Source organism: Vanellus vanellus (genome assembly GCF_965231255.1).
Source record: "Vanellus vanellus genome assembly, chromosome: 22".
Lineage (NCBI taxonomy): Eukaryota > Metazoa > Chordata > Aves > Charadriiformes > Charadriidae > Vanellus > Vanellus vanellus.
The window spans coordinates 7,817,307-8,098,192 of NC_138927.1; the positions used below are offsets into that span (position 1 = coordinate 7,817,307).

General features: G+C 53.8%; 2 protein-coding genes across 2 annotated transcripts; one reads left to right on the forward strand and one right to left on the reverse strand.

Annotated features, from left to right (window-relative positions):
* Positions 1-25,968: 25,968 nt before the first annotated feature.
* GRIK3 (glutamate ionotropic receptor kainate type subunit 3) lies at positions 25,969-143,927 on the reverse strand (the record flags this gene model as incomplete). Its single annotated transcript, XM_082494296.1, has 16 exons — positions 25,969-26,163; positions 27,210-27,460; positions 27,693-27,915; positions 35,020-35,237; positions 37,978-38,096; positions 44,020-44,243; positions 52,558-52,761; positions 57,242-57,355; positions 61,143-61,250; positions 65,244-65,387; positions 67,322-67,495; positions 71,778-71,831; positions 76,007-76,188; positions 77,550-77,807; positions 79,610-79,786; positions 143,813-143,927. 16 exons carry the CDS (start codon positions 143,925-143,927, stop codon positions 25,969-25,971), a joined length of 2,760 nt encoding a protein of 919 aa, XP_082350422.1.
* Positions 143,928-266,587: 122,660 nt separating this feature from the next.
* ZC3H12A (zinc finger CCCH-type containing 12A) lies at positions 266,588-273,061 on the forward strand (the record flags this gene model as incomplete). Its single annotated transcript, XM_082494078.1, has 5 exons — positions 266,588-267,081; positions 270,228-270,367; positions 271,162-271,396; positions 271,819-271,925; positions 272,032-273,061. The coding sequence occupies 5 exons, from the start codon at positions 266,588-266,590 to the stop codon at positions 273,054-273,056; spliced, it is 2,001 nt and encodes a 666-aa protein (XP_082350204.1). The 3' UTR covers positions 273,057-273,061.
* Between the last annotated feature and the right edge of the window lie 7,825 nt (positions 273,062-280,886).

The following is a 280,886-nucleotide window of genomic DNA, read 5'->3' on the forward strand; positions in this document are numbered from 1 at the left end:
GCTGTAAATAGCTCTGTTATGATTCTTTAGTAGAGGTAAATTATGAAAGCACGGGAGAGGTCAGTGGAACGTACTCGTTTGCAGCCTACCCCCAGCGAGCCCATCCGGCTCACCTGGCCCTGTTCGGTGGCAGCTGACAGACGCCTGAGATATCTCCGCTCCTGAGTTTACCATCACTTACGTGAGAAAACAAAGACGAGTACGGGCTGATTCTGATGGGTGCTTCGCTCTGTATTTATTAGCGCTTCCTTGCTGCTGGAGGAGCTAGGCCAGGTCCCTCCTGTGGGGATGGTGCCGGTGCCAGCCGTGTCTTGCTGTGCTCCTCTCCTGGCACCCCGCCGGAGCGGAGGGCAGCGCCGGTACAGCCTGCTCCTGCCCTGCGTCTCGGCTCCTGGCAGCTGCTTCGCAGGGTTTGCCCTTCCCTGGGGGACAGCACGGCCCCAGGAGGGAATTTCATCTCCTGTTTCTTCTCACCTTCTCCTTTTTCAAGGCATGTTTTCAGAAACATCATTGAGGCTTATAAATGAAGCTTTTAAAAGGTTTTAAATGCCTATCATTTTTAATGGTTTATTTCTGTGCCATTGAATGTAATTAACTCCAGTAGAAGTTCTTTCTAGAATATATTTGGGTACTTTGGAAAACACTGGCATTTCCCCCACATTCCTGGAAAGCCAAGTCCTGGGTTGGGGTTACTGTGGTAACCCAGCTGTGGTTCCACCAGCGGCAATAATCGCTACGGATGAGAAAAAAATAGCATTCTAGGATGCCTTGCTTGAAAGTCACGAGGAATTAGGAAATCCTGCTTTGCATAGCTCCTTGAAGGTCAGACAGGCTCACTCTGCGAGCGGCATTAGTCAGTCCAATCACATGTGCAAACTCCAGCGCCTGAAGGGCTCAGGAAACCCGATAAGAGTTTTCCCTGAAGTGCTGCTGCAGCCAGTCGGGTAGCGCCTGCATCGCCTCCGTCAATATTTAACTCCGGGTCAATACAGCTTGATGTTTGGCTTAACAGAACTTAATATCTGCCTAATGTCAGCAAAGTTCCAGCAACTGCACCGGGGCACTGCCTGGTTTCTGTGGGGAAGGGGTTTCTCGGCTGAGGAGCCGAGACGCTCTCGTTGCTCACAGGCGAAGGCTGTGCGAGCCGCTCCCTCTCCAGTTCACCCCAGCTGACTGGGATGTAAACTTGGCTTACTGGGGCTGTGCTGGTAAGAGCGAGCTGACTGTCAGGGGAGGTGGCTGTCAGTGGCACACGGGGCTGGCTCACCAGGCAGGGCTGCGCCGTGCAGCAGCAGCAACTTCTCGAGTCAGCCTCAGCTGTCGCCTGGCGCCGCAGGGACTCGTGCAGCTCTAACGGCCACTAAAGTACAGAACTGAGGTCCTCTGGTTCCCATCAGTCCCTACAGAGGGGTGCCGCTGCTGCTGGTTTTGTCATGTTTTGTTTTGTTCCCGTGAGGATTCCCCGTATCTCCGGCCTGCAGTGGTGCACCGGGGCTGATGCAAGCTGCTGGCAGCTGCAGCCGAGGCATGCATTGCGGCTGCCGGCTCCGTCCTCTCCTCCAGCTCGACGGCTTTCCTTCCTCCCTGCAGATTGTTTCTTTGGGCAGTAGTTAGCCAGTGAAAGTGTTTTCTTTTTATTATGGTTTTAATATTCATGACAGATGCAAATCAGAAAAAAGGTAATTGTCCCAATTAACACTAAATAGGTTTTTCTCACACATCTTGAATAATTTGATGCTTCTGCTTATCTCATAAAAAGTTTCCTAGTGGAACTGCCTCAGACTCAGTGTTCATACAAGAACCTGCTGAGCTGCTGTAATTAAGCTGTGATTAGCCAGCTATAAATACATGGTTTTCAATACAACATTGCACTCAGGGCAACTGGAGATAATAAAGTGATCAGATCAGTGAACACCTAAGGTACACCAGTAGCGGTGAGACAGAGCTTTCGCTGCTCGTGGCAGTCAGTTGCGGTGGTTCGGTTCCCGTGGACTGTCTCTAAGCCGTGGGCGGGCGCTGGACCGAGGCCGTTACCGCTAGAAGCGGTTGGCGTGCCTGCGGTCCTGGTGCTCACGGCTCTCCAGGCGGGCGTCGAGGGAACCTGCCTGCGTGGCGCCCTATGGAATTGCCTCTCTGCTCAGCTCTTCCAAGGGAGCGGTTAACTCAACCTACAGATGCCTTTCCATGAGGATGACGGGTTCCTTTAGCAGCCGGGTGTCCCTGGCTGTGAGATTTGGTGAGCTGTCGGGGCAGCAGGGCTGGGATGGGGCTCTTGCAGAGGGGCAGCAGCAGGCAGTGCTCCCTGTCCCTGGGAGCTCTGTGGGTCCGTACCTGTGCTGCGAACAGGAGGGCTCAGTCTGGATGCCCCCAGTAGGCTTGCATCGCCAGATGTCTGGGAAGATCACTTCACCGAGAGCTTGTTGCCCTGTGTCCTCCTCTGCTCCCCCTGTGCCCCGAGATCGGGGCTCCAGAGGTGTGTGACGGGGGGATCCTCCTTTCCACCCAGAACAGAGCATGTCTCCTTGGCTTGAAACCACAGGCCACAAGGTTGTGTTCATTCAGCCGGAGACACGATGCATCTTGTGGCCTCTGGACCCAACTGCAGCTGTTTGTAATGTCAGGGAACTGCTCTCAAGTGAATTACAGGTGATATTTCATCACACACATTATTTGGCTAAAGAATAAACTGGAGGAAGCCAGGACAATTCAGTGAAGAAAGCAGGCTGACAGTTCTTGAATAAATGATTCGTTATTCACTCAGCTCTGGCTGTTTAGTGCACTTGCCCCGACTCCTGAACAAAAGTTAGCTCGTTTCAAACCCTGCTGCGTTTCCATTTCTCTGCTGTGACCTGACGTGACAGATGAAATGTTCATGAACACACTTATCTTTTGAGTTAGAAGTTCTGTCAAATCTGATCTGTGAACCACTCACAGAAAATTCATATCAGCTGCTAATTTTCATCCCCTTACATCTCAAATAGGTTTGTGAGCTTTCTAACTCAATGTTATTTCAGTTTTAAAAGCACTTCAGGAAAAACAATGTAGCGTTATTTGGCAAAAGAGGCAGTTGTCTAAAGCACTGTCAGAACAAGCACTTTCTTTTTAGCAGCCTCTTTCCTCCCTATTACAGCTCCTACCGGAGTTGTTACTGGCTTGGCCCCTTTGGGCCAGGCACCGGAGAAACAACGTACACAAAGTCCTGATGTCCCTGAGCTAAGTGGAGCTCGGTGGTTGCCTTTGGATGTAGCCGGATGGCTCCACTCGGGCCGGTAAAGCAGTTGCCCCTTCAGTGTGTCAGAGACTGAAATCCATGGATGAGGGCAAGCGCCGGTTCCCCGTGTGCGAGCCCCAGAGGGGACCTGCAGCTCAGAGCTGGGCTGCCACGCTGGAAAGTTTTTGCTTCAGCCTGGGAGGAACGTCTGCCTGCCGTGCTGGGCCACAGGCGTCCCACCGCACGGCCCTGCTGCTGAGCTGAGGGCAGTTTTTAAGGGGTTGGGAAGTGTCATGGATTCTGTAGAGTTTGACGTACTGTCATGGAAATGCTTCTGTGGATGTGAATGAGGAAGCAAATGGGGAAATTTGAAACTTAAGAAGATTGTACGAGAGCAAAGAGTTGCATGAAGAGAGCTACAGCATCAGCAAAGGAATGGCAGGGCCCATGCCTGGGTGGAGGGGGAGGAAACGGAGAGGGAGAAGAGAAAACAATGAAAAGATTTATGCAAGATCACAGCTGAACAAAATATCCAACCAAAGAAGAAGATCCTAAACAAAATTCAAAGGAAAAGAAAGATTCAGAAGGGGGTCTGCACTCTGGCCTCTGTGCTGTGTGGGCAAACGTGGTGCATTCCATGCCAGCCCCCCAAAATTAGTGAAAATAGCTGTGAAGGATTAGATCCAAGCTGCCAGGAGGAAACTTCACCCAGAGGGTTGCGAATGCATCCCACGTCATTGCAACAACGCCGGTTTGCTGTTCCAGCCTCAGGCAGCGTTAGAATAACCACAGAGAGTGCTGGCAAGTGTTAGCTTCGGTTGGAGTTGTTTCGCACAAAGAACTCTGTCCATGTACATGCTTATTCAGACTGGGAGGGAACATACAGTATAGATGGGAAACTTTCCTTTCATTGCTAATTTCTCCATCTGTTTTCTATCTTTGCTTTGTTCGCTTGCAGTACTGCGTGGGTGCTTGTCGGAAGAAGGGCGTTCCAGAGCCGTCGCACAGCTTTCCTTGGTAAACACGATTTGATAGTCACTTCAAGTGCGGCTTTTGCAGTAGTTCTCACATTTCATTCCTTTATGCTCTGCCAATCCAGCTGAGTCCTGCTGCTCCTCTTTGTCCCTCTGCTATTCCGGTCCAACCCTGCCCCCCACATGAATGCACAGAGAAGTATTTTTTCCAATTTAGAGCTGGGCAATTTTTATTTGTAGCTGTAAGTGGGTCCATTAGTGCCGGTCAGAGGAAAGCTGGAGAACATTTGGCAGATAATTGGGCCTGGGTCCATCAGAAGGTCTTGATGTGGAGCCTGCTGCACTATGTGCTGGTAAAACATCTGTGTAAATAGCTCTGCAGCTGAGGTTTCATTAGAACTGCCCATCACGACGGTCCTCTTGAAGCTCTAAATACACGCGGGACTCCTCTGTGTCTACCCAAAATAGCCAGCTCTCCACTTAGCGAGCCCTGCACTAAAACTGGGGTCGTCTCATTTAAATGTTGCCGGCTGTAGGCATGACCTGCGGTTCTTTGTTGTAATGTGCTGAGCTATCAAAGCCTCACTCTTCATAGCATCTCATTAGTCTTGGAAGAGGTGAGGCTGGGGATGGCATCCAGCTGTGTCCCTGAGCTGAGTATATAATTTTCCAGCCACATCTGGAAAGGGTGAGATATGTAATTGGATGCAAATGGTCATCTGTCACAGTGAAAAATGTCTTTTTGAGTAGGATTTTCTTTGAAAAAAAGAGTATACCTTTGGATGAGAGGAGATAATTGTAGTGTTTGTGGAACTGAGCAACAAAGGCAGATATAATCTCACACTCTTTCCCCAACTCTATTCAAATTCTGCTCATTTTTAGCCTAGCATACACTTACAGTTTTTCTGGGGCAACTCAATACTGTCTCGTGCCTGACCCTGATTTCCCCACACGTTTGCAGCTTCCGCTGCTCGCCTGCTGCTCTGAGCCCGTGCCTGCTGCTGGCTTGGGATGCTTCTGCATCCTGGTGTTTGTTCACGGCCTCGTGCTCACTGCAGCTCAGGACTTGCTTCTGTGAACTACCTACTCTTTATTTAAGTGACTGTCAGAGGATCACAACCTTCTTTGAACCACGAAAACGAACCTTCCCGTGTAGTCTCTTCAAAACATTTAACACTGAGAGAAGATACAAACCAGAATGCAGCTGATTGAAACCCTCCTGCCTGATGCCTCTCTGCATCTCTTGCATAGGGCAGAGTAAGTTCCTCTTGGATCTCCATCACCTGTCTGTTACAGCCTGGGCATACTGGACTGTCCTTTGGTCTTTCAAAGGCATCAGCTCTGTGACAGTCACCCATCAGGCTGCGTTGTTCTGCTCTTGTTATTGTCCATACAGACGGGATCCCACTTCGTTGTCCATCACCAAATACTGCACGTTATCGTGGCTATGGAGAAGAGCTGCAGGGTTCCATCCCTGCTGGTTAATCGGTAGTGGACGTTATTTAAGATTATTGTTGCATCACTGAGATCAAGTCAGAGGAGTTGCTGTTTGCTTGCGGAGATGTGGGTTGATGCTGTACAGGATGAATACCAACCGAGCCGGGAGTTTTCAGACATGCAGATTTGTTTTGCGGATCATCATCTGTTCCTTCTGTGTGCCACTTAAACTGCTCGTTGTTATGCAAATCCCGTAATGTATTTATGAGTGCTCTCCAGAGATTTCAAATGGCATCTAATCTGGTTAGTAGATCCATTCTGCAAGAGACGTGTAACGTATTCAGCTAAAGATGAGATATTGGTATTTTATGCATTTGACTAGAGACAGAAGCTGTTTTATCCCATTCAGCGAGCATTACAACGCTCTTACTGACCTGAAACCCATGTAACTGCCAGGAAGAAGAATAAATACACAAATAAATGTGAACAAGCATGTACAACACATTTAGAGCTCCTGACAATGTCTGTATCGGAGTCACTGCAAACGGTGAACTCACCTGTTCTCGTGCATTAAGCGAGGCTGGGTTGAGTCTGTACCTGGATGAGAAACTCGGAGGAACAATCTGTGGTGACTCTGTAGATGGCAGCGCTCTTCCCTTCCTGAGCAAATCCATTCTGATGGCCAGAAGCCTCCGGAGCCCAGCCGACAGCACACCCGGCTCGCTCCAGACCCCGATATGAGCTGCCAAACTTCAGACTGGAGTTTCTCACCAGAGAGTGAGAGGCTGTGCTGCAGTGCTGTACACTTCTGCTTAGCATCTTTAAGCTATTCCTCTCCATCTGCAAAGCTGAATTTGTTCAGGCTTTCATCACCTTGTGCCCAGATCGCTGAAACTGCTTATCCACAGTTACTGGTCAAGGCAATCTTGCCCTGCTATAACTGTTATTTCATGGCCTGTTGCATCTTTCCTCTGCTCCCCCATTTCCCCTTACACTGAGTTCAGCGTGTTGGCTTCGGGCGCCTGCTCTCGTCCCCTCTCCCCCTGCAGCTCTGCATCCAGGGGTAGGTCAGCCCCTGCTGCCATTTGGCTGGGGACACTGGATTTAGTCGGTTACTTGTTTGATTTGCAAACTAACGCAGAATTTTTCCTGGTACTGCGCCTCACAATTAACGAGAGCTTGGTGTGAACAGCTGTCACGTCATTTCATTGTTTTCCTTTGAATTCTCTGTTCAACCCTGCCCTGGCCAGGATGGTGCCCCAATGCCTGCAGGAGCGCTGGGGCTGCCGGTGCCAGCCCAATGTGCCCGAGCACCGTGGCCCGTTCCTTTCTGGCCTCCTCCTGTCTGCCTGCTGCCTTGTCCTCGGGCTGCAGGATCTCCAACGGGAAGGTGATGCATTTTTAATCTGAGTTTGATTAATATAATTATTTTCTTGCAAATAATAGTTTCTACTTTACTGGCTGAACTTAAAAACTACACGTATCCTCTTGGAATGTTCCACTGCAAAAGCTTATTTCTAGCCAAAATGAAAAATTACAACACTAGAGTTTTTGATCAAATGGCACATTTAGTTTCTATTAGTTGATACAAATGTTTCTGATTTTTTTAATGCTGCATTAGAATTAGATTGAGGGAAATTAACTCAAAACGATCTCACTGAAATAAAAACTGTTAATTTAAAAAGTCTGTATGTTTTGACTCTAAAAATAAATTTAAAAGGCAAATGTCTTCCACAAAGTAGCACAAGTGTTTGAATAATTTTGATATACATAAAACACTTTATCAAATCAATGTTTCATTCGAAGACTATAAATATCGTAAAATTCATAACCGCAATTTCCCCCTGTCATGGTGTGTTCTAGAAGTGCGGAGTTCGGCGCAGTTCTTGGCTCCTGCACCCGCGTGGCTCCGGGCTGGCCGCGGCCACGGGTGGTCTCAGCCGTGCGGGCCCAGGGCAGAGCTCGGCGGGGCGGGGGGAGCCCTCCGCTTCCCCGCAGCGCCTTCGTTCCCTTCCCTGTCGCCTGCCCCGTGTCCCCCCTACCCCGGAATGGGCCCACGTGCCACTTTAATGTTCCCTGTCAGATGACAGATTTCAGGGGAGCATTAGTAATTAGGAGCTCCACTCTCATCAAGGAAAATAATTAGTGAGAATGCATGCAGTTTACAAAAGCAGTTCAATTAAAGAGAATAACAAGCTTTTTACAGCAACAAAGGAAGGACTAAGTAGACCTTAGTGAGTAAATAAAACTGTAATCAGTGTGATTAATTTAAAATCTCAGGAAGGCATGAATTGGATTGATATTCCAAAACTCTAATGTGTCTCATGGGACCACAAAATAAGTCATTCTGCATTTTAGGGAGATTATGAGGCCTCACTAATTGTGAACAACAAGAAAAAGTAAAAAACCGACAAAAATTATTTTCCTATATATTTCTTCGGAAACACTGATTTTGAGTAGTGTTTTCTTCACGAGGCCTATACAAAAATCTGTCCATGTTGCCTGGCTAAACTGAAATTAAAGAAAGGTTTAGAAATGGGTCGGCTGGCTTTTTAACTAAGATCCTTAAAAACCTCCTTCATCTGAGGGCAGCTGGGAAGCGACTTTGATGGGGAGGGATTTTTATTGCAGGAAAGGTTGAGCAGTGGTGTTTTACGGCAGCAAAGGGGCTACACAAAATTGTCAGGCATTATATTGCCACATGGGAGCACAGGCAGAAACGCACAGAGAAAGGAGCGTGCAGCCTGCGGAAGGGCATCCGTAGGAGCCGGGGCTCCCTGGCTGCGTGGGTCCCGGTCTCCAGCCCCTGCTCGGAGATGTTAGGAGAAGGAAGAGGAAGGTGCCGGTGACCCTCCTGCAGGAGATGGGGTGACACCAACCTCAAGGACACTCCACAGTGACAGCAATTCAGTCACCTTCTCATCCTCTGCCTGGCTCATAGGCTGAGACAAAACCAGGATAAAACTGGCACCCGCTTCACTGCCTTTTTATTTTTTTCCTGTCCTGACAGTACTGTGGGGACTCACCAGTGCTATTTCTGTTGCTTAAGAAATCAGTGCTACTGGTATTGCTGCCACCAGCGTCGCTTCTCCTACATCTGAGATCTGGCTTTCCTCCATAGTTAATTTTGGGATACAACAAACCCCAAACAGCTGGACAAGAGCTTGGGCTGTCAGGTGTAACCAGCTCCAATTGAGTTCATTTCTCACAGGTGACTGATGGCTTTATGGTGCTTTACTGCACTTCATAATAAAAGCAGATATTTAGTACCTCTATAAAATGTCTTCACGATGTACTGGGGAAGGAAAGCAATATAAATATTCTTCTGGCTTTTAGTTGAGTTACAAACTGTTGACAGGTCAATCTACAACGTAGGTGGTTGCCGGGGGTAGAGGGGAGGGTGCTGGGCTCCTGCGGGCACCGTCGTGCGTGCGCACGGCTTCTGAGCGGCGCAGAGCGGCGGAGGGGACGCGGCCCTTTGCGCACCCGGCGCTGGAGCGCGTTTTTCCTGGTCCTGACTTGACGCCTGCGCAGGGGATGGGCTGGTCTGTGTCCCGCACAGGCAGATTTCGGTTAACCACGTGGTGTGTAGTAAAACGGCACCCTGAGATGTGCATCGGAGGTATTTGCTGTGGGATTTCACTTTTGTGTTAAAATTGCCAACCGTGCATTGAGTGCTGACGAGTACGAAGCGTCGCAGGGGAGGAACAGGCCGTTCTGCAGTTCTGTACCCTTTCCCGCTGCCGGGCAGGCACAGGTCCTCCTCTCAAACACCTTCTGCAGAACCGGGTGTTTCTGTACCCGTGCCTTTACCTGACAGAGGCCCAACTGCCTGTAAAGATAAGGCCATAAGTAATTACTGTGCTCGAAAGAGCTGGTCAGCTCTCGGGGATGCCGTTCTTTCTAAATTAATCCCAACCCCCACCACAGCCTTTATCACTTCATCCTTACATTCTCTGCCAATTCCTCTCCCTCCGTTTCTTGCCATGAAAATGCCCTGTTTCCTTCTCAGCCCGGGTGTCTCTGCTGCTCTGGGACCTTGCGCGGGGCCGTCCCCTGCAGGCTCGCTCTGTTTTAGTGAAGAGAGAAAGAATGACCAAATCTGGAACGACGTCTGTAGAGGAGAGCTTTGAGGTCTCCGCCGTCAGAGGGACTTCACTGTGCTCCTCGGTCCTGAACCACTTTGCCTACAGGGAACCTGTGTTTATGGGGTTTGCTACATTTTCCCTGATTGGATCCAGACAAGCTTAATGCTGAAATCTGTCTTTGAAGCCAGGAAACATTTTGATGATGTTTCAGTCTAGAAATATCGTATCTATCCTAGGACTGACAATTCCTGGTTCTGCTTTTGATACAGAACACAAGGATTTAATAATTTACTTTGATTAGTATTTTTTATTCTTACTCCTTTTTCCAGCATTTCTAGTATGCTCAACTTTTCTACTCAGTGTTTTTCAGTGGAAAAAGAAAAAATCATTTGAGTGTCCTAAAATTGGTAACTTACATGACAATTATTACTGAATAAGCACCTCCGATTACTGGGTCCGTCACTTTAGACACGACAATGCATCGCAGAGAGGTTCTGAGCAGTTAAGTGTAGAAATGCAACAGCCCACTCTGTTCCCCTCATCTCGCCGAGTGGCGAAAGCCTGGCGTGCATCCAGCGAGTTAGCTAGGCGAAACCTCCTTCTTGGAAATACAGGTTGGTTTCTTCTAATTCAATTATGTTTCTCAAGGTCTCCTCTTGCTAAATGTGGTAAAATTGTGTCTCAGCTGAAGAAAACAAATACTCCAGCGCTGTATGGTGTATATCAGTCTCTTGTGGCACCCCAGAGAGAGATGTGGTATTTAGAGCAGACATCTGAACAGGTAGAAGCAAAACATACCCTAATTAAAAATACAGCTGGATAGAGAGAGCTGTGATGTGGTGCTGGCAGCCACCGGCGGCACCGCAAAGTGAAATCTGGTGGGGAGGCGGTGGCATGAGCAGAGGGGAGACGGATGCAGAAGTGATGGCGCAGGACAGGGCGCGTGTCAGTGTCCGCTGGAGAGACTGCAGTCCTTCAGTCCTCCTCTGGTCAGACAAAGGTCAGCCTCCAGTCGGGAGACCTGATAAAACCTTGCAGGAGAAGCATAATTCTAATTCTAAAATTTATGTAGTTGTTACCTTGTTAGTGTCGCCTGTGCTGGATGCGGCTCTTGAGAACAGCCTGCCCATGCAAGCCCAGATTGCCCTCCACTGGGTAATGTACATGGCGTCTGCCAAAAACACGCGTTAGGCTTTGCAGACATCCAGTGGGACTTGTTGTGAGGACAGTGCCGTTGGCCCCGGGCCCTGCTGTGCACAGCGGCTCCCGGCTGGGCTCCTCGGTGAGCCAGGGTTAACGTGTGCTCACCCGCGCCGCGGTGCTCACCCTCATCCCGTGCTCCCGAACCCACCCGGAGCCTTCGCACCGCGCCACGACTAGCAAAGCCCTGCCGCTGCTGTCCCGCTCCTGGGGCAGCCACAGCTGAGGCAGGTCCTTACAGACTCCAGTCAAATACTGAAGCCACTTGAGAGGGAATTTCAGTTTGTGCTTCTTCAGATTTTGGATTATTTCCTCCCCCAGCCCCCCATAGTATTATGAATGATTTTTCAAATTTAAGCTTACTGTTTATGTGAACCTCGTCTGTGAACTCTGCAGTAGCTTGTATCACAATGTGAAGGGGAGCATGAAAATCACCTTTCCATAAATGCATGCCGGATGCTGGGGAGCACCTGCAGCATGAATGAAAAATCAGAGGCGATAGGGCTATTTCAGCAGGTTCAAATTCCAACGAACCTCTTTGCAGCGGAGGAAAATGCTCTATCAATACCTCCCCATACTCTTCATTTGCACTGGAGAAGGATCAGCGTTTGCATTAAGTTCTCCAAAGTTTTGATAACCTTATTTCCCCCGAGGGAGTTTTCAGGCAGGATAATGTATAGCCCGCTGTTGTATGTTCTGAATTCCATTTGCGAGAGATCAGTATTTTATTGCCAGACCAGCATTTAAAAATTGCTCTCTATTTTCTTAGCTTTGTGGGAATTTACGGCCCCCAGAGTGGAAAAGAAAAGGATTTTTTGATAACATGTAGGCTTGATTTTTATTTATTAGTTTTGATGGGAATCTTTACTCCACGGATTAATCTCGCTAGTTACAAAAAGTAGTTACTGAAAATGCCCGACTCTTTCCTGCAGAGGTGACGGAGCTGAAGCCGGCGGCGTGTGGTGCGGTTCCCCAGGCACAGAAAGGCTTTCTTGAGTTGCAGGCACACGTCTTCAGAAACGCCTGGTGGTTCGAGTGCCCAGCCACCGGCATCGCAAGGCAGGCAGTTCCAAAAGGCGAGAGACTGCTCAGCCTTTCCTAAAAATAGGACCTCTTTGAGGCGTTTCAAGTTTCTTCCTTTGTTCCTCCCTTTGTGCCATCCTTAAGCGGTGGCAGGGGCCGCCCGTGTATTATACTCTAATACCTCCCTATAGGCCGCCTTTTGATGGAGGAGACAGTGCCTGCAGATCCCTGCTGCACCTCGCTGCTCGCTCCTGCCATCCCGTCGGTCCCTGCAGAGCTGGCTGTTCGCAGAGAAGCAGATGGATGATGCGCCCCAGAAGCTGGAATTACCTCCTCCTCCTCCTCCTCCTCCTCCTCACGTTCCCGACCGCCGCCTGTGCACTGACCGCACTCCCTGCCCTGCCCTGCTCTTGCGACTTAACTGCGAGCCGCTTTCTCTAACACGGGATTTCACAGGGCCGGCAGTCCCTAGGACCTGCAGCCGTGCCTGGGTGAGGTCGGGCAGCCCCAGTGCCTGAGCAGACACGGTCCAGCGGGGCTGGTCCAGCTCGTGCCGGGCGCCTGCCCCAGGTGGGGGCTGTGCTGGGACCCGTCCGTGTGCTCCCCGCGGCCGCCGGCCCGCTCCCTCCTGGGCTTTGCCTTCCAGCCCGGGGAGGTGCATCGACTCGCGCACTGAGTTTTCCACTTGTTCTTTAATTACTGAAATAATATCTATCAAAATGTCTCCCGTTCACTGGTCTCCTGAAGGACTGTGGCTTTGATGCAGATCATGGAAATGATTCCTGGGAGAGCGGTTTGGGCTGTGTGCCGCTCCAGCACAGCTGTGGTCTGAGATCCCTTAAATGCACGGGTTCCTTTCCTGAAGCATTAACGGAGAAGCTCACTAATTGCTAATTGCTGCTAATTAATCCTCTGTATGGTTTATCATGTTTATGAGCAGATGAAGTATAACTTTCTTCCCCTCCTTGACAACTTGAGAACATTTAAGCCTTTTGTGCGGCTTGTTACATCCTCACATTTCAAACCCCACAGTTACTGAAATAGTAATTAGCTTATATTCCTGGGATACTTCATAACTGTATGGGTTCTTTTTCTAGACCTGTATTACTCCATGTATTATCAAGTTGTATGGCAAATTAATTCCATTTTAATTTCCAGATTTCTCTCTGCACGCTTTCAGAGTGGCGGTCCCTGTGGGGCCGCTCTCCGGGGTCTCTGCCCACCCGGGGTGACGTTGCCTTGCCTGCGCACACATGCACGCTCATGCACGCTGCCGAGTGGCTTCCCGTGAGCGTGAAGCTGCTGCCGCGACCTGCTCCGCCGCACAGCGTGCAGGGAGGGCTGGCAGGTGGTGGCCGCTACGCCGCATTGCCCCGAAGGAGTGTTTAGGGTCCCTGAGGCTGCCCTGGCTTTCCCCACGCTGAGGCGGGGTGGCCGCCCTTGCAGACTGCAGCCCTGGCGCGGTAGCCGGCAGCTGTAGACTGCGCTGTTTGTTACTGTTAGTTGTACATCTTTGCCTGGAGGTGTCTCTGCTCATCTTTGTACTGATTCCAAGCAGAATCTCTTGTACACTCGGAAAAGTTTGGATAAAATAAAGCAAAGCAGAGTTTGGTGCCTGCTGGCGCACATCCGTGCTGTGGCTGGGAAAGGGCTGCTGGTGGTGGTGGGAACCTGACGAGTGAAAGCCTCTTCCGCATCCAGACGACAGCATCAGTGGTACAATTAGATTTTCGGAGCTCCTGAAGCAAAGCTGAGTTCTCAGGTCTTCTTGTTGTTAGTAAATAGAAGGTATACTTGTTATTTTCTTTAGCATTTTATGACCTTAACTTGCTGTCTGCTTGCAAAGTAAAAAAAAGCTTTGGAGAAGTGTTTTAGTCCAGCCCTTCTGCCCCAAAAGCTCTGTTCTTCTAAAACCAGCCATGGAACAGCAGCGCTGGCTCTGCAAACGTCATCTACTTGTTGCTTCTTGATAGCAACACTAGATAAATGGGTCTTCCCTTCCCTCCAGGGGTAATGACAGTTTAAAATGCCCTGTCCTGCCTCCACTTCCTTCATTTGGCAGATTTTTGGTGGTTTATATAATTTGGCAGTGATCCTCTGTCTAAACCATGTCCAACATTTCATGCAATAAACTTAATGGACTTTTCCATCTTTGAACAGCTGAATTCTTTCGGAGCAGCTGCTCTGGGTTATTGATGGCCTAATTACAGTGGTGCCTTAGGCCTGCCACCAGCCTAGGAAAGACGTTTTTACGTATTCCGGTGTAAAACCCAGAAGCAGAGCATTTCCAAGTGATGTTGCTGAGAGGGAGGGAGCACCTGCGGTTTGGATTGCGGGAGCGTGGCCGCGGAGCCCGGGCAGAGCAGAAGGGCCCGTGCCGGGAGAGCCATTGCAGCACCGCCGGGGAAAGTCCCGGCTCTGCACAGGGCACGTGCCGGGCGGTGGGTAGCACCGCAGGGGTACTTCGAGTGGCTGCAGCGGCTTCGTGCAAAAGTTTTGTCTATTTTGGGGTGAGGGCCTGCCCATTGCGCCCGTCGCCAGCCCGGGGACCCCACGGAGCGGCCGAGCTGTTGTTCGGTGGGTCCCTGCAGCCCTGGCGGGGAAAGTGGCATTTCTCTCACCACAACGTTTCGAGACAATCTAAACAATTTTAGATTGTTTTTAAATTTTCATTGGAGGCTTTGTAATGAAAATGATTATTTTTTTCTTCCCCCCCGTGAAAAACAATAACATTACCCTTTCCACCCAGCTTTGTTGTTTACTTCATCAATCATCCTTGCTCGGTAGCTCATTTCAAAGGAGCACCATGACAGCTTCCTTGGGTGTGAAAATTGAAATTTCGGTTCCTGCGCTCGCATACAGAAGTCACCTGGCATGTGTTCATCAGTGAGTTAGTCCAGACTCTCTCATCAGACCTCAATTCTGAAGGGAATAAAAATTCCATCTTTACTTTCTGGGACCATTCTGCTGCAGCCACCCAAATTGCACTGTACCAGAAAACATTTGGGATTGTAAAATTGTTTACCAGACCTTTCTAGCTATCAGCATTCGCTGGAAAAAAAGCCTAAAGGGAGTAAGAACAAATTCAGAAGGCTTCCAAATCTCATATTTAACATTCATGGTCATTTAAATAGCTCTTTAGGTCCAAGTTGGAGCACTCGGAGCTCACTGAACAGACCTGCCTTTTCCAGACAAGGCTAAAAGAGACGAGGGGGAGAGAAAAAGCCTCACTCAATTAGTCTGGAAGGGCCGGGTCCTCCGAGGAGCCGTTTGGAGTGCAGTCTTTAAGATAATCGTGGGTTTGTGTCTGTGTAAGCGGATGCCAGAGGGCTGCTCTTTCCAAACTACTTTTAATCCCACCGTGCCTGTAGTGTGCACTGTAAATCCTGCTAGAAATAAATAAATAAATACCCCCCCAACAAGCGATTCAGCCGTCAGAATCTCAGACGGTTTTGTTTGTGTTATTTTCATTTGCCTGGGTAATCGAATTTGTTGGAATTAGGGGGTTGTCTGGATAATAACATTTTCTAACCCTCTGGAACAGAAGAGGGCTGTGGTGAATACCGATGTAGGGAGCGCTGTATTGATTGGAATAAACTGGCCCTAGATAGCATCAATTACCCGCTTCTGATGGATGTTTGCTTGCTGGCTGCCAGGTTTGGATTGCACAGTATTAGCCGCCATTTCTGCCGGCTGGAAATGCTCTAAAGAAGATGTCCCTCCGCCTTTGCCGGGCATCTCTGGCACAGGGAGAGGACCCGCAGCTCTGGGGGGTGTGGGGCACAGGGCACCCTGGCATCCCTGGCAAAGCAAGCGGCACGGCCGTGCCTTGGCAGCCTGTCAAACCGCATATCGATCGCAGCCTTCAGCCTCAACGACTGTGGCCTCTCTGCTTAGCTAATTGCCTCTTTTCTAATGTTCTTTGGTGATTGCTAAAGTCGGGCACTGCCGGATCTCTGGTGACAGAAACAAGGGCACCCGTAATGGTCTGCAAAGCACCTTAAAGGCTGTTTCTCCACCTGGTTCCACAGGGTGAGGCTGGGGAGACAGATGACAAGAAGCAGCCGTAGTTTGTAAGTACAAGTGCAGATGATATAGCTAAGCTGCATCGTATCTGAGCCAAATCCTGCCCTGTTAATGGGTAAGGACGTGCAACGTGGACCATTTGTATTCTTGTATAGCTCTATGTGGAGGAAAAAAATGCAGCAGCTCCATTTCTTTTTTTCCAGTTTCCCCAAGGTTGTTCAGCCCAGAAGCAATGTGGGTGATGGTCCCTCGTGCTCAGGTGTCTGACAGGGCCAGGCTGGGGCCGTCCAGCCCTGCCAGCCCTGCACACGCCGAATTTCCACCCAGGAGCGTGGTAGAGCCTCTCTGGTGGCCATGGTCCCTCGCCCCGGTGGCCCAGCCACAGGGGCTCCCCACGGGCTCGCTCCGTGTGCTTGGGCGTCTCTCCCCACCCAGGAGCAGCCAAGGAGAGCTGATCCTGGCAGGCGCAGAGCCGTCAAGGAGGTTCGGGGTTAGAGACAAAGTGTGGTTTGTGCCGTGGAAGCACCAGGGCAGCAAGGCAACACGGACTTCTAGTCGTGTGTGTACGAACAAGCTATAAAGCTAGAAACCCGAACAGGGCTTTGGGCGTGATTATGTTGTAGTGTGTCAAGAGGACTGGAATTCATCCTAAGAGACAAACTATTCCAACAGTATTACCTGTTGTAGCTGCATGATCATCTGCAGGATAGATTGGGATTAGCAGTGTAGTAACAACCTGCTGCTTAACACCCAGCGACTCAGCCTCGCTGGCGCTGCTGTGAGCTGAGGGAGTCCTCCCCCCCCCCCGCTCTGTTCCCTTCTGAGCAGACAAGAGTGGCAAAGCCATTAACTTGGAGCATATTCGTTAATGTGGCATAAGCGGCTAAAGAAGATGTATTTATGCTCCTTCATTTGCAATTGATAATCTCAAGAGTGAGAGGCTGGTAATAAATTTTCTCACTGGGGCTTCTTTCCCTCTGCAGCCCACGCCGCAGAAGGGAATAGACAGCTCATTTACATAAGATAATGAAACTGCAGCAAAATAGTAAAATTGCAAAGCAACTTTGTTTTAATAATGACAGATGCTTCTTAAACACTTTAATTACGTCTCTCAGAGCAGTTTTAGCGAGGCCACAAAAAGGGAGAGCAATATTGTGAAATACTGGGAATAAACCCCATTCCCTTTCTGCAACTTGAAGTCTCCTCCAAACCAAAACTTTTCTCCTTTGCTGAAATGCTTTTCTGGCTCAGGGAATGCCTGTTCCAGGTCCTGAGAGAGGAAAAGCGAGTGTCTTCCCAGGCAGATAACCCCCGCGGGTGGGATGGCGTGAGCTGCGGGCGGTGGGATCTCAGGCACCAGCCCGGCCATCCCTGGGTGGGGGCACTGCCTTTATTCCATCTCCGAGCCGGAGGGATGGGGGCCGGGCCGGTTGGTGCGCTGCAGGCACCAGAGCGCTGGGGACTGGGATTTCTTGTGCTGTCCCACTTGAGTTTTTGGAGGCAGGTGGGAGCAGTGGGGCTCTCCCGTGGGTTTGCCACGGTCCCAGAGGGGCGAGTGCCCCGCTCCTGCTCCCCAGCCCTGCGGGATCCCACCCCGTGGGGTACCCCTGGGGGCTGGTTCCCCCCGGCACCCACAGCCCCTCCGCTCCCCGGCTCCGAGGGGCACAGGGGACTGCCACCGACTCCAAAAATGGTGCAAATCTCCATGGTCAATGACACCCGCAATAACGACAGTGTAAGCAGCAGCCTAAACTTCCCTGAGCAAAATTCACTGTCAAAGCGTAGCAGACACTTTGCTATAAAGAAGCAGTGAATGCCGCGTCCAACAAAGCACAGGGAGAAGGATAAACACATTAAAGGAGAAAAAGCCATAATGTGAGTAAACAGCATGCATGTAGAAAATGGAAAGGAATTCTGGGCAGCAGGGGAGGATGAAAATAAGCTAACTAGTGCTGTAGGGTAAAAAGCCCTAAAAGGATGGGATAGTCTGTGCCTGAGATCTTTCTGCAGCACACTTGCAGTGCTTTCTGCAATGATTCATCTAACCCTGCACTCTGCTATGTGCCTCCTTTCTCCCTGTAACCATCCCCCTTTCCCTTCAGCTGGAGATCACGTCCCGGTTCCGCCTGCTTCCCTTTAATGCCCACAAAAAGGAGCCACTCCGGATCTGGTCCTCCTTTCAGCCAATGCAGAGTATCTTTGGGGTTGTGAAGTATTAGCTGTATCAGTCAATTTGCTAATCTACAAAAACCATTTCAAGGCACATTATACACAGAGCCCATATGTTACTCCAGTGCTGCCAAAAGAGTTCTTGTTTACTCAGATTGTGCTTTCAGTCGCTGTTCGGAGTGTACTAAATAGCACCACTGATACTACTTAAAATAAAAGGTGTCAGCACCCTGTCTGCCCCGGCAAATTGCTCACCGCTTTCAGCTCCGACGATGTCCCTGTGCACTGCCGCCTCCGGCTGAGCCGCCCCTGCTCGCTCGCTCGGGCAGCGGGGCTGATTCTGCTCCAGTCCTGACCCACCGCGGTGCTGTTGCCTCGTAGAGACCATCCCTGTGCGCTGCCCATCTCCTGGTGAGCAGGAGCTCTCGGGCACCACGGGGGGTGCGCCAGGCAGGAGCAGCCTCCGGACAGTGGTTCTTAGGTGGGGGCGGGGGGATGTGGTTTTTTATTTTTTAAATACTTTTAATGTCTGGAAATGCAGAAGAAAGGCAAAGCTGTATGACCAGAGCTGCTAATGCTGTGAACGGCTGGCAGAAGAGCAGCTTCTGCTGGGCTGTGGAGAGCAGGCACCGAGCCCCGCCGGGAGCGCGGCCACATCCCCGGTGCAGTCCTGGGCTGCCCTGGGGCTGGGTGACCCTCAGCCCACCTTCGGCTGCCAGAGCCGGGCTCCCGCTCTCCTCCCCCTCCGGGCACCTTGGGGTAGGACATGTCTTTCAGTTTTCCGGTGTCTTCTGCTTTGTTTCTTTTTCTCCGTTTACCTGAGCTCCTGCGAGATGTGTTGCTTTCCGAGCTAGAACCTCAGATTTTTCTAGTTAAAAGCAGAACATTAACATACAACAGTGGCTCCATGGCTAGTTTGAAATTTTGGTTCTTGGCTGAAAATATCAGACACAGAAGTTGTACAGAAACTCTTGAAAGAAAATATCCTTCTGAATTCTTCCAGATGTCACGAGCAAATTTGGATTCCAGCTGGGTGTGCAGCAAAGGCTGAGGGTAGGTGCTGGTCTGTGCCGCCTGCTTTGCTGTGAGCTGGTGAGCTCGCTTTTCTGCTGGGCTCCACCTCTTGTCGACGTTACTCTCTGGTTCTGCAGGGCCCCGGGCTGCCCGGCTCCCACTCCCTTCCTCCCGGAGAGGGGTAATGGAGGCAGAGGGGTCTCTGGAGGAGGCTCTGCGGCTCAGCTGATGACTTCCCCTGTGGCACAAGTCACTTCAGTTTCTCGTCTGTGAGCAGGAGATGGAGGTGGCGTGAGCGGTGCTCACCCCGGTCACGCTCAGCATCTCGCTCAGGGTAATGGTAATGCCACTTCTGAAAATCTCATCGAGACCCTGAAAGGCTCTCGATGCCTGAAGGGCAAATTATTTTATTCTATGTAGTTACAGCTCCCTGTTTCCATGGTTGTTAGGGGCCTGCGTGTTAACCATGCACACCCAATTCTTCTGCCATAGGGTGACCATCTGTTGATCTGTTAAACCCACCACCCAGGGGAGGAGAGGAGAAGCTGGATTTCCTGCTGCCCTCATTCTCTGTGTTCCATCCCCAAATTTTCATTAAGGAGATCAGGTGTATTTTGCTTCTGAAAACATTTAGGTCCAAACTTGCCTGAGTCCTTCCTGAGTGACAAAACTTTGGTTTGGTTTGAGGCAGGCAGAAAGAGTTGGTGTTCGTAGCTACGGGGTAGAGAGCAGGAAGAGTGCAAGGGAGGAGTTGTGGCAGTTCTTGTCGGCTCTCCTTCCCTGCGAGCAGGCGCAGGGATGCGTCAGAGCTCTGACATCCAGGGTCAGGGAAACACCTGCTTGCAGATGTACAATTACCGCTTTAAAATGGGATTTTGCTGAAAAAAATGCAGGTTAAAAATTGTTCTCTCTGCTGAGCTGAAAATCTAAAATGTCTAAAGGTGCTGGGGTGGAAGGGGAGGTGGGAGGTTGGGCAGAGATGCCTTTCTCACCATTTCCCAATTTTCTCCCTCTTTTGCCCAGAGGGACTAATTGGTGCTCAAAGGGAACCGATCTCCTTTTTTATGAGTGAAATCTGTTGTTTGATTAATTATTCATTTGTAGCGTGATTGGCAGCTTTGAGGTAGTGGGTCCACAGACAGTAAAGGGTGATCTGTTGACTGACAAGGTTAATTGCTGCCTTGTGTTATTGGTGATAACGATTTATGTTGACAATTCCTCGTATTTCTAGCGCAGATGGAGGTTTGCCACGCGGGGTTGGGCAGTGCTGCCCTGTCCTGCCCCATGCTTTCCTCGGCAGACAGGAGCAGCCGATCCCTTGCTGCCACCCTCGGCACATGGGAAGGGGTTTCATTCCCAGAAGCCGCTCTAACATGCTGAGCAACGTAGAAGAAGCTTTGCAAAGGCATCAGTTGCTTTTACCTTTTTCCCCCTTCTTCTTTCTGACGTGTTCTCTGCATATTGATCAGGGTTCAGAATATAAAAGTGAGACTCGGCTCTGCTCTGAAAGTGCCTCCTTGGCAGGAGCATCAAGGCTGCGGTTTTTCAGGGGGCCCAAGTGAATAGAGATGAGAAAGATTTGTGAGGGTGACCCTTAAAAATCATTAAAATGGGAAGGAATTGTCTTTTAAATCTCAGTGTACGGTGGCACCTTCTGGGGACTGTTTAATAAATGCACAACCACAGTGCCTGAAATGCCACCCTTCACCCCAAACACATTTCCAGGGCAATGCCCATCTCTTGTGGTGAAGGAGAGCAGGGCTTTGGGGGGCGAGAGGGCTTTGGGGGGCGAGGGGGCTTTGGGGGGCGAAGGGGCTTTGGGGAGCTTTGGGGAGCGAGGGGGGCTTTGGGGAGCGAGGGGGGCTTTGGGGAGCGAGGGGAGCTTTGGGGAGCGAGGGGGGCTTTGGGGAGCGAGGGGGGCTTTGGGGAGCGAGGGGAGCTTTGGGGAGCGAGGCTGCCCCGCTGCAGGAGCCCAGGGCTGTGCCTCTGCCTTTAGAGTTTGTTTTATTGTAGCCTCGAACGGCCCAGCTCGGATCGCTCTCATCCTTCCCATCCTGGAAACCGCAGACATTTTTTCCCTGCCTCAATATAATAAAGCAGAGTCATAAAGATTTCAGACTAATAAACATTGGCCTTTAGGGTGCTTTCAGCTTTTATCAGGCTAATAAGATTTTTGACTTACATGGAAGGGGAAAGCAGGTAAACAGAGCTTTTATGAACCTTGAAGCCCGCTGGGGACCTGCGGTCTTGTCAGAGGGTCTCAGGCTCCGGCACCTTTCTGTAATGAAAAGCACACGCAGCCTCCGGCGAACCACGGTGGGAGAGCGTTTCTGCAGATGGCTCTTCGTGGAGTACCTGAGCTTAATTATTTGTCTGATACCAAACGCTCCAGAGGTGTGTGGGGCAGGGAGAGTTGCGCCGCCTGATCCTCGTTGTCTGTCTCACCCCACTCTGTCCCAAGGTGCAGCAAATGGGGATCATCCTTCCTCCCGTGGGATGTGGTGGAGCCCCTCAGCACCGCTCGACACGCACAGGTCCCCTCCGGCGAGCGGCACCAGCAGCTCTTCTCCTGAGATGTTTGGGTTTAGTTGTGAATTGGGTTTTTTGTCACTGCCTTTTTATGGCTGATTATCAGGAGAGACGGGGGATGTCATTCAACAGCTTGTTCTTAGGTGTAAAATTTCCACAAGGAAGAAGGGAGCTGTTCAGTATAAACAGGCATGAAGGTCATTATTTTTTAGAAATTATTTTTATTTAAAATTTAAAACCATATTACTTCATACAGCAAACTGTGCACTTTGATATATCACAGTGTCTTAAAAAGGAAAATAATCAGAATTTTTTCTTTTTTTTTTTTTTTTGGAAATTTTATTTACATCAGCCTAGAATGATCAGCAAGTAACACAGTTACTATGAAACCAAAATTGTTACAAAATGTTTACAAAAAACTATATTCATAGAAATTCTGCATGTCCACAAAGGAAAATCCCCTGAATGTCACGGAGACCATTTTTTTTCCTTTTTTTTCCACTCTTTTCTGTTTTTTTTTTTCTTTTTCTTCTTTTTGTCTTTTTTTTTTTGAGAAACATGTCAAAATAAGGTACAGAGAGCAGAGGGCTTGTGACACCGATGCCCAGGAAGGCTCCTGCCCGGCCGGCCCCGAGCAGCCCCGGTGGTGCCCGCGCAGGGACATGCCGTGGCACCCGCGGTCACTGGGTGCCGGGGCGCGGGGTCTCCGCACAGTTCGGCCGCGCGTGGCGCAGGCCCGTGAGCGCTGGTGACAGCTCCGGGGTCTGCGGGGTCCCTCTGTGGCGACCTTCCCCAAGCCCACCCGCGCTGGCGCCCGGCCGAACCCCGCTCCGCGAAAGCACCCACCGAGGGGAGAGCAGTGGGTGCCCGGAGCTGGAGGTGGTTCTCCTTTGCACATTCCATCTCTTTGTGGATCTGTCCTCTCGCCGTCGCACCCAACACGCGCTGCTGGTGGACTCCAGCAGAACAGCGACCCCAAACAAAGCCACCCGCTGTGCCCCTGCTCTGTCTCACAGGAGAGCTGGAAGGAAAAAGCGAGTGATAAAGGGACAGTGAACTGAGGTGACAACAGTTTAGATACAGTTTAATAGCCCAAACCTGTTTTTTCTTGATTTCCTCCTCACTTTTTCAGTCCCTCTGCCCACCGAGCGAAGAGGGATTGATTTAAACAAAATTGGAAGTTGGATCACTCCTAAGCCGTGAGTGGCCGATAGTCTCAAACAGGTCCCAGAACAGCTCGCCGAAGGCTTTGAGGCTTTGTCGTCAGGTCTGCCCCTCCTGAAGTCTGCCGACACATGGCTGCTGAGCGTCCGGCCCATCGCTCCTCCTCTGCGATGGGACACCGCGTGTCCCCGGGACGGAGGCGAGGAGCGCGCGGGGCGCACGGGGGGAACGGGAGAGACTCCGATCTCTGCTGGGCAGCGCAGCAACGGGCTGAATTAACCCTCGTTGCGGGGGGAGCTGCCCCGGGCTGCGGCAGGACGGTTGCGGTCCGGAACCACCTCGGCTCCCCCTGTTCGCAGCGAGCCGGAGCGCAGGGGACGGGGGAGGCAGTGCCCCCCTCCCCCTTCCCCGCTGGGCTCCCCCAGCTCCTGCGTGGCTTCGAGCGGTGCAGAACATTTCCTTGTGGGTAAATGTCAAATGTTTCCATGATCAGGATTTAAACACGGAACCAAAGTGTAGATCCATGACGTTAGCTGCAGTTTCATGGCTGATCTGTGGGCGGTGGGAGGGGAGACGGGTAACCTGCAGGGTTTGGTCCTGCTGGCAGAGAGCGCCAGTAATTCTGGGTGCTCACCTGCCACTCGGGGATGACTGTGAGTAAAATCAAATCAAACTGGTGTCAAGCATGAATAAATGGGGTTTATGGTATTAGTAATATTTATTTATTTATTTATTAAAAATCTGTCAGAAAGAAAAATGAATGCTATTTTCTGTGGTATTTTACTCTCTGGCCAGTTTCAGGCTTTGTTTTTATCTCTGCCTTAATTGTAAAAATCTCTAAGAGCTTAGAAATCTGCCAAGAAAACAAACTGTACTACTCTGACAAGCCTAAGGGTTTGCAAAGAAATACAGAACGCCATTAGCTTGGGGAAGCAGACCCATACTTCCAACCCATCCTCTGCTGTAGTAGGTATTTGGTCAGCAAACTATTAAGAATATGACGCCCATGGAGTTGGCAGCTTTCACCCCTAATTTTTCACAGTTTCTATAAAGAGGTGAAAATTAATGTAAATTCTTTGCATATCTTTACTTATGACAAATCACCTTGTTTTGTTTTGGGTCACTACGTCACTTCTTTATATCACAGAAAAAAAACAAAATAAGGACAAATTATATTCTGTGCTGGGAGAGGGGAACAGCTATCTCCCCTTGAGCTAATTTGCTAATTCTGATCAGCTCCAAAGGTAACCTTCCTAACTGAGCCTCAGAAAGAAACAGGTGGGAAAAAAAATCTGAAATCAGCTACAAACAGGTTTGTTCCTTTGGGCGAGGTTAAACTTTCCAGAACGGCCTTGCAGCTAAGGGAGGGCAAACTGGGTCAGTTCCACTGCTGGTTCCCGCGGTGGACGTGGCACCTCGCTACGCTCATGACACGGAGGGCGAAGTTTGGGGGTGCAGAGCTCGAGCACCGGCTGCTCCATCGCCGCGCTGCCCTGCTGCCCTCCAGACCAGGATGGAGGTGCAGGAGGCGCTTCCAGCGGCAGCGCGATCTGCGGCAGGTCACTGTCACCCTTAGGTGTGCAAGGGAAGGAGGTTGCTCTTTTCTTCAACACCAGTGTTTAAATCAGAGCTTTTAAGCACCTTTGCAATACTCTTCTCGTCATGTTCTGGGTTACAATGGGCAGAGCCATTGCTGTTTGTTTCGTTTTGCAAACTAGTCCGCAGAGCGTCCCATGGGCCACCTGTGCGGTTCCCCGTGGAGAGATGGAGCTGAGTGACACTACGTGAGCATTACTTTAGGTCAGCAGAGGGGTCTTTGGTAATTCAGGCTAAATTCATCTGCAGGACCAGGCTTCTGGGTTAAGGAACCTGAAAATAAGAACACAGTTCATGGAAGATTTCTTAAAAACATTTTAGTCTGTGTTTGCTTAAACCATGTGGAGATGGTGCCTGAGGGGCTGCGGTTCGCGGGCAGAACACGAGGGGACTCAGGTTTGGCTCACGCAGTGCTGCTTGTCCCCGGCCAGCTCCGGCCCTGCAGCCTGAGACTTCATCTTTCGGGTCTCTGACGCCGTGGGGAGCATTTAGTCCTAAACCAGACGTATGGTCCTCTCCTGGTCTGAGTGTGGACGCAGCAGCGCTGCAGTTCAGCACTGCCGAGTTTCATGGAAATTGGTACCGTTTGGCTCTTGGAAACAGCACTGCTCATGCCGCTGCTGAAGCCCGTGGACTCGGCCGCTTTCCGCGCTGCTTTGCGGGAGAGACTGAGCCTTGTGGAAGGAGTGAAGGAGCTGAGGACCTGGACATCATGGTGTCCCCCTGGGTGCGGGTTGGAGTTTGCCACGGGGCGTGTGGGTGGTGTCACTCGGCGGTGGCTGTGGCTCCTGTGCACACCGTGCTGTCCCATCCCTGGCCAAGAGTTCGGTTCCATTCAGGCGTCCTCGCCCCGTCGCCGTCAGCTGTCTCAGATCTACTGATGACCGTGTGTGTTGCCTTCCCCCTCCACACCCCCACGCGGACTTCGGATGGCCACGGCCAGCACAGCTGTGAGGTGAAGGGCCACCATGAGTTGCTTTGAGAGGAGGCACAGCCTTGACCATCACGGTGCTTCACAGACACCTTTCCCTTTCCCGGACAACGTATCCTAAATGCGCTGTCTGTGTCAGTGGGGAATAGACGCTCACGCTGCACCTGACAAAGTGTTTCTTTTTATTGCCATGCTAAAGAAGCCTTCCTCGGGGGCTCCTCCTCACCCGCCGAGGGTCAATTTGGCTCAATTCTGTTTCGCCTCCATGTGTTTGCAGTATGTAAACATCAGACTCCTGGATGGTGGTGTGTTTGGACTCCATGAGGCCTGTAGGATCTAAGCGTTTAAAAAAAAAAGAACGAAAAATAACAAAAACAAAACAGAAAAGCCCCAAGACCCATGTTACAGTCCGTGCTTTGAAGTTCTTGCTTCTATGCCGGCGATCGATGCATCTGTGTTGTAAAGGCCTTGTTCTTGAAATGAACCAAACCAGGCTTTTTGTTTGTTTGTTTGTTTTCTTGTTTTTTAATCCTTGCTTCCCCAGTTAAGAGTGCATCCAGCCTTGTCTGCTGCAATTCCTTCCCTCCCGCCCCCCGCTCCCATTCCCTAGGGAAACACCGGTGTCAATCCAGTGTTGCAGGTCATGTTGTCCTTCCCCGGCAGCCGTCGGTCGTTGAACGTGTGCATGTTGATCACGGCGTCCGTCTTCACCATGACGGGTGGTTGGGGCTTGTGCTTGACCCGGCGCTGGCAGGTGAGCGACAGCCGGATCTCGTCGGCCATGGCGCTGCAGAAGGAGCGCTGGGGAGAGCAGGGACAAAAAGCACCATTACTCCTGGCAAAATGTTCTGCTCTAACCTCTCCGTGAGCAGGAGGATGCTGAGACTAGGCTCTGCAGAGGGCGAGCGGGAGGATTAGGATGCGTTTAAGGCATCAGCTGTACTTAGTGTGACTTCAGTGCCGCACGGGGCTGGTTGACCCCTCTGTCCTTTGGCAAGAATTGTACCTTGGACACACTAAATCCTGCGAGAAGGCAGAGCTACGGCGGCTGTTGGAGTGCTGGTGCTTTGTGTGATCCCTGCCGGGGTCTGGTAGATATATCTGCTGGGAAACAGAGGGCTACCGGATCCCTCTGGGGCTGCTAGTGGGCAGTTTTCCTTCATCTATCTAGTCCGTCCCATGGGCAGCGCGCTTTGATTTCTGGTCATGCACACAAATGCACGTTCTGCTTACTGTACCGTGACACACAAGGCAGAGGGAAAAACATCAAAGCAGTCCTCTTGTTTCAGGAGCACTAATCAGCCACTGCGGGTGGGATGGGCCGTTTGTATGTGTTGATAAAATAGTATGAGGCTTTGTGGTAGACTCTGGCAAGTTTCTTGAGGCCCTTTGAACAGGAGTGGGGAGAAGAGATGGAGACTTCATGCATTGCGCCTGGACTATGCAACACGATTGCATGTGGTAGTGACGAGCGGATGTAACAGCTCAGAGAGGTCCCTGGGAAGGGACCTGTGTCCGTATTTTTATGACTTATGTGTCAGCTTGCTCAAAATTACCCTACAAATGTTTACTAGTCTAGTTACTGCAGCAGCCGATGGCCCTGATCAGGGCGGACAAGATTTACCCCCTGGCCTGATGCTCTGGGCGCGGACAGAAGCAGTGAGCCTTAGGGAAGGGCATTTCGGGGGTGCTCATTTCAGCCCTTGGGCTGCGGGCGCTGGGGCCTCCCGGCAGCAGGGGCAGGGCTGAACCCCTCTGCCCGTCCCCCTGCCTGGCGCTGGGGTCAGCGCGTAACGCCCTGAACGGCCGGGCTAGCGCTGGCGCGGGGAGACTGAGGAAAGCAGTACCTGCTCGCGCTCCGCTGTTTTGCGCAGCTTGTAGATGAACTCCACCATGGCCACGAAGACGGAGAGCACCAAGCCTGCTGCCAAAACAATGAAAATCCCACCGATGTTTTGGATGCCCAGGGCGCTGGCCTCCTTGTTCTCATCCTCAGGGCAGCCATTCCCTCGCCACCACTTCTCCTTCATTACGTGGAGCTTGTCCTCCTCCTGGAGCTGGAGGATGGCAATGGTGATCTTGTCCCTGTACGGTGACCCTGGGGAGAGGGAACACCATTACACACAGGGGGAAAGAAGGGCAAAAGTCACACAAAGTAGGGAACGTGTCTGCGCTAAGCAGGGCTGTTCAGTCTGCTCATCAACAGGCAGACAGCATAAGTGTTTGGAAATTCACTGGTGGGAGTGGACTGTCTTAATCCCATCTGCTGTATTTGTGGTAACTAGCCCCCCTCCAGGGCCACCTACAGAAACGCCACCGCTGTCACTTACCCATGGGAGTCCCAATCCCGTAGCCTTTGGAATCAATGAGCCCCCCGATCTGCGTCAGGTTGCAGTTCCTCTGGGTGATGTACTCGATGGTGGTTGACTCCATCAGCAGGGCATAATCTGCCGTGAGGGTCCGCTGGATTCCTTCCTCATTGTTTTTAACAAGTGCTGTGGGTTTGCTGCTCATGAAAGCCCACATTTTTTCAAACGTGGAAATTTTGGATTTCTGGAAAAACAATACCCCCCAACCCCAAAATAAGAATTAGTCTTCTTTTTGCTGAAACCTTGTGTCTTTACAGTCAATGATAATACCAGTTTGAGAACAGATCACATAATGGAACTATTACCAATTTGACCTTGTCTTAAATATCTCTCTGCTTTCACTGCTCAACATTGTTTGGCTTCACGTTGTCCTAACAAGAGACAAAGGTTCCCACACTCATTGTGCAGACTCTCGGCAGAAAGAGTCACTGCTCCGGAGATCTGATCCTGTGGGTGGAACGGGACTGCTCATTGGCTTCAGTAAGGTACGGGGAGAGCCTGCCTTGGTGCCCTGCACGACCTGCTACTGTGACGGGCTGTCAGCATATCTGTTTACATGTATTAGTTTCCTAACCAGGATTTTGTTTATCCTGTAATGTTTCTGCACAATGAGAGAAGACAGAGAACATTTCAGAGGGCATGTTTTTCTCTTTTGCACACACTCTATTATATTTTTGCCTTTCCTCAAGCATCACAAGGAAACATGTCTCCTCTGAGATATGTGCAACTGCCAAACAAATTTAACGTATCCACATAAACAGAGGCATAGAAATAGTCAAGAAGATTGTCTTACGGCTAAAAATAAACATGGATATTCTTTCACTATCAGCAGGCATTCTGTTGAAAAAGGAGGAATATATTTTCATGGGAATGTCTTTTTCTTCTTCTAGAAAATGTGTTGGGTGAGAAGAAATATGGTTATTTTATGTCTTTCCGTAACATTTGAAACATACCATTTATCTACAACCACCTTCTGAATTGCCTCTATGTAGGTTGTCACAATAGACATAATGGGCTTTAGTCTTGAAAGACTCCCCGGGAAAGGCACATCAGCCTTCTCCTGAAGCACCCCCTTCGCTGGCCACTGTGTTCCTGCGGGTGACTGTAGCTCTCATCCACACAGCTCCATACGTCCCGTTGAGCTCTGGAAGAGCGCTGGGCTGTTGAGGCTTGTGGTCATGCTCCTTTATGTGCCATTCTTCTGTTCTGCCTAATTTCTTGTTTTTCCCAGATCTCTTTTTGCCTTCTTGCGTTATAAGAGGCAGCTTAGTCAGCCAAAACCTCCTCCTCCACAGCGCTACTTAGCGAGAGCCTGAAGCTGGCTGATAAGTTGGAGGGGCTGATAAGTCTTTGTGCTTTGCCTTGAATAAGGGTAACTGCAGCTGCACGAGGAGTCGCTGCGGCAGAAGCTGCACTTTCTGCTTTAGCTGTTGTTTATCTCCGTTTCAGGTCTGTCCTTCCATAAGAAAGCAGGAGATGGAGCCCCAGCCCATCCCAACTGCTGCTATCGCATCTCCCCCTCATTTTTCAACATCACTCAAAACATGCCAGCATAGGTACTTCTCATAAAAACACTAGAAATAAGGGTAAATTAGCTAAGAAAAAAAGTCCCTCATAATGCTTTACATTTCAAATGCTTTGCCTGTCCACTTCCTTTATTCAGCATATTCAACAAAATTTGGCATGTGGCTTAACACCCCGAAATCGGTTAGTACAGCCCAGTGAGGAGGGCTGTTCCACTGTCTTTAACCCCGTGGGCCCGTTCTCCTGAAACAGCCACGGACTCACTGCTTCTCCGTGCAAGCTCTGCTTGTTATAATCCACTTGATGAATGTGCGGCAGTGGATGTGCCGGAGCAAACTTCATTGGCGAGGCAGGATAATCTCCCTCACTTGCAAATCTGGGCCAGTGCCTGTAAGGTGGATTTGTGGCATCTATCAAACCTCAAAGAGCAGCAAGAAATGTAGCCTCCAAAAGGATTATTAAATATCTGTGCATTACAATGGGTAATTGAAATGAATAGCATACTCAGCTTGCTGATAACGACTTGTTTAACATTTATATACTTCACATCAGAGGCCTCTGGGTTCACTGCCTCTCCCTTTCTCTCCCTCTCTTCCTGCATTTAATGCTCCTTGGGTGTTGACACAGAGCTCTTAAACAACATCAGCGTTCTCCCAGTTTAAAGCATAGAGCAAAATAAACTGGCAAAAAATCAATAGGCTGCATTTAGTGAAGCTAATAGGACTTGCATGAGGCATTGTAGCTCTTCAGGCAACTTAAATTACATGAGACAGGGCTCCCTGGAAGAGAAAAAACACTTTTCTCTCCTCTTCTTAAATCACCGCTTCTGACCAGCTGAAAGGACTTAACTGCGTTTTGAAACGCCAGGAGAAGCCCGGCTTTCTGGGCTGGGGGCGCCCATGGCGGGGGGAGCACCCTCCGGCCGGAGCGCGCCTCGGCAGGGGCTCCCCACCAGCCCAGAGCTGCCCGCCGCTGCCTGCTCCTGCCTAAAGGAGCGGCCGAAACAGAGACCCGGCGACACAGGGACGAGCCCCTCGGCAGAGAAGGGCTCTCTCCCCGCAGCCAACCCCCCGGGCGCCATGGCCTCACCGTCCCCAACGCCGAGGCCGTGGTAGCTCCTCCGGGGAGGGCAGGTCAAGCCCCCGGGGCAGGCGGTTCGCCGCACGCCTCTGCTCAAGGCAATCTCAGGCTCTCCACGTAGTCTAAAACCTGCCACCTTCTCACTGGGAATTTATTTCCTAGTAGTTTCTTTAACTTAGCTAACACGAGATAAGAACTCTCCTTGTCCAAGTGAAAATTCACCAACTGTAATTCTCGGCACAGCACTAGCAGTTGGAGAGACCCGGCTGGTTGTTAAAAGTCCATTTTAGAAGCAATTGTCAGTCATTGGGAGAGCAGTCATCAATCAAAAATTGCAGGAGCAACCACGGCGAGGAGCGTACAGTGCTCCAGCTCCCACCTAATTCCGGGGAGCTTCGACCACTGGGCATTTTTGCCTGTTAGGGGAAAAGTTGTTCCTTCCCCCATTTCCTCCTCAGAATACTTCTGCCATACCGCAAAGGTGGTCACTTATCTATGGGATTTGGGTGACCTCACCTGAGAACATACCAGTCAAATAAGCAAAACCATCTTAGTAGTAATTTAATAGTCACTAAAGAATGCAGATAAATTCTGTTTCTTTTGCTGGACTTGTGTGTGCGTGTGTGTTTCGTTTTGCTGGACCTCTGATTTTACAGCTTAAGGAATTGACCTTAAAAAATCTTTGCTGGGATTAGCTACTGGTTTGAACCGATATTTTCTGTGACTAGGTGCAAATTTCTTTCCTACGGAATCACCATTCACTTTATGGGCTGTATAAAAGACGCGGGAGTTGGTGGCAGGCAGAGAGACCCTCCTGTGCCCCCGCGTCCTCCCAAGGGTCCCCCTCAGTGACAACTGTGCTCCGCTGCCAAAGGCAGGTGAGGAGGCACTGCGTGGTTGCTCTGAAGCATTAAGATAAATGACCTGACACTGACTTCCTCCTGGCAGAGAAATTCGAGAGTCGGGAACTCCGGAACGTTAGTAATGATGGAGATTATTGCTAATAAACAAAGGCGGCAGTTTAGCACTGGTGATGAGCGCAGCCATGGCTCACGCCGGGGGATCCCGTTTCTCTCTGCTTACGCCTCTCCCACCGATTCATGTGAATGGAGCTTCTCCGCATTTCGGTCGGGATAAATAACAGCAGAATCCTCTCCGCTGTCCTCTGCGTCTTAATAAAACCCTGAGTTAGTGCTAAATGAGATGCATGTATGAAAAGCTGCGTTCCAGCCCCTCTTAATGCCGCAATTGCAACAACACTGCGAACGCCTCTGGATTCATTCTTTAGAGTCACGGCTCAGAAGCTCCCTTTAATAACCAATGCTTCAAGACCAGTCACCCAAATAAATTAATGGAATAGTTTAGAGGAGCCACTACAAGGCATCTTGCCAAGACATATACGTGTTTTTATCAGTGAAATTGGCAAGAAAGTAACTTTCAGGCTTAAGATTTTCAATTCCAGCCTGTATGAAAAAATAAATTGATTTTCACCAGCTGAAGATACTTACTCTTGAGGATTTAACATTTCTGTACAAGTGAATATATATGTACACACATACACACACTCTCACACTCATTCTCCAAACCGCACGGTGAACCCGGCGTTTGCTCAGAGACAGACCGATCCTCTGCAAGATTTCTGGTGTGATTTATAATGAAAGCGAGATGCTGTTCCTAAATTAATTGATATGTGTTTATTCCTGCAACTTGATCTGTGTTGCCAGGGAATAAATAGCTTCTCAAAAGTTCTTTTTGTGAAGTCAAAATCTGTGAAAGTCTCTCATCTCCTTCCCACTCGCAGTCGCTGCTCAGCTCAGCCGCACAGGCAAAAACCTTTGTGGGAGCAGGATCGCCCGCCGTGGGTCCGCCCCAGAGATGTGCTTTGGCTCGGTTCAGTCGGGAACTTCTGCGGTGACTTCGGTGAGCTCTGCGTGAGCCCTCGCTCAGCCTGGCCGCGGGCAGAAGTCTGGTCAGCGTTTTGGGAGCTGCCTCAGGGAACAGAGTGGAAGGCGCTTGCCTTGCTCCCAAAGCTCGGCTCCAGGGTGCTGCTCTCCTCCCGCGCTTTGTCACACCTCCCCGGTGCCGGGAGGGCCACAGGCCCAGACGAGGTTCAGTGAAGGACAGCGGTGGCCACAGCCACCGGTCACAGCTGATGGTGGCCACGGGGCTCAGGCCACAGCTCTGGGGGGTCCATGTCTGCGGTTTGCAGCTTCTTGGAGATGGAGAAGCGGAGGATCGAGTTCCTGACGTGAGGGGAACTGCTTTGGGGAACGGTTGTACGAGGAGCAAGGCAGTGCTCTGGGCTAAGTCCTAGTGGGCGACCCACAGAATAGGTGCAGTGGGGGATCCCAGTCAGGGTGTCCCCACCAGCCTTTTGTCCCAGCAGCACCAGTCTGTCCGGCAAACTGCAGCAGTGCTCTGTCCGCCAGACCTGCAGGGGCTTTCGAAGAGCAGCAGTCGCGCAGCCTGCCTGGGGCTGTCTCTCTGCTGGGAACCCCGCGTTAGCAGAGCAGAGGAAGGTCCCGTGAAGCTGTTGGCCGTTCCTTCAGTCCCACCCATCCGCAGGGAGGGCAGATCCTCAGCAGACGCCGCCGGGGCCCCTTGCTCTGTCCCCCAGACCTTTGTGCTGTCTGACAGCTGTCCCCGTGAAGGTGGCACTGGCAGAGCAGCCGTACTGAAGCCACCCTGGCATTTGCCCATCATTTGTCAAAGACCTCAGCGAGCGGTGGGAGAAGTTCTGGCTCTCCCACATTTCCCTGTACACGAAGGACAAGTGAACACAGTGTCATCCCACACGAGCGCTCCCACTGTTCCAGCAGTCGAAACGCTCGTCAGAAGGGACATCCCTGAGAATTCATCTCCAAACAGCAATAATAATAACAAAAAAGGAAAATACGCTGCATCAATAAATCCTGCCAAATGCCCGTTAGAAGCCTGAAGAATGATTCTGATGGATACTGATAGGAAGCAATAAATATACTCTGTCCTTGGAGGTTTTTAAAAAAGGCAGTTTCCTTTTATTCTTATGCAAACCCCTTATTGGAAAGAGTAGTTAAAACACAAAAGTAAAAGTCTGTCTTTTCCTGATAGCTGTTGTAGGTGTGTATTGCTTTTGGAAGGTAACGCCAGGCATCTGACCGTGCCAGAGACAAAGCCCCATGCACCAGCCCCACCGCAGAAAGCAAACTAACCAGCAGCAACTGCCCATTCTGTGCAACACTTTCATTTCCCAGAATTAATTAAAGATCAAACCGAGCAAAATCCTCCATGTTTCTTCACCAATCTGTGTTCCTGCCTGTCAAAGTCAGCACAGAGATTCAGAAAGTATAGTGGCTCCTTAACCAAGTCTCAGCCAAGAAAAGTTGCGGAAGAATGCTGCTGCTTCTTGTTATTAAAACTCAGCACATTGGCTTCCTTTAATGAGTCTTGGCAATTAAACTGCTGACAGCCTACTGTAGCTGCCTTTACACTGTGCCTATTCAAATTATTGCAGTATTCCAGGCACAACCTGCTTTTTAAAGCATGAACTATGTTTGTCACACTTTGGCCCATATATTCCCGCTGAATTAGGGTGACCGGAGGGGGAAGGCAGCCGAGGTGCGGGGGGAGGCAGTGCCGCTCCTGCGGCCGCCGGCTCTGATCCGCCGGCGCTCCTGCGGCCGCGCTGACCAAGCGCCCCGGGAGGGCAGCGGCACGGCGGGACCCCGGGCTCTGACCGGCGCTCCCAGGGGAGCACAGAGAACACCAAACCTTCCCCGGAAAGACGGCTTTTTGAGTTCATCGATGAATTTAAATTCCTCTCCAAGCCACGGGGATCATTCCTTAGATTAATCACCCCTCATTTCTATTCCTTTATTCTCTCACTCTTTTTTCAAAGCGTGTTTTTACAGGCTAGCTGTGGTTTTAAAGGTCTTTTTAAGTCCCTCGGTTTCTTTCAATTTTTGAGGCAATAGTGAAATATGAATGCTCTTAGCTACCTCCTCTGCAGTGTTGGCTAACTTCTGAAATTAATTATGCTTTAAAGAGAAGAAATTAATGTAATTTAACTCTGATGCATTGGTGGTGTTACCCTGCGCTGGGTTTCAGAGGTTAATAAAACTTGACTACATTAATGTGAACACCTGAAGGACAAGAAAGATATTTCAGCTGTAAAAAATACCGGTCAGGGAGGGCACTTTGCAACATCTGTCCGGGTTTAGGTGTCATTTGTTCTCTTCCCTGTCCCTGAAGGCCGACCCGGTCAGCCCCGAGGGCTCTGTGGAGCTGTTGCTGTAGAGACAAGGAGGAGCTGCAGCGGGTGAGATGTGGCAACAGGGAAGATACTTCAGGGAATGTAGGATTTCTCTGCGGGGCTTTTTTCTGGAGGCCTAATACGTGCCTCCTTTTAGGGTGTCTGAGCCAATACTGGGTACAGTCTCCAAAGCTGTAAAATCAATATAACTTTGTAATTCTAACCTCAATTAGCACCAGGGAGAGGGGGGTTTAGCCGCGATGGGAATCTAGGCAAGCTGAACTGACAGGGTTCAAGGTCTGGACAAGGATGTGAGACTGAAACAACGCGGCTATAAGGAGAAGCAGCGGTGGCTTCGGAGGCTTTTTGTCTTTGGTTCTCTGTTCTCACTCCCGTTGGCCTGAGAGTGCTGCGTCTCTGCCGGGATGGTGGAAAGCCTTTGCCAGGTCTCACCTTGAAGAAGGTCATCGTAGCTCCATCCTTCACTGCTCCGTACTCTATTTTTGTCTGCTTTGCCAAGTCGTCTGCGGAGTCGATGGGGGATTCCATCCTCTCCACCGTCAGGAAGGCGGCAAGGTTGGCCGTGTAGGACGAGATGATAATTAGGGTGAAGAACCACCATATGCCACCAATGATCCGTGTAGACAGTGCTTTGGGCATCAGCTCAGAGCCTGGGGTGGGATGGGGGGAAGGAGAAGGAGGGAAGAGGAAGCAAAGAGAGAGAAAGGACCCGTTTTATATATACATACGTACAATATGTACATACACACACATATATATAAAAAGATTAGATTTCACTGTCAAAACTGTAACAGCTACACAATTAAAACCAACTGGTTTTGAGGCAAATTATCCAGACATCTTGCATGCGAGGAAGTCGGTGGGGTTTTTGTAGCATTTGCAGAAAAATCCTCTCCCTTTATTGCTGACCTTGGGTACAGTGCACAATTTACAGGAAACATTCGAACTGAAGTAATTAACTAGGCTGCTTTTATGAGATTTAAATAGCGAGCCATTTATGAACTTTTATGAGTGTTTTGTTCTGCCATTTAAAAAGTGCTTTGCTTTTATATGGATTACTTTTCAAAGGACTCACTCTAGGGAGTGTGTTCAAATACACAAGGTTTAAAAAAAATCAAACAGCGAGAGAAAGGAACTATCAGGGTCCAGTACTTTGAATACTGGTTAGAAGTAGGGAAGCAGGAGATGTTACAGCAGAAAAGGTGTAACAGGTCTGGAATGACTTTTATTGAGCAGACATGAAGGACTAAATGGGTTGTGCTATTTTTGTAATCGCCCAAGACACCTTTCAAAGCCAGGCAACAGCTCTGGGTTTGAAACAACTGCGTTCAGAGGATATATCCAACCTGGAATTTGCAGCAAAGATTGGGCTTTGCAAAGCAGTTTTAAGCAGTGTGGCATCAAAGCATAGCATGGAGTGTGGTTTTTCTCCTGTCTGAATGCAGCAAGGAGGCACCAGGGAGCAGAGGAGCCTTGGACATCGAGGGCTGCTTCGGTTCTTCTCAAGATCCTGCTTCTTCCCCATTCCATCTCATGCCCTTTGATGCATTGGACGGTGTGACATCAGTCTAGCTTTGAAATATTATTTTTCTTAGATGCAGAATAGAGTTAAAAAGAATACAGCTCTTTTCATTTATCAGCATCTGATAAGAGGATGATTCATCCTGCTAAACCCTCTTGCTGGGAACTGTCACTGTCCATCAGAGCAGCCGAGATCGGGAAGAGTCTCTATTACAGGCTGGAGCAGCGGCAGCAGGAGGAGCGCAGAGCAGTAGCACTGTGCATGCCACCAAGCTGATGCTGCGGTTCTTTTGCTCTCTGGGTGTAACTACTGATACACGGTAAATTAAAGTGTGACAAATGTTTGACATTTTCCGCTTATTTCTATTCCTGGATTTTCTGCAATTAGATCACAGATGAATTTCGTTCCTTATTCGGAGCTGCTCACAAGCTCCCCCTCTGCTGTCTTCCTAACAGATTTACTCTATTCATTCCATCTATAGATCTTCCATTTGCTCTATTCCATCCACATATATGAATGTAATCCCATCCATTTCCCATTTCGAAGGTTCCTGTCATTGTGGTGTCGTACACCAGCGACACTGAAAGCGTTTAGTCTCAGAGGCAGTGGCTGCCAGGGAGAGCTGCCTGCAGGAGCTCTCGCCATCCTCTCTGCCCCAGCAGCCTTCGCCCTGTGCTAGAGGGAGTTTGAGGCCATTTCACAATGTGCAGAATGACCAGATGAGGATAAAAATGGAGACAGGCCAGAGGGCAAGATGTTCTGTCTTCTGTAAAAGTTGATTTAAAACCGAGCGAGCCTGGACAGAGATACTGAACTTAAACAAATTGCTTGAATTAACAGAAGCAGGAATTTACAGAATCTGTGGGATGCTGCGGAGTTTGGCGAATTAAACTGCTGAGGGAGACGAAGGCAGCGTTCCTCCTGGGGGCACGGTGGGTGGGTGCTCCTGCGTGCACACCGGCAGCAGCACACGTGTGAACACACCACTGCTCCGTCGCGTAGCTGTGCGCTTCCAGATGGCAGGCTCGGGAGCTGCTCCTTCTGACACCTGCCAGAGCGTGCACGCTTCATTAGTAGTGATTATTGCCGCACACGGGCACGTGCGTGCCGGCAGCAGCTGCAGCCTGCGGGGCTCTGCCTCCTGGGGCCAGCGATGAGTCTGTCCCGGAGCCGTGGGGTGAGCTGTTGGGACGGGGGCTTTGACCCCGCAGACGGTGGGAAGCACAAATAGAGGCAGGTGTCAAAAAAAAAAAAGAAAAAAAGATTGACAAGCTCCGGCCTGCTCTGACACAGAAGAAATCGGATGGTTTTCTTGGCATAAAAGCCTTGGACCTTTTCCTGGTGCCCCAGACGGGGCTCGGCCCTGGCACATGTCCCCCCCTTTTCTCCATCCCACGGCTCAGCAGGTGTCTGCGCAGAGATGAAGTTCAAAGTGAGTGAATAACAACAAACGCAGTCGCCAAGAGCTCCTGAGCTGCAGATCACAGCTGGTTCCCCTGATGAGATTACTGTCTCATTAGCGCTTTGCGGGCCGTGGCCCCAGCCAGGGGCTGCCCGCGGTGCACGCGGCTCCCCGGGCAGCGGCTCCCGTAGGTGCTGCTGTGCCCCACGGCGTCTCCTCCGGGAGCAGCAGGCGCCGGGCGCTTCCCAGCACAGCGGGTCCCAGGAGGTGCCGGAGGAGAGCTGCCTCCCCTCTCCCACACCTCGCCGCCTTTCAGCGGGGAGCCGGTCCTGACGAGTGCTTCTGTGCCTGTTCAGATGTTTTATCTTGTTCCCATCACAACAAAATACATTTTAAATTTAAAAAGCTGCCACAAAAGGTCTGTGCTGGAGAGCCGGTGGGGGGGTGCGGGGAGGTGCCGCCGTACCTTGCTGCATCAGTGCTCCCATCCCAAACCAGAAGCTGTTCAATAGGGTGAAGTTATTCTCCACGATGTCTGATCCTGGGTTACAGGGGTGAGCATCGTACCACTCGTATGGGCTGAACCTACGGCGGCACATGGAAAGCGAGAGCTCATTAATCGGGATGTGGCATGACAAGACCCTAAAGGAACAGGAAAAAAAGAGCCTTAATACATCTCGTGCTGCTGCGCAGGGCCTGCCGACCCCTTCGGTTGTGCGGCTTATTAAAGTAAAAGACAAATTCAGCCAAGATTTTCAGAAGTGACCAGCGTGGCTGTTAGCCCCGTGTCCCACATTGCAGACAGCAAGGAAACCCGGGAAGCCAGGTCCTTCTGAGGTATCGCAAGTCGCTTCCCCAAAGCCTTCGGTCACTTCGGATCATCTCTGCAGCACTACGTCACACGACAGCAATGGAGCACACGACCATGGGATGGGATGCGGTGCAGACACGCGACCTCGAGCCCGAGTACGCAACAGTTCCGGGATGTGGGGAATAGTGACATTTCTAGATGGAGTGAGGAGAGGTGCTGCAGTGGTTCTGCAGCGGTAGCTGTGGCAAACGGCAGCGTTTCGGGGGACTCTCCTGCTGGTGCACATGGGAATGGGGGTGGGATTTAGCTCAGTGAGAAGCAGAGCTTCCCACCGCCCTGATGGGCAGGAGTCCTGCGCGGTCAGAGCACCAGCACAACGGTGGGAGCGGGTGTGGGTTTGCCACGGGCTGCTGCGGTGCTCGGCACTGGTGCAGGTGGTGGGAGAACGTTTACGCCCTGCGGGGGCATGTTTCTATGGGGCCCTCTGTAGTTCTTGGGCAGAACCGAGGGAATTTTCTCTGCAAATCCTGCCTAGGGCTGGCAGGCAAGCACTGCTGTGAGCACGGCTCTCCCAGCCAGGATCTGGGGAGGATGCTCAACAGGAGAGACACTAATATTTTTAGAGCTGTTTATTTACATTTTCTAAGAGTCCCAAATTTTGCAGAGATTAAATTAAAAACATAATTGGTATAATTGCTTTTGAACCAGGCATTAATTATCATCTCCGCTTCCTTCTGAAATCTCTGTAGCTTTACAACAGCCCTTTCTCAAAGCCCAGCCCACAGTTTGTATTAGGAGATATTTCTCTCTGTAATTCTCCGCCAGACGCGCTGCTACCCAAGGAGATGTCTTGTTGCTTAATTTCACAGGCGCCCACAGTCAGACAGTTGGATATACTTGGAGAAAAGAGCCCCAGCTCTCTCCCAGGTGCCCCTCAGCAAACACCTCCCAGCCCTGCTCCCCCCTCGGCGCCAGAGGCGAGGAGATGTTCTGCAAACGCGGAGCCGCCGTCCGCGGGATGTGAACGGAGCAGGGCGAAGCACGGGAGGGTGTCCGTGGGGAAGACCCCATCACGGGGGACGGACGGGGCGCAGCGCACAGGCCGTGTGGGTGTAGAGAAGTTCATCCTGGGTATATCTGTCACTTTTGGCTTCTGTTTTCCACGCGCGAGGTACAGTTTAGCGGCCTCTCCTCCCCCCTCTTTTATCTCGCCGTTCTGCAGTGGGGACCGTCGCCCGCTCTGGGTTGGCGGGTGCCTCGCTCGGGCTGTGCCCTGACAGTCCTGCTCGTTCCTCCAGGGAACGGCCGGGCCGCTCTCACTGCCCACCTCCCCCTGCTTTCTTAAATAGGAGAAAATCAGAAAGGAAAACAAGAATCAGGCTGAATTTAGACCTGGCTTTACGTGCTGCCTATTTCTTTAAACTCGCTGTAAATTTCTGCCATAAAGGACGGCGCCGAAGCCCTCTCTGTCAAATGAAGCCAGAGTTCAAGAATTAGATGAAAACTTTCTTGGGCTGCCGATGAAAGAATATGAAACAGAAAGGGAATTGGTAAGATCAAATGAGCCTGACAAGATGACACACTGGAGAACTTCAAGGTCTCTGAGTGAAAACCTACTGGTGCTGCTCAAATTACAGAGAAATATTCAGAAAACTGCAAAGCTGCGACAGCGTCTTCAGTGCTTGAAAAGTGAGTGGGACCATTAGCGGAAACAGAGGAGTAATGAAGGAAGAAGCGAGCGGAGCTCGTTGACCCCGTACAGCTAGAGCCATAATAAATGGGGGCTGCTCAGGATCCACCGTGGGCTGGCTTCCCCCCTCCTCCGGTGCAGAACAGGGTCTGAGGAATATTTCATCAGAAACTATGATTATTTTCTTGTCTCTTCTTGGCCTTTTTGGCAGGGAAACGGGGGAGCATTTCAAGGAAGGTTTAAAGATCTAACACAAAATGCTTTTTGAGTCTAAATTGCATCTCCAGAGACATTTCTTGTGGATGACCCAGTCCTTGTTGCAATTAAGATGAATATTAGACCCACCTGCCCTGTTGTGCACCCAAAGGTGATCAGCTGTAATTTGAAGGCCGTGTGAGTCAGAGGACGGGTGACAATTCAAATCAGCCACCTGCACGGGCCACCTCCAACCTCGCGCCAGAGTCACCAGACAAATTACCCCCACGAAGCCTTATAAATTGCTGGTGTTTATAGCTCTGGGGGGGGGGCTGGTTGGTGAGGAGCGGAGGCTTCATCAATAACTAAGGAAGACTGATTAAAAGGGGAGATGGATCAAATACATCCTTTGCCTGCCTCTAAATAGTTCCTAAGTTGGCTTTAAGTGGCATTGACCTATGATTATAGCGTCAGCAGAGGACTCTGGTGCCTCGTTCAGGATACTCCCATCTCTGAGTTAAGGCTTTGCTATTTTGACTGTGGTTTTCTCCTGAGGATTGAATTTTAGAGGCCTTGCTGGGGTCAAAAGCAGATATTGTTTCCATTGCTTCTGAAAGCAGTAAATATGTTCCCCATGAAATCTCTTTCTCTTCATCTCTATGTGTTGAAAGATTGTTCCTGCAGAGCCTTAATTACACTGAATATTTGGTGTTCTTTGAAAGAATAGGAAGACAGAAGAAATGTCAGGAGCAAAACACATGAAAAAGAAACTGTAATTGCAGTATTTTATAGGCTCGATTTCAGCCAAAAAATAGCTAGGGATAGGGAAATAGATAGGAAATAGATAGGGAAAAACTGTGGTATTACATCATGACTGCAGTGATGTAGAGAGATTATGAGGCTCATTCTGGGTCATCTCAGAGCAAAACCAGAGTTTTGCAGTTCTTAGGTTTCCACCCCCGACGCCAGCCGCACAGCCCGGCACAGCCTCCCGCGTTCGCCGCGCCGGGGCGGTCCCCAGAGGGGCGTCAAAACACCCACGTGGTTCCCGAGCGCGACTGCCGCGCGTGTGGGCACATGGGGGGCTCCGGCTTAGCCCAGACCCCCACCCAGCGAGTGCCCTCCCGCGCGGGCAAGGCCGGGGGGGGTCGGGCCGGTGCCCGCTTGGGTGCCCGACTCGGTGGGTCGGGGCGGGCGCTGCGTGCACATCGCTGCCGACGGCGGGACGCGTCGCCCTGGGTGCCCGGGGCTGGGCAGCCCCGCTGCTCTCTGAACGGAGCACCTGGATCGTCCTGCCTGGAAAAAGCGGTGCCCAAGGTGTTCTCACATCGGGGCCTGTCCCAGCATCTCCTTCAGCCTTTCCTCAGGATTTACTGCGATGAATTTCCTGCGCAGATACAATCTGCACACTTAACGTGCTTTGAAAGTGGGACCTGGACAATTTGGGCTGGATTTGGCCATTATACGAATCAGGAAAAATAAACTCATAAATGTAAAATTGTATTTCAATCGTCATTCCAAGCCGCACACGCAGTCTAGTACTTACGGCATTAAAGCCAAAGCCCTTATGGCAGCGGAGCCCATCTAGCTGTGTTCTGCACGGCTAACGGAGACATAAAGTGAAGGAGTTCTATCACTCATCGCAATATTTTTCCTTTTTGTAATTTCCTGGGGCTCATTTTCCCAGATGAGTATCTTTTCCTGCTGAGAGCGCCTGGCTCCTCTCTGACACAAAGCAAAACTGCTGAGGACCCCATCCTGCCCCGCGGCAGTCCCGGACGCTCCGGGCCCTTCAGCCGGGGCGGGACGGAGCCGGCAGCGGTGTTTTGTCCAACTGTCCCACAGTTTGTGTGGCACCGGCTGCTGCCTGCCTCCGGCGGGAAGGTGGAGCGATGTGCTAATGGCAAGGCCGCTCTCTTCCTTCTCTAGTATAGTAATAACAAGTGCTGCCATTTCTGTGCGCTACACCACCCGCCTGCTGCAATGAACCGTTCGGTTGTTGTTATGAGCTGCCGGTGGTACCGCAGCGCTGCGAGAGCCCAGGGCTGTGCTCCCGGTGGGCGCCGTGCAAACAGCCTGCAAAGCTGTCCGTGCTCAGACAGCTTCTGTGGGACCTCAGGAGAGCGCCCGGAAACCCGCTGCACGGCCGTTTGATAGAGGTGCAGAGCGAAGCCTGGGAAGGAGAACGGTTGCAGTGAAGATCTTGAACATGGAGGGCCTCCCGTGTCCTCTGAGAGGGGAGTGCGACCTCTCCGGCTCTGCACCTCTGCGGGGGCAGGATCGGGCGATGTAGCTCTTCCCCATCCCAGATGGTTTGGAGCACTACTGCTGTCTGCTAAGCCGAGTTTACTTTGACAACTGCTGTTTTGTGTAATTAGGATATTACATAGTAAACTCAGGAAATCATCTCTAAATGCCTCCACGGACCTGAGGGATGTTGAAAATTGCAGATTTGTTGTAACATGAGGGTTAATGGATTCTGGTTGCTGGTTTCGTATTTAATCTTTCCTTTGGCTGTCTGATTGATGTCAGTGCTTTAGATAGGAGCTGGTTTCTGAAGGATGCTCTGAGGAAAGCTCTGCAAGGCAGCCCTTGGGGGCAGGGGTCTGCGCAGAGCCCCAGTCCGGGGGGGGCAGCGGGGAGGTTTCTGAAGGCACCACTGGCATAACTTAAACTGGAAGAAATGAGAAATGAGTATCTGACTGCAGATTCTGCTTAGGAAACTTCCCCGGGCACAGTATTTACACAAAATCCTTAAACGCCCAGCCAGGGCTGTGCGAGGCTGGGGAGGGCGGCTGCCCAGCAGGAGGGAGGCAAATGCTTTGTTTTGGTTTGAAAAGGTGAAATCACGTATTGAGAGCAGCCCTGGACTGTGCCTCTCATCAAAGATGCTGTGAAATTAATAACACATGCAAATATATGCAAATTCTGCTGCTTTTAAATATAGAGGTTTTAAACATGCTAATTAGATGCATATTAATTTTGTAAACAGACACATTGTCTGATCTGTAGCAATGGATTTTCCATTCTTTTGATATAGGGAAGGGTTTGTGGGAGCTTTGCTGGTGGAGGGTTCAGAGACAGGAGCTGAAAATGGTGCGGGACTGGGGAGCTTTGTGTCCAGGACACAGCGGTGAGACTGCGCTACCCCTGGAGAAGGCGGGTGGGAAGTGACCTAACAGGAGTATGACTGGTGAGGAACGATACAGAGCAGAAATATCGGATGTCCCATTACCCTTCATTATAGCAGGGAGGTGCCAATGAAATGGAAAGACAATGAAATTTCTAAAATCACAAAAGAAAGCACATTTTAAAATTCTTTTGTACTGGAAGTCTACTAAATCTGTGAAACTGCCTGCCCTGATACAGCAAAAGAGGCTCACAGGTTTATGTTAATAAAGCAAACAAACACAAGCACATTTGGCACGGTAAAGCAGTACAAAGGGTATAACACAGGCTGGAGGTAGCGAAGAAGGAAACAAATTTCCCCTGTGGATGGCTCATCTTTAATTTTCACCACGGGGTTTGCATCCCCTCTACAACCACCCTGAGACGCAGGTGTGAAAGAGGACAGGGCACGGGAGTCTGACAGCCGCGAGCGACCCCACGCCAAGAGACCCGCCTGCCCTCGGGTAACGGACCAAAAGTCGTTTCATTAACGACACGGGTTTAATGCTGCACCTCCCCTGGGGGGTTGGATGCCTGCGACACACCGGGCAGCAAAACGGATCTGAGCGTGAGGAGGGTGTCTTGGCATGGCAGCAGATGTGGCGTGATGGCAGTGGGGTGGGGTGGCACTGGCGTCCCCTTACCTGGCGATGACAAAGAGCACGCAGCTGACCCCCAGGTAGGCGAGGAGGATGTACATCCAGATGTCAGGAGACAGGGGGTTGAGGAAGGAGAACACGCTGGGGTTGGTCCCGTTGGGCTTGCGGTACAAGATGCTGACCCCCAGGGTCATAAAGGGCTTGGAGAAGTCTATCGCTTTCTCCCGAACGTGGGTGATGGTGAGAGGAGCAACGGCCAGATCAGCTTTCTGTGTGCAACACGGAGAGAAAGAAGGCGTTAGAGACAGAGGTGTTTCCACCCCTTTAGAAACACCCACAGCAGTCACACTGCAGTATTGGGCCAAAAACCCCCAAAGTGCAGCCCTGGGGGTCCCCGCTCCCTTTGCGGAGGGGGCACAGCTGCCCTGAGCCTCCGCCAGCGCTGGGCTGGACCTGCTGCCCGTGTCCCCGGGGCCGGCGGGGCCCTCTGTGCCCGGCCCTGGCTGCGCTCCACGCACCCCCTCCCCTTCCGCCCCGCAATCTCGCCGTGCAGCGAAGGCAAAGCCGCCGTCAGAGCCGCACTGCGCCGCACGCGTGGGGGTCTGCGCAGCTTTCTGCGAGCTGCTCCGCCGCCTCCGGGTGAGGGACCGGGGACGGGTCTGTGGGCGTCAGGCACAGCATCCACCTCAGACAGGACCAGCGGAACGTGGAGCTGACGTAGAATCATAGAATTGCTGAGGTTGGAAGGGACCTTTAAGATCATCAAGTCCAACCATTAACCTGCCCTGACAAAACCCCTTCTAAACCATGTCCCCATGACATAACACGGCCCAGTTATTACAAAGACTTTTCGTCACCTGAATGAAACCCCAACACGGATGGAGGGTCTGTAAAGACATTGGGCGAGACTCTGGAGGTGGTGGTGTGGATGTGATTACCATTTTTAAGAGAGTTGTTCTTGATCTAAATCAGCGGGCTGGAGAGCGAAACACGGGCTGTTGTTTGCTCGTTATACTCTAGGACTTTCATTGTATAGATTTTTGGTTGGTGTCAGCTAGCGAAACGCAGCGCAGGCAACAGAGAGGTCTTACAGTCTCCGCGGCTTTTGCCTACGTGCAATGAGCCCGTCTTGATTGGCTCTTCTAAGGTGGTCAGAACAATTATATCTTAAATTGGTATAAAACATCTGCCATCCTCGCTGTGCTTGCTTCTTGCCGCGGAACTCTCTACATCAGAGAGTTTGCTGTGTGCGGATCCCGCCGTTGGCAGAGATGATTTGTTGTTGTTGGCCTTCCTCCCGATGCTGCTGCCAGAGGAGGCCGTCGCAGAGGGACCCCACTCCGGAACGAAGTTGCAGGAAGCAATATCGTAGCAGCAGGAGGCAAAAGGTTCAATTTCTTTCCCCTCAGTCGACTTCACGATCAAACTGGAAAGGCTGGTTCTGGGGAAGCCGCGGCGTAGGGCAGGAGCGCTGTGGGACTCTCCAAGCGTGCCCGGCCAGTGGGAGTGAGCGAAACCATCACGGCGTTCCCAGCAGGTCTGTGCCGTGCGTACGGCTGCAAACCCCACCAGGGAATCACTTCTGCTAATTAATGGTGGACTTCCCAGCTCATATGCACAAAGCTTTAGAGGTCCTGAATGGAACAGTTTCAGGAATTCTCTAAGGAATTCTCTAACAAGGGTAAAAATACGTATTTTTTTTCTAGCGCGGTTCTTTACCCGAGCCCTGCTTGGTTCCCTTTCTGCGTCACTTTCCAAATGGAAAGATATTTTAGAACCAGCTTGGTACAGAAAGCGTACCTTTCCATCGCTGGCATTTGTCAAAACTTAGAGAAAACGGAAACAGTGTGTTCCAAGTGAGCGCTTTGGTGCCAGCTGTGGTGACGCTGACGGAAACCGAAGGACAGTGGTTTTCAGGCGGGACGGGCAGCGCCGGCTGCCCTGCCTGAGGAGACGTTCTGCGTCTCCGGAGCAGGGCGGCACCGTGGCCGCGTCCCGGCGGAGGGTGCCCGCCAGGCTTGGAGCTCGGCTGCTCTCCCCATGGTACAGCACACGCGAGAGTTTTGGCTTACCGGTCTCCAAAGTCACAAGGCAAAAATGGCAAAAGAAATGCAGCATTTCAGCTGCTCCGTCACTTCTGCGTGGGTGTCCTGACTCAACAGGGAAAACTGAAGGAGATATTGAAGGATTTGGCTACGGATTTTTGTGAAGGAGGAAACAAATGAGCAGTTCTGTGGTCAGTGCTCGCCAGCGACTGCCTGTCTGAAGGATCCTGAGCCAAATTTGTCAAAATGATAGAGCGAGCTAAGTAACAGCGAGGAGTTTATGCTTTAGCACAAAAAATGAAGAGAGAGGAATCTGCATGGATGCCCAAGGATCAAAACGCTTTTAGTGCAGAAATAAAATTTTACTGTGTCACTTCAGCAGCTCCCGTGATTTGATCACAGCCCCGTGTCCTTGGCAGTAAATGTCACACACAGGCAGGATGGAGCGGGCATGAGGGAGCGCGGTCTGCTGCGGTGTCCTGAGCTATTACAGGCAGGACGGGGCTGCGCTTCGATATCCTTTTTATCAATGCAGATTTTTCTGAAGGTGGCCTCTAATTAAGGGTTTGCTGACTGAGAGGATCTAAATCAAAACCCACCAAGGGTGAAGCTTTCATTTGTCATGCTCTGACATTACAAACTGGGAAGTCAATTATCGGGCCCTGACTGGTTCCTTCCCTCAGCCCCAACTTTTATGCTGTTGCACAGTAAGATGGGTTTTATTAAAAATGAGGAATTATAGCAAGTGCTGGTGGCTTAAAGGCCCTTATCCAGCAAAACCACTTAAGCATATGCTTCTGTTTTACCGGCGCTTGCACGCCTTCCAAGTCTTATGTATGTTCCTAAGTGTTCTGCTGAATCGAGGCCAGAAAGATGAATGTTGCCAAGGCGGCTACACACCAAACGCAGACACTTCTCTAACACACCTTCAAGGGTTTGAATCTCCTTATTCGCCCAGTGTTACAGCGTCGTCACTTGGGTGGAACTGATGGGGGTTCACCAGGCGTTCAGTGGATGGAGGATTGTATTCACTACAGAGATATTTGGCTTTTATCAGAAAATGCTAAGTCTTATCTTCAAGGTCTCAGTTATCACAGGAACGTGGCCCGCGGGTCAGAACAGCTCTCGCACAGCCACGGTCACTGTGGAAATCCTGCAGCGTCCGACCTCCGCCGGAGGAAAGCTGTGCGTGACGGCCGGTCACAGCAGAGCCCACCAACAGCATAAGCACCGAGATAAATATTTATTCACGAAAATAAGCTGCCTCTGTGCTTATTTTGCCAATCCAAGTTAGGTATTTACATAAACTAATTATGTGTGTGTTGCCTGAGAGACAGGTAAATAGTGCATATTTTACTTATTTAATTGTTATTCAGGTGTCTGTCTGGCAGCATCGGCGCTTTCCTCCCTCAGTCTCTCCCGCCACCACCCCTCCAGCGCTGGGGCTGCAGCGCTTTTCTGCTCTCCTGCTCCCACCGTCCCATCGCTTCGGGTCCATCGCTGCCCGCTCCCCGCGGTGCTCGCAGGGCTGCCGTGCCCCAGCACCCTCTCCCAGCACGGCCCGCGGCGTGCTGGCCTCGCTCCTGCATCCTCCTGCATCTTTCCCTGCGGCGGAGCCAGCGCCCGGGCGTCCCCGGGCACCGACACCCCAGAGGTGGCCCCGGCTTGGAGACAGAGGGGCGGCTGCTTAGCAGGCGTCGGAGCGCTCTGCCGAGAGCCCCGTGCCCGCGGCCCTCCCCTCTTGCGGCCCGGGGACAGGGACGCGTTCAGCACGAGAAGCGATGCTCGGGGGAGGGCGAGGTCGTGCCCGGCAGCATCCCAGCCGTGCCTCGGCGTGCCACCGCGTGCTCCGTGCGCAGGGGGTCAGCCTTAATTGTCTGACTCCAGCTCTTAATGGCCGCTCCTACCATTTCAGTCCTAATTTAGACGTAATTTTTGTCAATGAATTTATTTTATGTCAGTGGTGAATTAAGAACAGATGTCGGCAGGGAAAACCTAGCTGTAAGCCGAAGAGGAGAAATGAGGACTGTGAAGTCCTGTCGGGCTTCTTGTAATCTTTTCTTCAGGGAAGTTCCTCAGAGACAGAACTGCCATTAATTGTACCTAAGAGGTGTCAGTGGCTGTAGGCCCCCAGTGAGAACGGCCGTATTTTTAGAGAAAAGCCCTATCCTATGAGTTACTGGCAGGTGAGCAAGGCAGGGGAAGGAAAGGCAGGTCCAGAGACACCTGCAGAAGCAAGCAGAGACCTCAGGGCTCCCAACGTAGCCTTCAGTATGCTCCATCACCTGGATCGCTGAATATGATAAATATGAATCCACCCAATTAAGGAGAGCGCAAAAGGAGAAAGTGCAGCCAGCTGTTTTGGCTTATTTCCATCTCCTCCCTAACGCCGAGTTCCTGCGGTGTCTAAAAAAGATGGAGGATGCTTCATCCCACAAAATTGGTTTTTTCCTATTCCTGGCCCAGTGGCTTCCAAATGAAGCCCAGTTCACAACATTTGACATAAACATCCACTGGTGCAGGAACATTAATGGCAATGTGGCAATGTGGTGCGGTATGTATTCCTGCCAGGATTTACTGTCAATAAATGCCCATTTATTGTGAAAGTGTTAAATCAACTGTCATAAATCGTCCCTAAGGATAGACATTACATCTTCTCTATAGTTACCATTGGCAGGGATTTCCATTAGAAACCCTATTATTTTTCATACCTTTTTTATTCCCACGTGAAGTTTGAGATTGAATGGAAATTTGATATGCACTGTCTCAGCAGAAGACAAGTTTTATTTGTGAACAAGTTTGTGCAAAATGTCCAGAACAACTCATTCTGCTGGTTTTATGTGATTCTGCCCACAAACAATAGGGAAGATTTGCAGGCGTTATTTTGCCAGACAACTAGAATTTATAAATCAGAATGGATGGGCCACAATGCACAGCGTAGTTTTGCTTGTATCAATAATAATTTCTATGAATAAACATCAATAACGGTTCGCTACTGATGAAAGGAGGAGATTTGACAGTTGCCAGGTTCCCCGTTTACTATGGATGCAGGGCACAGGAGCTCCTCTGTCACCCGGGTGCCCCACACCTCCCCAAACGGCAGTGCAGAGAGGGAGTTCAGCTCCCACAGCCCCTCTGACTGAGGCCCCTCCGCGGGAGTGCCGGGGGAGAGTGGCAATAAACAGCAAACCGCGGAGAGGAAAGAGTCTAGTTCTCCAGGGAAAGGGCTGAACTCCCTCAAAACAGGGATTCTTTTTGCGATGAAGGAGGAGCAGCAGATGAAAGGCAGCGAGCCGGGCAGGGCTTTTGCATCTAACCGCATGAGGCTGTCTTCTCCAGATCTGCTGCTGGGGACCTGGGAGACAGGGTCACGCTGTGAGCTGCTCTCACGGCTGTTGCTTTTCCTGTTTATGCTTAAGGCCAGACTAGAAACACAGCAATTTTACAAAGGATCACAGCCTAAGGCATTACTGCCTATGGCCAGGCATGTCTGGATCAGAGAGGACAGGGGAAGGAGGACGATGCGAGACTCCAAAGCGCGCCATGAGAGCTCACTGCGTCAACAGTGCGTCCTCTGTCACGTGTGCTGTGATTTGCACCTTTGCGTGGTGGCTGCATCATCCCTGAAACACTATAATTGTATACCTACCCGGGCTACCCTGCCTGCCGCCTACGCCCGGCTCCGCTCTGGCCGGATTTCCCAGCCCCCGAGACAGCCGGCCCGCGTCACGGGCTGCCCCTTGCTTTGCCCATCTCCTTTTCACCAAACTTCAGCCTCAGATTAGGCTATTCCCGGTACACAGCATCTGCCGTTCCCTCGGCTCTCAGCCCTTCCGAGTGATGACAATCCCCCTTTTCGCCTCTTACTGCACCTCAGGAGCACCCTGACACGCACAGGACATTCAGCCAGGCCTGGACTCCAGCTCAGCGCGCCGGGGCTGGTGCGTCACAGCGGTCCTGGGGGGTCAGTCTCAGACGCACCTGAGTTAAGTGGGTCACCAACAACGCAGAGACTTTCTGGTGTGGGTGTTTGGACCTCACAAATCCCACCTGCTTTATGCTCCCACCTGAACGATACCAATTTTTTTCTGAGGAGGAGACGCTGGATATGGAGGAAGGCCAGCCCCGATATCGAACTCACAGTGTGGGCAGCCCTGTTTTCATCACTACAACTTTGTTTGAACGCTGTCTCCAACACTTTTCCTGCTAGGTGGGAAATAAGTTTGAACTTTCCCATTGCAAAGTGCCAATCAGTTGTTCCTTTCCCCACACGATCTGAAGATGCTTTGCTGCTGAGGAAGGGCCCCATCTGGTTGCAGTTTCACTTTTTAATGCTTTACATAAACACTGCTATAAAAAGCAACGACATGCAGATAAAGAAAATAATGGCTTCGTATGGGGTTTGGGCAGCGGCTATGAATCGCCTCGAGGCGTGCACCCAACCACGCCTGTTCGAAAGCAGAGTTCAAACTTAACGCGACAGCAAAACTTGCAAGAAGAGCGGATTTGGTCCTTTCCTGTTGCGGTATGTTAATTTGATTTTTAAATAGTTAGCCAAGAAATACTTTAATGCAGGTTGACCATGAATTTTGTGTTACTTAATGAGGTTGTTCCCCAGACCTTCTTCTGACCGCAGCTTTGGGAATGGCTGAAAGCCTCCCAAGAGCCCTATAAATTCTTGCAGGACATTGGAAGGGTCATGCTTTGGACTAAATGACGGTCTGGCTTCTATTCCTGATATCTTATTTGCTGCTTTGGAACGATTTACTTCTTTAGAGCCCTACACTACAGATACTCTGTGGTGAGAGCCACAGACTCCGCTCGCAGCAGCGGGTGCGGGACCGCAGGAGGCCGTGTCCCGGAGCGCACTGCCGGGGACCGCAGCCTGCGCTCTGCGTCTCTTCCTGTCTATGTCGCACACATCACTCGGAGCAGCAAAGCACCAGCCGCTTCCGCTGGGATGCTGAGGGTCGCTTGTCTGACGTAGCAAGGCTGTTGCATAAGAGGCTATGGAATCTGTGTTTTGAGCTGTATGGAGTTTTCTGGAAGCAGAACCACAAAGGCGGGTTTGCACAGCCTGTGGCGTATTCCCCTGTGAGACACGGCGTCCTGCTCCCCCAAGGGCTGTCCTTGCATGCCCTTGCCGCACTGCCCGCTTCTCCAGGGTGAGCCATCTAAGGACCACAGCGCTCTTCGCAAACTGATTAAGCATCGCTTTGTCCCTATAAGGGACATAATCATTATCATCTGCATTTTACAGATGGAGGAAGCATTGCACAGAAGCAACTTGTCCAATGTCATTTAGGGCAGACGAGCCAAATCCGGAAACGCAACCCAGATCCCCGAGCCCCAGCTCCGCAGTCTCACCGCCAGACAATGCGCCGTTATCTGTTCACAGCGAAGCTCATTTACTGAAGTGACTCACCCAGCAAATACATTCTTCTCACATGAACTGTAAGAGCATCACAGCTGCTACGTACGTGGGATTATTTTTGTCTCTTTTCTGCTTAGGCAATGTTTTCAAAATGTAGCCAGGAACTTGAGAGGTGGTCCGAGGGCTGCACCACTTGAGCAGGATATTCAGGAGGAGAGAGCTGTGTTACAGCTCTAGGACTGCTTATACTGCTGCCTGTGCTGCAGAGATCATCAGTTAATTTTGTCCTGATCTTTTCTTCCAGACACCTTTTCTGGGAATCAGAGATTCATGAAAACACCAGCTTTCCTCACCTCCCTAACTGGGCTTCTGGGATCACAGGATGGGCTGGAGGCAAAATATCTAATTAGGAAACTGAGCAACCTCTGGCTCGAGCGGAGGTTTCAGACTAGGTGACTTTTTGGCGGCTGCGAGAATAAAGCTGCCGCGACCATTTCACTGCTGTTTAATGGGCTTTTAGGAGTGGCCGTGGAAGGAAAAGCACAGCTGCTGTGTTGCAGGGAGAGCTCTGTGTCCCAGGAGATTTTAGAAAATAAGCTTCATTTATAAAAAAAAAATAAAGTATGTGAAACTGTCCCCTGTACACCTGCTCTTGCAGTCTGGGTATGTCATCTGGATTCAGCTGGGCTGTGTCTGGCACACGTCTGGGGTCCCTGAGCCCCCTCGGTGGCGTGCCCTGGCCCGTGTTACTCAGGGGCAGAGCAGCAGTGTGCCGGGGGACGAGGGCAGGCACACACCGCTCCTGCCCGCGTGGCCGTGCTGCCGCCTCGGCAGAGCCCGTGCGCATCCGGCCCTCGGAGAAGCCCCTTCCCTCCCCTGCGCGCCCAGCCTGCATCCCGCCGCGGCGCAGCAGCCCGGGGGGCGACTGCGGCCAAAGCCACGGAGCCCATTTCTGTACTGTGAAAATGTCCATTTTCAGAAGCTCCAAACGAGAATCTGGAAGAGTCAGACAAAGAGACCCTCCTCTGACAAACCGCGCGACACAGGCAGAGCCCAGGCGGGGGTAGGAGCTCGCTGCTCCTGCAGTGGGGACCCGTCCCAGCCCAGGCGGAAAGCCCCGGGGACAGCCCTCGGCTGCCCACGGCGCACGTGGGCCTCACTCACGTGGTCGATGAGCTCCTTGATCATGCCGTTCCACTGCCCCTTCTCATCCTGTGCCCCGTATTTCCCATCCTCCACCAGCCGGATCTCGTAGGTGAAGCCCAGGATGATGGCCAGCTCCTTCAGCAGGTCGATGCAGTAACCCTCAAAGCGGTCGTTCCCAAACAGGGCCGTGTCGGACTTACGGAACATGACAAAGGGCTCTTCCTGCACATGGGAAGGCAAAAGGTCCCCGTTACGGGTCAGTGGTGGTCCCAGCTCCCGCCGGAGGCAGGGCCGCCTCTGCGGGTCAACCTGAGCCACGTGGCACAGGCTCTTCAGGCAGGGCTGGCACCGTGACATGTTGGGAATAAATTAACTTTGCACAGCACATCAGCTAATTAGCAACCTTGTTTACCCCACAAAATTTAATTTTGTCTCTTCTGAGCAGCCAACTGTTTTCCATTTGGTAGGATTTCAGGGAGAAAAATAACCATTTCATGCTCTGAAAATGAAGAGTGTTGAGAAACAATGAAAGGGGAGAGGACAAACCCCACCCCAGGTCCCGCACAGCGGAGACGCAGCTGACCTGCTCCGCAGGACCCGTCCTTCGCCGCGGCGAGCAGGGGGCTGGCGGGTTAAATACGGGGCGATGGAGCCGGGTGGGCTGGTGGCCAGCCCAAAACGTTCCCCAGTTTAGCCTGCTCTTTTCTTGGCCGGCGCCAGCTGATGGGGTACGGGGCCCTACTGCCGCCCGGAGAGAGTTCCTGCCGTCTGCTCCCGTCCCGCCTGCCCTGGGCAGGCTGGGGGTGTCTAATCATAGCAGTGCCAAGCACCAGCACAAATGACAAATAGCTAATGAAGTGCTTTGCAGCCGCCTTTGCCCCGTGGCTCCCTGCCTCTTTAGCGGGGGTGCAGGTGAAGTTAGCCCACACAGCGCACGGCGCAGCCCTGTGGGGAGCATGAGGCCCGGGCAGTCACCGAGGACGAGGGCCACTGGGGAGCCCCAGGGAGAAAACGTGTAGAGGACAGATGGAAATGGCACAAGGTGGTGGGCGGCAGGCAAAAGCTAGAAGGCAAGGGGAGGATGGGACAGCAACCGCAGATAATTCGTGGCTTGAATTGAAGGTGTCCGCACGGCTACCGGCCCTGCCCGCGGGGTGGCCGGGAGGGGAGGGCTCACGCTTTGCTCTGGCGAGCGAGCCGTGTTGCTGGCGTCCGCGCAGTACTGCGCGGGGACGGGAGGGAAGGTCTGGGGTCCCAGTTAGGGTGCTTCCGAGATGCCCAGTTTGGTGGGGGGCGGGTGCCCTGCCTCGGGTGGGTATGCCAAGGACGGCGTTTGGGACCAGCCTGGAGGTTGGCGGCTCTTGTCTCCCAGTGTGACCGGTCAGCCCCCACCTCTGCCACGGGAGACCTCTGCCACCCCGGGGTGGGCAGGAGGGACCTCCGCCTCAAAGCGGGGGAGGGAGAGGAGGAGGGAGCACGTGAAGCTCGATTTGCAGAATTCTAAAGCAAAACTGATAACATCACGCCGATAGAGTCACACGCAGCTCAGTTCAATCCTGCTCTCCCTGTGGCCTCCTCCTCCGCTTTCTTCTCTGGAATTAGTGCTTTGTTTGTGAATCAGCTGAATCTATGGATCTTAATATAAATACACCGGCTCCGGAGCAGCCATAAAGCACTATTAATTTTGGGAAGCGCTGTAGGGATTACATACATATTTAACAGCCGAAGCACTGAACATTGGGACGCCACTCGCTTCAGTAATGTATCTCCAGGTCTCAAACATTTCCTAGGGGGTAATTCTGAACTCTGTGAACCACTTATTCACGGACTATTTCACAATTTATTACTGAAAATGGCCAGACATCCAATTCACAAGCTCTCTCGGTTTGCTAATCGATTTCTCAGTGAAGGTGCCCTCAATTTCATAACTTCACAGTTCCCATATTGCTTGGGGAGAGTGGCGCTGGCTGCTGGGGTAATATTTCTCTTCCAACAAGTCACTGCAATATGAGCAAAAGGGGAAAAAATAACCTTTTATGCTTTTCCTTTTAAAGGTTCCTCCTATGGCTTTTCTACAATCATTTACACCAGTGCAAAAGCACAAAGCGGTGTTGCAAATGCAAATAAAATTCAGGGTTGTATTTTCTTATTAGAATCCAGTATATGAAAATGCAATTATCGCAGAAGTCAGGTCTAAGCGCATTTCGCCCTCCTGCAGGCAGGGGAATTTCGGGACAGCTGTGGTTTCGAGGTGGATACCCCGTGGCATGTGTGCAGGCCCAAGGAACGGCACAATTAATAGGAACTGATACCGCCCTTGTAGATTATGTAATTTGTACGTGCCCACGGAGTTCGAGATGAAAATGCTGCCCAAAAAAAGGATGTCAAAGGCAGATGGCTGACAGGTCTCCTCCTGGCTCCATCATCTTGCATTATGCCGCAGCCTTTGAGCTACAGTGATTATCGCACCCTGGACCCAGACGTTTCCACACCTCCGGCCATGCCGCTGACCCCTGACAAGATGCATCTTTTCTGGTTTCCCTCAGTCCTGTCCGTACGGCTCTCGCTGTGCAGGTCCTGAGCTTCTCTGCTGCCCCTCGGCCTCACCGCGCGCTCGGCTGCTCCTCCAGCTCCCACCCTCCGCCTTCCCCCCGCGCCACCAGCCCTCCCGGCCCGGGAGTTTTCCCCGATGTGCCGCACAGTTCTAATTAAAGACAGGCGGGGGGTGGGAAGAGGAGTCACGGTATAACTTCTGCTGAGTTTCATCCAGCCACAGTACGGAATGAACAATTCCCTTAGAGCTGATCCTGAGCCTCCACCTGGGAGTGACTTGATGCGATATGATATTCATGTTGCCCTAAAAATTTGCCTCTCTCATGTACAGGCACGGGCAGCCCTTTCGGTTACCTTGCTAAAGTGAACTAAACCGGCACGGCAGCTCTCTCCGGTTGGCCTGTTAGAAAAACACTGCTTAAATTTCTGCTTCCTGGACCCACCGAGAATGCTTAATGCCAAAGAAACAAGCAAACAATCCAACTGCGTGTGTCGTGCCCGAGTGCCCACACACTGCTGCAAGGGGCTCAACGGGAGCACTCTTACAATCTGATGCACGTTGAATTGTTAAAGTGCCTTTTGCTCAGTCATTTCTCTACTGTTGTGCAGTACGATGTGACGATTCATTTCAATAACCGTAGCCGGGGGGGAACCACTGCTGCCGCCGACTCCGCTAGTGCGCACGGCACAGGAACGCTGCCCCACGCGGGCGTGACCCATCGCCCTCCCACGGGACCGGCGCGGTAGGAAACTGTTGGACTGGGAAGGGAAGGAACTTCTCCAGTCTCCCCTGCGCATTGGGACACGAAAGCGGTGTGTTACTGAGTGCAGTCGAAGAGCTGAGCCTGTACCTGACTCTGAGATAGGGACTTTAATGAAAGTGATTCATTGGAACAAACATTGTTGATGAATGGGAAGTTCGTTAGAAGGGGTGGCTAATTTGCAAGGAAGGCTGCAGCAGCGTCTGTATTTGGCTCATATTCTGCCTGCTTCCATCCTGCTAACCTCCTGTGGAGTGATACGAGACCTTTGGTTCCAGCCCTTCTTCTGCCCTGGACCGCGGGTTTCCTATCTCTGTTCTCCTCTGGGCACTTTCTTGGTCCTGTTCCTTCTAGAATACAAATCCCCACTCTGTCAGGTCACGTCTTTTTGGGAAGGCAAGGACCTCACGAGGGATCATGCTGCTCCGGACCGGGGAGCGCATCCCTAGCTGGCTCTTTACCATATATACCTTTATGGTCCCTGAAAATGTGGAACATAAAGGGGCCAAAAAGATTTCCATTGGCAAAACCCTAATTCAGGCCCAGTTGTGGGTCGGCTCTCCAAGGGCTGATGGTTTTTGTTGCTTCCTGGTGACATGCCATGAGCCTGCGCTGTGTAACACAGCCATATAGAAACCAATGCCACTAGTCATAATTCATTAGACAGCAAATAAAAATTCATTCTGATCTGATGCCTGCCGTCAAATCCAATAGCAAATGTGAGAACAAAATGCAGTGTGACAGTTGGAAGCGGAGGAGACCTGTTAAGCAACCGTGGTTTGCTGGATAACGGCATTACTCTGAGCTAGTTTATCAAATATGTACTTAAGAGGGGGGAAGAAACACGATTGTCACAGCTAAGCCAGGGGGTCTGGTTGTTCTTAGTATTTTCTTCTGTAACAAGAGCGCTCCCATCTGAGGCAGCAGTGCCATCTGACAGCGGCGCACAGGCGCTGGTGATAAATGGGCGACTCGGAGCTTTCCTGGGGCTCCGAACCCGCAAACCTCCCGCGCCCGCCGCGTGCAGGGAGCGAGGGGGGACGGGGGACCGGGCCGGGCAGCTGAAGCCGGGACGCGCAGCAGCCCCCTGGGCACGGGGAGCACGCGTGGATCCAGCTGGCCCGTGCCAGCCTCGCGCTCTGCCACGCGTTGGCTGGCAGCCTGCTCGGGAGCAGTGGCGGCGGAGGATGCCGCAGGTCAGCTCGGTGCGGGTGCACGGGCACCGCGGTGCCCCGCTGAGCCCAGCCCACACACAGGGGCTGTCTGCGCCCTGCTCGGCTTTCCGGAGGGACCAGCGGGTCTGTACTGGGATGCTGTGAATTCCCAGAGATATCAGACATCCCTGAGATTTGTGGGTGGAGGAAAAAGAGAGGCTTGCAGTCTCCTACCAGGACAGTGGTGACGATCAGAGATCTGTTGCTCAGCGAGTCTGTGACATTAGGCCCTCGTCCTTTGGAAATTTCTGTGATGTTCAAACCATCAGAAGGGCTCCACGCTCCAACCTGAAAGAAAGCAGGCAAGCGAACGCATGAACACCTGGCTTACATCCCTCGCTGGCTCTCAGCGTCCCACTTGTCTGGAAAATGGAGCTTGCTGCTTTCATCTACAGTAAACAGAAGCGGAAATTATCATCTTGTATCACCGAAATAGAGAATTTACATTAACCCTTCAGTTGCGGGTCACTCCAACTGCGCGTGTGTAATAAACAACCCTTACGCTGCCCTCCGATGCAGGTCCATGAAAGCAGATGACGATGACTGGAATTTAGGGGCCGAATGAATAATTTGCAAAGGTACGGCATAGAGCAAACAATCAAACCATGCTGAAGAGTCAACTCTGGGCAAGGAGAAAGCAGGACAAAAGAAAGCAAATACAAATATGAGGCCATTTCCTTTCTTTTTAATTTTCCCACCAATTTGCTTTGGTGGGGAAAGTTAAAAATGACTTGACCAGCTCTGCAACCCCCCGGTAGGGACCATTCCTGTCCTCCGCGCCGTGGCAGACTGGACGCACATTGCTAACAGGTCCCCCTGGAAGGGCCCCGGTCACCCTTCAGGGAAGTCCACCGCAGTGGGAGGTCTCGGTCCTGGCAGCAAACCCGGGGGAGGGAGCGGCAGCGGACCTGCGCAGGCACGGGCACAGGCAGAGCAGCCACGTCCCTCCTCAGTTTGAGGTGCTCTGTTTTTCTCAAGCTGCCCATTTCGATAAATTATTAGACTTTGAAGACGTCCATTGACCCAGAAATAGCAAAGTATGTCTCTATTTAAGAGAAGTCATCTGGGCAACTCTAAGCCTGTTAACCTGATCTCGGCGGCGCGGGGGAGGCTTCAGAACAAACTTTGAAGGCAGGACTGGCTAAAGGACTGTGACGGTGAGATAAAACGCCAGGAAAGCTGGAGGAATATGGGATTGCTGCCAAGAGACGGAGCAGGGTGGCCATACAGCCAGCCTGACAGTGAGACAAAAAGAAAACCCCACATGGAAACGGGAACAGAACGATCCATCTGTAGGGTCAAACTGTGAGACAGGGCTCAGAGAGAAACCAAAGGCAGATAGCGCAAACCCACTGGGGAGCCAGCAACTTCTCGGATTTTATTTATTGCTATTTTTAACATTCTTCAACCTCTCCAGCAGTCCAAGGGGAGGACTTGGTTTTACTGCATCCCCAAAAAGAGACTTTGTAATGAGCAATGCTGCCTGGCAAAAAAAAAAAGTCATAAATTCTGGAAGAGTTTCCATGAACTTTGTGAAAGGCTCTAAATATTTCAGGTAAAACCTAAGCAATCCCCCGTACCTCCCTTCGATCACACAACGGCTGCAATGTCAAGAGATTATTATTGTGCTTAGGAAAAGAGAAGCAAGTCTTGGAGGCCCCCGCTAGTAGCGCTGCAGACGCAGTTAAGCAAGCCTTGCTAAGTTTTGTGTAAGAAAATTAAATACATGGCACTTAAGACTGAATTAATCAGTTTAAAATATTAAAAAAGGAAAGAGAAAAAAAAGTGCATCAAGAGAACCGTGCAAGTCAGATAGTCAAACTCCACGTAATTAGGTTTAGTTAATACTCCTGTAATCCCTGGAACATCCAGGAGGTATAAGGATCAGGAGTTCAATCCTAAAGCTCAACAAACATAAGCTATTATACATAATGCACAATCCGTATGGGATTTGTTTGTAGTTTGGCGTTTTGTTATTTCAGATTAACTATTGACAGAAACCCAGCTTCAACAGAGATTTGACATCGATACTTTAAAACCCCTCTAGAGTTGACAAGAAGCTTTCAAAAAAATAATAGTGGGGACTGTGAAATCTCTGAATTGTTGGAGACAAAAGTTGAACGGCTGTACGGAGCATGCATCAAGGGTTGGCGGCTTCCTATGGGCTTTATGTGACACACAATAGCAATAAATACAGCCGGTGCCAGCGCTCCTCCAGTGCACCTGAGGAGTATTAGTTTGACAGATAGATATTGCAGTTGCACTTAAACATTTAGATTCACACGGTATCCAAATACTCGCACATTTTTTTATTATTCTACCAGCACAGCTCTCCAGCAGTCCGCCGGTGCCGCTGTACTCCAAAGGGATGTGTTGATTTTTTTTGGTTTAGACTCTGTAAACAAAATATTTTGTAAAAAAAAATGTCAGGCTACAAAGATCATCTCCTGCTCAGTTCTTGCGAGAAGGCGGCGTCTCCCCCCGCTCCCCTCCTGCCTCCTTCCTGCCCAGGCCCCGCCGACCGCAGCCGAGACTGAAGGTCACTGGGTTTATTTGAAATGTTTTCTTTATTCGGTATTTGACACCAACAAATACCCACTAGGAGAGTGCTGTGGTGACCTTGAGATTTTTCACATGCGGCAAAGAACTACTGCTGTGGCCTGAGAGTGTGGCACCAATTTATGTCAAAGCGAAGGAAAGGCAAACTGTAAAAAGGGGGGGCGGGGAAGCCAGGCTCCTTGGTCCCGGGAGCTTCGCCGCGCAGGAGCCGTCCCCTCCACACCGGGGCTGGTCACACTGCCGCCTCCAGCCCCGGGGCTGCCGACCTGCGCCGCGGCGTTGGTTCCCCGGCCTTAACTGGAAAGGTCATCTGTGCCTGTTGGGCCGCTTGCTGCACGGTTAATTGAAAACTCCCTCCCTCTGCTCCCGGCTGGCGTTTCCCGCGGCAGCGGAGCCTGTCGCCGTGCCCACGGGGTACGGGACGCAGCGCTCCTCCCCGGCTGCCAGCGGGCACCCGGTGCGCATCGAGGAGCAGATTCTGCTCCAGAAAGGGATTTGCTGCCCAGTCGCCCGCCTTCTCCTGTGAACCTGCAAGACACCTTTAGCAGAACGGGGACTCGGCATCACTCGCAAAAGGGGTCAGTGGCTTCGCCTGCCGTTATTTGGAGCCTGATTAGAGCACAGCCCCCGGCACTGCTCCCTGTTGGTGTCAGCTCTCCACTGCGCACTGCTTTCTCCACTTCAGGCCACCGCTGCTCTCTTTTGTCTTAAATGAACTGATCTCACCTTGAAACCCGTGTTCTAGGAGCTTTAATGCTTCGCATATTGCTTTTCTTTTTTATTTAAAGTAATTGAAGAAAAGGAAATGAAATCCCCACGAGCACCTGAGAATCAGATTTGCACATCAGCATTGCATTTCTCTGCCCAGAGGAGATTTGCACTAATTAGGAGGAGCTGAGGCTGCAGCCTTTGTGCCGCGTCACCTCTGGGTGGCCGGGCAAACACGAGACCCCTCCAGCCAGGCAAAACCCCACGTGGCTTTTTTTCTTATTGTCCCTTAGATAACACAGAGAAGAAACAAACAAAAATACCCACTGCATCCTCCTCCAAAACCTGGGCTGTAATAAGCCGGTGCCATTTCCCAGCATTAGGCAACATTCACGGTGGGAAATCACACCGAGACGATGCTTTCAAGAGCTTTTGGCTCCTCAGGGAAAAATCAACGTTCTGTGAGTGAGCCCAGCAAGATGGGGGGTGGGACAGGCTTCATCCCTTCCCCTTTGGCGCGGGCAGGGGGAGGTTAATGGCTGCTCAGACAGATTCTTCTGCTCCCACTATCCCAGGAAAGTGCTACGAGCGCTTCTACAGCTAGTGACTGTAATCCCACACACGTCGCTTCGGGGCTAGTGAGTCATGGTCGAGGCAAGGAAAAGGATCTGAGAAATCCCACAAAGCAAATATCCTTTTATATAAAAAACAGAAAACACGGAAACAATACGGCCACCAACCGTTTTCTGTGGTGCCTGAGTATCAGAGTTAGACTAAGCCATATGCAGATAAGACAAACCCTGCCTACCTTTTCGAGGCCATCTTCTTTGAGGCTGATGATATCCAAATCAAAATCTGTCCGTAAACCGCTAGTTTTATTAAAGACAATTCGTCCCGTTAGTCCTTCCCATTGAGCCTGTGGAAGGGAGAAGAAGTAGCGGGGCTGTTACTTGGTACCATAAATAATCTTTTGCCCTCCACTCTATGTTCTTTTCATTAGTCCTTATACTGGTTCTTTCTCCCCAAAGAGCATGATTAATTAATAATCACCTCCATCACTGTTGAGACTGCAGACAGAGCTGTAGATTTTCTTAACTCTCTTGCAGTCCTCGCTACAATTTTTGTTCGCACCTTTTGTGTTCACCAGCTGTTGCAGGACATGATGACTCAGTAGAAAACCGCTTGCATTTATCATGGCATCCTTGTGTGCTGCGGTTATCCTTGTAGGACTGATAAACACCGGGCAGCAGGGAGCCCGGGTTTGGGACAACTCCAGTCAAGCTCATAAATAATCCTTTTGCATGAACCTGCTGATGCTTCCAAGGTGTGTGGAAGCTGAAATGTCCTGAACACTTCCCTCCTTCCCTTCAGATGGAAAGTGGAGCCGGAGAGGCCAAGGGCTAGTCCGTGCTAGCAGGCTCTGTCCTTCTGGAACAGGCGTGGGAACCTGGTGGGTGCATACTGCGCCGGTACCCCTTGTTCAGTTTTTGGGAGTGTAAGCACAGGGCAGGTGCCCAAAGGGGCTGGAGAACCCCGTTCCTGGACATTTTCAACGCCTGACCGGACGAGGTCCTGTACAACCTGGTCTGACCTGGGACCTCATCCCTCTCTGAGCAGGAGCTTGGGGTCAAGACGTCCAGATTCATTTCAAAACAAGGTTATGCTATGATGCTGTTTCTTTTCCACTGCACACTTTGCAGCACCGCCAGAGGTAATGTCTCTGATTGAGGAGGTGAGGGCGCCCCAGACACCAGCTGCTGGCTGCGTTAGCAGAGCAGGTGCTAAGGGACAGCCTGGCGCGTGATGCTCTGCCCGGGGACGGTGCTCGGAGGTGCCATCAGCATCTCTCCCAAGGAGGACGCTCCCGTAGGAGCGCCGGGCTGCTGGCAGGGTTTGCGGTCCCATCTCAGCAGCGGGGAGCTGGGCCTGGGCTCTGTCCCCGGCGCAGGGCGACCGCGCACGCTCCTCACTCATCAACGCGCTTCCTTTACGGGCGGGGGGCTTGGCGCCCCCAGTGTGGTGAGGGGGGTATTCTCGGGGGGAACGACTGGCGTGTTTCCCAGTAAATACGCTCCTCTAGCTCGTCCTTATTAATTCCTGGGGAACAGCCTCCTCCCAGCCTCGCCACACGTGAGTTTTGGGGAAGGCTGTGCTGTTTGCTGAGTTTGGCGCGCAGGTGGTTTGCCTGTGGGACGCGCAGCCTGCGGAGCCCCCCGGGAGCCGGGGAAAACACGGAGTGTTTAACGTACCCGACTGCAGCAAACACAGCTGTGTGCTGAGCGCTGCACCTCCTGCGGGGCCGGAGGCGAGAGCGCCGATGGGCCGTGCGGCTCCTGGGGCCGGGCTGGGGGTGCACAGCGTCGCCGTGGCCCCCAATGGGCTCTGATCCCGCTGGTGTTGGCCCCATCTCCACGGGCAAACTCCAAGTGCCCGCTGGCCTGGCTCTGGGCAGGCGGTGGCTGCACAGGAGGGTGTCCCCTCGCCTCCTGCCCCCTGCTTGGCCCTGTCCCCATGCTTTCTGGGGAGCCCTGATGGCACATGGAGTGAGGGTGGCTCCCCCGGGGCCGGCAGGGCCATTGTCCCAGCCCCTTTCACGGAATCACAGAGTCCCAGACTGGTCAGGGCTGGAAGGGCCGTCTGGAGCTCCCCCAGTGCCACCCCCCACCAGAGCAGGGGCACCTCCAGCAGTGGCACAGGACACGTCCAGGCGGGTTTGGAATGGCTCCAGAGGGGGAGACTCCCCCCCTCTCTGGGCCGCTGTGCCAGTGCTCTGCCGCCCGCACAGGAGAGACGTCCCTCCTTGGGTTGAGATGGAACTTCCCATGGTCACGTTTGTGCCCGTTCCCTCTTGTCCTGTCACTGGGCACCACTGGAAAAAGCCTGTTCCCATCCCCCCGGCACCCGCCCTTGAAGGATTTATAAGCATTGATAAGATCCCCCTCAGTCTTCTCCAGACTGAACAGCCCCACGGCCCTCAGCCTCTCCTCATCAGAGAGATGCTCCAGTCCCTCATCATCTCCGCAGCCCTTTGCTGGACCCTCTCCAGCAGTTCCCTGTCCTTCTTGACCCGGGGAGCCCCGAACTGGACACAGCGCTCCAGATGTGGCCTCCCCGGGGCAGAGCAGAGGGGGAGGATGACCTCCCTCCACCTGCTGCCCACACTCTGCTTGATGCCCCCCAGGGTGCCATTGGCCTTCTTGGCCACCGGGGCACACTGCTGGCTCGTGTTGTCCCCCAGGTCCCTTTCCGCAGAGCTGCTCTCCCTCTGCCCTTCGGCAGGTGGGAACAAGCGGGGCTTCACCCCAGGAGTGGCAGCTCTGAGCGCAGGGGGTGCCGCGGGCAGTGGGTGCACAAAGGGGAGCGGTGCCAGTGTCCGCGGGGAGCCCAGGGCGAGGGAGCGGGCGTCTGCGGCGAGGCGTCCCTCTGAGCGCCGCTTTGTCTTTACGGGAGTGCAGAGAGAGCAATTACTGTGTGTTCTGATTGCGGTGGGGAGGAAGCTTATCCCTGCAACGAGCTGACACCGTGCCAGAAAGGGAAACAACAGGCGGGCACTGGAGTGTGAGGCTCGGGGTAATTTGCAAAAGGAGCCAACCAAACAAATTATTTACACTCTCTTTTGGCAGCCAGCTGGAGCGGCTTTCCGCAGAAGTGAACAAAACATGAAAAAAGAGAGGGAGAGAGAGGCGGAGAGAGGAGAGATAGCATCTCCAGTGCCTATTAAGAAAAAAAGTTCATTCTCTGTGTGCAATGGGAACGATTCTTCCTTTCTCCTCCCTTCGGGCTGCGCGCCCCGTGCAGCTCGGGCGGCCCCGCGGTACGCGCGCTCTCCCTGCACTGACGTGCCATGTTCAGGGTGCGCTGGGGGCTGTAGGTGTACTGCCGCACGAATCGTAGGAACTATTAACAACGTACTTCTACTCTTTTCTGTTTAAAAACTGCAGGGAGTTTTATACCCAGCCTTTGGCATGGCGCCCAGTCACGTATCCCACACTGCAGCCACTTCTGCAGCTTCCCACGTGAAGTGCCACAGGCAGAGAAGTTTTTAAAGGCCTTAGGGCAAATAATGGGGTTTTATCTCCAAGACATGTCTGGCAGGGTTTGCAGTATCTCCCTGCAGCTCTGCCGTCATTTTTTCTCCTCTGAGGGCTCGTTTTTGCAGACAGAGCAGAACCCGGGGTGTGAGGGGGGGTGGGTGCGCGGGGGCTCTTTGGGGAGGTCGGGCCGCCCGCACAGCGCCTTCCCTCCGCTGCCGTCTCTGGGAGAGCTCACCGCCATAAACACCCGTGCTTTGCGTCTGCTTGCGCCGGATGCAAACAAACAATTACGTGGGCCGAACACAGAGGAACCATAATGACCGCAAACAGAGCGGGAACGAAGCTGCCTCCTCGCTCCCCCGGCTCCCAACTTGCCAACGCCACTGCGCTGCCAAAGCCGCTCGTCGGCACACAGGCAGCGGCGCGCAGCGCTGCCAGCGATGCCGCTGGGATTTAGCGGCACTGAATGCCCTTTGTGGACCCCAAGCAAATGTTCCCGTAAAAGGCAAATGGCTATAGCTCTGCTAAGGAACGGCCTCAGAGAGAGCGGTCCAGCTGCCGTTGACGCAAGAAGAGGCCGGGGCAGGTCCCAGTGACAGCACGGGAGATTTCAGCTCGTTTCGGATGTTTTGGCGTGGCTGCACGGGTGTTATTTTGAAGGCAAAGACAGGACTTTTCCTTTCTGGGTGCCCTCGGCAGCCCGGTGCTGTGCATGCAGTTGTACCTGCCGCGGCGGGGGGATGTTTTACAGCCCCGTACCTGCCAAACCTCTCTGCCACGTGCCGCCGTACCTGCGCGCCGAGCAGCTGCAGTGCTCCTGCTGGGGCAGTTTTGTGTGAGTGGGAAGCAATTACAGCTGCAAATCATGCTTTTACCTCTTTTATAAAATTCATGAAGCGGCCACCGAACCTCCAGGCTTTGTGCCGATGGCACTGCAGGGAGTTCACGGTCATCTGAGGGGCGCGCTGGTAGCAGACGGAGACCACGTGCACCGCGTCGTACAACAGGGCAGCGTCTGTCTAAAGTAAAGGGGAACAGTATTTGCGTTGATAGTGGTTCCAGAGCAGGGAAGCGTTTGCACAGCAAAGCAGCGGGGCATCCGCAAAGTGTCGCAGGAGAAGCTGCAAGAACCCCTCTGGGTTACCCCCTGCCCAGCACCCGGCAGAACAGAGGGTTTCTCTGTCCCGGTCCGCTGCCGACCATCCACCTCCCCAGTGGCCAACCCTGCAAACGGCGCCGAGGGCCGGGCTGGGCTCTCGCGGGATCACCGGGACCTCAAGACATGGCCATAAATGCGTACGCTTTAACACAAGGCTTGTATAAACCTCCAGGCTGACCTCTCATGCAAAACACGTCCTCAAAACACATAGCTCTGCACGTGACAAAGCCTCACAAGTGCGTTTTTCTGTTACGTGGCTCTTTAGACTGGAAGATCATAGTTCTGTCTTAAAATCAGAGATTGTGAAAATGTCATTTGTCTGTGTGCATCTGTTCTGGCTATTTCTAGCGCATTTACTACTGTATTGTCAAACAAGGACGCTAGCTATTTCTAAACGTGGAAGATAGTAACAAAATTTTCTTATTTAGTCTGTTTTGTCTGAGTGTAAAAAAAAACCTATATGAGAACAGATAATCCACGCTATTTTATACATGGGGAAATGGAAACAGAGAAGGTAAATGGCTTGTCCCTGGGCATGGAATTCTCCAAAACGACCCAAACTGTCACTGAAATCAGGACCTCACAGATTTGTAATGTCTCCCCGCATTTCAGTGATTTGAACTAGAGAGAACTTCTGGTTTCTTCCATATAATGTGATGGGTTTAGATTCAATTTGAGATGCCCCATCTCATCTCCAAACACTGATCAAGAGAATTGGATTTATTTTTCACTCCAATATGGTAAGTCCTCCCAGTGCAAGCACATTATTTGCTGGCTTCACAAAGCTACAAAACAGATGTGAGTGTAGCAGCCGCGTAATAAAACCCAATAAAACAAAATAATACAGCAAATAACTGGACAAATATCTAACAGGACATGGCCATGGAGAAAATCCTCCAACGTTGCCAGCCATGCCCGTGACCTTCCCTTCCCGCAGCACCCGAGCATGACGAGCGGGCACCCGGCCCCGTCCCGTGGGCTCGTTTCCGCAGCAGCAGGGATGGGCTGTGTAAGTTCGGGGCGGGGGGAGAGGGGGTACAAGAATACGTCCAAGCAATTTCTCAGTGAATTACATACTGTAACGCCCAGCTGAGATCAGGCCCCGGGCAAACACAAGTAAAAGGTGGGATCCCCTCTGGAGAAGCAAACAGGGAATGGGAGCGGAGCCGGCGGCGGGGGGAACCCCGCGCCACTGCAGGCAATGCCATTGCGGGCAATGCTGCGGAAAAGTAGGTGGCTGAAGGAGGATGGTGGGGCTCTGCTGTAGGAAAAGAAAAGAAAAAAGGAGGGATACAAAGAGCCATTTCAAGGTGAAAGTCTGGGAGGCTTTGCCGCTTGTGGGGGAGTCTGGCAGATCTAAACGGAGAGGGAAGGAGGGAGCCAGTCAGCAATTACGGGGGTCGGAGACAGCCTCGCCGGGCAGACAGATGGGCGAGCAGGTGCCGTACCTTCCGAGCAGTAACTCAGCGGAGCAGAGCTGCCATCAGACCCTAAAAGGAGTCATCAAAGCTGCAGCAAAGCCATCTCTGGGCACAGCTTTGGCTCTTTTTCCCTGCATCGATCTCAGCAAATTGCCTGGCCCAGTCCCGCCGTGTGCAGTGCCCCCAGCCCCGGCAGCGGGCGTTGGGCGGCTCTCGGGGACCGCGGGCGGAGATGGTGGCAGCGGGAGCCCCGCGAGCCCCGGCGGGACAGGCGCTGGCTACCCGGGGCAGCCCTTAAGAAATGTTCCTGCCTGAACTGCCACTCTGCTCCCCTCCCCCTGCTCCTTCACCCGTGCTTTGTTTAAACTCGTACCATCATCACGCCATCGAGCAGCCCCAGCTCCGCCTTGGGCGCTGACTGCAGCCGCTCCATGGACCACTTCTCGATGATGGAGGACACGTGTGGGTTCTCCACGTTGAGGATCCGGAAGCCGGTCAGGTTCACTCCAGAGTAGCGGTATGGTTCTAGGTCTAATGCATAAAGATCCTTAAAAGAGAGAAACCGGTTTAAACATTTTGTTTAGCTTTGTTTTGTTTGTCTTTTCTGTGTCGGTTCATATCTGTGCTTGAAGTGAGAAGGCAGAGCCCGCAGAAGGTGGGAGGCAGGATGATGCCCTCATGAATTTGGTGGATATTACTGTCTGTTGCCGCCCGTCACTGCCTGCAGAGACTCGTAGGTGTTAGTGGAATTCGGGTGTCAGATGTGCAGGTTCACCCACACACAGCAGAGGGAAACTCCTGCCAAAGAACTCCCTCTCTGCATAAAAGAGACAGTGAATTGTGGGGAGAAAACCAGAATTGCTGTCTGTAACCATGAAAAAAGAGGCTTGTGACCAAGGGGGAGGGGACAGGGCAGAGTTCCTGTATCCGAAGCTCCCTGGGGCCCTTCCGTGGAGGGTTTGCTGTGGGCGCTGAAGCCCGCAGGGTGCTGCAGATGACAGAGTAGCTCTGAATGCAGAATGCCAATTTGCAGACGGCTATCAAAGAGGAACTAAGACGCATTTCTTGACATTACGACCAGCCTACACAGTCTGCAAGTGAATGAGAGTGCCCTTTATGAGATTTAAAAAACCCAGAGCCAGGCAGCCCTCGGCTCTGCTGGCAGCCAGCCCACGAGCATCGCTTGGCCGGCAGCGAGAGGGGCATTTGGAGGCCTCTGCCAGTGCTTCTTTAATGCATCTCTTGGCTCCGCCGCACGTCTAAATATTAACTTCAGTTCAGGGATTAACTTCGATGCTCAGTAACTGGTCTGAGTAGCTTGGGGTCAGACAGCACGGCAAGAGCACACCGCAGCCGATCTGCTCAGCAAAGTCCCAGCGCAGCCGACCCGAGGGCGGTCATCAATGAATGCGGTGGAGAACGGCCGTTGGGAGGGGGCTTCGTTAATGGGAATCATTTGTTGGATGGGACATATTTAATCAGCGTTTATCCTGAGCGATGTCTGCGAGTGTTCAATGGTAGGAAAAATGTGGGGAGGCGGAAAGGCAACGCCGCCATCTTCTGTGACAGAGGGTGGGGGGTGAATATGGGCATGATGTCCACTGCTCTCACAAGGGATCATATAAAAGAGTTTAAATACAACATGAGATTATGTGGCTGTTGCTGCTTTGCACAACGGGGCTATGCTGGTCGGACACAGCCATGCTGTGGGTTCACCCAGACACGGCGCCCGTCAGCAGCGAGCTCTGTGCTGCCCATGGGGAGCTGGAAAAGCACTGGTCCTAAACACTGCCCCAAGCAAAGCATAACGGAATCAGCACTTGCCAGCAACTGAGACTTCATTTGCAGTGGGAGAGCCAGGAATTCTTACAGCTGTTTTGCTTTAATAAGCTTTGGGGGTTTGATCTTTTCTTTAAGCGCTGGCCTCTGACTTTGCACCGCCGGGGCACACGGCTGATGGATGCCATGGTTTAATCTGCAGGTGCAGCCAGGGACCGGGTCATTAATCACACCCACAACAGAGTTTGGGGTCTTTGTTGTTTTGGGTTTTGTTTGTTGTTTTTTTTTTTTCCTGAAAAATTGCAAGTACAAACCTCCACGTTTTGTTAAAGGGCATTGTGCAAAGCCGGCCGTAATGTTGACTTTTAGATGACTTATGGTAACTAAGGGCAAATACAGTTGTTTAACCTCAGACAGATGCTTATATCATCTGGACGTGAGGGTGTGCAGCAGTCCTGTGCCCGACCCACTGGAATAGATGTATTTTTTCAGGATTCGTAACTTTTTGTCAGACACTTGAGTTTGTAGTCTGGAAATTGCTGCAGGGAAATAATTTTTGGTTGCAAAAGCAAATAATTTCCTTCTCTGAATGTGACCATGTGTGACAAACCTGACCCACCGAGCTCCAGACCTCGTGGTCTCCATGGCACAGCTGTCAGACTGCCCCGGCCACCGTTCGGATCCTGCCGGTGTTTCGGGTGCCCTCCCCCTCCTGCTGCTCTTCACGGACCCCTTACTTCCCCAGGTTCCTACAGCAGCCAGCCTCCCACCAGGTCCCTTCCTGGTTCCAGTTTAAAACTCAGCTACAACCTGATTTATCATCTCCTGGAATCAGAGGATAATTACGAATACAAGCTGAGTGTCAGAACATGGAGAGATGGGGGGGGGGGGAAACTGCCGTATCAGTTTCTTCTGGATTTTCTGCTCCTGCACAGCCACAAATTGAAACATCTGGTTCTATTTTCCACCTCATCTACATTCCCTTTCACTCATCATTTTCTGTACTGCAGATTAATTCTCCCCTCCATCCCACCACCTTTCAGTTTTATTCTCGGTGTTTCTGTGTGGCTCTTCCCCTTTCCTACACGCGCTCTCCCACCGCCCCAGTTAAAATCCCCGGCTCTGGCTCACCAGTCCCCAGAGGCAGTGCTGCGGTCTGACCCTCGCCAGCTCCAGCAGCCGCAGAGGCAGGTGCCCGGGAAGGGCATCCTCTCTCTGCTGTCGTGCAGAGCAGCTCGTGGGCAACGTGCCTGCCGCGGGCCGCCGAGGATCCCTGTCTGGGCACGGATTTGCCCGGGCAGCTGTCGCTGGGAGGAGCGGCCGTGGCCGTAACGGGAGGCGTGCGCGTCCAGCGCCGCTGGAATATAACCTCTGATGTGCTCAGTCACGAGCACACCCGTGTGCTGTCACGAGCCTCAGGTACACCGAGTTTCGCAACAGAACCCGATTATCAACGCCCGTGGAAACCTGGGGCGGTTTGGTTGGCGCCTGGCGGGGGAAGGCAGGGTGGGAGCGTGAGCGCTCTCTGCGCCGACTCAAGGCACGGGAAGCGATTCCCGCTCCTGCCTGGCTCCAACTGCTGTAGGCAGCAGCAGCGACAGCAGGCAGCGGGGAAACTTCTGTGTTTGCAAGGACTCATTTGCACAAGCTGCTGAGAAATTCCTGGAAGTGTTGAGTTTAAGGGGGTTGTCGCTGCTTGGGACTTTGCGGGGTGTAAAAGCTGCGCGTGCATTAGCCGAAGGCTGGAACTGCTCCTCCTCCTCCTCCGGCGGAAAAGGCTGATGGGGCTCTTCATGCTGAAGTCGGTGAACTGTAGTCTTGCTGCCTAGCAAAATGTTGAAGCGTTTCATGCCAAGTGTTGATACACTGCGCTCAGTATTGACTAGGGACCTTTTAGAAACATTCAGTGTAACATAATAGACTAATTCATTAGCACCCCATGGGTCTAGTACCGTAGAAGCCGAAGCACATGCATTGCAAGCGAGGAAAACATTGCCTTAAGGAATGACAGATTAAAATATCTTTCCCATGATATAACTGTTATTTCAGGAAAGTGGCATTAATTGTGATTGCTTATCTATTAATTTATTATAATTCTTCTTTTCCCACCTCCAGGCTGTACCTACACATGAAATGTACTCTGGGCTCAGCTGGGGCTGATTAATAGGAGGTTATCTGGGAAATGCTTAAAGCTGCCTGGAATAGATAATGGCAGCAGGGGTAATTAAAATGTCTTTTGCATTTGAAAAATAAATTTTGCAGTTTTTAAGGGTTAGTTTAGTCTGTTTCTTTCCTAAAGGCAAAAAGATAAATTGGATTTTCAAAATCACACAAAATTCAACAGTATATTAGACAATAGCATCCTAAATGGAAACAAAAGCGGCACGCTAAAAAACCCAAACCAAAATGCCTCCTGGAGTCAGAGAAGAACTGGCCCGTGTTTAATGAGAGCGGAGTTAATTTCAAGCTGAGTTCTTCTCATGCAAAATAAACCTGTGCTACTGAACTATCGCCCACAGCAGGGCTGCTCCTGCCTTTTCAGGCAGACCTAGGTGAACACACAGAGACACACAGCCAGTTCGTACTGAAACTCGGTCCCACCAAATCCTGTCTGTGGCACTACAACCATGTGCTCATCTCTCAGTGCGTGGGTGGCTGCACTGGAACCAAAAGGACTGGGAGGGGAAGTAAAACCAGAACCTACGCCTGTGCAAAGCCGGAGCAGCTCCAAAGGAGTGAGCCAGTCCAAACGCACCGACGCCTCTCGGAACGAGCACCCGGACAGTGCCGCAGTTGCAGAGATGTTCCAACCGAACCACCGTGGTCTGATTCCTGCCTGAAGCTGGGTCTCGCCCTGCTCGCACCTTCTGTCGGGGTACCAGACCCCCCTTCCCCTTGCTCTTCCCACCCCACCGCTTTAGTGTCCTGCAGCTGTGCGGTGCGCGCCCGGGACAGGACACCCAGCGCGCTCTCCTGCCGCTGGAACCACCTCCTCGCTTCCCATTCTGGCTCCGAGTGTAAAAGGTGTTTGCATGGATGAGATACTTTACCAGAGTGGTGAAGATGAAGTGGTAGTATTCTGTCATCATTCCCATTGCCATGGCCTTGAGGAGAGTAGGGAAAGGAGGTTAGTTAGAGTGGACACAAGAATATAACAACAGTCATGCAACACAAAACTCTGCAGAGCGGATCTGGTACACGCGGGAGGAGGCAGACCCAGAAACACAGAAGGTGGATTCTGGGTCGGTTCCGTGAAGCTGTTCAGCTCGTGCTTAGCCAGCCAGAGGCACGTGCTTCCCTGCTGAGCCGAACTGTGGTCCTCCGACCTTTCTGAAACGGCAGCAAAGCCTTGGTGCCCAGCTCTCGCGGAGGCCGGTGGCATTTCTGGGTGCTGCTGTGCCACAGAAAGCCGGGACACCGGCTGCGGCACACCGTGCTCACGGGTCACGCATGGCACAAAACCTTCCAGGGACACAGGTTTGCTTCTGATGGCGCGGCGGGGAGAAAGGGGCTCGCCTTTCCTTCTGAGATACTGAACAACGAGCAACCCTGCATAAACCTGTGCGGAATGACTGTAAAGCAGCCTATCCTTGTGGTTACAAGCCCGTGCACTGGCTAAGGAGCTAAGTAAAAGGCTTTTTATTCCTTACATGTGTTTTCCTGGTGCTCTGCATCCCCTCCCCTTCCGTGTCCGCTCAATATAACAGTAGATAAAGCTCTTGTCTGTGTGTCCCTCCTTCCTGCGTACAACTGCCAGGCTCTACCGCAGCACCCGGTTTAGAAATGGGTCAGTAAAAGTAGAGGCACAGGGATGGGGAGGGGGGACCTCTCCCATCCCTCCGCCCTCGGAGAACACGGTCCAGACCCGAGAGCTCTTGGCCAGCCCAAGCTGTCGGTGTGCCAGCCCCGACACGACGGATGGTTCGTGCAGATTGGTGGGATCTGCATAACTGAGCAGTGGAGAGAACATGCTGTTCTGGGAGGTCTGTCAGAGAGTGACTGTGGGCTGAAGGGACCTGGGCTGGACCACCTTCTCCAGGCCCTACACAACTCGAGGGGAACGCGCTTCTGGCTATGAGAAGGGTCACCTTGAAGTTGGTGGCTGGCTAAAGGAAAGAGATACCCATGGCTTTGACTGTGATGCTGACTCCGTGAGCATGTTTTCCGGAGAAAACACGTGCAAGAGCATTTTAAAATCTCCACCGATGGGAAAGCGACTTCAAGTCACCCCAGGAAACATTTGCTTCCCGTGGTTTTTGCTAAAATTACTAGGGCAGAATTTAGCTCCGAGGAAGGAAGTGATGGATTGAAAAGAAGTGAGATTTCAAAAAACACGAGAAAAGGAAAGGATCTAGATTACAAGCCTAGGTATTGTAACTCTAGAGTGTGACTTTATCCCATGTTTTCTGGCCTGGAAATACCTTGTGGACAGCCTGGCAGGTGCCTGTGCGGCCGTGCGCCGCCCCGTCCCCCTCCTCCCTGCCCGGCCGGTGGATCGCAGCTCTCCTGACCCACACCCGGGTGCGAAGAGCTGGAGCCGGGAACGGCACCTCAGTATGTGAAGCATCAATTAGATGATGTGAAACCAATCGAGAGTAAATCATGAGATTCCAGTTGAGGTTCTACAGCTGGATCGGTGGCAGATGAGGAAGCAAGCCCCGGCTTCCCAGTACTGGCAGCCCGTGCGCGGGATACATCTGGGTTTGTGGGGAAATGAATAAATGATAAACCTGGTGGATAAGCTACAGGCAATCACCAGGACGGAATGGGAGCTCCATTAAAGTTAAGACGGGCACATCTGTGCGCTGCAAAGTGCAGCAACTGTTCGGAGGCAGCTGCCAAGGAGAACAGAGAAGCCGGGAAGCCAGAGAACAGATGTAACGCATTAACGAGTGACCAAAAATGAGCAAGGCCAGAGAAGCTGGGGTAGGATGGGAAGCCCTCATGGGTGGGCCGAGCTCTGTGATAGCTTTCTACCATCATTTGTTTGTCCAAGAGGGTAAAATAACGAACAGTTTGATGTCTCAGTCGCTCCAAGGAACACAGACTGGAGCAATATGTGGCAATGTCATCTGCGCATCTCTGCGCCAGCTCTTGTCTTGTGATTCATGGACTACTAACCCGTGGGTTTTTTTTACTAATCCAGTTTAAAAATGCTGCGCAGATCATCAGTGAAGCGCCTCGCTACTGTGTGCTGCGGGAGTGTGGCACCTTAAATAACTTGGGAGCAAGACCTGGGCTGGCTTGGTGCTGGCCCGGAGCTCCCTTCGTCAATGTAGGCTGTAGGTGCTCAAACCACTTTATGTTACCTACAGATGCGCAGTTAAGATCAGTACCAAATGGTGGAAATTGTAGCACGAGTCTCGAGAGAACCCTTTTGCCATCCGTCGGCACTGCACTGGCGTGGGCAGCGCGGCCGAGAGGCTCCAGGGAGCAACAGCAGCGGCCAAATGGCTGCAGAGCTAACTGGTGTAGTTGCTGGAATGTTACAAACGGCAAATAATAGCAATAATATATGAATGTCACTGTTTCTGGGACAAACAGAAGACTGGGCCATTCTTCCCTGACATTTTTCGCAGTGCCTTTTTTTTTCCCTGTGTTGGCCTTCTAACACTGCAAAGCAAAAGCAGATTCCCCTCTCCCAGGAGAAGGTTTTGGCTTTCCCCAGCGTGTACGTTCGGTGAATGTGCAAAGCAGCGCACGAGGAGGGCAGTGCGGAGAGGGATCGGGAAGTCTGGTTTTCTATCCCATCCCACGGAAAAGAAAAAAGCCGTTTCACAAGTGAAGGTGGCACCTCTGGGTGTGCATTTCTTGATATGGGTAGAAAAATTGGGAAAAGATGAGGTTTCTGCGCTTCCTAATTCTTCCGCAAACGTGAGTGCCAACAGTGGGAGAGCCAGGAGGCTCTGGGCGCGTCGCTCACAGCCTGCCCGCTGTACGCACCGGGTGTGCGGAGGCCAGTCAGGATACGGTTTGGGTCTGTGCACCTGCCCAAACTCTGCAAATATTTAACAGTTTTTCCCTGAGTAAAAATACACTGTATAATACTGCTAAGCTGAAATCCGTGGCTTTGGGTCTGGAAAAAACCCAACACGCAGACAAAGCCAGCCAGAAGGACTCGGAAAGGCTTCTTCCCCCCTGGTCTCCCCTCTCCTCCATCTTCCTCACTCTGCACTCACAGCCACGAGCGGAGCAGATGGCACAATAAACTATAATAAACTGCATAATAAGTGAACAGCACCAAACACAGCCAGCATGTTAAAATAATAGGCAGGAGACAATGAGTCCCTTATATTGCTTTCTTTAACAATCCCTCCCAGGCTTTCTGATTTCTCTGAGCACTTCCCTTCATTTTGCATCAAGCAGGCTGCAAGAGCAGTCTCTCCGTGCCCTCGCTCTCTCAGCCCTTCGGGGGATATACTTAATCTACGCGGCAGTGTCGTGCTGGGCTGATACGCGCAGCACTTCCCCCGGCTGGTTTTTAGCATTCTCTGTGAGAGCGTTTTCCTCTGCCTCGTATTGACCCTGACACCTAAAGGCACTTGGAAATGAGGAGGAGATGGGGCGAGCAGCAAACCCGCTCTGCGAAAAGTGCCAGCGGAGGAAGGAGAGAGACCAAACGGATGGAAAATCACTGACATCTGGCTTAAAGTCCAAGAATTGCACACGGTGCCCATGAAGGGACAGGAGACGCCGTCGCTGCCCGGCTGGCCCTGGCCCGGCTGCGCGCGGCGAGACGCCGGGGTGTGCGCGACTCGGAAAGTAGATAACCAAAATGAAGCGGTTTATACCCTGCCCGGCGTGGGCATGGACTCACAAACCCGGGGGCATGAAGCAGCACAGAAGGGAAAGAAGATATTTAAAATCGGCAAGCATGAAAAGCTCGTATGGGGCTCAATGAAGAGTGGCAGAAGTGTCCCGGAGCTGCGGGCAGAGACCGGGGCTGCGCGGCCGCAGAGGAGCGGGACGACAGCCCGGGCTCCGCGCCGCATTCGGCACACGCGCCTGGCACCTTCTCCTCCCGTAACATTTGTTCGTTCTTATTGACAGCCGCTTTGTGACACTTCCAGTTTTTCAATGAAAACTACATTTTCTGTAGAACTCCAGTAGCACCCGTGAAGAACGCGTGTGTGGTAGCTTGCAGCGCAGCTGGGGATGGCGGAGAGAGGCAAAGCTGCAGGTCCGCACCCGTCGGCGGGGCTCTCCGCGGCACGGCCACCCCGCGCGCACGGGGCCCTCGGTGGCCACCTCTGCTCGGCCCCCGTCGCCCCCCGCTCACCTGCTTGAGGATCTGAGCCGCCATCAGGTGGCTGCAGTCGAAGATGATGCGGAATTCCCTGCCCCGCTTCATCTCCTTCAGCAGCGGCCGCGCATCGTCGGTGTCCAGCGGGAGCTGGCGGATCTTCAGCCGGATGTTGTACCTTGATGGGGCCATGATGAGCTCCTGCAGCCGTATGAGGCCTTCACGCGTTGCACAAAGACAAACCCACAGTGTTACGGGAACGTCAGCCTTTGCCCTGCAGGCTGGGTGTCTCTGCAAGTTATTTCTTCCCATATTATCTTATGGAATGCAACCAAGACTGTCCCCCCTCCCTCAAATGGCCGGTGCTAAAGGCGTCTCAAAGCCAAGCTCTCATGTGTCAATCCTCAAAACCCCGGACATTTCCAGAGCAGTTGCTCTGAGGCAGTGTGGCTTCTCCCGGTGTTTCCCCGCTGCCCCCGCGTCCACCTGCGGCAGAGCTGGGCTCCCTGCACTAGGGAGGATGGGAAGAATAGCGGATTGGTCCTAAACTTTGACATCTCTGGGATCGCCACGTATTTTTGTAAGCAAATACGCCCTTGAGAAAGGACAGGATGTGCTAATCCGCTATACAACAAATTAAAACCTGCAGTATTTCCTGTGCACAACCGCAGAAGAAAAAAACGAATAAGGGCTTAGATTTATGAATAGCATAATTTATAATGGTCACTTAATCACAACTTGTAACTTTCTTACTACCCTTAGAATTGATTTCTTTTTTATGCAGAAGGGGCAGAGCCATGCTGGATGCAGCTGAGAGGAATTATTGGTATCTAACGTTGCAAGAAGAAATTCAGCAGATGCCTATTGCAAGGAGGACGAGAGAAGCATGTCCCTCTGCATAGGGGAAGGAATACGTTAGAATCCGCCACGAAGGGAACATACTGTGACCCACATTTGCAAAACAGGAATGTCAAACTGTGTTCTCATCAGCCCTCCCCTAAAGAAACCATTTGGTTTAGTGGAATTAGGTTGGACAGGCTATCCAATGTGTCTTTTGTTTGGGGTTTTTTAATCTGTAATGCCGTGCAGCGCTTTGCTTTGTTTAACTGTCAACAGCTTTCTTTATGTGAAGAACTTTGTCAGCTATGTTTTATGGAATTAGCCAGAAAACAAACAACTTCCCAGAACTGCTTTTGCTTTTAGCTGGGAAACGGCACCCTCAGCGGCGGGCGCAGACCGAGGTCTCTGCGTGTGCTGATGGGCACCGCGGGGCCAAACGCAGCCGCGCTGAGCCAGACCGCACCAGTGGAGAGTTAATCCTCCCGCTGACCCTTTGCCAGCGGCGGTGGTGCGCGGGGTTACCCAATTCCTGAGCGCTTTGGGAATGAAATGCTTCAGAAAGGATCCCCGGGCCATCTGCAACGCTCGCCTGAACGGTGGGGAACCCTCTGTCCCCACGCACTGAGCTCTGCTCGGGGTGTCATTTTGCTCCTGAAAGGGTTCATTAGAGAAGCTCCTAAATGGGACCCACAACAAATAACCCCCTGAATTCCCCCTTCAAAGCCCCTCCTTTACCCACCTGTGCTGTCGTCGTACACCACGGTGGCTGACCTCCATTTCAAATACTGCACGAGGTCCAGGATGGCGTGGCTGAGCGAGGCGTAGTCGGGATACAGGTTGACGTAGAAAGTGTCCTTGTTATCCAACGGGTGATGCTTCCACCGGAGCTGTATGTGGGGCACTTCCAGGGCATTGCAGATAGACTGGACGGCATTGGTACAGGAGCCTTGGGAAGGTCCGAATATTGCTACGACCCCCAGAGCGAGCTGGTCACAGGCTGGAAAAGGAAGGGGAAGGGAAGGGGGAGGGGAGGGGAAGGGGGAAGGGGAAGGGGAAAAGGAAGGGGAAGGGGAAGGGGAGGGGAAGGGGAAGGGGAAGGGGAGGGGAAGGGAAAGGAAAAGGGGAAGGGGAAGGGGGAGAGGAAGGGGAAGGGGAGGGGAAGGGGAAAGGGGAAGGGGGAGGGGAAGGGGAGGGGAAGGGGAAGGGGAGGGGAAGGGGAAAGGGGAAGGGGGAGGGGAAGGGGAGAGGAAGGGGAAAAGGAAGGGGAAGGGAAGGGGAAGGGGAGGGGAGGGGAAGGGGAGGGGAAAGGAAAAGGGGAAGGGGAAGGGGGAGAGGAAGGGGAAGGGGAAAGGGGAAGGGGGAGGGGAAGGGGAAAAGGAAGGGGAAGGGAAAGGGAAGGGGAGGGGAAGGGGAGGGGAAGGGGAAAGGGGAAGGGGGAGGGGAAGGGGAAAAGGAAGGGGAAGGGGAGGGGAAGGGGAAGGGAAGGGGAAGGGGAAGGGAAGGGAAGGGAGAGGGGAAGGGAAGATGCTGTCAGTGTGGTACGGGGCACCGCTGCGGGAGGTGGGGGCGTTGGGGCAGCCGTGGGGGCACAAACCTCTTCCTGACCCGGACCACGGAGCAGTGGATGCACAGACAAGCTTCTGGGCATTAACAGCAGCGCAGATATCAGGGAATTACAAAGTGAAGAGAGGCAGGGGAGGAGTTACGGCAGGCGGGGGTCTGCACCCGTGGTTAGAGGCACAGGGAGGGTTCCAGAGGAGGGAACAACGGCTGCGGTGTGTTAGAAATGGCTGAGCCTCCAGAGTAGTGAAATGCCCAGAGATGATCAGAACTGCCCTGACAAATGTGTTTTTCCTTTAATTTTAAGAGTTTGTTTTTTTTTTTTTCTTTCTGCAAAATAACGCTTTTCATAGCTTTGTTCGAGCTTTCACTGAGAAATGAAAACAGAACAACTGCAGTTGGGGCTGCATTTTTAGTGTGGGGGGTGGGGGAAGTAAAAGTTTTTCAGAAGAACAGGAACAGATTATTTCTCCTCCGCCTCTGTAGGTCCTTCCAAACTGAACACTAACGCTTCCCGCTCTCAGCAGGAGCTTTGGGCCGGCTACATTTCACAAAAAGATTTTAGGAAAGCCACTGCTGCCACACAGCTCCCCCCAGACACTGCTCCTGTCCCCCCGCTGGGCGCAGCGCGGCACGGAGGAGCGCCAGGCAGAGGTGGGAGGACCTCCACAACACAGCGATCTCAAACTGGGACCGCGGGGCTCAGTGACCCCCCGCTGAGCAGGCAGCCCCTCTCTCCGGCCATGCCCTCGCGCGGGGGCGAGCTCAGGGAGAGGTTTCCTTTCTCCCAAACCAGAAGCAAACTCAGTAAGCCCTCAGGTCATCAGCCCCACAGCCGTTGCTGCGTGCTCCCATCTCTTCCCTCCCCTTCAGTAATTCATGTGGGCTGCTGTTACCCGATAATAAAAAATGACTGTCTGTTAGGAAGAGAATGGAATTTCTACACTAGGGATGTTAAAACTGCCAGGGGTGCATGAAGATAAACACAGGCATGGCCTACAGACCCTCGCTCAGGATTAGAAGCAAACACCGAGAGGAGTTTTGTGAGGTTTGCAGAGGGAAAAAAGAACAGTTATTCCCCTTATATTAAAATGCCTCTGGAAGGTCATCTCCTGGAGGACTTCTAATCTCGATCACTGAGTGGAGCAGGACAAAACGAGCTGCTGCGTCTCAAGCCAGACTGTGCCTTTTCTCAAAGACTAAGCGCCCGCAAAGCTGCTAAGCGTGCTGTGCTCTTACCTTTCTTAGTTGCTTCAAAGCTGTCGTGGAAGTGTATCCTCTGAATGTCGTAGGTTAGTGTTGTGTTAGGCAACAAAGTTCTGTTTCTATTAATAATATTGGCAGAAAATCTGAAGGCTTGCTCCTCAGCACTCATAACCTGGGTATTGGGGCCATCTGCATACTCGAAGATTCCTCCTGCAAGACAAGACACAAAGAGCATTAAGCCACATCGCGTTTGGTTATTAACCCTGTGTAGCAAGGGAGAGAAAACTCTTGGACAGAGCAGTGGCATTTGCAGGCCGAACACGGCATGTTCCCAGGACACATCTGGGGATGAAATAGAGACACGAAAACATTTGGGGTTTTGTCCATGAAAGGGTTCAGAACGGCAGCGTTGCAGGGCAATAGGGGACAAATTTGAAGTCTTGGAGCTTATTTATGAGACGGACTAGTGGTTTCCCATAGAACTTTAGGACCAGACTTTGGGGAGCGTGGACAGGCTCATTGCTCAGCGGCAGAGATGCTCCAGGTTTGGGCTCTGAGGAGTTCCTGCGGTACGAAGCCGGCGCTGCCCTCCGTGCCGCGCTGGCCCCCCCCGCCTTGTCCACCCACCTCCGAGTCCTCACGCAGGAGGCAGGCGGTGCAGCACTGCTGCTTGCTATTTTTAGTGCCATTTTTAGTGCCATTTTTAGTGCCCTTCTCATCTTTTATTGTTCCTCATGTTTAGTTATCCAAGTTTGTAATTCAGACCAACAGAGACTTCTGAATTTGCCTACCCTACAGCTTATCTGCTCAATAATGCACATCTTGAACGCATGCTTTCCCGTGTTCAAAAGTTGTTAATGCCATTACACCTCCCCAAGGGCAGCAAGCTCATGTCACAGCATCGCTGGCTTTCTTGGCTCTGTGAGTCTTGTCCTCAGGTCCCCACCGGCAGCCACTCTAATTGAAGTGACTCGGTGCAAGCGTAAATTATGTAATTGCACGTCCTTGTCTCCGAGACGTAGGCACCGTCCTGCGCCCCGCACAGAACCACGGGAAGACACACGAACCTTGCTCTGTCTTATTAAAAAGTAAACCAAAATAATTAATGGATGAGCGAGATAAGCAAGTGCAATTGGTAACAGATGGTCTCTGGGTTCATTAACGGAAGGAAAATCTTCCTCTTCAATTTAAGGTAGACCTAAAATGTTTTGTTATAGACAACAGATGTCTTCTCAGCCCTCCTAGCTTTCAAGCAACGGCATGAACCCTCCAGGAGCCAAAACACATTATCTATGGTTTTCGTGGCAATTTGGTGTAAGCCAGGAGTGCCACTGTGGCAGGAGCCAAGCGGACATCTCTGTTGGCAGCCATGCTCTGTGCGCCCTCCCGCGGGCCCGGCCGAAGCCGTGGGCTGAGCGAACCGCAGCAGCGATGCTTGGCCGCTTGCTCAGCGAGGCCGCAGAGGAAGCTGCAGAAGGCCTCTGACTTCTGCTCCCCATGGCCACGGCAAGTCACTTCCCTCCTCCTGCGGACTTTGAGCATCTGTGTCCCCCGTTGTAAAGTGAGGGCAGTAATTAATTTACATTCATAAACATCCAAAAATGTTTAAGCTGTTCACTGCATGTCTCTGGCAGAAAAAAATATTACTGATCTGAGTACTAACTCGGGTAACAGGGGGAAGAATAAAGAAAAAAAGGCTGAACGCTCACTCTGGAGACCCATTTCAGTCCCATGCAGTCTTCAAGCAAGTCACTTATGACCAGGTTTTCCATCTAGAATGCCTAGCGGTGTAGGCAGGAGCCGAGGAAAACTGTCCCCGTGCCTCATTCTGACTGGATCGTGCCAAAACATTTGGTTATTGACTGGTGCAAGGAAAATTATTTATCCTTCTCAAAGCCTGCACGTGCTGGTAGCTCAATCTAAGTTTCTTAGGGCAAAGAAAGTTCATACACAATACTACAGCAGAAACCATAAACAAAACTAAAGTGAGCGTGAGATTCGTCCCCGCCTTTCTGTTCAAAGCTTTACTGTCCAGAAGATTTTAGCAAAGGATTTTTTGTTTTCTAGCATCATTCTGAAGTGATAACTGGGTTCACGTTACATTGATTATCAACTAGCTGACGTGAGGCTTCCTCCTCGCCCAGAGCTCTCAAGGCTGCTTTGGAGCATGTCTTATTACGATAGAACACAGGACTGGGTATGCGGATTATTGGTGTTTGGCCCCAAATAAATTCACGTTCCAGACATCCAACTGGCTATAATAGGCTTTTTGACAGAAAAGAATTTTCTGTGCAGCCACCCAATACCTTGAATTTAGTGCCAGGCAATGGGAGAGCAGACAGGCAGAAGTAGCGTCTGTGGGGTTGTACCGCTGCGTGCCGAATGCTTCGGGACAATGCGAAATCTACTGCGGCTGCTGAGGTGCGGAAGAGCCACCGCGCGCCACAGCCTGCGCTGTCCTCAGACAGGGAGGGGGGACGGGCGATCCGAGGGCCGATCCGCGCGGCAGCCGGGCGCACTGAGCACAGCCCCGGCCCTCCGCAGCTCCCGCTCGCCGCGCGCTGCCGTCCCTCTTGGCTTGCGCGCCTCTCCTTCAGAGATGTTCATTCCCATCATTATTTAAAGAGCCTAATAACCGGCTTGAAACAGCTGATTAATGCATAATCTTCATCATGATTACATGGCATAACTGGCATTAATTTGAAAAGCCAGCTAATTATGAAAATAATTGTTGCAGCTTTTTCATTTGAGCAAAATGGAGAGTATCAGCTCGCGCCATTGAGAGAATGAGGGATGCGACATCAGCTGGCTGCTCACCGGGCTGGGGGGACCCCGCGCGCCCCCCGCAGCACTCACCGGGGAAGGTGAGGCACCGCAGCGCCGGGCAATCCGCTGCAACGGGGTCGGACCGACAAACCTGGTCAGCTCTGCCCAGAGGGACTGATCGCGTGTGGGTCTCACCACAGTAACCTCACTGCGACTTCACTCTTGTAAAAATATAGAAAGTCAATGGGCTATAAAAAGTCAACAAAAAACAGTTTCCACTTTTATATACTCCTTATAAACAAGTTTCATCTGAGATAGTAAAACTGAAGGTCCTTTGGTGTTGCCATCTGTCGCTAAACCACTTCTGCCTCCACCCTGTCTTCTACGATTTCGAATCTCTTGGAGACTAATTGATGCTGCTCACTTGACCTGGCGCTAACGACCCGTCCCCAGCATTGCCTCTGTCTGCTCGGGTCCCACCTCCCCCTTCCTTCTTTCTTTAACTCCCGTAGCTTTGCAAACAGGTAAAAGACGGCTGTGCGGAGGTGTGTCATGATTTGCAACATCCTCCTGATGTTCATGAGAGGATTTGCCGCCCATTGCATCCAGGCAGGGACCGTGCTGGTTCCCCGACCAGTCAGTACAGCCCACGGGCTCCGCACTGCAGCGCCAGGAGTTGCTCAGCACCCACTGAGGTTTAACAACCTCAGGTTGCGTTTGTTTGCATGTGTTTGTCCCCCAAAACCTTCTTTTTATGCCATGTTTGTCCGGCCTTTAGTGCAGCGGGGTCCAGGCCTGGCAGTCAGCCTCCTAGGAGATGCCTCAGCGCAGCCGGCCGATACCTTCTCAGGCGGGACAGGAGCAAACGCTACCAACTGTTATCACTTACTTCTACATATTTTTTTGCTGGAGTCATCCATTATTACATCTGACTTCCTGGATTTTAAATATCAGTCACCAGGCAGGTTAAATAATTACTCAGTTGTCTTTTACCTTTAATGCAGGCTAATTGCTCTCCAGAGAATGCCAATCAGCGAATGAGAAAACAGGCTAATTAGAATCACCTTCCCATCTTATTATTTCGTTAGATGACCACTGACGTTGCTGCTGAGGTGGAGAGGTTCAAAAATTCAAAATGAGAATCCAAAGCAAACGCCTGAAGCTCCTCTTTTCGACCGAGCCCGGCAGAGCAGCGGGGGGGCAGACCCGGGGAAGGGGCCGGCGCACGCCGCGGAGGTTCAGCTGCTAAACAGGGGGTCTCGCTCCGAGTAACAGAAAGTTAGCCTCTCTGGTCGGGGTAAAGTCTGGGTCCCACAAAACACCCCAAATCCCACTGATGTCCACCAGAACCGGCCCAGGTCTGTGTGCATCACCCGAAGATGCGCTGCGCTCCTCCCGTCCCCCGGTGGTGACGCTGGAAGACCTTTGGAAGGGCCCCCGGAGGGCGCCAGGACGAAGCCGGGGCAATGGGGTGGGAATCCTCTCCCAGCGCTGCAGCCCATCCTGAGCTGCGGCGGCGCAGGCTGAATGCAGTCGGAGTTATTTTTAGCTTTCTCGAAAGCTAAGTCAAGAAAGTCAAAGTATTTTAGGTTTTCGCTTTCTTCCCTCTTCCCCTTTTTAACAAAACAAACAGCTTCATTCTCAGAAAGAATATTCCAACAGCCCTCGTGTGTGGTGTGATCTCTTATCTCTTACTCCTTATAAAATCACTGAGTTACTTAGCTTTGAAGAACAACTATTTCTGATAACACTTTTCTCTCCCCCGCTGACAGTGTTGTTAACACATTTAGACAGCTTTCTGACAGTCTCTTTCCATGTGACATCCGGGAAGAAATACTCGTTTTGAAACAGCTCGTACTGCGGATGGAGCCAGCCCGCGCTCCTCCGGGACGCCAGAGCTCTTGCCTCCATCTCATGGGCCTCTCCTGCCCCAAATTTTGTGTATTTTTTCTCTGAGGTCACAAAACGTCTGTCGTGTTGAACAGCAGGGCTGGCTGCGGCAAGGAGATTTGTCCTCTTCTGATGGGCTCTGTTTTGGGGACGGCATCAGCAAACGGGCTGATCCAGACCAGTACGCTTCATTTAGCGCCCGTTCCTCCAGGGTGCCGCTCGGCACGTCCCCGAGGAGCAGCACAGGAGGAGAGCGCTTCTGCACAAGACATATCTCCCCCAGGAAAGCCTTGAGAACGGATGCTTCTGCTCATCCAACGCGTGGTCCGGGTCCCTCCGGGGCCGGTGCTTGTACTGATAGAGAGAAATGAGATAACACTGGTGGGAAGTAGAACAAAGTTCCCAGGAGCACGAGGTTGTGCGCTGGGAACGGAGCTAAAACTCCCAGCGACTGCCCGTCAGCGCAGGGCTGTCACAGTCTCAGATGCAATAATACTGCAGTGAAAGCAGCGAAATCCAGAAGGCAATAAATATCACCAGAAAAAAAAAAAAAGGAAAAGCAATGACAAATATGTTCCCAAGAAATTTCTCCTTGCGCTTTCCCCCAGGGAGCTGCTACTCTGAAACGCTCCACAAGTAAATGTGGCTGGAGCCGGAGTTGGTCCCTCGTTCAGCCGGGCGTTGAATGGGGCTGTGACTGATGTCGATGCCCACTGGTCTTCTCCAACCAGAAACAACATCGTCCTATAAATCGAGGGGTGAGGCAGTGCCGAGGAATGCCGGGGGCTCCCACCCTTCTGCACCCGTTCCGTCGAGAGCCCTTTCTGCTTCCCGGGCAGTCCCTGCGCCCCCAAGACGTGCGGGAGCCTCTGCCGGAGCTCCCCGGGCTCCCGGCGGGCTGGCCGTGCCCGACCGCAGCAGCGCCGGACGTGCTCCCCGCGGCAGGACTGCGGGCGGGCTCAGCGCAAGGGCAGTAAACAGAACTTATTGAAACAGACCTTCTGGGAAGGCACTGGGGGTAATTTCCTGGGTCCATTAATGGGTTTCTGATTGTGACAGAACAGCGGCGCGGCAGGATCCGAGTTCCTGTCCCCTTAAACTGCTGCTGACCGTGCATCAGCCCTGTCCCTCCAGCGTGGCACTGCCGAACGCGATGCAGCACAGCCGCGTATCCAAAGCAATTTCAGGCTTCACAGACGTGCATCACGCACGAGGGACCCCGCGCAGGAATCGGCTGCTGCTCACTGGCCCGGGCTGTCCCCGGCCCTCAGGGGCTGCTCGCTGCCCGGACGCTAACTGCTAAAAACCCGGGAGGAGGATCCGACTCCGAATGCGGGAAGAGGATGACCTCAGCGCCGGTGTGTCCGGATTGCTCACACTCACACGCCGCCTGCACTCAGTACGCATCTCTTACAGGGAGTGAAAAAGGGATGGGCCCTGTCCCCGAGCAGACGAACGTTTCTCTCCCGGCACTGTCGCTGGCTCTCGGGCCCCGGGTGTTTCCAGCTGTGTTTTCCGAGGGCCCCAGTGTTCCCTCTGCCTCTGCGGGCTGACGAAGCCCGTGATGTACCGGCCCAGCTGGAAGCTTCCCCGTGTCCCCAGTACCCCACAGAGAGACAGAGCCGTGCGGGGGCTCAGCGCAGCCCCTCCGTGCTCCGTCTGCCGCTCAAATAGCCTGGCGGGGGGGTCCATGACTGCCCCGGCTTATACGGCCGGATTTGCTCCCTAACGGCCTTTGGATGAGGCAAGACATGGGGCAGGGAAGACACCTCTCGCTGAGCACTGAACCCGCCGTGAGCTCAGGGGAGGGAGAGATACAGGGGAACCGCCGGTCCCCGCGGTGGCCGGGAGCTCCCCGTCCCCACAGCGTGGCCAAAAGCAAATGTGAATATTCAGATTTCTAACCCTAACGGCAGCCCCATGGCACCGACAGCCTCCGCGGGCACTGCCGCACAGTCGCCGCCGGGACACTTCATCATAGAGCCGAATGTCGGAGGGGGACGGTCCCGCGCTCGGCTCCCTGCCCGCCGCGCGTCCCCCAGCGCTGCTCCCCGCCGGGGGGGTCCCGGGGACCCGCTGGGGCTGGCGGGGGGAGCTGGCCCCCCGAGCAACGCTCCCGGCACCTCGCGCTCCACCACATTCCGCAGCATAACGGATGGCCAGGTACTTGCTGAGTAATGCCAGGAAAAGGAATTCAAGCAGAAAATCAGATACGCAGAATGTGTGTGTCCCGTCAGGAGGGATTTTCCCGCCTGCCAGGACAGAAAGCCCATCACAGCAGGTTGATCCACCCCCCAGAGACGGCGTTTCCCTCTTTTCTTGTTTTGATATTGAATATGCAAAATCCTATTTCACTTGCACTGTATTAGGTACTTCATGTCGCAGGGGGTGACATTCTTCTCCTATGTATAAGCCGTTTAACAGATGAGCAGTCAAGTGGCAAAGAAATACATTATTAATGTTTCTGGTTAAATTAACTGATTAAAACCGCTATAGCTAAAATGTACGTATCAGCACTTTACTCGTGCTAAATGAGAAATTAATGGAATATGGCGGCTTGTTTTTTTAATGAACAGCAGACAGGGATGGTCTGGAGAGGGATGCCGCCTCTGATAGGATTTTCCCCGTGGGTCCATGGGCCGTGCAGGTTTGGTGTGTTTCCCACAGGCATTTGCGTCCCGGTCCGTGTGTCCGGCATGGGGACGGCTCATCCCCGCGGCACCGGGGCACCGCCGGGCACGCCGGCACGGCTTGCGGCTTCTAGAAGCAAACTTCTCGTTTGCAGCTCCTACTCGCTTGGCCTAATTGGCAATGTTTCCTCTGCCGTTTCTTTGAACAAGCTGTTCTGGTGTCGCATGTTTTACATCTGAGGAAGAGCATTTACCACAGCAGCAGTGCGTAACCCCGACCACGGCAGCGGATCAAAGCGCTAATCTGAGATCAAAGGCCTTCAGCAGTGCTACAGCAGAAATAAATTAAGTTAGCAACAGATTTCTTAATGATATTTACATTTTTAATTTGCATAATACATGATTAAAATGAAATGGGCATTTTTATTTTTTAAGCAGGCTCAATTAATTAAAAAAAAAAAAAAAGCAGCATCATAATCTCCTAGGAATAGATCCCCATCGAGATAAGGGCAAGGAGAACGCCAGGAAACTTTTGATTTCCGCAACACACAGCTCACAGCACAGTGCGGATCTCCGCAAGTGACCGGTGCGTTGCAGCCCAAGAAACCCCCGAGGGACAGAGTGCCAGAGGGAGCCCAGTGCCGCCCCATCACACCCGTTTCCCTCAGCGGGACTGGGAAAGGCTCCCACAGGCTCTGTGGTTTCACTCGGAGCAGGGTTATTTCCCTGCCAAGGGCAGATCCTGCAGGCTTTGGGCTACTCGCGTTCCAGTCGCTCCTACTATCCGGCCCCTCACCGAATACTGGGGCTCGCCTGGACTAGTCAGCAGTTCAGGGGTTTGTGCGTGCGTCGCCACAGGGACGGGGTTCAGCCGCAGTATTTACTCCTGTCTCCGCTGGGGGAAGCGGCTGGATGGGACCGTGCCCGACGCGTGGTCCAGCCCCATCCCAGACCTGCCCAAGGAGGGGACCGACCCCCCCCGGGCTCTCACCTGCCATGAGCAGCCCCCTCCCCACCACCTTGCTGAGACTGTGCAAACTCAGCAAACTCGTCCTGGAAATCACCAGTGACCGAATAAATCAGGCGTGCTCAGATGTCGTTTTTATGGTCACGCATCAGGCTATAAGCAAGTTTTAAACTGTAATGTATGGGAGAAAAAAAAGGTCTGAAAGCTTAAAATTATTAAGGATCTATAATATAGGGTTTAGGCAACACAGCTGTAAGTATATTTTTCTATTGTGTCTTATTGGCCTGCGGTGTAATCTAGTGTTGGATGTGGTGTCCATCTGGCGCACAGCTCCCGCGACACACCAAGGGAGGAGCAGGGCCACAACTGAAGTAAATCCCGGCTCATGGCTGCGATTGACCGGGCTCCTTCCAAAACCCGCAGGACGATGAAACCCTTCAGATCTGTCCCTATTACGTGCGGCGGAGCTCAGCGCTGGCACCGCGTCTCCCTGCGCACACTCTCCCGCATGGGCCGCGCCGCGCAGGCGCAGAGCGCTGACGGGTGTAAGAGCGGAGCCCCCGCCCCGGCAGCAAAGGCTCTTCTCACTTATCCCAGTGCAAAGTGGGTCCCACTGGTTAATTTGTGAAAATTTACCGTAAGCTGAATACGGGGTGTTGAAAACTGAAAACAGTTTTCTGGAGACAAAACGTGCCTTCTCGGTTAAACTGGAATTTGCAAATCTCCGGGCTGTGCACGAGGGCAGCTGCCGGCAGGCGCCGGAGAGCGCTGAACCCCGGACGGGTCCGCAGCCGCCACCGCCTTCGCGCCACCCGCACCCTCCCGGCCGGTGAGCTGCCAGCGGACTGCGCCGAACCCGAAACCCCCACCTAAGGAAGAACGTAAGAATTCATTCGTAAGCACGAAAATTGGGCGTAGGGGTGGACCTTGCAGAGGAGGAGCAGCAGCGCTGAGCGACCCTTCGCTCTTCCCAACAACTGCTCAGCTCGGCTGGCCCCGGCTTCTCGTCCTCTGCCCGCTGCCCTTCCCTGCCAGTTACTGACACCGAAATCGGGAATAAAACTCCTCGAGACTTGATATCCTCCCCTAGCAGTTATTAGCTCCTGTTTTACCTGGAAATAGAAACGTACCTGGTATAAATATGAAATGGGTGCCCTGCAACGAAGTGAAGCCTCACGTAAAAATTCAACCCAATTAGAATTACAAGTATTGCATGTTAATTCAATTCTTCTTAAGTATTCATTGCTAAGCCCCAGCTAATAAATGTTAATACCCACCTGGCACGTAGCATATAATATTAGACTTAAGAAATCTAAATTGAATCCTACACTTCATTTACAATGTAACCAAATACCGGCAGTCAACTGATTGTTTCTCATTCTTGTGTTGATGCTTCCAAAAATCAGGGCTTTAAGTGAGATGATGCACTGAATAGCAAATGCAATTCTGCAAATATTATGACATATTGTTTGTCATCTGCCCTAAATATTTAACAGTTCAATTTTACAAGATTTTTATGCCACATGCTGAGAATTTGCTCCTGATAGACGCTGAGTTTGATTAACGCAATGGATTCCATTCAGGACCTGACGGCCCCAGACCCTTGTCAGGGTCTCTCTGGGAGCAGCTTCTGGTTTTTCCCCCCTCTTTTTAAAAGAAAGCAGAGAAAGGGGAAAAAGAACCCCACAGAGTTCTCTGGAAAAATTGTTTCTGCTTAATCCGATCTACTTTCTACAGAAAAACCTTTATGTAGGAAAAGATCAAAGGTCTGTAATAGATTTGGGCGGGTTTCCAGGAGGCGCGTGCTGCAGAAGGGAGCGCAGTGCTCCCAGTGATTGCGCTGCCCTGTGCTGCCGGTGCTCGGGGGCAGCCAGAGATGTAATTGGGAGATTTAGACACCTATTTTAGCCTTTTTATCTTCCTATTTTAATGCAGTTAAACGGAGAGAAAAACCAGACTTTGCCGGGCTGTAGGGCTGGTGCGTGCTGGGGGTGGGAGCGGTGGGGCGCGGGGGCTGCTCCGGGGACGGGGTTTGGGGACGGGACCCGCTCCCCGGGCTGCTCCGGGTCGGGCTCCGGAAAATAACTTCGGAGCCCATTTTCGGTGAGATGGGTTTTTTCCCCTATTTATCGATGTCTCGGCGGCTGCTCCGTGCTGACCCCGCGGGGAGGGGGGATCGCGGGGTGATCCCGGCAGCGCAGCGCAGCGCAGGGACCCCCCACCCCGGAGCATCCCGGGGAGAGGGCAGCCACTGATCCTGCGTGCCTCTGCGTTTTGTGAGAAAAAAAACCAAAAAGCTCAGGATTTTTTAGCTATTCCTTCACAATCTACCTTTACTAACACCTTTCACGGTGGGAAGGATCTGCCTAGGGTAGGCATTTTCTAAATGTGCGATGCTCAAAATTTTTTATGAATGGTTATTTTTCCTTCCTTTTTTTTTTTTTCTTTTCCATTTCTTAATTGCCAACTCAGAATGTCCAGGGTAATTACAGTTGAAAGATTCGCTGACTTAAAAGCAGCACTTTATTCCGGGGAATGAAAGAAAAGACGAGAATGACAAAAGGGTCTACTCTGAAAAATGCTTTCATTATTTTCCTGTCATCTGCACTCTCACTTTACAAACAGCGTCGCGCAGAGCAGCGGTGCAGAGGGATGCGCTGGAACTGCCCAACTGCAAAGGAATTTTAAATTCCCCTAAATGGTCAAAATCAGCTATTAAAAATCTTTTCCATCTCATAAAAGAAAACAGCGCCCACGGAAGAGCAGCCTGCGTGGAGCCGTGACGGGCGCCTTTGGCTGTGCCGGGCTCGCTGCGCCTGGCTGTGGCGCAGGGTCCCCGCCGGGGTGCTGGGCACCCTGCCCGCGCCTCGCCACGCTTCCCGGCTGCCCGGGGGGGGGTTACGTTGCTGCTGGCCCCTCTGCCCAAGGGCAGGGTTCGGCACGTGGCGTGCGCGGCGCTGGTGCTCGCACCGGAGGGGGGCCTGAGCCCGTCCACGCCGACCTCCGCCTCTGTGGGAAAAGGGGTTTGGGTCGCGCAGCGAGAGGGGAGCGGATCCCCGGGGAAGCCGGGCTCCCTCCTGCTCCGTGCCGAGCTCCGGGAAGGGCCTCCCCGCCACGGGGCACCCCGCGAGCCCGTCCGCCCGCCGCCCACCTGCGCCGGGAGAGGTGACAAGCAGCACGCGCCGTGGCCAGCGTGTCCCCACAGCGCTGGAGCCGCTGCTCTGCGGAGTGGTCCAACTGTCACACTGACAGAGCTGAACGCGTTTCAGCATGAATTGAGCCAAATATGCGCTAATGAAGCTGAATATTCATTATTATGACTAAACAAACTAAGTCAATCACAAATTAAAGTGGGTAAATTATTAGTTTGGGAGCTCAGAAAAGGGGAAATTTGAAGACCGTTCCAATTACAGAGGAGGTGGAATAGGAAAACTTTATTAATAGATTCAAATCCAATTAAAAATGCATGTTAGTCATTGTATTGTGCTTCACACCTTTGTGGTAAGTGACAATGGGTGTAACCGTACCGCTTGTCTGCTCAGCAGCGACCTAACCGCTTAATTGTTCACACCAAAGCCCAAAGCTTTGATGTTTTGTGATAATTCCAAGATTTATCATAGTGATCACTGTTTATTTAATGCTAAGGACACTGTTTCCTCCACTACAGCATTATGAATTACCGAGGATTACGCATTCAGTGGCTCCTATTGATTCATGCAGAGCTAATTAATGAGATACATCCCCCAATCATAAACATGAGCAATAACACATGCCTCGTTAGCACAAAGGAGCAAATTGCTGCAGGGAGCATGGAGGGTGGGGGCAGGTCTCTGCAAGGGTTAATGGGATAATATCTACTGATTGAAGTAACTCTGCTTTTATAAACTCTTAAGTAGACGGAGAGAAGCAGCCCCCGCCTGCAGGCGGCCCTGCGCTGCAGCTGGGGCACTGCCCCCTCCTCGTCGCCCTCCCCGGGGTGGGTATTTCTGCCTCCCTGGGGCAGCCGGGGCTGTTTTCAGAGCTGTGGGAGAGGCTGAGGAGTGATGGGAGCATAAAGCAGACCTGTAGATCTCGGGTATGTTTGTTGAACCTTCTTTAGATAAAAGCTTCCTTCGCTCGACCTGGGGTGCGGGAGCAGAGCCCCCCCGCTGCCAGCGCCGCGGGGACCCCTCAGACCGAGATCTCCTGCTACCGCAGCGCTCCGTCCGTTGGGATAGCGCACGGGGTCAGAAGTTGCAGATGAGAGTGTGAAAGGTGAACTGAGTGGCTTCCCATGGGATGTTAAAAAAACCTCTTACTTTTTTTCTGGAATTGCTTTATTCCCCTGCCTACTATTCCTTTCACTTTAGGTGAGCTGGTATCTCCTGGGTGATGGTTGTACGGTATAAAGTAAACTGTGTGCTATAAGTGAAGAGTATCATGAATTTAATGGGGAAAAAAATGATTTGATGTAAGTTAGGCAAACTCAGGAGGAAGGGATACTTGTGAGTGGGAGATGTAAAAGGAGCTTAAAATGCAGCTAAGCTGAATTTGACTTTAATTATAAAGCACGTTCAAGGAAGAGATTTCTGACAGGAAAGCTGAGGAGTGAAGGGTTCCTATTTCCCACCCTATTTATAAACCAGTGAACATGAGCTGGCGTTCCTCCTCTCCGCAGTGGCTCTACAGTAAACAGATTGTCTGAGGGGAAACCACGTGAAGTTGGGCAAAACAATCTGCCCCCTCTTCCTCCCGCGGGGGCTGAGCAGCCCCACGGTGGTTACTACGGCCGTGCCTGGGCCGTAGAGCCGCATCGGGGACAGTGTCCCAGAATTATCCCCTAATTTACAGGTGATTGGTGCAGAACTCAAGTAATAGCTTCAGTTTCAAAGAGTTAAGTGAGAAAAAAACCAAGATTAGTAAGTGGAACAGTCCATCTGAAAGCAAATTTGGAGAGGATGCTGCAGACATATACCTTACTATAGCGCTGAGCAGCGGGTTTGTGCATTGCTTTCTTCTTGATGCGTGTAATACATGTACAGGCTACTTGGAAAAGACATTTCCAGCGTCTTCCGGCCTGGCAGTAAGTGGGACTTTGCTGGGTTAGCAGCGTGTGACTCGGGCGAACCGAAGTGTCGGGTCACTGCCACGCGCCCTGTGCAAAATCCTGAATTAAGCTCCTGCAACTGTCTGGGTCCCAGCGTGTCCCGGGGGTGTCGGGGGAACCTGCAGGGCACCCATCCAGCTCCAGAAATTCTGTCGCTCACCGATGCGCCCTCTGCCCTGCGCCGCTTGGCATGGTTGTGTGTGCGGCTGCTGAGCGCAGGGGGACCGGTGCCGCGGCAGGGCTGGCGGTGACTCGGGGCCGAGCCCTCACCGCGGAGCCGTGCAGGCACCGGTGCCGCTCCACAAGCAAAGCCGATGCCCAGCGAGGGGGATGGCCTGGGGGGTGCGGGGGGTTGGCGCTGCGTGTCCTGCTCTGTGCTGTGCTCTACTAAAGCCGGTACCACAACTCAGCTGCTCCGCTGTGAGTGCGTACAGTCCGTGTGCTTCACGGGATTCCCTTAATTAAAACCAACTAGTAACACTTTGGGGCTATAATAATGAAAATGCATGAGGTAGCGCTGGAAATCAATAGCGTTATTTCTGGTCATGCTGTGGACCTTGCTGTTGAAAAGTAGAAACAATGCAGAAAAGATCTGAAATTAAAACGTAAAGTGAGATGTAAGGCTCCCTCCTGCTGGTGTGCTCTTCCCTCTCTTTCCCCCGTTCCCACCGAAGCGCAGAGGTGGTCCCGTCCCTGCCCCAGCAGAGCCCTCCTCGGGAGCAGGAGAGGGGCAGCTCCGGGGATGCTCCCGGCTGTGGAGATGACCTCGTCTTCTCCTGAGCCGTGTACATCTCCCGGCTTTGCTCGAGTCCCTCTCGGGCAACTACTTACAGCAAATGCAGTGTGAATTATTGTATTCTTAAATACTGTTGATGGAAACACTTCAAGGCCTGACCGAAGTCGCATCTCACCAGACAATGAGTTGCAATAACTCAACTACATAGAGTTTCTCTTGGCTTTGTAGTATAAAGAGAGTGTTACAGCTTGATAGCGTACGGTGAAGAACCAGACACCGGCTAGAAGGCAACGGGAGGGAAGATGTGGCTCTTAAAACTTTCTGCACCTTAATCCTGCCACCTGCTAGATGATTCTTTGCTCAAGATGAGCAGTGAGTTTGGCACCGAGCGCTGGGTACCCTCCCTGCACCGGGAACGCTCTCCCTCCCGCCTGGCCGGCGGGCTCTGGGGACCCACTGGCTGGAGCTCCGGGCCACGCGACACCTGCCCGTCCCCTCCTGCTGGACAAGAGCCCTTTTGGCACCCACAGTGTGTGTGAGACGTGTGCTCTAATCGCCGGGAGCAAACCAGCTCAGGTTAACAGCACGTGGCAGCTGCTTCGAGTTTTACCCCACGGACCCTCCCGGCTCCCCGAGGGGGACAGGGCCCAGCTCGGCTGGAGGAGGGCCATGGCGAGATGTGACAGCTCTCTGTACGTCTTGAGAAGGCGTCAGCTCTTATTTGCGCAGGTCCCGGGAGGGTGAGCAGACATAGCAAAGATCAGGTGGAAATTTTGGGCTGGGCTTCAGAGATGGCTTCCGTGCTGCAAAGCCACCAGCCCGAAGCCACCAGCCCGAAGCCACCAGCCCCTTGGGGTGGGAACCCTCCTGCTGTTGCAGCTGAACCCCCACTGCTGTCCCCCCGTCTCTGCTTTCTCCTGGCCTGTGTCCTCAGGAACGTCCTGCCAGAGACCTTGCAGGATAAATCAGGCTCCCGGGAACCGCTACAGCCGGGAAAAACAGTTTTCAGTTGACAGCCAATGCCAAACAGCAGTGGGTGTGCTGCAGTACTCGGGACACGGTCGGGAGCAATGCTTTCATTCAGACACTCGCTTCGGTGGGCGCTGAGCCTCCAGGAGAGCCGCTGCCCCTCTGCAAGACCCGTGCTGTATCCCCGATGGTACCCTACCAGCCTCATTTCAGAGATTTTAATTGCCTTAATCCTTTCCCATGTTGTAGTAATATAGTGCTTCCTTCCCCGATAAGCAGGAGTTAATTTGGGTGCATTCATTTTTTTGGATTTGGGAGCCTCTTCCGGAAGCATTCATGTTGAACTAACAAATTTTTATTAATGCTTTCAAATGGAGATGAAAATGATGCGTTATCTCAGATGTCAGGCTTGATGAAACCAAAAATCCCACTGGTTCCACCTCTGCTCCTTCTGCTTTGTGTAGCTGTGCCTTAATGCAGTAATGATATTGCAATACCCTCTGAGATGAATACCGAGACTCTAACTGGATTAGCACGCTGAACTGTTTATTCCAGCTGGGCTTTCTTGGCTCATAAGAGCTTGTCTAAACTTCATTCATTAATGTGCTGCTAAAACAAGTGAATGGGTTTGAAATGTAAGTTTGGTCTTTCTATTTTCCCCCACCTAAGCAAGCCTACAACTATTTATTTCCTCCTGCAGAGTAATCCAGACGCAAATCCTGGGAGCAGCCAGGTTAATCCCTTCGGCAATTGAAGCTGGTCAATAGAATCCAATGGAAGAGTGAACATATTGGATTGGGCGGCAGAGATAACCCGCTCCTTATTTCCTTTATCCCTTAATGGAGGCACGGCTCGGCAGCGCTCCCGTTCTGAGGATCACCTTGCTAGCGCAGTCGGCGCAGCAGTTTGGGGGCTGCCGGCTTCGGCTGCCGAGGACGCAGCAGCTCCCGCTTCACGCGTGCCCCTGGGCAGCCGCTCCGCTGGGGACCGCGAGGACGGGTCCCCTGGGCTGGTGGCCCAGCTCTGCTGCGGAGGGGAGACGGTGATAGCTGGGACTGCGCTACGGCGGTGTGTGCAGCCATGGGGGTGCTCAGGTGTTGCTTTTTCCTTCTATGCAGATTTTACCGTCAGTAATGCTATTTTTAGCTTCCCCTTCCAGAACTCGTACAGGCATGTATTTTTTGATCTCTTTCAAATATATCTTGCTGGCAAATCTGAAACATATTCTATTGCATGAATATAAAACTTTTTTTTTTTCCTTAAGATTTCTTTAAATAATCCTTGCTTGTTAAGTGCTGAAACAAAGATACGTCCCTCCTGCAGAAATAGACCTTTATGAAAGTTAAAGGTCACAGGGAGAACACATGAAGGTTGCCCGCGGAGCTAAAGGGATAAACACAAATGCCTTTCTTAACTTCTCTCATCCTCTTATTGCCACTAGTGGTGGGTGAGCATCAATGCAGCCTTTTCCGTGGGGCGGGGAAGGCATCTTAGCTGTGCTGAAGTGCTACATGTTCCGAACTTCTTTCTGCAAATTTTCATTTCTTAAAATAGTAGCAGATACTAATAACTAAGTCTTTTCCTGGTTTAATAACAAGGAATCTTCCCAATGTCAAAGGCAGTATTAGAAACGATGGGGCCAATTAACTCCCAGAGTTTTCCTGTGACCTTTGGAGTCTGCACTGAGATACTCTTTATATAAATAGACTGAAATAATATTGAAGGATGATGGTTGTTTCTTCAGTTTAGAAGCAAAAAAGGCTTTCCTTCAACAAACACGGCAAGCACGTGCGGAAAGGTCAGCAAGCGGAGTCCCACAGGCAGTGCAGAGGCTGGTATTTCAAACCCAGCTTGTTTCAAAGCTGAACACCGCTGTGATGGGTATAAACCCTGCGGCAGTGTCCCCGGGTGCAGCATGTGGAGATCCCGATTATCTCTGGGAAGTCGGGCATCGGGACGGGAACAGCGGTCACAGGCTTTGTGGCTTCTGGCAGGACAAGTGTGTTGCTCCAGTGGTGACTATGGACCTCTCCAGTCTGGTCTCGGAGATGCTGGTTCCACCTCCACATCCACCCACAGCTGATCTGCTTGTCTGGGCCCTCGCGGAGCGGCTCCGGCAGCCCAGCCCCCGCGTGTGCCCCGCTCCCCGGGCGCTCTGCCGGGCATGGCGCAGTGGGGATGGACGTGATGGAAGGCCTGAAGGTGCCCCATTCTCCCCCGGGTTGTTCCTGTCAGTCTGTGGGCTCCTCTGAACGGCTCAGCCCTGCCCGCTGGGACCAGTCCTCCCAGCAGGATGAGAGGTTTCTCCAGAGAGAAGGTCTGTGGGGAAATAGCCTTGCACTGGGAGCTCTGCTGAGGTCCCCGTGACCCGGGGTGTCTTGGTTGGAGCCCTTCTTCCCCAACCACGGAGAAAGGATGTATGTGTCTGCAGTCAGGAGAGTTGGTATCTCCACTGGCCCCGAACTGCCCTCTCAAGTTGCCTCAGCAAATCGGGGCCCGTCCCAGTCAGTGTTATGGCCACAACACGTGGCACCTCCCCGGCTTTGTCCTCTGGGGAGAAGCTGCCTTAGGCTGTGTCTCACCCCAGCTCTTTCGGGCCAAGGCGGAGCTCCGCTCGTGGCGCTCGGGCGGTTCAGCTCGCCAGGAGCGAATACTGGAGGTCTCCACGGACATCTGCGGGGCGCTCCTCCGCAGCCGGGGTGGGACGGACTGAGCCGGGACACCCCTCCGCCACAGCACAGCCTTGTCCTACTTGTGTCACAGCTGCCCCGTGCTGCCTGCGCCGGTTAATGAGGAGGCGTTTTAGGGCAGAGCACTAGGGAGTTGCTTTAATTACCGGGTTACAGGGTAGTCGTGCTTAAATTAACGGCGGCTCCGTTTTCCTCCCATTACACAAAGTTAGTTAAAACACCACTGCACAGCGCAGGTTCTCTAGTAAGTGGCTGTGGCTTTATCTGCTGATTAATAACCACAAGCTGGATTGAAGGTCGCAGTGTTATGTTCTCCATGGGTGTATAAAAATAAACACGTAAGACGTCCTTTCAGTATTTCTGTGCAGGCACTGTGCAGGGGGCAGAGCATAAACATGGCCATAAAATCATTGTAACATCACACAGCTCAATGACAATATATCGTCTAATTATGGAAGGCTCAAAGACATCCTCAAGAAGATATAAAGTGGAAGCATAGGTCTAAGGATGGATCCAGGATGGATCCTGAGGAAACTGGGTAAAAAAAAAAAAAAAAGGGCATCAATGAGTAGTGCAGAAATAGGGACTTGAGGAAATACATCTATAAAAAGATGGGGGGGGAAAGGGTTGTCTGTATAACTAGGAAGCAGCTAAAACAACAGACCAAAAGGGAAACATAAAGCTGGAAATTGGGTAATAAATCTCTGCCCTCATCAAAGAAGAGACAGTTCTATTGGAAAATAAAAACAACATTCTAGAACACAACAAAGTGGAATTTATAGTCCAATTAAAAATGCATGACTAAAAAAAGAAAACCTCAAATACTTTTCTTATTTTAGGTAGAATACAGTGAGAACACGGCATATCTGGGGGGGGTGGGAGGGAGGAAGACTCTTGGAAACGGCAAGAAAGCAATAGCTTGCCTGTGCAGTCACTGGAAGATTTCTCTGCCTCTGAGACGCTCTGCAAAGTCAGAAGCCGCTGCTTCCCCTGGACTTTGACTCATTTGCTCTGCGCCACTTGATTGGCCCCGGTGCCGCAGCCGGAGGTTGAGGGACTGTGAAAGATGGAGCCCGGGGAAGAGACGGTCTCACCTGCGCTGTGCCTTTGCTCGGGGGCCACAGGGGACAGCGGCACGGTATGTCACAGGGCTGTGTGGGAATCCTGTAGACGTGACTTAGACGTGACACTTTTCAGCTACTGGGAGATGCAACTGGAGACTGGGAGGGGCAACTGGAGGACGATTCCCGGAGTGGCATCAGCAGAGGAAGCTGTAACGGGAGTCAGGAGATGCCGTATGGCTCTCATGCCCCGGAGGAAACGCGATGTCATAGCATTAATGTGGCTACAAACCTAATGAAACAGCCCACAGCTCAATGACAACAGATTGTCTCATTACAGAGGCCACAGAGACATCTTTCAGCATCATATAAACCAGAAGTGCAGTCCTGAGGATGAGTGTCCAACTCCCAAAGAACCTGGAAAAAGGGGAGAGGCACTGATGTGCTGCACAGGGAGGACACTTCCCTCTCGGCCAGTGCTGCTGGTGGCACTGGGGAGGAGAGAGGGGCTCCTGGTAGAGCTGCAGTGAACATCCACGCACCCGGGAGGGAGGGAGGGAGGGAGGGAAGCAAACACCATTACTATCACGAACGCTCCTGAAAACTCAGGGCAGCTTTTGCATGAGCAACAAAAGCCGCGCTAGCCACACACACCATCTGGAGCTCCCTGTGGGGATTCAATAAACTTCCTCAAATTGCTTTAGACGTTTTCCACTCTCTCCACTCATTTTATGTGCAGAGTTCAGCGAGACACCGTTTCCTATTTGAACACTACTTGTCACTTATATTTGGGTCATTTTTCTTCTCTCTGCCAATACTTTGTTCTTCTGGCTCTCGAGTCTCTCGTGTCCTTCCCCATACCGGCGCTCAGCGCAGAGGGGCCGTGCACCCCGGCACAGGCCGCGCAGCTCGGAGCCCGGCACGGTGCGCCCCGTCGCGCCCTGAGGGTACACCACCCCCTCGGACCGTCACAGTGTGAGGTGATCGCTGGTGCCTTTGTGCACCAGGGAGGTGACTCAGCAGCCCGTCCCCTCCTTCCTCGCCAACCGAACCGCTGCCTCTGTGCCCTTCACCAGCTCCTGTCCCGCTCCGTCCAGCCCGGCTCCGGCCCTGCTGCAGTGCGGCGGTGCCAGCAGCACCAGCTGGTCACCACGTTTCTGTCTGTCTGCTGCTGATCGGGAGTCGAGCCACAGCCGCGCACGCTCCAGCAGTGAATTATGATATAAAAATAAGCACGGGCCTGATTATTGGCTTTGTCTGCTTTTTGCAAACAGATGCTCCATTGTTTATTGAGCCTGTTCTCTAAATCCACCGACATGTACATGGTATTTTAGATTTGCAGGCACTCTTGTATCTTAATTTTTAAAGTGCACCCTTTCAAATGCCCGACAGATGCATTTTGCGTGTTGTCTGTTTGCGTGACCTTCTCCCACAGGAGAGGGTGTTAGCAGCCACCCGAGGCCAGAAGAGCTCTGCTTCCCAGCGCTACCAGAAAAGCACATCCCACCACAACCTTGATCTAAAGAAACCGTATATGTATATATCGCAGTCTTCCCTCACTGATGCTCAGAGATTCATCTCAAGGAAGAGGAAAGTTTGCTGGGCTGGAGCTGTCTGATAGTTTTCTTCTAGAAAGAATATGAAAATACGCTGAAGTAATGGGCTTTAATTGCTGATCCTTCTATCTCACGGGGTATAGAAAGCTGAACTCTTAGGAAGTTGTCCAGGGCTCGTTTTCTGCTCTATTGGATGACCAAATAGGCACTTCTGGCACCTCTATAGACTTAATTTGCTCAAATACCAGTTTTCTGGGAATATACAAGCTCTCATGATGATTGCATCAAACATTCTTATCGGTAAAATGCTGTCCCTTGTCTGTGTGCAGACACGGTGTGTGCACGGCAAGCAGGTTCATTAAAGGAATCCATGGAAGGCAGTAAGAACCGCTGCCTGAAAGTTGTGGTGCTGTGCAGCAATGAGGAGTGCTTCTGCCGTGGCGCGCGGTGCCGGGAGGGGCGCGCAAAGAGCCGCTCCGCACGGAGAAAGCCCACGAAGAGACACTGACCCAGGCCAGACCCGCTCTGCTGCTGGTGCCGAATCTAGGTGGTTCTCCTAAAATAATAATAGAGCAAATTTCCTAAGCGTCTTGGTGACAGACATCTCCTCCCCGAGTTCTTCAAAGGAAAAAGCTCCTTTTTTCAGCCCTCGCTGAGGTCACTTGGGCTACGGCACAACAACACTACATGGCTTTCAACAGCCTGTTCAATTAACACCAAAATCTAATGAGAGTACGTAATCACAGGTATTCGACTGCCATGGGACAGATAGGAGACGCAGACTTCAAACGCAGTGTCTTCAGAAACCCAGCTAAAAAAAGCTTTTTATGCGTGTTAGTCTGGTACGCGCTTTTTCACTTGTGCGTTTGGCCAAGGGGACGATAGTTAGTTAATTCTGGCAGAAGGAGAAACCACTTTGCCCCATAAGGACTAAGACTGGTCCCAGCACGCAGAAGCGGAATGGGAAGTGTGTGAGCAGCAGCAGGCGCAGCTCGGTGGCCGTGACTTTGCTATTATTGTTAATTTTTAATGTCTCGCTTGGCTCATGCATCGCAAACGCGCAGCCCGAATCCGGCCTTCCATCCATAACCCGTCGCTCTCCCTCCCGCCTCGCGGCTCTCCGGGCCGCTCCGTGTGCCGAGGGAAAGGCGGTGCCCAGGGGATGCGATCGCTCGCGCCCCGGCTCAGCCCGGCCCTCGCTTCCCACCTGGCTCCCCTACGCTTGTAATTCTTTTTTTCTGCGTTAGCGCATCTTTGTGATTGCACTGATATCCGCGGTTCCGAAGTGTGCTGCCGGCACTCGCAGGGCACCGTGTCAGAGCAGGCGGCGCCCCGGGGCGCTTGGCATCCCTCCTGCAGGCGGGATGCGGTGCGCGAGGGGCGGGAAGCGCAGGTGGGGACCGACCGAGGGCTGCACAGGTAACCTCCCGGGTGCTTTGGAAGCCTTGCTGGTGTCCCAGTGCGTCCCAGGCATTCCCGGTGTTTTAGCTCTCCCGGCAGCAGCCGGTCGCGGCAGAGGGCTCGTGCCGCCCCTGGCGCTGCGGGAGCGCGGTGGGGGGCTGTGCAGAGCTCTGACCATTCCCGCGCCCGAGCGAGACCCCCACCCCTCCGAGGGCCCTGTAGCCGTCATCCCCCTTGTTTGTAGCCCTCGGTCTGAAAGGGCTTGGCTTTTACAAACCAAATTGAAGTACTTTAAACGAAGTGCAGATCTGCAGTTATCTCTGAGGGTAACTGGTGGTTTCTGAGGGTCTGGGAACCACTGGCTTAGAGCGGGAAACCTTTGGCTCCTCCAAATAGCCACAAATCACCCCAGTCTGCAGTCTGGGGCCACTTTTGTTGCTTTGATAGCCAGGAAAAAAGTCAGTGCAAATTCAATAGCGACCGGAGTTTAGAAGCCGTGTATTAGATTTGTGCCCTAGAAAAGCAAGTAAAGAGGAGGAACCTTTATTATTAAGTGTCCCTATAGCACAGACTCCGAGAGTGAATTCGCCTGGCAGATTCAATTGGAAGTAATGTTTTCAAAAACAAGATGCATCTGTTCTCACCTCCCCTAATGAAATTATTTAGCACACTACTATTATGCTGTTTCAAGAAATAAGATTCACTGGATGATAAAAATGACAGAAAAAATTGATGCAGGCAGAGGAGTATGGATGGAGCGACAGGAGTAACCTGAGCAGCTGTGCTGCACACTTCATATCAACTTCTTTATACAGCAGAAGCACTAACTGCTTTAAAAATGTGCTGGCTTCTGTTTTATTCACAGTTAGATAAAGACGGCGCGTTGTTTGGAGTTGTGGGTTCAAGAACGCGTAGGATGTGTTACTTCCCAGTGATGGGAAGGGCTGGGGCGCGGAACCGTTAAACCAAATAAAGTGAAGAAGAAGAAATGGCCCTCGAGTTCCTTTTCTTCCAGAATCAAAGTTCTGATTGTGGTGTCCAAAAGCATGGTGGTGGTGACGTTTTCAGATATCCACTGTGAAACACAGAGACCTTCATCCCTTGCTCTTAGAATTGAGAACTCTCTACTCGCGACACGTGTAGCCCTCCAAGGTGATGCCTTCTCTAGGGAGGCTTCGCACTTAGGCTTATAGTGACCCCCCCAGTTTGACGGGAAAGCAAGAAATGCTGAACTCCACCTTAATACCCGTGACCTGTGCCGTGCAGGCCCCTCCAGATGCACCTTACTGGCTTCCGTGCCTTTTCACCACCCTGCCAAATGGCTTCTCGCGTTCATTTGTGCCGGTCGTCCCCTCTGGGCTCCACGCGGCTCTGCCCCCATTCACACCAACGCTAAAATCCAGCACTGAATCGGCTGCATCACCCAAATCCCAAACCTCATCAAAGAATGAAGTCAGATTTATTTGACAACTGTTTTCCATGAAAATGTGTTGAGAGACATTGCATTAGTACTACCGCTAAATGCGTCATTAATTGACTTTCCTGTCAGCTCTGCCAAGCCTACGTTACCTGGTTCATCCTGCCTTCCCCTCTCAAACACCGCTCTTTTCCTGAATTCTGGAGCCTCCCAGCGCTTACACAGTTTGTCAAAATCCACCCGTGATCACCCAGCGCTACTCCTGGGCAGCACTGGGAGCTGCGGGGAAGCTTTTCTGGGTTTTGAGGTTCTCCTCACAGCCGCAGTCTGGGATCCCCCTCCAGTTCAGATGGGAAGAAATACACATCAGCATCCCGCAGTGACACTGGATATCCCTTTTCTTTTCATGGAAACATCAGAAAATACGTATGGATCCTTTTTGTGTATCACTTTTGCACAGTTAGCAACAATTACATCATATTCATCTAATAATGTCCTATTGATTTATTAGTATTTCGTAGGATTTCACCTGTTCTCCTCTACCTTGCTAACCGTGGATATTTTACCAGGATGTCTTTACATTTCCTTATAAAGTTTCTACTGTGCATAACTTCTAATTTATTGTTATTGTTACCAATTTCATATCTTTCCTTTATGCTTTTTGTGTTTTGTTTCTGGCTTTTATTTTTATTGCTGGCTTCAGTTCAGCAATAAACCGGGATGGGCTCCTAGCCAAAGCTATCTCCTCCTCTGATTTGCCAAAGAAAAATTCTCCATATTCTCCATATTCTGGTAAATTCTCTGAAGCTGCCCGGTCGCGGTGCCCTCCTCCCGCCGGCGTGAGGGTCGGGGAGGGCTTCCCGGGAGCTGCCGGCCGGGACTGCGGTGGCAGCGCTGCATAAGCAGGTGCCCGGAACCAGAGGGTGACTTCGGCAGATAAACCACTCGGTGTGTTGCCTCTCGGCCCCCGCGCGGCATCAGATGGGGCACAGCTGTATTTTGCATTGACAGAATCCCGAGTGTTGCACTGCAATGAAGGGGGTTTTCGGCTCCTTTTGGGCAAAGTCTTTCCCCGCCGCGCTCGTCCTTCGCTCTGGAGCTGAAACACAGCTCAGAGTAGAAGGCTGCTCCCTGCCTGACACAAAGAAGTATCTGCTCTGGGACTCTGAAGCACCTTCTCCCGACACTTCTGAACAGGCTTTTCCTTTAGCCAGGGATGGAGCCGAGCCAGCCCGGGTCCGCCCTCGCGGGTGTCTGAGCAGCCCATCCCCAAATTCTGCGGGATCCTGGGATGGAGCCCGTGGAGTGCGTCTGCCCCGTCACACGGAGCAGGCAGCGCGGCGGCGCGGGCTCTGCGCGTGGGGAGGAGGAGGAGGATGCCGGCGGAGCTGCTGTCAGAGCCCGACTTACGGTAACAAGGCTGGTGCGCAGAGCAGCGCTGGCAACCGCCGCTCTCCCACCTCAGCGTATGTCCTCCCGCCACTCAGCATAAGGCGGTTTTTGCTAATGGGAATTATCGGTGCTTTCATCTGCACTGCTGACGGAACTGCTGCAGGATTCCCACCGCTCCGCAGCCCGGGAGGGAACGCCCGCCCGGTGAGGAGCCGCCGAGACGCTTCCCCGCGCTGGCTCCAGTGCGATACCGGTTCCCAGATCCCCTCCAGACCCAGTCCCGGGTTAGCGGAGGGCTGCGAAGCACCCTCTGAGATCCCGCAAAAGCATCTGTTGGGGTCCAATTTCTCCTCTTTTAAGGCTCCTCCAGGATGCCTACAGCACTTCCTGCTGTTTAGTGGGAGCTGCAGAAAGCTTTTCAACAACCACGGTAAATTCAAAGTATTGGGATTTAAAACCAGCGGTCACGGGGGTCCTGATGTACCTGGCTAAGAGAAGGCTCCATTTTCTGTGCTCTCTGCGAGCCCGCTCCAGCAGTGCTATTCTGAATAACGCACCAGTTCCTAGAATCCCAGGCACAGGCTGAGATTGCAGTATTTTTAAGACATAATGAAAAAGGTAATTTTCCCAGCCTCCCTGCAATCTTCATCATTGGGGAGGTATTTTGTGCAATTTTCAGTACTAGCTATAATCATGCTCCCAGAGATGATAGCACGCTGCCGTATTGCCAGGGGTGCTTTGAACCCTGCGATGCTTTCGGCCCCCCAAGTACAGGAAAGAAAAAGTGAGTAGAGCCACGTAGGTGCCATCTCTGCTGGAGCTGCTCACACATAAAGCCCCCGTGCTGCGAGCACAGCGTGTCGTCTGGGCAAAGGCCGGTCTAATACCCAGATTTGAATCTCTGATCATGAGATGAGAAGCTTAAAAAAACAGAGATCAAAGGTGAATGAATCCCCTGAATGTGTTAGCACACAGAACATATGTCCTGTGAAAGGGACACCGACATGTCCCTGCTGACATACTACGGTCTGTCACTCTTCTGCTGTGCTGTCGCTTCAGGGGAGAGACCCACAGCACTGAAATTATGATGATCGTCATAATAATTTTGGCAGGATTAGTTGCTGCTCAGTGGAAGGGACATGAGGTTCATACGACGTGCAGTGCGTTAGCCTTTGAAAACATGACGGGACTTGGAAGAGCTTCTCCATTGCCAGGGGCTTCGTCGTCCTCGCTTCGTCTGTGATGGACTTGCTGAGACCGAGGGCGGCGGGGGAAGCGGAACGGGCTTTATGGAGGAGAAGAGGGCTGGAGTAAGGGGTGCGGGTCCGAAGGCAGCAAAGCTACGTGGGTGCTGTTTCTCCTCCCCTGCGGCAGTCCCGTGGGAGGCAGGCGTCGAGCCTGGCTCGGGGCGGGCGCAGCGCTGCGGCGTGCGTCTCCAGCTGCGCTCAGCAGAACCCGTTGCAGCTGCAGGAAGCAGCCGTGCTCTCGCCCCGCCGCGCTCCCCGACCCCGCCGAGAGGGTCTGTACGTCGAGACCCGCGGGCCTGGAAGGTGATGTTTCAGAGCTGTGGGACAAGAACTGAGAGGAGCTGCGAGGAGCGTGCTGCCCGTGTCTGAACATGTGGCTGTTCGGGGGATTACGAACAGGACAGTGCTCCCAAAAGCGGCCCTCGAGTCAGAGGTCCCCCCAGCGAAGGTGGTTGGAATGAGCTCCACCCACCGACACAGCAGCACCGCCATAGAGCCGAGGGCAACGCTGACTTGGAGGCTGCCTTCCGCTCCCCGACCGCTTGTGCCAGCGGGGTGGGTACCGAGGGGCAGCGCCGGACAGCGCAGAGTCCGCGCGGCGCTCGCAGCAGCAGCGGGTGGCAGGAAAGTGCAAAGCTGTGTTACCCGCAAAATGGAGCACGGGAGCGCGGGCAGCAGCCGCCGCGGTGCCCACGAGGTACAGACGTCCCTCTTGCGCTACACGCCAGAAGCCATTATCCATAAAGCAAATCATCTACAGAAAGGATGGTGAGGAGAGCACAGCTCGAAGATGGGGGGGGCTGCAGCAGCTAATCTGCCATCATTCGCTTAATCGGGACGTCTCTGTCACAGCCTCAGTGCCTCGGCTTCTGGTGTTGGGGCTTGTGGTATATATTTGCAGGCAGTAGGACACAAACGAGCTGTAATGCTCAATCAGATGATGTTAGAGATTTCAAGGAAAACAGAAATGAAAATGTCAAACCTGTTAAGCTTTGGAGTGCTTTCACCAGAACACGGGCAGGAGGGACTCCGGGAGGTTGTTTAAAAATAGGAGCCAGAGGGAAATTGCTCTCACAATGGTGACATTCTGGTGTTGATGCCCTGCTGGAGCACTGTTCACTCTGCTTTTTATAGATCACAAAAGAAAAAAAAACAACAACAGAATAATGTGATGCTTAATTTATGAACCCACTCAAAAAGCAGGGGCTCAAAACTCAGCTCAGGCAGCTTAAGTTCAGCCTTGATAGCGTCTGTGTCACAGCTCTGAGTGCCTCAACAAAGAGGCAGAAGAGGGTTGGAGAAACACAGTCAGTTGTCCAAGGCCTGGGGCCTCTTGTCATCATATTTACCTGTGCAAGGGCAGCACAGGGCACTTATACCTCGGAAAGGCGATATCTTACACCTTTTTTGCATCTCTCAAGTACAGATCTCTCGTGCAGAGCAGAACAGTGGGTCAACTGCCTGCGCTGCTCAGCGGCGCTGGGGCTTCTCCTCCGCTACAGCACAGCACAAGCTGTAGAGAGCCGAGGAAGGCATGGGAGGAGCGGTGAATATGAGGAGGAGTCTCGGGAACTTTAAGTATTAAGGTAACATAGTGTTTCCCTCTATGAGGGCACAGTGCACTTCAGAAACCAGGAAAAGGTTAGATTGGGGTTTTAGCACGCTTGTTGCAGCTAAAGGCCATTTCATGCTGCACGTAACGCAGGCTTTTGCTCAACTAAAATACGCGTATGTGATGGTGTAAGTCTTTCCTTGTGTTTGTTTACATGTAAGCCTTTGGTTTATACTATGATGAATAGGCGACAGCATTACGAGAAGGCTTTTTGTTAGACTGAAACCAGTGCACTGGCAAAGGAAGCGCGCAATGCACCGGGACTGGTGTTCCTCCTCTGCGGTCCCTCCCCAGCCCCCGATCCCGGGCGGCTTCGCACCGGGGCAGGGGGCAGAGGATCGGGCCCCAGGCATCTGCTGCGGGAGTCCCGTCCCTCCGTCCTCCCTCCCCTTCCCCGCACGGGGACTCTTCCCTTGCCACCACGACGCGATTGCTGCCGTGTGCCGAGGAGGGGTTTGGCAGCGCTGTGTCTGCCGGCTCCGCCAAGCGCTGTTTGGCAAACACGGTACTGAGAGACCGGGAGAGCAGATACCAGATCCGCAATATGGCCCGGCTCAGGCGGTAAGGACTACTGTGCCGACCTGTTTCTTGCTCAGCTTGTTGAATCTCCCCTTTGTCTCCTGTACAGAAGCGCGGGTGCCCGGCAGTTACTCGGGTGACACGGGCACCCGTGGCTGCGGAGAGGGGCTGCGGCTCCCCCGCCAGCATCCCCGCTCCCGGCAGCCTGCGGTCAAACCCGCCGTCGCCACTGAGGTCTCACGTGAGCTCAGGGGAAGGTCTCTTTCCGCAGCAATTCGTTAAGGCTAGCAGGATTCCCTAATGGTTACAGCCGCTCTGTTAACATAAAAGTGATTTGTTCTAAGCCTACAAATACAGAAACGTTTTGCCCACCCCATTTTTCTTCTTGTCTGGGAGGAGGCCAGGCTAATGCATCACAGCGTCTGCAAAGCAACATCACAGCCATCAACTGACGTGCAAAAATGCTACGAATCCTTCTGTCTGTATCTCCTGCCAGACTGGGGAGTCCCGTTGTCACTGTCCTGCTCTCGGTAACGCGCTGCCCGAAGGGTGCGCCACGTGGGACGGGGCAGAGGACCGACCTGGCACCCACCCCGTGCCTGGCTCGGTCAGGGGGGATCCTCCCGGTTCCCTCCGCGCTGAAACACTGCGCTCCGGGAAGTCTGACAGAAGGGGTGGCTCCCTGCACCCCCTTTCCAGGTCTGGCTTTGCAGTGTGCCACGTGCCGTCTCCCCTGTCACCGCGCTCCAGCCACTCTGTCCTCCATCTGCACCACACGGCTCCCGCCCTCCCTTCATCCCCTTCCTTTGTCTCAGCTGTTTCCATCAGAAGCTCTTCACAGCCACCTCTGCCGTTGGCCCTGTGTTTGGAAAGCCCCTCTTGCGACAGGGCCCTTTTGATGGCAGAGCCCCCGTGCTGTCGCCGTCCCCATCCCCATCCCCATCCCCGTCCCCATCCCCATCCCCATCCCCGTCCCCATCCCGGTCCCCATCCCCATCCCCATCCTCATCTCCATCTCCATCCCCATCCCCATCCCCATCCCCATCCCCATCCCGATCCCCATTCCCATCCCCGCGCTGGCGGGAGCACTGCCCCGGGAGTCGGGAGCGTCTGTATCGCAGCGCGATGCGCTGAGCACGGCTCTGCCACAGGTGGTCTCCGCTCTTTCATGCCGGCGGCTCTGGGAGCCATCCCTCCCTCCGCTCCGCGCTCCCGGCACGGGCGGCAGCGGCTGCACGTGGTGTAATCAAAGCAGCAGACAGACAGGGAGACTGCCAATACAGCGAGCGGTACAAAGGGCAAGACAAAAATAAAGAGTCTGATCCAGACACTCAGGTATAAGATGACAAAAACATAAACAGCACGCTCGTGCCGGGAAATGAGTTGCCGTTCGGCAGCCGGGGGAGCAGAGCTGACGGGCAGTGACAGCTCCTCTCATCATCTTTTCAATTACCTCCTGAACAGGGACCTCGCGGGCGCCTGACAAGTCACCGGCCCCTTATAGAAAGCGGCTGACGGATCAGCAGCCGCCCCTTCCCTCGGAAGGGGTGAGGAATAAAGACCAGCTTAGAAGGTTTCTAAGCCCTCCTTCAATCCCCCGGCGGTATCGATTGCTCTCCTGCTGCAGGAGGAGAGGAGGGAGAGGGCACCCGTGTCCCCTGCCCTGTGGGTGCCCCGTGGGTGCCCCATGGGTACTCCTGGGGGCTGCGTGCCCCCGCGCTGTGGGGCTGTGTCTGTCCCCAGGCACCGGGAGCGCAGCATTTCCATCCCGCCAGCGGGGAAAGGGCTTTCCCGGTGGTGCGGCCAGTGGCTGCTTTATGCAAAATTAATATTAATCTACTCGCAGGCAAAGGTTGCCCCCCCGCCGCCCGCGCGGGAAGGGAGCCGCAGGGAGCATCCCGCTCTGCCTGCCCGCAGGGAGCTGCCTGCCTTTGGGGCCGATACAAAGCATCTCCTTTATGGAGAAATGCCGAAGGAGCAGAACTCCCCGGCCCCTCTGGCCACGGAGGAGCACGGGGCAGGAGCTCGGGAGCCGCAGCGGCTGCAGAGCCCGCAGGGCCGGGGGGGAGCGGAGGTGGCCTCCGCCGCGGGCTGGGAAAAGCGAAGCAGGGAAACAGCAACTTTGGTCGCATAAGAAGTCGTAACATTCACCTTATAAAACACACAAACTCAGTGATTTAAAGGGGGGAAAACTACTATTTGTTTCCAAATTTACAGGCAATAATACTTGATTTAGATCCTTGTCTGCCTCCTGTATAGACTGCAGTATAATTTAAAGGACAATAAAGTCTGGGACCATAATACCATCACCACAATAAATCAGGCTAGCTACCACTACTCAGAACAGAAATTATTAATCTGTGTTCCAAATGATATGCCTGCATATTGCTTATTGCGGCTGTTTATGCAGCAAGCTGAGATAGCACTTTCCCCGTTATTATTTTTTACTTTTGCAATGAAATACTGTCTCCTCCTACCAAAGGGGCATTTATTACCCGGTATATATGGGGGCAGCCTAGCGTGTTGCGCAAAGCATCTACTATCAGGATACAACTTTCCAGCGTACCACCGCACCGCTCAGTTGGAGGATGTTCTCCACGCGGAGGGCACTAATTCATCCCCCGCCGGCAGCAGCCGGAGCGCGGCCGTGGTGCGCAGCGGGGGGGTTCGCCGGCGATGCTGCGATGTGGGGAACAGAACGGGGCCGTGCAGAGAGTCTGTCTGCACTGGGAGCGGTGAGGCCGTGGGTGCCGCTCCGACCCCCCGGGAACACCCCGGCCCCGTTCTCCTCTCCCCACGGCTCCCGGGGGGGCGCGGGGCACCCGGGGAGCGTTCGTGCCCTTCGCAGTTACAGACCATCAGGGGTTTTGGCAAAGCGTATTTGCAACACTGAGATGGAATTTAACTTTTCAACATTCAGATTTGGAGAATTTTTTGGTGATACAAGGGAGAGAAACCTGTTAAATTTTGAGGGTCATGAAATTTTGAGTTTTCAAGAAAAAGTAGGCTAAAGAACCGATCAAACTGTGACTGATTTTCAGGGGTGTGGTAGGCCCTGGAGCGGTGTGCCGCTGCGGTGCCGGCGTGGGCGAGTGTGTAGCGGGGTCCCAGCTGGGTCCGGCCGTGCCATCCGGCACGCTCGGGCTCCGCAGCGGCACAGGGAACCCGTGTCCAAGAGGGGCGAGTCGCGGCGTCTGTCCCCGGCGTGGCTCTGCACAGGCACGCTGCCACCGCTGATCGCCAGCCGACGGCTGACAGTTTGAGCCAGGGAGTGATTCACCCAAAGCAACAAAAGCAAGAATGAGACTTTTCAATTTTCTTCCCTTGGGATAGAAACTAATTAAGCGCAGTAATCCCTGGCGCTGTCTGAAGCCAGCCCCAGCGCGCATGCCCCGCTGGCCTGGAAAGGGCGGCAGGACGAGCATCGCTGCAGACATCTCCCTTTCTTTTTTGTAAAATCACAACCATCACCGAGAATTTCCTCATCGCCCCAGACTCAGCTGGACACAAAAAGCCATCCAGGGAGCGCGTGGGAAGCATCGCCTTTTCGTACCCTTTCCCAGTAACTCTGAAGGAATGGAGTGAAAATCACGAGATTCTAAACTCTGTAAGGCGGGGGACTGCTCCTGCATCTTTACTGAGGTTTGACCATACAAGCTCTACCTTCCTCTAATTAAAATGACTAGAATTGTATTTTCTGTTAAGGGATGATGAGATTGGCCCTTGAGTAGAGGACACCCCCACCCGGGGCTTAATCTGAATGCAAAATATTAGGAGCTTCTTATTTAAAATTAGCAGAATTGCCGACTCTTCTGAAATCCCTGGGATTTCACGAGAGGAGAAAGCGGCACTGCCGTGGGCGAACCCACTCGCAGCCACGCTCAGGAGCGTCATCCAGGGATTAGCGTCATTTTCAGTTGCAGGAGTGATCTGTTTTCATCTGGAGTGAAGCATTCAGATGTTAACATGAATTTTAACATACTCCTCAGGACTACTTAAAAACTTGTGTTTTTAGTAAAGTACAAATTATTTGTTAAACAAATAGCATATTTTTTAAAAAGATTGCAGCCTCCTACATTGTCTGCAAACCACATTCTGTCTGAAGCAAAGGGCTGAAAGTTACATTTGTACGTAATGAAATATTCAGCACTGAAATTTTCCCCAGGAATGTCCCCATCTGCTGCTACATTTCTCTTTTGTGCTAATTAGTAAATATATCTGAACAGAAATAAATAATGGATTTCCTTTAAAGAAGCAGAAGTAAAATTTAATGAGTGTTTGGTGTCGGGGCGTGTTTTCCCCTTTGAAGTTGCAGTAGCCCCAGTGCCTCCCGCGCCGCGGGCGTCCTCGTGCCCGTCGGCGGCGCAGCACCGCGCGGCCCCGGCCCGGCCCCTCGCAGCCCCCTCTGCCCCCGCCTCGGCTTCGCCGGCCGGGCGCTCCCGTCCCCCCTCGTTAGCAATCCAGCTCCTCTCCAAACCCAGTCCCAGCTAAGAAACGCAACTTTCTACAGCTGTTCTCCAGCCCCGGAGCTGCGCTGAGCCCTGGCGCCCCCAAAGCCTCGTCAAACCCAAACTGGAAGAGCTCCAGTTACCCTGACCGTTTCGCTTCCTCCTGAGCTGACTTCATGCCTTCCCTGGAAGGTACGTTCAGGAATAATGGCAGAGCTCAGTGCACAAAACATCTCACGATATGATGCCCTTGCTTGGTGAGGACTCTGCTCTTAAAACCCAACGCGTAGCACAAAGTGTCCTGCGTTACCTCGGGCAGCCCCATGCGCCGGCCAGGGCCGGTACCGAGCGCCGGCGAGGTCCCGGTGCGGGTCCCGGTGCTGTTGTCTGAACAGCTCTGAACTCCTGGGAAATCTTGCTTTAGCCCCAGGAGCCTGAGGCTGCTCTGGTGCTGCTCCGGCAGAGCGCGACGGAGTCGGGTCTTGTGAGCTGTGGGGTGAGCGACGGGGCAGGGGACAATCCTCCCCTGGGGCTCTTTTGGGGAATGTGTTCCCTCTCCTTCCCTCGCGTTAAAAAATGTAGTGAGAGTATTAAGAAATATGAAGGAACGGCAGCGTTACGCTACAGATACAGAAAATGGTTTGTGGAAGAAAGCATGAGAAAAAAATCTATTTCCTCCTCAGCGTAATTACTGACGCACTCGTAGAAATGTCGCCCGTTTTCAAAAATGAACCTGTGCCGAGAGGTTTGCCTGCCGGGCCCGCCATCACCCCTCCCGTTACACACCAATTCTGGGTGCCTCCAGCCCGCTCCCTCGTTCAACAGGATTCTTGCCCTTTTGGGTGACTCCTCGAGACTACAGTAATACAAATAAAAAGTAATAACATCTCTGACCCGGGGCCTCGCGTCACATCAGCTAATGCGTTCCCCGCTGGGAGCCCGCGCGGTGCAGGAGCACTGCCCCGCGGCACCGTCACCCCGTCATTACACTCCCCGGTGGTACGTCGTCTCTCTTCTCGCTGGAAGCAAATGTGTCCCTAATAGTGCAAATTGCTGCAGAAGTGTTAATGAAACACGTTGCAACTGTAAAGTAGGAAGAAATCTGATACTATAAATTGCGTTTCGATTTCGTTATTACCAATTAGACGAAGAGAGTCAACCGGGTCGTATTTGTATACAGCTCGTCAGGAACAAGCTTTCCCAGATCAAATAACAAGAGCAAGAGCTGTTTAAATGTTTACTCTGCCGTTCTCGAGGGGAGGGGTTGGCGCTCCGGCACGGCGCGGGGCCGAGGTCTGGCTGGGGATGGAGGTGCTCCAGGGTGTCTGTCCGTCTGTCTGCCGTCTCCTCATCAGCCCAGTTCTTTTCCCACAGTCCTAAATATCCCTGCTCTTAAATAGGGAACCTCTTCCAGCAATGAACATTCTTACCTCTAAGATGATTTTCTTAATCCATAATTTATATCCCATATGTTTCATGTCATAGGGTCGTTCTAAAAATCTACGGAAAGGCGTCTTGTTCACGACAAATTTTGAAGTTAAGTACAAATCCTGTTTGCGCCTACCCTCTTTATGCCACAGGAACTTTCTGAGAAGGAAAAGCGAGAGCCACAAATGTCAGGAAGATTAAAAGGTCTCTGTAAATAAGGTTTGATTCATCCTTCCGTCATTCCTGGAAGAAATGCATTGAACTATACTCCAGAGTTTGCTGTTCATGAGGCCTTCAGATGAAATCTTGAAACACTTAAAATCTGTACGTTTGGTAGAAACTGCAGGTCAAACGGTTGTGCTGAAAGAATGTATTTTTAGTTTGTCACCTGGGCAAAAAGCTCCTTTGATTTTTTTTTAAAAACATATTCCTGATGCGGAGATGAATGGTAACTGTGTGGTACAACAATTTGGGATCCCTTAGCGGGCAAAGTCTGCGCCTGTCTGATCTCCCGTTTGGCGACAGTGGAGATGAAAGCTTTGTCTTCTCCTGTGCTGGAGTACTTCATTCCTCCTCACATCTGTTTTCCCCAATTTATTCCAAACGACAATGGAATTAACACATATAATGGCAAGCAAAAATCTGACTTGAAATGCTTTCCAAAAATTTTCTGTCCAAAAGATTCAGCTCTGTCCCTTTCAATCCGCTGTTCAGTTTTCTCGGAGTTAATTGCAAAGCCATTCTGACAGAGCGCTGTGCAACACGGGAAAGGAAAGTCTGAGGCAGAAGCCAAAGGGGGTAAATTATTCAGGGATGTCACGCAGTTCTTGAGGGGACCCAGGTGACGTCTGTTAATGCCCAAGAACTCAGAAGACTCAGAGAAGAGCCGGGAGTAACCGCAGGCCTTGCCGAGGCGTCCCATCTGCGATGACATTTTGTGCGTTAGCAGGTCCCGTACCTCTGCCCCAACAGAAGCGGCTCAGACGCGTGTGACGCCTCCTGGATATTTAAAAGCTGCTTCTCCGCGTCACTCCTCGTCCCGCTGAGCCCAAACCCTCTTCGGCGCCGTCCACCTCCACCCTCCCTGCTCGGTCCTGCCCCTTCCCCGCCGGCAGCGCTCTGCGCTCCTCTTTGGGGAGCAAAGCGCGGGCGGCTGTGGGGACGGGCGCGGGGAGAGCCGCCGGGCGGCGGGCAGCGGTGGGGCTGGGTGGCGAGCGCCGTCAGCCCGCGGGACGCTGCTCTCCCTGGGGACTTCCAGCCGAGCCACCGCGGCGCTGAGCCCCCACCGAACTGCAGGAGGGGCTGGGGGTGCCCCTGGGGTCGCGTGCGAGGAAAACGCACAGCGGGAAACCCCGTCTGCGCCCCGGAGGGGTTACGGTGGGGGGACCAGAGCGGAGAGGAGAGCTGCAGCGACTGCAGCGACTCGCCCGGGAGAGCCGCCGGGATGGGATGAGGGGCAACGGGCACAAGTTGGAACATAGGAAGTCCCATTCAAATACACGGAAAAACTTCTTTACGGTTCGGGTGACAGCACCAGCACAGGCTGCCCAGGGAGGGGGGAGTCCCCTTCTCTGGAGGTTTTCAAGCCCCGCCTGGATGCCGTCCTGAGGGATGCGCTCAGGCAATCCTGCTTTGGCGGGGGAGTGGGGCTGGATGATCTCTGGAGGTCCCTTCCAACTCTGAAACTCCGTGATTCCGTGATTCCGGCAGCGGGACCGCGGGATGCCGGCTGCGCACCGAGCTCTGCCCGGCCCGGTGCCACGTACCAGCGCGGGCCGAAGGGATCCAAACCGCTCCTCCGGCAAAGCAGAGCGGGCGAGAGGTGAGCTGGTCCGTGCCTGCGAGGGAGGAGGAGGCGCGCGGGGACGGGAGGGAGCCGCGGCTGCAGCCTGAGACGAGTCTCTGCAGGTACGGGAAGACGCCGAACCCCATCTTTTCTGGGTCACCCGCTGAAGCAACCGTAGGGCAGTGTTCCCTATTACAGCACAAACTAACGCATTATGTCTTTGTTATGCTAATGCCCCAGCGCTGCACAATTTAAATAGCACTTCCAGAAAAATTAAGTATGTTCATTGACACAGTGAAATGTTTTCACCCTCCATGTAACCTTCACAGTTTCTGTACAAAATCTATCAGTCAGTAAACTATTCATCTGCGAATGCTTACCAATTATTATGCTAATGTATTACAATACATTACCGTGAATTCTTTTTAAATGCCAGGAAATGCAGCTGTCTGGCAACCTACCTCGCCTGTATTATGGCGCTATCAATAAACAGCACAGCATTTGCAACTGGATTTTGACTGCTTTGTCAGAACTATGCAAAAAAATTCTTATCATTTAATATTATGAAGAAATTCAGGAATTAAAGTGGTGTAATGTATTCTCCGTGCAGCGGACTTGAGAATGGCACATAAATACAAAGTCGACGGCTGATGCACGGGTTTGCACTGAGCCAACTTGTGCACGAACATTACGGCACGCAGCACAGAAACAGAACTGTATGTCCATAGGAGCCAACACATATATACGCGTGTTGTGATGTGCAACTGCTCTGTAAGTCATATCTCTTTTTTGGAACTGAGTGATACCGAAACTTAGACTAGCGTATGTAGACTGCAGATGGAGATAGTAGGTCATATATGGAGTGTAGCATATTAATAGTTCACACTGAGATGATTCCTTCCACAGATCATAGGAACTGCTTCCAGGTACCAGAAGGAACTCTCTCTTTTGTTGCCTGACAGAGGAAATATTCAGTATTAATATGAATTGGGCTGTACTCTAAATCACTGCAGAGTGATATGATAAAAATCCCAACTTATTATCGAGAATTAACATCTCTCGTTGAAAAGATGAAATTGCTTAGTCTGTGTATTTGAAATTCCACGGCGTTTGCGAGGCGCTGCCTGTGCTGAGAGGTGTGTGCGGAACAGCGGCCAGCCCCGGCGTTTGCTTTCCCAGCAGTGCTTTGCGTTCCCTTGCCCGAGAACCTGCAGATCCACGTTCCGGCAACTCGCAGTACTTTGCTATACGCTGCGAGGTAGGCTTACATAAATGTACATACTTGGTATTTTTAAACATTTGCAATTGCATAATACTTTAATGAATTCATTTATTCCTCCGTAGCACGACACAGAACGCTGGAGAGAGACTGCGCATACATTAGCGGTGCAAAAAACTCGGCGGCTCCAAGGAGGCCCCTGATGATGGGGCTGATGAGCCCCTTCGCTGTCCATCCCAGAGGGCACCGGCTGTCCCGCGGGACGAGCCAAGCCTGGCTGCACGCAGGGCTCTCAGATGAGATAATCACACCCTCGGAGGCAGTGGAAATCTCCATTTTCTCAGAGGAGGTAACGCCCGGGGCCACGAGATGCTGCCAGAGCCTGACGTCCCGCGGAGCCGAGCTGGCTGAGCCCGGAGCTGGCTCCCGGCGGGACCGGCCAAGCGGCTCTTGGCTGGCAGAGGGAGAGCGGAGCAGGAGCGCAGTGTTTGCCACACAGGCAAACCCTCTCCCCAGGTACCAGCTCCAGCGTCACAGCCAGCCCTGCCTCCTCCTCCTCCAGGGCGCCCAGGCCTGGGCTGCCAGAGCATCTCCTCCTCCTCCTCCTCCTCCTCCTCTTCCTCCTCCTCCTGCTCCTCCTCTTCGCACCTCGAAACCTGCCCAGCATGATGGGTGAGTGCAGCTTTTTGGTCCAGGCACAACCTCGGTGCAGTGTGGTCTCCATCGCAGCCCAGTTCCTAGACGCACGGCTTACTGCAGCAATGGGCGGTAGTGGCCTGTTTCTGCAGCGGCCCCTTTCTCCGTCAGCCCCCTGGCTCGTTAGCTACCTAGCCTTTTGAAATTAAGGTGAGTTGTCTCAGTGTGGCAGATGTTTGGGAATTTTTAATTGAAAATGCAAAGAAAAATAAATACAGCTAGAGGCATCCATCAAAACTTTTCCGGTTCCCATATTTGTCTTTTCTCAGAAGCTAATATCCATGAATTTGGTTATTAGAGTCATAATGTTATAATTATTTCATTTAATACTCTAATTATCCCTTGTGATTAATCCTGACCATAACATAAATGCCTGTGAGTCTGGAAGGCATGTTCCGATAGATTTTGCATTATGAATGTTAATTTGAGTTAACAAGTACGATAGCTAGAGGAAAAGAAACCAAAGAGCACGAGGACTTTAAGCTTCTGAGCAAGCGCAGGGTCTTTTCCTGCCTGTTTTCGGTGGTAACTGGGCCAGCAAGGCCGAGTTTCTGCTGTCGTGGCATCTGTGGCTTCAGGTCCATCCGCGGAGGCGGTGCAGCGGGCGCAGGTGACGGGTGAGAGCTGTCGCGGGCTCCGGGCAGACCTGTCTGCGAGCGCTGCATCAGCACATACAGCACTGCTGGTCACGCGCGCTCACGCTGCCGTGTCCCCGTGCGTACCGTGAGCCCAGCGGTGGTACAGATGTTCTCCTGCGCTCCCCTGTGCCCATTGCCCAGTTTTAGGTGGACATAGCGGAGGGCTTAGACTTTGGCCAGGCGGTATTTTGATGCATGTTCGAGAGCTCTCTGATCCCACCATCCCACCCCATTTCCAGTTCTTTTCAGCTACAAAGTCACGCTCAAAGAAGGCAAAAGTATCTTAAATTCTTAAGTGCCTTCAGCGTCGTTGTCGGCAGACCCCGTGCAGCCACAGCGCACCCCTGTGAGCAGAAGCACAAAAGCTTTTCGGAATACCCCATCTTCAGGTCGAAGGACGCTGGTGAATGAGCTTTGCAGCTGCCAGATACGTTATATGCACAAATACCTATTTACACACCTTTAGACTGTAGTTGTACCGAGCTGAAAAACTGCTGTCAAGGTCAACACCGAAGCCAGCGCGAAGTCTGGCATTTCTGTCGCTCGTTGCTGCAGAGGCAGCGGCAAGTGCAGCGCTCAGCGCCGCGCACACGCTTGGGCTCCTCCTCAGACAAGTGTGCATTCACATGCACACCCAGCCGCACACGCGCCCTCGCGAACCCTGCATGCCGCCTCCAGGGCCTGGCCATCTGCGCCTTTATGTACCGGGAAAGGAACGTATGGGCAGAGGGAGCCGATGCTGCTGGCAGAGACCTATGGGGACAGGCTCCTGTCATCCGTAGAGAAAGGCTTTTCCTATAAGACAGATCTTTAAACAGCATCGCGTCAAAAAGAGCCGGTGGTATCTTCACTTCAGGGTCTGAGACAGTGGCTGCAAACAAACCCCAGTTCGGTACGCCAAAACAAGGGACTACAGAGATTTCGGACCTTGCCGTCCACCCACGGGGCTCGGGCAGAGCCAGCCCGGACCGCGTCACCGTGCTCTGCTCCTGACGCCTGCGTTACCCACCACCCCTCTTGCTCCACCTCCACGTGGTCAAAGCAAACACTGCATAGATTTTTTTTCTTTATATACACAAACCATGAGGTTGCGGAAAAGAGCCCTTCAAACTGAGGAATTATTGCCGGCTTCTGGCTTCTGCGTCCATCTGTCAAAAGAACTGCTGACAAAGGGCGAAGCCTTTGGCCTCGCGTGCGCTGCGGGGTGCCAGGCAGGCGGAACGCGCACGTGATGAGTTCACATCGCTGCCGCGGCGAAGGGAGGAGTGGGCGGCCGAGATGTGCTTTGTTTTGCAATGCAAGTTACCAGTGATAGAGAAATTACCCAAATTTACTAAATAGCGTAGAACACCTGCGTACACAAACTCTCTCTTCCTTTCAACGCGGGAGCACCTGGCAGCGCCTGCCTCCCGGGGTCTGCACACGCTGCGCTTGAAATGCTTCTTCAGGTGCCCTCAGCCCTTGGCACGTTGGCCCCTCTAACGCCAGGGGCTGCGGTCACCGCGGGACGGCGCTGCCTGGCTCGTTTTAGGCACCGAAAGGTGCGAGATTGAGCCAGATGTGGCCAAGCCTCCTTTACAGCCTGCGGGGCAGAGCGGGGCTGCGGCAGGGCCTCGGAGGGTCTCTCGTGTCACCGGGACGGGCACACAGGGAACGGCCCCGGGGCTGGGTTATAGCTAGGGAAACGGATGGTGCCTGGTTTCGTCCCTGCTAGTCCATAGCCCGCGCATGGGTTCCCAGTTTAGTTCACCTTGTAGTAAGTCAGTCCACTGGATCTGCCTCCTCTCGCCATCAGCTGCACTAAGCCCGGGATTGCGGCACGCTCGCTGCCACACGGCCGAGCGCCGCGCGCTCCTGACCGGCCCCTGCCCACCTCCGGCAGCCTTGAAGCCCTCTCGGGGGGTTCCAGATCCACCCACCTCTCCTCTCCCGCAGACAAACGTTTCTCTGCAGGGCCGTGCCCCGAGCTGGAGCGGCCGTGCCCCCTCCCCGGCGCTCGATGGAGGAGGTGGTGCCTTTTGGGTGGACAGGCTGCGGCGCGGTCTCCTCCTTAGCAGGGACAGAGCCCGTTAGCGAGCCAGACGGAGATGCAGATGTTGAGCAGCTGCAGAGCGCACGCACAGCCGGAGGGGGCGGGGGGCAGCCCGGGTGGGCAGAGGGCTCTGCTGCAAGAACGAAGGGGCAGTTTCTCTTCCTCTCTCCATTTCGCGTACTGCAAAGGTGGCTGCCAAGGGCTGCTGCCACCCAACGGAGCTGCGGCCCTCAGCGGTCAGAAAGATGATCTCGATTCCGCTGAAAAGTTCACATCTGACAAGATACTTCTGCTGGGCTGTCGCGGCTGTCCTCGGGCTCGCGGGAGCGCTGCGGGAGCGGGAGAGGAGGGCGGAGGCAGCCGCTGCGCCGTACGGTGAGGACGAGGACGTGCTGTGCAGCACCACCCAGGGATGTGCTGTTAGACGCTCTTCAGATGGAGCCACATTAAGTTTCCCAGAAGGATCAAACCCCATCCTGTGCAAGCAGAACCATCCCCCAGATTGCCCATTAAAAGCTGTTTGGGTGTTTTATAGCAAGGAGCTGTAGCGAGGAACAGACGCAGAGGGCTGCAAGGACACCGGCGCCCTTCCGGGGTGACCCTCGCCCCCACCTCGCTCTCCTCCTGGGGACAACCTCCGTCGAGAAAGTTGCTCAAACCTCCTTCAGAGCCCAGTGAAGGCATCGCAACCTGGCGCTGTCAGGAGGCAACAGCTCATGCGGTGTCTCCTGCCCCATCTCCATACCCGGGCAGGACGGGCAGGCCACGGCGGGCGCCCACGCAGCGGCAGCGGGAGCCGCAGGAGCCGCAGGAGCCCCGGGAGCGCGGCAGTGCCCGGCGCCCTGCGCGGGAGGCGGTGCCCCCGCCTGCTCCTGCCGGGGTTTGGTTAACAAGCCCGCTCGACTTCGCTCCAGCGTACGCCCCGGTTACGGAGCAGCGGGTACCGGCGAAGCCAAGTCCCCTTTTTCTGTGTCTGTGGCAGCCAATTACTCATTTCCAGTGCGACAGCCTGCTCTTAATTGGGCAGTTAGGGGGCTGTTGAAGGAAATAATGCAGCAATGTCCTCTTAGTGGGAGTCTCAAAAACAATATTCTAAGAGACAGGAGAAAATGAATGCGAAAATGTGGTGTTTACAAGCCCCTGTCGCTGCCCATGCTTGAAGGACTGACTATTAACACCTGGTCAATAACAAGATCTTTCTCTAAAGATTTTTTTAAAAGGCATCAAGGATGATATTGAAGAGCATGAAAATAATCTGATTAATATGATGTCTCCTTGAAACATTTCTGAAACGTGTGAAGTGTTACTTTTACTGCAGTGTACTTTTCCGTCACAAAGTGAAAATCAAAGTGCAGAACAACACAAAATGCAGAGATCCTTACTACATGGAATAATGAGGCCATAAAACCAAACAATAAAGTTAAATAATTTACCATAAATATCTAAAGCTCTGAAATTATTCTCTACATTAACTGCCTATGTTTAAAATGATCTTTGCATTCACCATGTCACAGATGGCAACATCAGACAAGAGAGTCCTTGACAAAATCTCGCTGTAATTATTCTTTCCACAGCTGCAGTTATTTTAATGCCTTTTCAGTTAAGCTGAAAGAGACGCACACATTTTATAAATAAGGGCTTTTAACCAGTTTGACAATGAAGCATTTGAAACGTACAGTGCGAAAAAAACAACCCAAAAACTTTCACTGCATCTTGAAACCTGGGGGAGCAACTGTGCAGCTCAGAGCAGGGAGACAACCGCTCTTTCTGCAGCAATATTTAGCAATTAAAGCTAAAATTATGTTGATTGTAATGGCTGAGATAGCTGTTACTAGCAACTTTCGGAGTTGCTCAGACACAGTCTAATAATTAGTTTTATTCGGGCGAGCAGCTCGGAAGAGTCCTGTCTCCACTGCGAAACTGCCCCTCGAGGACAGACGGGGAGCTCTGACGCCGACTTCCAGGAGAAAACCCAGCTTGAACGAGGCCACGGTTACACACTGCTCAGGACCAAAGTGTTCCGCTGGAGTCTGAGTTTGGGTGGCTTTTCTTGTTTTGATTTTTTTCCAAATCGCTTTAAGTCACTGTGGGAAGTCCCTCTCCCTCAGGAGCCCCGTGGAACGTCAGCCCCTCCCGCCGCCGCGGAACCGGGCACCCACCTGCGCAGCCACGGCTTCGCTCTGCGCCCGCTCGCCAAGCCCGCCCGCTGGCCCCGCGGCCCCGCTGGAGGTGCCCAAGAAAGGAGGATGAACCGCCCTGACAGAGGCGGTGGCCCTGGGGACAAGTCCGTCCCTCCCCGCAGCCCGTCTCCCAGCCCAGCCGCTAAAGCATCCTGCCCGGGGACGCGGTTCCCGGTGCCCAGTCCTCTCCCAGCAGCCGGTCAGTGCTCACTCAGACCGCGGCGCTCCCTGCCCGAGGGTGATCCCACTCGGGAAGCGGCTCTGAGAGCCCCGACATATTTAGGTGTATTTAGGCTCATTTTTGAGTGATGCTGCATTTGGTAATTTTCATCCGCTCAGAGGAGTTAGGGAGTTTGGGATCTATCTAAAAACATGAATCACAGAATCACAGAATGGTTTAGGCTGGAAGGGACCTTGAAGACCATCCAGTGCCACCCCCTGCCCTGGGCAGGGCCCCCTCCCCCCAGCCCAGGTTGCTCCCAGCCCCGTCCAACCCGGCCTTGAACCCCTCCAGGGACGGGGCAGCCACAGCTTCTCGGGGCACCCTGTGCCAGGGGCTCACCGCCTGCACAGGGAAAAATTTCCTCCTAACATCTCATCTAAATCTGCCCTCTTCCAGTCTGAAGCCATTCCCCCTCATCCCATCACTCCATGCCCTTGGAAAAAGTCCCTCCCCAGCTCTCCTGGAGCCCCTTTCAGCACTGGAAGGGGCTCTAAGGTCTCCCCGGAGCCTTCTCTTCTCCAGGCTGACCCCCCCCACCTCTCCCAGCCTGTCCTCCCAGCAGAGGGGCTCCAGCCCTCCCAGCAGCTCCAGGGCCTCCTCTGGCCCCGCTCCAACAGGTCCATGTCCTTCTGCTGTTGGGGGCTCCAGAGCTGGAGGCAGTTCTCCAGGTGGGGTCTCCCCAGAGTGGAGCAGAGGGGCAGAAGCCCATGGCTCGAGACTCCAGACCGCTGTGAAAACTTGAGCTGAAACACCAAAGTTTTGGTTCCTGCAGGAGTTTGTGAAGGTGCTGCCGAGCACGCCAGCGCCGGGTGACCTTCACTCGTGCTTCTAAATCTCCTGAAAGCCTTCAGAACACCTCTCCCCTAAATCTATGTTTCAGGAGTCTGAATAAGTGGCCGTATTTTTTAAAGCTCTGAACACTCAACAGCTCTTGTGAAAAACAAAAGACGCCGAATCCTCTTCAAGTGAAGTTCGCTCCGCTCCCAGCAAGTTGCAGCTGCTTCTCCCTCCCCCCATTTAAGCTGTCTCTTAGTTAAAAGAAATGTGCGGAGACACGACTGAAATGATGGTAGCTGTACTGGGAGGATACTTTCCCGTTTAAACCAAATAAAGAAAAATGAAAGAATGGAAGATGGGTGGGAGGTTTTTCAGCGTGAAACCCTAGCAAGCTTTGACATACAAAGACGACATCGTGGTCTCCGACGCCCGCAGACGAGGGAAGCCTGATTAATGAAGATTATTGTCGGGGAGGCCTGGCTTTTACGCTCAACACTGAAAGGCACCAACCCCCAAAGTATTCAGCGTTGTACAATAACAGATTGTGTGCAGTTAGCCTTAGAAAACAAATGTGCTCTCTCATATCAGATTATAGAGCATCCATCACTGGCTGGCATTAAATACCGCCCAACACTGGCGTATGTAATTAGCAGTACGCGAAATCGAAACATTATTTTAAAGGAGTTGGAACAACAGAAAACATTGGAGCGGATGTTCCCGTTTCCCTTTCCCTTTGAAGCGCCTTTCCTCTCCCAGCCGGCGTCCCCAGAGAACCGGCTGCTCCCGCTGCCCCGGAGCGAAGGAGGGGTTGTTGGGGGTTTCCCCGGTGCGCTGCCTCTGTCGGCACTGCCGGGACAGGGACGGTGCGCTGCCGGACCCTCCGCCGAGCCTCTCCTTGGGTGTGGACTGCAAATGAAATACAACTGTAGAGCTGAGATGGGGAAAATGGGATTTTTTTTATGAGACAGCACAGTATGCGCTGTGTTAATGGGCTGCTCATAACCCACGGCTTGCCTCGAAATCCTCTGCAAAACCCAAAGAGCTGCCACATCACAGATCTCTCTGTACTTATTTTATCTGCCTACAAAAGGAAACCAGTTCTCTCTAGGAGGAAGGACACCACGGTTGTAAACCCATTTTTCGCTCTGGGGTTCGGCAGCCCTGAGCGGCTGCTCCAGGGGACGCTGCGCGGGCCCCGACGGTCACCCGGAGAGCGGAGGTGTCTCGGTGCTGCTTGAGGAACCCGTTTGCCCCCACCTCTCCTCCCTTCCTCCAGCACAACTCCACCGCGGCCGTCGGGGGGGCAGGACGGGGAGGGACCCCCCCATGCAGCACACATGCTGTGTACGTACCCCTGCGAGCCCCCGGCCCCTGCAGCGCCTGGGTTCGCGGTGGGATGGAGAGGGCGGTTACACACCAAAGGGCAGCTCGTTACACAAAAATACAGGTGAAAGAGTATTTTTTTCTGCCGTGTCCCACTGCTCCCAGTGCTGCCCGGGGGGCTCCGCTGCACGCGGGCGGGCACAGCCCACCCCCACCTCGGGCGCTGCAAGGGGGGGACAGGCGCAAGGAGAAACAGGGACCGTCGGGGGGTGACCCAATGCCCACGGAAGCCTTCCCACGGGATTCAGGAGCATTGGCTCTCGCGCATCCTGCCCACCCGGTGCAGAGCAGGAACTGTGCGTTTTCCGTATGTATTTTGCCGGAGGCTGCCCGGGGTCTCCCTCAGGGCGGGGGTCTGACCTGAGGCTCCTGGATGACAATCTCTTATTCTGCCTTTTCTCCTTTTTGTGCTGTACTGTAGTATCAGCCACACAATTAAGAGATATATTTAAGCACTCGAGTGAACAAACAAACTCCATCCTTGACACAGTGCAACGTGCCTCATGGGGTCCCCATGTTCCTCAGTTTTGAATCTCAGGCTGATAATTATAAACAAAAAAATCACTTATACAAATTAACATCACATCATGCTGCGGAGCTCGCACTAAGCTATTGTCACTTCCTATTTCAAGCACGCGTGAATTAAAGGGGGCCCGGGTTATTTACTTGTTGTAAAGAGAGGCAGAGAGAAGTCGCTTGGCTGCACGGCAAGCCGCTGCCTTCAGCCGGACGTCCCGAGGGCTCTCGCCAGTGCAGCCTGCCCTGACCGCCCGGCCCAGGACGGGGTGAGGACACACGCGTGTCACCGCGTGCCCGTTTGGTGACTCCCGAGTGCAGGAGAGAGCAGGGCAGAGCGCGGCTCAGGCACCCAGCAGGGCGGCAGCGCCGCAGGGTTTCCAAGGCTCCCATAAACATCACGCAGTATTTTGGCCTTGGGTGCGCCGTCCCGGATCACTCCGCCACACCGGGACTTCTGGCCAAAAGGGGCTCCAAAGCGGGTGGTATCTCCTGCGGAGGAATGGCCCGATGCCGTTTCCCACCGCTGCGATGAAGCCAAAGCTGCCGTTAGGGGCTGCTGCTTCTGAGAGCATCCTCGACCCTGGTGGACCGCCGGGAGTATTCCAGTCCCTGCAGAGCTCTGCGTGCAGAAGCGTAAGGGGTCCATGGCCCCACCTCTCCGCGCAGCACCCTGGCTCTGCCGCACGCCAGGAGCGGAGCCGTCGCGCGGGGCAGGAGCTGCCGCGGGGCCTGAGAGCCGCGCGCGGTCACCCTCTGGCCGGGCAGCAGCCCCCGGCCCCGCCGCCTCCCGGCCCCGAAGGACACCCAGCGCACCCCAGCGCAGCACAGCCCCGCGCCACAGGCGCGGCTGCTCCGGCACGCGTTTGGCACCGGCTAACACGCAGAATCCTTGATGGTATGGATCTGGCTGGGGAGCCAAATGATCGGGAGCTTATTATAGCCTCCTTTTTAATTAAGTGTCTCAAATAGGGATTTAATTGGGATGTAATAGCACACACTATTGTACATTAGTTAAATACCAAGGGGTTATTAAGAGTATGTTTTTACGGCTTTACAGTCCCATATTGAGTAAACAGTTGTTAAATTTCAATAAATAACTTTTTTAATCTACATTAAATAAGCAGTTAGGCATATATAGGATACTTGTTTTTGTCAGAATGACTTCACTCAGGAAGTCCCGGTTTGTAATCTCAGTATTTCACTACTTTAATAGCGTTGTGCCTGCTCCTATCTATCTGCCCTGCCTCAAAGTCGCTGCCGTGGTGCGGCAGTCTCAGCTATTTACATCCGCACAGCACAGTCTTTATAACCCTCCCCATCACAACAGCCCAGAGAAGCGGCGAGCGCGCTAAGCCCTGTTTTACAAGTACAGAATTAAGGCACAGAAGAGCAAAGTCATTTGTTCAAAGCCACGCGGGGAGTCTGTACCAGAGCAGAACAGGAGCTAAGGCAAGATCAAAAAACACTTTTCTAAAAATAAGGCTTTGAAAAATCTGTAAAGGAAATGCGGCTCTAACAAATTGCTGTATTATGATGAAAAATACAATTAGTCGTATGCTGGTTTTGTCACTGGCATTGGTAACGAATAGACAAATGTCCCACCATCCCCAAAATCTAATGAACATTTCCATCCATTTGCCACTTGTGTCGAGGGAATTCCAGATCGGGGTAAAGGGCTCCAGGAGGGACAGCAGTAGATGGTCCACCACCAAGCTTTGATCCTGGCAGGCAGCTCTCACCGACGTTGCACCAGGAGGGTCCGTCTGAGACGACACATCAGAAACACCAGCTGTAATCACCCCGTAACCATGGCAGGGAATAATTTAGGACTCAACCTTTGTATTAAGGTTGATCTTGAGTTTGCTGCTGCTCTCTGCAGCTGTGGGGTTCTTACAATGACCAATCAGTGTATCCCGAGGAGTCGTCAGGTGAACTGCTGCTGCTCTGCACACCGGCACCCGCGGCACGGGGCGGGCGCCTCGGGGTTTGGACGTGAGGACGTAAAGGGGGGCGCAGAGCCCAGCCCCACTGTGGAGACTGAAAAGCCCCTAAAATCTTGGCCATGCACCTTCTCCTCGGAGCTGCCCAGAGCTTCGTACCCCTTTTCTCCTCCTCTACAGGAATCTGAGTTCAACGCTCGCGTCTGAAGTCACTTCCATTAGTGTGTGGTGTTGAACAGGTAACACTAATGAAGAAGCCAAGAAATCAGGAATCTTCCACCAAGTGTACTGTAAAGTTAATGAGAAGCTACTGAAGAACATAAATAACCCGTGCTCCCCATTAGAGGTAGTTAGCACCATTAAAGCAATCCAGAGAAAAACCTGCCCAGGCACCAGCAGCCGTTCTCCCTCGGAAATCCATCACTGTCACGTAGCTTTTGTCAGCCGAAATCAAAGGATGGTTAACCCTTTAACACCCAGGCTATTTAGAAATAATTATTGTTATTATAAATCAAAAGTGACGGCTTAACTGGTCACAAAAATGTATATATAGAAAACCAAAATGAAGTAGCGTGGCCACAAAGGAGAAATCATTAGCTCCCTGGTGGGTTTAGAAGTAATTTGCTAGCAATAAAAATGCAAAAACACATTTTGGTGTGTAATGATCATAAATAATCCTTGGACAAGAATTCTTTTCAGGACTCCCAAGTCCACTCCCTTAATGGCAAGTTTTATTACCCTGGTTTCTCTGTGTTTTCTTTCAAAATGCTGCTGTCACAACAATTTACGAATTACAGTCCTGTTGGCATAAACTTTCATAATTCATATGGAAATAGGTTTCCCCACAAACACTCACAAAGCACAAAGCCTCATGTAACCACATAGAATGACCTTAATAACGCCGTCAAAAAGCACAGCTCAGACTCCAGGGCCAGTACTAAATATAGAGGGTCACCAGGTTGGGGGCAACTCTCCGCGGTAGGCTCGTCTGAGCGGGGCCGGCTGTGTCGCGGCGCAGGCAGTGCGGCGCGCTCGGCGCTGTCACCCGGCCGGTGGCACCTTTCAGCATCTTTAGGAAACAAGGGAACGTTCTGAGCGTTCTGTTTCCAAGCACTGGCAATAAGCAAAAAATCCCACCCAGCTGCTGAGGAAGCCTGTGAATGCAGCTTTTTCTTAAAATAGGAGAAAGTACAGCTTGTTCAGGATTTAAACTGTATTAATTTCTTCCCTCCGCTTTTGAGGCTGTGGGGGGAGAGCGGAGCTCGGCGTGCAGAGCGCAGGTAGCGCGGGAGGAGCCGCGAGGCGAGCGCACCCAGGCGGTTAGGCAAGACTACGGGGCAGGTCCATCTGCCGGGGTAAACCCTGCCCGAGCGCCGTGGGGTGAATCCTGACCACAGACTGTGGGGTGAATCCTGACCACGGCCCGTGGGGTGAATCCTGCCCGAGGGCCGTGGGGTTTGCTGTGGCTCCGCTGTGGGGTTGAGTTGTTGCTTCTCTCAAAGTGTATGTGGGGGATCCTCAGAGTAAGAGAGAGCGAGATAAGGAGAGTGGAAATTAATGAGGTTAGAATTTAGTACTGAAACTAAATGCGAATTCATAATGTAAAGACAAGGAGATGCAAATGAGGCTGGGTTTCAGACGTTAGTGTGCCATCGCTCTCCCTCTAATTGGAGGAAATGGATCCAGCAACTGAAATTGCCACACTTAACGTACAAAGTTACACTGCAGACCAGAAAATATTTCATGTTTTTCCTCAAATAACCACCACTGCATTAATGTACAAGAAAATTAAGTAAATGTGGATATAACTGCCTTTCACTGATCAGTTTATAAACAGATGGGCGCATGTACAAATCAGTCTTGTCTATTGAAAGACACCACGAGGACGGAAGGTAGCTGCGAGAAGAACAGAGCATTGCTTATATTCGACACTTATTTATAACTTTAATCTTACGTGAAGTTGCTCATCTGTGCAAAGACAAGCTCTACATTTTAAAAAATGTTATTGGCTTCATCTAAGGTCTTGCACCACACTTTCTGGATAACCTTTCCCCATGATGTAGATGAATAGCAAAAGAAACTGAAGATCCCATTTCCATTCAAGTATTACGAGCCAAGCCTAGCTATCACCCTGAAGCTAAACGTCCGAGGACTCATTTTGAATTCCTTCTAAGTAAAGATGACAAAACCTGATTTTGCAGAAATAAAAATTCGTAAGAAGAAGAGTGCATAAAGTGAGGAAGAAAATGGTTTTCTTTCCCTATAAAGGAAGAAGAGATCTTTAAGATTTTATGGACCAGAAATTTAAACCAAGAACTTCCTTTTTACAGGTCCCTGTTTCAGCTTAAGACGGTAGTAGCACTGCTGCAGGAAAAGAATGGCATAGCGATGGCGTCCCGAGCTGCAGAAGGCGCAGGTCTCTGCCGCGAGCTCTGCAGGACTGGGGTCCGGAGGGGAGGGAGGAGGATCCGGGGGGTTTCCTGCGGCTCCCCCTCTCCCCTCCTCGCTCCCCAGGCGCGCGCCTGCCCCCGGGGTTGCAGACTGCGGTTCGAGCTGCCGAGCGGCGGCTTCAGAAGCGCCTTCGGGAAAGGTGCCGTTGCCACCGTCGGCCCCTCGGGAACTCCGCGGGGCTCTGCCACATCTCCGGATTTGCCACTCTCCAGTTAAGTTTTCAACTTCTGAGGAGATGGTTCAAATCAGGAGAATCCTGTCTCTGTGCCAGACAGTTAAAACTGAAAGTAATTAAGGCAAAATCTTTTCCCGCGACAGAAAGTACTGAACATGTGGAGATATAGTAATAATCAGTGTTTCTGCCATCGTAAGCCCACAAAACAAATTGGATTTTGAATGAAGCACATGGAACAGTGACCTATGTATAAAACTCATCTTGACCTCAAGAAGTAATGACATTTTGTCTCCAGTTCTGCTGCTAATTACAAATGCTGAATCCCGAATATTCACATTTGAGAAGGATTCGTTGCTTGATTGTTTGAGAAAGCTCACAACAGCAAGATGCCGTGCAGCTTCTCTCTTTGTCTGGACGGTCGCTTTGCTAAACTGCCCAGCCCTCTTCTCAGAGGGGGTTTTCTGCCCCCCCCCCCGGCGGAGCAGGCTCCGGCAGCGAACGCGCAGCCCGCGGGGAGGCTGAACCCAGGCTGCTCTTCCACCCCAAAACCATCCATAAGCTTCAGGCTTGGCCATTTTGATTCCTCTTGCTTCCTGCCATGGTTAATTCTCTACACCAACCCTTTCCTAACCCACAGAGGACAGCCAAACGGTCTTCCATTTACCCAAGCCCTTGGACTGCCCCAGACCACCGTACCACGTCGGTGATGGGGCACTGCGTCGGCCCTGCCGCGGGCTGAGCCCCTCCGCGGGGCGCGGGGCAGCGGGGCGCGGGCAGCGCGCCGGGACACAGGTCCCAGATCAGATTAGGAGCAATTTAAGCAGCCCGTAATGCAAAGCGGAGCCAGAGACCAGGGCAAAAGTGACCCGAAGCATGATTTGCAGTGAATGTCTCTTTCTCTCATAAATAGGAGAGACACTGTGGGATGATTATCCACCCAGATTTATCTCTGCAGCTCCGTGTGTATCCTTCTGTGCTTAAAAATTTCTCACTGCCCTTTGCATTATTGCATTGCCCTTTACATTCATACCGCATAAACCTCTCAAGTACCGTAAAACTTACAAGGTGTAATATAATGTCGTGATTTTCTTTTACACACCATAAACAAAAGTCACTGAAAAAGGAGCACAGAAAGGGAGACGTTATTTGCCCTGACAACAGTACAGGAGGAAAATATATATACAAGTACACATACACACACTCTTACACGCTTAAAATCACAAGCTGGATTGATTATCTGGCATTGATGGATCACTTGAATGTATTACGTAGATAAGGGAATTGATTATTCAATGAATCACTGTTTGCACTAAGAATCTGGTGTTAAAAAAGAAAGAGAAAATGTTATAAATCTGTCTCGCACAGGCAAAGAAAAAGCTTATACTTTTAAGGTTAATCACGATGTACCTTTTGCCGCACCTCCTACGCGAGACCGGCAGCTGGCATCTCTGCGGGGTTAGTGACCGGGTTTCCCTCCCAAAAAAGCTCTCCAGGGAATGAACCCTCCTGGCGTGGCTGCTCGGCCGCCGTGGCCGTCCCTGCGGGAGCGGGTGCCGCCAGCGTGTGGGGGGAAGGGGGAACCCGCCCAGCGCCGTGGAACGGGGGGGGCACGGAACATGGCCGGAGAGGAAGAAAGTGCCCCAAAATGCTGCAGCAGATAGAATCATAGAGCCGTCGAGGTTGGAAGGGACCTTTAAGATCATCGAGTCCAACCATCAACTCCACACCGCCCAAACCACCACCAACCCGTGTCCCTCAGCACCACGGCTGCCCGTGGTAAATCCCTCCAGGGATGGCGACTCCAGCACTGCCCCCCAGTGCTTGACAACCCTTTTGGTACAGAACTTTCTTCTAATCTCCATCCTAAACCTCCCTTGGCGCAACCTGAGGCCGTTCCCTCCTGTCCCATCGCCTGTTCTGTGGGAGCAGAGCCCGACCCCCCCTCGCTGCCCCCTCCTGTCAGGGCGCTGTAGAGAGCGAGAAGGTCTCCCCTCAGCCTCCTCTTCTCCAGGCTGAACCCCCCCAGGGCCCTCAGCCGCTCCCCACCAGACGTGTGCTCCAGACCCCTCACAGCTCCGCTGCCCCTCTCTGGACACGCTCCGGCCCCTCAAGGGCTGCCTTGTCGTGAGCCCGAAGCTGCAGGCGGCTGCTCGGAGGCTCTGAGCGAAGCGTGGCCACAGCCCGCCGGGAGCCGCACTCGGCCTCGGCGCACACCCCGCACCCCACACGCACGGGGGCAGGAGCCCACCCGCGCCCCACCACCCCCCGGGCACCCGCGCTGGCGCTGGGGCAGAGAGCGGAGCGAAGGGGCAGGGACGTCACAGGGATCGCAGCAAAAAGGGAGAACGAAGGAAAACCGAAATGAAAAATGGAATATCTCAGACATGGAGAAACCATCCACCTCCATGTCCCTCTGGAGAGCCATCCAGCAGGTTTTCTGCGCCTGGTTTGGGCAGTTTGTCCCTTGTTTCTTCCTCGATAGCAAACTTACTTCTGCTTGTGAAGGAGAGGAGCAGGAACCGGGTGGTGAGAGGCTTTCAAACAAAGCATGTCATTGAAATGCCTTATAGCAGTATTAATAAATAACAGCAAAAGCTAAGCTAACAGACATGCTTTGGAACGGAGATACCTAATGGCTGGATGCTTTCTCTGGGGAAAAGCATTTGAAAAGGTCTGTGATAAACTTCCTGTAACAGGAATCTGGAGGAAAGAATACAAATATTCCTGCAAGTTATGACTATGGTATTGCCAGGCTGAGTTATTTCTAAAAATCTCCAGGTCGCATCACGGTGCCATAATGTTCCTGTGACTCTCAACACGGAAAACAGAGCAACTGCTCCAAGTCATGTGTTGGCAGCGACTGAGAACTGCTGCGAGATGTTATTTGAGTGTCCTACAGGTCTGACACTGCCCCCGAAGGCTCATACACGGGTTCTCAGGAAACCGCCGCCGTGCCCGGGAAACTCTGCTGCCTGCTCCGTACAGTAGAAGGTGAGGGAGGCAGTGAGAGAGCAGCTGATTCTGCGCTCGTTGAGGATAGTTTGTCTTTCATTCCCCTACAGGGAGGCTCCAGCCCCGCTCGCTGCCCGTGCTGCGGTCAGATGTCGCCCAAGCAGCAGCGGTGCTCTTACACTGCCAGAACTCTTTCCGTGTATATAAAAACATAAATGGTTATGGAAACAGTTCGGAAGTGGTCTTGATCTGCTCTAATTTTGACTAGGAAATACATACCAGCCACCCTTGTGCAGAATATGAAGATTAATAATTCCCCTCCAGTGGGACACGAATCAGAGCGGGTCACTCGGCGCAGCACCCGGTCGCTTTAAAGAAAACCTTTATTTATACACCCATGAAAACAACCACCTTTTTTTCAAGCTCCCAGACACCACAGCGATACAGACACACACATTATTCTTCGTTGATGACTTAAAGGCCAACTTTCCGGCAGAGCAGCTCCCTCCTGGCCGAGCGCGGCGCAGGCAGCGCCCGTGGGGCAGAGCGATGTGTGCCCAGGGAGCAGAGCCGGGGACGGGGCTGCGGTGCGCAGCCCCCACAGCAAAGCCTGGGTCTCTCCTGCACGCAGAAATCTGTCCTCAGACCCTCTGCTAACCGTGTGCCATGGCCATTTGCTCCACTCGTAACAAAATCAGCCCTGCTCCCAAAACACGGCTCGCGCCGCGGCCGGGCCGGGTACCAGGCAGGCGCCGTGTCTCGCAGCGGGTGGAATTTAAAATCACTGCTGTGACTTCCTTCGGAGAGCTTTGAATTCACTGCAAAACTAACCAACAAGTCTCACACTTCAGTCCCAATAGACAGCCGTAACTCAGCTAAATTTGTGGGTTATACCAGATTTTATTTACTGTTTCATCCTGGGAGATAAGTAAGAGATGACAGCCATCTATTCATTAAAGTGGGGGAAAGCCGCCCACAGCGAACGCGGTTCTCTCACCGTACACTTCCACATCTTTAATCAAATTTGGATTTCACAGTACCAGCTCTGTTATTTTAAGAACGGCTTATGTTCCTATTCACCTGGGTACTAGTGAGTTCAAAGAGCTGGTCTGCTCACCTCTAAGTCCCCGATTTGAACAAAGGACATGCTGTAGCAATCAAATGTCATTACCCGCTAATGAGTATCCAGTGGCCTATGCGAGAGCAGTCAATGGCCTCTTCCCATTCCTTATTGGACATACGAACCACCGTTATAACCCGAACTGCTGCAGTGGCACTAATGAATGCTTCTGAGGCTGCTGTTTGCCGATGTCAAGGATGGAAGGCCAATTTAAATCAATCAGTCTCCACAGCCTTTGTAACGCACTTACTGCTATGGTCCCTGGCTGGGATCTGGGTACCCCTCGGGGGGATCCCCGGGCACACGGTTTCCAGAGTCATGAGCAAAGTGCGAGGCCCAAATTCCAGAATTCATCTGAACAATTCTGTAATTCTGTGTTTTATTCCTTTGACACTAGCTGGTTTATTTGTCTGCTTAAAAACTTTCCTGAAGAGGGATGTTTCTCTGACTCAGTAACTACAGGGACTGAACTCCTAATCCACGGTGCAAACACTCTTGATTTTGGTGTACTTAGCGTTAGTTGAGCAAAAGGCCAGGCTGTGTTCAGGGGAAAAATCGCAGCCTGGGGGCTTTGTCTCCAGGTGGGGGAATCTTTCGTCGGCGCATCAGTTCCCGGCGGGGCTGAGGGCTGAGCCGGGCGCCAACGGGCGCCTCTCCAGACCTTCCCCAGCAGCGCTGGTGTCCGGTGAGGGGTGGAGGAGCACTTTCCCAGTGCCTGACTGGGGGGCTTGCTGGGGGTCTGGCAGGGAGGGAGGGCTCCGCTTGCTCCCGCTGTGCGGTACCCCAGTGAGCCATCTCATAGCAAAGCCGTGCTCTTGCCCGGGCAGCTGACAAAGTGTGTTACAGCATCTTTCAGGCTGCCTGGGAGAGCCTTTACCTGAAAACCCAAAGGGCACAGGCGGGAGCAAATTACAGCTGAAAACCAGAGCTCTGTTCCCTAAATCTCCTGTGCCCAGGTCTTGATGGTTTATCACCACCGTGCAGCGCCCTGCGCCTCACCAGAGTGACTTGTTGAGGGCGCAGTGACTGTGCAGTCTCCCCCTTTAGGGGACCTCTAACCAAGAAGCCAGAAATCTTGTATTTCCCTTTACCCCCTCTTTTCCTTTTGCACTATTAAGCACTGTGGCAGACTTATTCCACCACTCCCACAGCATCCTCTCCATCTCGTTCCTTTAAACTCGGAGCTCGCCAACGGACCGCTCCTTCCCGTGGTGGTGCCCGCGGCGGCACGGCGCGTTCCCCTGCCCTGCTGGGGCTGCCCGCGTCCCCAGAGCCCTCCGCCGTCCTCCCTGCCCGCGTCCCCAGCAGGACGGGCTCCCCGCCAGCGGGGCATTCACCAGCAGCGCACAGTGACAGAAAACGGCCTCACAAGGGGAAGTAACCAGTGGGTCTCTTGCGTCAGACACAGTGGAGAAAAGCTGTCCTGGGTGGGTTAGCACAGCCCAGCTTGCTACTTAAAAACTGAAAGCATTGAGGGGTTTGCCGTCCCCCCAAACTGTGCAACAAATAACCCATATTGTGGCGGGCAGGGAAGGTGCCCTGCAGTAATGCCGCACAGCACGGCGCTGCTCTCGGGCGTGGTGGCTGCATTCTGCATCGCCCACCTCGGGCGATGGAGGGGCGCGCGCCTGGCCGGGGTCCCTCCGGGGCCGTACCCTCCCAGGCCAAGTCCTCCGGAGCCTGGTCCCTCCTGCTGCCGGCCAGGTCGAGATGCCTTCCCGAGCGTCCCAAGCCCGGGGAGGTAACACTGAACGTTGCTCCTCTGCCACTTCACAATTCCGAGGTTTATTCCAGGCATTGGACCCCACGCGGAGGGGTGCTGGGCGCTGGCTGGGGCACAGTGACGAAAAACAAAGCCTGACCAGGTCCCTGCCTCAAATATTCAATAATTCAGGTACAAAAGGCGAGGTGGCCTTTTGTCACCAATGGCCACTGTTTGCTTTCCTCTCCTTATTTACACTGCTGCAGAGGCTGAACGGTGCGGGGGGTGTAAGGGGAAGCTCAGAGCAGCACTGCGATCCCCTCTGACGCACAGGCCCTCCCCGGCGCGGGGTTCGCAACCCCGTGGCGCATCCTGAGACTCTTCCCGCCCAGGATAACGGAGCGGTCGCACCCGTATTTGTGTCCCCGTGCACAGTGTCTCGCCGATTTAAAGCACGAGGGCTGATGGTGCAGAACACTGAGGGAACACCCGACATGGCGATGCGGCACAGTGCAAACCTGAGAAATGTGGCTGTAAGGTCAGAGGAGGGCTCCCTGTGGGGCAGCACAGCCGGGGGGGGCAGGGGGCGAGAGCAAAAGGGGTTAATGGGGGCAGCCACCAAGGGCGGACGGTGCCGGAGCAAAGACAAAGCCATGACCTGAGCCTCCCACCTGCTTTAAGAGCTCTCGCTTGTGGCGAGGACCTGCGTCTCTTTGGGGCTTTATTAGGAGTGGTAAATACCCGCACGTTCTCCCTGGTTTTACTGTTAACGAGCAACAGCAGGAATGTGTGAAGCCCCATCACATCTGAATCCCCTCTACATCAACCCAAACCAAGACAATCCCCGTCTGCAGACACAAGCTCGGGTCTCCGAGGGGCACAGAGCCCACAGCATTCGCCGGCGGCGCGTCGGGGTCCCCCGCGCAGACGCTGCACACAGCAACTTCACTTCTCCCGCCTTTCACACAACAGCACTCCTCATTTCACATCCATTCCCTTTGGCAACGTTGCCACAGCGCAGTTTTTATCCCCGTGTCCAGCCCTCAGCTCCTCTCCAGCGTTTGCCCCCCTCCCCCCTCGCCCATTGAGTTCTGGTGCTTTCAACTCGATCTCTGCCTTCCCCTGAGCCGTCCGCCAGCCCTTCTGCGCGTGCGGCGGGGAAGGGAGTCCAGACGGCGTCACGTTGAACCGCCGGCCAAAATGAGGGAAAGGAGATTGCAGAGCATAACTGCTGGAGAAGCGCAATACGTTGGATTATGAGGCGCAATGCTTGCTACAAACAGAGCGTGCGGTGCCGGTTTTGCGGTTTTGTTTGATATCGTGTCTCCGTGAGAGACTCCGGCATCGTGGCTGTTCCGGCAGAGCTACTCCATGCAAATGCTTGGAAACTGGTGACGATAGCTGACACAAGAAATCGGCGCTGGGGAGCCGGAGGGGGCGGTGGGCAGAGGCACCCGGGTGGGGGGGAGCCGGTGAGGCGCAGTGCCCTCCACTGACCGGGCCGTCAGCCCCACCGGCCGCGGGCACCGCCCCACCCGCCCCAGGGAAGGGAAAGGTGGGCTTCACTTCGGGTTGCTAATTTAGAGAAAACGCTGATCTGCACCAAAGGAGCGCTTCATGTACCAGGATGGGAGACCCAACTTTGCTGTACACTGAAAGACTTTCAATTTTCAATCGACTTGCAATCCCAAGCACAGCTCCAGGCTGGGCGGGGAATGGCTGGAGAGCGGCCCTGAGGAGAAGGCCCTGGGGGTGCTGATTGACGAGAAGCTCAGCATGAGCCAGCAGTGTGCGATCGCAGCCCAGAGGGCCAACCGTATCCTGGGCTGCATCAGGAGTGTGGCCAGCGGGTCAAAGGAGGGGTCAAAGATTCTGCCCCTCTACTCCACTCTCGTGAGACCCCACCTGGAGTACTGCATCCAGCTCGGGAGTCCCCAACAGAAGAAGGACATGGACCTGCTGGAGCATGTCCAGAGAGCCACGAGAATGATCCGAGGGCTGGAGCACCTCTCCTATGAGGAGAGGCTGAAAGAGTTTGGGCTGTTCAGCCTGGAGAAGAGAAGGCTCCAGGGAGACCTTATTGTGGCCTTCCAGTACCTAAAGGGGGCCTACAGGAGAGCTGGGGAAGGACTTTTTACTAGGGCACGTAGCGATAGGATGAGGGGGAATGGCTTTAAACTGGAAGAGGGCAGGTTTAGATTAAACATTAGGAAATTTTTTTTCACTTTAAGGGTGGTGCGGCACTGGCACAGGTTGCCCAGAGAGGTTGTGGAGGCCCCATCTCTGGAGATGTTCAAGGCCAGGCTGGACGTGGTCTTGGGCAACCCGGTCTGGTGGGAGGTGTCCCTGTCTATGGCAGGGGGGTTGGAACTCAATGATCTTCAAGGTCCTGTCCAACCCAAACCATTCTATGATGCTATGATTGTTCTGTGCATGACTGCGTCGTGAAGGCTCCACTGAAATCTTTCCATAATATCAACCTCCATTTAGTTTCATCAATAAAAACATCCAGAGACAGAGAAATTAAGTTTGATCCAGCAGATGAACACTCCCACCCAGCGCGGAGGGACCCCTGGCAGTGGGTTCGTACCTGCTGGTGACAAAACCAAAAAGGACAATGCAGCACGAGCCGGCAGCGTTCACCGCGACGGCGTGCGTGTCCCCCCGCTGCAGACACAGGTGCCGGGCACGGCGCCCACCTCCATCCGCACACACAAACTCCACGCAAGGCTCCTTCGCCCCTCAAATTCTGCCTAAATCTGCCGCCTCTCAGCCCGTGGGGTCCATCAGTGTGGGTGCAGGCGGTCGGGGGACCGTCCCCGCGCTGAGGAAGCAGCCCAGCACTAAGTGGGTCTGTTTATTTTGGCGGGGCTCCTGCCCCTGGTGAATGAGGGTCTATTTTTTTCTGGTTTGTGGTTTGATCTTAATTTCCTGTGTGAAGATCTCAAGAGGATGCCAAGATCAAATAATTAGACTATTCTGTGATAAAGAGGTAGCATTGTTATTCAAATGTATTCAGAATTAATTTACCACCAAACAATTTACACTGCCACCCTTATATCCTGCTGAAATTACTAGAATATGTTATCTGACACACGAAGCATCTCATGACCTGAAATAACTTTATCAACCATTAAATGCTTGAGCAATGGGTGCACGGCCACGGAAGTGCACGTGGGAATGCAGGAGAAGCCACAAAGGCAATATTGTGATTTAAAAACAAGGGAAACAAAACAAATCCGCTATGGTTTGGGCCCGACTGGCCACTGGGGCGAAAAAAAATAGCACTTTACTTGCAACAGTGAAAATGCAGAAAGCAGAATCCTTCAGCAGCCCGGCAGCGCGCCCGGCCCCGGGGGGTCTCGGGGCAGATCCGCACCTCCCACCCCCCCGAGGCCTCACCGGAGCCGCTGCAGACTCACACCAGCACTCGGGGCTCTGTCCGAGCCCCGCTCCTCTGCAGGGGAACCCCTCTGCTCTCCCTGTGCCTGTACGCCAAAGGGGGGGGCAAACGGCGGGGAGGTGGGAAGAGTCCCCCAATTAATGTTTTCTGAGCCCGCCGGCGGCCTCAGGTGCTGTGGCGCTGCGTCTCTGAAGCTATTTGCTTCAGGGAGGGGGAAACAAATTGATCTTGGTTCAATTTCTGCCTGCTCCTGCCCCGCCACGTTTCATCGCCTCACCAGCCACGCAGAGAATTTCGCATTGCTTCGCGCACGGTAACCCCCGGGCCCCGGGGGGGCTCAGGCTGGCTCGGCTCTGGCACCGCATCCTCACCAGCCGCCAGCCCCCGGCGTGCGCTGCATGGCGTGCGCTGCATGGCCTGCTCTGCCCGGTGTGCACTGCCCGGTGCACGCTGGGGGGTGAGAAACCCCCCACCCCCAGGTCAGTGCGTGCAGGTGGGGCTCCGGCCCCTCTCCCACCCCGGTGCCACGCAGCGCCGGAGCCCCGGCAGGAGAGCCGGGCTGGGCCGTCCTGCCACCCCTCCCCGAAGGACACCGGCCAGACCGGTCCCCAGGCGGGAGCTGAACAGAGCACCGCTCGACCCCCCTTTCTGAGGATGCCCCTCCAGCATCCCCGTGTGCCACTGCCCCGCAGCTCCCAGCCCGTGGGCACCGCCTTTCCCAGCCTGGAAACGCCACTTTTGCCTTTATTTTTAAAAATAAAACTTCGTTTGCAGAGTGTGGGAAGGTGATTTCAAAATAAAATTCCAGACAGACATAATAAGCCTCAGAAAAGCCAATCACACAGAGGAGGATAATTATCCACAGAATTTGTTTTCTATGTATTTATATAAAATAATCAATGATTTTTTTCCACCCAGACTCCAATCCAATTTGATTGTTTTTTCTGTGTTACTTGCAAATCATACAAACAATCGATGCCCTGACCCCTCTTTACGCAAACACAGCTTAGAAAGCGACTACAAGAAATAAAATCCGATAAATTCCTCCATGCAGGACTGTGTTTAAAAGCTTAGCTGGAGCCCGATCCTGCTCGCGGCGCCTTCAGTGATACAAGAGTGGGACTTTTAAACACGCTTGAGGAATAATTATTGCCACAAGTATCAGCGGGAATATAACCTCCGTGAAAAAAACAGAACAAGAGCGAGAACCCGGAGGTGAAGGCGATTCCTTTTACAAATGCAGAAAGCGCACTGAAGTGCCCGCCAGGCCCGGGTCTCCTGCCGAGGAGGGGCGAGGCGAGCGTGCAGCCGGGCTTTGGGGGACCCCCCCGCCGGGGGCTGGGGACCCTGCCTGTCACCACCCGCCCGCGGGCGGGGGGGCAGAGGGGGCGGCGCAGTTTTGGTGTCACCTCCTCGGCAGCACTTGAATACAAACCAACCCACTAATCAACAAAATGCAAGTGCTAAAATTGGATCGACGGCTCCCGTGGTCTATTTTTCACCATTACTTATTAATCTCGAATGGTTGGCATCCGTCTGATCTGCACGTAGGTCTTGCTAACACATCATCCATCAAAATAATCACTCTGAGTAATTTCCGACGATGCTTCAGCGACGCACGGCAATGGAAAGCGGTGTGCTACGAAGCGCCAGCCCTTCCGGCTCCGCGGGTGAGACCGTTCCCAGCCATCCCGCCTCGCTTTGTTAGGGCCGGTGCCATCGGGCTCTACAAAATGGCATCAAGCTCTCGTCCATCACTTTGAAGGGGTGCTACCACTGCTCTTTAATCTAAGAGAGAGGTTAGATAAATAGGCTATCTGCGATAGCTTAATCATCTTGCACTCACTGCTTTTACGATATGAGGGCATGATACCGCAAATACTCAGCTGCTCAGTGCAGCGCTTAATAACAGGTATAATCTCCCGCTCTCGCCCGCAGCCGGGGCTGGCGGCACCGCCGAACACCTCGCAGTCACGGTGCTGTAAACGCGGAGTAACCCCACTCGCGCCGTTACCGCTGTCTGTCTGTACACCAGAAGAACCCGGCGCTGAATCCGGCTCCCTGAGCACGCAGCTGATCGAGATGGTGTTTTCTGATACAGCATTTTCAAATATTTAACAGATTGCATAATAATTGAACAGCTGTTGAATAAGCATCAGATACAAACTCCTACTTAATAAAAAAATCCAGCAACGAGGCACTGATTTTCTTTGTACGTGTATATGTATAGATTATGTTTAGATGTGTAGATTAAATATTTATATTTTACCCGTGAGAGAAAGAGCGCTTTTGGCTTATCCTTCCCCTTCTTAGATATCTCTCTCCCTGTATTTATCTGAACAGTCAGCTTCATAGGAAAAGAAGAGAGCTTTGAGAAGTTACCTGTTTTCTCTTTAGTTTGATTTTCAGTTCTAAACCCATACTTATTTACGTGTTCTCCCCTTCTTGGCATAACCTAATAATTAAAAGAATTACTTGAAGGCCAGGGCAGCTTTGCACAAATTAATGCAGGGGGGGAAAGCTGCAATTTTCCAGTGGGCTGAAAAAGAGGTCAAAATTATGCCAGTTTTAGCTGAGCGCGAAGGTAAACAGAGATCCCCCGCAGCCCCGGCTAAAGCCTGTCTCTGATCTTTAAGTTTCGTATTTTACTGATCAAGAAAAAGGCTAAATGAGGTGCCGAATGTTCGGGTGTTTCTCAGCAATTAAAGCAAGGCCGTTCCTGCGGAAGGCACAGCGGCGCTGGCAGAGGCGGTGCACAGCAGCGCTCCCTCAGTGGGCAGCCCTGCCTGCCCTGCCTGCCCTGCCTGCTCTGCCTGCCCTGCCTGCCTGCCCTGCCTGCCGCCACCTCGCAGCGTCTGCACCAGCCCAGCGCGAGTGTCCCCGCGCGAGCGCAGCCGGGGAGCTCCAGGCGAGGGGGAGCAGAGCTCCAGCAAACCCACGGGATTTCGGGGGGGGGCCGGCAGCAGCCTCTGTGTCGAAAGCTCCTCCATCCTTTTTGCAATTGCTTTGAGCCCTTTCTAGAAAATCCATTTTCAGGACAACTGAGGCACCTGGACGTGAGGCTAAACGTCTCCACAGAGCCGCAGGGACCCTCCTGGGCCTGAACGTCTCCCGCGAGCCACGCTGGTATTCCCGGGGGTCTCGGCAGCCCCCGCCCCGGGGACCTCTGCCCGTTCCCCTGCCAGCGGTTGCTCGCGCAGCAGCAGCCCCTCGTGCGCCGCCTCCGGAGCGCCAGCCTGGCAGCACGCCGGCTCCGGCCACCAAGGATCAGGCCCACTGCTGCCCAGCCGAGAGCAGGGCAAGCTGCAAGCCCAGCCCCCCACCCGCAGCAGGACCCCCGGGCACACGGCTCCCGGTCCCAACGGGGATCTGTGCCCTGGGACCCCTCGGGAAGAGAAATGCCACGGCGGCGCTGCCGGTGCTCTCGGTGGGGACAGGCTGGGGATAAATGGGGGGGCTCTGCCACGGCACAGTGGGACGCCGCCTCCCTGCTGGCGCGGTGGGACTGGCGAAGCCCGGCGTGCCCCATCAGCCACAACGGGAGCTTTCCTGGGAGTGGGCTTCTGTCGCACAGAACATTTCCAGCTGCTCGGGCTGCGGCTGAGCATACCAAGCAGCTTGGCTCTCATTGAAGTTCAGCAGCCACCCCGGCCCAGGCCCCAGGGGCAGCTCCATTAACCTTTTCCACCAACATTTCTGGCGCCACAACATGCACAGGACCACGTCTGCCCAGGACACCTTGTTCACAGAAGTCCAGGGGAGAGCAGATGCTCACCCTGCGGGAATGAAGCCCCTCTCCGTGAGAGGATCTGGCCCATTGCAGTCGCTCAAAACCGTTCTGGAGGTGACAGTGTTTCACTTCAGGAAGCGGCTGTCCCTCTGGACTGGCATTTTTCTCTTACTGGCTTTCACATTGCTGCTGTGCAGTTGCATTGGGATAAATAAGACCTATTTTTCTCCACTTCAAAATATTCACAAATCTATTCTGTTTTCACTAGTTTCTCTGGGTTAGAATTTGGTGCCTGAAAAGACCGGTGAACCCGTCCTTATAATTTTAACCGAGCAGACAGTAAATCCCTGGGAATGTGTACCGACGGCAAAGTACATGGGATGTAACAGAAAATCAGAGCTGTTCTTTACATGACATACTTAAAACACGTATCTCGTTTAATTAGAAAAAGAAAAATTGTAGACTCTTTCCCAAGCCGTTATCTGTGCAATTACTTTATGTAACATTATTAAAAATTAATTTTCCCAGAATCTCAGCAATTTAATGAAACATGCTTGGCCCTCAGCAGCGGCTGCGGCGTAACGAGCCCAGTGGCGTCCTCCAGGCAGCGGGGCTCGGTGCCGCAGGCCCCCCCGGGCTGCCTCTCCCTTGTGCTGAGCACCTCTGGCCCGGGGTCACGGCACGTCTGCACAGCACCCCTATTGCAGCAGGCTCCACACCTCTCCTCGCAGCGGCGCAGCACCCCTTCTTGCACTTGCACAGCACCTCTCCTCACACCAGGCACCGCAGCCCCCCTCTCCGGGGACAGAGCATCCCCTTCTCCAGGGGCATGACAGCCCTCCTCGCACCGGGCACCGCAGTCCTCCTTGCAGCAGGCACTGCATCCCCTCCCTCCAGGGGCACAGCATCCCCTCTCTCCAGGGGCACAGCATCCCCTCTCTCCAGGGGCACAGCATCCGCCTCTCTGGGGCTCAGCAGCCCCCTCGCCAGGGGCACAGCATCCACCCTCTCCGGGGTCAGAGCATCCCTCCTCTCCAGGGCTCAGTATCCCCCGTCTCTGGGGGCACAGCATCCCCTTCTCTGGGGGCACGGCATCCACCTCTACGGGGCTCAGCAGCCCCCCTCTCCGGGGGCACAGCATCTCCTTCTCTGGAGGCGCAGCATCCCCCCTCTCCGGGGGCACAGCATCCCCTTCTCCAGGCGAACAGCATTCCCCCTCTCCGGGGTCAGAGCATCCCTCCTCTCCGGGGGCTCAGCACCCCCCTCTCCGGGGCTCAGCCCCCCTCCTCTCCCCCTCGCACCGTGCCCAGGGCGGCTGCTCGCACCGGGCGCGGTCCCCCCTCGGCCGCGGCGGGGTCCCGCTCCGCGCCGGGACACGGCCCCGCACCGCTCCGCGCCCTCCCCGGCGCCGGGCAGCGCACCCCCCGCCCCGCCACCGCGCCCCGAACTTCGCCGCGCCGCCGCCGGCCCGTCGCGGGGGGAGAGGCGGCCTTACCGATCCGGATGACATGCGGCATCCCGTGCGAGCACTGGCCCCAGAAGCCGCCGACCAGGAGCGCTGCCCAGTATTCCCAGAGCACGCCGCGGAGCGCCGGCCAGAGCGGGGGCATCGTCGGGGAGGGCGCGGGCCGGCGCGGCCCTACGGCCCCAGGGGCGGCGGGGGAGCGGGCGGGTGCTGCCCGGGGCTCAGGCGGAGCGGCGGGTCGGCGCCGAGCCCGGACCGCTCATGGCACATCTTAGTGCGGCCGCGCCGGCCCGTCCCGCGGCAGCCGCCCCGCGCCGCTCCGAGCCGCGCCGCGCCGAGCAGAGCCGAGCAGAGCCGAGCCGGGCCGGGCCGAGCCGAGCCGTGCGGTGCCGGTGCCGGTCGGGCGGCACCTGCGGAGCCGGGGCTGCCGGTGCGCCCGCAGGAGCGGCTCTGTCCCCTCCTACCACTGATGCGCGCGGCTCGCGCAAAGCCCCGGAGTGGAGCTGCACACCCTCACTCACACACACACCCTCACACACACACACGCACTGACACACACCCCCGACACACACCGACACCGGCACGCTGCCACCCGCCCGCTCCCCCGGGGCGAGGGCAGGGCCGGCGCGGCGGGTCCCCCCGGGCGGGGGCGGCGGGGACCCTCGGCGGGGGCGCGGGGGGTTCCTCTGCCCCCGACGACGCCCTGTCCTGCCGATCCCGGGGTGCCCGGTGTCCCCCGCGCTGCCGGGGGTCCCGCTGCCCCCTATGTCCCCCGTGTCCCGGCAGCTCCGCCGGCGGCGCGGGGCGAGGCGGGGCGGCACGGCACGGCACGGCACGGCACGGCACGGCACGGCACGGCACGGCTCGGGGCGGCGGGCGGGTACCGGGGCCGCTGGAGCGGCGGTACCGGCGGGCGGGCGCCCGGCCCGGGCTCGGCAGCCGGGAGTTTAATGACCTCGGTGACAGAGACAAAGGGCTGCACATGCGGCGGATAAGTAGGCTGCTTTGTCAACTCGCTGGGCTAGGCTGGGGCGAATTTATTTTTTCTCATTTAAATAATTTGATCTATTCCATCATTTCCAATCGCTCCCATTTGCCAGCTGTCTGCTAACTACATCGCCTGGAACATCTGAAGAGCAAATCTTTAATTTTCTTACAAACATACTATTACTCCATATCCGTTCATCCTTTTAATTTTCCTTGCCCGTCGCTTTCCCCAGCGGCAAGCTCAGCGTGCTCAGCGCTGTGAGAGAAGCTCATCCCTGTCCTGCGCTCAAGCGACCCATCCCGGGCCAGCCTCCGTCAGCCCGAGTGTGTGAACGGGAGGAGGGGACACGTGCAAACCATTATCGGTCTAAAACACAAAGAAAAGTCCCTGGGTGTTGGATCTGGCAGCAGACAGCGAGCACGCTGCCTGCTGCAGTGAGGCAGCCCCGTCGGGGCGTCCCCTGCGTGCCCATCGCAGTGGGGTCTGGTCTCTGGCTCTCCCTGCACAGCGGGAGCAGTGGGGGATTGCCCGGGGTATCTGATAGCTGTCATCATCACGGAATCGTAAGGAAAAGCTGAAAGAGTCTCTGGGGGACCTGCACGCCCATGGCAGGACCAGCCCCTCCTGGAGATGCTGGTGGGACTCTCCCCGCAGCCTCCCCGGGCAGCCACTGCCACGGTTCAACTCGTGCTTCATTTGGGGCGACGGGAAGGTGCCCCTGAGCCCGACCTGGGCTCTCTCTCGGCATTGTGTCACAGTGGAGGAGACTTTTTCTTACTCCTCCCTAAGAGCCACCCCAGAGAGGCTAAGGCACTACTCAGCGTCTTCAAAGCACTGTGCAGAAGTTCGCTCTCAGGGGAGGTCTGTTGTTACTGTTCGCTGTGGGCAGATGGGGCCTCAAACTTCCCTCAGGACATCTTCTGGCCAATGTCAAAGGCAGTTATAGAAAAGGGTCTCTCACATTAAGGACATTTTTATCCCTTGTGACACCCTAAAGCACAAGATTTAGCAAAAGGGCATAGAAGAACTTTTCTTTACTTATTGCTTAAATGAAGGACAGCTGTTTCTGTGAACTTGTTATAACATTAAATGTCACAACCTGGTGAATCTTTGCACCTGGAGACACAAAAAAAGCCCCACAAACCTAGTGGGAAAGAGAGGGTAGAGGGGGCTCTGTCTTCTGTGGATGTTCTTTACTCTTTGCAGACTCTAGCATGTAGAGAAGAGGGTTTGATTTTCAGTAACTCAGGACAAGAGGTTCAGATTTTGCAGACTATTTAAATTCAAATGTAGCTGGGATGATATATTCTGTTTGTTCGTTAGCACCAAGATGCTGATTCTTGCCTTTTTCCTTGCACCGGGCACTAAGGCGGCTCTAACCTTTGCTTCAGCCTCTGGATCCTACGGCAGTACCAGCACAAGTAGTTTATTTCTTATTATCTTATTTGATTAGCATCCGATGGGTGTATGGAGGTCATGAATAGTCCTCATCATGTATGTAGGTCAGCGAAGGAAGCCTGTGCTGCTCGGAAAGGCGGGACAGGAGCAGTCGTTCATCCGAAGTCAGATAGCAAACCAAACCCGGCGTGCCCGGGCGACAGGCAGGGGTGCGCTTTGCAGCTGTGGGTCCCCTCGCTCGGGGTTTGCGTGGCCTTTCCTTCCCAGAGCAATCCAAGCGGTGTGTGGCAGAGCAGCAGATCGTGGCTGTGCTTCCCTTCCTTCAAATTCCCCCATTCCCACGCTGTCCTCCAGCCCCATCCCTCACCTCTGGCTTGGTGAGACTCCTCTCTCCTGGCAGCGCCCAAGGGGGTCACAGGGCTGCTGCATGTCATGGTTAAAAAGAAGATATTTTTGAAAGTACTCTTAGATGTTGCACCATAGTTGCCTTAGATCCCCCCCCTCCCAAGACGCTATGGCTCTGTGCGTTACCTGGGGATGCCCTGCGCCGGGCCCCACACCTGCGCACAATGACCTTTATCCATTAGGCCACGCTCTGTCAGCTGCGGTGGGGCCAGGTCGTTAGCATGGCGTTATAGCAAAGCCCAAATGGCTGGGAAACAGAGAATGCATCTGCAAGAGTGCCATCACCTCCCAGGATCAGAGCTCCATCCCAGCGCTGCTACACAGGTAAGTGCTGCGCAGCGCCGCTGCGGTGGGACGTTGGGCTGAACCGCAGCGCCTGCAGGGAGCCTCTCCTTGGGAGGGGGAATCCGCGTCGGGGGGGCGAGGGCCTTATTCGGGAATCTGTGCCTGCTGCCTCGTTGAAGGACAATCAAAGGTAGCAGAAGGGCTTTGGCATTCTATGGTTTGTTACAGTGATGCTAAAAATATGAGATATTTGCCCAGTTCGCAACCGCTGTGAAAGTAGCTTTAATGTGGTAATTCATCATTTCATAGTATATCAATTAGTGCAAATTCTCTGCTGTATTTATAACTTACGAACATGGTGTTCTGTTTAGGAGAAGTCATTTGGTTATTCCTAGTTTGTTATGAGGATACTCGGAAGTGTTAGATTTTTGTGCTGTCTTTTTACAGTGAATCAATGTGGTATTTAGGGCTCCATTTATTACACAGGTAGGACTCTGATTGTTGTGTACGTTTTATGGTTGGGTTTTTTTTAATACACATAAAAATATCAGTTCTCTCACCTACAAATAAAGCTGTATATTTATGGATGTTCTAAAGACTATGAATGTGAGGCTTGTTATTTTCAAGCATGAAAAGGAACCGCTTGCAAAAGTGGAAGAGTTGAAATTATTAATATCTAGGGGAAAATGCTGATTGACAAAGGACCTTTTCAAATAAGATTCATGCTTCAGAGCAGCAGCAGGAGTATGAACCTTGCAGAAAGAGACACAAGCATTGCTATAGCTGTGGCATTTTTCCATGCTAATGAAGAAAAAGAGGCTTCCCGTTATTTTTTTTAATGGTATCTAAACTGGTTCATTTGAATTAGCTACATCCGCATGCATTTTGTTTAGATTTATGTGCACCAGGTGTAATATAACCACAATCAATGTGAGTTATGAGGCTCAGCGCTCACATTACCGAGATTCATGTGCTCCAGTCGGCTCCCAAAATACCCGAGAGTGGATCCAGCGGGGATGGCGAGTGCAGATTTCTGGGACTTGAGTGCCCTCTACTGAAACAGTCCCTGCCAGCCCTTGGCTTGGACACCCAGCGGCTTGATTGATGGGCTGCTAAATTAAATTGAAGCCTGCGGTTCGCAGGTTCACCCGTTATGAAGAATCCCTCCTTTCCTTCCTCTCCGGCCTCATCGTGCGCTCGCTTCTCCTCCCTTCTCTTCTCCTACCGGTTTTCATTCTGACTCCTCCTGCAGCTCTGCGTGTGCCACAGAAGAATTTCTTTTTTTAAATGGCAAGTTTAGATGCAGTAAGGATTCCTTCTGAAATTATCATCTGGGGAGCTGTGAGGGCGCTGGCGGGCGCCGGGGCTGCGTGGGGCTGCGTGGGGCTGCGCACGGCAGTGCCCGCGGGGAGCTGCCGGCAGTGCCGAGGAGCTTGTGTCCCTGCGGGGCATTCGGTCCTCGCCAGCAGCGGGGTGAGGTGTCGGTGCCACCCGCGCTCTAGGAGCTCTTGCAAAAGCAACCAGCAAGAAACCACGTTTGCCCCTGCAAACTTATTGTAATTTTGTGTTAAATTTTGCTGGGGGGGGAGAGAGAGAAGAAAAATCTCCACTTCCTACTTGGCACTTCATCTGTGACGGGGAAAAGCACTGTGTTTCCCTGTGCTTCGCCCACAGCCCGGGCAGGGGCTTCGGGCGCCACAGCGGAGCGATGCTCTGCTCTCGGCAGGGCCGGAGGCACCGGGCGGTTCTGCCGTCCCCTCCACGGGGTGGGGGACCGAGGGGGTGGGGGACCGAGGAAAATGCCAGAAACCACCCGCGTGTGGTACCACGTGGTGCCGGACAGAGGATTTGAATGTCTGGAGATTTCCCACTTCTTAAATTTCAGTCAGGCTTATTCTCTTCGAGTGATTTTGTGCAGGCTCGCCGGGGAAGGGGCTTTGCAGCGCGGTCTGCGCTGACCCACGGCGAGGCGGGGGGCAGGAGGGGGGGCGGGCAGGGAAATGTTGTTTTTTTCTGCAATCTGTGTGACAGAGTAATACTCCTCAAAGAATTGTTGCTGCACTACACTGCATATATTTGTGTTGGAACATACTGTGGTGTAATAGCTGGTTTGAAATGTATCCAGTTCTGCTGCATATATTATCGTGGAAGTCGGGCGAACGCGCCGGGAGGCTGCGAGCTCCTGTCAAACCGGAGCAGAAACGCTCTGCAGAAACTCTGCAAACGATGAGGGAGTTGGGACCAACTGCTGCTCCGCTCTCGGTGCGCAGGGACGCTTGCGGGGGGGCGGTGCTGCAGGAAAATTCTGATCAGAGCCATGTGTGGGGTCTGAGTGACGAACAGATCAGAGGGCCGCTTGGCTGCGGCTGTGAAGCAGTTGGCATTGCCCACCTTGGAGCCCCTCCTGGCAGCCAGCGGCCGGTGCGGGCGCAGGAGCGGAGCGCCCGGGCTGGGACCCGGCGGGTCCCGGCTGTCGGCTGCTCTCTGTCCGCAGAACCGGGGGGACGAGGCAGGAGGTGGTGTCCCCGGTGTCCCCAGGCTGGCAGGAGATGGGAACAGGCTTTTCCTTCACCCCGGTGGTATGTGCATCACTGATTTCTTCCATCGCCCCCTCTCCGGCCGGGGCAGACCCGGGGGAGCCAGCGCTCGGCCCCTCGTGAAACGATGAGGGCTCAAGAAGTTTGCTGGACTTTCCTGCCTGGAGCGGGTTTAACTGAGGCTAACGGAGGCTCTGCGAATGAGCAAATAACAAGCAGGGGAAAACCTGTTTTTATTTTTAATCATTTTATGCCATGATTTGCCTCATCTGAGGGTCCCCTCCTGGCTCACAGCAGTGTCACGCACATGGCGGGAGCCCCGCTGGGTCTTTGCACCGGCGGCAGCACCCCACGGCTGTCATACGGGGGCACCTGCCCCTCGGGGGTCTGGGTGCTTTCGCCCAGGAGGGGACAGCAGAAACCGCGGTGGGTGGTGGGAGGTGGTACAGCCACCCCGGCTCTGGGGCCGATGCTGAGGTGGCCCCGTCCGTGCCAGCTCTCGCAGCGAGCCCCGCGCAGCAGGACCCTCGCGGGGCACCTCCCCAGGGGGCTCCTGTGATCAGCCGCTGCCTTTGAAGACATCTCGGGGCTCCGTGCTGGAGTCGCGCTGGTGCTTACCCAGAGAGCCCAGGCTGCGCCCTCCCCGCATCCGCGGCAGCAGAAACTCGGGAGAAGGCCAAGAGCTGCCCGGCCTTTTCGGATGCGCCGCAGCGGCGGTGAGCGGGGCGGGCGCCGTCCCGGTGCCCGCGGGGTGAGAGCGTCCCGCTGGGCGTGCGGAGCCGAGCCACGCGCGGCCCCGGCTGCTGGTCAGCCTCACCCGGCAGCAGGCGAAGCTGTACAACTGTAGCACGTCTTATAGGCGGAAAAGGGCAACAGGGAACAAATGAATAAGTAAGACCAGTTTAAATTATTATCTTTATCACACCACATGTGCGTCCCCTGGCAGGAGGGAAGCTGTTTTGGCCCGTCAGCTCCGTCAAGGGCTCCCTTTTCTGTGCTGCAATATAATCTTTTGAACTAGGCTGAGTGGAAATGCATATTTGTGTCAGAGAGCCTTTGCATGTATTTTTCATCCTCTTTCTGCAGAGGTAGGAAATAATCTTTTTATTTTTTTTTAAAGAAAAAAAAAAAGCCCTCTATCTTTAGGATTGGTGGGAGAAGCCATTTGCAACTGATGGGTGTAAATTACGCCTGCTTAGTCAGACAAGAAAATTAGAGACTGCAGAATTAGACTCTGCTTGCAATTATCTTTGCATGGAACCAGTTTACAAAAAAATTTGGTATGCTCCTCAGCTTTCTGATAAATTCTCATGTGATTTATTGTCGACCTGTCAGCTTCAGAGAGCGGTCCGTTATGTGAAACCCAGGAAGGGTATCTCCTTTTCTCCTGTACCAGTGTACCAACTGGCTGAGCAGAAGGTTGGTCACCTGCCAACCTGTGAGTGCACAGGGCACTTTACTACCCACATGTCTAATTACCCATGCAAAGATTTGGAACGAGTTGTTAATACCTTTTTTTTTTTTTCCTATACACATGCAAAGGGCAAGAAAAGAGCACGTTATTTCAAATGCCTGTTAAAATCAGACTTTGGTGGAATTATGCTGGGAATTAATTTGGCCAGCTGCAGCCAGTCTTTTTCCCCCAATCCCCTGCGAACTCGGGCTGTTTCCAATTCACAGCAAATTTCTCGGTTGTTCCAGCACATTCGGAGGAAGTTTAGCTGTTGGGTGGGGAAGCTGTGGCTGCATCTGGCCGGACCCATTCGGAGCAGAATGAGGCACAACCAGGCACGGCTTCGCGGTGGCAGCCCTGGTGTGCGGGGGATAAGCAGGTCCCTGCCGCGGGAAGGGCGCGCGGTGTCCAGGAGAAAACAGCTTTCCCGCAGCAGCGGGCACTGGCCACGGGCGGTGAAAGGCTGAGGTGCGTTAAGTGTGTGGAGGCAAAAAGTACGTGTCTGTGGGGGGCAAATGTCCCGGCGCTGAGCCCCTGTGGGACCCCACCTTTGGGAAGGGCCGTCGGAGAGCGGAGAGGAGGGTGGGAGGAGGAGGAGGAGGTGCCACGTCGCGTTCTGGGGAGACGTGGGGGGCTGGGGTGGTCCTTGCATCTCTCTGGACCGCCATGTCTGAACTCTGGTGCTAAACCAGACCGTTGCACAGGTGAAGCACTTGTTATTCATGGCTGACGGTGCCTGGGTGCGAGGTTAATTTTGGCGCTTTTCAGCTTAGCAAGCAGTGATCGGCTCCATGTTTCATCCGGGTGGAAGGGGGTTGTGCAGCACGTCGTGTGTAGGGATTGAAAGGGGTGTGGGAGGCTTCCCGCGCGCGCGCCACGGTCCTATTCACAGGAAGAGAGAAATGCTGCTTTATGTTATCTTTTTTTAAATCTGATGTTTATTTGGTATTTTAAAGGTGTTAAGAAAACAGAGAAAATGAATTCCAAAAGATAGAAAACAAATTGGATTTTGAAACGTAACTTGTAAGACGCTCTCTGGTTTTCCCGGTTCTTCCGGGCTGCCCCGGTGGCTGTGGTGACGGACGCGCTGCCGGGGCGGCTGTGCCAGGGGACATCACCTCTCCTTCCAGCAGTGACCGGTGCCACTGAGCAACTGCCGCAACTGCCGACATCGCCATAAAGTCGAAAGCAGACGTGCCTCGGGCCGGGCTGAGTTTGCCTTTTCTTCTAAACCGTTTTCAGAGCCTTCCTTTGGCCACACATCAGATGCGGGGCTCAAAATTCACTCCGGGTTTCCAGAGAACTCGGTTGTGCTCGTACTGCCGGAGGGGTGAGAAAGGTTCGGCTGGGAACAGGGGCGGCGAGAGACCGGGAGCCGGGCGGTCCTCCAGCTGGAGGGGCCGCTCTTCCCTTTGGTCCTTCAGCACGAACCAAACACACAGCGCGTGAGACTTAGACTAGATTGAAGGAAGAAATTCTGTACGCTGAGGGCGGTGAGCCCCCCGCGCAGGGTGCCCCGAGGAGCTGTGGCTGCCCCGTCCCTGGAGGGGTTCAAGGCCGGGTTGGACGGGGCTGGGAGCACCCTGGGCTGGGGGGAGGTGGCCCTGCCCGGGGCAGGGGGTGGAACGAGGTGATCCTCAAGATCCCTTCCAACCCAAACCATTCCATGACTCTCTGAATTCATTAATGTTTTGTCTCCAAGTCTTTCTTGCACCTGGAAGGAATATAAAATTAATCTCTTATTTACGGGTAATTCTCAGGTGTGTCCCCTTTGGCGCAGCAGGCAGGGACCAGCCTGCGGCATCTCCTGGGCGACCGCTTGCTGGTTGGGTTTCTCCTCCCAGTTCAGCCAAAAGGGCTCCCAAGTGCAGATGGGGGAAGGAAGTTATGACCCCACCTGTGAATTTTTGGTTGACTTCCCGCTGGGGACACCCAGTCCCTGGCTCTGACGCTCGGCAGCGCCTGAGGAGGTGCCTCAGATGGGATTTAGTTATTTTCTTCTCGTGGCTCTAAACTTGACTCTGGAATACCCTGTTTAATTTTCATCGCTGCTATTTGTATGTATCTTTTCTCCTTGGTGGTGAGACAGAAGAATAATATTTTTAAGCAGGTCCCAGTACAAGTAAAACAGGGCTGATGTGGCTTTATTTTAGACAGTGCACGCAAAATCTTCTCTCGATTGTATCTGTGCTCTGCGCGGCCTTCCACTTCGTGGTGGGACCATGACTTGCATATTGAAACCTGATATGAAAAAACCCTTGGAAAAATAACGAGCTTCTCTTTATAGTTTGTTTCCATAACTTTCTATGGGAAGATTTTGCTTTTTTTCAAATGGAAAAACCAGAACTGTGTCCAGTAAACATTAGATATTTAAAGTGTTTGTGTATATAGAGAAGTAGTTTGTGTTGGCTTTTTTTATAACATGTAAAAGCAAAAAGTGACTAATTTTGCATAACTATTTTTGTTTTATAAGCCTTCACTGGGGGAAGGGAGAGCAAGGTCTTGTCTAAACTATGTGTTCTGTACAGTTTTTATTTGGTCAAAATCCTACTTTTTTTTAATCCCCAAGGCACTCGGTGCGTATGAGGCTGGCTGTGGCCATCCCTGCTTTGTCCCACGACGTGGGGCGGCCGTGCATGCTGGGCCCTGTGACTGCTTGTAATAAAATCACACAAAATCAGTCAGTTAGCGCTCGTCTGCGCGTCCTACCCGAGGGAACAGGGAAGTCAGGTGCCTTTATGTTTTGATTGGGAGTGAATATATATCTTTCCCGGAAAGCAATCATGATTCTCATCTAATACTTTCGCATATTGCAGTGAGATACAGCCTGAGAGTGGGCGAGCGCGACGCGTTCCGGCGCTGCCCTCGAGCGCCCGCTGGGCTCAGACGCTCACTGCGGGAGGATGTGGCCCCGGAGAGATGCAATTACGTACCCTCATGTTAACAGTTTAAAGATCAAGTAAGGAGTAGTTTGACTAGAGATTAAATATAAAGATACCCATTTATGAATTAGAAAAAAAAAGAAGAAAAAACCCTCCAAGTAGATTAAAGTCTTGCAGAACTGACTAATAAATCAACCGCTGGCGGAGCGTGGCAGCCTTGTCTGCCGCTCTGAAGTGGCTAAGGACAGGTTTAATAATGCTTTACAACTCGGAGGCTAAATGAAGAGCAGGCAGAGAGCAGCACACCCACGAGCTCTGCAAAGGCGATGAGGAGGGACTGGGGGGGCAGCGGGCGCCTTGGCTGCAGCGGGAGCCGGCGGTGGGCGCGGGGACCCCCGGGGACGCTGGGAGGAGAGCGCCCCATAAAATCACAGAATGGTCGGGGTTGGAAGGGACCTCTGGAGATCGTCTAGTCCAACCCCCGTAGGTACTGAGTTTGGGCTGAGACTCCTGGGTGAAGGAGGGAAATGCTGTGGCATCTGGGATCACGGGGAAAAGCTCGGAGCTTTGCTTGCACGTGGTCGCTCGTTATTTGTATTGCAGTAATGAGCAGCAATGCTATGGCACCATCACAGACCAGTGCTCGGGCAGCCGGTACGCTGCCGGAGGAGCTTACAGCCACGCACAAGGGAATGGGGTGGTGGACGCTTGATTTGCCTTTAGAACTTCCGTTTGTTAGCTCAGACTGAGGACTTCTCTGAGGCATAGACTGCCTTTTAGCGCGGGGCTTTCCAAACAGGGCTGAAGGGCGTTCCTCTCTCCAGGCAGAATCACAGTGCGGTGGCGGTGAGCTGCGGTGGGCCGTGGGGACAGGCTTGGGAAGTGAACGCTCCCAGAGTTTCTTGGGGAAACTCACTCTCTGCTGCAACCGGTAAAGTGAATATTTTAGGAATTGTGCTGTTCTGGAAAGAGCCCTTACGGAACCAAGCGCGGCTACCGGTAGATAAGAGCTGTCGTTTGCCTGAGCAGCAGTCTATTGCTTTTATTGGGTGTGCGCTTTTAACAACGGAGTCTTAGGGGTGGGGAGACGGTGGGATTAATTGCTGTCTCGGGGAGTAAACTGCTCTAGGTGAAGTCAAGGGTGATCAACCTCAGCTAGACAGCCGTTTCCCAGGAGATGCTCTATGCCAAGGGTACCTCTCGCTATAAATTGCTTTGGATGTTTGAGTATAGACCTCTTATGAACTCAAACGCTGCACAGGACACTGGCGTCCTTGCACTGCCGTCATGCCCTCAATCACTGTGAATTGTTCAAGGTCATAAGAAGGGCCTGTTGTAATCCAGAAGTAAATCCAGTTTGTTCAACTGCCATAATTATCTTTGCACCCGGTTTTCAGAATGCTTTTTCTGTTCTGTCCTGCGGGGCGCTCCCGGGTCTGACACTGAACTGGCGCATCAGAGGCATCCGGAGCGATATGCAGGCGCAAAGCTGTTGTTTCTGCAGAGTGCTCTCAGAACCTGCTAAAAGACAACGAGCACGGCGCTGAGAGCCGCTGGCAAGCAACGCACTCAGGCCCCTATTAAAAACAGCAGAACAAGTTTAATCTCTGGATGGTGGGGAATTTTGCGTTGTCAGCATTGTTTGATCCAAGTTTTAAAGGCAAAATTGAAATCATTCTTCACCAGGCTCAACACATTGATCTCTAGAAAAGAACACTTGTAAATAACCTCCTTGAGAATGTGTCACCCTCTCTCTCCTCCAGACCGTACTCCTCTGTGAAAAGGGCGATCCCCAAGGATGCTCCAAAAGCAAGAAGGAGAATAAGCAGAAATGGCCTCGGGGAATTTCTCTCTCGTCCACCAGCGAATGCAGACATCACACGCTCCAGATCACAAGCTGTCAATCGGGAAAAATCCTAATGCTCGCATTTCCCCTTTCCCAAAAAGGGTCGACTCGTGTCCCTAAGGGGTCCATCTTCTCCGGCGCTCGAGGCGGCGCTGGGCAGGGCAGGCTGCAGGTCTGCAGCCGGGGCACAGCCGGGCTGTGGGGTGTGCGCTGAGGCCGACTTGCCGCCGGGGAGCGGAGGGTTGCCCGGACTCGGGCACCGGTCTGTCCCGGGGCCGCCGGCGGGACGCCTCGCAGCGCAGCATCCCCGCTCTCCCTCTCTTTGAGCCTCGATTTGCCGTGTCCCCCTTCAGCAAAGCGTCTTTCCCGCTTCCTGTGACTTGAAGTAATCTCCTTCTTGTTTACGCCGTGTCTCTTGGTGGTTTTGTTTCTAGCGGGGGCAGGCGCCTGCAGACGGCCGGAGGGGCGCCGCTCTTCCTCCCTTATTCCGATCAAGGAGTTCTCTTTTTCTCCACCTCGTAACACGAGAGGCACACGGCACAGCCTCTGCCACCTCAGCAGCGTTTAATCCGGGTTTCCCCTCTGTCTAGCAGCAGTCCCAACTACCACCACCTCCTGTTCTCCAAATCCTGTCCCTGTTTGGGCGCCCCGAGCAGACCCAGCCCGGCGGGTGGCACGGCCCCGGGCGTGCGGCGTTGGGTGTCCGCAGGAATAGGAGGGAACCATCGCTCCGGCTGTCGCCGTGGTGCCGCAGGGACGGACGCGGTGCTCAGGGGTGGAGGTCTGGGCGCAGGTTTACCTTCCCCGCGGTGCTGATCAAACCCTTCCCGCTGGCGTCAGCAAGGTCGCTTCGGCACAGCCTTCAGGGGAGAACGAATGATCCTCTTGTTTTGGGATCGATAGGACATTTTGGGAATATCTTCAACTGAAAGGAAAAGCAGCAGATGTTAGACTTGCTCTGAGCATGAGTTTTCCCTGGTGGGGTTAGATATATTTGGGGCACCTCACTGCCAGAGCGTTGTAAAGTGATTTATTTTTTTTTCTTTACCACCAAGTGAGACATAACCATCACTCTCCACATTTGTAAATTGCACTGAAATTGGCAAAGTTTGTAATTTGGAGGGTTACAAATTGTTACTTTTAAATAGCCCATGGTAAACTTTGAGATAGTTTGTTGACACGGCGGCGTGGGGGATGTCCTGCCCGGGCACCGTCCTTGTGCCACTTCCACTAACGGCTGTGGGAGCTGCTGCCGCGAAGGTGACCTCTTGTGGGATTTGATCTTGCGAGATGCTGAGCACTTCAGATTTGATCTCCAAGTATCTTTTGACTTCAGTAAGTTGATTCATTAGCTTCAAGTTAAAAAACATGTTTAAATGATTTGCAGAATCGAACCCAGCCAATGTGTTCTTCAAATTAGATATATTTCCATGGGTTTTCTTAGGTTTATTGGATTTTTAACAGGTTTGAAGGGATACTGTGGCAGTTGCTGTGACCTACTTCAGAGCAGAGACTGGGTGAGTCTATCCAGTGGCTCTGCACTGATTAACAGTGTCTTTCTAAATCCCTACACTTCCACCTGAATCTAATTTTCCTGTAAGGAAAAAAAAAAAAAAACAAACAACAGTGTTAAGTAATTGGAACAAATTCACAGGAAAAGCATCTTTAATGGTGACAGGTGTCTAATTCCTGCTCTCCTCAGGGGGAGGAGGAGGTTTCCGCCCTCACCCTCCTCATCTGAGACAGAGAACTCTCTCTGACCCGGGACAGAACCAGGACTGTGCTCACTGAGGATTTCCAGTGGCCACACGTAGCATTTGATTATGTGTTGTTCCAAAATTAATATATTCTAGCTTTCCTGTTGAGCTGGAAGGATTGTCTGAGATGGATTGGGGGATGGAGGATCTTTGTACTGGGGGGGAAAAGCAAATCTTTTTTAAAAAAAAAAAAACACAAAACAAAGCTATGTCTATATTTGAAAGCGAAAATGACCACGATGCGTTTTCATAACAAAATCTCGATATGCAGCGTGGAGCCGCTGGCACGGGAGAGGCGGTTCCTGCCGGGGCAGAGCGGTTCCTGCTGGGTCGGGCTGGCTCACGGAGCTGCCGGCGAGGCGAGGGAAGGGGCTGTCTGAGCCCCCTCTCCCGGGTTGCTGTCCAGGACCCCCCGGGGCCGCCTGGCCGGCGGGGGAGCCCCCAACTGGCAGTGTTGAGGGCGGTTCGGGTGCCCAGCCCGGGGCTGCCGGCTGTGGCGCGAGCCCGGCGAGCTTTCCCACGGCACGCTCTGCCGCGCGGGGCCGGCAAACCTCTCGCCTTTCCTGGGAGCCTTACAGAAACCTGCGGAGAAATGCCCTGCGCTTGCGTAGCTGTGCATCCGAACATCTAAAGATTGGAGCGAATAGATCCAGGAAAACACAAGCAGGAGATGAAAGAGAAGAATGCATGATTTGGAAATAAAATGAAGTCATCTTTAATGAAGCACTTCAAAAATAGCGTTGTCACTTTTACCCACAAAGGAAGTTATTGTGGTGAAATTACATTATCATCTCGTGCTGGTTTTAAAAACCGAGCTGTGCCTCCTGGGGAAAAGTGACTGCAAAAAGCTCTTTGTTTTTTTCAAGGAAAAAAACAATGCTGTGAGGATGTGTGTTTTCAGTCAATGGGGGCTCATAACTAATGGATCAGAAAAGTTTAGGAGCCGGCAACAAACTGAAGGCATTAATAACTGTTGCTTTCAAGTCAATGGAATTGATCAGCAAATTCAGTTTATTTCTGAATGATCATTGTAGAAAAGTGGAAAGCAAACCAATATTTAAAGACGTACCTGCAAGCAATAATACATGATTGCGGGCTTTGGCGAGCTGGGTAGCAGAAAAAGGGCTGGATGACATAATGGATCATTCATAATTGTCAACCAAATTGCGTAGCTGGTATTGAGCTTTAAAAAATGAACCATAAGAAGCATTTCTTATTGATTTTGTTTCATTAGAAACAATATAAGGCTGCCTTAAAGAACTGGGAACAGGCTGCAATTGATTCTCTTTCCTTTTGAGCAAATTCCAGTAGAATTTGAGATTTGATCTTAATTTAGGATTTATTAATGCTTTTTCATTCTCTTCCACCTCTCTGTTACTATAGGAGAGGTTGGGAGTCGTGGGAGCTGAACTGAAACTTGAGGAAAGTTTATGCCAAAGGGCACAAGCTCCATTGAAATGGGATATCTCACAGATTAGAGAAGGGGCGAAAAAAAAATAATCCAGAGTCCAATATGAATTTTACAGGCCAGAGACTACTGATTTTTGGCAGGTATGCAGGGTGTGCTGCCACCAGCTTCCCAATTAACTTCTGCTCCTCTGCCAAATGTTTAGATGATCGCCAGCCCCTACTCGCTGCCCTTCCTCTGCAGTGAAGATTCTGTCGTTAAAGCTTTTCATTGTGACGTATTGGGCCCATATTTGCGAGCAGAGTGCTCCCTCGCTCGGGTGTACAGCTCCCAAACGGAGGGTAGGCTTTTACACGGACCTGTGCCCGTCCCCCCCAGCGCTCCCCGTCCCCGCCGGCGTCCCGACGTTCCCTTTGCCGGTAACCTGCAAAGGGGGGAGTTAAACTTGTGGGGGCAGCTCCTTCTCCTGCCATCAGATGGAATCCCCATAACCTGTCGTTTGTCACAGTCGGGGACCAGCGGTGACCGCAGGCGCCCGGGCGGAGAAGAGGACGGCTGTGCGGGGCTGTGCGGGGCTCGGACCGCAGCCCGCCTGCCTCCCCGCAGCGGTGGGTGCCGCGGGCCCGGGGGCTGTGGGTAGTTCCCGGATCAGTCCCGTAGCCAGGCGAGGAACTCGGGCTTGCTCTCGGGTCCTGGGAACAGCGGGGACGCCCTGTCTCGCCAGGGGCACGACTGGTATTTAGGCTTTGCTTTCTCAGCGCCCCGCCGGCTGCTGAACAGTGCCATGTCTGAAAAGGCGGCCCCGTCTTACGGCAGACGGGCCAGACGGCTGAGCCAGCGCGGCCGCGGTGTGAAACGGAGGTGTGGGGAGCTGCGGGGGGTCCTGGCTCCCCACAGCCGGGTCGGTGATGGGGCGGGAAGAGTGCTCCGAGATACCATTTCTGTGTCACTTCAGCACTGTCTTGAAACATGAATGTGGTGGGGCTCCGCGTGGTCGTGGCTGTGGCCCTCAGCGTGTGGGGCAGAGGGGTTCCTCTGGGAACGCTCACACTTTGCACAAACTCAGGAGAAACCTTTGAACTGGGGGTTTCCGTGTGCGCTTGGCTTTCCCTCTCCAGCGCCAAATAACAATGTTGCGGCTTCCACTTGCGTGATTCATTTCACATTCTTTGGTCTGAACAGACCTATTTGCTCTTCCATCCCTCCGTTGCTGGATAATAAATACACAGCTCCTCATCCATGAAGGTTACACATCCATTCTTCCTCCTCAAAAGCAGAGGCGAAGCCCGTAAGACCCAATATTGTTTAAGGTCCTTCTTACATGAGAGAGAGATGTAATCACCCTTCACAGGTGAGATACTCTGAGGGGATTCATTTCACATTATTCCGCATTAAACGGGTTCGCTTTAAATTTTTAGTGCCCGCAGTCAGGAGGAGGAGGAGGCGGGTTGGGACGAGGCAGGACTCGTGGCGGGGCCGCTCTGCGCACAGGGACGCTGACTCCCCGGAGCGTGGAAGCGGTTCCTCACTTCTGTCTGTACTGAAATTATCTTTGAGGCAACAGAAGAGAACTTTACAGAAATGAATAGTAGTTTTCCAGAACTGATCTAACCGGTCGCTTGCACGATCTCCTCCATGAGATCCTTCACGAGAGGCCGCCTGGGCAGAGGGGAGCGGGGGAGAGCAAAGGCGCGGGGGCTTTGCGCAGACTCGTGGGAGCCCACTTCGGGTAACGGGGACTCTCTGCTGCTTAGGAAGTTCCAGCTGCTGCTCCCTCTCTGAATCTGGGCCTCTCTGAGTCTTCCCCATTTCTCCCGTTCCGCCCCCCGCAGGTGCTCAGTGGTGCTGGAGAGAACCGCACAGCAGCCGAGTTTGAGGGGCACTAAAACAAATAAACCCCAGCTCCAAAACCATGAAACTAATGGCAGTTATTTTAGGTAACTATGAAAGTGTTTATATTTTTCTTTATAAAATACTTACCTGCTGCCAGTAGAAATATGATGAGAAATCAGACTTTTTTTTTTTTTTTTTTTTGTTTTTTTTTTTTTTGCTTTCCTGCCATCCCGTGCAGGGCGATGTGGCCCCCGGTAAGGGGAGCTCATTGCATCTGCCGTTGTGCTGGTTAGCCAAGGTCTGACCTTGGGTGGCCATCAGCAGGCGCCCCGTGCGGGGCCGGTCCTCGGGGGTCTGGCAGGGGGGACCGAATTCCAGGTAATAAGGCGAATCTAGAATAATGTTTACATGTTTCTGTTTTCTCAAAATAACAGATGTGTTTCGGCTCAGCCCGCTGGAGGATCAGGCTGCTGTTTGTAAGGGTTTCTTATTCAGATCCTCCTGTTAAGTTGACAATAAAGATTCACAATTGCAAAATAATCACAGGACCGAAATTGCAAACATGTCAAGGCCCGAAGCTGCTGCAAGTTGGTCAGATTTACACATATCAGGCGGCTAAATAATTTGAGCTAAATAGATTAGCGTGTTATGGTCCTGATGAAATGATCCTTGAACATACCCCGGCCTCGTGCCAGGGCCATTATGAGAGGGAGGAAAAAGCCTCGTTTGCTGCCAGTGACATTCAAGTGACAATGAAAGCGGAAAAACACCTGGAGGTGTTGCTTTTACAGATATTAAAAAAAAAAAAAAAAAAAAAAAATTCAAGGAGTTAGAGTCTTACCGTGAGCCGAGGAAGGAAAAGCAGAGAAAGGGGCTGGTGGGTTTGATGTAACTTCTGCCCCCGGTACCGGTGGGGGACCGCGGAGCCACTCGGGCTGCAGCTGCCCTTTGCCCGGCGCCGGCAGATGGTGGGGGGTTATGGCACAGGCACTGAGCCCCCCGGGGAGGGACGGGCGTACAACAGCCGTCACAGCGCTGCGTTCACCTATCGCGATTTCTGCAAACAAATCCAAACCCGCTTTGGGTCCCTGCACGCCAAGATCAAATGTAAAGAGCTACTCAAGGCTTTAAGGTCAAGCACGTGCTTCTGTGCTTGACTAATATAAATGGTGATGTGTGGGATTTGGGCCTGAAACCTGCTCATTTGTCACTTAAAAATACATAAATAACATTTTTTGTTGATTTTTCATGAATGTCCCTTCATTGGCAATGCCTGTCACTGATGTTGCGGTTAAGTCCCTCTATATACATAGCTACTGGGTTTGGGTAGGTTTGATTTGGGTGAGATAGTGACTCGGATAAAGGGTTGTTGCAGACCTCCCACCACCAGCAAAGGCGGCGGAGCTATTGCCTCCTCCCAGTACATGGAGGTGACTGGGACACTAAGGCCACTGGAAGAGAGGAGGAGAGGAAAACATTCTGCAGTAAAGCTGGGAGCAAAGTGCCTGTGCTGGTCACCATCCTCGATGGATGCGGACACCCAGTGCAGCTCTCTGATGTGCGCCGCTTCTTCGGGAAGAGAACCCCTCGTTCTCCAGGCGCTCTGTTGCGCACTGAAGAGAGATGGGGGCGCAGGTAGCATTTACCCCAAAAGTAATGTTCACAGCAGCTATAGGTGATTGGAAGAAACTGTCTCTACTTATTGTCATCTGAAGGGATGCTCCTTCAAGTAATCCTGGGTGGGACACAGCACGCGGTGGGTCTGTGTGTTACCCGCCTGTGCCGGTGTCCAAATACTCCCTGTGGGACCGGGCAACCGTGGCCTCAAACAGTCTGTCTTTTGGAGGAGGCAAAACGGTACAGATTTAAATTGTGGTGTAATTGTGCGGTTCGATGGGGGAGAGGCGTTTTGCCCCCGGGAGCGCAGAAGGTGGTGCTGTCGGTGAGTCGCGTGCGGCAGACGAGCCCTCGGCACGACGGCAGCCCGTGCCACAGCCGTGTGCGCACCGCTGGCGAGGGCCTGCTCCGCCTTGCGAGTTTATTGTACGCAGAGGTTATGGCTGAAATGTTCTCCTTTCAGCGCCGTAACCGTAATACGTTTTATAGGGAGCTCTTTTATGTGTCAATAAAGAAAATAAAAGCGGTGCTGGTGTCACATGAGGCTGCGAGTGTGACGGAGAGCACCGCTCCGGCTGCCGGAGCTTTGGGCAGAGCAGAGTCGGCTCGGCAAAGCGTGGCGGGTCCCTTCCGCCTGCTCTCCGGACGGCCGGGCACGGCACGGCGGACCTGGCGGGAAGAAAAGAAAAATGTCTGGGTTTGCCAAGCGCTTAGGCGATGGTTTGGGCTCGGGGAAGAACGTGCGTGGACGGAAGGACTCGGGGTCGGTGCTGCAGCGAGCGGTGCCGGCCCCGCTCAGGCGCGGCAGAGCAGCGGGGCTCCGCTCGCCGCCATCGGGGTTACGGTGAAGCACCGATGTTCCCGTGGTTATCGTGGCGCTGGCATCTAGACAGATGTGGAGATACGCACATAGCGTTAGCACAGAAATCTATTAGCATAAATTAGTGATGAATTCGCCTGAAAAGCCAAGCCTCAGCTCCATGATTAAAAATAATAACAGAACTTCAAAGGGACAATGGCCATGATTTATTTTTAAGATAATGTGGATAATTTCAAGTACCAAAGGATCTTGCTTATGCTGCTTTCTTGATACTCTGCATAATCTGCTGTGTCCAGCCAAGATCAGATAAAAGCAAAAGTAGGATCATTTTTCCTTTCCAACGTTAACTATTTTGCTTCTCTTTACCCGGCGATGAGGTCTCAGAGCTTCACATGCAGAATGCCCCTCTTGGCTCCGGACTTCACCTCCAGATAAAACCTTTGGGTTTTTCTTGCTGCGCTGCGCTGCTCGTGGTGGGATCTGTGGGAGCACTGGGGTACGGCCCCGCTGCCGGGGGCTGGGGGGAGCTGGTGCCTCGGCGGAACCGTGGATGTGGCCGACGGTGCCGCGGTCGGGGTCACGCCAACCCAGCCCCGGGCTCAGAAGCAGAGCTGCAGGCAAAGGGCAGACCAGCTTCGTAGTTCTTGGTTATCTTTATCTGAAACTTCTTATTTACTCATGTGTAATGTAAATGAGCCTTCCACGCAAACATCACCACAGCTTATTTGCAGTTTGCATCTTTAAAAGTCCATTTGCTTCATCGGGGTTCTAATAGCTTGCAAATCGTTATGACAGTCTCAAAAAGGAGTAACCACTTTTATTCAAACTGACGTGATCCTGGTGTCACTTTTCCTATGGTCCCATACTTAATTTATTTTTATTACTAATATCATGGCAATCTTTGTTACCTCAGGAGCTCCTGGAAAGCACTCGCGGTGCTGCTGGGTCCATTCCCACACCAGTAACCCCCCCGGGCTGTACCGTAGGTCGCAGTAGCTCCGCGTTTCCTGGCGGAACGTCTGGGGCAGCGATGATTCATTGCCAAGTTTCTGTGGGATGGTCTCGAGTGGCGATTGGCGCCGTGGCACTTGCACTCAAGCCTTGCGCAACATTTTATTTGGATCTCATTCACGTGTTAAGAGTCTCATCTGTGTAAATGAGTGGGTCTGATGCGTCCGTACCTCGGGCACTCCCCGCGGACCCTGCGCTGGGCTCGGCGGACGAAGGGGACCGCGTTTCACCCGCCAGTGTCCGCGTGCGCTGCTGGCGTCCGGCACAACGAGCAGCAGGCCTGGCTGTTAGCGTGGGTTTCCCCTAAAAAGAGACGGCTGATGCCTTCAAAGTTCAAACCTAAGCAAAAACAACGCTCGGGGATGATCAAACCGCAGCTAAGAGCGTTCTCTCGCCAGTCCCCCCGGCGTGAGGAGCTGCTCCGGCGCAGCCCCCTCCTCCCCACCCGCTTTCTTTTCTGTTGTTCGTGGCAGCCGAGGGAGCGTCGATGCTTTCGGTGTCACGGCAAGACAATGTCTGTGCATTATCGCCCTGATATTGACAGCCCGGCTGCTTTTCTCGTATCATCTATACTTCATTTGTGAAAAGTACTGTAATTATTCACTAGTAGTAATCTTGGGATGGCGCACAAATTGAAAAGAAATCCAAATGGGTACACCTGATTGCAAAGAAAACACTTTAAATATTGAACAATTTTTCTAAAGGTCTACATTTCTATTTGCCTCAGCACTTAGCGGTTGTGCAGCCATTCCATGTGAGCTTTAACAAAGGACGTTTCACATCGAGGGCATTTACAGTAATAAAAATGAAGAAGGGTTCATCCCCCGTACCCTCTCTTGCTATTTTGCATCTCTCTTCAATGTACTCCCAGGCAATTAATAAAACCCTTAAATCTGTCTTCCCCCCCCAATCCGTGCAGACTTTCCCAACCTAATTGTCAGTCTATCTTTCATTAAGCCAACCACAGACTTTTGATCTACTTCTTTGGAGGAGCTTTTGTGTTCAGCATTTGAACGAGCTAGTCCCCTGTTTACAAGATTTACATCAAAATAAGGTCTCTGGAAAAGAAAATGCAGCTTAGCAAAATAAGAAATTGTGCAAAGCCCCAAGAGAACTAATTCGTGTGTATTTCAGCAATAATAACAACAGACCCCCAGCCCGAGCCAGGCTGGCTGCGCGGTGCCGAGGCGGTGGGATGTGGCGCTCTCCTCCGGGAGCGCGGTCACGGCTGTGCCCGGCGGGTCGCAGCCCCGCGGACACGGGGTCGGTGCTGCGCTTCTGCGCCGCTGTCTGAGGGTAACCTTGTACCAAATCTCTTGGAAAGTTTGTCAACACGAGGCCAGCTCCTTAGACTTTGTGTGCAAGTAACTCCAGGTAGCGGGCTGAGCCCCCGTGCCTGACACCGAGAGGAGGATGGGGCACCGCGCACCAGCCCCGGTGGCTCCGGCCGCTCTCCTGTGACCGACGCCAGCCCAGGGTGACGCTTTCGGCTCTGCGGCAGAGGAGGTGCTGCCTGTTTTCCCCAGCTGCTCTCTTGTGTTGTACACGCACCCTGTCGCTCGGAGAAAAATCAATTTAGGAGCTGACAGAAGCTGAAGAAAACTGCAGCAGTTAATTAATAGCCCCGTGTCTTGTGCACTTGGCTCCAACAGCAGACTCCCGTCTCGGAGCTAATTGGGAAGTCGGGCTAGATCGTATCCTACAGAACGCGTTCATGTTAATAAGTGATTTCTGTATTCAAGGGTAGTTTTTATTCAATTTCCAGTACTGTATTTTGACTAGCGAGTCAAATATTCTTGAAGTATCAAAACAATCTTTGCAGCTGTGTAACAGGAGCATAAGGATGTCATTAAAAATGAACCCGGCTTGATCTGGATGCTGGCAAAACAACTTCAAAAGTATCCCGGTTATTCTGGGGGAAAGGAGCTGTGTTCTCTCAGGATGAAAGGACCCATTTGAGAGTAGTTTAAAGGCAGGACGGGTCCCAGGCGCAGGGAAGGCTGCCGAGGGATCCTCCCTGACGCGCATCGCTAAGAACCTGCCTGTGGGTTTTGGAGAGCCTGTAAATAACCGCCGGTGTCGCCCCCGCGCTCGCACGGACCCCCGTGTCGGCCCCGGGCAGGAGGGAGCGGGAGCAGCGATATCCCGCGCAGAGCCGGGGATTGGGGTCCTCCCGCAGAGGGGCACCCGCTGACCCTGCGGGGCCGAAACAGAGGGAGTAGCTCGCTTTCGGAGTACAGAGATCCCTGCTGCGGGGTGGAGTGTAAACGGGCGGGGAAAGAGATGAAAGGAACGGGGGACGGATCGGGCTGTGGGCGGCGGATAACGCTGCCGACCCAACCGGCCGGGAAATCCCGAATCGCTGCCAAAGCTGGACGGACGGAGTGGGAAATGTCACTCCATACGTGACACCTTTTACCATCTCTTACACCCGCTTCAGCTACCATCGCAAACAGGAGTGCTAGGACTCTGATGTAGCTCAGTCTTTTTTTTTTTTTTTTTTTTTTTTTTATATTTTTTCTTAAGCAAGTTTGTGGAATTGACACTGATGGTTAGAGACAGGGGAGTCCTGGTGGCGTCTGTGGAGAGTCCATGTTACATCATCCAAAGACACCTCTTTGGGAGCTTGAAAGAGCAGCGAATGAGTAGAACAACAACAACAAAAATATTTTGTATTACATTATTGATCCTTTGGTTGTCTGCATTCCTTCGATGTTTTGGGTTTGCTTATTTGTTTTTCTTCCTGGACTGTCCCGTTGATTTAAGCAAGAGCAAGGCTCTTCTTTAATGTTTTTTCTTGCCCCAGCAGTACCTTAGTACTAGACGAGGGGAATGTCAGGCAGGTTAATTCAACACAGGAAAACACTGGAATACAGTCAAGGAATTTGAGCTTAACTTCCCTTGTTCCGAAACGCTTATCCAGCGATGTCCCCATATCCTTACAGACCCAAGCAGGTGCCTCTGGGGTCCCTCTGCCCCACCGACTGCAGACAAATGTGTCTTTAATTTCAGCGTTAAGGCAGTAAAAGCGGGTCAGGATGAAGTGCTTTATAGGTCAGTTCTACCTTCATTTATGAAGCAGTGGAGCAAAACCCCAGAGGTCTGAAAAGCCGAGGAAGAATCTTCCTTTCCCCCCGTATTTTTTCTCGCCACTGTAAAATCTAGTTTGCATCAATCATAAACAGTCCTGCAGTTTTCCCAGAAGGTCACCGGGCAATGAACGTGCAACTGCACAAACTATTTCTGCATATTTAAAAATAAGGAAAAGAAAGGGAGATATTTTTCTCCTTGCATGCAATTTTTAAGAAGCGGAGAGCAAAAAGCCATAAAGTTTCCTTTTATAGATGTAGAAGACACAGCAGCAGAGCGTGCTAAAGTGAGCGAGGAAAACCCAAGGTGACATTTAATTTTAGCGATAATAAGCTATGGCAAAACTCCTCTTATTAAAGACCTAAGGCAGAAATGTTCGGTTGGTGTATTCTGGAGCAGAGACACTGCAAGGAGCAAAGGCAGACGGGGTAAGACACCTTGGGCAAGATTCAAAGAGCCAGGCATTAATTTTAGGGATGAAGAATTTGAGCACCTCTGCTAAGCAATAAATGAACAATGCCCGTTACGGGGAGACGGAGCTGTTCTGCTGCTCAGGTTCGCATGAGAGACATTCTCCCTTGGATAAGGCCAGGCTGCTGCCCGGGCTGGGCTGGGCTGGGATGAGCTGGGATGGGCTGCAGCCCCAAAAGAACGTTCTCCAGCTCACGTACCCTGAGCATCCCCGTCTCTCGCAGTGGGCGCGAGCCGTCGGGGGCGATTTCTGACATGAGGAATGCAGCGAGCTGTGGCTCCGAGGCACAGACAGGTCTCCGGGGGCCGCTCCGGCCAAATTATCTCCCATGCTTCTGGGTACAGAATCTGCCACTTCTCATCTGAAAACCTCGCAGCCTCTGGAGTAGGGGAAGAGCCGAGTCAGAATTTGAGCTGACAGGTAGAAAGCATCCAGGGGGAAGTGTTTTCTTCAGCAGATGACTGCCCAGCAGGCCCACGTCCCACCTCAGCCTTGTTTTGCAGAAATGCCCGTTGAAACCCCGACTGTGGAGTATGAAGAGACGGAATTTGTTTGCTTTTATAGGTTTAGGGGTGAAGTGCTGTAATTCCCACCTTGCGCTCTGCTCTGGCATGCGGCGGTGCAGTGGCGGGAGATGGGGTCTGTTGGTGGAAGGGACGTCACAGCGCAGCCCCTCTCCCCAGGTACCCCAGTTTGCCCCGAGCGCAGAGCCCTGGCTCTGCCCCCCTTGCTGCAGTCCCTTCACTTGCTGTAAATTCTCGTGGCTGAAGGTTTTCAAAGGGAGGAGGGCTCTCCCGATAGGTCTCCTTGCAGATGTTTATTCCTGGTGGCAGCTACGTCTGCAGATAATTGCCCAACACTTATTTTGGCAGCACTTTCTAGAAAAGAATTAGGAAAATCTAATAAGGCACGTAGAAAGTCAGGCAGCCTCGCTAGCTGGCTGCGCACCCGAGCGGGCCATACAGCGAGATATCGAGTCTCTGCGCCTTGGAGGACTCCCAGCAGCCGGGGCAGAGCTGCGAGAGCCTGAGCTGCGCAGTCCGGCCATGGCACTGCTGGAGCTGCACGTCGCAGAGGGGGTCCGCAGCGGTGGTTTGCTGGCAAGTTCCGGGTATGTTTGTTAACGCAGGTGCCTCCAATTACATGTAAAATAGATTTAAAAGGCCTGGTACGGCTGCTGTAGGGAAAGAAATTTGCAGTTTCTGCTGTCTCTCTGTGTATATTCTCCCGTGGAGCGATCCTGCGACGCTGCCGAAAGCTGTTCCAGGGCTTTGGGTCACAATTTCAAATCTGGTTCCTTTCTGCTTCATCTCTGGTGTGTTAGTGCTGTCGGATCTCTCGGTGCCCTTCAGTAGAGGAAGGAAGATGTTGGTGGCACCCGTAATAAGGTACCTGTACAGTAGTTGCGTTCACTAATGGGCGAGACGGGTGCTTGAACACCGAACAGCTGCTCCCAGTCACTCCTACAGTGGTTTTCTCTCCGGCGGTCTGTGCCGCCGCAGCGCTGGGAAGCACGGGGAGTGCTGTGCAAAGCTCTCGGTCCCATCGGAGCAGCCCTCGTTTGGCTCCACGGCTGTAGAGAAACCGGTGATGCGCACCGGTACCTGTGGCAGAAGCCTCCGGCTGTGCGGGGTGCAGGGCTCATGGCGGCCGGGGCTCGCGGCCTCGGTGCCCAGCAGCGGGCTTCGGGGACGTGTCTGCTGCCGGGGCCGGGGCCCGGCTCCCTCCCGGGGGCTGGCAGACGTGGACGGGGCAGCAGGGCACGGCCCGAGGTTCCCCAGGCCGGGATGGGCTGGTGGGACCAGCAGCTCCCGCCCGGCTGCCCTCGGAGCCGCACTGCCGGAGGGCGACGGGAGAGCAAGATGAGCGCTCCCACGGCCCTTTCTGAATCCCCGTCTTACCCCGCCGGGCCGAGGGCAGGGTGCCCGGCCCAGACCGTGCCTCCGCCGTTCTAACGTTAAGCGGATTTATAGCAAGTCTGTGAAAATAAGTGAAAGGCGGCAACAGGCAGCATGCTGCCCAGCGACTCCTCGGCTCTTGGCTTTCTGTAGAACCAGACCTTCCTCTGCCAGCGTGGATGGGGATATAAATAGATGTGCAGAGCGGAGGTGATGAGCGGGTTATACAATGAACCTCAGCGCTCACAAGAGCCAAAAATACCTACAGAAACGATGGGCAGTTTGAATGACGTTTGCAGAATGCTGCTAATGGCAAAAAATTGCTGCCACATCTAACAGTCGCTGTCGCAGAATGGATCGCCCCGTCCTGCCAGCACGGAGACTGGCACCCCCGCGTGTGGCTAATGGTGGCCCCTCCATGGCACTCTGCCTTTGCTGCTCTCTCCGGCGCTTTCTGCCTGTGGGGGGGACGGGCATCAGCAGACAAAAGGGTTCCAGCGTTTCATGGCATCCTCGGCCTCGCAGCTCACATTTCAGGTCAACGTTATTTTCCTCTTCCATTTTGCAAAATGACAGGAGAACTGATCGCGCTCACCTTGGCGAGGAAGCGAATCCCTCCATTGTTGCAGTATAATAAGGGACAATAATTCTTGGAGAGAGAGCGAGAGACAGAGTTTTTGTGAAATGCTCCCGTTTTGTATATAAACCTATCTCTATTTTTCAATCCTAAATGGCCCTTGCATTGAACGCCCGGCGTATGAGCTGTCTCTATTCACTGTGAAAGCTGCGAAGAAATAGAAACTGTCCAGAATTGCTCAACCTCTGCGAGAGGGGACATTTTTCTCTGTGGATGTTTTTAGCTACATCTCGCTGCAAAGTTGTGATGATTTTATGGTTATGAGATTGGGACTAAGGGTATTGAGCTTCTTGTCTGAGTTGACCGCAGACCCCGTGCGGCCCTGGGCCGCTTGTCTTGCCGTGCTCTGTCGGGTCCCAACCCCCAAAACCCGCCGGATCGGGGTCCTGGGTGCTGCCGGGTGTGCGGAGCACGGGGCTGCGGGGACCTGCTGTGCCCATGGGTGGGTAAAGCACAACGGGGCAGTGTGAGGCTGAACATCGGTCATTCCTTCCTGCTATTCCGCTGCATCACAGGTCCTCTCGGCCGTTTGACGGGCTGGGAGAGTTGGGGGGGTCAGCCTGGAGAAGAGAAGGCTCCGGGGAGACCTCAGAGCCCCTTCCAGTGCCTAAAGGGGCTCCAGGAGAGCTGGGGAGGGACTTTTTCCAAGGGCGTGGAGTGATGGGATGAGGGGGAATGGCTTCAGACTGGAAGAGGGCAGATTTAGATGAGATATTGGGAAGAAATACTTCCCTGTGGGGGCGGTGAGCCCCCGGCGCAGGGTGCCCCGAGAAGCTGTGGCTGCCCCATCCCTGGGGGTGTTCAAGGCCAGGTTGGACGGGGCTGGGAGCGACCTGGGCTGGGGGGAGGTGTCCCTGCCCAGGGCAGGGGGTGGCACTGGATGGTCTTCAAGGTCCCTTCCAGCCTAAACCATTCCATGATTTCTTAGATCCATTGTCACTGCTCAAAATTTGTCATTTCTGTTTGAATAATTCATTTCTTTAAAAGAAAAAAACAGCCAACGACAAAACACAACCCCCAAAAAACCCCACTGCCACCCCTGGGTCCAGCCCTGCGTGCGGACAGTTTGCCAACTGCTGCTCTGGTTAGCCCTGTCGCTGGCCCCGCGCGGGCGCTGCGGGCACCGGCAGCCCTGGCAGGCCGGGCTGGCGGTGGCGTGCGGGTGTCTCCTACAGGGTTTGCCTCGAGCTGTTTTTGCTAACAGTAAATGGAGAATGTTCCTGTGAATCCCGTATCCTGAGGCCCTCACCCCGTTCCAAATAAACCCAGTTACTGAAATTGTCAGAGCAGAGTGAGTAAAGCAAACCCTTATCGCGAGTTGAGACGCGCCAGTCGTCCTTCCAGGGGCTGCTGGAGGGGTCTGCAGGTAGCTGGAGGCTGCAGAGGACGCTGTGATGCCACACCGTCGATTATTCAGCAACTGACAGTTGCTTGGGATTAACTGGCAATAACATATATCAATATTTGGTGCAGCCAACACACAGAACAGCTCTGGCGGCACACTGCACTCTCCCCAGCCGGCTGCTTTGCGTGTGCTGTCGATTCTGCTAACGAGAAGCTGTCGTGGTGGCCTGATCGCGGACCGGGGCAGGGCTCCCCCTTCCTTCCACGGAGGGTTTGATTTTCCCAGGCGCCGTTTTTTGTGGTAGGTGCTCTGCTATAGGCAGCCCCGTTAAGAACGAGTGGCGAAGTCCAACACTCCCTTCCAAAGGCCCGAGCTCGCGTGCTGGCTCGTCACCCCGCAGAGAGCGGTACCGCAGTCGCGTGTGCTCACACACAGGCTCGCGATGGGTTTGGGGCATCCTGATGCGCTCAGAGCTGGAAATCACTCGTGTGGCGCTTGAGCAGAACGAGCGGCCGCTGGGACTCGGGCGAGATGTGCTTCGCTGCAGTTCGGTGTTGAATTGCCATTGTCTGCAGTTCCTGGAGGTGGGGGCTCTGCCGCTGCCTGCGTGCTCGGGACCAGGGAGAGCAAATTCCTGCACACCGGTGCCCTCAGGATGACATAAGTCTTCTGCAGGGGACGCGTGCTCCATGGGAGGGAGCAGCACTCTGCAGCAGCGCGTGCAGCACGAGAAGGACAGGCAAGGTCGGGTCAGTGGGCATCGGGCTGTAAGGAACCCCCAGACACATCTGGTGTTCGGCTGACTCTGGGAATGTCCTCCAAAAATCCTGAAATAAAAGTCAGGATGGGAATTGCTGCCCACCTTGCAAGGAGGAATTGCCCGAAGAGAACTGCCTCCTTGAAACACAGCTCAGTGGAACTCCAACATCCTATTTGTTTTCCTCCAATTTGGGGTGCTGAAGTGCCAATGAGCTCTCTTGTTTGTGCCCGTACCTTTGCTGGAGCTCCTTTAGAGTGCAAAATCAGCGACGTGTCCCTGCCTGCTTCCAACCCTAGGCTCCACTAGACATATATTAGTAGTTGCATGACTCAATTGTATTAATTGTTGCATTAAATTATATGGTATTACTCAAAAAGAATGTTAATTTAGTTTTTGTACAACTGTGTTCAACTCAATTTTTAATCAGATCTGACAGCAAGAATTTAAATCAAGTGCTGCATCTTGGCTCTAGGAGGACCGAGGACATAATGAATGTACTAAAGCGATCAGGATGGTTTGCAACACTAATACGCATTAAGCGTGGGCAGGCTGCTGAGCTGCAGACAGTAATTATTCCTCCTCTCCCACCAGGCTGAGCTTCACGGAGGCAGAGCTGAGCCGAGCGCTCGGGTCAGGGTCTGGAGGGACGGACTGGGGGGTCTAACGCTGCCGTGCCGTCAGCCGGACCCGGACCGAGACAAGCAGCCTTAGCGGGGGCTGGTAACGAAGCCCCGGCAAACTCACGCTCCCAGTGGCAAACGTAAAGTTAAAGTAGATGAGAAAGCAGGCTCCAATCTTGGTCACTTAGACAGTAATGCAGGAGGGTAGGGAGGGAACCGAAAGCAATTTGCAGCGGTAGAGTGAGCAGGTAACTGCGTCTTAAGTTGGAAGCGGCAGTAAGAGTGTTCTCCGGGCGATTGCAGCGTTACTGAACTTCACCAAATGAAAGAGCATCTTCCGAACTAGGCCAGGTAGCAGCATGGTTTCCGTGCAGCGTTTCCGAGCACTGATCTGCATTCAGGAGATCGGGTCCTGGAGATAAAGAACTCCTGATTAGGAGAGCTTGGCTAATTAAAGAAAAAATAAAACACTAAGCCCCTAGCAAGCCACTGGTCCGTTAATCGCAGTCATATACTGGGGGAGATCAGGGAGCTGTGCAAGTTCTTAAAAATCCTAATAGAAACATTGCACTTCTCCTCCTCTCGCTGTATTGGGAGTGTGGCATTTGGAGGGCATTAATCGGCTGAAAATACCGATGGCCGCTCATTCCAGCGCGCGGGAGGGCGCATACGTGGGTTTGCGCTGGCGGGTTTCTCTCCTGGGCGCTCCTTCCATCAGCAGGCATGAAAGGGTTTGTCCTTTTTTGAAGGCAGTGTGCATCACTGTATGTCTTCTAATAGGAAAAGCAAGATCTGTATAAATTCATAATGGCTGCAGTAATCTTTCTTTTCTGTAGGAAGCTGTTATTAATAAGGACTGTCACAAACTATGAATTTTATTGTAGTGATATTCATTATATGTGATATACAGAGAGAAAACGTGATGCAGCAAGTGCAATGAATTGTATTTGTTGCAAAGACTAGAGCTAAGTGGAAATAAATTAAGCGTGATGTGTTTTAGGAGGTCCTATGTTCTGTAGCAGGTACAAAAAACTGCCCAAAAATGTTGATACAGAAAAGATTTCTAAGGTGCAAATGGAGATACAAACAAAGAAAAAGAAATTCATTTTGATGCAGAGAGACGTATCCTTAGAAGAGGGCTGCAGAAAGCAAATATTCCTTCTGTTCTAGAAATTTGCAGAACCAGGATAATTGCTACCTGTGGTTGCTGTGGGAACCAGAACTTTTCAATTCCCGATTTTAAGAGCATAAAGTCTCAGCCAAACGTGCCACATTAATGTGACTGCTGTCATATTACAGGAAATCAGCCAATTTGTGGTTAATATAAACATGTTAGGAAGGCAGAATTTTGTAAAAGTAGAGAATCAGTTGGTGTTTTTTTCCCCTTGAAGAAAGACTGGGATTTGGCAGCTGGGCTGGAGCCAAGGGTTTCATTCAAAGGCAGAGCTGTTTGAACCGAAAATTACCTTTTTATGTCCCAGAGGCCGCGGGGAGGGCTCGGCTCTGGCAGCGGGTCCCTTCCCCCCGCCGTGCCCTCTCCCCCGGCAGGGCGCGGGTGGGCACAGCCCGCGCTGGCGCTGTGCGGTGATGCTCCCCAGCGCTTCCCCGTGCCAAATACAACAATTAAACCTCCGTCCGTGACTGCTTTCACGGCTTCTCTTCGTGTGGATAACCGCCCCAGCTCGGCACAGCCGTCGCTGCACTGCAGCGTGCTCGTTCCACGCAAGGTGGGACGAAACCACGGACCGACGGTTCCTTCTCATCTGTGCCGTCGCTCTCTCCAGCGCGGCCGCGTGTCCCTGCCAGCCCGGGCGGGTGGGCAGCGTGGGAGCTCGCGTCCCGCTGCCGGGGCTTTGCCACGTCCAGCCGCTGGTGGGAGAGCTGACGCAGAAACTCTCTGGGTCGGAAGGCGTTTGTGCTTGGCTCCTCTGGCACTGCCGCGCCGCAAGGGTGGCGGAGATAACGGCACGTTTGATGGGAGGCATAATCGCTCCCTCTGCTCTGGCAGAGCTCCCGAAGGAGCTGGGGACAGGACGCTTGGCGAGGGGTTCGCTGGGCAATAAACATTTCCCGTTTGAGGGGCATCGGGGGGCGGCAGCGTCACTGCCTCCCCAGCAGGCGCCCGACTGTTGGGTTCCCCCCCAGGATAACGCAGGGTGCCACTGCACCAGGGACCTCCCGCCCTTCTGTCACAGCGCCTCCGGGCCCAAGGGAGCTGCTCCCGTGTCCCAGCCGAGGGCCGGCGCGGGGCTCCCCTGGGCTGCCGCCGGGGAGAGGGACGGCCACTGTGGGCCAGCGCTGCCCCAGCCCCTGCGAGGGGACGTGCCCGCAGCACCTGCGGTACGAACCGTCACCGCCGCACTGGGCACCGCTCTCCCTCTCGCTGTTAGAACAAATGCACGCTTACGTGTTTTATTTTTCTCTCAATTAACAACAGGAAAAGCGTCGGAGAGGTAGATGGGGGACGTGGCTGTTGGCAGCCGTACCAGAGGAGCGATGGCTGGTAATGGCTCCTCGGCAGGGGAGCGCGGGGAGGATTTTGTGGGGGAGAGGAGCTGGTGCCAATGGAGCGGAGGAGCCGATCGAGATCAATTTGGAAGAGCGGAGGCACCAGGCAGCCAACCCCCACGGCCCCGCGCTGGTGGAGACCCCTGGGAGCAGAGCAGACCTGTGGGTCCATGGCAGCGGTGATGCTCCCAGGCTTCGAAATTGCACATGGGACCAAGGGCCGGAGAGCATTTTATTTATTATTTGACTGGAAGAAAAAAATCGGGATAAAAGGGCTCCCTGGTTAATAATTCAGTCTCGGCGTCTGGTGTTTTTTCATGCGTGCATTGATTGTTCGTGCTCGTTGGGGCATGTCAGCTCCTCGCGCAGCCGGCGTCGCACCTGCGGCGAGCGGAGGGATGCTCGCCGGCGCTCGGGTGCCGGGTGCCGAGCCAGGCAGTGTAACGCGGAGCCGCGCACGCTGCCAAATCTGCACAGTCATTTCTGACCCCCTCTGGACGCAGCCTGGATCCGTCGCAAATACATCTCCATCTCCGGCGTCACTGCCCCGGTAGCATTGTATTTTTAAGGGACGCTTAAAAGAGCCTGTGTAGGCTCAGGGGAAAAACAAGCGCCGAGGCAGAGCAAGCGCAGGGAGGCTGACAGCAGCGCGGTGCTGAGCACCCACCGGGAACCCGCAGCAGCGGTGCGCTGGTTAGAGCCCTCCTCAGGAAATACTGCCTGAAATGCAAAGCAGAGGCAAAGGCGGCTCCAGCTTAGATACGTCTGCACTGATATTTTATTGATTGCATAGGACCCTTAAGGCAATCTCGTCGGAGCATGTAAAGAAGGATTTGGGGTTTGTTCCCCTGGACGCCGTTGTTTCCTGGCGGCCACACTGCCTAGAAAAGTCCTCCTGATTTCTTTTGTGCAGTGCTACAAGCTGCTGGAGTAATTGCTTTAAAATTCGGGTTTGGGTTTCTAGAAGAAGCTAGAAGGAACAGAGCAATTTAGCTAAAACCAGTATTTCTTGCATCGACGTTGCCTTTAGAACTTCTATGAGCAACGCTTAGGATTTGCTGTGTTGGCACATTTAGGCTGTGTTTGAGCAACTGTCTCTAACTGGGACTCCAGAAGACTAAAAGCAGACCCAAATATTCCTCTGCAAAAACTTACTATGGCAAATGTACTACGGTTTACGCTTCCTAATTCTCAAAGGGTATCGCTAAGTGCAGTGGGAATAGGGATTTCTGTGCGTAAATGGGACAAATGAGAGGGAGCACTTAGCTGCACCCGACACTCTGGCACAGGAGGTAAGGCAAACGCGCTACGTGTAAAACAGAGGTGAGGAGGCTCCCGATGGAAAGTGCCCTGCTGAGGCACGGCCCGCGGCTGTGGGGGAGCAGCCCCAGCAGGGACCAACAGCGGCAGCGCCGGGGCCGGACCGGGCGCAGGAGCTCTGGTCGTAAGAAGCTGTGCCAGCACGGAGCAGTGCTTGATGCTCAGGGGAAACTTGGGAAAGCACCGCGCATAATTTCATGTTCTTTATGTAAGCAAGGGTTAAAAAGTGTAGCACATCTGTTAAATCCTTTTCGGTTTTTTTTTTTTTTTTGCAGAGCTTTTCTAGAGGTATTTTATAGAGAGAATAAAACTAAAACTGATGGACTACTTGATTTTTTTGCTATACTTTTCAAGTCTGTCAATCGTACGCACCTGCAAAACCGCCTCACTCCAGCCAGAGGTCTCACAGTGAACTCGGTGTCGTTGGCTCGTGAGCGCGTGGTGCCTCCGCGTCCCCGGCGCCGAGGGCTGCGCTCCGTCTTGGCGGAAGCCTGTTGCTCTTTGAGCTATGGAGTAACATTTGCTGCCTAATGAAGGCTCTAATTAGTTCTCTGAGCTGTTGTTTTAGTAACTGGTTAGGAACCCAGTACACACTCGCATGGCAATACTTCTTACTAGATTGAATGGGAAAGATTTTAGGCTCGTACGTTCATAAACAGACAATGAAAGTTCCCAGCGTATCAGTAATACATCAATGTTTGCGTAAATAGCAGGAGTTATTCTAGTAAAAAAGCAATATTCTTGGCATCACGCTAGGCAAAGAGGGTGCTTTTATCTACTTTGAATAAATGTTCTCATTTTAAAAGGAAATAAGTCTGTGAATTCTTGTGATTACTTAGGAAAGGTCTTACAGTACAATTAAAACACTGGCTTTTACTTAGTCTTACTGAGGATGATGGACTGTTTGTTGAGAAAAGGAGATAACAGTGACGCTTGATGCACTACAGTCATTTGGGTATTCTCATTTTCTGGGGAAGGAAAGGGGGTGATGTGGGGCCGGCGCCCTGCGAACCCCACTGCTGGCGCGGGGGGGTCCGGCCGATGGGCAGCCGGCGGTGAGCCCCGTCCCAGGGCTGGCTGGAAACCTCAGCCTTCTACCCGAAACCTCGGGAGAAAAGTTTCCCCGGGCCGTTTCTTCCGGGCAGAAACGGTTGCGCAAAGCAGAAGTGTTTCTGACGGGAGCCGGGAAGGGTTTCGTGCTCTGTCCCCACGGCCGCAGGACAGGGAGTGACAAACCCGCCTGTGCGCTGGGAATGGAAAGTAAAGATTTACCCCAAGACCATTTAGGCTGGAAGTTAGGCGTGTTGAGTCAAAATGGCTCTTTCATTTTGAACATCTTTACTGCAGAATTTTAAGGAACTCAGACTTGATGTTTCCTTTAACACTTTCATTAAACACTTTTCCTAAAAACAGGTTTTGGGCCAAAGCAAATCTAACCAGCTTGGGTTTGGAAATCTGGTTTGGATTTTAAACCTGTGATAGTACAACTCTTTCCAAATTCCAATTAACTAGAATTTTTTATTTGCATTTTTCTCTACAGAAGCCTCTATTCTCTATGCATTTTTAATAAGCTTTATCCTGGGAAAACATGAGAGCTAACTGCAAGTGAAAAGAATAAAGGCAGTTGCTGCGTAGCTCTGAAAATCTGTTAAGTACTGGAAAGCTCATAGCGAAAAAGCAAAGCAATGAAGAAATCTCAGCTCTGTTCTTATTAGAAACTGTGAATGAAGATAAAACCTTTTCACAAACCTCGTCTGGCTGAAAAAAAATGCAGAGTAACAGCACTAGATAAACCTGCGACAGTGCTCATATGTGTTGCTGATAGTGGAATAAACAGCAGAAGACCTCTGTGTCCTTTGTCTCTTCCTAAATTGCAGAGCTTTGAGTTTGGGGATGGACTGGTCCCTCCTGGAGGAGAAGAGGGCACAGAGGAGGAAAATAACCCACAGAAACCCAAACACAGATTGTTAAGGAGAAAGTAGTTATACAGATCATCTTTCCAGAATGTATAAATTTTTTTTAAGTTTTTTGGTTGTTTTTTTTTTTTTTAATTATTTTTTTTAAGGCGAGCAGATGGGCCCAGGGTACCCAGCAGACAGGTTTCTGTCTGCAGTCGGTGTTGCCAAAGCTGGTGGGAGTGCGGCAGTGAGTTACCGGGAGCAGAGCAGGGGCGGCTGCCCGGGGAGCTGAGCCGGAGGGTCCCTGCACGGCCGCGGCCATCGCCGCCACGCTGTGTCTCCTGGGGGTGGCCAGGAGCCGCGGTGAGGGGCGAGACCCCGTTGGTGACCCTCCCCGGGCCCCGCCACTCGCTGCCCTTGCTCGCTGCCGTGTGCCGTAGCCCCGGGCGGGCGCCGGGTCCAGCTCTGGGCCACGCAGCGCTCCGGTGGCCCGGGCGAGCTCAGCCCCCTGACCCCTTTGGTGGCTCCAGCAGGAGAGATGCCCCAGGGCTATAAAACGGGTCCCACCCTTGCCCTTCGCCCCCCCCCCCGGGCAGCCAGCGGCGTGGCCTGGCAGGACCCTCCCCGGGGACCCCATCCTGCAGCCGCGGCGGTGATGTCTGCCCTGGGCACCGAGGCGGTGCGGGGTGTCCCCGGGGGGGAGCGGAGGGCAGAGCCTCTGCGGGGGGACGGGGAGGGTGTGCGCCAGAGGGACGGGCTGAGGCTGCCCCGCTGCTCGCTGCTTCCCTTCCCACCCCTTCGTGTTTTGGAAATACTAAGAAAAAATATTTAGGTGTTTAAGTAAAACATATTCCTGATTTGAGACTTGAGCCTCCAGCGGCGGTGTGCCGGGCGTTCGTTGTTTGTGTGCGTTACACAACTCCAGAAGTTTCCCTCAAATCGTGTCTGCTGTTTGCTGCCGCTCCCTTTGGGCGCCTGCTGTCCCGAGAGCACCGCTGCCTCCGCCGTGGCCCCCTCCTGCTCAACATGGGGTGCTGGAGGGGCGCCCCAGCTCGCCCCATCCTGCCGGGCCAGGAGGGTGCCTGTGCCGCGGGGGCTTTGGGCGCAGGAGACCGCGGTGGGGAGCGGATGGGTCCTGCTCGGCTCCTCGGCCATCCCGGCGAGCGGCCGGTCCCTCGGGCGTCACCAGCGCCGGGCGTGGGAGCAGCACCGCTGGGGAAAGCTGCTGACCGGCCCTTTCCCCGTCAGAACTAATCAGCATCAGACAAGCTAATGGGGAGCACAGAACCTATTTAAAAGCTACATTTACCACTTGGCTGATTCCATTACATTGTGTAATATCCAGGTGTCACATTTCCTCTCCAAATGCCGGTTTTAATGTTTTTCCAGCTTAGCCGTGTGATGGAGGGTCCTCCCGCTGTCCATCCTCAGTCCTGCGGGACCCGGAGCTGCCGGAGGAGAGGGGACCCGTGGGGCGGTGATGGGGTGCGGGTGCTCCAGAGACGGGGGTGGAAACGTGTTAGTTGAACTGGATGTGGCGCTGCCAGACCCGAGTCCCGGGGATGCCGAGCTGATGGGGGACGTGCTGCAGTGCCTCAGGTTTGCGAGTTTTTCCCTGGACCGGGGCCACGTGTGCCGGGCGCCCTCCGCTCCCCACGGCAAAGGCTTTCCCGCTGACGGCTCCCGGGCGGGAAACTGCCTCTTGGTTAGTTCTGAGATGTGAGGGCTGAGTGCGTCGGGTCTGTAACGTCTCCGTGTAGCCTCCGTTATCACTGAATTACTCATGATCGCTTTCGTTACAGGAATGGGTTTAAAATCCTTTGCATTTATTTTGTTTCTTTAAGGGAGACACCTATCCCTGCTTTCTCTGCTCTGCAAATAGACAAACTGTTGCTTTCTCCCACCTCTGTAAATCCATCCCAGCCAGGGGAGGTGGCAGCCGAGGCCGCGCGAAGGGCTGCGTTTTGTTCACTTACTGCCTCGACACGGAGCGCTGCTCTTCCCTCCGCAAAGAGCGTGCGTGGTCCGGAGCCGCACCGCTCCCCGCAGCCTCCCCAGGGCTGAGCTCCCACCCGCTGCGGGGACGTCCCCGCCGTGGTGCAGGCTGTCCTCTTCCAGGGACGCCGGCTGTCTGGAGTCACCTGGAACAATGAATTTCTATTTTGCAGTAATTCTTGGTTTGGAGTAGATATTTTTGCAAGGATTCAGGTGCTTAGTGAAAAGTAAATATCATCTGCTGCTCCCCCGTTTCCCACACTGGGGCTCCGTCATGAGTGACTTTACGCGAGCACACAAAGCCAACACGAGATACGTATGCCATACAAATTCTGCTGGGGAACTGGAATAGGCTTTGTGGTGCTAAAATGAGATTTTTAAGTCGTAGCTAGCGCTTCCACTGAGCTGGATTTTACCCAAAATGAATAAAAAAAAAATTCAGCAAAAGAAATGTTATGCACATAGCTGCTTGAGTTTCTTCTCTTCCCCATACTTATAAAGCTGAAATCCCTTAGCTTTTGCTTTTCTTCTGTTTTTCTTCCCCTTTGGGCCCTTGAAATCTCACAGATCTGCAGTCATATCAGTAAATGTATCTAGAATTAGAAGGAAACCTTATCTTTAGGCCGTGCTGATATTTTCTGTTCTTGGTACACAAGTGCCAGAAAAAAGCCTGCGAGTTTGCAGCGTGCGCTCCAGCTGTCTTGGAGGGATCTGAAATTTTAGAGAGTTCTGAAGCTCCTTTCTAGGCGTCTTAAGGCAGGCATCAAAGATCACATGTCATTTTTGCTCTTTTGTTTTGTGTTTGTGCTATAGCGTATGTTACTCGTGGTGGTTTTATCTGTAGCTACAGTTTTATAGAACAAGATTAAGGATGTAATTGCTTTCTTTGATTCTTAACAAGATCAAACAGAATGACAGAAATACCAGTAAAAGGTTTCGTAAAATGCTCGCTTATTTGAAGGGATGTATATATCTCCCTCTCGCAGTTAGACGGAGCGCTGGCTGCAGGTCATGTTCTGCAGAGAAAGAATAGACTGCATCGCCAGAAACCGATGCCGGTAGACAGATTTGGTCAGTGTGGGGTTTTTTCCAAGTGCTTTTGCGTGGGTCAGAGAGGGCACACGACAACGACGTTGGGACGGCCGCTGGCTCGGCACGGCGCAGGTGAGCTGATCCCCGGGGCGACCCGGCAGCCTCTCCCAGCCCCACAGCCCCGGGACCCCCGGCACCGAGTGCCTCCCACGGCCGCAGTGCCGGTGCTCTGCCGCGGCGCTCTGGGTGCCGGGCCGGCCAGGGGCAGCCACGCAGGCTGGCGGCACACGTCTGACGGAGGGAGAGCTGCGCGCTCTTCTCTGTGCCTTTCCTTCGGTTGTGTTTTAGCTCGGCGTGCCGATGTAAGATAAAACAGGTCAAGTAAATGAACAGGCATAAGTCCGCTCAGAGCGAACGCAGGGATAACAGAGTAATGATGCTTAAGCACGACACAACTCACCGGCAGCATAACAGGGGTTGGCATCTGCTCTCACACTGTACCATTACTCAAGTGCTGCATGCACAAGTAGGAAGCTATCACGCTGCTGTATAATTTAGCCTTGCATTACGTGTGATTCCCTGGCACTAATGCTAAGTACATGAATGATTAAATATACGGAGCTCTCGGTTAGTCTGCAGGGCAAGAAGAGCTTGCAGAGGAATTCAGCTCATGTGCAGACGGAGCAGCCTGGGCCCAGGAGCAGAGCTGTGAAAGTGTATTTCACGCCGTAGCGATGTCCAGAATAAGTGATTAGCTGGACACAGATCCTGCTGGAGAGGGACATCAGGCAGGAGGATTTAAAGGTGCTATTAAGGACAAAGAGCGAAGCTAAACATTTATGCTTTTAGAAAAAAATCCGTTAGGATACTCTGAAGATTGCTTTGTGGTGCATTCTCCGCTCCCGTCAGAGGAATAAACATCCCCACCGCAAAGGGGGGGCTGGTACTGCCAGGGTCCCGCGCAGGGCTCCGGTGGCCGGGGGGTCACTGGGAGGCAGCGCCCTCAGGCTGGTCCTCGCGGGGCTTTGTGGGGCGGGCGCGGGCGGGCAGACTCCTCCGGGCTTCTCCCGGGGCCCTGGCCCGGGAAAGGTCCCCTTGGTTTCAGCAGGAGAGTTTAACTGGGGGCTGGTGGGTTTGTCCTTTGTGGATGCTGCTGCCACGGCCACCCAGGAGCTGCCAGGAGGGGACGCGCGGTGCCCTGGGGGTACATGTTTGGGACCGGTCCTGTGCTCACAGCCAGGCACGAACTTCTGACGAGCGTCCTGAAAAGGCTGCGGTGCGGAACGGCGCAGGGGGACGAGCTAAAGCGCGGCTGGGGTGGCCGATGCTGCAGAGGGACGGCATGGCACGGCTCTGCCCGGCTGTGCCGGAGGAGAGGAACGGTGCGGGGGGGGTGGGAGGTGCCTGCGCTCGCTTTGGGCTCACACCCTTCGAACGCATTTCTGACGCCCCCGGCCGAGGTGGGGTGACCCGCGGCTGCCACCTTCCAGCCCTCTGGCTTCTGTTCTTTTCGGAAGAGGGAGCAACGGGGAGATTTTGAAATGTCTCTGAAATTTCCCGGGGGGTAAAGTCTCTCTCTCGACCAGCTCGGTGCTGTGTTCTCCACAGTGCGGGATACAAACTGACATTTTTATTAAGAAAGACGAAGTTCTCGGGCTCAGCCAGAGCAGCTTCTGCAGGGCTGTACGGCAGGGTCGCTGAAACAGCAGCTGTCGTGAACTTAACGGGAAAGTACTGAAAAATGGCATTAACATGTTGGAGGAGTACAACAAAGGTATCTTATCTGGTGCACCTTAAACACAAATATTCAAATAAACAGCAGAAGAGGAGCATGACGAATGGATGTTGAAGAAAGCCGTTCTGGGTGCAGGTGCAGAAACGAACAGAAGGGAAGGCACAGGATTCTGTTTTCCTCTGCTCTGAAATATCCTCTATTCCTCTGAGATACGGGAACGATAAATTTCTGAGAAAGAAAAACGTTCCTCTTGGTGACCTTATGGATTTAAGATCTATTTCTAAACCAAATTTTCATAAAAAACCTGCCACACACAATCTCCAGATTAAACCTCTTTTTATTTTCAGACAGACATGACCTTTCCTAGCTTTGGATATTAAATATCACAAAACCGGCTGCAATTTAAGCTGAGGATTTTACATTTGAATAAACGTAACTTAAAAGCAAAACTAACTTCTCCGCAGAACACAGGGGAACGTGGGGCGTCCCCTCTCCTCCCGTCTCCCCCTCCCCTGCCCGGTCCGGGTCTCTGCGGTGGGCTCTGCTCCCCTCGCCCCACCGCGGAGGGATGCTGGTGTTGATTCCACCTTCTGGCTGGTCTGGGGGAGGCGGCAGTTGGGGCGCGGGCAGTCTCAGTCCTTAGCTTGAGAGAAGCAGCTTTGCCCGGCGGTGTGGTCTCCTGCCAGTCGCTGAGCTACGTACAGCGCTGGGAAGGGGAGAGTGCGTTCAGAGGAATCGTTCCCAGTGGACCATCAGTGCTGCTGGGACGGCCAGTGCCATCAAAGTGGCCACAGGACAGGTCCTGGGTGGACAGGCAGCCACTAGGGATGATTTTTGTAGAGAGAGAAAAGAAGAGAAAATAACACCGCCTGGTGAGAGAATGCTATTTTTGATGTACTCATGTTCACCGAAAGGGGGGAAAAATGCACCGACCTCAGCAGGTTTCGTCTCGGGCCTTCGCTCCGCTGGAGAACACGTACTTGGTTGTGAAACAAAGTTGGTCTAATTTGCGAGAACTTTAAACTTCAGCAGGGTTTTTCCATCCGTCCCTCTTCAGCTGGAAATGCCTTTTGGTTAACAAATGCTTTGCGACAACAAATCAATGTCCTTCTGTGTAACAGAATTAACTCAACTTGCACAGCTACGGATTTGCTCTTTGGTTATTGTCAATAACTAATCTTTTCATGGGTGAAATGAAGGATCTCGGCTCATTAGCACGTGCTTTACGGAATGTCATTTATCAGCAAAGGGAAGTTAAAACCTCCAAAAGGGGTACGGGCGGTTTAGATGAAGGTGAATGTTGAACAAAGAAAAATAGTGGTGGACAAGGCTGGGACAAAGTAAATAAACTTGGTTTGGACCGGGAGGGCAGTTTTGGAGGCTTTCTCAAGGCTTTGTGCTGTTCTTTTTTTTTGTCTTGCTCTTGAAATTTAATGAGAATTAAATGGCTCATCTGATTTCCAGTACTCCCGCTTCAATAGCTGGATCCCAAACACCTCTCCACGGAGCAGTTGTTGCACTTGTGCTGTAAGTGTGGAGTTACAGCGTTCTCCGAGAGAAATCGCTGCTGCAGACAAAGCCTGGGACGGCGGGTTCAGCGGCAGAGACCTCGCCTTGCGTGTGCGCGTGATGCCACGACCGCTTTCTGGTGGGGGTTAAAGGCGGCTGAAACGCGAGCGTTGCTCACGGCCAAAGCTCAGGTGAAGCGACCGGTGAGGGGAGCGGTGGCGCAGGTGGGGGCCAGGGGGGTGCTCCCGCTGCGGCAGCCGCAGGAGGGAGGGAGATGAGATGTTAAAAAGGGAATGCAGAGCACCGAACAGAGTGTTTCCACCCAAATGGAGAACAGCGGTCAGCCCGGCCCTGGTGGGACGTGTTGGAAGATGAAGGCCAAGGGGGGTCCCCGGTGCCCCCGCTCTCCCTCCAGCCATGCGGAGACGCAGCAGCTCCTCAGCAGGCTGCGCGGTGCCGCAGCAGCACCCGGAGGGGCCCCGGGTCTCCTTCAGACGGTCCTGCCCCAGTCATCGGAGTCTCCATCCCAGATTTGTCACGGTGCCACTCGCCCCCGTCCCACCCACAAAGTCGGTGTTCCTCCCCAAGGTACCCCCCTGCCTCGGAGCCTGCAATGCCGATTTACTTGGGTAATTTCAGCAGAAATGAAGGCGGCTGGTCCCGCCAGGGCTCCCCGAGGCCGCGCAGCCGGCTCCCCTGCCCACTCTGTGCTGTCGCCGTCACTGGTGCGGGGTCTGACCAGACGGAAACACCCCAGAAGTACGGGCGAACCCCGAATTTCCCAACGCCTCTATTCAGGCCACATAAGCGAGTTGCCATGGAGATGTGCTGAGCGCGGGCACGATGCTCGAGTGGTGGAGTCTCACAGCCAGAGGCATCTGTTAATCTTATTTTTATCAATTTTTAAAGAGGGTATGATGGTGGTGTCTCCCCCACCTTCCCCTCATCTCTTGCAAAAGCTTGGCATCCGCACGTTATTGAGAGCACGGGCTTCAGCGGCTTTGAAAATGAACCTTAACGAACATGAAGCACTGGCTTGGGGAACACGTGCTACGAGGGATGGAATTTAGTAGCAGGGAGCTGCCACCTTTGACATACTGCTCTGGCTTTAATGAGGGGGAGATTGGCAGCCCAAGTCAGAGGTAAAAGGAAGATGTGCCTTCGCCTTCACCTCGGGGGGTCACGGCTACGCCGGGGCCCGCAGCCGGGTCAGGAGGAGGAAAAGGAGCTTTTATTTATGAAACTCGGACTCGGTGGCCGTCTGCAAAAATGGATCTTTTAATTGGGTTTTACCTCCTCTTGTTCTGGGTGTGTTGAGTCCCGCTGCCTGCCCGCGCTCCGCGAGCGCGTTCCCGGAGGAGATGGGTTGGTGGGTCCCAGGTCGGCGGGGGGCAGCGAGGGCTGACACTGGTGGGGGTCACAAAGGCTTTATTGCAGCGTAAGGGGATGTCCAGCCAGCAGCGCTTCTTTCATTTAACGTGGGCACCGTATTCCTCGGCAGAGAGATATTGAATGTGCATCAGCGTTTTGAAGTCCTCACACAATAGCCGCTGTAGGAGCGTATAAATGCAGAGTAGTAATGGTGTTCTGAGGAAGAAATAATTATTTAATTCGAAGCGAATATCTGTGTTTTCCTCATTTTTTACCTGATTTTATTTAGCTAAGTGCCATGCAAGCCTCAACAATGGGAAAATTTCCACTTCAGCTCCAAGCAGACAAAAGCGAGCCTGTCTCTCGCAGAAGTAAATCACGGCTGACTCTGCTGAGGCTGTTATAAGTCACTATAAAAATGACACAAAGAACCACATAGGGTGTGAGCCAAAAACAGCATGGGGGGGGAAATAAAACAAAGTTATGGCCCTTATCACTCACAAAGTACACTTTCCGCAGGGGTTTGCAAGAAGAATAGCCCCGACTGCCGTGCTGCGTATCAGACAGCGATGGCAAGGGGATGTTACTCTCGCGTATTACCGTGAGTCTCAGCGTCATGGTGGTGCTTGAAGACATCCATTCGGCTCCGGCCTCATCAAACCGTGCAAACGCGTAATGAAAAGCCGGCGTCCCTGGAAGGTCTCGTACTCGGGGCGGGTGGCAGAAGGCTGTAGGAGTGGAGATGAAGACAGCCCTTTGTGTCCAAACAGGACCGCGCTGGGCCGGGCACAGTCTTTGTTTCACAGACACAACCACAAATCATGGCAAGGAGTTATTCTTTGCTCTAAACCAGGAGGGGCTGCAGCACCCGGGATTGTCCTTTGAAGGGGTGTGGAGACCGGCACCCAGGCGGGCAGAGATCACAGCCAGCCCACCCCCGTGGCCCTCCGCCGCGGCCGTGCCGGGAGGATCCCGCTGGAGCTGCTGCTGGCCGCCCCGAGCCCGGGCCGTGCTGTGAGGCGGTGGGCAGCGCTGGGCTGGGGCGGCCGGGCCTCGCCGCGGTGTTACCCAACCGAAAAGTGATGCTCTGGCAATTAGCAGACGCTGAGCCCTAATGACTGTTGCACAGGAACGAGATAACCTGGGCTGAGAGCGTGGGTCTGCCGAGGGGGGCTCCGCGCCGTGCCCAGACCCCGTCCCAGCCACCTGCGGGGACACAGGTATTTCTGCGTCTTCGCTCGCAGCTGTAGGGAAAAGTGTTTCTGGAACCCATCAGGATTCGCTCTGGAACACGTAATGCAGAATTATGAGAGTCGTTTGCCTGAGCATTATCTAATCGTGGAGCTAAACTGAGCTGTGTGATGATACGGGTACATTTTTACATGAGTAATCTGCAAAGAAGATGCTCTACATAAATGTCACCTGATTTTGTTCTGATTTTATCCCCTTTATTTATTGCACTGCTGTACCTGTTTATTATTTTCCATTTCTCTTCCTGGCATTTCACCTCGCTGTGTCTGCCACTTCTCATGCTGCACCAAGACATCCGGGTGAGGACAGCGAAGCACCTTCGTGTCATTGCCTGCTTTGATATAAAAGTAAGAGAGGGAATGCAGAGAAAACAGATGCCAAAAAAGCTGCGCACACGTGGTCTAAAAATAGCAGTACAGCTCCTTGCAGCGCCGGCAGCAAAGCGGTCTGGAGGCAGCGCCGTGCCCCGGCTGGGGGAGAACCTGTGTCCCCCCAGGCTGTCCCGCTCCGCTCCAACGCCGGTGTCACAGTGCAACGGAGGGACAAGCGGCTCGGCTGGGGGGCTCACAGCTCGCCATGGGCTGTCCGGGGTGGCCCAGCACGGCCCCCGGGCCAGCCGGGAGCTGCTGCCGCAGAGGGGTTGGGGGCTCATCCCGTCTCAGGGCATCGCCCACCACTTCACCGGGATGAGGACCTTCCCCTGGACCGTGGAGGCGGCTCCGCTTTCAGCAACGTTTGCTGTTGGCAATTTATCAGACGTAATTATGCCAATTAGCCCACACATGCGGCTCCGGCTCCGGGAAGGCTTTACGACCTGACAATATATCTCTGCTGGGCAGAGAAGCGCAAACCTTTTCCTCAGATTATTGCAAACTAATCGGCCTGGGTGAGAAGTTTACAGTTTAGCACACAGCTTGGTCGTTCGGTTATAAACGCTTCGGTTTGTCGCTGGTTTCGTTGCCCGGCTTTGCAGGACTGATATCAATCCTCATTCAAATCAAAGTCCTTTTCGCACATGCTCCAGTGAAGTGGAATTTTCTGCAAAATAAGGTGTTATTAACCTAGCTCTGCTCTTCCCGGCGAGGAACGAGCCCTGCCACTGAAACCATTCCTCACCAGTGAACCCTGCTTAAATAGCGATTAGCAGACCTTCCAGCAGCGAGGAAAATGCAAAACCTGTGACCTTTCGAGCTCTTAGCTGCAGCGACTTCTAACGTGTAAGAGTATTTTCTATTTCCCTTTCCAGAACTTCAGCAAACAGTGATTTTTATAGCTCTTCCCGTCAGCATGTCGCTTTTCGGCTTCTCCATTTCTGTTTACCTTACCTCTCCCTTTCGAAGGGGCGCTATTCTGGGACCAGCACGGGGACCATCTGACAGCCCCAATTCCCACCCCCGCAGCCCCGGGACCCCTCCTCTTGGCTGCGGGTCAGCCAGCGCCGTACTGGCGGTGCCGCATCTTGAAATAGGGCAATAACATTTTTGCGTTGAGCCTGAGCCTGTCGGCGGAGGGGGTTTGTGGTGGCCGGGGCCGTGCCAGGACCCATCTGCGCCGGACCAGCACCTCCAGCCCCGGGAGAGACGCGCCGTCGCCTCCGGGTGCGCGGAAGGGCAGGGGAAGCGTCGATGGGAAGCGCCGCAGCGTTGGGTGACTACTGCCCGGTTTACCCCGAAATAGCGGGAGTCGCCGGAGGTTTGAATCGACTGACATTTTGTGGGTTTCTCTGCACGAGGCGCCTGCCGCGGCTCCGTAGCGCTGCCTGAAAAACAGAAACGTTTAGTGCGTGGAAAAACATTTGTAATTTAAAAATTGTTCCCATTTCAGAAAGTTAAAAAAGAAACAGCGTTTTTATTTTAAGATTTGTCAGGATTTTGTTGATGATGGTTTCCCTCTCTTGCCACAGTCTAATGTAAAATGAATAAATGCTTTCTCCTGACTTTTTCTCCTACTCAGTAACTTCTAAATTTGCAGAGAAAAAGGAAAATGTGATGGGAACCCTCCTTTTTCTCTCTTTAACCTCATTCATTGAGGTGTATTCTTTTGGTAGTAAACAGAGAGGAAAATTGGGGAGAGCGATATCACATTACAGATATTTTTTTTTCCCCCTAAAATCCAAAAGCAAAAGAAAGTGCTAATCTCTGTCAAAGCTCTCGGACTTTAATCCAAAGCAGTATTTTTTTTGTGGAAGAGGTTGCTTTCAGCTGGGACCAGTTTTTCTCAGGGAAAAATGTTAATTAGCGCTCCATTTTAACCACCAAGGAAGAGGGGAAGGAGGCATTCCGCACGGGTGACGCTGTGGCTGTGCGAGCGCAGGAGCAGCAGCAGAGGCTTCTCGGAGCTGTTGTGTGCAGCATCGCCTCCGCCTGTGCCCTCTGCCCGCGCCTCCCCCCGCCGGGGCGCAGGCAGCCCCCCGCCAGCCAGGGGAACTAACGCCCTTGCCCGTACGGGCGGGAATAACACTTCGCAGGACACACTGCAGAGGCAAACCGGGCTTTTGTGTGTGCCGTGGCCAAAGCGAGGGACAGGAAGCGGAACACGCGGTGGCGGAGGGGGCTGCGGCCCGCCGGAGTTGGGGGCGCCATCTTTACCTGCTGCTGCCCCTTTTCCTCTGAGAGCATCCGCCAGCGTCGCCCTGCCTCCCCGCTTCTGAAGCACAACTCGGCCCTACACCTCGCTGTTCGGCACCGAGGGCAGCCCTCGGGTGCTCCGGGAGCGGGGGGGATGCCCGGGGACCCGAGGGGTCCTGCTCCCCTTGGGCTGAGCTGCTTCATCTCCCTCTGCTTCATATCCTCATCTGAGCGAGCTTTAATTACTGATAATGTCGTGGTTTCGGCAGGGCACGGAGGGGCGGGCGCCTGACTGGCTGCTGCCGGGATGGTGTGGGGAGCCGGACAGACAGACGGACACGCAGACATGCCAAGTCAAGCAGCGTGCAGGAGCCTTTCGGGAGCAGTTGAGGTCTGTGATGGGAACAGCCAGACGCCCCCGTCCGTGCATGCGAGTACTCGTGCGGGCAGGTGAAAGAGCGTTCCCCACAGCATTCCGCCCCTCCCTGCACAGGCACGGGCTGTTTCACGGGTTTCTGATAATTTTGAGCTGACCTGAGCTTGTGCTTTTTATGTGGGTAAGTTGCCAAGAGATCTGGCTGAGGAAAGCGGTGTCAGCTCAGGTATCTGAGCTGTTCTTGTGAAGAAGAGCTTACATCAGAGCCAAGAACTAACAGCTATAATTATTGGCTTTAAAAATTCCGAAACTTTGAAAGGAAAAGAAAGTTTGAGCATAAACCAGAAATCTGTGTTGTAGGTATTGACACAGTCCTTACCCTTGCGCGTTGTCATAAACAAGGACATGATAATTAGATATTTTTTAAGGGACAAAATTATTTTATTTGCTTCCCTGCCAGTTTTCATGAGACCATCAGTCATCCCCTGCATAGATAAGATTTCTTATGTTCACTGACAGGATAAATTATATGGTTCTCATCCAGCAAATCAGCATTACTGCGCAACATTATCTCTCGCAAAGAGGTGTCTGAGAAAATCATAAATTCTGTCCAGGTTTATTAGTTCTGTCTTTTATTCACATATTTATTTTAGCCCAAGCTGAGGTGCATTTTTTCCCTAATTATTAATCATATTAATAAGGGGAGGGAGGATGTGGTTTTCTGTAAAACAGAACCGCCGCAGCGATGGGCGTTCAGGGACTTTTCATTAGAGGGTGCTGCGAAGTCTGACCGTGGCGATGCTGTGGCTATCGGTGCAGAGACAACGCGGTGACAGACCCAGTGTGAATGCTCCTCAGGGGAGATGACGATGATGATGAGGCTAACGAGGAGCTGTTCTGCCGTGCTGTGCGGGGTTTGGGGGGAGAGGTGACACAGCCGCAGCTGGCAGCCGGCCACCCCGCGTGGCCGGAGCGGGGGCCGTGGCCGAGCCCTGGCAGGGCACTGCCCGAGGCGGTGGGAGCGGGTACCCATCCGCTTCGCCTGAGCAAGTGCCGAGTGTCCACGGTGTCCTCGGCACAGCGTGGGGGCCTTTTGAGACCTTCCAGAATCAGAGCTCGCTGTTTTAGGAAATGTCAATTATTGAGATGTTTTATTAATTATCGGCTTCCACACTTCCCCCGGTGACCTCCCTGACAGATCCCCTGACAGATAAGCTTTGCAGTGGGGGAAGAGGGGAGTCTCTGCCCGCCATCCCCTGTGGGCCCTTTGTTATCAGGGAGAAAGCTGGCGAACCCCAGAGCTGATACCTGAGACCACCAAAATAAACGTGTGTGTAATGGAGACGTGATGCTGCGGAGAGCTGTAAATGTCACTGCGAGTCAAGAGCCTGCTGTAAAGCGAGAGGCTTGAAAACGAGATTGAGAAACGAACTGGGAGCGACATTGGCATTTAGTGATGACGAGCCTCGTCCCAGCCCGGCCGCGCTCTTCGGCCGCCCCTGCGGAGCTGGGTCGAAGCCGGGTGGCAGTCAGAAATGGCCGTCTCGCCGGGCTGAGGGCTTCTGTCACACTAAACTTTGCTGAGGCCGTGCAGGGGGACTGTGACGGCTCCTAACGCAGCTGTAAAGGGGGTGCGCTGACACACGGCCACCGCCGAGCGTGGGGGGATGCTGCCCGCGGCACCCCTGCGCTGCCCGTCATAACGGAGGAGCCGTCGCCTCCTATCAGACACCTGCTCCGACACGGGGAAACGGCGTTTTCCAGGTGCGATACGGCACTCGCGGTAAGTGGCAGCCACCGCGGAATTTATTGACGGAGCGAGCGGCTGGGGGCGCGGGGGGTTGCGGCATTTTCCACATCACTTGCATACAATACGGTCGGGGTAATTCAGTGTCCTTTTATTCTCCCAAACTCATCAAAAGCTCTGAGAAGTGAGGCTGGATATGTGGGCTGGGGTGAGCGAGGCTGAATTATTGTTGAAGTTATTGATTGAAGAGTGGGAGAAATCGCATTAGAGCCTGGATCTCCTTTTATTCTGTTAGAGAGAGGAAACAACAACGTTTTCTTAAACTATGAGTCGATAAATAATTGTTTGTGACTTTTTTTACCTTTTCTGATGACGGTATTCTGTAGCTCTGAGGCATTTTTGGAAGGAGTGCGGCTTTCTTGGCCTGTGGAGGGGTAAAAGCTTTCAGATCGTCGGCTTGGTTAATGTGAAAAGGAGGAGCCTGGATGCAGTTAAGAAAAGAAAATCTCTTTAACCGGGCGCAGAGGGCAGAAGTGATGGGAGCCACTTGTCAAACACAGGCACAGGGTAGACCCCATGGCCAAGAGACTCGCTAATTCTGGAGTCCTCACCCAGTTTCTGCAGAGGCCCCACGTCGGGGTGTGCTCGCCGTCCTCAGAAACGCGGGAGAGGCTGTGGCACCCCGAGGTGCCGCACATCTGGCACCCAGGTGTGCGCGGCTCCTTTCCCCGGTCCCCTCTGGGCTGTGCCTGGGTCCCAGACCCCCGAGGACAGCGGCTCCCGAGAGCCACCGGATCGGCGCCTCTGTCCCGCTGCCCCCCCGTCCGCTGCCCAGGGCTCCCGCCGGCCGTGCCCAGTCCACACTTCTCATGTGAGAAAGTACGATGAATTCTAATGGTACAGTGCTCCCGTCTCTTCGTGAGTTGAGAATGAAACCAATACTGTATTTCAAAGAAACGGTGCGGGGCAACAGTTTGTAAGGTGTACTTTATGCAGCAAATTAAAGTTTTCCTCTACAGAGATTTCTATGATGGAACAGATTATTTACCCTTTTCTTCAGTCATATTAAACCGATGAGTAAGTGGCGGGGACAGCCTTCAGGTTTATTGAATGCTCACAGATTTTCATTTTACGTGATACTCGCTGTTCTAGGTCTGGGTTCTGGCACTGGCAGCCCAGGTACCGCGAGGCTGTTTCTTTTCCGCGGTTGGTCTCCTGACATTTTTAAGGAAGCGCTGCATCTTCCGGCACAAGTGAGTTTAATTTTATAATTAAATTAAACTTTCATTTTGTGCCAAAATTTGCTTTTCAGTAATGTAACTCAGAAAAGAACTGATTTCTCTTATTTCATCAATTCCCATGAAGTGAACAGTGGAACCATTTACTGTGATTAAATTAATCACTGAGCAGAAATTTGCGTGTAATAGTCTGCCACCAAAGCAGTCACTAATGATTTTAAGCATTTTACTCTTGGGGTCAGCAATTTCTCACCCCTCCGGGCTGGAATGAAGGGGCTGTCAGGCTTCTCGTGGCGAAACCGCTCTCATTAAATGGGAGAGGGGTATTTTAAGGATGCCGGGGTTAGAACAGGTCAGAACATTTCAACAGCGAAACGCCGGGGGAGGCCCAGGAGATGAGTAACGCTCCCAGTTCCCACGTGCCCTGCCTGGCAGTGCCGCCTCGCCGACGCTCCGCCACGGGTGCCGCGCGCCGCCGGGGCCACGCCGTGGTCACCTTATCTCGGTGCCGGCGCTGCGGCGGTCTGCTGCTCCTGCCGTTGGTTTGCCGGAGTGGTGTGGGACGGGGATGGGGACAGGGGGGTGTGCGTGGCCGTGCTGCGGGGTGCGAGGCGGGAGAGACGGGGCGTGCGGGGCCGGGCAGGTCCCCAGCCGGGCACCGGGACGGATTCTCCCCAGCAGTTTATTACAGCCTCTTCTGTGGTTCCGGCGAGTGCTGTTAATGTGAGCCACCGAAAGCTGTCCTCTCGTTTACAAGGAATGATGCTCTCCCGTTCCTTCTAACTGGCATTGTAGGAGATAAAATTTGTTCTCAGAAACGGGCACGAGATTTGAACTGACCTTCCCTGAGAAGATGAATTCTGTGGCTAATTTCCCAATGCAGAGGTTGGGCTGAATAGTAAGTGAATGACACTAAGAGGAGAGCCCGGATTTTCATTAAGTTCCAGCTTCAGCCGCTTTAGTCTATTCATGCCATGCCTTGACTGCAGAAAGCCCCCACCTCGGTGCCACGGCGCGGGGGCCGGGAGGCTGGGGGGGATTCGGGAGCACACTGACGCGCAGACTGGTTTGGGTTTGTAGACGCTTCATACCAAAATAACGGGCGTTGTTAAAAGAAGCCACACGCACTGCACGCGGAGGAGAGGAGGCAGACCCGGGGCTCTGCTGCTGGTTCTGCTGGCACTGCCCGGCTCCGGGGCCGCGGCACGGCCGCGCTGCGCTGAGCGGTGCTGGAGAAGCGATGGCTTCGCACACAGCCTTCTGAGGCGCAGAAATAATGTCATTGCGTCTCTCATTATCCACTTCATCAATCTCGAACTGTCGCCTAATGACACTCACCCACTCTTCCTCCTCCCCGGCAAAGTTAACTAACAAACGGGCGCTGTCACCCCGAGGGGGCCGGTTCCGCTGAGCTGCCTCCCGTGGGGGACGCACCCCACCAGGAACGGCCTTTGGAGGCGGCACGACGTGATTCCCGGTCCCGCGGAGAGGTGCTGGCTTGGCTTCTGGGGGCTTGGGCGCTTGGCGGGGGGCTGCGCTGCCGGAGCGGGGCAGCGGGAGGGGAGGCGGCCGTGCGGGGCGCGGGCAGATGGGATGTGCTGGTGGCAGCCGGGGAAGAGGTGGAGCCGGGGCAGCCCCGGGCGCTAAGGGAGCACATCGCATCTCCTTGTTCCCGCGCGAGGCCGGCCTGGGAGCCGGGGTTTGAGGATCAAAGCGGCGCCTGGCCTTGATCCGAGCCACCAGCATGAATTCTAGCAGCACAAAAACAAAGCGCAGTGGGTTTTCCGGCTCAGGATAGACTCAAAACCACAGAGTGACCCAGACAGGAGGGAGGGACGAGGTTTGTGCTCTGACGGCGTCTTCTGTCTGCCCTAAAGGCTCTGCATGGTGATGGATCTGCTCACTCAGCGCAGGGGAATCCGCAGCAGCTTGTGTCCAGCTTGGCAGCAGTTTTTCTTCCTGGCACTTTGTCTGCCTCGTCCGAGGAGGCTGTGAGCTGCCGGGGGGGGGTGACGGTCCCTGGCCAGGGGGGTCATACAGCACTTAACGCAAAGGGCCGTCGTCTCTATTGGTATCTCTGAGCTGGAGGTTTGTCCCACACCCGGCAAACCTTTCACAAACACGTACACCCAAATTGTCGCCCGCAAGGCTCAGCACAGGGTCAGGAACCGCTGGTGCTGGTGGAGACGGGCATCGCTCTGGAATTGCTGCTTTCCCGCACAGCATCTGGTACCCACGAGGGACTGAACTCAGTGGAGCGGTGGTCTGACCCAGAGCGGAGTATCACCCACACTCCCCCAGACGCAGTCCTGTCGGCGGCACCACGACGGGGAGGGCGATGCCAAGAGGAGGTGCTGCTTCCGTGGGGAGGTGGCAGGAGTCACCCATGTATTCTGCTGGGGGGAACGTGCGGGCAGGTGGGACGTGACCCCCCTACCAGGCTGCGTTAGTGACTGTTGGTAGCAGCAGCATCGCGTCTCTAATACCCGGCAGTCACAGAACGAAGCTGTCTAAATCCAGGGCGTATGACAGCATCGTACCTCAACGGGAAGGGAGAGTGAGGGACGTCAAAGACAGGAGAGAAGTCCCACAACACAACGCATTTACTCAGTTGAAGGAAATAAGTCATTCTCTAACTCAGGAGAGAGTCATGAAGGTCGTTGCATTAAGGGTAGAAATAAATTCCTGCGTGTTTTATTGTTTCCCATACCTTGTTTATATTATTATTACCTGTGTGGTATGTTTTATTAGTACCAAGTGCCTAATCTCTTGATGCTTCATTATTTTGCTAGATTTATATGACTGACAATAAAAATAATTATTTTAAACTAAGTAGCCAATCATGAAATCTCTGGATACTAATACTGAAGAATTAACTCAGCATTAATGTGAATGCAATATGCCATTAGTGTGGGTAGAGAAGTACACTGTAAGTCACTAAATAAAGCACAGGGGATCAGTGTAGAGGAAATACATAGAGGAAACAGCTGCATATTAGTGCACGTGAAAAATGGAAATACTTGAGAAGCGACTGATCACTGTGAAGGATAGCAGGTGTTTCCCAGAGCCCCAGAAGCCAACATTTTGTGATTTCTGACACATTCCTGTGTAGGTCCTCTTTGTCCTGGCTGAACCCAGGAGCTGGCACGAAAGGGAACTGTCTGGAGGAGAAATTGCTTCTGTGAATCCCCTGGACCTGGGTATTTGCACCCTGGAAACTGCCCGCGGAGCGGGAGCAGCTCTCTGCTTTTTGCAGGCAAAGAAACCCTGTATTTTTATCGCAATGAACTGCTCACCCCTTGATTCTGTCCCTAATGTCGTCCCCCATCATCATGTACTTCTCATTGTACTGGAGCATAATCAAAATTTCAAAGGGCTCGGATGAAGCTGATCGAAGATGGATGGGGAATGTTTTTCTCCCCTGACAATAGGCGTCGTTAAGGCTTTTGTGTGCAGCTCCTCAGCTTCCGAGAAATGAGCATGTAATCTCCATCCTGACATGCAAAGGAAATAGAAAATCCATACAGGCCATTTTCAACCCTATAGATTTCAAAAGCGCTGTTCCCCGAGGGGTGCTGAGCCAAATGCTCGGCCCCTGTTGAACGCCCGGCACGCCGCTCCCCCGTACGAGGGGCGCGAGGAGGGGTCCTGCGCGGCGCCCGCAGCGGGGAGGAGGATGCTGATGGGCCGTTTAGTGCGCGCGGCGGCAGAAGCAAGAGGGGAAGGTGTGTAGAGGATGTGCTCTTCCTCTGCAGCAAGCAGGGGACCGGTCTCGGAGAATCTAATGGGGTCTCCTGCCCTTCAGCACTTTGCAGGCTCCGAAGCTATTAGGGAGTAATCCAGAATCCTTTGAAATGATCCGTTGATTTCAGTGGCCTTTCTTGAGGCACAACATGAAGTCCTAAAAGGTGAATGCGCTGAGCTGGTAACCGCTGCTGCTGCGGGCTGGGGACCGGAGGGGAGCTGCTTTCTTACCTCGAGACTCTGTCAAAATCCCCAACGTGCATGTTCTTGGGAAGATTTCGTTTTCAAAAGCAACAGATAAGTGGCACCGTTTCACGGGCCTGCTTAGGGAACAGGTAGATTGTTCTGGGCAAGCATGTAAGTCTCTATCGAAATACAATACAGCAAATTAATAAAAACTGAGGAAGAGAAAGAAAAATTTCATCCATTTGGTTATTATATTAGAATTATTTAACAAAAATTAGATAATAAAGTGCAAGGATCGATTCTTAAGAGTTTTTCTAATGCTTTAGATGTTTCCCTTTCTGTTTATATTTAGATCAACCTCGTGCGACAGAGATAAAATCATTTTGCTTAATTTTAGAAGCCCCTTAATTTCTTCATTACTTTACCAGCATTTCTCACCAGCGCCACGGCCTTCAAGCCCAAGACAGTTGACTAAAGACAAATTAGAGCCCGTGCTTCCTTTGTCTGCTTTAATGAGTGGCTGCCATTACCCTTGAGATGCTTCCAGGACTGTGAGCTCTTAAGTGCCCGTTTTCAATAAGGAACATATAATTTTAGTTTTTAATGTTTAAAGATTAATTACACAGTAGCCCCTCTGCGGATCCTCAGCTTCTCCTTCCCCTTGTTTGCAAAAATCGGATGCTTTAACATAGTTGAGGCAGGGGTGAGGCTGGCCCTCGTCCCCCCCGAGACACCCTCGGGGTCCCTCCTCGCAGCCGCCGTCCAGCCCGTGTCCCCCGGCGAAGGCACAGGAGGAGGTTTACGGCCGGGTTCGTCTTTGTGCAGCGGGATCTCGGGGCTTTATTCTATCTTGTGATTTTCGAATTGACCGAATGCGCTCTATTTTTCCCTTCCCACCTCTTCTCTGATCCCAACTGCATGAAAAACCCCGGCAGTTTGGCTCCAGGCTCACGCGGATTTCACAGGAAAATAATCCGTGTTAAAACGTGTCAACAGGATGTGTGTTAATAGAAGCAATTTTAATGCTTAAGATGGTGCATTTTTAACAGTTATTTTAAAAATAATAATGCTTTGCATTTGGCAACCTTCAGATCACTCCTGGATACACGCATTTGCCACTGGTTGATCGATTTCAGCAATTTCACTGTTACAGCAAACCCAGGACATTCACGGCGTGTTCCTGGCACGTTTGTGGCATGAAAAAAAGCAACTCTAATTTTAAAAATAATTTTAAGCGCTCCTTCATGACCGACCGGCTGCAAAGAAATATTTTAAATCAAAATAATGAGGTTTCTACAAGTGGGTTCTCTCTCCTGTGCCGTCAGTGAGAAACACTCGCGACGTTTCCGCTGGCCTTGCTGTCCCTCCTGGCAGCGCCCGCCGCCCCTCTCCCCGCGTCCCCAGCGCGCTTTTGGCAGAGCACCGACCATAAAGCCGGTTATCGGCTGCCGCCCCGTCAGCGCGGGCGGCTCTGGGGTCACGGCTGGTGCGGGGACACGGACAGGGTTTTCTGGAGCAAACTGGGCATCCTCCCGCCTCCGGTAAGGAGGCGTTAGAAGGAACAGATCCTGGAAACCCTCAGTGCTGTGACCTTCCTCCTCCAGCTGCAAGAGCAATTAGGTGTCTGTCAGGAGCAGCACATCCTTCAAGGGCCGTTTCGATGGTCATAATAACAGTCATTGGGAAAGGAGAGGGGGAGACACCACCGGGTGCTGGTGAGTCACACCAGATAATTGCTCTCGGGTCTGAAACTAACTGAAAAGGACTCCGAATTTCCACTGAGTTCCAAGGGATCGGATCCGTGAGCCCAGGCAGCCCCCGAGGCCGCCAGAAGCTGCCGTTGCCACCACCTGAGGGTCCACCCCACGGTGTGTGGACGACGCGCTATTGCTGGGACGAAGCCCGGAGGAGCCATGGTCTACCCGTGGCCGCGGGCTGCAGAGGGCGAGGGGAGGTGCCCCACACGCACCAGCCCTCTGCTCCTTCCCGGGTCGCTGCCGGTCGGTCCGTGCCTGCAGCGGGACGACGCGGGAGGCAGCAACGCGGACGATGCACCAACGAGCGCATCCTTCTCCCTGCGGAGCACCGGGACTGCACCAGCGCAGGGGGACCCGGGGGCAGGCGGGGACACGGCAGAGGTGCGGTGGGACGGTGCTGGATGTGGGCTCCCGGCGGGGGAGCGATGGGCTCTCGGGGGGCTGCAGCCCGAGGCTGAGCTCGGACTCGATGAAAACAGTGTTCTCTTAACATCGTGCAGGGAGAAGATGTTACTATTCCTTCTGGGGGAAAAACAGGCAACTGGAAGGAAGGATTGTGGGTTTCCGCAGAAAGACTAGTCAGTCTTCAGGGGTTTCACACGCTGCCTTCTGCCTTTTCTTTCCCTACAGAAATAGCTCTACTCCAGCACATGGGAATGGCATCACAAAAATAAGCTGCCTGCAACCAGCGTAAACTGGCCGCTTTGCCGGCAGATGAATTACCGTGGCGGTTGAGCCTCGCCGGCAGAGCTGTCCCAGCAGGAGCTCTGCCTGCTTCTGCGTGTCCCTGGGGTGACCACAGCCCAGCCTGGCACGGGAGCAGGAGGTGTTGTGACAGCCCCATCCGAGGGAAAACACTGCGCGCAGTGTCAGGGGCTAAAAATAGGTAACCTTTCTCCATCTGTGCTGCTTTGCATCGAGAGCACAGAAAGCAAACGAGGCATGAACCGCTCTGTCTGCGCGGTGGGTGACGGGGCAGGAGGAGGGCAGGACGGAGCCGTGTCCCCTCCCGGGGCAGTCGGGGCCGTTCCTCGAGGCCGGGCTGGAGGGGCCCGAGGTGCTCCGCGGGGTGCGCAGCCGGCCCGAGCCAGCCCTCGGAAACCATGTCAGGGGCGTCACTTCAACACATTGGCCCCTAGGTCTCGTGAATGAGAGGGGCCAGTGGCCCAGCCCCGGGGCCAGCAGCACTGAAGGCCCCTTTGGTGGCTGTGTCCTCTGGTCTTTTAAAGCCATGTCTGGAAGGGGTGGACAGGGTTAGATTCGCAAATACCTGGAGCCGTGGGAGAAGCACGGTAATAGATGTGATTATTTTTATGAATGATGGGCAGGAGCCCTAATTTCCATGGGTGAAACTATATAATACGCCAATTCCTCGCAAACCCACCAAATAAATCTACATTCTGTATACAACTTAATTTCAACTTCATAGCTCAAATGTATGTGTTTATTCCTGGGAGTAAGCACTATTTGTAGTTTCCAGCACAATGCAGCTCATAATTTTTTCACACCTCTCAGAGCAGGTGACAGCTTGCTTGCAAAGTCTAATTCATTCTCACACTGCACACAAAGCTGGAGTCTAATGCACGCACAAAGAATGCATCAAAATAAGACTACAGACAGAAGGACCCGTCCCCATCCCAAACCCACCCTCTTCGGTGTCCGGAACGGGGCGGGCGCCGTGCAGCAGAGCGCCCTTCAGCCAGCCCGGCGCTCGCGGGCGACAGCGCGAGAAGTCCTCACTCTATAATTTCCTCTTGGACAGAGCCCCTTTTTACTTAATTGCAGGAAGGATTGTTATGCTAATTGCTATTTTGCATCCAGTTAATTCTGCAGTGTTGAACGTCTAAATTAAGCTCCCGGCACGGAGGGGCCGGTGCCTGTGCTGGGCGGTGCTGACGGATGCGGGGGGACGTTCCTTCGGCTCGTAGCGACCCCATCCATCCCCCTGGTCCCCCCCGGGCGCTGTCACTGAGCATCTGCCCGCTGGTGCCGCTGCCCCGTCTCGCCGTGGTGACGAAGCTGCTTCGCACTCCGGCCGGCTGCAGGGAGCCGATGCCACATCCTCACAGAGCGGTCTTTGAAACCCCTTAAGCTGTAATATTCTTTGATGTGCCGTAATTACATTTAGTCAAGTTTTAGGTGTATTTTAATGGTATTGATTGTTAATAACAAAGCTGTGGCTGCTTAATGCCAAACGATGATTCATTGTCAGTGGGAGCAGAAAGTCCGGGGGCAAAGTATTATTTCTGACATACAGTAATTTCTTCTAGCAGGTTTTTCTGTATTTTTTTTAGCAGCTCTGTGTTCTGGAGGCCGATGAGCGGGTGGTTCCTGGGAGCATCGGGCCCTGTGTGCCCACAGCAGTGGCTCCTCCGGGGAGTCGGGACTTGGGCTGGAGCTGGAGCAGCTTTAACAGGAAAACCCAGTGGAAAAGGGGACTGACTGGGACCCGCTGGCCCGGGAGCTGTAGGAAGGGGGGAGGACAGTGGGGCGGATTGCTCAGACCCGGGAAGAGCCTTTGCGATTTTAGCAGAAATCCGGAGGGAGTGGGGGGCGGGCAGCGGCGCAGCCCGGGGGCGTGGGGTGCTGGGGAAGGGGCTTCCAGCTCTGGATTGAACTGGGGACCGCTCCGGTGATGTGGATGTATGGATCTTCCACGTCTGCGGCGAGGTGTGATGAGTGAGGCCTCCTGGGGACTTGTCACGTAAATAATAGTAATGAAAAACCGGTAGTTCCCTCATTCTGCATTTCCCTATATATATTCCCTATACTGGTTAATCCTCACTGTTAACAAAATAGATGTTTCTGATCAGGTTTTAGCTTGCAGATTACTTATGTGCAACACAAAGTGTATTAAAATGTAGTATACTTTTTAAAATTAGATATTTTTTTTGTGATAAGCCATTCAGCTGTAAATGCATTTCAGTCACGCTGAGAAGATGAAAGAGCCTGAGCCACCATATTACTTTAAGTAATCAGGCTTGAGGCTAAAGGTAGCTCTCTTTTTAGCTGACAAACCGAAGGAATAAATAACCTGGACACTAAAAGTTGCATTAGGCAAATAAACATTTCCACAAGAATTATGTGTGACATTCAAGGGAAGGCAAACAAACCTTGACTTATGGAAAGCTATCAAACCTCTTGGAGAATTAAATAACGGAAAATCATTATGTAGCATTTGCGGCAGCTATTAAGGGCTGTCTGTTCTTTTAGGCATTACTGTAAATAAGGTGTGTTTGTAACCCAGCATACACCGTGTTCCTCTGATACCCGGGTCTGAGCACAATGAGCAATTCGGTTTCATTTGAATCCCCTTTTAATTACAAGAAAGGAGATTTCCCGTACCTCCGCCTCCCCGCGAACGCCGGCGTGCTGGGGGGGACCTGTCCCCGCGGGATCGTTTGCCCAAGCCACCCCCCGGCCAGGTCTCGGCCGGGCTCCCCCACGCCGTGTTCCAGCACCTTTCGGTGCTGCCGCAGAGCATCACAGCTCTGCCACGACAGCCGTGCCGGGGTCCCCGCAGGGCTCTGTGGGACTGACCCCTCCACCCTCAAAACTGGGGTGTCGGGGGTAAAACCCACACATCCGTGGCAGAGGGAAGGGGGGGTGTTAAGCTCCCTGCGCCAGAGGCAGCTCCTCTGGTTTTAATCAAACTCTTGAAGGATGACAGCTCTGCGCTGCCAAGACGGGGTCTGCGGCTGCACGCCGGGGGTGCCGACCTGCAGCTCCCCCGGGAAAGGGGCCGATGTTTCATTTAGAGCTCTGGGATACCCGAGGGTATCGGGTACAATGGGGATTTCACTCCGGGACTTGGCACAAAGACACGTCTGATGGTAATAATAACCGCCAATGGCACAGCCCTGCTCTGGAGCCGAAATAGCCACGCTCGGAGCCCGTCGCTCTCTGCTGCGGCAGCAGATTGCACGGGCAAAGCCGGGTGCACAGAGAAAACAATTTCAGCTTGAAACTAAAACACGGTTTCTGAGACCAGCAAATGTAGTTCTGCAGAAAACGCAACAGTCAACACGACAGTAGCTGCAGTCAGGCAGCTGCTGCGGCTCTGAAGACAAAAAGCCTCTTTTCAACTGTGCTCAAACTTTTCTGCAAGTGATTTATGTGCCAGTAAAAACCTGGCGGAGGCAGCAGCCGCGGCAGCGGAAGGTTTGCCATGCTGCGGGTTCACGGGCACTGGCAGAGGGCACCTGCAGAGCTGTTCACGCTTGCCCCTCCAGCCAGCGCTCTGCCCTCAGCGCTTTCAGCCGCCCCCTTTGGGTCCTGCTCTGCGGTACCCGAGTCCTTCCTCGATAAGCAGCCAAACCCCAGCTGCTGCGCTCCTCCAGCCCCTGCTCCGGGGCATCCCCCACGATCCGGCTCATCCCGCTGGAACGCCTTGCCGGGATCTCCTCAGCAGCAAAGCCTTGTTTGGGGGTCTGGGTTTGTTACTTTCGTCTTTCCTGTGGCTTCACTTTTTAGTAAAAGGACTCCTTTCTTAATTCCAATTATAAGAACTTAATCAAATAACTTAAAGAAGACGGCACCATCCAGCTAACTGAGCACCCCCGGGGCCGCGGCCGTGGCTGAAGGCCACCTTAATGTTCGGTTCACACAGCAAACATTACGGTTTTCAGTTTAGCAGATGATACTTGTGGTTAGTTATCCGTCATATGCGCTATCCCGCGCTCTCTGGGTGGTTTCTCTCGTCAGCAGCAATAGCAGTTCACCAGTTATAAAAAAAGGCCGTTTTTCTCTGAGCGCACTTTCTATTTACTGATCCAGTGAAGCAGCATTGGGATCAAAATCATGTTCTGAAAAGTAATTGATATCAGCTACACAGAGCTCTGTGTTCACAATAAAAGTTTTCTCTGGGAAGCCGTCGGAAGCGCAGCGAGACAGCGTTCAATTAATGGGAGTTTAGTCCCCAGGCAGGGGACCGTCAGGAGGAATTCCCTCCTCGCTGCCTTCTCCTGCGGGTGATGTCGCCTCCGGCATCTCCAGGTAACGTCGGTGCCCTCCCGCCTGCGCGCCCGCTGCTTTCAGGGCCATGATAGACGTCATCCTCTCCCGCGAAGACGACAGCCCTTCGGGGTTCTGCCATCCTCCCGCAGGGCCTGTGCTCCAGCCCTCGGCACGGCAGGGCCGGGGCGGCCGCCTGAGGTGTCCGCACGCAGCCCCTTTCCTCCCCCTCCCCTGCCCGGCCCCGGACACAGCCCCGGCCCAGCGGTGCGGGCTTGAGGGCCGCCGTGTCCCGGTGCGGGGCTGCGACTGCCGGAGCAGCGGGAGCCACCGGAGAGGCGTCCCGCAAAACCAGCAGTGCTCCCGTGGGACAGCGGTGCTGCCTCGGGGTCCCTCGTCCCTCCCTGCCCGCACCCCCCTCGGTAGGATACCCTGGAAAACTGACCGCCTGACGCGCTTCGCTCGTCACACCGTTGGCAAACGCTCGGGCCAGGGCAGCGCTGAGTTGAGCGATACAAAACCCGGGCAGGAAAGGAGGGCAACCCCTGACCAGGCAGCAGAAATCCCTGCGGCGTCCCTGCAGCGTGCAGCCCCCTGCGGTACCCAGGCCCCGGGGAGAAGGGTCTCCCAGGGAAGCTGCAGGATGTCAAATGTGCCGGTGCCTTCCGCGACTCGGCAGTGGGGAAGGAACAAGAGGCGCATTGAAAACGCCGTGGAGGGAGCTACAAAGGAGCAAATATCGCAGGGAGGTGCTGCAGAGCGTTAAACAGGGCAGAGCTGTCACCTTCGCCTTCTCCTTGCCGCAGCCGGGGCGCGGGGTCGGGCTGCGCCGTGTCTGCCAGCAAAGAGCCATTACCCTCCAAAACATGCTCGTGAAGGGGCAGAGGTCGGCAGTGAGGGTATGTCAAACGCTCCCTCTGCTTTGAAACGCTGCAGGAGAGCGCCGGGGGATGGAGCGGAGCCGCAGAATGAAAGGAGGCGGCTGCTGCCCGGAACTGTCCCCGCGCGCCGCCGGCTCCGGCACGGGTGAGGGCTCCTGAGAGCCTTCTCTCGGCTCCGCGCACGCTGTGCTTGTGCTCCGCTTCGCAGGGCTCGAGGAACGGGGTCTGGTTGCTCGCTGATAGCTATTTATTTTCCCCGTGTGTGGGGTGAAAAGGTTCCGTGCCACAAAACTCTGCTCTAGAGATCGCTTTAAATTAATCAATTAGGAAAAATGAGCTGTGTGATGTAAAACGTCCTTGCTCCACACAAGTCTTTTGAACTATTAGTTCTCTTGAGGAGATTAATTATGAGCGTACAGAGCTAATGCCCTTCTAATGGAATCAGTTATTCAGTTTTAAGGAGTGCCGGGTACCGAGTGCGCCGGCATTAGATATTCATTGTGTAAGTTCCAGATCAAACAAGAGGGGATAAAGCCGATCAAGGAACGGCTCTGTATTCCGGGAGAGCGGTGCTGCACGTGCTGATCTGATGCAAGCCACAGCCTGGGAGTTGCTTTAATTGTCTCCTCTCTATGTGATTCCAGAAACTGGCTTTTAACCTGCAGTAAAAAGGGTTGTTTACAAAGTGCATACATTTGCATCTCAACTAACTCTCCTTGGCGTAATGAAACGCGGAGATGAGCACTTGGCTGCTGCTGCTGCTGGGCTGCAGGCAAATTCCTGCCCGCACCCGCGCAGCTTTCTCTTTCTCTGCCCCCTCTTCCTGACTCGGAGTCGCCCTTTTCAGCGCCCGTGCTTTCAGGTGCCCGTTCCCAGGTAGCGAAGGCCTTCGATCACGCAGCTCCCACCAGCCTCAGTGGCAACTGGGACAATTAAGGATGTGATGTGCAGATGCTCCAAAACTGAAGCACTGAGAGCAAATCCACTTATTTGGCAGCAAATTGCAAATGGAAAGTTGCAGGAAACAATCTCTGAGATATTTCTGAGGGAAGAAGAGGATCTTTCCAGAATATCTGAAGGCCCTCTAGGACACTTTCAGAAAGGCATCCCTTGAGCAAAAAGACATTATTAGTTGGGGTGGTGATGTGAGAGGGAAAGAAGGGCCGTTAGCTTGGGAATGTGAGTAAAGTACCGCCTTTCTTGAATGGATTCACCCCGGAAAGCTGGTTTGCAGTCTGGCCCAAAACACAGGCTTCCTAACAAGTCAATACATATCTTTTTGCAAGCCAGTCTACTCCGACTTATCAATTATGGATCTAACTGGTAGCACAGCTTTCTCTATATGGCAGCCAGATCTATCTCCGATGTTATTCTTTTTCCGTGGTGGAAACAAAACATTTGCTAAACTGAAGAACATTCATTAACACACGATGGAAATGACCCAGTATTTTGGTTTCCCACTTGCCTAATTAGTTTTTGCAGATTAGCAAGTAGAACAGCTGAACAATCAATTGGACATATTAATCAGACCTATTTTGGAAGCTTTAAATAGAGAATATGTTTCGTCTCTTCTTTCATTTAGGACATAATGGCTCGTAAATGGACACACACAACATAAATTACATCCTTTAACAAGATGAGAGGAGAAAATGGTGAAGTCTAAATAAGGAAAGCTGGAGCATTCATTGGCAATTCAGTGGGCTCCGTCCTCTCAAGCTCGTGAGCGAGGGATGCGGAGCCCCAGCCTCATCGCGAGACGCGGGACAGGCACGGCCCCGACTCCATCCTCTCTTCCCTCCTTTAACCCACCAGGGAGGGCTGCGCAGATGGACCATCCAAGAGCTTCATCCCCCTCTCAGGGAATGTGACAAGTGGCAGGGAAAACGCCCGGCAGGGGAACAAGAGAGACGGGATGGGATGGGATGGGATGGGATGGGACGGGATGGGATGGGATGGGATGGGATGGGATGGGATGGGACGGGAGGTTTGGATGACAGTTTGGAGCAGATCCCGGCAGAAACGTCCAGGTCTGCAGCTCTAGCTTGAAATACCTCAAGCTCTGCATAGGAATGAATTTCTTTGGGGGGATCGCAGCTAGATCTGCTCCCACCTCCTTTCATGGATGCTGCGGAAAAGGCAGGCATGACCTATTTCTCTGACGCGTTTCTCAGAAAAGCCAGTAGTATCCTGGCCAGGCTCACTGACAGCTCCGAGTGGGGAGGAGGTTTGGGATACTTTGTTCTGCGTGTGGCCATGGCACCAGCAGAGTCTTCTTTGAGTGGCAGGATGGATGAGCGGGATGGCCTGATGGTCAGTGTGCAACTCAAAGTGCAACTTAAGAGTGAGGTCCCCGACTTAGGCGGGAGGGAGGAGAAGCAGACCGTGACCGTGTGCCCGCAGCCGCCAGGAGAGCTCTGGCAATCAAAGCAGCAAGGTCAGATGAGAGAGAGATCTTTTGTAGTTGAAAACCTCTTATATCTGAACCTGAATGCTGCAGCCTACTAATATCTGAGCAGTGATGCTATATGTAGGTGTGAGGCAGACATATAGGTACATTTGATACATTATTCCTCTTTGCAAAGGTTCAATAAAAAACGTGTGGGTTGTTGCAAATTATTTCTCCCATCCTTCTTGCAATGAAGTTAACAGCTGACTGCGTTCAAATGCATCAGTTGTATAAATTCATAGGGCATTTTCATGTTTCAATCTAGTTATGTATTTCTAGTTGACCAAACATGTTCAAATTACCATTAACTGCAATCCTATCACTTGGTTCACTGAGCAGAAAGGCAATATCTGTGTTTTAACCATTGCAGTACTGAAGCGGGAGGCAGAGGGAGAGGAGGCGGCGCAGGGGGAGGCGGCGGGGGGGGAGGGAGGGAGCGGGAGCACAGGTCTGGGCTCTCTCTCCACATGGTGAACTCATCATGTTTTGAGACTCAGCTCACCGGGGCTGTGCCGCTTCTCTTGTGCCAATGGTGACCTTCATCCCTGCGACGCTCAGCCCGCGGCTCGGCCCCTCTCTTGGCCCCGCAAGGGCTTCGCTCCCGCCCCAGCCAACTTGCAGCGGGTTTCATCCCTCCGTTCCCCGGCCAGGCGGGGGAGACCCCTGGGCACCCCGTATCGCACTGCCGCACCCCTGCCCCGTCGCCCGCGGGACTCCTGGTCCCGGCCATCGCACGCCTCTGCGCCGGCAGGAGCGGCCGCACCGAGCGGGGCCACGGCAGCCTCTCGGGTCCGTCGGCTTCGTTACAGGGGCTGAGACTGCTCACGTCTCTTCAGCCTTCGATGCTGGAAACAGCAACCTCCTTGCCCAAGCTGGCGCCCCGGGCTCACGGGCCGTGGTGGGCCCCGGCAGCTCTCCCCGTGGCAGAGCCCGGCTCTGCCAGCGCCTCGCCCCTTTCTCAGCCGGAAAACTCAGGAGCCGTTCACAAGGATGCACCATGTTTTCCCCCGGCTGCCGTGACGCTGTTAGCAGACCTTGTGTTGCCAAACGCTGCTTGGGTGTAGACGTACAAATGGGCTAGAAAACAGCTTTTCCTAAGAGATTAACATAATCAGGAATAAGCCCCAAAAGCCAGTTTTGGGTTTTGGAGGAGAACAAGGGTCTGTAAGCCAAGGGCCATTAGGCAGCAGGCGGTACAAGAGGTGGCAACGGCAGCGTCCCCCGTGACGCCGTCCCAGCGGTGGCAAGGGGCGGCAGGGTGGTCTCTGCCTCGCGCCGCCGGCCCCGGGCAGGACAGACCTTCCGCGGGTTCAGTGCCGTGTCCAGCCCCAAGCCAGGCGGGGACGGTCTCCCTCTGCTCCTTTCCCGGCTGTACTGCTGCCTTGGTCTCTGCCGGACTGGCGAAGGGCTGTAAATGCTTTTATGAACTGCCTCTTTTCCCAATGTCCTTCCGAGGGGTCCCACCACGCTGCCGGGCACTCGGTGAATTATTTAATACACCACTTAGGTTTTTAAAGCTGCTGCAGAGCTTAAACGAGCCTCTCCTGTGGATAAATGCCTCTGCAAAGCCAGGTCCGACCGTCAGAGCTGCCTGTGCTTTCCAGACAGTCACAGAACCACGGAACGCCAGCTTGGAAGGGACCTCAAGGACCGTCTGGTCCAACCTCTCTTGGCAAAAGCACAGTCTAGACAAGATGGCCCAGCACCCTGTCTTAAAAGTGAATCTTAAAAGTTGTTTTTCTTTACGCTTGCAGGAGCTTGTTTAACCCTCACCCTCTGCCGTCCTGCCAGCTCCGCGTTGCTCATCGGCCGGCGAACCTCTTACCGACGCCAAATGCTGTGTGTACTTGCACGTGCATGCCCTGGCGTCAGCAGTGCGCGTCGGGCTCCTCGGTGAGAATGTCCCTCGCCGGGGTAACCCTGCGGCGGTACCACGCAGGCAGGGCTGAAATCTGGGGCCGGACTGCGGTACAAGAGCAGGAGCGTCGCCTCCTCCTGCGCTGGCAGCCCCGACCCCGTGCGCGGTTCCTGGGCTTCGCTGCGCATCCCGCAGAGGTGGGACCGGAGCGTTTGCGCAGGTGGAGCCGCCACGGCCAAGCGCAGCCCGTAACACAGAAAAGCCATTCCTGGCTCTTGCTGAGCCCCACGAGGCAAAAGAAAAGGAAAGAGAAATGGGTGGAAATGAATGTTAAAAATCTCAGCATGGAGCACATTTGAGATACGTTTGAATACTGTTTCGAGGAAAATGAGACGTAGTTCAAAGTCAGCATGAATGACATAGAAATTACCTTAAAAATACACCTGATGTTAAGAATGAGATGTGGGAGAGGATTTTTTTTACCTGCGGTTTTGCATTACTGCCCTGTCTCTGCGGGAGAAGCTCACCTCTGCTGCTGGCAGTCCAGAGGGCATTTTTCATTCTAGAAAGCAATTGTTTTTGCAAATTATTAGTCAAAACTCCCTTTTTATTGATAATGCAACTTGATGCTGACCGGAATTGTTCCGCTCCAGCTTGGCTGAGACTCCTCCAATACAAACTAAGACCCCGTTCCCGAGCACGCGTGTGCAGAACGCGCTCCAAACCGGTGGCAGTGTCTCGGGGCACATCCCGAGGTGCAGACCAGCGCCTGCAGAAGCGGCGGGAGGGAGCGGGGCCGGGGACGGCAGGGAGATGGCCGGGTGGGGGGGAGATGCAGGGGGATGTGTGGACGTGGAGGTTGGTGACAGTGAAGGTAACAGCGGAGGTGAGCCAAGGCGGATCAGATTGACTCGTGTGTTTCTCATTCCAACATAAAGTCAAGTCTTGAGGTACAGAAAATATAAGTAGCCAGGAAACAGGCAGCGGGAACCGGCCCCGACAGCAGCCCTGACTACCGTACGTGTCAGCTACGGCTCTCAGAAAGCTGGAGTAATAAAAAATAAATAAAGGAAACATTCCAGACTGCTGCAAACTCCCCAAATTGCACTCCTGACTTTTAACACCCCATCTGCCGCCTGGTGCTAAAAAATTAATTTAGTGCAGCTGATGACAAACCGCGTGTCTGGAGCACAGCGTCGGCTGGATGTGGCCGGCGGCCCCACCACGGCCAGGGCAGCCCCGCGTCCCGCCGGGCAGTCCCACTGCGGGGCCGGCAGGGCACAGCGGAGCGGAACGGACGGAGGGATGGGGCGAGTTAGAGCCCAAGCCTGTGGCGTCAGGCCAGCGCCAGGGCTGGTTCCAGGTCGTTTGGAGGAGCGGGAGCGAGTTGATGAGCTCTGGAGCAGACGCACGCCGTTTGATGCAAGATTTAAGTTCAGGTCAGCTGGAAGGCTTCCTAGCACCTGGCTGCCGCTCTGCAGCATAAATACGTTCATCGAAGTGTTTCACCTTGATAATATTCTCTTGTATCTTTTCTGGGAACTGGCTAAGATGCACCATTATAGTTATTTTCGGAAATCAGTTTAATACGAGCTTTTCTCTCATTTGATGGCAAGTGGTATATCCCTCCCAAGAGACTCCTGCCTTTCATTGCAGGGACCATAATCGGATTCTTCATGTGTTAGTAATTACCTGGGAAGAAGCTATAAATATAATGAAAATGCCAATGCTTCCTAATAGTACCAGTAGTCACTTTCAGAGAAATTAATTATCTGTGAAAATCAGATCAAATAAATAATGTTCTCCTGGAATATCTGATATAATTCATAATTTCAGAGAGTTTAAGACTAGGGAAGGCCACTAGATCATCCACCCTCCCCTCATTTATAACGTGGGCCATCAAACCTCAGCCAGCTGTGCGCCTGCGGAGCTGCGCCTCTTGTGCGGTTGACTAAAGCCCAACTGGTGTTTGGGCTGAGCCCCTCTCCCAGCCGTGGAGAGCACACCCCTTCCCTGGGCAGAACACTCATGCGGAGTGAGGACATCCGTCTCTTTTCTGCCTAATACAAACATTTGCCCTAATCCTCCTTCCATCTGTCGCCTCGTTTTGAGACGCTGCCCAGGAGTGGAGCGGAGCCACCGGCCGCATCTGCAGGTGAGTGTCAAAGCCCAGAGAACCCGTGGGAAAAGCCACTCGGCGGACGGTGTCGGCTGCGGTTCTTGCTCCCGAGTCTCACCTTTCAAGAAAGGACCGATCTGCTTTTGTTTTAATTAGTGTCTAGTCTCTGTTGCAACCTGACATCTTCATTTAATTTTGTTTGCAATATACATGTAGGGGAGAATGATAATGTAATATAGTAATGATCGTTCCTGAGACAGTCACTTATTCAAAATATTACTCCTGTTTAATCAGTGCACTCGAGTGATTTATTGACTTGCATAACCAATCTTGCCTGGCGTTTCGCTGTAATTAAAACAACCACATTCCCAGAGTCCATCTGCACATAATAAATTGTAAAAAACCATGTCAGGGCAACATTAATACCGATGATTCGCACGCGTGACAGTCGAGTCCCTCCGAGCTGGGGCTCGTCCTCCTCCCGCTGGCGAGGGCAGGCGGGCAGGAGCTGGAGCTCGGGGCTGGGGGGGTCGGGAGGCTGCGGGAGCAAACCCAGATGCTTTGCTCCTGTCCGGCTGAACCAGAGAAGGTGTGTTTAGGGCTTTTCCCGTGAGTGTCCTGAAGGGATAAAGCTATGGCGTTGTCAAACGGAGTTGCCCGATGCACTCCCAGTTTCTGGAGGGAGGTCAGCGCGAGGGGGAACTCGGTGATGCTCAGTCTGGACTGGAGGAGACCCCAAAACCAGGGCAGCAGCTGAGAAACCCGAGTCAGCCACTCGCTTCGTTCCAGGCCTTGGCAGGAGCCAGTCAGCTCTCAGCCTCAGAGGCAGAAGGCGACGGTGACGCAAGTGTTTGGAATACGATGAGTAAATCTGATTCTCCTGGCTGAGCTGTAAGGAATGTGAAGGCGAAGGTCGCGCTTTGCCCCCCGCTCCCCTTCCCCATCGACGCCTGCCTGAGCTCTCCTGACAGCTCCTCGCGATCCGCCACGTCGGATCGTCCTGGACCCACTGATAATTTCACTTTTATTATCGGAGGGTTTGTGAAAAGCAGTTTCTTTTTCTTGAGTCATATTCCAACAACCAAATCTCAGAAGCATTCTTAAAAAAATACAGTGGAAGATGTCGGCTTGTCGTTGAGAAAAGAACAACTGTCAAAACCCAAAGATTTTCTGCCAAAACCCACTGAAAAATGTTGGCTGAGAACTGCAGAGAGAGAGAAGCAGGTCCAAAAGAGTCAGTTTGGGTGTTGTCAGCCGTTTTTTTGACAAAAATTCTAAATATTTTGAAGAAAGGGGACAGCTTCCAGGAATTTCTGTTTTCAGCAGCTTCGTTTTCTGTGAGTTTTGACCCAGAATTCCCTGCCGGGGGCCACACTGGTGCCCCTGCTGCAGCGCTGGTGCCCGGACCCGTGAGAGTCGCACAGGAGAAGATCCTTCGTGGTTTCAACGGAGCTCGGCTGCTCCTCAGCGGCCAGCACGCTGCCCCAGGGCCCTCCCGGAGAACGGGCAGGGTAGCTGGGTGGTTAGAGAAGAGGGTCTTCAATTCTGCTTCTATTTCTGGGTTTGTTTTTTTAACAGTATGACATTTTTTCCTCTAATTTACCCAGTGCTGGTTTTCAAGCGTCGTGGAAAAATGAAGACCTGAGCCTGGTTTTGGCCTGAGTCACTCTTAGCTTAGCATTGCCAACGCCGAGCGCTGTGCAGAGCCCGCACGCATTGATTAGCATAAGCTTAGACACAACCGAGCACACCGGCGTGTCAGCGCGGAAGGGAGCAATGTGGGCAGCTCACGGCTTCGGCTCAGCCCGCGGGTCGGCACTGCCGAGCCCTGCCCCGGGAGGATGCTCGGAGCCGGTACCCGGCACTCACTCCCGGCCAGGGAGGAGAGGCACGGGGGAGGTAAAGGGGTTCCTGCTGGGGAAATGGAAAGCCAAAAGCAGCCGCCTGCAGTGAGACCAGCAGCCCGAGGCAGTCGGCTCGGCGAGGGCCGGGGGCGAGGCAGGGAAAGGGCACGAGGTGCTGCAGGGCAGAGAAAATCAGCTGGATGACACTCGACTCTCACCCGAGGCTCTTATCCATGTGTTGAAGTGTTGTGATGCTATTAAAATGCTAGGAAAGGACTTAACGCTCTCCCCTGCCTTTGCTGCTTCACGCTGGGCTTGTTGAGCTGTAGCGCTGTGAGACCAGCACGGTGCGTGGTAAGATCTTCATATCCAGCATAAACCAACCCCATAGGATTGCACAGCCCCGGCAGAGGGGTGTCCCACTGCTGAAACGGCGATGCTGCCCTTGGGAGGCAGCTGCCGCCGCCCGGCAGGCATCCCCATGGCCTGCTTTCATCTCTTCGCTGGTCACCAGTAAATTAAAAAGCCGCCCCAGGACAGAGATTTTTATGGCGCGAACGCTGCTGCGGTATCGGGCCGCTCCGGCTGGGATGCTCCTGCGGCTGCTGTCAGCTCTCGGCTCCGCGTCTTCCAGCATTCCTGGCCCTTCTCTCGCACGTGAGCGCTGCGCTGCTGTCGCTCACTGAACGTTTTCCCTTGGCACTTTTCCAAGCCAGTATTTTCCTCTGCCTCGGCGATACAGAGGCTTGGGCATTTGCTTTTCCCTTTAGGTTCGCTGTCAGTTGTTCTTCAAGATAAGGGAGGGGGAATGAAGAATTCAGGGTCTCCGGCCACCCACTCCAAATAACTTCAGAGGAAATTATTTTATTTCTCCCGTTAGGCGTGGGAACGGGATCAGAACAAAGCATTTGGCTGCTTTGTTCTGTTAACCCACGGGCTAACTCGGCGGAGCTGGTGGCGGAGCTGCGGTCCCCGTGGGCAGGGGTGGCCCCGGCGCGGCGATGGCTGTCCTGCCCGGGCGGAGGGGTGGCAGAGCCAGGCCTGGCTGGAGAGGGAGCTGCGGGTCGGCTGCCCACGCAGGCACAGCCACGTCCCCTGCGCGGGGTTTGGCAGCCCTTGGAGCCACTGCGAGACTATTTCACGCTCGAGGAGCTTGATGAACAGGAGTGATTTATAGCTCCTGGGTCTGATTCTCATTGCTGCCGAGGGCTGCGTGTGCCACTCCGGCGGTGGGATAACCCAGTGTAATCCACACTCAGAAACATCTGAGGTGTCCACTTTTAAATTAACGCTGTAGCTGACGAACTGTGCTGTGAGGAGAAGGATCGGGAGCTTGAGGGGGAGTAGAAGGTGCCGAGGCCCCGGCGGTTCCCCTGCGGTGTGTGCCTGCGCCAGGAGCAGCGCACGCATGTCTGTGCCAGGGCGAGAGCAGCACGAGTGCCACTGTGCGTGGGAGAGAAAGCACGAAGGTGTGAGGGCAGGAGGAAATCCTGATCAATCGCTCTAATTGCCTTGCCGTACCTCCAGGAGCCAGCCCAGAGTGCCGCGGCCGCGGCTGCTGGTGGGTGGGACCCGTCCCGGGGAGGAGGCGCTGGGGGCACGCGGAGCCATCGCAGCCCCCCGGGCACATGGGGTCAGAGGAAAGTGTCACTAAAAGCCTGTCACCATCCGGCCTGCTCTTACGGCTGCCCTCGTCACTCCCGAAGCTGTCACGGCCTGGGCTCTGTGTTGAGACGGGATGTCACAGCGCAGCCGTGGGTCACGGCCGCAGGAGCACTTACGCGGGAAGTGGCCACGTGACCGGTCCGGGCACATGCGACGGGGTCTGGGGGCAGAGCCGGTACCAGCGCGGCTGTGCCAGACCCTGTGCCACGTGCTGCCCCAGCTCCGGCACTGACCCGTGCAGTCCTGCCCCGCACGTGCCACGCAGAGGCGTCCTGGCCGTCCCCAGCCCCTCTCCGGTCAGGACACTGAGGTGGCAGCTGCTGGAAGGTGGCAGCGGGAGATGGCTTCCAGCAGCACTTGGTAACAGATAACTGTTAAACAACGAATTGTCTCTGGGATTTTCTACACCCCACTCCACAGTTTCCATGTTTTATGTGTGCTGAATGAGCACGATCGTCTCAACAGACCTTATCAAAGTGTTCTCAGCAGAGACACTGGTGGTCCGACCGCAGGTCGCCTGGGGGTTGCCATGTCCCGGCCGGGGACTGCCAGCCAGCGCCAGCTCCGGCTCCACACCCGCTCCTGGGAGTGTCCCAGTTCTTGGCAGTCTTATGCGTCTGGTGATCGGCTGCACAACAGGAGCCGGGAAGCAGAGTTCGGCTCATTGCAGGCACGCGCCTGCCATGCACGCACGGCTTCAGCGTGCTGCCCGCGCGCAGGGACGGAGCCGGCGATGCTCTGAGCCGCCCTGTGCCTGACACACCTCTTGCTCTGTGGAAGCACTGAATGAGGCTGTATGATTTAGCACCCGGGTGGGTGAATAATATTTATTTACCTCTGCCATGCGGCATGACTGCGTTGGTGCTGTGAACGTCGGCACGGGCTGCGGTGGGCACGGCTGCACGGCACGCAGCGGGTGCACCGATCCGGTTTGTACCGCAGCCCCCGGGCAGGGAGGGGGCTCCTGTCCGGGACCCGGCCTGCGTTTGGAAATCACAGTCTGCACGCGCTCGGCAACAGGAAGGAACGTTACTCCTTGCTATGGAAATAGCATTGGCTCTTTGTCAGCACGCAGCAAGCGTAACCGCCAGCCCGAGGACACCCACTCCCCACGGCACGGTGCGAGCGAGCGGGTGGGCTCGGGGTGGGGTGGGCTTCCCCAGCTCGCTGCCCTCGGGCAGAGCCGGCGGCCGCAGCACCCACCTCCCTCCCGCTCGCAAGATGCGATTGCCACCTACAGTCCCCGCTCCCGCATGGCTGCTCGGCAGCGGGGAGCTCCCCGCAGCTCGCCAGCGGGGCCGGCACGCCGCTCGCTCGTGCTCTGCACTGCACGCTTGCAGCCGCGCGCTGGGCAGGGGCAGGCGGGTAGAGCCGCAGTATTGCAGCGATTGTGGCAATAGTGTGTCTCCCCTTGGAGGAGCCCCTGCGGCTGCCCAGGGCAGGAGCAAGCAGAGCCCAGTGGGTTTTTTCTTCCCAGCCTGGGAAGAGAGCCGGGGCCGGTGGGAGAGAGGAGCCGGAGGGCGCAGTCCCCATGCCTGTCCCCATCCGCCTGTGAGACCCCGGCATCCCTCGGCATCCCCCGGCATCCCACAGGGATGCGTCTGTCCGGGGTGCCAGCCCCATCCCATGGGTGGCCCGGAGACACACTGGGACTGGGGGGGGGGGAGAGCTCTGCTTCGTTATTATTTATCATTTGCATTGACTTTGATTGCAACACTTCGCTTCTCTGGTGCGGTGATTTAAGCGGCGAGGACCCATTGACATGTCAGCTGAGCACGTTTTCCCTGGATGCGGCAGACACACAGACTCCAAGCCCCGCAGCATCTTACGTGGCCGAGCGGCCGCTCTGCTCTCCCCACAGCGGTGCCGGTTGGCCCCAGAGCCCCCGGCCGGGACTCTGCCCCGGACCCCGCGGCTGCGCCGAGATAAACCCCCCACCAGCCCGGGACTGCCGGTGCCTGGGAAGGCATAAACCAGGAGAGTCAGAGACAATTTGTTTAATCTGGCCCAACCCCGATCAATTCACAAATATGCCAGAGTATTTGAGGCACAGATCAGCAGAAAATTTCTCAATCGGGTCATAAAAAACACGCGAAGTCTGTGCTGAAGTGGAAATTACCTTCCCCTGGGGGAAGAGACGGTATGTGGATCTCTGCTGCTCCCAAGTATTTACATTGCCTTCAGCCCCGTGGTCAGGCCCTCAGCACGCTGTGGAGTTTGGCTTAATTATAGTATTTTTTTATAGCTAGTATTGGTATTTAATCTTTCATTCTCGGCTGTAAAAGAACTAAGATGCGCGAGCTGGGTTTTATTTTTGTGAGCAACACTGTGCTGTGGTGCGGGGGGGTAATTTGCTCCCTGTGAGAGGGGGGACTGCTCAGGGGACCCCGGTCCTTCGCACCGTCCCCGCGGGTGTTTTCCCCCGGTGCATTCCCCCGCTCCTGCCTGCGCCGATGCAGTGCCCGGTGCTCCTCCTACAGCCTATTTACACTGCCGAGACAACACAGCCCTATCCCCATCTGTGATTACAAATTAGCAGCCTAATCCTAAGTATCTTTTTTGCCTGAAGATGCTTGTCTAAATCTGATTTTTAATCTGTCTTTACCAGCTGCTCCTGCTGCTGCCCGTTGCAATTTATTTTGCATGTGACTTACACTGGATAAAAAAAAAAAAATCTGTCTAATTTTCTCCAATGTCAAACATCCCTTTAGCTGGAGACGGTGTTTTATGTGTTCTGCAATCTGAGGGGAGCCCTGCCAGCGCAGCGGTCTCGCCTTCTCCTTGGGATTTATTGACTACAGTGAGGTCCTGCTCTAATCTTCTCCTCTCACACCCTCTTTCTTTCCCTAAGAACCACTAAGCTCCTTGAGGCTCCTGTATCATCTCCGCCATGGGCAGAGCTCTCCACTGGCTCGTACCCGGTGCAATCCTATTGAAGCGCAGGGCAGGGCTCTGCATCCGAATCAGCGCAGATTTTTCGCTTTGAATAGCCTGTTTTATGCATGCTCTGGGGAAGAGAACCAGCCTCGCTAAAGACTCAAATCCTTCCAAAAGGGATTTTAAATACTGCAGATAAATCTTACTAATGGTAAATCTAGCTATTCACTCCCAGCTCTTCGTAGGTAGGATTTGACCCTTTATTATGTTAATGCAAGCGTTCAGCGGATGCTGTTCGCAGTCCGGTTTGCCTTCCCCATTTCCCCTATGGTCTGCCATCAGCCGTCCCCAGCCCCGAGCGGTGGTCCCCGAGCCCCCAGCCCCTGTGAAGGCTCACCCCTTATGCTGGAGGGGCGGTCGGGGGGGCCTCGGCCTCTGGACGCTCCTGGGGATGGCAAGCGCCAGCCCGGGGCAGGTGGGACCAGCAGCACCCGCTGCCTGGGCACGGCGTTCGCTTTGAACCGCTACGGGTCTCTCCCACAACGGGAGAGGAGGGAGAAATCGGCCCCTTCGTTTGGGGCGTTGCAGCTGGTCGCGGGTGTCCTTACTCCGGGTTCTCTCTTCCCGCTGCCGGGGGGTTCCAGGCGCGCCGGGTGCCCCAGGGCCGCGGACACTGTGCGATTTCTCGTGTCTGCACACACAGGGCGGTACCCGGAGCGCGTGGGCAGCCACGAGGCGCAGCCTCTGCAGCAAATGGCTGTGGGTTCGCGGGGCTCTGCTCTGCGTCTCAGCCCAGTGCTGTTGCGCAGGCAGCGACGTCCTGGGATCCGGGCTAGGAGGTGAGCAAAAAATTACATTAGGGTCTTACTAAAGAAAGAAATCAAGAATATAAGAAGGCTCAGAAAATCTTCTGGGGAAATTTGTGTTTTGGCATCCCTACCTCCCGCCTGTCTGGGGCTCGTCAGCGGCTGACAAGCAGTAAACGAAATGGGCAGACGCCGTCAGCTGCTGGTGGGAGCGCCGGTCTGGTTCTGCCTCTGTCACTCAGCTCCGCCAGCCCGAAAGGAAGGTGCAAAGCAAAAACCTCCCAGCGGCTCCCGTCCCTCCCCGCTGCCGCGCTGGGAAGCCCAGGGGAGCACCCGGCCAGCAATTACCTCATCAGCAACCCGTGTCTTACTCTCCCTGGAGGCAGCGATTAGCAGCGTGCGCTCTCGCCCTGGGGATGGCCCGAGAGCCGTGCATCCTCACGCGGCTTCATCCTCCGGCTTAGCAAAGCCCACGGGGCTTCCCATTGCTCACAGGTTTCTCAGGGGGACTTTGGGGTACCAAAAGTTTCAGGTTTCTGAGGACGTTTCTGCCTCTCTCTGTAGGAAGCGCGTTCCCGCTCTTGCTGGAGCCACGTGCGGATGCTGCCCCGGGAGCAGGGATGGAGGCAGTGGTGGGAGCAGGGCTGAACCCCCAAGGAGCTCCCGCAAAAAGCAGCCGTAGGAGCTCAGCAGTGAGCAACGTGTTTGCAGGTAAACCCCTCGGAGCCGCAGCGAGACCGCACGATCCCAGCCCCAGCCATCCACCCGGGCTGTTGGCAGCTCGCTCTGGAGCAGGGTTGCCTTCCCTGATTGCTAATTTAGATTTTCCTGCCATCCCACACACTGGAATCAGGGGAAATAAAATTACAGACTTATTCACTCTTTTTGTACAACTGATGTGCTGATTACCTGTCAATCACAGAATTGCATTAACATCTGACAGTGTGTGCATAACAATTACCCCCATCAAATTAAGGAAACCTTTCACACTCAGAGACAGGGAGAGGGAGGAAATTCAATCAGCATAATTAGTTCAATCAGAAAAGAACTTCTTTTCATCAAGAAGGGGAAAAACGTACGGCAAAAGCGGGGTGGGAGACAGGTATCTCTCAGGACTGAGGGGTCGGCTCACACACACGCGGCAGCGGGTCCTGGCCGAGGGCTCCGTGCTTCCTCCGCACCCACACTCCTCCTCTCAAATCCTCTTCTGCAGTTTCTGGGCGAGCTCCTTCCCGGAGGCTCCGCCGCCCCTCCGGCGGTTCCCCCCCTCCGCACCCCGACACGGCAGCGGGGGAGGGGGTGCGTGGGGGCTCCGTGGGGCTGGCGCGGGGCCGAGCGGCGTGGGGGCGGCGTGCTCTCGCGGGAGGATTGATTTCATATTGCCCGTGGAGGGGAGGGGGATTATTAATGCTAATTGCTAATTACTAACAGCAAAACCAGGAGAAAGGAAGAAAAGCTCAATTAGCAACACTGCAAACAGAGCCGGAGTAGCGCTGCTGGGCGATGGCGAGCGCACTCCCGGCCTTTCCCTGCCGCGCGCGCTGAGGGGGGGATGTCGGTGGTGCCCGGGCTGGGCACCGCCGCCCTCCCCCCGACCTTCGGAGCAAAACCCGCCAGCACCGCCGTGCTGCTCCGGGAGGGACAGGGCAGAGGCGCCGGGTCTGTCCCTCCTGCCGCCTCCCTCCGTTAAACCCGGCGACCAAAGGCCTCAGGTCGCTGCGGCTGAGGATGGCTGAACCTGAGATCAGCCCTGAGGTGGTTTTATCCACTGCTCTGAGAACCGTAAGGCCACGCGGCTGGGATGGGGGAGGGAAGAACGTGGGGCTTCGTGACTTCTCAGCGCAGGTGGCAAAAGCCGTCGGAGTGACAAAAGGAACTGCTCGCAGCGGTGTATGAGACAGGCACATATGCCAAATGACTCCTGAATTTTTGCTGAGCTAATTCTTTTGCAATTAAATTCAAGTTGAAAGGCAAAAGTGTTCCTGCCACTGAGACAGCAGCTCTGGGGGAGCGAGCTGCAGCTGGGTCAGGTACTCGTGGCGGTTTTGCTTCGGCATCAGCTCTGTGCGCTGTGAAGGTTTCACCCAAAAGAGGCCCTTCTTATGGGCAGGTGGACACCAGCTGTGAGCCGTTTCGGAGCGTGTTGGGGCCAGTTGCCCCGACAGCACCTGGGTCGCCCTGGGCTTTGTATGGGATCATTGCGTCTGGGCTGACTGTGCTCTCCGCTGCTTTAGGAAGACTGTGACGTTGGAGGTGATGTTTAGAGCAGTTGGGGGTAGGACAGCGTTTCCCATGTTGGGGATGTTTTGAGGCATAGAGGAGTGATTGCAGAACGAGGGTGAAGGGTCTCGTGTGTGGGCACAAGCAGAGCGGGGCTCAAAGCTGGGGGAGAGCAGGATCCCAGCAAGTCCTCGCTGTGAATGCCGGTAACAAAAGATTTTCAGCTTTAAGGACAATTAGTGTGAGAACAGGTTTCTGGAGAGGACGTGGGATTCCCGATTTCCAAGAACAGGGTAAATAAGGCTCTCTAGGAACGGCGTAGCAGAGCCGCTCTTGCCTGCGGCAGGCAAGTGGCCCCTCGCTGTGTGTTCTTCTGTAGTTCTGTGATGTGCTCGGTATTAGTTTTCCCGTCTCAGCCCCACTCTAGGATCAGGCCCAGCTTTGCAGAACTGCGCAAAGGCTGGCAGGGCCCGATCCCTGTCACCCGCCTTCATGGACAGCAGGTAAACGAGAAGAGGGGAACCCACTGCAGGGGGAGAGGCGCAGGTAGCCACGGCCAGCGCCTGTGCCTGTTCTCTCTGAGTGCAGTGGGTGGTACAAAGTCAGGTTAATTTTCTTTTCCCAAAATATGGTCTATAAATGAATAAGCAAGTAAATAAACCAGTCCGCTCTCAGCAGTCTTCCTGCCATCTGCTTACCATTACCAGCTGGCATCCACCCATTAGTTTATATCCCTTTCGTTCCAGAGGATCCAAAGCATCCTGCAAACTTTGGGCAACGTTTGGCTCTCACTTGCACCTGCATATGTCTGGAATAACTCAGAGCTGACCGTGTCCTTTAAAAAGCTGATATTAAGAGCTATTTAGCGGTCCACTGAAACGCAGATGTCCCTGGTGAGCCACGCAGCTCCGGGGCGGGTGGTGAGCATCTCTGCCGCGGGGACCCGCTCTCGCCCCCGTCCCACCGCCCTGGTCCTGCGCAGGGCTGTGCTGCGGAGAGTCACCTCCCGAGAGAAACAACTTCTCTGGGCGCAAGGCGGGTGGAGTGGGTTTTCTCCCAGCAAGCTGCACGTGCCGGGGCTCTGCGCAAGGGGTTCATCTCGGCTCTACGGCCAGAGTGGGGCAAGGAGGAGCAGAGTGAGGAATTAGAAACAAATTGTGAACAGATGTCAGGCGGAATAATAAGAAATGTAGGGAAGGCCCACCAGGATGGGTTGATGAGGCAAAAAAAGCTCTGGGCTCGCTCAAGCAACAGCTGCCGTCCTGGAGGGGAAGGCGCGGGGAGGAGGAACAAGCCTGCGCGGGATCAGCGCCGTCAACAGAGAAACTTCTGTTATGCAAGTTGTCCTCCCGCGGGGACGCCCGCTCGCAGGCACGCCTGCTGCTCTGCTGTGGTTGCGCAGCAACATCGCATTAGGATGCATGATTTAAACATCTTGGCTCCGGTGCTTCCACTTACTTATCTGGCAAATCGGGGAGAAGGAGACAGGTCTCCCTCTCCTTCCATCTAGGCTGTGGCTGCAGACAGAGAGGGAGGAGGGCAAAGTCTCTGATCAGGACAGCTCATAAAAGGGGCAAAAATTCCTTGTGTAGCAATAAAATCGGTAATTTGGTTCTCCTGCTTTGGCTCGCTTCCCTAACCTTGGTTGTAGTGAAAACTACTCCATGAATAGCTTGAGCGAGCCTTGCGTGTCGCTGGGTAGAAACTTAAAGCCCTTTTGCAGAGGAGAGCTGCGTCGGTCCCACCCCGCGGCCGGGAAAGGCGACTCATTAACACAGCCGATTCCGCAAGGGGACGGTGGCTCCGGCTCTGCCCGGCTGGCCGGGGGCTGCCCCGCTCTGCCCCACCTCGCGCGTCGCCCTCCCACCTTTATGGGACCAACGGCCACGGGAGGTGGGAGCCAGCGTGTCCCCCGCAGCGCCCTCGCCCCGGCACCGCGGCCGCTCGCTCAGGCTCGAGGAGATGCTCGCTCAGCTGCCGAGGAGAAGCCGCTGGGGTTTACCTACGAGGCTGCGAGGTGTCCCGCACGGACGGAGTGCCGGCGCACTGCGCACGGCCCGTGGACTTGGGGTGGGAAGAGAAAAAAACCACCTTTTAAATACCCCAAAGAGGAGCTTCTTTATTTACTCATAAGAGTAAAGACTAAAACGTATTTTTTGTCAACAGCACTTTTTAAAATAGGTTCTAATGAGTGAGTCACAGAGGAAGTGCCGGGGGAGGGAGCTGAGCCTGTCATTCAGCACATGAAAGGCTGAAAAATCTCTTTGTCTGACTTACAAATTAAAGTAGAAAGATTGGAGATTACTACAGGCGCAGATAATGATGGACCAGATACAAACCTGGAGCAGTGGTAGGATGCGCTCTCGACTGCATCCCCCTGGGCCTGAAACAATACCGCTCGTGCTTTTCAAGCCGCTTAATGAACGTGCAAGCTGGAGAGCTGCGTCAAAGCCCTTTCCTCAGCGCCGCGGGCAGCGCGTGTGCTCTCGCAGGCGGGTACGTTTGGTCAGGGTGGCTGTCGGGGCAGAAAACTGGTGCTTATGGCATAAGATCGAGATCTGCCCCCCACGGTAGCGGGTCAGCGCTTCCCTGCGCTTCCCCCAGGGCTTGTTCTGGAACGCCGGGGACACCACTGCACCGGTGTTGGGACGCGGGTCCCTGCTGCAGCGAGCAAACGATGGTCTCTTTCCCTCCTCTCTCCTGGCTGGGAAAGGGCCCGGGGCAGGCAGCGCTGGCGGCGGTGCTGCGGCGGAGGATGTGGTTCCTGAGATAACCGACCCGTGATCCTCATGGAAAGTGTCTGCAAAAGTCATTTGGGCAGAAGTGTTGCGGCTGACTGGCAGGACTGCCCCCCCCAAACCCATCTGATTTCATTAATATCAGTTTGGGCACGTGCGGATTATTGCGTGTGGGAGTAGCCAAGCACACGTGAAGGCAGAGGTGCACACGTATTGCACAGGCAATCCAGGGGCTGGTTTGGAAAACTTGGCATCCATAGGAAAACAAATACTCCTAAGAAGAGCCGTGCCAACAAGGCAAAGAGAAAGTGATCCCGGCCTGAGTAATCCTCCAAGAGCTGTCACGGGAGGTAAATGTCACCCAACCTTCATCACTGTCTTCAGACTTGAACTCATCATTTTTTCGGCTCGTAAATGAAGAAGTTGCTGATATTTTCATCAGCGCTATTGAAGCCCGTGTAGCTCTGCAGCGTGATGGGTCGTGACACTGGCTCGGGTTCCTCTGCCGGGGGAAAGGAGAGGCAAGAGGAGCCTTCCCGAGGCTGGTGGCCGCAAGCAGCGCACGTGCGCGCGTGAGCAGAGCTGGCGGGTGGTGAAAAACTGTCTGGAGAGAGATGGGATTGGGTTTGACTGACTGTTAGAGAGCCGGTTAAAAGGCTAATCTGCCTGCGAAGAGCTGGTGTCTCTCCCGATTAGGAGAAGCCCTCCTTCCCTTGTTCTGCTCCACAGACTGAGTGGTTGTAAGACCTTCTGTAATCCCCCTCCCGGCTTGCCCTGAAGCTGAACGCAGCCCCAGTGAAAAGCAGCTGTGGGGCTGTGTCGGGCCCACGGGGACGTGAGCGCCGAGGGCTCCTCCAGCCCGGCCGGGCAGCTCTGGCAGCCGCTCTGTGCCGCCTGGGGACACGGGGACATCCCTGAAAGATGCCATCGGGTTGCAGATCGCTTAACCGTACCCGCGTTCCTTAATGTGCCGCGCTGGTATTTGCGGGGCACCAAGAGGCAGTAAGATCCTAGAGGCAAATTTTCTGGTGTCCTGGCAAGGCACAGCCACGCCACGACCCATGTCACCAACTGCCATCCCGACGCTGCCCTGGGTGCAGGGACCCCCCGCGGTGGGCGAGGAGCAGACTGCGCGCGCTGGGTTTGTCCTGTGTGCTATATTTTTTCTAGGAAATACTTCTTGTAAGTGATAATGTTGATATTTAAGAGTGTTTCTTTTTAAAGGTATCTTTAAGAAAAATCAGGCTTTAGCTGTGATTCATTCCCACTTGACAATCAAGAAGACACACAGAGGCGCAGATATTTCTGCATATATATATATGCACACACAGACACGCACATATCTGTTCAAAATTGGAAAGCAATCAATTCTGAGATTTATGTAATGCTGCATTGCACAAGTTTGATAGCCGGGTTGGTTAATTGCCGCACTAATAACACCCTTCGTCAAAGAGACTTGCAGGCAAAAATAAAAAAAGCTTAAAAAATTAAAATGGCAATAAATGCAACCTCCTGCTAACATTTTTTAAAACCAGCATCTAGGTAGCAAATTAGCTGACAGTGAGAGGAACTGTATTTTTTCCAATTCTATTCCCTGTTCTAGCAGTTCTAAAGCCTCAATATTTTTACCATTAAGAACCATTCCCAGTTGAGCAACAAGCACCTCGCACGCGCTCGTGTCCTCAGACCCTCAAACAGCAACTCAGGGGCCCCTTTTCGGCAGAAAACGGGGCTTCGTTTTTGCCGCTGTTGGTGACGGGTGGGAAGGGACCTGCCCAGGGCAGGGACCTTCCCCAGCGTGGTGGCCGCTGGGGACCGCAGAGCCCTGGAAGCACTGGACCCCTCGCTTTTAAGCTGATGACCACGATCTCACGGGCGAGCGCCGTTGTTCAGCTTGGTAAGAATCCCTCTCCTCGCTCAGAAGGGAGGGGAAGCGAGGGGCAGGGTGCAGCGGTGCCCGGTCCCGTTCGGGTGGCACCGAGGGGCGCGAGCGGCGGCTCCCCGGGGCGGGCGAGGGCAGGCCTGAGCCCGCGGGAGGCACTGAGGTCCCGGCGTGGGCCGCAGCGGGCGCTGGTGCCGTGCGCCTTTGGGGCTGAGCCCTTGCGGCAGGAGAGAGGACGGGGGGTCTCCCCTGCGCCCCCACCCCGCGGATGGGTTACTGAAGGTGCCCTCGCCAAGCGGAGCACGACGCGGCCACGCTCTCGTCCGCCGCCGGCGAGGTGGTGGGCTGCAGGCCTGGGGCTGCCATTCACGGCACCGCCGAGAGAGCAGGCGGAACCTATCAGAACATAGGTAATTTGATTAGAAATTAATTGGCCTACATCAGAGCCTTAAAAATCTAACAGATTTGCTGCTGATAAAATTAAAATTAGAAACTGAATTGATTAGCCTGTGCCAGCAAAGGAACCAAAATGTCAAAGGCACCAGCTGCACATTTGCATTTGGTACTTAACAAAGTTCTTACCAAAGCGAGTGAGAGATGTTTGACATTTCCATGATTTCTGCAATTCTAATGTATCTTTTATTGATATTAATTAAAACATGCAAGGGAATAATGAAGTGAGAAATTACAGAAGGGAGATTGGTCGTTCCAGCTCGGCAGCCGGTCCAGAGCGCGGCGCGCGGTCCCCGCTCCCCCGACGGGGATGGTGCCGGTGCCGGGTGCTGCCCCGTGTTCGCTGGGGCAGACGCTGCGCCGGATCCTCCCGCTCTCTCCTGGGGGGGCATCAGGGCAGAGGGCGTGATTCCGCGGTGCCGCGGCGCTGCCGGGAGCATTGGGCCACGTCCTTCCTGACACGAAGGTGTACCGGGGATCGGAGCAGCCGCCCGCCCCTCTGTCCCGCAGCCCCCCGCGTGGCGCCCGGCCTCGGGCAGGAGTTGCCACCTGAACGTGGAAGTCGGGGAGCGATGTGCCCTGAGCTTTGCCGTGTGGGACGAACGGGGCGGCCGCTGTAAGGGCTCTTTCTGGCCGGGTTACCACAGACCTTCGTGTGCCCTGCAAGGGAGGCACGTCCCACCGCCGCACGTGAAATGAGCTGGTGAAGGCTGCGCTTTGTGAGCGCGCCGAGAAGGAAAAGCATTGCGTTATCCATCCCTGAACCCAGATGGCACAGAAAAGATGATTAAACACTGCTCACGTTTCCTTCCTTCCCCTTGGCTTTCCCCGCACAAGCCGGCGGGCAGCACGGACATCTTATGTCATCGTTCAGTCGGGCTCTTTCCTCGGGGCGGAGGATTTTGCAGAAAAAGCCTTGTGCTGTCATCGCGGTGGGGACAGGCTGCTGGTGTGCTCGCGCGTCTGTGCATCCCCGTGCAAGCCCGGACGGCGTGTGTGTTGCGGTGTTACCGCCCGCGTGTCTCTGCCCGCGTGTGCCCTGTGCGCGTGCGTACACACGAGCCGTCCCGTGCATAGGCGACTTCGCCAGCGAGAGCGTGTGCGGGCGTTAGTGCGAATCCTGCAGGCGGGGGGAGGGGGGCCTGTGTCCCTGGGGGCCGTGTTTTAAATAGGCAGGGTAAATAAATCACTCGATTTAGTGGTTCATTTTCATTGGCTGGGCGTGTGTCATTTTTATGCTTATCGTGTTGAAAAAAAAGACTACTTGTGGAGCGTAAAGCCTGGGTGAAGTTTTAATTGGGAACACTTATTTTGAAACATTTTCTTCTGTAATTTATTTTACCTCAGGGATTTATTACTGTGGGAAAATCCTATCAGGTTTTTGCAAAGGTTTCTGCCGTAGTCTATTGGGATATTTTAATTTTAGTTTCACAATGAGATATTCAGGAGTATTGTGAATAACTAATTGTACAGATTCCCCATGAAGCAATGGGAAACTATTAAAACTTTCGCCAAATGGTGAAAGAGTTTTGGGTTTTCTTAACAAGTGCTCCAAAAGTCATCCTCCCATCCTCAAATCCGGGGGCGCTTCCAGTGCCCCCCGCGGAGCCGAGGCCATGGCCAGGTCCTGCGCTGGCAGCACCTCCGCTCGGGCGCTCCGCAGGCAGCCGGGGCAGAGCGCGGCATCGCCCTCGGTTCCAGGCTCTCTGCCCGTCACCGTGCTGGGGGACAGCGGGGACGGCGTTCCCCGGGGAGCAGAGCCCTCCAGCCTGGGGCCGCCGGCTTCTCCCCTCTCCTCCCCAGCTCTCGGCAGTCGCCAGCCGTGGTGTGCTGCGTGTCTGTCCCTGCAGGCGAAAATTATACACCATTCAGATGAAAAGCGTAGTTCTCTTAGAGTGCAGGTGAAGGAGAGCCTATAAATTTTGCAGGCCGTCTCTGAAAATATGAAGGACAACTTAAAATTCCCTTTTAAAAAAAAAAAGAAATCCCTCCTGCTTTATAAATATTAATTGCAAGTATGTGGTAACGAGAGAGATGGGGAGCCTCTGGCTCTTATCTGTGATTGTTTGACTAATATTAGCAACAGTTTAAACACGACAGTTATTATTTGATATGACACTAAATTAGAAGGTTCACACTTCATATTAAAGATTGGCTTATTGAGGGTAGGGGAAATTTGATTCTGCAGGTCAGAATTGTTCTCAGCAGATCTGTTGATTAAATTACACACTGCCAGGAGGTTCCTTACGATGCCGCCGGGGTGAGGTCCCCGGGCTGTCCCTGGGGACGGCGTGGGAAGAGCCTCTGTGCCCCCCAGCGAGGCTGCAGCCGCCTGCTCGAGGAACTGATCGCCTCTAAATCTTCAGATGAGGCACCAAAAATGTGAAAAAAATGGAATATTCGCTCACGCCAGTGTTGTTTCACTGGGGAGCAGGGGGTGGCAGCATCACGGGAGGGGGCAGATGAGCTGCAGCTCCCGCGCACCTGAGGGAAGGAGAGGGGTCCCGGTTCTGTGCTCCCCGAAAATCCCCAGGGCGAAAATCCCTGTCCTGGCAAAGGGCTCCCGCGGCAGCGATCGCCACAAAGCCGTGTTGGGGTCTGCGCCGGCGCCCGGTCGGCAGCTTATGGGGGAGCCCGCGTGGCGCTGGGGGAGCTGGGAGCAGAGCACAGACATCAGTAGTCATTTTTATGACCCGGGCAGAGCTGGATTTCATCCTACAGGACGTTAATTGGCTGTCGCTTTTACACAGTTGTATTACAGGCTTTGGGAAAGATGAGGCATTATTTCGGTTTAATGCTAATGAGTAAATCAGCTGCTGGTTGGGAGGCTTGCTGAGGTGGCCGGCGAGCTGACGGCATCCCGCAGGGCTGCAGCAGCCGCCGCCAAACGCACCGGTCCCCAAATGTGCCCGAGACCGAGCAAAGTAGTTGTGTGGTTCACTCGTGGGGCTTTAACCCTTGGGAACAGACTTAGTAGGAGTAAGCTAATGATAATCAGGAAAACTCAGCCCGGCGTCCTCCCCTGGGCGCCGAGGACCTGCTTGCATCCACCCGCAATTAAAAGCCTGAGCCAGAACGGCCCTGCGCGGCACCGACCGTTTGAAGTCTGTGCTATAATGCTTCGAAAATTACCAAAACTCACTGTACTTAGGAAATAGCCATTATCAGAAGCTACTTTTATTACCATGGAAACGGAAAGATAACAGAGAACCGTCCGGTCCCATCTCCTCGCGGAAGGAGGCAGATATGTATTATGTATGTGCTATGGTTGTGGGTGAGGCGGCAGTGATCGCTCGCCGCCAGCCCTGGGTAAGGCTGCGAGAGGCCAGGAGCCCCAGGGGTTTGTGTATGCACGTGTGAGCGTATGTCTGCGCGTGTGAATACACATATACAAATGTCTGTGGGAACCTCAGAAAAAATACAATTTTGTGTAAAGCAGCCAGAACGATCTATTTGTGGCCAAACACTAAATTCCATTTTTCCAGACTTGTAGATGGTGTAAGGCTGAACCACGGTGCAGAAGAGGCGGCCGAGCGCGGGGGAAAGCCGGGCTGTCCTGGGAAAGGGATGTTTCCCTGAAGGAATGTGGGAGATCTGTGGGTCCGGCTCTCCCGGGCCAGGGCGCGTGTCCGGCACTGCCGCGGGTGCGGGTGTCCCCGGGGGGGGCAGCTCGGGGGAAGCCGGTCGTGGGGGCAGTGGGAGGGTTGAGTGTCCCCGTGGCGCTGAGGGGGCTCAGCGGGGCTGTGGCCGGGGGGGGCCACTCGTCCGCTTCAGCAGAGGGAGGCAACTGGCACCCAAATATCAAATGTGGCTCATTTTCTCCTGCGTGTTCCCCATACTCCTGTGCTCTGAGGGATGTTTTTATTCCCGCCGGTTGTTCCTTCTTGCTTAAATCTTCATCACATCAGCATTTGGCTGATGGCTCGGGAACCCCCCACCAAAGCACAGGAGCGCGCTGCCGCCCTTCCCCCGGGGAGCAGTGACAGCGCTGGTGGAGGGGCTTTCCCAGCCCCGCTGGGGTTCCGTCCCCCGCCGCAGCCGCCTCGGTCACTTTGAAAGGCCCCTGATTTATGAATTTCCCGTGATGTCAATCAATATTTACATGTGAGGTAAAAAAAAATAAAAGGGCGTCTGTGCATAGGTTGTGTTAGTGCAGCTGAGCAGTACCGGCCTTAAATTGTCCATTCACAACATTGAAATCGGAGCAATAATGACACAGCTTTTTAAAAGTAAGAAATAAAGCGGAGGTAAAGAAATATGCCAGCAGAAGTAAAGAAATATGTCAGTGATGGATTTGCACCCCTCGGAATACAGAGGATTTTATTGCGCAGAATTATTTCCACGCAGTTTGACGCACAGTGGTAACATTAAGTATTGCACAGCTGAGAATTCCTTGTAGGCGCTCAGTGCTCATCTGTGAGATCCTTTTTGTGGGAATTCATGTCTGCAAATACATTAACAATTTAAATCAATGCGACTGTTGCTGGGGAGGCACCCTTAACCCGCGTCTTTCTCCCGATCTCGGTGGATCGCTGCTGCTGTTTGCCTTTCCAGCAGGAGGGGAGGGCCAGCGGCGGCCAGGCGTGGGTCAGGGGGTACTTTGGGGGACCCCGGGGAGCTGTGTGTGTCCCCCCGTCACCACCGCGCTCCGGTCGGTGCCCGGCGCTGTGGTCGGGTCGCAGGGGCGCGCGGGAATCACTGCAGGGATCGGGGAGGAACAAAGGGGGAGAACAAAGCGATGTGAATGGATCCCTGCTATTCCACTACAGCGAACTAGGGAAATAATTAAGAAATAATTTAGGGTTAATGCGAAGTGAGACCTTTCAATGCTCTTTGCATTCAAAATTTCCTTTCTTCAGCACATATAGGGAATAAAGTCCCTAATGATTTAATTTCAAAATGAAAAATTGCGATGCTCCCTTTAGAAAATTTTTATATCTTTAACAAAATTATATTCTTATTTTATAAATACGAATAGAATTTTTATATCTTTAACGAAATTATATTCTTTTTTTGTCTGAAATTATTAGTTGTTTTGTGACGAATTTAGAAAATAATCTCAATCAACCTGAAGCTGGGTTTTTTTGAGTACTTCATTCATCAGCTAAATGTCACTCAGCTCTGTGCAGGCATTTTAGCTTAGCCACTAGCTGTTAGAAATCCCCCTGTTATTGCAGGCAGAAGCAAACCGAGTCCCCTCCCGTCCTACCCCAGAGGCAGTGCCAGGCTCTGAACTTCTTTTATTAAATTAACACAGTGGCACGGCAATCAAAAGAGCTTGACAGGGTTTATAACGGACAAATGTGCACCCGGTATTTCAGGCCTATTTCCTGCTGAAAACAAAACTCTCCATGTGAAAAAGGCGATGGTTTGCTCCAGAGCTATTGGAACACCTCCAACAGCATCCAAGAGGAAAGACCGGATCATCAAAAATAATGGGAAAACCAAAGCAACCCCGCAGCACTCTGAAGGAGGGTAGGTGGGGATGTCCGCCCCGTTCACCCTCCGCGCGAGGCCACCGCCACGTGCCCCGTTTAATTAAGGAAAAGGCTGTTGGAAGAGATTCTGACATTCAGGCTCTGCTTCATGAAAAGAGCTCCCACATCGTCATTTTCCAGATTCAAACAAAACTCCCCCTACTTCTGGAAATGAAAGCAAAATAGAGATCTGTCTGGTCTGCAGAGGCACTGAAGACTCGCAGCTCCGGTGTTGTTAGTCTTGGAGGATGGGAGAGCGATGGGGTTAAGGTGCAGCAAACACCTCCGTGTGCCAGAGACACTGGCCGTGGAGCAGCCGCGTTCCGGACCTCCGTGTTCTAAAGGGTCTTCTCCGACTTAAATGATTGCATGTTTCTAAGCCATCCAGTCCTAAATGTGCCATTTGTTTTCCACCAAGGGAGCGGGACCAGGAGCTGCGAGAGAAGCCGGGGTGCCCAGAGACGATCGGGCTCACTCGCCCCCGGGCTGCCTGTTGAAATGGATTACATTTTGCTGATGAGGTGAAATTAAAGCAAGAAGTTTTCAAATGCAGCTAAAGCAACAAATCCCCTTATAAGGTGCTGAAAGCACATTAGAATAAACCTTTATTCCAGGTTCATCCCTGCAGCCCGCCTCCGACACCTACCGCTGCCAGACACCTGCACCGCTGTGGCCCCGTCAGCCGCGGCCCTCCTGCCCCACCTGCACCCCAAATTGCTCCTGGTCCCTCAGATTTCGGCTGCAAAACTCAAAAGCGGGACGTGGGGCAGAGCTTGGAGGGGACGTGGGGCGCGGGGACGTGGGAGCAGCTGCTCCTCAAAGGCAGGGAGCTGTGCCACCCGGCAGAGCATCCCGCAGAGCACTTCTTCTCAGCGAAAGAAAGAGGTAATGAAATTTTAATCAGAACTTCCACAAAGGGTACAGCGCTGTAAATAAGGGCCTCGGCGTGCTGCTCCACCTACACCTTCATCCTCTTCTCATCTCGTGCAGGATCGTCTGCAGACCCATCTCAGAGCGTTTCATGGTCTGACTTTCCCCAGGATTTCGAGCCGCCCAATTTACACTCCTTTGAAGCAAGAGACCGGCTCAATCTCTAATTTATATTTTTTAATCAGGGCACCAAAGTGTGAGAGAGCTCAAGGGAAACATGTCCCTTTTAAAAACAAAGTTATTGCTTTAATAAACATGGGAGGAAGGCAGTAATGGACTAGGGACCTTCCCCTGGTTAAAAATTTAGTAATCAAGCCCTGCTCGTAATGAAACCGAAGATTAGTCCTACGGAACAGAAACTTGTTTCTTGGCAAGGCAGTAACGATTGGTGATGTGAATGTGCGGAAATGCAAATGGCCGAGTCCCGCTGGCGCGGAGGTTTCTCGCCCGTGGGAAGCTGCTCGGGTCTCTCCCGGTCCCCTCAGCCGCAGGGAGCCCTCGGGGGAGCCCTGGGCCCCGGGACAGCCCCAACACGGGGCTCCTGCCCCAGCTGGCGCTGATCCTGGTGATCATCAACTAATTAATTAGCTGTTGTGCAAGGTGTAACTGCAAGCTCCGTAACGGAGGCAGCACTCTCAGCTATTGTACAAGCGGGTTCTTAGAGCACGGCTTCCCTCCTGCCTCTGGGCGCGCGCTCACGCTGCTCTCTTGGCCTATTGGCAGCGGGATTTTGGTACAAGTTTGCGGTGGGCTGGAGGGTGTCCCTCGCTGAACGCCAGCAAAGGGACAGGGCGCTGGGCTGTCCCCCCGCACTCTGCCGCGCTCCAGCCGGGGCTGCGGAGCGGCTGAAGGAGCGCGTGTGCCATCCCGGGCACAGCACAGCCCGGGACATCTTCCATTCCCATCCTGGGAATGCCCCCGGCGTCCTCTATGTGTTCAGAGCTGCCTCGTATCGATCTGGCCATCCCCACCCCGAAACCAGGGTGCTCTCATACAGCAGCATTTTCCTGCCTTCTCTCTTTTGAACAGAAGTCTGCTCATGAAAAATTAAGGAGTGAGCCAACTGTAGCGAGCCATAGAGTACAAGCTAGCGGACTTCGCCCGGAAGGAACACCCATCTTTTGTGTTTAACTCAGGCATGTGGTAAAGCTTTCCTCACCGAGTGATTTAATATATTGTCCCTTGATTGCTCTCATTATTTATGAAAGATAAAACGTATCCTCATTATCTGCCTCCCACTCCGTCCCTGCCTGCTGGAGCTCGCCTTATCAGCCTGTGGGCCAGTGACCCACCTCAGGTCAGGTCAGACTGTGCTCTGCCAGCTCTCGCCCAGCGGAGCCGTGCTCGGAGCCTGGCGGGGCATCCTCGGGGAAGGCTTCACCCCCTGCGAGCACCACTGACCCTGGGCCCCACAACCCCCCCGCCAGGGCCCAGGAGGGCAGGAGGCCACGAGCTACCAAAGGCAGCGTCACGAGGGTGGGAAAGAGGAGCCATGACCAGGACCTGGGCTTATTCCGGACTTACCGGGGCTCCAGGGGGTCCCAGGTCAGGGAAAAACCAGGACTAGCTTTCTCCTCCGGCCCCACGAGTGCCCGCTCTGCGGGGCTGCGTCGGTAACTGGGATGATCAATCCGCCCCATGGGCACGTGTGACCGCACAAGCGCTGCTGCACCGTTCGGGGCTTACAGAGGGTCGGAAGCAGCTGAAGCAAAGCCATGTCTGGAGCTGTTTCTGATGTTTAGGCTGAGCCTGAGTGTGACTTCCCGGCAGCTCCCTGACGAGAGGGAGAACAGCTTCCCGCGCAGCCGGGGTTTGAGGTGGGACTGGCATTAAATTATTCGTTACGTTCTCTCACTGGCTTTCCAGCTTTGCAGCAGTGTGGTAATTTCATTCTGGCTTCAGGCGGGTGGCTGGAGCGCCGTGCCGGGGGCAGGGAGGCAAGCCAGAGCCACTTGGCTTATCAAAGGTTGCCAAGAACATATTTCAAACCCTCCAAACTCCCACTTTGGAAGGAGGATGGATAGAGACGGCCCCGCCATTCCTGCAGTCAGAGCCTCATAAAAGAGAAGGTTTGACACAGCTCGCCCATTTTCTTAATAACGATGTAAAGTTATAGCGCAAAGCTGGTTCTTGAAACTAAAAGAGGCATTTGCTTAATCCTGTTCTATTCATTGTAATTTAATTTGAAAATAACTTTAGGACTTTGTTTACTCCGTGTCTTCCCTCAGTTCTCGGTTGGAGCAAGGTCTCTGCATGGAGGCACGCGGCTGCTGTAACGTGGCGGTGCGCTGAAGGACAAGGACGGGGCTCTGGCCGGGGCGCTCCGGCCCCTTTCCCGCTGCCGGCGGCTCAGCCGGGCCGCGGGGGCTCTGCCGGGGCTGCCCGGGGCAGGTGAAGCACAGCAGCACCCGCGGGCTGACCGGGCTGCTTCCCCCGCCGCCCGGCAGAGCAAACGTGGCCGGTGGGTGCCGTGGTGAGCGCTGGGCGAGCAGGGCACGGGGTCGCAGTGCCGCTTGCAGGAGCTGCCCAGGGCACAGCCCTCCTCTGGCGCGGTCGCATCCTCACTAAGGAAGAATCCTCCTCCTCCTCCTCCTCCTCCTCCTCCTCCTCCTCAGCAGTATGAGGATAAGGATTTTAAGAATGGATTTGTGGGACCAGCGCGCCGCTGGCAGCCTGGTGCACCTGCAGCCGGTGCCACTGAGGTCGTGGCAGCCCCGCCAGCCGGGGGACGGGGCATTTTGGGGTGCCGGCAGGAGGGGGCAGCGATCCATCGGTGCACCGGATGCCGAGGGCCCTGCCTGTCTCAGAGCTGTGTTTCTGAGCCGCCGGCTGTTTCCCAAGGGCGTTACGGCTCTGGGGGCCGCGTCGCTGCTGGCAATGCCGGAGGACTCGCCCACAGGCTGCCGGCAGCCGCAGCGGCACTGGGCCCCATCCCCACCGCAGCACTGGCTGTCGGCAGCGGGAGACGGCGTGCCGGCGGGCAGCGGGTGGGTGGCTGCGGTCCAGCCGGGCCTGGAGACAGGCGGGCTCCCAGAGAGGACTTTAATTGCTGCCATTTGCCTTTCAGCTGTGATTTATTGCTCCCTGTCTTTTCCCAGTTGGAGCGGGAACCGGGGCTTTGGGAAGGGTTTTCAGTGGAGTCTGAGCGTAACCTTGGGGGACTTTGAAGCTGGGTTGTTATTTTCCCTTCTTTTGTTATTGCGATAAGTTCCAGAGTAAAATATAAAACATGGTGGGAAGCCTTTCATAGCTTGGCTTTCTCGAATGGTGCCCTGTAACTCGGAGAAACAATAGTGACTTGCAAAATGCAGCAATTTCCATCATGAATTTGAAGGGTGAGGTGCACCGAGATCCTGGTTTCTGGGGTTTAAATTGATTTACAGCATATTCAGAGCAGCTGTCCTGCTCCTTCACCGCCCGTCCTTCTCTCTTGTGCACGCAGAAATACATGCTGGAGATCCCTACTGTTAGTTCTTGATTATTAATTGTAGTGCAATTTGCTCCCAGAACACCCAGACCTGCCTTTTCACACCCTGCCCACGCAGTGCAGCTCTTCCCGTCCCTCCGGGCCACTTGTGTGTCCTGTGAAAGTCCTCGGAGCCAGGCTGGGGGGGGGAGCCGAGGGGCTTCTCAGCATTCCCTTTGCCTTTGCCTTTGCCTTTGCCTTTCCCTTTTCCCTCTCCCTTTCCCTTCCCCTTCCCCTTCCCCTTCCCTTCCCTTTCCCTGGACATGGGTGGCTGTAGTGGCACGCAGGGGAGGCAGCACGTCCCTCTCTCGGCTCTTATGGCCGGTTTCTGCATACGCCTGTGTCCTGTCTAACTTTGATCTAGGTAATGACTCTGAACTCTCGTTAAATCTCATTTCATGTTGTGCCTTTCATGGTTCCTGTCATCTTGTTTATTCTGCAGCACACTTTGAAGTAACTAAGCTGTACGTGCTGCCCGCGGTACCTCGCTGCGTAGCGGGCTGCAGCGCTGGGGAGTAGCGTTGTTATTTTGTAAGAGCACATTTGCAGAACTACAGTAAGTCTGTCCCAGAACAAAGGGGCCCCAAACACCCTGAGACGCGCGAGGGCAGCGGTGGGGCGGCAGCGGGAGCCTCGGCGCTGGCCGTGCAGCCCCACCGCTGACAGCGTGTGCGCGGGGACGCTGGCAGCCTGCGATGCTCCATGTGGCCCCGGTGACTCAGCTACGGGAAAGGTAGCGTTTGGCATCCAGACTTGAAAAAACCAGCAATGATGCCTTTCTGGAAACAGAACCGGTAATACCAGCATCCTTCGTTTCTCCCTCCTCTCTTTGCATTCAGGTTCACTAATTAAGCCATCAGGTCGCCAGGAACAGCTCTGTTTCAGGCAATAGGAGTGTCACTGCCCCTTTATTCTGCTTTTCAGCTTCTCACTCCTCTGTTCATATTTAAAGGCTTAATTCTCTGTCGTATCCTGCTTGGCAGCACGTCAGGAGCCTGTGCCAGGCAAAGTGGGAAGTGAGACTAAAGGATTTCCTTTACACATTTGCTTCTATTTAAAATATTCTCAGTATTCACCAGATCGTTTTGCATTTGCCCTTGAAAATGCTCCTTGTGCCGAAATCCCTCACCCACCTCTGCCCGCCCGGCCGGGATCTCCCCAGACCGGACGCGAGCTCTGACCGTTCCCTGAGCGGCTCCAGCTCTGTGCTCGAGTAGCAGGTGAAAACCTGAGGGCAGCATCCCACGGAGCGCACACAACAGAGAGACAAATGAAGTAGGAAGGGGTTTTTTTCAAGACAAGTTACTATAAAGGGCGTTTATTCATTCTTTATAGTTCATTACAGGTGAAACGAGGCTTTTCTGCTCAGAGTTCAGGTGCTCGGGATTCTTTCTGAAAGCGCTACGAGCGCTTCCATCTAATTTTGGAAAGGAGATATATTCATATTGTTCCTGCTGCGCTGTGTTGTGTCCCGAAAGGCTGACAATCTGCTTTCAGAAATCACAGGCAAAATGCTCGTAAGCCCGGATAAAATGTTACCGGAAGGCGGGCAGCACTCGCTGTAGAGCCCGCGGAGGTGAGACGTCGCTCGGCTGCTCCGTGGCACTGCGCGATGCCGGCGCGCACCAAGAGCCGCATCGGCCCGGGGATGGAGGAGCTGCAGCCCCTCAAGCGGCTGCATGGCCGCCCACCGCCCCGTGCCCGGCGCTGCCTGCACCGTCACCGCGCCGCGCGCCCGCCCGAGCGCCCCCGCCGCGCCTCCCCGCTCCACGAGCAGCGACTCCCTGCGAGGCCGGCGCACCCTCTCCCGCTGCAGTCTCTCCCCCCTTATTTAAGGGTGATTTCTGCCCAGACGCGCTGTTCTCCGCGCGCAGCGCAGTGTGCGGGACGGCGCAGCCCTGCCAGGAGACCCGACTTGCCCGGGGCTGTCATCTGGGTCAGCTCCGCTGGGAACTGCACGCCATTGGCATCTGTGTCGTAAAACGTCCCACCGATATCTTGTGCTTACTGCTATGGCGCTCGGCTTTAATGCCTTTGCTATATATATATATATATATATATATATATTAAAAAGTCCTGTTTTAAGCAGTTTAATGAATCCAGGCCTTTAGGGAGAATTAACAGTGTATTAACACTGCGTCTAAAAAATTAAAGGAATAGTCAAGCAAATTTCTTTTTATTGACTTTTAGTGAGCCATTTAATCCAAACATCTCGTTAACTGCAATATAACTATACTATATAATGGCTTTTGCAATAAGAACAATTAGCTTTGCAATTAGCATAAGAGTGAGCGCTCTGCAACCGCCTGCAATTGGCAGTGGGCCTATTAAAAACGTGTCCTGTGGAGAAAAAATAATAGCGTTTCAGATGGGTAGATTGAAACCATTTGACTTTAAGCACCAATAATATTTCTTCTATTGATCCGGTGTCCCGGGTGATGTAGGGGTGGGGAGGGAAGGTTAGCCGCTCAGGGCGAACTTATTTCTCCTCTGTCACTGGCACGGCATCGATCAGCTTGATTTGTGGGGTAAACCGGGGAGTCCTGCAGTAATTAGCCCATCCCGTTAATGCTCAGCCTGTCTGACCTCCCGCGCGGTCACCAGACGGAGCTGTGGGGTGGCAGGGCTGGCAAGTGCTCCCGGCACCCCGCTGGCCCCGAGGGATGCTCCTGAGGGGCTCCAGCGGCGCAGCCTCTGGCAGGCGCGGGACCGGGCGCACTGCGCGTCTGAGGGCACGGGCAGACATTCCCGCTATGGGGGTTTTCTGTGTCAAAAGGGAGAGTGTCCCTGTGGCTGCCCTCGAGCCCGTTTCTGGGAGAATATTCCCCTGGGATTGAGCTGAAGCGCAGGACGCAAGGGCGATCCATCAGCCAGGTAAGGATCGCCCGCCTCTGCTTGGAGCGCCTCTCGCTTAGGAAACTGAAGACAACAAGGTTTGACGTCTCAGGCTATTGAATAAATAATAACCATCAAAAATGTCAGCATTTAGGTTTTATTTAAAACTCCTAGCCAACAACACTAACTTAAACTTGATGATGCACCGTTACGGCCTCTGAGAGCATTCTGCCTGCCAAACAATATGTTCCGTGAAAACTGATATAATCTGCTTGTTATCTGCAGCACCGCCTCGTAGTGGTGCTTTATTGATTTTCTGCACAATCACAGTAAAAAGTCTTTTTTTTTCCCTCTGGTATCTTTTTATGATTCTGGAGGATTTGTTTCCGCTCATCTGTCATTTCTCACCCACTCATATCTTGGCTGTTTTATAATGGTAAGAAAAAAACCAACCCACTATTGATTTGCTCAACCACATTAACAAACATAAAGCTGACAAGGCAGAGAGACGGTGATAACCACCACGAGCTGCGCGGACAGACAGACAGGCGGATGGACAGAGCCTCGCAGCGGGGTCCCCCGAGCGGGAGATGGGCAGCGACTCTGCAGCGGCGCCGGCTCAGCCCCCCGCTGCGGGGAAGGAGGCCCAAACCTTTTCTCAGTTACCAGGAACCACAAAAAGTGACGTTTCCCAACAATTCTTTGAAAGAGGGGGGGCAGTGATGCCGATGGGGACTGGAGCATTTCACCTGGGGGAGTGAAGGGGCCGGGGGGGTCATGCTGAGGAGCGGGGCTGGGGCTGCATCGCACCTCCTGAACAGCTTTAATGGCTTCAGCAGCGAAAATGGAAGAGCAGAAACCAGCTTCGACATCTTTACTGCCTGTGTAATTAAAAACTAAGCGTTCTATTTGGCAATATAAATAATTCCTCCCTGGCAATCGACTTACTTGGGAGTAACGCAGTGGTGACTAAGGGCCGGGGGGGATGGAAAGCAAAGGGGGCACCGATGGCCTCTCCACACCATGCCCCATCCCGCACTGGCCGCACGGACGGGGCAGTGCCGGACCCCGTCTGGCTCTGCGGAGCCCGTCCCCACACCCGCGGAGCAGCAGCAGCCCCAGAAACTACAGAGCAGAAATCAAAGCAAGGCAGTGACGCTGGCGTCCTCCACGGAGCCCAGAACTGCCCCCGCTCCTCTCGCACGCCGGCAGCTCCGCGGTCCCTCGCTCCCTCGCTGGTGTCTCCGCGGCAATCGGTCGGTGCCCGCTCGCTGCTCCTCTGCACGGGCACACGGCGTTCCGCAGCGGACACGGAGATGAGGCTTGGGATGAGACAGAAGTTGCTAATGAATCAGGGAAAGTCAATAAACAGGAAAAATGAACAGCTTGAGTTTGGGGTCGGTTTCCCCTGTGCTTGGCAATCCGTTTAAATACTGAATTCTGGCTGCCCGCTGGGGAGGGCGGCCGGTTGCTGCCCCAGCGCAGCGTGGGTGGCCGGGGCGGCAGAGGGGCTGTGCCACTGCCGGCGCCTCCTCGGCACAACGCGGCTCAGTGCCGGGCGCCGCGCCGGTGGGAAACGCTCCCCGCTAATCCGGCACAGGAGTTCCTCAGCTCTCGCAGCCCCCGTGCAGCACTCCCGAGCTCAGAGTTTGGGAGGGGGCTGTTAACTGAGAGGGGCCGTTTGCCTCGTGTGCACATTGGCTTTGTTTGCTGCTGCTGAACCATCAAATAATTATCTAAAGATTGTTTCATCTCTATGTTTCAGGGACAATTTTTATTGTTCTTTTCCTCAATAACTGATGTTTTCACTTCAACTAAGCAGCTTACACGAGATTGTGGTGAAACAACAGACGGTGCAAGCTGCCCTGCCAGACACAGAGCGGGCGGCTCCTCTCCGTGCCCCCTCTCCCTGGTGGCGTTGGCCACGTCCCATGGCGGCCGCGTCCCTCCCGTGGCAGGACATGAGGTGCTGGAGGCCGGAGCGGGGAGGAGGAGCGCGGCGGGGAGGGGGAATTGTCTCTCCGCTGAGGCAGGTCTGTCGCCGACGGCCGGGCTCTGCCAGGCGGCCCAGGACAGGGCACGGCTCTCGGAGCCGCCACACTCGGGGACCAGGGGAGGGTCACAGGAGGACAGGCGGTGCGAGGGGAGCCGGTGAGTGACGCAGAGGCGTCACAGCGGTGGCTCCGATTCGGCTGTCGGGTGTTTTAACCCGTCCTTCCGGCGCGGGTGAGGGTCTGCCCTGCTCACACACACGCTGTGCTCCGGGAGCTGCCGCCCAGGACCCTTCCTCCTGACACGCTCCATCTCCAGCAATAATCTAAAGTCAATTTGCTATACCAATTGAGAATATTCCCATTTGATGAACGCCTGTTTGCCTTTAATTTGTTACAAGATGATGAGACTTAAAGGAAATGTTCAGCTGTCAGGAAAGTGCGCTCTGAAGACAATTAAATTTGTGAACTTTGGTATCATTTACTAAGACATCTTCCAGGGACTCTCTTCGAACTCCCGGCGTTGTCAGTGCTGGATTTTCTGCCTCTCTCACCTTTTCTAACGCAGCGGGCTGAGCGGTTTACATCTAGGAAGCCTACCTGTGCCTCGGTGAGATTCAGATGCTTTGAAATGTCACTTGCCATATGTTGCCATTATTAGTATGAGCTGCATTCAGATGAAGAGATTTTCTGTCGCATCCGTAGCGCCAGACCTTTGCGTGTCGCAGGGTGCCAAAAGAGCCCCTCGTTTAAATGCCAGTAGTAATCCCATCCCTGCCCAACGAGGCACCTGCCTCACTTGCAGCGTCGGAGTTGGTCCCTGTTGAGGTCAGGTCGTGGACTCGGCTGGGGCCGGTAGCGTATCGCCAGCAGCGCCCGCGGCATCAGGGTCCTGGCGCGGATGGGGGTCGTGGGTGGGCAGATGGGGAACGGCAGTGGAGTCGTTAATCTCAGCCTACGGCCCTCCTTGTACCCAGGCACACCCATCCCGTTCCCCACGTTCTCCTCTGTAGCGGAGGAGCTCCCTCAGAGGGGATTCAGTCTTCATAACCCGGAAAGAGGGTCTTTTTCTCTGCGATATCATGTGTTTGTAGGTCTGATTTGCTGTCTTCCCTGCCCCATCCCCCGGGACCTGCGCCTGGCCCGGCTGGCGGCGCCGGCGGAGGAACGCTGGCGATGCCGGGAAGGGGCTGGGCTGGGACCTGCCGGAGTTGGAGTCCCTTTCATACGCCTCTGCCGACCAGAAACTTTGAAATATCAGAGTAAAACAGTGTCCCGGGGGGAGGAGGCTGAACCGAGCAGCAAGAAGCGAGCAGCCTCCCCCAACCAAAGGCTCTATGTCTTCGAGAAGAGCAGAGGTTGAGAGAGGCCGTTCCTGCAGCCGAGAGGACGGCAAACATCACAGCCTTCCTGCCGGCAGCGACACCCCCGGCTTGGTCGTCACCCGGCCCGAGGGTGTCGCGAGGACGGACCAACGGACTAACGTGCAGCTAACGAAGCGCGCAGCGGCACGGGAGCATCAGCAACGGGCAACAGCCTCTGCTTTTGCAGGGGAAGCGGGAGCACAATGCCAGGTCCCCAAAACTGGGATGGTTTTTCTGCTCTTCTCCCACAACTTTGCTTCTGCTTTCCTTTAAGGAAGGCGAGGATACAGAGGGGAAAAGATCCCTTTGCATTTCTGAGAGTTATGAAATAATCATGCGGTGTTTCCCTTCATCACTGCTAAGCACAAGAGCAATCTCTCACAAAGAATTAGTTCACACTAAAACTTTCGTAAATCTCCAAAGCCACAGAAGAGAGATCACAGAACTGGAGATTATGACTTTTAAGTTCAATTCATTACCTCAAATTAGCATCAAACCACACAGCCCGGTAAGCAGAGCTCCCGCATACAGCACAGCCCCCGACCGGAGCCGTTCGCTCTGCAAAACAAGCAGCTCAGATCGGATTCGTCAGAGCGGGTTTGGAGGAGCGCAAGGCTGGGGAGGAGCAGCTCATATTGGATCACGTTCAAAACAGTGCCTTCTCTCTTGCTGGAAAGTATCATTGCGTTATTAGGCAAAATAGATTCAAGCACTGATTTATCATCCCCATCGGAAAGACATTTTGCTGTGCTGTTCCGTTTAGACTGAGCTTAAGAGCCCGCGCGTGGGAGCCGTGTCACTCCCGCGCGGCCGCGCATCCTGAGCCGGGCAGCGAGGGAGGAGGGAAACCGCTGTCAGAGCTCCAGCGGTACGTGTTCTGGTCTCCCTGACTGCAGCGGGAGAGGGAGAGGCTCTGGGTAGTGTTATTACTGTTTGCACCTATCAAGGAAAAAAAAAGTCTGTTGCAACCTGAAGACCTGAGAGGAAGGAGCTGCTGACAGGGACGGCGGCTCCCGCTCCCCCACCCCTGGGGGAAAACGTGTGAATAAATTACGGTGACTCCAAGAGCAGTGGAAACTTCAGAAATAATTTCTGAGACTGATGACTGTGAAATTTCAATAATATCACTGCGGGGTGGGAAACCCAAAGCTGGGCCACCACGGTTCCTGCAGGAGGGCTGCCAGGGGACGCGCTGGGGGAGGAGGGAGACCTAAGCCCTGGCACTAGCGAAGAAGCACGTGGCCCTCAGTCGGTCCAGACAAGGCTGGGAAACGGAGGTTCCCCGGTACCCAGAGCATCTCTCTGTCTGGTTTGGGAAAACTCAGGGCAGAATTTACATACGGATCCCAAGGCCAGGTTGTTTCCACGTTGCTTGTTCACTTGGCTTCGCAGTGTTGAATCCTGGAGAAATTCTTGTGACGTCCCCAACGGAAGAACACCCCCAGTGCTGCACAGCACCTTCGCCCGCTGCCGCGGAGCAGCTGGGATGAGGGTGCTCGGGGGAGCTCACAGCCCCAGGGAGACGGAGTCTCTAATTGCCTTTACTCGTTTATGCACGAATCAGATGTGAACTATCGGGTCTCTTTTCCAAAGCCCTTTCTCAGACTGCAGCAGCCCCCGCCTGCCCCCTCCCAGCCCAGCCCAGCCCAGCCTGCCCGGGGCTGCGCACGGGGTCACTGTCTCCGGCCGCCGGGGCGGCGCTGGCGATGCTCCGTGCCCGGTCCAACGCCGCAGGGTGCGAAAGGAGCTGAGAGAGGCCCAGGCTGGTGCCCGCGGTGGGACACCCGGTGCCACAGAGCCCACCAGGACCACCGCGGTCCTGCCAAGGGCACCGCGGTCCCTCCAGCCCTTCTGGAGGGGCGAGAGCGGAGCGTGCTGAGGACATGGCTGACTCCAGCAGCCCGGGGACACGCAGCAGCACGCGCTCTGCGCCCCGCCTGTGCCGAGAGCCCGGCTGCGGAGGCAGCGCATCGCTCAACACACAATCCAGATTTATTTATATGTGCAGAACAGAGGGAAATGGCTTTGCTACCGGGATCAATCCTTCAGTCTAATGCCTCTCGCTCCATTGTAACTGTATCTCATGACCTTCTCAGGGATTTTCAGGTTTTTCACTTGAAGGAGCAAGAGCTGTGGAAACAAGGACGTGAGAATAAAGGAAAGAGCTCTCTGGTTTCCATTCAACATAGAATGACCTGGGCAGGAAAGGAAAACTCATGAGTTATGATGATATGCAGTTTGGATCTTTGCTGCACCCGGTGTTACAGCTTTGTGGGTTTTTAATGCAGAGGTCACCTACTTGAGCGTCTCCTGCTGCTCGTGAAATCCCCCCGCCGCTGCGCCGCCGTCGCTTCAGCCTCCGCGCAATGGGAGCAGCGCCGCCGCCGCGGCCAGGCACAGCCAGAGCTCCTGTGCCGGGTTTTCAGGGGGATTTGTCAATGGCAAGGGAGAGCCCCAGGGCACAGGAGGGTGGGCGAAGGATCCACACCACATTCGCCAAAAGGCCTCGTCCTGGTCTCAGCTGGGACAGAGTTCATTTTCTTTCTAGTGGATATTGTGTTTCAGAATTGGTATGAAAGGAATGTCAACAATACATATTGTTTTAGTAGTTGCCAGGTGGTGTTTACATTTTTCAAGGACTTTTTTCAGTTTCCCATAGAAGCTGAGAAGCAGCACAGGCTGACCGATGGAATGGCCAATAGAATATTCCATACCATAGATGCCACGCTAAATGGGGGTTGGGGGCGGGGGGAACTGTGATCACTGCTCCAGACGGTGCCAATTCACCATTCACCGGGCAGTGAGAGTGACTTGTGTCATCATTATTATTATTTTCCTTTTCTGCTATTGTTCTATTATACAGCCTTTATCTCAACCCACGAGTTTTTTTCCTTTTTCTCTTTCCTCTCCTTTTCTCCCTCTTCTCCCCACCCTTCTGGGGGGCGGGGGGGGTGAGTGACCGGCTGCATGGCCCTAGTTGCTGGCTGGGGTTAAACCACGCCAGACCTTTCCGCAGGAGCCTGCCCGGGCAGGGAGGCTGCAGGAGGGAGGCTGCAGGAGGGAGGCTGCAGGAGGGAGGCTGCGCGGCTCTGCCGTGCTCTGCTGTGGTGCTCGCCCAGCCGGAACTGAAGGCCAAGACAGTTTGGGGATTGCCCGGCCCTTCCTCCGTGCATTCAATCAAGTGATGCTCCAGCGAGCCAGAAACCGAACCACAAAAGCCATTAGATCTCAGCAATGGCACATCCCGACTCGTGGCTCAGCCCACTGACAGCGCTGTCTCCCCGCGCGGAGGCCCGCGCCGTCCTCTCCCAACCCTGTTTTCATCCATTTTCCATCGCCCTGGCAGCACTGGGGTGCAGCTGCGTTGCCGCCGTCGCAGGAGCACGGCTGGTGCAGGTTTTTCCACCTTGGTTTTTGCAGAGGCTGAGGGGGGAAGGCCGCACGTGGCCTCCTGCACGACCAGCCTCTAAGCAGGGAGTATTTCCAGGCGGGGTCCTGCTCCATGCGCTGGACCGGTGGCTCCCGGGGCTGGTCCCCGAGCGCCGCCTCCTCCCCCAGCCCTCACACCCACCGCGCTGAGCCAGGCGCGTCCGGCAGCGCCGACCCTGCGCCGAGCGGCCGGGAGGGCAGCGGGGGGTCGGGACCCGAATGCCCTCTCCCCCCTGCCTGCCTGCACGAGGGCACGCGTCCCCACAGCAGCGGTACAGTAACAGGCCGTTAATTATGCCGTTTAATTAGATAACGAATATTCATATTTCAGTAATGACTCTGCTGCTCATCCTGCATTTAGCTCCTCGTGCTGCAGTGACGCAGCCTTTACCCGTTCGCTCGCTCCTAATGAACAACCACTTAGAATTTTAAAAAGTGGAGGATATCTTTCTGAGTTAATTAGCTTGAAATTAGCTTAATCACAGCTCATTTAAACTTATCTAAACAACAGCACGAGGAACTCTAGGAAAACTTGGGCTCAGCCTTACTCAGCTTTCCACCCCGAGACGCCGGCTGGCCGGGGGTGCCGAGCACCGCGCCGGGGTCCTGCCCGTGCCCGGAGGTGGCTCAGCACCACACCGGCCCCATCACCTCTCGCTCCTTGGCCAGGGACTGCAGCACCTTCAGCGGCCCCTCTCGCCCGCCCCGGCAGTGCGGGGAAGGGGGAACCCTGCGCTGGCACTGCCCGCGCGGACAGCCCACGCACTGCTGCGGCTGCCCAGGGGCCGGGGCACGGAAACCATCAGCGCTGCCCCGGCGAGCCCATCCTCGGCACTTGGCAGGCGGCAAACGGAGCGGGTCGGTACCGCCGCCTGCCCTTCGCATGAGCCAGGTAACGGCGCTGCGGCGGTCAGCCCTCACCGCTGCCTGTCTCGGCACCTCACCGCTGCGCCCTGGTAATTAGAAAAGCCAGCATAACCAGTAAGACACAGTATAATTTAGACTGTCACTGCTGCTGCAATTAAGCATGCTATTCGTCATCCTGCTATCTCCAGATGCAGGCCGAAGGAGCAATAAACACCCCTGCAAGGTCACGCTCCCGCAGAGTGCTGCCCGTGCCCAGCAGAGCCACAGAGCTGCCTCGCGCCGCCGCTGCGACATCTCAGTTCTCTAATCGCCGTAAGCACTGGGAGGGCACTGGAGTGAGGCAGTGCTCAGCACGGCGCGGGCCAGGAGCCGAGGAAAGTGCAGAGCAAGGTCCCTGCTGCCGGCAGCCAAAGTCGAGTGAAGACACGGGAAGAGCCCCGGGGAAAGAGCCGCGGGGCCGGGAGGGGGCCACTGCCCGCACCGGGTCGCCTGCGCCAAGGGAGAGCCCCCCGCTCCAGTGTAGACCAGGGATGGCATTCATTAATATGTTGTTTTCTTTATAAGTGGGTTCCCCATTCTGTAATCACTCGTGATCTGCCACAGAGCTATTTACCGCTCCTGCTGCAGCTGCGGACAAGTAATTTCACTGCCCGTCTGACTGTGATGAGCCTGTGACAGCCGTCCCTGGCGGGGCTTTAAAAAAAATGACTGTAACTCTTAACACCTAATTTTTTCCACTTCTCTTTGTCCTGGAACCCCTCCCTCGTCGGAAGGGTTAACCCTACCGGGACCTAAACCTCACTGCTCCCTATCAAGGTAAGAGACAGCTTTTGCTACTGTCCTTGAACAAGCAGTTCAGGTGTTTGGTATTCTCCTAATACCAAAAATGATTAATCTAGTGATAAAACTGAAGCTGGGTCCCCTGCTTTGGAAATACAAGCCGGGCTTATGCATAAGCATTCTCCAAGCAAGCTCCATCTGTCTCGGCCGGCAGAAGCGACAGTGGTCAGCAGAACGTCCTGTTGGGTGGAAGGGGATGCAGTGAGCAGTGGCTGCAGTCAGATGTCACCTCAGCCCCCCCACTTCAGTCCTCAAGTCCTCCCGCTTCCTCCCGGGAGATGTTTCTGTCCTCACTGGTTGCACACAGTCCACAGCTACGCGATGCATACTGCTCCTTTCTGCGTCAGATTGATTTGAATATTAATTGCATGTGACCTGTTGACTTCAGCTCATGCAGAATCCACCCCGCAATTAGTTTACTTAACTGCTCTGTCTCCTGCAATAGCTGTCAAGAATAATGAATTAACCTGAATTTGATCCTGAACAGAGAAACTTCACACTGGAACGAGTTTATTATTTCATGTGCTTTTCAGAGTTCTTGAACTCTATGTTAAGATCTAATCAATTGAACATCTGGGTTTCCTGGAGGCTGAGGCAGGATCATGCAATATTTACATCAATATTCTGAGATCAAAGACGGCTACAGGTCTTGGAAAAAACCTCCATGGAGCGGGATAAAACAGAGCGGAGGAAATCAGAGCTCAAATCTGAGTCCTGCCCTGTCCTGTCCAGCCGCCCATGGCCAGGGGAGGGCACGAAGAGGTCCCTCAGCATCACAGGGGGACCGCTGGGACCATCCAAAGGGCAGCAGGGAGGCAGCAGTTGTTCAGAAAGAGCAGGTAACGTTGCCAGCACAGCAAACAGTTCCTATTCCCATGTACGTTTGGTGTCAGCAGCTGGATCGCTGAAGGCCTTCTCTCACCTCCAGCCGAGCACGCGTCCCTGGAGTGCGGCAGCTCTGCCCTCCCGGGGCAGAGGGCAGGCAGCCCGGGGTGGCATCGGGGCAGGAGCGTCTGCGGCGGGTTCCGCAGGGCTCCGCGCTCCTGGTGGGCAGCAGGGTCTGGGCTCCCCTGCCCGGGCTTCTGCGCTTGACATGCGTTCAGGACATCCCGGGCTGGAGGTGCTGAGGAGCGCGGTCGGGCGAGCGCGGGGACAGGGCAGCGCAGGAAGGGATCCACATGGTCCCAGGATCCGCTTGGCCCCACGCGAAGAGCGATGGCACACCTCAGGAGTTTGCGCATTCCTGTGCCCCCTCCCCGAACCGCCATGTTTCTCATCTGCTCTTAGCTTCAACTTCAAAGCGGAAGGAAGACCCTTTAATGCCAAATTTCAGCTTGCAGAGCGAGTTCCGCAGCTATTCCCCCTGCGAGCGCCTGGGAGCTGCGCGGCAGCAGGAGATGCTGATGGCGGTGCCCGCCCGGCTGCCGTTATAAATACGGAGGAGAGCGGAGAGAGGTGAAAGCAGAAACCCTCAGAGATCTCATTAGCGGGAAGCATCCTCCAACTGATGCCTTGTGGTTGTCGAACCCAGGCCTGCTCAAGCATTCAACCCAAAGCATAGAGAGATGCGCACCCCGCACACGGAGGGCAGCACCGCCGACGGGCTGAGCCGGGGAGGTGCAATTACCTCCGACAAGAGAGGGCTGTGCAGTAGCTTCTACCCAAACATACGCCGAGCGGTGTCGGCAGCCCGCTGCCTCTCTCCTCCTGCGGAGATGGAAAACCGCCTGTGGGTACCGCCGCAGAGCAGGCGCTGGAGGTCATCCTGCCTTTTGGCACAGAAGCGTCTCTACCCCCTGCCCGCTCCCTCCCAAACAGCCCCCGCGGGGAGCAGAAATTGGGGCACAGCCATCTGGGCGTGTGGGTCACAGCACCATGTGCACACGGGTTATTTGTGTTCACTGGGTCAGAAAATAGCTCTCCCGCCCCTCGCCCATCTCTCCTGCCTGGTCTGGGGGAGCGGGGGGCGTTTGGGACAGCCCCCGCCGCGCCACGGCTCCAGCAGCGGGGGTGCGCACTCCTCGGACGGGACGTGCTGACCGGGGACCCCCGGCTCGACGGGAAAGGGCTGTGCCCCGAGACAGAGCCTGGATGTGTTTTATTCTGCCACGCACAGCCGTCGCTAATGGAATCGGAGGCGGAGACGGGGCGGCCCCTGTTCGCAGCCCCGTACACTGGGCTGAGGCACGTTCCGCTGGAGGATAACGGGCGGCTCGCCCAGGTAGCCGGCTAATTGCAGGTTTGCTCCATGAATGGATTATTTCCACCATGCCGGTACTTAACAGAAGCAGCTCCCTTCGAGGACATTCTTATTTCCCATATCATGAAAAATTTAAGTACTATTTAGGGCCTGTTTTACCGCTCTCGTATTTGCGCAGCTCTCATTAGCAATAGGAGGAGGCGTTGTGCTGCACTTGGAGTGGAAGTGACTCCTGTGTTTTTAAATCAGACACAATATAGAAATACTTCAGGGCTCCTTCAGAAGAGAAATCAACACCGCTCTAACCACTGCAATGAGGTACTCGGTCCCTCTGGCTTAGTCATTTAGTCTGCAGTTAGCAACAAGGTGAATTTTAATTCCGGACCATTTTTTTTCAGTCCTGCTGCTCTTTGTGTGTGTGCTGTTCTCCTAACAACGCGAGCCATATGGTGCCTCCAGCACTGGGACCGCAGCCATGGGGTAACAGATGCAAAACGGCCCAAGACAATAGATTTAAAAGTTTGCCTTCTCACTTTTGAGGAGTTAGAAGAGCTACCAAACACAACAACATGAAATATTCAGCAAATTAAACATGGCTGGAGTACATAAAGGCCAGCCTTTCTGGAAAGCAGTTCTTCTGGGGACCCTTTCTAGGACGCTTTGGAGGCACAGCTGCAGAAGCCCTGCCGGCAGGATGCTGAGCAACGGCGGCTGCCGAGGGCAGCTGAAAGCTCCTTTGTGGATCCTTTTAGGAACTGCCCAAAAAATGCCTGTCAGAGCCGGGGTGGACAGGGCCCGGAGCAGGGCGAGCGGTGGGATGGCGCCCTGGGGCCCTTCCCTTCCCTGGTTTTGAAATTCCCGGACTCCCTCTCGCATCCTCCCGCCCAGGGGCTGGCCTGGCCTGCGCCACGGGCTGGGCGCTGCGCAGTCCCGCCTTACCCAGGCAGGCAAGTCCCATTCTCCAAGAACTTCCACTGGCTCAAAATAACAGAACCAAGATGAGAAGGCGGCTTCAGGGAGAACTCTTCCAGCTCCTGCGCAGAGCAGAGCTGGTAGAGAACACGTCAAAACGGTTCCCAGCCCACGTCAACGCTCGGCTGAGAGCTCACCGGAGCTTGGCGCCGCCTCCCGCTCCCGCTGGCAGGATGCTTCCCGGCCCTGGGCTTGCTCCTGCCGAAGGGGAGGGAGGGAACTCGGAAAGCAGAGGTGGACGTGCCCCCCGGGCCGACGCGCCGAGGGCAGCTCCAGGATGGTCTGTGCGGGTTCATTGCTTTCAGTGCACGGCCTGAGCCGCACACAGCTAATACCGCTCGTTAGAAAAGGCATTAAAACATGAGTTACAAATGACTGCGGAGCTCCACAAATGTCACTTCCATCGAACTGTTATTCATTTATTGATTTGTATTAAACAAGTAGATAAATACTTAATCTGAACAGCAGCAGCGCTCTCATCATAAAGTGAATTAGTGTTTAAAGTGTGTCTGGCTCATTAGCAGACTTACGGCACTTTGTCACCGTTTCCAGGACTGCCAGCCAAACCTTTTAATTATTCGCATCCTGAGCAGAGCCCATCAGCCGAGCTCCCCCAGGCTGCAGAACCGCGCAGAGTCGCAGCACAGTCGCAACCGGCTTCGCGCGGCACCTCCGGCGCAGGGGTTCTGTGGCAGCATAAAGGGGGACACACACGTCCCCTCCGCCCCCCCGGCTGCCCCCAGCCCCGCAGCCAGCTCTGCGGGCAGGGGAGCGCTGCCGGGCCCCGGCCCCTGGCTTGGGGCAGTTGTGGGGGGCTTGGGGGCCAGGGCGAGCTCTGCCTCCCCCTGCACAGGCTGCCGCCGCACCGCCCGCCCGCAGCCCCACGCCGGGTTGTTGCAGCCCTGCTGCCGCACACACTGCTCATCGGCTGCTGCCGCGGCAGGGCTGGTGGCTTCGGCGCTCCCAGCCGGCGCTCCGTGCAGACAATCGCCCCTGATTGCCGCTCCTGCCCAGAACTGTGCAGCAGCGATTACTCCTGATCGCCAGAAAATGAGAGCAGGAGCAGCCCGATGGCCTCGGCGCCGCCGGCGCTTCATGCCGGTGAGAAACAGCCAGAGCTGCAACTTCTCCTATTTAAATGACTCAAGAGCGGAGGTGAGTTCAGGAGGTGAAGCTGAAACTCCCTCACACCCCCCAAACCCTCTTCTGTTGCTTGTCTTTACCTCAACTTTCTGCAGCACAATGGCAAAAGCTCCTTGTCAACTGCCGCAGACCTGGGAAATTCTGGGTGCGCGTGACCCTCATGGGGGTCTCTGCCCCCAGTTTTACATTTGGTATGCTGCAAAATTACCCATCGTACAGTCAGCTCATATTTAGTCCAAAATTGCCAGTTTATATATAAACAAACTTATTTTTAAACCCCCTGAGGCCAAGGCACACATTCTTTCAACATTTTTCCTTAAAGAGATAAAATCTTTTTTCCAGTGTTTTTCAAACGCCATGGAATTCAAATCAATAACTTGAAAATGAAATTGCCCTCAAACTGATTATAAACAAAAATTAACCCGAGCAGACAGCTTCCACTGAAGGTGGGATTGGGGCACCTCTTGGTTGGCCTTCGAAATACTGCCCCAGCCCTTTGTCGGTAATTAGCTGTAACAAAGAACGAGATGCCAATAGAACGGAACGGACGGGCAGCAGCATTTTTGCTTTGTTTTGTTTTGCAGCTTCTCCTCTCCCGAAGTCCCTGGATGGATTTATGGCCTCTCACCAAAGTGGGGCATCTCCACCCAGGGCTGCGCGGGGACAGGACACCGGGACAGCGGCACCTACTTCCCCCGCGTCACCTTTCTGCTGGTGCCCTCCCGCCCCACCGCCATGGCGTGTCCTGCCCCCCCTGTCACCCAGGAGCCCACCGGCGCCCACACAGCCCCTGTCCCGGGGCACACGTGGGGAGCGGGGCTGGGGCTGCGCCGGCACCCATCGGCCTCCCGCGCCCGGGCAGTGCTGCCGGCGGCTGCATTCGCTCTCCCGGGCCATGGGTGTCCCCTCAGCAGCGGGTCCGATGGGCAGGAGGGTCCGATGGGCAGGAGGCCCCGGGGGCTCCTTTCTGGGGGCTCTTTGGAGATGGAGCAGAGGCGCAAGCAGGGGAAGCCACCGGGACAGGGCTTCCACCCTTCTGCTGGCACGAATGTGCTCTTGCACCCGGGGCACAGCGGGCACAGAGCCCCGCGGTTTGGGCCGCACGGGATGTCAGTCCCCCACGTGCAACGGGAGCCCCAGGGCTGTGCCGGGGTGCAGGTGCCATCCGGCTCCCCGCCAGCGGCTCTGCAGAGGGATCCCCACCCCGGGCGCACCGAGGCGCATCCCTGCTGCCCCTCCGCTCCCATGGACCAAACCCCACGGCGGCACCGGGGACCAGCACTGGGGACCGGCAGCGGGCTGCTGGCGGAGGCGGTGTGGGCACAGCTCAGGGCTGGCAGAAAGGCCACGGCAAGGAGGCAGGAGAATTGCAAGTACTTTAAAAAGGTAATTAAGACTTTGGACAACTTTCTGATTACAGGTGGGAACTAATATTGATAGTGTTCTTCCTGGGCTATTCTCATGTGAAAGGAATTGCTGCAGAAAAGCAACTGAACAGAATATTAAAAAAAAAAAAATCCATTCTCATCATCCCCTTTCACATCCCATCTCCCTTCCCAGGGCACCTCCTCTCCTCCCTTCACCTATCAACAAACAAACAGTTTGGCTCTAATTACGTAGGACAGGCACTGGAGTCAGGAGCTGCGAGACCGGCGAGATGGATGGGCGGGATGTTCCCGCGCACCCCGGCGCTGTGTCCCGCCGCGCGGGGCGGGGAACAGTCTGGGCTGATGTACTTTAGATTTGAGCCGGGAGTAAATTGGAAGACATGAATCATCTTGACGCCTACGCTCCCGAGATGGATTACCTGGCTTGGCAGCTTGTTCCTCTCTTTCCACAGGCTTGCTTTTTTGTTCCTTTCAGTGAAACGTTTCATTTCCAGACACAGGAGGGTTCCCACTCTGCGCCCGCTCCCTGGCATGCCCGGGAGCCCCGTGCCGCTCTCCTGATGCTCCCGTGGCCAGGCTGGACCACAGCCCCTGTGCCCTTGGGCGACTCCCGGCTGCCTGCAGCTCTGCGAGGGACGTGCCGTGCCGGAGCGGCCGGCGAGCAGGCCGGCAGGGAGCCAACAGCCCCCTCCAAACCCCGGCCTGACAGCCTTAAATGGGTGTAAAGTGCTCATGACTGTTTTCTGCCCAAGCTGCTGTGGGTTCACCCAAGAGCTCCTCAGCACATCCCTTCCCGAGCTCTTCCTCCTGGGAGTCACCTCTTCTTTCCAGAGGTGGAGCCGAGAGCCGCTCCATGCAAGGAGGGATCTCCTGCCTGGGGCTGGGCTGCTGCTGCTGCCCCTTGTTAACGAGTGACTTTTGCCTCCTACGTTGGTCGCTCTGTGGAAACCAGAGCTGGAAGCACAGTAAATAACACTGCTCCATATTTTATTCAGCAGGCAGAGGGACTCTCTCCCACTGTGATCTCTGCTGCTCTGGCAAAGGGCGGCGCACCTGAGATAAATGCTCGCTTGTGCGATGCTGCAAGGCGGGACTCACAGCCCCTGCTCTGGCCCAGCAGGGCTAAATCACCGGTTAATTATGTCCAGAGACCTTGCCACCTTAAAGAATTCAGCACTTCACCCCACAAATTATGTGCAAAGCAGGCAAATAAGCCCCATCCCCATCTTGCAGTGATTGCAGCAATCAGTCCAACTCCAACTTGCTCCCAGGGACTGTAAATGAACTCTGCAGGCAGAGCCCCCAGGTCGATAATGAGTGATTGGCCTTAATTCCACCTCTTCCTCTCTTTTAAAACAGTTCATCGGGAACCCCCATGGTGACACCAACCGCACTACTAATCACGGCCCTGCACTGGCGCAGCGCAGCTGCCCGGGCAATGCACGGGGCGGCCGGCGGCATCGCTCCCTCCTGCTCAGCTGCCGCCTTCCTCAGCCTAACTTCTGCTGGAACTCTCTCTCTCTCTCTCAATCTTTTTTTTTTTTTTTTTTCTTGGTGAGAGGTGATTTGGAAGCAGAGGGAAACCTCAGGAAGGAGGCAGCACCTTCCTGAAGAGTGTCTGGAGGAGCCCTGCACCCTGGGCGAGCTGCCAGCCTGGGGCAGGGACGTTTTGGGACCCAACCTCTCCCACAGCATCAGAGCACTGAAGGCAAACTGATTCCCCAGTGTTTCCACCTGCTCTGTGGGGCTCTGAAGCCTGTCTGAGGAACGTGAGGTAGGATGCAGATTTGTTTCCATTTATTTTTTTAAGAGGTGGTGAATTTTCGAGAGCAGCCTTGCTTCCTCTCCTCCTCTCCATCCCTTTCTCCGGCTCTCTTTGAACAAATCATTCCTTTTGCAGAGTCCCGTTGTTTAATTTTGCCGAGTGCTGAGTCTCAACCTCCTGTTAATTGGTTTTGCCCGTCTTTGTGCATTCCGTTAAATGAGAAAATGCCACACATAAAATTTTAATTTTGAAAGCCGCCTTGTTTGTTTTATATTGAAATTACCCACGCCGCTCCGTCCTGCAGAAACAGACGCTTTCTCATTTCATTAAAAACTCTTTGTGATGATAAAAAGCGGCAGAAATGAGATAAAAAGTGGTGTTTCCTTAAAGGCACATGAAAGTGAGAGAGATAAATCCCCTGTATTGTGGGGGATGAAATCCAGTGCAGGGCTGCAAAGCGGCGATACCGGGCAGAGGCTGTGCTGGCGGCCGCAGCGTGGCGCAGCCACAGCTCCGCTCCCAGGAGGGCGCAGGCTCTGCCACCCACCCGCCGCTTCGCTCCCGCACCGCTGCGAAGCACCAGGAGGCCACATGTATCTCCGGCTGTGTGTGTCTCCAGCCATGTCCCTGGCCATGCTGTCCCCGCCTGGCAAGCAGGACTGCTGGCGAAGGGAGACTGGTCCCTCTGCCCGGGTGAGTCCCGCTGAAGACTTGGCACCACGAAAGCATCGCCACAGCGTCAGCTCAGTCCCAAAGCTGCCCTGGTGTTGTATGGGTGAGGGGGAGATCAGTGCCCAATGTGAGACGGGCGGAGGGGACGTTTGGTGCATCGCAAGTGGATACAGGGCAGAGGGACCAGCACCTTCCTCTCCAGCCCTGGTCTGTGAGCACCCACAGACAGGTTACCCACAGACGGGTTAACCCGCTTCTCAGGACCCTCAGCAGTCCCTTCGCCCTCAGCAGTCCCGGCCCGGCCGCTCTCGCACAGCTGCTGGTCGTGGCAGAGCTCACTGGTGAGCAAACTTCCTGGCATCACCTGCTCTGGAGCAGATGTTCTCATACAAAGAACCGGACAGCGGGGGGCTGAGGCCACTGGAGGTTCCTGGGCACTGGGGGTTTGTCACTGATCTGTTGGGCTTTTAGTGCTCCTGTATTTATTCTGCCCAACAGGGTCTGGAAATCGGTGCAAATGAAGAACAAACTTCCAGCTTCATACTTGATTGCGTCACTTCTTTCTCCCTCCTCTCCCCCCCATCCCTGAACATCAAAGAGAGCTTTTTTCTTCTTGAGTTTCAGTATTCTTTACCAGTTGCCGAATTGCTATTCAGCTTTACTGAGTTTTTCCACCCACTGCCGTTTTAAAGGTCATTTAATTATTATTACAAAGAATTACAGAAAGATAGAGAATTGTTTAAATGCCTTAAGCCGCAACAGGTTATTAGCATGGATTTTTATTTGGGTTGTGATGGATTAGCGTCGGCAGCTCTGCGCCGTGCGGAGCTCAGGAGCCCTTCGCCCCGTTCTGCCGCGTCCCCCCCCGGGGCCGGTCCGGGGGAGCGCCGGGGCTGAGCTGCGGAGGGACCACCGCTCCGCCGGAACGCCGCTGCCGCCACGAGCGTTGGAAGACGTTTCTTTGGGGGCGTCGGACGGGGTTCCCCCCAGCTGGGGGGCCCGGGAGGAGCCCCCCGTCCCCCCCCCCCCGTCCCCCGCACCCCGGGGCGGCCGCGGGCGCTGCACCGCCGCGCTCGGGCCTGTAGGTGGGAGGGCGGCAGCACGAATGCGGCGCCGCCGCTCCAATCCGGAGCCCTCCGGCCCCCGCCGCCCCCCCGGCCCCAGCCCGCTGCCCGCGAAGCGGCCCGGGGGAGCCCCGGCGGCCGGGGGCGGGTGCGGGGGCTGCGGCGGAGCACCGTCCCCCTGCGCTGCCCGGGGCCATGGGCAGCGCGCGCCTCCCGCTCCCTCGGGCCGCGGCCCCCGCCGGCCGGGACCCTCCAGGCGAGGCTGCGCACTTTCTCTGAACCCCTCTTCGTCCCCGCAGACCTCCTTTCCTTCCCGCGCCCGCGCTGACCGAGCAGCAGCTCTCCACAGAGCGTCCACGTCCCGCCGGACAGCGTCGGGCGCCTCGGCCATCCCTCCCGCGGAACGAGCTGTCCCCAGACCCACATGGAGCGTTGCTGTGCGGGAGAAGCCCGAAGCGTGTAACAGCAGCAACACCCAACACTGAGGCTGCTGGCGAGGCACGACGCCCCCGCAGGGATTTGGCTGAGGGAGTTGGAGTCCGACCCAAGAGAGACGTTGGATCAGACCACCGGGTCAGTATTTCTCAAGGAGCTGATGCACGCGCAGGTTTTTTCCTTCATTTCAACAGCACGTTGACGAGCAGAGAGTCACTGCTAAAGCAAACCGAAAGCCATTCTTCTGTTTTCATGAAAACCTGTTTTCTACCAAAATGCAGTTATCACTGATAAACAGCCAAATTTCCACCCTTCGCAGAAACCCCGTGCATCGGTCAGGGAGGCAGAGCAGGATGGGCTGCTCTGTCAAGTCAGCAAACAGGCAGGAGAGCAAACAGGGCCTTGGGAGAGGCACACCAGGTTTACCTTCTGCTCTGAGCAATTGGAAATTGTTGGTGAATTCAAGATTAAAAACCAAAGGAAATACTTCCATTTCTGCACATAAGATTGGACAGACAAGCCCAGAAATGCAACATGTGTTTATCGGCATGGCTGGAAGACGGCGCTAACCAGGCCTCAGCCTCTCAGTAACCTACTCTCTGTCTCATGCCGTCCTTCTCATCCCAAACGCTCATTCCACAAAGCTGGACACAATCAATTGGGAAGTTTGGACTAAACTGTAAAACCTTGTTCAGTCCTCTAGGTGGAAGGCTGAGAAAACAAATCTAATTTTTAGAAAAGGGGTAGTTTGTCCCAAAGAGTAAAACTAAAAGTGCAATTGCTTCTTTGCCCTCTTTACGTGATGCGATGCGAGCTGTGAATCAGGCGTGTGGGCTGGGAGGACGTTGGCAAAGGCTTGCCAGGTCTTAACTGAAATAGTCTGACAAAGAGACCTCGGATCCCACATGCTTTTCCTGAGTATTGTGTCTCTTGAGCCTTCTGCTCCAGCTGTTGTTTTGCAATAAATGCATCACACTCCTTTTGTACGCTGTTGTGTAAAAGTGGAAAGACAGGCTGGGGCCTGGCCGTGCTCTCCCGCTGCGGTACATCAGCAGGGCTGCACAGAGCGGGATCGGGGCTGGGCAGCGCAGGGGTGGCAGGGGCCCAAGCCGCCGGCCGCAGCATCCTGCGCGCGGTGCTGTGCCGGGGGAGCTCCTCGTGCTCCGGATGCTGCAGGAATCCGCAGCTCCCCAGGAGCAGCCAGAGCCCGGCACAGCCGGAGGCTGCTCCAGCTCCACACCAGCACGGCACTCCTCGCGCTGGGGAAATCCCCAGGCAGAGGCAGTGAAAGCACAGTCTTGCCTCATGGACACGGGCTGCTCGAACAGCAGCGTAAGTGGAGGGAGAGGCCAGCCCTGTTTGCACTTCTGTATTGTGTGCATTGCACAACGGCTGCGAGGTGTGCGAAACACGGAGCTTTCCTCCAATGCCAGATAGCTCTGTCCTTGTCTGTGCTCGTGGCCATCCACCAAGCCCTGCGAACCAGCGCTGCCAGTGCTCGTGGACCAGGTAACACCTTCTCTGCGTTTAGCCCGAGCAGGTAGGAAACCACCTCGCGGCCCCGTGCCTGCGGCTCCGCCGGCTGCCGCGCTGACACAGGCTGAGTCATATCTGATCGGCAAACGGAGCGGCTCCCGCTGCCACTGACATCATGGGAGGCGCGAGGGGAGAGCTGTGCAGGCTGTTTGTCTTTCTGCCCCGGTGACACACATCCGTCTCGTGGGAGGGCTTCAGGACAGCCAGGGCTGTCCCGCATTGCGCAGGCAGGCAGGCAGCGGCATGGCCCCGATGGCGACGGCCGGCCCCCGTGTCTGGGGTCTGCGCCGACCCCACATCCTGGCTGGGAGAAGGAGGAAATGAGAGTTTCCTGACGGGCAGCGTGCGCTCAGCTTGGTGCCTGGCGGAGACGGGACCTCCCGCCCCGCACAGCTTTAGCAGCAGCACTGGGAGACCCATCCTGTGTCCCCAGGGGTCACCATGAGCCCCCTTAGCACAATAGGTCCCAAAGCTGTTCTTGAGGAGTTAAACCCTTGGGTTTGCAGACTTCGGCAGGGCTCGTAAGGGAAGGACTGGAGATGTCCTTCCCTGACCTCCCGGGTCCCCAGCACAGACACTCCAGCCTGGGAACATCTGGAAGTTATTCCCAGATGGACAGTCTTCTTCCCTGTAACAGTCCCACTGCACGGTGGCACCACCAGTGCGTGAAGCGGTTTGGGACTGGCCTGTCGGAGAGTGGCCGCCGGCACTGGTGCTGTCGGCTGGGGGAGCTGAGGGCCGCACTGGGTGGTCGGCTGCCCCCCCCCGCTCCCTCCTGCTGCGGGCACCGAGGCTGCCAGGGGAGAGCACGTCCCCGTGACACAGAGAGATGTTCCTGCTCTCAGGGCTGGAAACACAACAACAAACCACAGAGCAGACAGCATGGGGATGTGTGTCCCTTTGCTCAGGAAGAGTTTGACACTTCTGGTTTTCGCTACATGTCTCCGTTCATCGCGGGGACGTGCCTACGGATGACTAACAGCTATGAGCCATGACACCGCGCTGTCTCAGCGCCTCACTGCGAAGCCAGCCCTGCTGACCCGGCTCGCTCCCAGCCCACGTGCTGAGCTGGGGCCCCATGTCACCGTGCGCCCACACGCTGGAGGCACATGATGGACACGCTGCCACGAGGCTGCGAGTGGGCACCAGGGCTCTCCCGCGGGATCTCAGCCCTGGGCGGTTTGGGTGGCTTCGTCCTCTGCCCCGACACGTGCAGGCACAGGGAAAGAGCAAACACGTCTCCCTTCTCCCTGCAGAGCCAGGGGCATCCCTGTAGGCAGCTCTTCTGGGGGCTGTGCTGTGTCCCCTCTGCCTGCCCAGAGCGTGAGCACAGTGAGCTCCACATCTCCTGCCCCCGGGCAAAGTCTGCCCTGTAGGATGCTCCGCCGACCCTGGAGGGGAAGAGCAGGAGAGCTGCGGGTGCTGCTGCCCACCGCTCGCTCATCTGGGCGTGCTCTGCTGTCGGCTCCTTAGGACGAAAACTGTCTGCTTCCCAGATGGATGGGGCTTCTCAAGAGGTATTTGCTCAGCAATAGGCGTAAATCCTCTGCTCTTCACATTGCTCTGGGTGGGATAAAATATTCTGTGTCTGTCTATTTAAACATCTTATGTTAATACCATGAAAAGTTTGTTCAACGTACAATATTCTTTTAGCTCTGAAACAGTAAACGCTCCCAGACACGTCAGAGTACAGCAAATCCGTGGCTACAGATGCCGCATCTGAACAGAACTTGGGCTGAGCAGGCAGGGATGTTTCTGGAGAAGGGGACAGCTGATATTTTCCGGCAGAGGGGCAGCGACTGGGAAGGGCTTAGCAAAACGGTAAATAGCTGCTGTCACAGACACTTGCGCAACGGCTTGGTTTTCCCCATCATTATTTATTGGTTGAGTCTGTTGCTTCTCTCTGCTTTTGACTCGGCTGTGGCAAACCCGAGGTCACTCGGTTAGCCAGGAGCGCAACTTCGCAAAGGAGAAGGTGCTACCTGAGTGCAAAAGCTCCGTGTACTTATGTTAAACACGTCGGCTGGGGCGAGGTGATCGCAGCAGGGATGACACATCCAGATATTCAGTCCCCGATGCACCCTGGGCCGGCACAGTGGGGCTGATTCTCCCTGGATTTGGAGCAGGGATGTGGGGGCATCGTTTTCCCTGGCCCAGCCAAGCCCTCTCCTTGATGCCAGGACGGTCGGCACAGGGTTTCTTGGGAGCTACCCTGAGCCCAGCCGTGCTCTGTCGCAGCTTTACCTCTCATGGAAGCCTTCAGGAGACACACGCTGAGCTGCACAGCCCTCGGGTGGGACAGACAGGGAGGACTCATTTTGCGGCTGCCTTGCAGGGTCACTGCCGCCCCGTTCCAGGCTGGTCAGCCGAGACCTCACACGCTCGTGACAGCCTGTGTCCCACACCCTGGGACAGCCTGGGCAACGGTAAGGCTTCTGCTGTCTCTGTCCCTTCAGCCCTCAACAATATCAGATTTATAGTCAAGAAGACCTTGAAAGGATGGCTCTTTTCCTTGATGGAAACGCAAGAGAAAAAAACAGTCAGGGTGCGCCCCATCCATCTGTCACTGAGGAAATAAGCCCGTCCTCCTATAACTTAATGCCATCATTCACTAAGACCAAAGGTAGAGATCAAGGCTGCTTACTTGGAGTAGTACCTAAGGCCGTGTCTAGTCAGGCACACGGGCGGTCGCAGTGACAGCCAAATAAATTACTCTGGCGCCGTCCCTCGGGAGCGCGTGCTCTCCTCCAGAGCAAGCCATCGCCTCCGAACCTGGGCTACGCCGCACGGAGCCCTCGGGCTCAGCAGGGAGTAAGTCACTCTGCAGACTGCTCGTGAGGATCTCCTTAGATGCCAGGAAATAAGTTCAAGAGAGCGTATTTCAGAGAAAAGTCAGTCTATCTGTCTGCAGCTGCAAAGGAATCGCGTAGCTGTGACTGAAGGCGGCACTGGGAAGACAGCTCGCAATGTGACGAGTATTGTGGGCATACGGGCTCAAAACGCAAGTCAATAAGTTCTGCAAATCCTTGTTTAGCTTCTCCTCTAGTTCTCCCTTGCTACGTTTTCCTTTTTCCCGAGACCTGAGGTACTTTTTCTCCTTTTGAACCCCTGTGGCACATAGCCCCAGGGTTGGGGCCAGGGGCTCCTGCCCGCTGCGTGTGCGCAGGAGCGGGGTGGCCTGCGAGGGGGGTGACCTTGCCACCGGTGCCTCCGCTGGGCACGCTTCCAAACTGGAGTGACACGTCAGCTGATGGGCTCTCGCCCTGGCAACCAGCTCTGATGCTGCCATCAGCGACGTCTTTATTGAGGCAAGCGAGAGAAGCAGATGGTCCCTCAGTCAGCATCTCCATAAACGTGAGTGGTTACGGCTATAAAAGCAAACTGCTCTAAAGGGATGTTGCTAAGATTTCCTTCCAGCAGTATTGCTCAGCTGTCCTCATGAAGCATGGTGACCCTCTTCCAAAGAAAGGGCATAAATCATCACTTGTTTTTTCCTTTAATTCCTGGATGTGCTGAGTACTGTGTAATAAATTATACTGCTCACTGTAAAAGAAAATTCAGCTGCAGCTCTGCCAGCCCTTTGAATCCCCACATCGCAGGTGATGGGAGGACTCAGTTAATCTTCCTGGTATTGTTTGCATCACCCAGGAGCACACTGGTAAACGCAGTGAGACGAGCCATTAGGTCACTCGGCAGATGAGCAGGGGATTTGGGATGCCAAAGCTGCCAGGAACGCACGGATCCCACGGCAGGCAGCCCTGTCCCCGTCCCCTCCCAGAGAGGCTGTAGCCCTGAGCTCGGGCTCTGAGCGGGTACAGGTGTTCCTGCCCCTCATTGCCCCGAGCTTGTCTACACAGGGCTCTTAAGAAAGTGAAATTAAAGTATCTAAATCTAAAGTGGATTGAAGGGCATTAAAATTCTGCATGAAACTCTCATTCAGAATTAAAGTGGCCTTAATTCAGTTTAATTTACTCCCAAATGCTACTAAATAAGGCCATTTAAATTGTCCTTAATTAACATAAGTGGTCCCATATAGGCATTTATAAATGCGGTTTAATTAGCCTATTTTTAAAAGCGAGTTAGCTGCCTTGAGCTTCCGTAGGTAGGCAAGCCAGGTCTGCGGCCGCTTTGCTGACAAGGCTCCCGATTGAGGCTGGTTAGCAATGGTTTCGTAGCGTTAGCATCTCTTCCCAAGGAACTGGCACGAGGCCAGCTTCTTCCCTGCCAGCAGATAATAAGATCCTTGAGTACCACCTATTTTGACTGCGTTAAATGTACGAGTGGGAGATGAAAGGCTTTGCCAGAGGACGAGCTCTTCCTTTAAAATCGGGGACGAGGGAGTGGTAATCCCTAGAAAAATCCCTAGAAAAATGTGATGTCAGGATTTTACGAGACTTGTTCGTGAGCAAGGAACCAGACTGGAGGAAAGCTTACGTTGAGTCAGCAGAGAACTGGAAGGAGACGGAGAACTGGGAGGGACTGAGCCCATCCCTGGGACAGGGCTCCTGCTATCACAGGCTGCCCCGCTCTCACCGTTGCCCCCAGATGCTTTTGTTTCTTTTCTGTTTACTATGAGCCCCGATTCAAAAAGACAACCCTTCAGCAGCATGGACACGCTGCTGGCTGCCCCTGACGCCCAGCCTGGCGCGGCTGGGCACATCCCGTGGTCCAGCGTCTGGCCTCGCCTGCCCACTGCCCTCCCCCTCGCTCTCACAAGCTCCTCCGCAGGAAAGGCCCCATGCATGCATGCGCTGCGCTGCCGAGGGGATTTCCACCTCTTTCCTGTGGGCGCAGCCATCTCGCAGCGGGACGGAGGCACGAGCAGCGTTCGGCAGCCCAGCAGTGCCAGCAGACAGCCTGTCCTGCAGCAGAAAGGGGACGATGCAGCCACCCAACTGCTGGCACGGTGCTGCCTCCTGCTCAGCCCCACCAGTTCCCAGCTGAACCTCCTCAGCAAGCCCTGCTGGGCACCTCAGCCCGGGGACCAGGACTGTGTCCCCCGGTACGCCACCCAACCCCACCAGCCCAGCAGAAGGACAGTCAGTCCGATGGCTGCGAGATGTGGGTTTGACCTCTGGGGCACAACACAAGATCTCAGCTCTGCGAGAGGCCTTTCCCAAAACAAGGCGGTGGTCGTTGGCACCAGGACATGGAGGCAGAGCCACCAGGTCGGAAAGCACTTCTGCAAAACACCATGGAGGTGCTCAGTGTCCCTTATGAAATCCATTAAGTGGATTTCATAAGAGAAATATAATAATGGAAACCATGCTTCTGGTAGACTTGGTGCTATTTTGGCTCCTCTGAATACAGCTCCCTTCCCTCCCCTCAGCCTGATGCTCTGTTGTGCAGCTCCGGCATTCCCCACCCCGGGACAACTCACTGCTCCAAACTCGATGGCAGTGGGCTGCTGCAGTCACGGCTTTCCACAGAGTGTTGTTCCCCGGGCAGTGGCTTTACTGAAGTCCCGGGGACAGGACACCGGGGGTGAGCAGAGACGGGCAGAGACCCCAGGCGTGCTGGGGGGAAGCAGGACAGCAGCTGGTTCCTGGAAGCCCTCGGGAAAGCAGCACTGCCGCGGCTGCACAGCCCGCGGTGGCCCAGGGGACAGCGCAGCAGAGGCATGATTGTCCCTGAAGACGCGCCAGGCTTTTTTGCACAAGGAATTTAACCGCGATACCTCCTCCTCTGTGCTGTGGAGTGGAACAGGTCAATGCACTTTCAAATCACACCAATTAAGTGAGAGCCGGTTTCTTGCTTTGGGACTGAGAAGCCCTTCCAGCCTTCCTCCCCGGCGGGCAGCGGAGGCAGTGCCATGGGACAGTCCTGCTGCTCCAGCGCCTCTCCCTGTGCCAGGGACCCTTTGTGTGCCTCCGGGGAGAAATGACATCTCCTGCCTTGTCGGTGTAGCGAAGGGCCTCGGTGCATCCCCGATCCTGGCAGAGGCTTTGTTCTGGAAACCTTCGTACCCTCAGAAGCTGCAGCCTCCGCAACAGCCCTCGCGATGCCAAACAACTGAAGCACTTTTCAAAGCCGTTTGCAAACGTGAAAAAGGAAAAAAAAAAATCAAAAGTAACCACTGGGAGTTTTGGGGTGTGGCCAGCATATGACCCCTTTTGACTTTTCAGGTGGAGAGGCCAACAGATCCTCTCTCTATCCTGGCTTTTCTTTTTGCCAAATCAAAACAGGCAGCATGCAGTGGCTGTCACTGCTTTGCATAAGTCAGAAGATCCAGCTTTGTGCCTCTTACTTGGGGTATTTCCTATAAAAAGCACATCTGTGGCCATACTTTTTGGTGCAATAGACTTTAGCCTGGAAGCAAAAACACACAAACAATGCTAAATTCATGCTGACTGGAGTAGATTCCAAGGGAAAGAAGAGTTGGGAAAGCACCTACTTAAGTAGTGACTAAGGATATTATCTCTGATCTGAATCTAGCCTCTGTGTGTGTGTTACTGTTGAGTACACAGTGCGGTTTCAGACATGGCCAGAGACAAGAAAAAATGATTGTTTCAGGGTAACCACAAGGAAGATGAATGCAAATGTATTCCTGTAACTGGGAGAGTTCCCTTGCTCTTAAGTTGGGCTCTGGTACATGGCCTCAGGGAAGCAAATTTGCAACTACCTTCATTAAATGGTTTAGGAATGATTAATCAGGAGTCAGAGACGTAGAATTTTTGCACATTGTGAAATGTTAGTTCAATTCCTGCAGTTACGTACAGCCTGTAAGGGTGGCTTTAGCGAATAGTCAGGGGACAGGTACCCATGTTTGACAGATGCTTCCTGTTGGCTCTTATCTCCTCTAAAAGCCGGGGTGATAAGCTTCAACCGCCTGAATCACAGCCGCCTGCATCACACCGGCACCAAAGTGGTGCAAGAGACATGTGTCAGAGGCTCCTGCGTGGTGCATGCCCGGCGTGCAGCCTGCATGGGCACCCTCGGGCTGGTCACCGCCAGCGCAGGATGGGCCACCAGGGCAGGAGACGCTGCTAGCAGCCCTGGCCACACTCTGCTGTGTCCTTCCATCAGGTGACTTCAGTGTCACCCTGTGCTGTGTCCGAGCACCAGCTGCTGGAGGTGCAGCTCATGCAGAACATAAAAATACACAGAGCACTTTTGCCGCTGCTCGTGGCTGTGTGTTCACGCACTCCTTCTGCCAGCAGCATAGGTCCGCACTGGACAGCAGCGGTGCATTCTCAGCGGCTCCTCAGTGACCACAGGATTGTCCCCACACCGGGTACAGCCCACCGTCCCCTGCCCTCTGTCCCGTTCCCCGCTCTCCCCAGGCCCAGCTGGCGGCTCTCCTCGGCTCTCCGGCCGGGCGCTGGGGCCGCAGCCGTGTCCCCCTCCCAGCTCCGGGCAGAGCCTGCCTTTGACATGGGGGGCAGCCGGCAGTGCCACCTCCCACCCACCCAGAGCAGACACGCTCTCCCTCCGGAGGCCCCGGGCACGCGTTTCGGAGCTCTGGGACTCCATTACCGTTTGACATCCACCTCTGATAGGGGTCGAGGGGAGTAACAAAGGGCCAGGAGCAGAGTTTTAATGGTTTTAACCTCCGCATAACAGCTGCCAAGGACAAGCTGGAAAACCCTCTGAGGAACCAGCTGCTCTGCCGCACCGACCGCCCTGGTGCGGGACTCGCCGGCCTGTCCTAACCGGGGGTTTTGCGGCGCCCGGGCCCGGCTGGAGGCGGCGGCCCCGGCAGCGGGGCGCAGGGCCGGGCCGGGGCCGGGGCAGCGCTTCCCAGCGGGCGCGCCTGTCGGGGCACATCTGCCGCCTTGCAACACGCTTTGCATAAAGCCCAGGTGTGCGCAGCGGGGACCTGCCTCTACATCTGCCGGGGCGATTCCGCAGGGAGGCACCGCCGGGGCTGGAAGGGGACCAAAGGGAACGGCAGGGGCCGGGGGGCGGCGGGGGGGGCGCTCGGGCCCCGGTGCCGCTGCGCTGCGCTCCGCTGTCCGGCGGGGCAGGCCCGGCGGCAGGGCCCGAGGCGAGGCCGCACGCCGGGGCCGGGCCGGGCCGGGCGGGGCGCGGGGCGGACCGGGAAGTGGCCGCTGCTCCGCCCCCGCCCCCGCCCGCTCTGCCCTTCCGCCTTGGCGCGGCGCTGCTCGGGCCCCGGTATAAAGCGGCAGCCGCCGCCCAGCCCGTTCCGGCCCCATGGAGACGCAGCGGCGGCCCGTCGGCGGCAGGCCGGTAAGGGGAAGGGAGGGCGGGGAGGGAGGCAGGCAGGCCCGGCCGGTCCCGACGCGTGGCGGCCCGGCCCGGCCCGGCCCTGGCGGGGCCCCGAGGAGGCCGGGCCCGGAGCGCGGCGGGGGAGCCGGGGCCCGCTGCTAACGCCCGTCTTGGCCCGCAGGTCCGGGGCGTGAGCGGAGGCCGGGAGTCCGCCGCGGGGAGCCATGAGCGCGGGCAGCCTCTCCTCCTGCCCGGGCTGGCCTGAGGCGCTCCCGGCAGCCAGGCCGCCGGCGTCCCGGCTCGGAGAGAGGATGAGCGCCAGAGAGCCCAGCGAGAGCCGCTGCCTCGGCCCCGGCGGCCTGCCCGGCGCGGAGCCGCCCGAGGAGGCGGGGGGCCCCGGGCAAGAGCCCTGCGACCCCGCCGAGATGCAGCTGAAGGTGGACTTCTTCCGCAAGCTGGGCTACTCCTCCGAGGAGATCCACGTCGTGCTGCAGAAGCTCGGCCTGAACGCTGACACCAACACGGTGCTGGGGGAGCTGGTGAAGCACGGCCCGGCCGAGCGGGAGAGCGGCGAAACCCCCCCAGAGGCCAAGGAGGCCCCGCTGGTCCCGCGGGGGGGTGCCGCCAACAAGACCCCTGCGCCCACACCGGCCCTGGAGGAGACGGAGAGCGAGAACCTGAGGCCCATCGTTATCGATGGCAGCAATGTGGCCATGAGGTGCGCTTGGGGTCTCTGGGTGGGCACAGCAGTGGCCCCCTGAGGGGGTCACCTCTAGCTATGAGGTGTGCTAAGAGCTTGGAGTCTGAAAAACTCGGGGGGTTTCTCACTGCAAACAGCTGTTGCTGGATGCTCTGGTAGCGGCTGGTAATATTTTCCAAGGCACCTCACCAGTATGCATAGCTCTCATGAGGATGAACATCACGTTTGCAGGTGGTCTGCCTCGGTGGCCTCTCCTGCCCATGGTCTCTGCCAGCCCGTAACTAGTGGTCACAGGGCTCTGACAAGAGCAGGCGTGCCTTCTGGGAAATAAAGACGTTTCCTTCTATTTTCTAGCTTAGGAGGACGATAAATGAAGATACAGTGTCCTCTTACCTAATGGCTTTATGTAAGCTTCTGTAGCAGGAAGTTGCTCAATAAATAATTACAGGTTTAATTAAGGGAAGGCTTTGTAAGATAGAGCTGTCTCCTGTGTTGGAGACCAGTCTCCAAATTGTGACTTCTGTATTTTGGTTGAATTTTTGTACAGTGTGGACAACAGAGGAGATGTCAAAGGGGCACTCTAAGCCATTCTGTCACCAAGACCACGCTGCGACTCACCCTCAGCATCTCAGGTGTCCTGGTGGCACAGGTCCTGCAGGGCACTGCGAAGCCATTTGGGCTGAAGCGGTAACTTGGGAGTACAGGAGCCCTAATAGCCACAGAGTTTCTGGGCTGGATATTTATTGGCGTGATGTCCCTACTTCCACCTTGGCTTTTGTCCCCCATGATGGTGAATGCGCCTGCCCCCACCCCAGCCCCTGGTGCTGCACTGCCCACCTCTACATAGCAGGGGTCTGGACACTGTTAATTTAACACACCAGGTTTCTGAATTGGACTTTCTCGCTGCAGTTCAAAAGCAAGCCTCCTTCACTGCGTTTTAGCTTAATAGGTCTTGTAGTGTATGTTTGTGTACACAGACTTTTTATAAAAAATAAACCTGACTGTACACAGAGCTGCTGTGTGCACTACTGTAGATCTTGTCTAAGGTGAAAGTGCTGCGTGGAGGTTTGTTTGCAGGTGTGGTTTTCTCTGAGCCGCGGTTGACAGTTCTGGGAACAGGACTGGGAAAAGATGGGGTACAGTCTGCTGTGTGACTGACAAACAGCCTGCGAGTCCCAAGGCAAATACAGAATTCTGATGGCAATAGAGCAGGGCCAGAGAGCGAGAGATTTGACCGGGGTGTCCGCAGGAGAGCACAGTCCTATTCCTGTGGCTCTCCAGTGGCTGTGCAGTTGCTTGAGGAAAATGGCCCATTGTGAGACCTGGGCTGATAAGCGTGACTCTTGCAGTGAAGTTTACCTTAGATAAGTGCTCAGGCTTAAACAAGAGAGTCAGTTGTGTTTTTTGAATGAGGAGCCTTTTACCCATGAAAGCTATCCCAAAAAAGCACAGAAGAGCACAGCAAATGTGACTCAGGGCAGGCCAGGTGGTAATAATGCTGCGGATAGGACAGAGCTTGACATGAGAAAAGCAGTCTGGCTTTTTTAAGCAATTTGCTAGAAGGGGAATTCCGTTCTGAAACTTCCTGTATTGATGGTGTGATGTTCCCTGCTGATTCATTTGCAGTGTGTACAGCGGCCTCCCTGCACAGCTCTTGACAAACATATGCAAATCATAGTGGAAATTAGCTTTTACTTCCTTCTAAGGGAATTTTTTCTTGGCTGCTGCCAAATCAGATCAGCCCAATTAGCTACCTTCTGTAGAGTTGAGATTGGTAGCAGGGACTCAAAAAAAAAAAAAAAAAAAATCTCTGCTTTCCTCATTTATCTCTGTGTCTGGCTATCTATAGCAAAGCCAAACTTGCATTGGAGAAAACTTTTAAAACTTCTTTCTTCTAATTGTTAATGTCAGCCTTTCTGTAATTTGGGATTCTTAATGAAGATGTGTTAGGTGTCTCTTTAGGTGTTAGTTTTGGTGTTAAGTGTATAGTTCTTAGAGTAATTATTTTGGTCCAACTCTTCCATTTTCTTAATAGCTTCAGAGAAGGGTGAGGACAGAAGGAGAAATAAAGTTTCTTTCTAGTGGTACAGTTGTACTACAGTGGTAGTGCTGCTTACTAGTGCCTCTGCTGGGATGTACGCTCTTTCTGGAGGCATTCACTAGCATGTGAAGTGGTGGTGGGAGTTGAAATGCTGTTCAAGTGCAGATGGGAAGAGTAAGACTTGGGGCAGGGGTGGTGCCCAGGTGGGGAAAATCTTACTGAATTATGAGACCAGTTATCTTCAGTATAGTACACCTTACCAGAGTGTCATCTTGAAACATGGGCTATTAGATCCCCGGAATGACAAATTGGGCTGCAATATAGAAATGTTGAAAGCTTGCCAGCACCATTATCAACAAAAGAGCTGATTACACTGTAAATACTGGCACTCGTAAAACAGGAGTGGTAGTTTCCTTGTAGAAGTTCGGGAAGCTTACTGATATGACCTAATGTATAATTAAGAGGCAGCTTTTTGCATGGGTACGTAGCTTCTGATGCTGTTGTCAAACTTAGTTCTCAAGCTGCCAAGGGCTGTTAAGACATTCAGCACTGATCCCGTTAAGAGGAGATGTTGCTATTTTTTGCAAATAGTGCATTTATAACTGACTTTTGGGGCCATAATATAATGAAGAAGCATCTTTCTGCAGTGCTGATGTCCTTGAGGGCATAAAATATCTTGTTTTCCTTAACTTCTCAAGGAAAACACCTAATGAGGGTGCAGTTTGGACTGGCAGAGGCTAGCCACTGGTGCTAGCTGGCAGAATGGGACAAAGGGTGTTCAAGATCATGTTGTACACAGAACTAAAAATAAAAATCTGGAGTCCAGAGTTGAAGTAAAGGCTGTGTTCCAGACCAGCTGCAACAGTTACAGCTGCTGCTTTTTCCCTCCCACTGAGAATTTGGGTATTTGTTGGTGTACTGAGGTGCTAAAAGCAACGGTAATTCTGTGAGGATCTTAGTGCTGCCCTTTACACCAGATGAGCTATGAGTACTGATTGTGCGGCTGTAGACGCTTCTTCACTAAAGCTGGTCTGAATTGCTGGATCCGTTTGCTCAGTGTATTGCCTGACTATTCTGTACATAACCTGAATATTGAAATCCTTAATTTTCTTCTTCAATGCAGCCATGGCAATAAAGAAGTTTTCTCCTGCCGAGGTATCCTTCTGGCTGTCCAGTGGTTTTGGGACAGGGGACACAAGGATATTACAGTCTTTGTGCCATCTTGGAGGAAGGAGCAGCCACGACCAGATGTGCTTATAACAGGTGTGGAAATATAAAAACCAAAAGTAGCTTTTCAGGCTTACTGCTTTGTCACTTAATGAGCTTGCAAAGTTCTGGCTAGTTAGTAATTAACTTATGAATGGAAGATCTGAGTCGTAGGAGATCCAGTAAGCTGAGCTGACCAGTGAGAATTAGTCATTAACTTGTCCCCTAAGCAAGTTCTTGCCTGGATCGGTTGGAATAATTCAGAGAACAGAGAATGTTATAGTACTCTGCTTTCTAACTTTTTGTCTTTTATAACTTGCATTTTTTTCCACTTTCAGGGACACATCTTCATGCTGTGTATTTGACTGTAATATATTTGACACTGTAGACTGTATGGAATTTCTACGTGCTAAAAGTTAAAGCTTGATGAGAGCTTAGTCAGAATTATTCAAATTGAGGGGAGTTTGCTCTGAACTTGCAAACAGCTGAGATTTCTCAGTAACTCTATTCAGAAGTCTATGCATATAGTGTGGCACTACAAAAGATAGGAGCCTGCCAGTCTAAATGCAAATCGTACTTTGCATGCAAAGGATTATGTGGATAGGACTTGCTGTATTACAGCAGTCTCTGTGGTGTGCTCCCAGTGTTCTCGGGTGCCATGCAGGCACTGGAGCTAGCCATCCACCTCTGACAGCCTGACAGATGGTATAAGAAAAGAGATGAGAATACAGGCTGGGTTGCGGAGAGACAAAATGATTTTACCTGAATTTTGTTGTTTATTTATAATGTTACTTTACCTGTGTGAAGGCCTTAGGGCTGTGTAAGTATGTTCACGGTTGTGTTTGTTCTAGACCAGTACATTCTCCGTGACCTTGAAAAGAAGAAAATTCTGGTCTTCACTCCTTCCAGGCGGGTTGGAGGCAAGCGTGTTGTCTGTTATGACGATAGATTCATTGTGAAACTGGCACATGAGTCGGATGGCATTGTGGTTTCTAACGATACTTACCGGGACCTGCAGAACGAGCGTCCTGAGTGGAAGAAATTCATTGAGGAGCGTCTGCTGATGTATTCCTTTGTTAATGACAAGTATGTTCCCATTCTTCCTTTGCTTTTAAAAAAGATCTGTGTGAGCATGCTGTCTTGTTTTAATGAAACAATGGCCAGTGGTGCATGAAAAGAGCAAAATGCTGGTACAGAATGGAGGAAAACAAAAAATCCTGTAGAGATAGCTCCAGGACTTGATTTCCTCACAGGACAATCATTAGGAGGCCCAGCAGCAAGTGCTAGTTCTGGTCAGCAATTGAGCACAAAACCTCTTCTGTGCCTGAAGTGAAGCACTCCGTGCCAGTCTTTACCAGGTGATGGAGTTGTCACTGCAGTAAAATGGGAAAGGTATTTTTAGGGCTCAGATAGCTTTTCACCTTCAATGAACGGGGAGACTTCTAGAAGAAATGAAACCCTGACCCAAGAAAGTGAACTGCTCCTGACTGAGATTTATTTTTCTTTAGGTTTATGCCTCCAGATGATCCCTTGGGGCGACATGGCCCCAGCCTGGATAACTTTCTCAGAAAGAAACCTGTTGTGCCAGAACACAAGAAACAACAGTGCCCTTACGGTAAGAATTGCCTTCTAAATGTGAAGACCGAGGTGGCTGTGCAAGTGCAATTCATGCATTTTTGTAAGATTCAGCTGGTCATTCCATGCTCTGCCTTTCCTTGCAGGGAAGAAATGCACTTACGGAATTAAGTGTAAATTCTACCACCCTGAAAGGATCAATCAGCCCCAGCGCTCATTAGCTGATGAACTCCGAGCCAATGCGAGGTTGTCTCCTACCAGAAGTACCAGTGCCAAGGAGGAGAAAAAGGGCAAAAGAGGTTCCCAGGCAGATTTCTTGTGCTCTGTGCCCACAGAGAGCGATAAAGGCTCTTTGCAGAAGGTCTCTGCAGAGAGGAAAAGCTTGACCCACAAAGCAAAGCCCAGCGATGTTCCACTTCAGGTCAAAGGCTGTGTGTCAGGCAGCGTCCCTCATAACAGTGGGAGCCACAGGTCCTCTGACAGGTACCAGCAGCCTCATATGGACTCTCTGTCTTATATCTCTCAGGAGCATCTCGACTCAGGCATTGGGTCTCTGGAGAACCAACTGTCTGATATGTGGCCTTACAGATCTGCCAGTCACTGTGATCATTCCCATGCCGATCAGGTGGCAGTCTGCACCTGCGGTAGGCAGAGACCTGTCTACCCACATTCTCCCAGCTTAGAGCAAAACGGTCTGGTCTCTTACAAGCATGGCTCCCACAAATCTTCTTCTTCTGGTGCTAGCTTCTTGCAGTATAGCCCTGAGATACCTCACTCGGGACCTCCTCACTCTTTCTCAGGCTATGGGGTACCTGTACACCCAGCTAATGCTGGGCAATACAGTCTGCCCAATGAGTATAATACCCCTGCACCCCGTTCTCGTGAGTACTGGTCAGAACCGTACCAGATGCCGCCGCCTCAAGTGAGATCTCCCAGTGTGCGAGATCCTCGTTCAGTACAGAGAGCCCCAGCGCCAGCATATGGGGACTCCTGCCAGTGGGCGCTCTCTGACCAGTTTGCAGAGGAGCGGGCCAATGTGCATGTCAAGCTGTGTGGCATATTCCATCCCCATTTAGTTGATGCTGTGATGAGCCGTTTCCCTCGGCTTCTGGATCCCCAAAGGCTAGCTGCAGAGATACTAACGTACAAGTCTCAGAACCCAGGTATGTGAGGCAGATGCCGAGGGCAGCCAGGCATGTGAAAAGCCTGAGGGGCAGTGTCTGCACTCTGTAGCTGCCATAGATGCCTGCTGAGGGCTCCTCCTTATTCCTGGGAACTATCAGACTCCAGTGGGAGGCTGGGTACCAGATGTGGTATTGCTGGTGTAGACATGAGTGTGCACCCTGGGGTCCCATCTTCCCCAGAGGCTGTTGAAGGGCTGTGGGTGATGACCAGGAGCAGAGGCTGCAGCTTCAGAGCAGGATTTTTCCTTTGGGGTTGCACAGGGAGTCAGGCACAGCCTAAATTCCTGCAGCTCAGAATTGAGTGTGACCTGACTCCTCCCATTAGCTTCAGTTTTGAGGTGGCTTAGTGTATTACCAGGCATAGGGAGGAGGGACTCGGGGGGGGGGGGGGGGCTTGGGGAAGATAAGGGGGCATTACCTTTGCAGTGGCGTGAGGCTTATTTGTGAAGACTGAAATGCATTGTCAAGGCTGTTCTGAGCTCTTAACTAAGCCTCTTTACTAAATCCTACTATGCAGATCCGTGGAAAATGTTGGATTATAAATCTAGTATGAAGCTAGGTTTAGCTGACTTTAATTTGGTTTTATTGGTGCACTTCTTTAATGATGTTTTCCACACCCCTCCCGCTTACACTTACCTTCCTGAGATGAGGTAATTCTCCAATACGTACCACAAGTGCTTAGCAAGCAGCTCAGCTCCCAGAAATAAGAGGAGCTAGGAGTGCAATCCTTCCGCGGCGTGAGGCTGGACACTGCTCCAAAGCTACATGCGCGTTGTGTGTTTGGCATTTGCTGAAAAATGCTGTTGCCAGAACATGTGGATGACCACGCTGTTGATGCTGCTCTAAAACATTGACCTTGGCTGGTAACCTGTCTTAGGCTATCTCTGTAGAGCACTGACAAGGGGGATTTATGATGTTGTGCCTTCTGTCCTCAGACAGCAATAGTTTTGAGCGTTTGGTAAAACAGCTGTAGTCGTGTCTGGACTGCTGCCAGTACTGTTCCAGAGGATTCCTTAATATTTTTCTCTGAAAAGCTGTTTCTGTGTCTTCCTCCTTACTAATGTTTTCCTGTCCCCTTCAGCTTTGTCAAACTGTAGCAGCATCCAAAAATACAGAATAAGACTTATTTGGTAAGACTGTTCCCCTTTTGTTCCCTCTTACTCTGTAAGATGTTTTTTTACTGTAGATACTGTAAGAGATTTTAAATATGCAAAACCAATTGCTGTAGTAATTGGTTCTGGTCCTGGAATTTCATTGTGCTTAGAATGCAAAGATGTTTCTTGCACGTGCAGGCCAGAAGCAGTTGATTTGTTGATACACATTGTATCTGGGTTTTTTGTTATGTTTTTTTTAAATATGTCCATCCCGTGGTTAAACCAAGGTCCTTGAGTGGCGAATTCTGAAGGGGAGAGTGGAATACACCTGTTCCTGAGAACCCTCTTCAGGAACGGTTTTGTCTGTCACTGTTCTTCCCTCTGACTGTCCAAGGTGTGACCTACCCAGACTGGCACCATGTGCCGTAGAAACCACAGGGACACAGAAACCTGTATGCCTGGTTAATTATGATACATTACAAATTAGTAATGTTTCATGTTAGTAAGCAAAATGCTTCTTAATTTTAAGTAACCTGATACTTTGCATATTTGTAAATTACAGGAAAAATGGTTTTTAATGTTATTGTCCAGCAACTTGCTGCTTGATGCTGTTTTTAATTAGTACTAGTTTCGACTCAGCCTTTGTGTTCATTGGCGTGGTGTTTTTTTTGTTTTTTATGGTGGAATGCTGGTATATGCTTCTTCTCTTGCAGTCAGAAGACTAACACTTTATACTCGCAGGCTGACATTTTACTGAACTTTCTGTATCATTGTGCAGTATATAGTTTATGTCCTGAATGGAGGCAGCCATGTGAAAGCCATGGCAAAGTAAGAATTTGTTGTATAAATAAAAACTGCTGAGTTGAATTAGTTGGTCTCTGGTGGCTTTTTGGAAGACCGTTCAACATTTTGGCTGGCTTTCCAGGAAAGTCAGAGAAATTCTCCTTCCTCCCTGGGGTTCCTCTCACAATCTTAGATCTCCGTACGCGGTCTAATGGCAGCAGCAGTCTGATGCCTGAACACTGACCGCCTGGTTAACTGATGCAGGGTGACAGGTCAAAAAAATCAAATTGCTGTAGCAGATAATAGCGTGTCCAGTGTTTACTGTTTATTTGGTGTTACTGAAGCTAGCTCACTGCACAGGAGATACACTGGCAGTCGAGGTGCAGTGAGGCAGCGGTGTGCTGGCACATGGCTCAAACTGGAGTGCGAGCACTGCGGTTCTGTTGGATGTTTCTGTTGCTAAAGAATAGGACACTCCTCATTATTTTGGAACAAATAGTGTGGGCTGTGCTTGAGTTTTAATGAGCAGTTGCACAGTCCAGTCTGGAAATAAATACGTATTTTATCCAGTTATATGGCACATCTGTGTCAGATGTTGAGCACGATGATATGCTAACTGTAACATGTCAAGATGCTCTAAAGCTTTGTTGTGAACTGGGAAGGAAATGCAGTAGCAATATCAATGCTGACACTTCTCTAGAAGAACCTTCCCCTCCCACCTGCTATACTGCAGTACAGCACGTTCTTATCTGACTTGTTAAATAACTTTATGGTCTTTATTCAAATTTGTGTTCTTAATTTAATACAGGGCAATGACTATTTCTAGTTAATCAAAACCAAGGAAAGCAGCTGCTCCTGGAGATAGTGCTTTGTTTCAAAAAACAAATCTGAAATCTGAACCACACAATCTGAAAGGTCATTTATTGGCTGTGGGAGAGGAACCCTCCAAGTGCCCAAAGTGACACTAGGCTTGTGTGGCTCTGTACATGTATGATGTCTGGGGTCCTGGTGGGGAGGGGGTTAAGCGATGCATCATGGGTTTGATCAGACCTTCTAACCAGGTGAGGACTTTTCTGCTGTTTGTAGTGGGGTCTGTAGTTGAAAAATGCTTCCGGATTTTAAGGCTGGTCTTCCAGTAAGATACTTTATTAGGTGATTTTAGTTTTGCAGGATGTGTAGATGTGAGGGGGAATGTTTATTTTAATTTCTATGGAAACTGGACCAATACAACTAAAGGAATCTGCAGGAGCACAGAAGTTCATTACCATAACCAGGAAGGGAAGAGCTTGGTTATGGATGTGAACTTTTCTATTGCAGTGACAGTCCTGGTGGCACACAGAGCAGTTTGGGAGGGTCAGTTCCTCACACAAATCTGGTCAAAATTATTCCCACAAACTGCTGCTGTGTAAGCTGCTGTGACACCCAGAAAACCCAGCCAAAGTCCAGCCACTATTTCTTGAAATTTCTCATTCTCTCACACAAGGCTTCTGCGTGAGTGAACCTGCGCCTCCTGCCCCTGGAGAGTGTAAGTACCGCTTTCTTATGTGTCCTGCATCCCCGTGGTGCCCAGGAGCTCGGGAAAGGTTGGGAATGCTGATCAGAACTGTCACTGTTGCATATTTCCCCTCCCCCCCGCACTGAGTCAGAGGAGCTGCCTACCTGCGCACCACAGGCTGCTGCGCTCGGGAGGCTCTCGCTGTGCTGTTACTGTGGAATTTTCAAGACGCATCCTGTGGCTTACCGCTTCCTCGGGGTGCATCAGCAGGGAGGACCTGTCATGACTGCTGTGTGTTTGTGTTTCTTATCCATCTAAAATAGGTTAGATCTTCTTGTCACCTTACTGATCTATTAGAGTTAAGGAGGTCACACACAGGCACGGTGTTGAAAGTTTCCTGTGCTGCAGCGGGGTTGCCCTGCCTTCATCCTGTTGGCCTCGTGCGGAGCCCTGCAGGAGGCTGGCTCCTCGCTGAGCAGCTTTTCCTACTCCGGCAGGGTGAGGAAGGAATGTCTGCTGCTCCCCTTGAAAAGGGGGAGCTCCCAGGCCAAGATGGAGAACGAGGTGAAGGAAAGAGGAGGACAGTTGCTGAGATGACCCATGGCTGTTTCTGTTGGACAGTGGGGCTGAGAGGGGGTGGCTGAAAGCTGTGAACTCTGCAAAACGAGACTGGCAAGCCCATCCATCGCTCGCTTCCAAATCGAGTGTGCCATCCTTTACCCTCCAGCAGTGGTCAAGTCATTCTCACTTGTCGTGGGTGGTGTTCCCTGCTGGAGCCCGTTGCCCGCTCTCAGCAGGAGCGGGCTGTGGCTGCGTCCTTCCCAGAAGGGCATGGTGGTGCAAAGGGAACCAAGGGGGGTGCGTCAGGGTAGGAAACACTGTGATGTGAAAGTGAGGAGGGTGAGTGGGGGTGCTTGTAAAGAGGAATGAGGGATCCACCAATGTGTTCTGGGGACAGAGAAGAACTGTCTCATCTAGCACAACTGGGAAGGCAAAGAAATAGATGAAAAGGGTAAATATCATCAAAGGAAAAACTTTGCTTCCACTGCACAACGAAAGGATGAACAGGTGGGGAAGAGCCCTCCTTCCCAAGTCGGCGCTGCAGGAGAGCTTGACTTTTTTTTCAAGTCAATACTCAAAAGAGGGAAGGAAGAAATGGGAGGCTCTGCTGTGGCAGAGTTCAGGGCAGAGACTGCTGCATTCTCGTTTCTCCTTCCCCTGTGTGGTCAGTGACCCAGGCAGGGCGGTGGGCGGTGGGCGGTGAGCACAGCCCCCTGTCCCCAGCACAGCGGGGGTCGAGCACCCGCTGTCTGTGGGGCCACATCCCACTCCCCGCATTTGCTCGCCTCTCCCCTGTGCCAGCCGCCTTGTGCCCTTCTTGCTTGCTGAACTTTCATTTGAACCCATCTGGTTCCCTCCCATCGGGGGATTTCCAGGATGTGGCTAGCTCAACTCTAACTTAATTTTAAGGCGTTTCTAGAGGCAGGAATCTGACCCAAGGCTCCTGTTGGGGCCGTGGGAAAGGGGCCGCTGTGTAAGGAAGGATGTGTGTGTGTGTGGCGTCACGTGGGGGCTGCAGCGATGCCACCATCCGGGGCAGGGCACCTTACAAGGAAGCAGGTTCAGCATTTACCACTGTTTTCACCCAGCTCTGAGGCTGCAGGGCTGTTTCTCTCCCTGCAGATCAGAAGAGGCGTCCCGAGCACAGCAGCAGCTCCGCACTGCGTGGTTTGGCCACGGGGGCCAATGTTGCACCAAAGCAAACAGAAAAGTGCAAGAGCTGGAGAGGGTCTGGGTCCTGCCAGAGGGACGGGAAGCCGGGGGCTGGTGGTGTGCTGGGGGTGGCAGATGGCTGTGGGTGCTCACCCCCCAGCCATGCGTTCTTCAGTTTGCCTCTTGTCAGCCTCTCTCCGTGCCTTGGGGGTTAGGTCCTGAGCACCCCTGCGCTCCCTGAGGCCAGGGTTTGCCCAGGGAAAGCTTTTCCTTAAGGAGTGCCTTCTCGCTGCCTCAGTTTCTCCATGAGCAGACTGCCCCGAGCCAGCGGAGCCCCCGGCTGCAGCAACCGGGGGCAGCGGCCAGCTCAACCCTCCTGGCGCGGCCACGGGCCATGGTGCAGCCCTGAGCTTCCCCGCGCCCCCAAAACCCGCATTGCACAAATGTTTTGGAGTAAATACAGCTGTCTGGTTGAGCAATAGGCCAGAAGGATTTGCATGGCGTGTTGGCCCAGGGGAAAGGTTCCTGCAGGCTGCGAGGCACTATTGCGGGGGGGCTGCTCCAGTGGGGAGGAAGAGCTGTGAGTGTAGCTCATGTTGCTCCATTTCACCCTCCACCTCCTGAACCCCGGCCACCGTGGTCCCTCAGCTGCGCTCGGAGCGGGGCTCGCAGGGGATTTCCAGCACAGCCCCGTGGATTGCTGCCGGAGAGCTGTGTGGTGGTGGCGGCAGGGCTGGGACCTCGTTTGCATCGCTGTAAAGCTCCTGTCCGCCATCGCCAGTGCTCCTGAGGGCTCTGTGCAGATGCTGCTGTGATTCCTGCAGGAGAGGGGATGGCCAGTTTGGGGCTGGGGTTTTGCTGCTGCAGGGACCCAGGAGTGGCCCATGCGCAGGACCTCATTTATGTTGGTATTTCTAAGAAGCATGGAGCTGTCCCACTTCAGATGCGGTGCGGGAGCCAGGTCGGTGCAGGATGAGTCAGGCTGCTGTTATTTGCGCTGCATCAGTTCCCTGGCGGTGTGGGGTGCTGCACGGGCACGCTGGGGGGAACGGTCCCTGCTGGCTGTGGGAGCCTGTCCCCATCCCTGCGCCCTGCCAGCTCCCCGGAGCGGGCGCGGGGGCTGCAGGGGGGCTGTGGGGACAGTTTCCCTGTGCTCTCCAGGGCCCTGGGGACGGCAGCAGGCCCAGGGTTGTGACAGCTGTCCCACAGCGTGGTGGCGTTGGTTCCCAAGCAGCATCAGGCAAGTCTGCCTGGTGCTGGCAACAAAACCACAATGGCAGTGTTCCCAGAAAGGGCGGTTCGCAGGGCTGTAGGACCACCAGGAGCAGGGTCACCGGCGGAGGGGGGGTCCTTGCAGTCACCCCAAGTGACAACTCCTGCCCACAGCAAGTGTCAGCTGGAGAGAGGGCAGGAGATGCGGGCTGAGGGAGGATGGAACCAGTCCCAGGCACACGTGTTCAGCTTTTGCCCCCTTCCTGCTGCATGGGCCGGGTTTTGGTGTGCGTGTGCGGCGGCACGGCCAGGCTCCTGGCGAGCTGTGCCTGTACCTCTCGCAGGCAGTGTCGGTGGGAGCCTTGTGCTGCCCGTGGCCGAGGGCAGGTGCCCCGTGTCAGTGGCGGCCTTCTCCCGGGGGCAGCTGCGGCCAGTTGCCAGCGAGAAGCTTCATTCCCCTTTACCGGGTGCTTTTGGGGAGTTATGAAGTGCCAGACTCTTGTGGGGTCACTGCCACCGAGGGTGTACGCAGCTGGCAGTGGCAGACAGCGCGGTGCCAGGGCCTGCGGGGAAGGGCTGTGCACGTGGGGCTGGCGAGAGATGTTTTGAGAAGGGGGAACAGCGACGGAGACTTTGCCCACCTCTTGGCACAGAGCGGCTGCTTCGCACAGCCTTTGTGCGGGACAGGATTATCTCCCGGGGGGGAGAGGGGGGAGTGCTGCTGCCACATGCTCCCCTCACAGCACAGGTCACGTTTGCCGTGAACACTTCCCTGATGGAATCGCAGCTGCGGCACACACTGCTGAGCACCACTCCCCTCGCTGCTTCAGCAAGAGCTCGTCTTGGCACCCCCTCCCCAAATGGCTCCGGGGGCACAGCCGTCCCATCCCATGCAGCGCAGAGACCGAGCAAACACCCGTGTGGAAAGCGGTCGCCTGTATTGTACAGCAGCAGCGCGGCGGCTGTGGGGAGCCCGTGGCAGGGTGGGAGCAGCACACAGCCCCCATGGCTGGACCAGAGCTGGGGCACAGGGCGGCCACCACCCCCGCCCGAGGCCGATCCTGCCGCGCATGGGGGCCCGTGGCGATGGTGGATCTGCTCTCCTGGGGGTGGGAGGCTCAGTGCCCTCCTTCCAGCCCCCGGCCCCTTCTTCTCCCTTGGTGGGGCCGGGGGCTCTGGAGCAGTGGAGGTGGGTTTGCGCAGACGTGCCCTGGGCAGCTCCGAGCCTGCACCGCTCGGGGTTGGCACTCCCGTGGCACAGCATCCCTGGCGGAGCCGCTCTCTGGGGACGAGGGCCCCGTGGCCGCCCTAGGAGAGCCAGTTCCCCCCGAGCGCTGTCGCAAGGATCCTGCCGAGAGTCACAATGTGTGTGCGGAGCAGCTGATGGACTTATCTGGCCAGCGAGGAAGTAAACGGGGCAGCACGGGGGTGTTGCAATCCATCCGTGGCCCCAGTGTCTCCGGCTTGCACAAGGTGACTGGGAGCTGGTGGTGACCTTACTCCTCGCCCCTGGAAGCTCC